Genomic DNA, 248,658 nt, shown 5'->3' on the forward strand with positions numbered 1-248,658 from the left:
GACATGGGGAGCCGGAGAAGGGTTTCTGGGGTTCAGTGGGGAGCCCAGCTCCATAGGGACATGGGGAGCTGGAGAGGGGTTGTTGGGCACCAGTCAGGGTGTCCAGCTCCATAGGGACGTGGGGACAGGTCCCCATCCTTGGCTGTAGGAAGGCTCACCCACACTGGAGGATTTTCCGGCGGTGAGCGGGAGGTGGCAGTGAGCACCTCTGGAGTCCTTTCCACCAGCGTTTCTGTGGCTCTGGCCATCTCTGCTTTGAGCAGAGGCTGGACTAGAGGTGACCCAAGACCTCTCCTGTCCTACACCCCTCTGATCCACCATGCTATGCCTGGTGCCTGGTTCTGCAGGGTCTCTGTCATGGTTGGCACTGTCTCCAGAGCAACCATTTATCCGCTGAGGACAGCATCCATCCTTCCAGCTCGGGACTGGGGATGTTGCACAGTTTGAGCCCCACTTCTGTGATTTGGGCAGAGGTGTCACTGCCACAGCCCCATGTCCCCCCTGCAGCAGCCTGGGCTGGGACAGGAACCACCTCCTTGGAGTGCACGTGCCACCAGGTCACCGGGACCTGATGGCTCCACAGGGCGAATCCAGACCCCAGAAATCCTCACAGGGCACCGAGGCCGACGCTGGCGGGTCGGTACCCGTCTGCCTCAGTTTCCCCCTTTTGCCGGAGCATGGGGCAGGGGTGCTGGATGTGGGGACGGGAAGAAGGGGCTGTTCCTCCCAGCTCCCTGTCGTCGTGTCCCCCTCCCCCCCAGAGGGGGCTGATGAGAGGCACACCGATGTCCTCTCCTCCCCGAAGGGTGAGGCTCACCCTGGGCAAAGCCCGGCGGGGAAATCCCGTGGGCCGCGTGTTGCCCTCTGGCTCGCTGGAGTTTTTTTGTAGGGTCTACGTAAACATGGCATTTTTAAACCCAGCAGTGGGGATACGGCTCTTCCGTGCTTCCCTGCAGCATCGCTGCCTTCCCTGATCCCCCACCCCTCCCTGCCCGTCTCTGCCAACTGGGGACACGTGGGGCCCATCCCTGACCTGGCTGGTGATCCTGGGGGGGGGGGGGGGGGGGACACAGGGTGCTGGGGGGGGGGGCATGACACAGACAGATCTTAGCAGGGGACCCTGCAAAACCTCAATCGCTTCTGATGGAAAAACTTGTTTCTGCTCCGTCCCGCTGCCACCCTTCACCGCCTCCGGTGCAAACCCCTTCCCGGCCACCGCTGCAGAGGAGGAGGTAAGTGATGAGCTGGAGCTGCGGGGTGGGAGCTTGGGGTGACACTGGGGGGGGGGGAGTATGTCCCAATTCTCCCAGTGCCACCATGTCCCCAGGCCTGGCGCCGGAGATGGGCAGCGCTGGCCGGTGAATGCCTTGCAAAGGGTTTGCTGAGGTTGATCAAGTGTGATGAGTTGTGGGAGTGCTCAGCGAGGTGGGGGGGGGGGGGCGGGCAGGAGACCTTTGTGGCCATATCTCGGGGTGGGACCACCTGCGCTTGTGGGTTTGGACGGCTGTGGGTCTCTGCCCCCGCTGCTGTGCCACCATCCCATGGAGCTCACCCTACACCCCTGCGAGGGGCTGGCACTGGCCGGGCACGGGGGACTGTGGTCCCCAAAAGCCCCCAGACACCCCCCCACACACCCTGACCGGGGACTGGAGCTGCCCGGAGAGGGACAGCCTGGGGCGCTTGGAGCAAGGATGGGGTGACCCTGGCAAGTGGAACTGGGGGGCTGGGAGACCCCAGAACATGGGTTTAGGGGGGCTGGGAGACCCTGACATGTGGCTTTAGCATTTGGGGGACCCCAGCACATGCATTTGGGGCTATTTGCCGCTCTGCGGGGGTCCGGCACGGGGAGCGACGTGGGCACGGGCAGCCTTTCTGGGCTCAGATCAAGGGAAAGAGGGCAAAAAGGCAGGGATCAGACCCCCGGGCTTTCGGGGTGCCCTCAGCCCACCTGACCCCCGCGCTCAGGGTGGCTGGAGCAGATCTTGGGGGGGGGGAGCACCGTGGGGTGCACGATGTGGCTCATCCTTTCCGTGTTGGGGAAAAATGGGTTTCTCTCCAGCTCGGAGGCCCTTCGGCCGCCTCCCTGCCCCGCTGCCGCCTCTGCCCCTCCTTCGGGGTGGCTTTTGGGCTGGACCCTGCGGGGCTTTGTCCCCTGGGGCCGTTTTATTCGGAGCGGCGGTGAGGTGCTCCGCTCTGGCCAGCATTCCTCGGCCCAGCCTCCGCGCTGGGAAGGCCCCGAAACTGGACCCGTTGCGACAGAGAGAGCTAAAAATAGCCGTTCTCACGGCGGATGCAGAAAAGCATCCGAACAGGCGGCCTCTGAACCTGCCAGCAGCCGAGGATGGGGTTGACCCCCCCACCAGCCCCATCCCGTGCCCGGCTGCACCCTCTACGACCCCAAATCTTCCCCCATTGCCACCCCTCTCCTTTGGACCCCCCCTGCCCCGGTGCAACCAAAGCCCCCAGGACCCGCCTCGACGCTGGGGCGATGCCGGGTGGGGGCAGGGAGGAGGCAAGGGGTTAACCTCCCCGCGCCCGCCGGATGCAGCATCCTGGGCCGGGCTCTTTCCATCTTGTTTTGGTTTGGAGGAATAAAAGCTTTGGCAGCGTCGTAGCCGCTTCCCAAAATAACTCGGCCTCCCGTGGTAATTACAGAGCTCCGGTACCCGGTAGCGGCTCGCGGTGGCTTCTCGTCCTTTGCCGTGCTGCGGGGGGACCCGATAACGCTGCTGCCAGTCGGGGCGAGGGAGACTGGGGTGCTTCGGGGACCTCGGGGACCTCTCGAGCAGCGCCAGCCTCCCTCGGCGTCACCGTCGCTCCCCTTGCGTCATTCCCCCGGCCAAGGAAAATACAGCCCCTTGCACCCCCCCCTCCCACTCCGCAGCTGATCCCTTCAGCTTTTAATGCTCTATTTAAAGCCCGGGCTGCAGCTTGCCGCCCTTCATGGGCTCCGGGCTACTGGAGTGAGGCCGTGGCAAGCCAGAAGCTGCTCCAGGCTGCGCCCAATGGCATGGCTGAGAACGCCCAGCTCATCACAGCAGTGCCCGGCCTGCCCTCCCGCCCCCCGTGGGGCTCCGCGCTGCTCCTTGGAGGGCAAGGAGGGACGGGGCTGAGCTCCTGGAGCACCCGAGCCTCTAATCCCCAGTAATCTCGGAGGAAAACCCTCGCTGTGCGGATTAGAGATGCCCCTGCCCGCTCCCTGCCCGCTCCCTGCCCGCAGCCCCCTTGACTGACAGCGGGTGAGGAAGGGCTGCCAGGCGAGCGGGTTCCCTGCTCGGCCACCCCAGATGGATGGGGTCTGGGGGGGACTGTTGGGGCTCCCCCCCTCCCCCCCCTCCCCACCAGATTGAGCCTTTGTCGGTTCTTTATGGGAATAAAGGGAACGCGGAGCCGTTTGGCTGCAGCCTGGCCCCGTGACGTGGGAGGGGACAACACCCCGGGTGGTGACGAGGTTGGGGGCAAAGCTGAGATGGTCCTTGTGGGGTCACCCACCCTCTGTGCCGGGCTGGATGCGTCTTTTTCCTGCTGGGAAATTACCACCAGCTTCATCTTCCGGATAGGGAAACTGAGGCAGGGAGGGGCTGCCCACGAGAGGGATGCTCTGGGGCTGCGTGTGGCCTTGCCACCCCCACCCTGGCACGAGGTGTGTTTGGGGGGGGGGGGAATGGACAAGGAGAGCCCCCTTGGGTGGCTGGAGCGGGAGACTGAAATTTGGGCATGGCTGAGCCAACTGCTCGCTGCGGGGGACGGCCACCACCGGCCAAGAACATCCCTCCCCCCCCCCCCCCCCCCCCTTCCTTCCCCCCAAAGCCCCATTCATGGCCAGGAACACAAGCGCCCCACGCCGCCCCGGCCGGCTGTGCCCGCGTCCTCCCCTGCCCTCGGCGGGGACGCGGGGGGGGACACAGCCACGTGCCACTGGCACCCGCTGCCTTTGAGAGCACAGGGCTGGGGCCATCCCGGGAAGGGGCTGCACCCCCTGGCACAGGATGGGGACAGGGATGGGGACACAGCCCGTGGGGTTGCCGGTTGCCCCTGCCAGCTAGTCACAGCCAAGGCAGGGCCGGGGGCGGCGGCGCCCACTGTCAGCCCCGGGAAGGGGAGGCACACTGGGATTTGGCAGAGGGAGCACTGGGAAGGACTGGGATCGGGTGCCCCGTGCCTGGTTCATTCCCTGGTACCCAGCGCGCGGTGCTCGCTGGCTGGTGTGTGATGCCGGCGCGTTTACCTGGTGCTCAGTACCTGGTGTGTGGTTTCCAGTACCCAAGACCCACTAACTGGTGCCCAGTGTGCCCAATACCCGGTGGCTGGTGTGCCCAGTGCCTCCTGCCCAGTACCTGGTACCCGCTGAGCAATGCTCGGTACTGGTGCCTGCTGCTGGGACGTCACAGCCTGGTGCTGGGTCCTTGTACCCATTGCCTGTGCCGGGACACTGTGCCCGGTACCCAGTGCCAATGCCCTGTACCCACTGCAAGTGTCCTGTTCCCGCTACCCAGTGCCCTGCACCAGGGCCCCGGTGCTGGTGTCCCATATCCCGTGCTTGCTGCCGGTGCCTCGGTGCCGATGCTGGAGCCCCGTGCCTGGTGCTGCTGCCTTGGACCACTGCCCCGTGCCCAGTGTGCAGTGCCAGTGCCTGGTGCATGGTGCCAGTGCCGGAGCGTGGCATACAGTGCCTGCTCCCAGTGCGTGGTGCTGGTGCCAGATGCTGATACTGGTGTTGGGTGCTGATGCTGGGGCCGGCTGCTGGGGCTGGCGCTGGATGCTGACGCCGGTGCCAGTGTTGTGTGTTGGTGCCAGGTGCTGATGCCAGTACTGGTACCGGTGCATGATGCCAGTGCTGGCTGCTGGTACCAGTGCCGGCTGCTGGTGCCAGTGCCAGTGTGCAGTGCACCGCACTGGTGCCAGATGCTGATGCCAGTGCTAGGTGCTGGGGCTGGTGCCGGGTGCTGATGTTGGTGCCCAGTGCTGATGCTGATGTTGGTGCTGTGCGCTGGTGCCCAGTGCTTATGCCAGTGCCTGGTGCCAGCGCTGGGTGCTGATGCCAGCGCCCGGTGTGGTGTCAGTGCTGGGTGCTGATGCTGGGACCTGGTGATGGTGCTGGGTGCTGATGCCACTGCCCAGTGCAGTGTTGGTGCTGACTGCTGATGCTGGTCCCCAGTGCCGGTGCTGGGTGCTGATGCTGGTGCCTGGTGTACAGTGCCTGGTCCCAGTGTGGAGTGCTGGTGCCAGATGCTGATGCCAGTGCCCGGTGCTGGTGCTGGGTGCTGATGCCAGTGCCTGGTGTGGTGTTGGTGCTGAGTGCTGATGCTGGTGCCTGGTGTACAGTGCCTGGTCCCAGTGTGGAGTGCTGGTGCCAGATGCTGGTGCCCGGTGCTGATGCCAGTGCCAGTGCCAGTATCAGCTGGGTGCTGATACTGGTGCATGGTGTACAGTGCCTGGTCCCCATGTGGAGTGCCAGTGCCGGATGCTGGTGCCAGATGCTGGTGCCAGTGCCCAGTGCTGTGTGCTGTGTGCTGGTGCTGTGTGCTGGTGCCAGCTGCTGATGCTGGTACCCGGTGCTGGTGCTGGGTGCTGATGCCAGTGCCCGGTTCTGCTGCTGGGTGCTGATGCCGGTGGCCGGTGCCGGTGCCTGGTGCCCGGTGCTGGGTGCTGATGCTGGTACCTGGTGCTGGTGCCTGATACCGATGCCAGTGCCCGGTTCCGCTGCTGGATGCTGATGCCCGGTGCCCGTTGCCGGTGCCGATGCCGGTGCCCAGTGCTGCGTGCTGATGCCACTGCCCGATGCCGGGTGCTGATGCCGGTACCCGGTGCCCCTTGCCGCTGTTGATGCCGGTGCCCGGCGCCGGTCCCGGTGATGCCCAACCCCCCCCAACCCCCCTCCCCGCCCCGCCCGCCGCCCGTCCCGTCCCGCCCCGCCCCGGGCCGCCCCCGCCCCCGCCGGCTGCTATTTCTGCTAATCCCGGCGGCGGGGCCCGGCCGTGCCGCTCGGCAGCCGCCGTTCCCGGACGGCGCTCGGCGCCGCAGCCATGGTAAGGCCGGTGGTGGCGTGGGGGGGGGGACACCCGCATCGGCACCGCACCGGCACCGCACCGGGGGACCGGGCCCGCTCCCGCAGCCCGGTGCCCTCCGTGAAGGTGACGGTGCGGTGGGGGCGGAGCGGGCCGGTGCCGCAGCGGGGCTGGGAAGGGGGGGACACGGGGGGACACGGGCAACGGGGCAGCGTCCCGGGAGCGGCCGTGGAGGAGATGGTGACGGACACACACACACACACACACACACACACACACACACACCGGGATCCCCTGCACGCCGCCCCTCACCGTGGCGTCGCGGCGGGGGCCACCCGGGAAGGCGACTGTGCCTCCGAGCGGCACCTGCGTGTCTCCGCCACACCGGGGTGTCCCTGCAGGGGCTGCGGGGGATGGTGGTGGGGGGTGTGCTCTCAGGTGGCTCCCAGCAGAGCATTGGTCACCCAGCGGTGCCTTTGGCAGGTCCCCCCGGCTGCGGTCCCAGTGGTGCTGCCAGGCTGGCCGGGCCCTCCTGCTGGGACCGTCGCGCACGCCTGGAGCGTGGCTGCGCTTTGGACCCGTCTCTGCAGTTACCGGCGACGTCCGGAGCCGCCAATGGCCTTCCCGGCTCGGTGGGAGCCTGTCCTGCATCACTTGTCCTGCCTCAACCCTCTTTGGTGGTGGCAGGTCCCCAGGAGCCGCTCGTCAAGGCCACGTCCCCACGGGGACGTCAAGGCATTCGCTGTGCCCAGGGTGGAGATGAGAATGGAGGGTTTGTGGCTATGGCTCGCGTGGCACCAGGGTTGTGGCAGCTGGGACAACGGCCCTTGGTGGGAACCATCGCGGCCGTCCTTCCCCGGCAGCCGCCGTGGGAACGGGACCGGCACATTCCTCTGGAGCAGGACGCAGTGAAACCAGATAGGAGGGCGGCTGGTGGAACGTGTCGCAACCGGCTCCTGCGAGCGCCTTCCCGAAACGCTCCAAACCGTGGCTCTGGGGATGGACAGATCCAGGCTTGGAAACATCTTGGGGGGAGGACGACAGTGGCAGCTGGGTACCGGAGGGGAGCTGGTCTCCTTCAGCCGAGGGTGTGGGGTGAGATGGGGCTGGAGGCAGCTGTGGGAGCATCCAGAAGGACCTATGGAGGTGGAGCCGGTGTCCCCCGACACCAGTGCCTCTGTCCCCAAAGCGGTCCATGGCTTGCTCAGAGAAGTGGGCTAAGCAATGGTCCCCCTCAACTTCTGCTCCCAGCTCTTCGTGGGCTGGATCTTCTTGCCTGTCCCCACGTGCTGAGATGCCACCTTGTTTCCAGCCCGGACAGACCCTGCTGTCACTTGCCAGCTTGCAGGGACCCACCGCCCGTGATCCCATCCCGGGATCCCCGCGCAGGCGCTCGCAGGTGCTTCAAGCTGGAGGATTCCCTGTAGGAAAGGGGCTGGAGCTGCCGCACCGAGGGATGTGTCAGAAAGGGTCTCATCCTGCGTGCTCACCCGCCTGGTGCTGTCACCCTGCCCAGACCGGGGACCTGTGCCACCACTTGCCTCTGCGTCCAGAGGGTGCCTGACACCCTGCTCCTCTTAAAGCTGTCGGTAGACTCAGTTTCCCAAGTGGGGTGCTGCCGACGGGGCGGGAGGGGAGAGCCGGGGGTAAGAAACTCTTCTTACGGGAGCATCCCGCACATCTGGAGGCAGGTCGGAGCAGGCGCAGCCCAGGGGAAGAGCCACGCTGGTCCCGGCAGAGCTGGGCTTTGGCGGGGGCCACTGTGCCTTTGTCCCGTGTGGGGCTCACGCCTTTGGGACAGGGTGTTTGTGGCGGGGGTGCTCAGCTGTCGTGCCGCAGGGGAGCGGTGCGTGCCGTGCCGTGCCGTGGGTGGCACATCTGGATGTCACCTTTGGGTGGGCTGGGGATGCCTCGGCCGGCCTGGCTGCGGGGACGGCACCTCACTGGGACATTCCCTCCCTTTCCCGGCAGAAAAGGGCTGGGAAAACGCATCCCGTGGGAATGCGGTGCCAGGCAGAAACACGCTAACGAGCGAGCCAGGGATTTTCCCAGCTCAGGCTTTGCCCACTGCCCCCGTGCCCCGCTCTGCCACAGCCCTTGGCTTGTCACCGCGCGGAGAAGGTGTGATTCAGTGTGACAGGCGGGGACGAGGCAGCGCGTGTGCCACCTCGCTGGAGCTGCCGGGCTGGTGACAGCCCCGGCGCCGAGTGCCGGCTCGCGCGCAGCCGGGCGTGTAATCCGCTTATGGGGGCACCGGCGCTGCCCCGGGCTCTCGCTGCGGTAAATCCCCGCTCCTGCCGGGAGTGCGGGGTGGGACGGTTGGAAAGCGGGGGGGTGTTGGAGGAGAACCTTGCTCCACCAGACGTGGGGGGTTTGGGGGGGCCAGGGGGTGTAGAGCCTGGCCAGGGCGGTTGGGGGGGGGGGGGGGAAGCAGCCTGCGATGGCGGGGGGGGAGACGGGCTGCAAAGCCATCGGGGAGGTGCGGGGTCAAGCAGGGATGGTGGCACTGCTCCCCTGGGACCGGGGTTGAGCCGGTGGGGACGGTGGGGTCTCCGCCACTGGTGTGGGGTGGCCTCGAAGCTGGTGTGTGGGGGGATCCAGTGCTGGGATTAAGAGCGTGGCTGGGACCCAGGGGTGCTGGGGACCGGCACAGAAGCATGCAGACCCCTCTCTGCGTCCGCAGACTCATGGTTTGTTATGCCTGTCCTGGTCCCAGCCGACGCTTCGGGGCTTTTTCGCACTTTCCTGGTGAACGTGGCCCTTCCGCGGCCGAGCGACCCCGGCTTCGCGCCTGAGCTGCTCTGATGCATCTTGACATGCATCAAGGTGAATCACCGTCCCTGGTGACCCCGACAGTGACAGCTCAGGTGCCCTCGCTGCCGCCCATGGCTCCTCCTGGGGCGGTGTTAACCCTTCGCCTCCCCAAGGATGAGCCGGGGAAGCTGAGGCAGGACCGCTGGAGCTTCTGCCAGGGATCCCTGTGGTGGGCATCATCCCTGCTTCTCCCTGCCCGGGGTTGGGTCCTTCCCAGCCAGAGCCATCAGGCCCAGCAGGAGCAGCACCGTGGAGCCGTGCGGGGAAGCTTTCATTGTCGGGAGCAAAAGTGTTGAGTTTTCAAACAGTCTTTCATGGAAAACTGGGTTTCTCCCCTCAAAGAGGTTGGGGTGCCCTGCTAGGGTGGCTGTGAGGCACTCCAGGGTGGGGAGCTGGAGAGGATCTGGAGTGTCCCGGGACGGAGGAGGTCTTTGTCCTGGGATGGAGGTGTTTGCCAGGGCTGAAGCTGTGTGCTCAGCCCAGGGGGGCTGGTGGTGGTGGTGGTCATGCAGCCCCCCAGGACCTGCCTTGTCACCTCTTTGGCCAACAGTGCTTTGCTGGTCCTTCCCATCTCAACAACCGGGCAGGAGCTGGGCTTGGCTCTCCCCTCCTGTCCCTGTCCCCCAGCACCCGTGGGGGCCGTGCCTGGCTGCCGGGTGCTGTGGGCACCCCGGCCGTGGTGCCTGCCCAGGGTGGAGTTATGCTAATGCTGCTCCCCATCGCTCAGCGCAGCCGGTGCCACTCTCAGCATCCTCTCCCGGCCACCGGTGACACCGGCTCTGCCATGGCCACCTGCCCCGAGCTGCAGCCTGGGCAAGAGGTACGGGGGCAGCGTCCCTCCCCGGCAGGGCGAGAGGAGGGGACAGATGGGGATGGGGGACCCGGAGCTCCCATGTGCTGCAGGGAGGTGCCACAGCTGATGGCCCTGGGACAGACCTGTTGGGGGACGCGCTTGCTGCGGCACCCCCGAGGATGCGGTGCAAACCCGCCCTGTGCCGCAGCATCACAGAAGCCATCGGCTTCTCTGGGGTGGGGGACATGAGGGGGACCCCCGAGGGGATGGAGCCCCGTGGGATGGAGCGGCAGCAGGGCTGGGAGCACTTGGAGGTGGTGGCATCGTCTCCCATCCCCGTGCAGCCCCCGGCTGGGCTGTGCCATGGTGGGGGTTGGTGCTGAGCCCCCCCAGGTCAAGGTCGGTGAGGAAGAGGATGCTGCGGTCGCACAGACCTGCTGAATGCTATCGACCCGCTGGGGGAGAGGGGAGTGTGGGGTCCCTGCGGTCCCTGCCATGGGGGTACCTGCTGCCCCCCTAACCTGGCATGGTGGCCCCCCCATGCTGGTGGCTGCAGGGGTACCGGGGAGCGGGGGGCAGGCGTGCGAGCGCTCAGCCCCGCCAGCGCTGTGACCTTGTTTCCAGCCCGCTAATTCGGTGCATCTCGCCTTGCCACCGGCACGGCTGCCCTCCCCGCCGATGGAGCGGGGACACGGGATGGAGGAGGACACGTGTCCCCATGGAGGGCTCTCTCCTCGAGGACCCCCACCCGGAGGGGGGGCACTGACCCCCAGGTGTGAGCCTGCAGGGTTGGGGGCTCCCCCTGAACCCCGTGTACCCCCCACTTGGGGGTCTCCTTGCTCATGGGGCTGGGGTGTCCTGGCAGTTGCCGTGGTGGGGTGTGGGGGACATGGGTGGCAGAAGGGTTTGGTCCGGCGGGAGCCGCTGCCGGACATGCCCTTGGGAACAGGACTCCTCCCGCCAGCACTTGTAAACAGGATGTGGAGCCGTCCCAGCCCCGACGTCCCCATCCCTCATCCCAGTCCCCATGTCCCCGTCCCTCGTCCCAGTCCCGCTACCCCACGGGGTCACTGCCTTGGGGGCTGTTGTGCCTGCCCCCCCCCCCGCACCCCCCAGCCCCTACCTGGGGCTGCTGCCTGCACCGTCCCTGGGACAGGCAGAGCCATGGCAAGAGGGTGTCGGGGTCCCGGTGCGTGAGAGGACACGGCCCGAGCGTGGCCATGGGGTTTGTAACCCCTTTGCCCGACAGGTTGTGTTGCCCCGAGCCCTTTGCGCGTGGGGTTGGTGACGGCTGTGGGTCCGTCCCCTGCCCTGGCTGTCCCCTGGGGCTCTAGGGATGGGAACCCCTTGTGCCATCACCCATGCTGAGACCCTGCCAGTGGGCAGGCGGGGGGGCACAGCCAGACCCCCGACCACCGTCTGCCTCCCCCCGAGTCTGTCCCCCCCCCCCTTGCCAGCTCCTCCACCACTGCGGTTCATCTCTTCTTGGTGTCTCTCCCTCCTCCCCGGTGCCCCCTCCCCGTCCTCCCAGCAGGCCATGGGGTGTGTGGGGGTCCTGGCTCCCCCCGAAGACCCCGAGGAGCGGCGGGGTGCCCAGGGGGAAGGTCCCCATCCCTGTTCCCTGGAGTGCCAGGAGCCGGCTGCCATCCCCGCACCACAAGCTGTGAGCGCCCGGGGTGCATGGGACCGTAGCTGTCCCCACTGCCATCCCCATGGCTGTCCCCAGGGCTGTCCCCAGGGTGGTGGCCGGTCCCCTGGGGTGGCCGTGTCCCCCCTCTCCTCCCATCCCTGCCACCCTTGGGGTGCATGTGTCTGGCTGTTGTGGCTTGGGGGCTGGTGATGCCGAGTCGGGTGATGCCACCTCGGGCTGGCACCGCCACCATTGGTTTCACCTCCTCCCTTGGTCCCCAGATAAAGCGTTTCCTGAAGGAGGACTCAGAGGAGGCTGAGCTGACCCAGATCCTGCGGGATTGCTCACCGGCCGACAGCCCCAGGAAGGTGGAGCCCCCGGAGAGCCGGCGGGAGCCCGGCCACCCCCTCTGCGGCGTGGGCAGGGTTCCCCCTGATGAATCCGCCGACGAGAGGGACGCCAGGATCTTCTCCCGGTCTCGGCCCTTGGATTTTCAGCAGCATATCGCCGCCCCCCCACCCCCCAGCCCCAACCGCCCGCGGAGCCCTTGGGGGCAGCTGGACCCCTACGACTCCTCTGAGGTGCGGGATGCGTCCGCGGGGAGGGGACACGGGACAAGGAGCTGCAGGAGTCACCGTGGAGGACGTTCCCACCCTCTGAGCCCTTGGGGTTTGGGCAGGCACGGCCGCGTCCTGCAGCGCTCTGACCCTGTAGGACCACTTGGGGGGGGGGCGGTGGGGGTGCATGCCAAAGGGGTGGACTGCCAGGATGGATGGTGTTTGGGGGGTGGGATGGTGGCGTTCCCCGTCCCACCTCCCCTCTGCCTGCAGGATGACAAGGAGTACGTGGGTTTCGCCACACTGCCCAACCAGGTCCATCGGAAGTCGGTGAAGAAGGGCTTTGACTTCACCCTCATGGTGGCAGGTACGGAGAAGGGGGGGCCAGCCTGGCACGGGGGATGCTGACCCCACTCTGGATTCCAAAAGTCATGGAGTGGGGGGGGTGGTGGTGTACTGGCTACTCCCCCTCACCCTTGTCCCCCTGTCCCAGGGGAATCCGGGCTGGGCAAGTCCACCCTGGTCAACAGCCTCTTCTTGACGGACATGTACAGAGACCGCAAGCTGCTGAACGCCGAAGGTGAGGGGGGGACAGTCCCAGCGGTGGGGTGTCCTGGGTGTCCCGGGGGGTGTGGAAGAGCTCCTGGGGGGGCTGCAGCCCCTCTCCCTACCCAGTGGGGCTCCTCTGAGTCTCCGAAGCCACACGCGGCGTGTTGCCAGCTGCTTGACAGCACTGGGGGCTGCTCCAAGGCAGCCGGGGACCCCCCCCTGCCCGGCACGGGGACCCCCCGCAGGGGCTTTGTCCCCGCTGGGAAAACAAGCCCCAGCTCGTTGGGAATCGGCCGGAGGCGCAGCAAATCCGAGAGGCTGTGGACGGTCGGGGTCCAGGGCACAGTGCTGGCTCAGCCGCAGCCAGTTTTTGAATGAAAATTGCCCAAACTCGCCCAAATCCTCGGGGGTTCGAGGCAGTTGTTTGATTTGTTTTGAAGCGGCCATTTGATTTGTTTCCGTTGCTCGGAGCAAAAGGCAAAACTTGTGTGGCCACCTGCACGCGAGGGCAATGGGAGCATCCTCGGGGATGCGGGTACGTGGCGGGATCCTGGGGGTAAAGGGGCACGCACAGTCCCAGAGCCGTGGGGTCACATGGGCGGGGGGCACAGAAAGCCACAAATGCTCCCGTGGTGATGCGTGGCCCCAGCAGGAGCCGGGCTGTCACAGGGTGGCGGTGGCACAGCCACCAATGGAGGGGTGCACATCCATGTTGGGATGTGGGAGGTTGTGGCACAGAGCATCCTGTCTTGGTGCTGGACCCTGGTGCTCATGGGGGCTGATCCTGCAAAGCCACCCCACCCCTCCAGGATTGAGGGTGACACCCGGGGGCTGCAGCATCTCCCCGTGTCACCCCCATTGTCCCTCACCCGGGGTGTCCCCCGCCGTCTTCCTGTCTCCTGCCGCTGCAGAGCGCATCACGCAGACGGTGGAGATCACCAAGCACGTGGTGGACATTGAGGAGAAGGGTGTCAAGTTGCGCCTGACCATCGTGGACACGCCGGGCTTCGGTGATGCTGTCAACAACACTGAGTGGTGCGTCCCATGGCATGGGGGGGGGGTGTCTCCCTGGGGCCGGGCAGTGCCACTGTGGGTACCAGCGGCTCCAAGGGTGGGATGTCCATGGCTCCTCGGGGTGGGATGCTGAGCCATGGGAGGTGTTGAGCTGGGGATCCAGGGAGAGCCTGGGGGTCCTGCAGGGGACTCCAATGGTCACCTCCCTGTCCCCGCAGCTGGAAGCCGGTGGCCGACTACATCGACCAGCAGTTCGAGCAGTATTTCCGTGACGAAAGCGGCCTCAACCGGAAAAACATCCAGGACAACCGCGTCCACTGCTGCATCTACTTCATCTCGCCCTTTGGCCACGGGTACGGGCAGCCTCCGCCTGTGCTGCCGGGATGGGGGTTCCTGGGGACAGGGCTTGGTGGGATGGTGCTCACCGGGCTCCCCCCGCAGGCTCCGGCCCCTGGATGTGGAATTCATGAGAGCATTGCATCAGCGGGTGAACATTGTGCCTGTGCTGGCCAAGGCTGACACCCTGACCCCCGTTGAGGTGGAGCGCATGAAGAACAAGGTAAGGGGAGGTTGGCCCAGCCTGGAGCCATCCCAGCAGGTCCCTGGGGATGGGGACGTCCTGCGGGCTGGGGTCCCCGCTCAGCTGGGGGTTCTCTCCATCACCTGCCCAAACTTTGCCATCAGAGCATCCTCTATGCTTGGCAGCGCTGTAGAAAACCATGTTGCCCACATGGCCACCAAGGACACATCTTCCCTAGTGGTCAGTTGGGGGGCTGGAAGGGTTTGGGGGGTGTGTGTCCATGACACCTAGTCTGGAGGAGACACGCTTTTGTGGGTCCTTGGGGGACACCGGTCCTGTGTGGCTCTTCCCACCCCCTTTCCAAGAGTTCTGCCCTCAGCGGGGCTGTCTGCCTCCAGATCCGGGAGGAGATTGACCACTACGGCATCCGCATCTACCAGTTCCCCGAGTGCGACTCGGATGAGGATGAGGAGTTCAAGCTACAGGACCAGGCACTGAAGGTGGGTCTGGCTCCTCCGGCTCCATCCTTGGGGGAGCAGAGCCCCATGGCTGAGAGGGCACATCATCTTGGGGTACCCTTAGGACTCTCTGGGGCCACGCAAGCCCTCCAGCAGCCCTAGCATGGGGGGGTTGGTACATATTGCGCTACCCAGATGTGTCACCAGGACTCCACAGGTGGAGAAACCCATGCTGTGACTGCCGCCGTCCCACCTGGGGCTCTCTGTAGCTGGGTTCTGGGATATCTTGGCAAACGGGTGCTGGATACGTCCCAGGAGATGTATGTGGAGGGATGTGGGCCATGGCGGACAGGACCGAGTCCTGCTGACCCCCACCATCCTCTTGCAGGAGAGCATCCCCTTCGCCGTCATCGGCAGCAACACAGTTGTGGAGGCCAAAGGCCGGCGCGTCCGCGGGCGCCTCTACCCCTGGGGCATCGTGGAAGGTAACGCTGAGGCATGTCCCTGGTGTCCCACCAACCCTGGGGGGGACAGGGACATCGTGTGCCCCGTCTCCATGCTGCTCATCCTATGGGGACTCAGAGGGATGTGGGGGGCTGGCGGTGGCCCCCTGACCTCGGTCTCCCCCGCAGTGGAGAACCCGTCCCACTGTGACTTCGTGAAGCTGCGGACGATGCTGGTGAGGACCCACATGCAGGACCTCAAGGACGTGACGCGGGAAACCCACTACGAGAACTACCGCACGCAGTGCATCCAGAGCATGACCCGCATGGTGGTGAAGGAGAGGAACCGCAAGTACGGGGCCGGGAGCGGGGTGCCAGGCTGGGGGGTGTGTGTGGGGGGAGTCTCCTCTCTTTGGGGTGACCCCAGCCCATTGCGAGTGGTGATCTCGGAGGATTTTGAGGGGGGGGAGGGGGTTGGGGTTGCATGCAGGTCCGTACTGGGCAGCGTGGTGGGTTGGGTAAGGAAGATTTGGCGGTGTGGTGGGGGACCCTCCCTGTGCCATTGGGTTGGGGCTGGCTGAGTGGGGGGGGTGCTCCGGCAGAGAGGGGGGACCCTGTGTCCCCCCAAGGCTGGGGGGGGGGGGGAAGTGCACTGGCAGTGGTGGGGGGACTTTGTGCCCCCCTAGGGCTGGGGCTGGCTTGGGGGGGGGGGGGGGGGGGAGGATGCTCCAGCATCGAGGGGGATCCTGCATCCCCTCTGGGCTGGGTGTGTTTTGGGGGATGCTTCGGCAATGAGGGGGACTCTGCATCCCCCTGGGGCCGGCTGGGGGGGGGAGGATGCTCCAGCATTGAGGGGGACCCTGTGTCCCCACAGGCTCCGGGGCCATAGCGGGAGCCAAGCAAACAGCCCGTGCTGGGACTCTGTTGCCGGTACCACCCGGATTCATGGCACTCACATCCCCTTTAACCCTCCCCAAAGATGCTGGGGGGAGCCCCCCACAGCAGGGTCCCTGATGGGACCCCCCCCAGCCTGGGGGCTGGAGTGGTGCAGGACTGAGCAGAGGTTCTGGGGGGCCAAAGCAGCAGTGCTGGGGGGTAGGGGGGGGGGGGGGGGGCTGGTGGTGGCTATAGGCGCCTCTAAGCTGGTCTCTCCATACGTGCCGCCGGAGAAGGCGGCATCCCTCCGCGCTGAGGCTGTGCTGTGCCGACTGCTCCACCGACTGAGCCAGGATCTGGCTGGGGCCGTGCTTGGCTGCCGCCGTCCTCCTCCCCCTGCCCATCCCCCTGACCCCTATATAAAGTACTTGCTGGTATCCAACCCTGTCTCGGTCCTTCTGTGCCCATGCAAGGGCCAGGCAGCCGCTCTCGAGGAGAGCTGGCCCCGTGGCCACCCACCCGTTGCCCACACAAGTTGCCCCTGGGGTGCCAGCACCGCTGGTGGTGCCGCCGTGTGCTGGTGGCATCCCCCCGCCTCTCCCAGGCAAGGTGGGGTTGGGAGGGGGACAGGTGCCACCGGTTGGTGGCACCCAGCTTTTCCCAAGCCCGAGGGAAGGGCTGCAGGGTGGGCACCCCCATCATACTGCCCTCCCGGCGGGATGCGATTTTTGGGGTGCAGGAGGCAGCGGTAGACAGTCTTTCCCGGGCTAGTGAAGCTGCTTGCCCCGTGGCCGGTGCCCGGCTCGAGCCTTGTCTTACTGCCAGGGATGGAAGGAGCTTGATGTGCCCCCCCCCCCCGGGTCCCCCCCTCCCCGCGGCGAGGAGCCGTGACAACCGGCAGCGACTTCCAAAGCAGCTCGAAACACGGCCAAAACCTCTTCCTAGCCATGGCACGCTGGCACAGCACCCCCCCCGGCACAAGGGGGGCCATCCTGCCCCCCGTGCAGCATCCACCGTGTCCGTCACCCCTTTACATGGGAAGGGCTGCACTGGTGGTGGCACATTGCGGTGGCACACGGCGGCACGCGTGACCCCCGCCAGCCACTGTGGTGGTGTCCCAGCCGTGTCGTCACCTGCTGGGGTAGCACGTGGCAGCCACGGGGACCCTGATGGGAGAGCTGGTCCCTCCCCATTGCCGTTGGCGTGGGAGAAGCCATTGATTCGGCCGGCTGCGGTCCTGCGTGGTGGGGTGGCCTCGGGGGGAGGGGGGGGGGGGGGCAGCTCTTTCCAGTTTGAACGGGAGCTGATGCTGAGGAGAAGGGGTACGGAGCATCCCTGGGGCTGGCTGGCAGCGGGGTGCCCGGGGAGCCCATCCTGCAGCGGGGCTGGGGCTGTGAGAGAGAAGGGAGATGCTGAGTTTAAGATGTTTGAAAGCAGCGGAGAAAATACCGGGCTCGGGGGGACGCAGCTCGGAGCACCCAGCGGGATGCTTCCCAAAATGCGGAGGGCGTGAAGAAAGCCAGGCAGGAGCTCTGTGCCCCTGGGGGGGGTCCCCAGCACCCTTTGCTGTGGTGGTACCTCTTTGGGTCCCCCCCAAACTGGTGCATGGCAGGTTGGGGGGGAGGGGGGGGAAGTTTTGGGGGGATGCTTGGAGCTGCTCATATGCCCCCTGCCTGCAAAAAGGCCCGGGGCGATGCTGACTGGTCTGTGCTGGTGGGCTCTGGGTGCCTGCAAGGTTTGGGGTCTCTGGGGCTGCAGCACCCATGGGGGACTGTCCCCTGTGGTGGGGGGTGGGGGGGCACGCCAGGGCTGTGGCAGCATCCTCACCTCCTCTCTCTGCCCGCAGCAAGCTGACACGGGAGAGCGGGACGGATTTCCCCATCCCTGTTATCCCCCCGGTACCGGATGCGGAGACGGAGAAGCTCATCCGGGAGAAGGATGAAGAGGTGAGTGGGGGGCTGAAGCCTCCCTCCCCCCCAGTCATCGCCCCATACCATGTCCCCAGCCCCAGCGCTGGCACAACCACGAGGGACCACCCTTCCTCCACCGTCCCAGAGGCTGCTGCTGCTCAGGGCAGGGTGAGGAGGTGCTGGAGGGGCATCAGAGGGTGTCATCGTGTGTCTTCCCCCCCCCCCCTCCCCCCCTCCCAGCCCACAGGGCTTGGTGGGATGCTTGACCCAAATACGTTTGCGAGGGAGCTGGTGTGGCTGGGGGGGGTGCCAGCCCCCCTTCCCCCGCCGTGATCCCTGCTCTGTTCGGTTCCAGCTGCGGCGGATGCAGGAGATGCTCCAGAAGATCCAGAAGCAGATGAAGGACTCGCACTAGCCCCCTCCTTCTCCTCTTCCTGCCCTCCCCCAGATCAGAAATGTTTACATCACGCTCCATCCCCCCCCCCCGGCCCCGCTGCGAGACTCGGTACCAACACCGCACCCGCCACCTTAAGCTGCTGTGGTATCGCCTTATCCAACCGGCCAGCGCCTGTCCCGCGGGGACAGCGAGGGGACAGGGCACCCACCCTGGGGTCCCCTGCACCCTGTCCTGGCTGGATGCCTCCCCAGCCCCCCCTCCTCCCCCAAGGCTGGGGACAGCTTTGTCCCCCGAGCTTCGGCTTTCCCTGTTTCCCCTGTAGCTCTGGGGAGAGCCACCGGCCAGCTCCCGGCATCGTGTCCCTTGTCCCTGTGTCACCTCAGGCTGCCTACTTATGGCCGTTATGCTCAGCTTGGCACTGGCTTAAGGGAAGAGGAAAGGGGGGGACTGGGTCTGAGCCCCCCCCCCCCAAGCCCCTAGCTGCCCCGCTGCGGGGGACAGAGTTGCTCCCCCCTGGACTTGGCTGGCACCGGGGGGGACAGCAGCTCCTGGGGACCACAGGGATGGAGGGACAGCTGGTGTCCTGGCCAGGGTGGCAGCCACCGCCTGGACCCTCGGCCGCCTTCATGCCAGCACTGGCGCAACGAAGGACTGAAGCTCAGCAGTGTCCAGCCCTGTGTCATCGGCAGTGTCCCTGTCCCCACCGAGTGTCACCGCTTGGGAGCACCCCATGCCCCGGGTGGTGGGGACGGCCGTGGCACGGGGGGCACTGGGGAATCACAGTTCCTGGAGAAAGTCCCTTGGACCCCAAATCAGAGGCCGGGTCCCCAGCCTGGCCACCCCTTGATGTTGGCCCTGTAAAGCAATAACAACTGTCCCCACCCCGCGGCAACGGCATCGTCCCTCGCTGGTGTTTCGGTCCCTGCTGCCACTTGCTTGTCTGTGCTGTCCCTGTGTGTCCCCAGGAGGTCCCTGTCCCTGCCGCTTTTGGGCAGAGCATCACTGTGTGTCCCCCAAGGCTGTCCCCTCCCATGTTGATTCCCAGCAAAGCACTGCTGTGTGTCCCCCACGTTCCCCCGTGATGTCCCCAGCGGTGTTGCTGCCCTCAGAGCACTGCAGCATGTCCCACTCAGGCTGTCCCCACCTGTGTTGCTTTCCCACAGAGTAATATGTCATGTCCCTATGACCACCCCCCCCCAGGATGTCCCCATCCCTGTTGCTGCCCCGCAGACCACTGTGTCGTGTCCCTGTGCCCCCCAAGATGTCCCCATCCCTGTTGCTGCCCCGCAGACCACTGTGTCGTGTCCCTATGTCCCCCCCAGGATGTCCCCATCCCTGTTGCTGCCCCGCAGACCACTGTGTCGTGTCCCTATGTCCCCCCCCAGGATGTCCCCATCCCTGTTGCTGCCCCGCAGACCACTGTGTCGTGTCCCTATGTCCCCCCCCAGGATGTCCCCATCCCCGTTGCTGCCCTGCAGACCACTGTGTTGTGTCCCTATGTCCCCCCCAGGATGTCCCCATCCCTGTTGCTGCCCCGCAGACCACTGTGTCGTGTCCCTGTCCCCCCCCAGGATGTCCCCATCCCCGTTGCTGCCCTGCAGACCACTGTGTCATGTCCCTGTCCCCCCCCAGGATGTCCCCATCCCCGTTGCTGCCCTGCAGACCACTGTGTCATGTCCCTGTCCCCCCCCAGGATGTCCCCATCCCTGTTGCTGCCCTGCAGAGCACTGTGTCGTGTCCCTGTCTCCCCCCAGGATGTCCCCATCCCTGTTGCTTCCTGGCAAAGCACCACTGTGTGTCCCCGAGGCAAGCCCTGGCCCGCACCTCCCGGCCAGCAGCCACAGGGCATCATCCCTGGGGAGATGGACCCGACCCCCCCCCCCGCCCCCCCCAGTTCCCTGCTCCCCCCTCTGCTGGGTACGGGGACAGACAAAAGGGGATGGCGAGGCTGCAGGGTGCAGGCAGAACTGGGAGCAGTGGGATCACTGGGAGCTCGCTGGCATGGGGACGCGTCCCCTCCTTTGGCAGGGCCACCCGAGCCGGGGTCCCTGGGGCGGGCGGGGGGGGGGGGCTCACCCCTGGGTGAGAGGTTTGCATCCCGGCAGCTTGGCTGATGGGGGGGCCGCGTCCGGCCGAGGCGCAGGCTGGGTGCTGCAGGGTGCTGTGGGGCGGCATCTGCCATGTGCCACCCATGTCCCCACGCGAGCCAGCCGGAGGGTCCCTTGGCCCCCGCGGGCAGGGTCCCGTCCCGTCCGCCCGCCCCCCCCCCCCCCCAGGGTGTATTAGCGCTTTCCTTTTTTTAATCTTGCTATTTTCTTACAGAGAAGTACTTACCTGCGCATGACGGTCATAGAGGCATTTATTAAAGGATAAGCAGAGTATAGGTTTATAAATTCTTATAGAGCTAATGGAAATATTTTTATCCCTCCACAACCGTTCTCAATAAATACGGCTGACCCGGCTTGTCTGCAACCCTGAGTCGCTGCTGAGCGGGCGGTGGGCTCCCCGCGTCCCCGGGCGGGCGAGGACGGGGGGGCCAACAGTAGCCGGCCCCACTGCCCGGCTCCTGTTTCCCCGGAAAAGGCTCCAAATGGATATTGGGGGATTTTTGCTGCACCCACAGGGGCACCCAGCTTGGCGTGGGGTGGGAGACCCCCGTGGGACCTGGCTCTGGGGATGAGGGGGGACGCAAGGACCAGGTCCACCCCTGCCTGCTGCTGGCTCGTGCCCCCCCCCCCCCTCGCACACTGCCTTGGGGTCCTGTGGCCCCCGGGCACTGCTGGTGGTGGGGCCGGGATGGGAACTGGGAGGGCAGAGTGGGGAACCTGAGCCAGGGGATGGAATTGCCCTCCATGGGCTGCCCCCGGGCATCCTCGCTCCCCCCCACCCCCCCCCCACCCCCGGTGGGGTGAGCCCTGTTGGGAGACGCGGCGGGTGCTCGGCACGGCTGGGCCTCCCCTGCTAGTCACTGCTCCCCAGTTACCCCAGTTTGGCTTCACCAGGAGCTGGCGGGGTGGATGAGAGCTGTGTCTCTACCTGCCTTCCAGTGAGCATAGTCCCCCTGCACCCCACTGTCCCCCCCCCTCCTCTCCCACCTCCTATCCCAACTGCACCCATGCAACCTCGTCCTCTCTCCTGCACCCCACTATCCCCTCCTGCACCCCACTATCCTCCTCCCTACACCCCATTATCCTCCCCCTGCCCCCTGCTATCCTCTCCTGCACCCCATTCTCCCCCCCTGCACCCCACTGTCCTCCCAAAAGTGCTGTTGGGCTGATCCACCCCCCTGCACCCCCCACCCCCCAACCCCACTGTGACCCAGCTAGATCCCAGTACAGCCCAGCCCCGCTGTGCGTGTGGGGGTGGCAGCGAGTAGGGGGTGCCCAGGAGTGGGGGGAGGCAGCAGTTTGGGAGGGCACCCACAGTCGTGCAGGTCTGGCCACAGCCCAGGGCAGCACGTTGGGATGACGCTGGGTCCCCCGCTGTGACACGCAGCAGCAGCCGTGATGCGCGTGGCACGGGGCTGTACCCATCCCCCTGCAGGGCTGGGCTGTGGGGTGCTGGGGGGAACACGTCCCCAGGCACCCCCAAGCCTTCAGAACCCTCCTTCTCCATCCATCCATCCATCCAGCCAGCCATCCATCCATCCATCCATCCATCCATCCATCCATCCACCCACCCCTGCCAGGATGCTCTAAGCGCCCTGAGCATCCTCACCTGGTCCCCCCCCACACCCTGGACACCCCGTTAGAGCTCAGCAGCAGCACCCGACCCCCGTGCCATGGGTGCGCTTGGCCCAGCCCCGTTCTCCGCAGCCCCCTTGCTTGCTTATGGGCTTTCCTGCCTTCCCCTTAGGTGTTGTTTTACTTCTACCTGATGGTCTCCAGACCTGTGGTGGGACCTGCTGCCGCCGCTGCCCCCGGGGTGGCCAGTGCCAGGGCCACCTTCCGCTCCTGCCGTGTCCCCTCTGTGCAGAGCATCCTGCGCTCGCTGCCGTTCACCACACGGGTAGGAAACCTGCAGGTGGTGAGGAGGGCTGGAAAACCGGCCTTCCCCCACTCTGGGGGGACCCCCAGCCCCCCCATGCCCCCCCTCCTCTGTGCACTGTAAGTTCTCCCCATCCTTTTTCCCCTGCACATCCTCCCACCAGTCCCTCTGATCCTAAATATCATCAGGTCCTGTGCTCCCCTCTGCTGGCACTGACTCCACATCATGCCCCTGCCTGCCCCCCCCCCGCCCCCCCCTCGATTCCTCCCTCATTCCTCTTTGCCCCCAAACCCCAGTCACCTCTGGTCCCCTCTGCAGGGCTTTGCTCCTGTCCCATGCTCTGGCACCTCCACCCCGAACCAAGCGCCTTCACCTGGGCTCTGGTCCCCTCCCTGTTCACTCGCACCGCTTGTGACACACCCTGCACCCTCCGATCCCCTTCCCCCTCCCCATATACGCCTGGATCCCCTCCAGGTCCCTCCATTTGTTGTCTCCAAGACCCTCCCTGGGTTTCCATGCTCCCCGTTCTAGTCTGCTCCAAGCTCCTCCGTGGCCATCCAGACCCTTCTGCCCCTTCCTCCGCTCCCCGTGCAGCAGAGCTGCCTTCGAGGGCAGCGAGAGCTTGGGCAGGCTTCGCCCCCACCGTGTCCCCCACGGATGGGACCCTGCCCCATGGTCTTACAGGGAAATCTCTGCTTTCGGCTCCTTCTCGTCGCCGGTGGCACAGTAGTGCTGGGATGAGCAGCAGCTGCCTCCTTCCCAAGGTAAGATCGAGCCGGTCAGGTCAGCACGGAGGTTCCAGAAGTTGTTCTCCTCCTTGTTTGTGTTCTTCAGAGGACCCGAATCACAGAGAGTAAAACACCTCCCATCAGTATCCCCCCAAACAGACCAGGGGCTCCTTAGCGAGACCTGTGCCATCCCCACGCCATCCTTTATCCCTGTGTGTATGGCAAAGGTCTGTCGAGTGTACGGTTGTATTATTTTTCTCTGCTAAAGCGGCCAAAACATTTCAAAGGGGTTCCCCAGATGTCCTTGGCAGAGAGCTAAGGACAGGCTCCATGTTTCTCTGCTCTCTGCATCACCCAAGAGACACCAGTTTTGGCTTTTCACTGAGCTGAGTGGGGCAGTAGACACGCTGGAGGGAAGGGGTGGCATCCAGAGGGACCTGGACAGGCTGGAGGAGTGGGTCCATGTGAACCTCATGAAGTTCAACCAGGCCAAGTGCAAAGTCCTGCACCTGAGTCGGGGCAACCCCAGTACCAGCACAGACTGGGGGAGGGAGGGAGGGAGGGTGGGAGGGATGGATGGATGGAGAGCAGCCCTGAGGAGAAGGAGTGGGAAATACTGGTGAGCAGCGTGTCCAGGAGGGTGAGGGAGGGGATGCTCCCTCTCTGCTCCGCTCTCCTCACACCCCCCTGCAGCACCGCCTCCAGCCCTGGGGGCCCCAGCACAAGGCAGACGTGGACCTGGGAAAGCCGGCCCACAGGAGGCCACCAAAATGGTCCGAGGGCTGCAACACCTCTGCCGTGGAGAAAGGTGCCTTGTGGGGTGCTGCCAGCCCCATCCACTGCCTGCTGCAACTTCTCCTCTTGCCATGGGTTGGAGCTGGGGCAGGAAACCACCCTCGTGGGGTCCTTCCCTCCTTTAGCAGTGCTGCCTCGGTCCCACCTTGCTCCCTCCTTCGTTTTACAGAGATGCTGAAACCCACCTCTAGCTGGGGATGCCAAAATAGGCTATTTATCGGGCCAACCCACCCCATCACAAACATTAACCCTCATAGCATCAACGTAGAGATGGAAAAATGTTCATGGTTCCTTGTGGGGAAGCAGCTCTTGCTCCCGAGGCTGGGATGCGTCACCCTGCCTCCTCCAGCATCCCACCCTTGCAGCTCCCGGCGCTCCGAGACGGACCCCACACTGATGGCCCTGCCTGCCTCTCTCTTCCCAGAACAGCCAACAGAGCCTCTCGTTTTGACCCCAAACCGGCTGATTTAGCCTGGTCCCCCTTCTTCCCGGAGGATAAAACCCAGTGCTGAGACTCGGGTGACAGCCGCAGCCTGTGCCTCCCCTTCGTTGTGCTTCATTCCGTGTGATTTTGATCACATCTTTTAAATTAAATTTAAAAAAACCCACTCAAAGCCAGCCTTCCCAGAGCAGAGATATTTCCGTGCGGCAAACGCTCCAATGCGAATTCTCCGATGTCCTATTTTAGGTTCCGCACCAGCGCCGGCACCGGCTGCAGACATCTGTGCTGGAGCTCCCGTCGAGACTGAGGCAGTAATTGTGGTGGAAGGAAATCAAAGTTTCTCTGGACAGAAAAGGAAATCTCTCCCCTCCTCCTCGGGGCTGTGCCACCCCGTGCCTGCCGCCTAACGAAACCCCAACCGCCACCAGCCCTTCCTTCCCTCCCCTGTAGTTATTCATTTATTCCTTATAGTATTCACTACATTTTCCCATATTGGAGAGCATTGCGCAACCCCAGCGCTTAGAGGTGTGCGCGTGGGGTGAGCCCCAGCTCGGGGAACCCCCTGCCTGGCTCTCCTGCCCCACAGTCTCCGTGGGGTGGGGGCAGTGCCCTACGATGCCCCGAGGTGCCCCGGGAAGGGAGGTCCCGTATGGCTCAAAGGGTCACTTTGGCAGGAGGACACCCGGGCGCCGCTCCTCACCCCGCCGCTGCCTTCCTGGGCCACCCATGGTTGAGTGGTTTGTTTAAATCCCGAAACCAGGGCACTGCCTCTGGTTTCTTCCCCCTCTCTGTCTCTCGTACTTCTTCGCCGCTTGTCACATCCATTTCCACCGCCGCCTCTCCTGGGCCCGGCTGAGGCAGCAGCAGTCAGTCCGATTGCTCCCAGCGTCGCCCGCCCGGGCGGCAGCACGCTGCGCGGCCGTCAGCTGCGGGCTGGCAGGGTGACGTGCCTTCTCCTCGCCTTGCAGATGTGATGAGGATTTGGGATGCCGCGTCCGAACGCATTCAGCGAACGCTCATGATGAATCAGGTAGCCTTTGTGGCCTCTGGTAGACCTGAAACCACGATGGCGTTGCGTGCTACTGCTCTTCCCCTCCTTTAAAGGCAGCTAAACCATCCCAGAATGACCTCGCAGCTGGCGAACGGGCCACAGACCAGATTCTTCGTAAACTGAGATATTGAAAAATAAAGTCCAGCTCTAGCAGAGAGAAGCCTTCATCACGTTTTGTGGCTCCCCACAGCCAGAGTGGAAAGACCAGACCAAGACCTGGAAATATTTTTTTCAGGGTTTATCCCAAATGACGGGAACCCCCGGTCTAGCTGAGGGATGTTGGCTCTGCTCTTCACCAGATACCTTTTAGAGGCTGAAGAGGAAGGAAAGGAAACATCTCAGCATACGGAGGTCTTCCCCAAAGCTTTCCAGTGTCTCTTCTTGCTCCTCTGTACGTCGGGACAGGGCACATGGGACAAAGCACCACCACCACGCTCTAAAAAGTCCTCATTCCTTTCTACCAGCCACAAAATGCTTATTATTGGCTCCTTCTCTTGTCCTCAGCCTTCAGGCTACCAGAATACCTGGAACTGGGATGTTGTCAATTGTTGACCAAGAAATGCTGGACCTTGGATTTGGTGATGTCACTGCAGAGAGGTGGGTTTCTCAGCTAACTGAGACTTTGGCAGATGTTTGTGGAGTCATCTCTGCGCTGGGGACATTCTTGGTAAGAGGAGAGATGAAAACCTTTAGGCCCCCTTGTAGCACCTTTGGGGTGTACGCTCATTGCTGCATGACCAAGAGAGGAAAAGGGAACCCCTTCAGAAGGTCCTGAGGACATCACAGGAGGAAACCACCCCCAACGTAGCTAGGTGTATAAAGCTAGAGTCTCTTTTTGTTTTATCAAAATGCTTCGAACCACTCATATTTATTCAGTGGTGTGGTGGCTGCTGTCTAACAAACATGTCCTGGAGCTGCTGCTTCCAAGCCAGTTGAGACAAAACTTACTCCTCCATACTTCTGCTGCACCAGACCTTGAAAAGGCAAACACTGGAGTTCATGCTGGCTCCTACGGCCTCATCATAGCCAAAAGTGTTTTGACAGCAGCTGTGGACAGTCTTGAAGAGAGAGGGGGATGGATGGTTTGTACAAAAGCCTGTGGACGGGCAGATTTTCTGTGATTTCTGGTCCATAGTGCCATCCCTGCAACTGCGTTGCCCTGGAGTGCCACCAAGAGCCTGGTGTTCACCAATCTCAACATCAGCCTGGTGGCTCTCTGCACCAAAAGCTGAGGTGTCTTCTGCTCAAGTCAGCAAGAAGGGTGGTCAGAGCAACCTTACGCGGTGGCGTGCAGGTATTGTGCTTCTTAATGGCAGCTGTTTGAGCATACCCTACCCAACGTAGCCTGGCCATTTCTTCAAACACTGGGTGTGTTGAGCATGGACAGTTTCAGTGACCCAGCACCATCCACCCATGTCATCCACTTGCCCCACTGGTTTGCAGAGTATTTCAGATTTCTGCTGCCGTGACCGGGCGGCTCCTCACAGCAGAGGACTCCCTGGCCCGTACCCTGACTGTGGTGGGCACATGAGAACAGGACAGGGACAGGAGATGGATGAATGTAATTATAGTGTGGTCTCTAATTGCAGAAGAGCCCACCTGTATGGCTATCGATTCTGGGAAGCTCCATCAGATGACTTCACTGGCACATTACGCTATTTCTGGAGCTTCCTTTAAAAGATCCAAGTTGTGCTGTATTTTGGCAATATGTTCCCCATACCTGTAGTCTCACAAAACCCACCATGAACATTTGGTGTGACCTGTCAGTCTGCTGGGAGGCTTGGCAGAAACAGCCATTCCTTCCCTCCAATGATGATGTCACAAGTGATGTCAGCATGAAGTACAGGGACCAAGTAGAAATGGCAGTGAAAGCTTGGTCTGATGCTGACGTCCCCCTACAGATGTGGCTGAGGTGTGACTCTCCCGGGTCTCCAGCCAGGACTACAGGTGCCTGGCAGAAGCCCTTGGAGTTGGCTGTGCTTGGGGAAACAGCACCATCAATTTGCAGCATTGTTTTATGAGTGCCTTTGTAGAGAAGACTATGTGGCCTCCATGGTTGGATGCCCGTGACCCACCAGCAGGGCTGGAGATCCATCCCCAAGCCACAAGCTTGGTGTAGCATCCTCTGCTGTCTTAGGTCATGTTGGGTTAGACCTTACCTCCAGGCACCTCCCTGCAGCCCAAAAGTAATGCCTGATGTTTGCTTTGAGTTTTGAGTTATGAGTAGGAGTCACACAACCTGTGTGCAGGGACCAGGGGCGAGCAGGAGGGCGAGGGGCAGGGGGACATGGTGTGGGGACGGGGCTGCCTCCAAACCCAGCTCAACACCTTGCTCCCTGTGCGTCCCAGGAGGCAGACGTGATCTAGGACCCCCAATTCAGCCTTTACCACAGGCTTGGGAGGAGTGAAAAAGATTTGCTCTATTAAACCTGCTGGAAAAAGGGTACAACGGGTGGTCTGGGGCATCCAAAGAACAACGGGTGGTCTGGGGCATCCAAAGCACAACGGGTGCTCTGGGGCATCCAAAGAAGAACAGGTGCTCTGGGGCATCCAAAGCTCTCGTGGAACAAACACTACTACTTCTTCCGTTTCTTCTTGCTTTCGATCAGCTGCAGCCCCTGCTTCTTGATGTCTTCCCGGGTGAGGACAAGGCCGTGGTCTTTGTCAGCAAAATCAAAGGGGTCTGGAGGAGAGAGCGGAGAAGAGCGGTCTGAGGAGAGGCCGTGGGGCCACCTCCACTGTGCCTGTGCCCCCAGGGAGATCCAGCATGTTTTGGAGGGCTGGTGGCATCACGGTGAGCCCTCGTGCCAAGCCCTCCAGGTGCTACTGACTGGCTTTTCCACCCCAGCATCCCAGGGTGACCTGCAGGACCTGGCAACGCCACTGCCATGGCCCATCTCCAACACTGCTGGGGCTTCCCATAAAGGTCTGGAGCCATGGGGTGGTGGGCACAGCACCCGCTTCATTGAAAAAAGGTGGTAAGCTGCCAAAACCTCAGTGGCTCCTCAAAGAGCATCCAATAGGAGGAGGCCACAGACAGACCCAAGCACTGGTTATTCTTTACAACCAGGTGATTTTAAAGACAAGGGTCTCCCTCCCTGCCCCACAGCACTTCACCTTGTTCCTGCTGTGGTTCAACACTCCCCACCCCACTGGCTGCCTTCGGCCTCCCACATCCCCACCTAAAACCACCACGCATGCTCAAAGCCTTGGAGGCAGCCAAGGTCAGCCCCAAGGTCTGGAGGCTCAACTCATAGGTTGGGGTCTGCTGGGACAGTGGGAGACAGGCAAAGATGGCCAGAAATCCCAGGGGGCAGGGGCTGGGGCATTTGCTGTGGGACGTGTCCCTGCTGTACTCTCCTACCTTGGATGCTACTGCCTATGTCATCCAAGGAAATCTTCAGGTTCCGTGGGTCATTGGCGGTTGTTTTCTCCAGAAAATTCCTGACCTTCACAAAAGTCTGTGAAAGACACCCTGGGTTAACTGCTGAAGGGGAGGTAGGTGTTAAAACCCAAGGGGTGTCCCACCTCAATGTCCCCCTGGGGGGGACACCCCACAGTGCTCAGTGCCACCTGGGGCTGTACTGCTCCATGGCTCTTCCCTGGGGCCACCTCTATCCTCCCATCTTGGGATGGGCCATCCAGGAGAGCCCTGTGTGGGTCCCCAAAGACCACAGCAGGGATGGAGCCCCCATGCACCTCATTGTTCTCATCGGGGCTGTGGCTGTCGGGGGGCAAGTTGGCCACCCGCTCCACCAGGTACTGCAACTTCTGCTCACAGTGCTGGAGCTTCTCCTCCATCCCCCCGGCCTTGGCAGAATCGTCCTAGAGTTAGAGAGAAAAGAACAACCTCGGTGGGGAAAATGAGCCTCTCGGGGTGATGGTGGCTGCACCAAGTGTCACCACACTGTGCTGTCTCACCACCAAGCACCAGCTGGGGCTGTCCTCACCCCAGAGCCACACGGGTACCTGGCCAGGCATGGTGATGCCATGCAGACGGGCGAAGAGGTTGTCAATGCCACTTTCAAACTCAACCAGGAGCTCCTGGTTCCTCAGCATCTGGGCTCGCATCTGCTCCAGCCGAGTCTCTTCCAACTGCAGGTTCATCCTCAGCTTCTCCTCCAGCTCCCTGGAGCCGATCACATTGACATCCATACAACTGCACAGGGGTGCAGAGATACCCCAAATCTGTTGCAAAAGCTGCTCAGGTTGCCCCCCCTCCCTCAACTGACTGCAGAGCAGAGGTGCTTCCTGCAACCCAACTCCATGCTGGTACCACTTCCCACGCCAGGCAAGGAGCAAGGGTCCTCCTGGTGCCACAGCAGGAGCTTTGGGTGCTCTGCCAGGAGCACCCTGCTCAGAAAACCTCCTGTTGTAGGAGGGGTGGGCAGCTGCAGTGGGATGGAGGAAGGGGTGCCCTGCTTGGACACCCATGCTGCACATGTCCCCCCTAAGGCTGGTGGCCCAGTTGACACAGCTGTCCGGAGACCAGCAGCACCTGGTCGTGTTGGGGGGCTTGCGAAACTTGAGCTCAGCCTGCTTCAGCTCCAGGTCCTTCAGCATCTCTGTCAGCACCTGCTTCTTCTCCTTGCACTCCTTGACATACTCCTCCAGGTCCACCGAGGACTTCTGCTGCGCCAGGAGCCTGCTGGGGATGTCCTGGCCAGAGGAGAGCACCACAAGGACTCAGCCCATGGTGCTCCTGCAGGGTACCAGGTCTGGGCCGTGGCCTCGAGGAGGTTTCTGCACCACGGACCGCTGCAAGCTCACGGCATGGAGAAAAGCAGCTCCATCCCTGCCCGCGAGAGAGGCTTTGGGGGGCTCCAGGGGCAGAGGAGAGCAGATAACCCCACAGTGAAACAAGGAGAGCAGAGAGCTCTCGGCTCCCCGTGGGTTTTACCAGAGACGGGTTTTTACGTTACCCAGAGGCGGGAGCACTGCACCGCAGCCTTGGCCTTCTCCATCTTCTCAGTCACCCAGGCGTCGCGCTCCATCTGGGACTTGGTGGCCTCCAGTTTGGTGTCTAGGGTGGGAGGGAAGAGGCAGGGAAGGATGCCCGTGGCTGCGCCCGTGTCCCACTCCCACCCCCCCCCCCCCCCTGCACCCCGCCAGGCACTCACCCTCCTGCTGGTCCAGGCCCGTGAAGTCCGTGGCGAGCTCGTACCTGGCTTGCTGCAAGGACGTTCATCGCTGATGCCCTGGGGGAGCTGGTCCTGCAGCCACCCCCCCAAAACCCATGGGGGGCTTGACACTGGTGCCTGCCGGCCGCCCACACCCCCTCCTGCGCCGGGCTCCCCCCCCCCCCCCAGCTCACCGCTCTCAGGTGCTTTTCGCTCGCTTCCTTCAGCCACAGCCTGTCGATGGGCACGTTCTGGGCAGCCAGAGAGCGGTACCTGAGCTCTCTCTCCGCACGGAACTGGGTTTCCATCTTGGCCATCTCCTCCTGGAGTATATCAGAGAAGGGGGAAGAGGCTGCCGAAGCTGGGATGGAACTTCGCGAGCCAGCTGAGCTTCTGGGATGGCCAGCGTCAGAAATGACACCCCCCCCCGCCCTCCATGTAGACAGGCTGGGAAGGAAACTGGGCAAGGAGGGCTGGAGGATGGAGAGTGCTGCCTTCGCCTGCTTCAGGCTGGCTGTCCCCAGCTCCAGGACGGCCTGGCCCAAAACCAAGATGTGGGAGGAGCTATGGGGGCATCTAGGTGCTGGTGGGTAAGCCCAGATCATCCTCTTTTGCTCTTTATTGCAGGAAGACTCACCAGCCTGGGCACGTGGCGCTGTCTGGGCACTATGGAGGGTGGAAGAGGGCTCCAAGGGCCCCCAGGACCATCTCACCTTGGTTACATCAGCAGCTTTGAGGGCACTGAAGGCCATGACCTCCATGTCTTCCAGCTCCTTGTGGTATTGGTTGGCCATCCCGCACAGGAGGTCCAGGTGCGGAGGCAGGCGGACCAGCTCCTGCGACACAGGGAGCCACAGCGCATCATCCCACCCAGCCTGGGGGTCCCCTGCGCGCTGTGACAGGGGATGGTGAGGAGCAGGAGGACCTCACCATGCCAGAAGGGTGTCCCACCAGCACAGCTCCTGGGGCACCTCACTGCCTTTGCAGGGGGAACGGGTGGGATGATGGCACAATGAGGAGCTCACCTTCCTCAGGACATCCCGCACCGCCAGGTACAGGGCGGTCACCCTCTGTCCAGCACGGACTTTTGTGACCATCTTCTCAACGTTGTTCTCCAGCTGGCGAATCACCTGGGGGGGAGACAGGATGGGGGGACCTGGGGTGACCCAGCACACCGAGCTCAGTGCCCACCCAGGGAACACGGGCATGGAGGTTAGATCAAAGCCCCCCGTGGGTGCTCTCACCCCAGGAAGGGGTCCTGGGTACCTGCACTTGTGCCTGGTGCCGCTTGTCATCCATCTTGACATCCTCCAGCTGCTTCAGCCGCCTCTGCAGCTCATCCCAGGTTTGGCTCCGCTGCCTCAGCTGGTACAGCAGCATGTTGCACGTGTTCACCCGCTCGTAGATTTTGGCCCGGAGCTTCTCCCGGGCCACCTGGATGGGCATGCGAGAGTTCGCCAAGGCTGGAGGCAGGGTTCGCTGGGCACCCGTGGGAGAAGGGGGTCCTGCCCGGAAAACTCCCCCCAAGGCAGAGCTGGGGACTCTGGGACACTGCGCCGGGGCATTGTCACTCCCTTGGCAGGACAGGGTCTGGGAGAGCTTTGCTCTGGGGCGCTGGTTGGGGTATGGCAGAGGTGGGCATCTGCTGATGGCAGCAGTGGGTCGCGCTGAGGGACTCTGCCTAAGGCAGCCCCGGGGCTGGGCGTCAATAAAATCGATCGGTGCCCCAGATGCGGATGCTGGCGGAGAGCGGTGGCACCACTCTGTCCCTGCAAGAGGCCCCCGGGGCAAAGGCAGCTCCGCTGGGCCACCGCCTCTATCTCCATGGGCTTATAACCAGGTCACAACCTTGGGACAGGCAGTGAAGGGCAGAGACAGCATCTCTCTCCCAGGGATGCAGCTGGATCCCGCAAGACCCCGGGCAGCCCCGGGGAGACACAGTAGGACAGCCAGGAGCTCTGCTGGGACAAAGAATCTGCTCAGGGAGCTAAAGAAGGACCTGCATGGATGGGTCCTGCAGTGGAAAGGGACTCATGGGACCACAGGTGAACACCCCCTGTCTTGCTGCACCAGCCCTGTGCCCTGTGTCCTTGTGCGGGCACCAGGGTCCCTCTGCCGTGCACCGTTCCCAGAGCCCCAGCCCCCTGCGAGCAGTCCGTGCCCGCCGGACCCGCCGTTACCTCCACCGTCTTCCTGGCCAAGGCGATGCCCAAGGGCTTCTGCGCTCCATAAGCCTCGGAGACGGTGAGCTTGTTGCACTGTGGGCAGGAGAGGGGCAGAGAAACCATCACCGTCAGCCTGGAGATGGTCACATCCTACTGCTGCCCTGCGCTGCCTGCTCCTGGAGAGGACCAGTGGAGGAGGTGGCTCTGCAGGGCCAGGACCAGGCAGGGGGACAGCAGGTGGGACCTGCCCGTACCTTCTGGACAATATCCAGGGCATGGATGTCTTCCTGCACCGCCTCACGCAGGCGGGGGAGCAGCTCTCTCTTCTGACTGAGCTTTTCCTCACACGACAGCGTGAAAATCTTCCTCCCTTGCTCTGGAGGACATTAAGGCGCTGTTGGTACCGTGCAGGACGATGTGGGGACCGCGATCCCCCCTCCCGCCCTGGGCCATCCCCACGAAGCCGAAGGGGCAGCACCTTGCAAGGTGATGACGGCGCGCAGCTCCTGGACGCGCTGGCTGAGGCTCGCTTTCCGGTCCGGCACGGCGCTGGTGCTCCCGCCGCGGCCCTCCAGCCCCGCTGCGTGTGTGGCAGCCATCACGGCTCCGCTGGTGGCCGGGCTGTGACCAGCGACTGAGCAGAGCTCCCTACGCTCACGGAACCGTCGCCGCGGCACCTCCAACTGCTGCACGCCACACACCTCCTGCTCGGCCATCACCGCCCACCGCTGCCCACAGCCCCTTCCTCTCTGCTGCTGCGAGCAACAGATTAATTAATAAGCAATGCCTGAGCTCCCCGAGGCCGGGCAGGCAGCGGGGATGCCCGCTGTGTTTCCCATCACCGTGGCTACGGCAGTTGCACCCCGCCCGGCCGGGGGAACCCTCCGAGCCCCACCAGAAACAGGGAGAACCTGTGTACACCTATACCCAAACACACGACCAGCGCTCTCCTGGAAGCTGCCAGCTTATTTCAAACGGCAAGGGGAGTCTATTGCTATTACCTAGATACGTACCTGCAGAAATTTCATTTAATTAGTTTGGAAACGTCATAAATTTTCAGTTAATTAGTGCAGGGAGTTACACTCCTATTGAAACGGGCAAGAACAAACCAGCTACCAACACCGACATTTATTTTGACGCTTACCATACATTCTTGCTGAACTACAAATATGACGAGAAATGCAAGCATGTACATTTATTCGTTGATAAATTAAATCAAGCTCCCTCCCCCAGAGAAAATCCTTAATGTTTGATTTGCAGAAAAAGACTTTATAAGGAAATTGCCTTCCCGGCACCAAGCTCATAAATCAGCTTAGATTGTTTCCGTAACTCAAGATCTTTAACCCGCAGCCATCCCGTTGTGCTCTAGGTGCTGAACACCGGAAACAAAGAAATTACAGGATTGTGAAATCAAGTATTACTGACACAATATCATCCGAGGCTCTTACTCAGTGTCTCATTTGCAGATTTATGAATTGCTTGTTAGCGCTAATTGCCAGTGACAAGCTTAATATCAACGTTATCAACTTCAGTGCTTCACAAAGTACACATAAGAGACGGCCGTTTGAAAGACAAGCAGTTAAGGGCTTGTACGCATGAGGAATCTTGCCAGTCTGTCCACGCATGTAGAGATCTCCACATTGAGACTGCATCCACGTGGCGAGTATACTAATTACACCGCTCAACTTTCCTAGCCAGTGTTTAAACACCAGGGAAGAATCCCCTGGGGGCAAGAGAAAGCATTTCAAACTGGATAAAGTGGTTCAGGAATCTTCGTTTCACCGGCCCTCAGCAAAACTCTGACTCTACAGCAGCAAGTCCTTCCAAAATATTACTGAAGAAATTTAACCCAACCTTGCACGAGCTCATGTCAACAGACTGCTGCAGGAATCAGCTTCCAAGAGGAAGCCTTTGACAAAGGATCTGGCGCTGCTGGCCCTCTGCACCTGACATGTCAAACCTCTCCTCCTCCAGATGACTTCAACTCTCCCTGCTTAAATTCTAGAAAATTCACAATGAGTTAACGGTACAAAGGAAAGGTCATGTCAGGGTACAAACCGGCGCTCTGTTTACTTGTCATAGAACAGGCAGAGTCATGCACTCTAAAAGCTAACCGCAAACAATGAACACGACGCATGCTCATCCGGGAGAGACCTCGGCATTGGCTAGCCCGCAGCTCCTGACTGGCTGCCTACTATCAGCATGGAAACAGGTACGCAATACTAAAGGCTTCTTAATTCCTGCTGGTTTAGCTTTTAGTCACCCAAGCATATACGCTTTGCCTGGTGGGATGCATTTTTACTATCTTCTTCTCCAGCTGTTGTCCTCTCTTCCCCTTTTCTTTGCAATAGTTCAACTTAAAAGCATTTGTTTAACACAGCTGAAACGGGGCAGAATTATCAAGAACCATATACTGTGCCTCAGGAGGCAGCTGGAAATTCTGTGCGTGTCTTAGAAAGCAGCATAAAAAAGACCAGAGGATAAAGGAAAGTTGCCAGAATTGTCCTCTATCGGACTAAGGAGAAAAGGGGCACATACAAACAGTTCCCGCTAGGGAATTACGGCCTCACAAAAGCCTGTCCACCTCAATGGCCAGAGGCCATCACCGCCCTTTCGAGATTCATTTTACCACGCGAATGAGAACAGCTCACAAGCGCAGACTTCCCCTTCGGCCCGCAAAGCATTGCCATGGCCAGAGACACCTCCTATACTATTAACAAAAATAATTCTTTTATTTCTTTCTGTATCTGTAATATATAAATAGATTATAGTTCATTTTTATTAATGTAGCTAAATATCTTTTACAAATAAGTTATTTGGAGAACGTTTTTTCTAAGTCAGCAAGTACTATTATATCCAGTGAAGGAAATCTGTAAGAATGGTCCTTTGAAGTACTCTAATTATCAAGCAGCCAATTATGGAAGTCTAAATTTTCATGCTGCCACGAGATCACCTTAGACATGATCCACACTTTGCACCGGTTTAGAAGTGAAAATGCAGCTCCCTTTTCTTCAGGTTCCTCTCCGCACATACAAAACTCACCCCTCGGTGACCTACGCAATCTTCCACTCCACACTGACAACTTAGAGCAAAAATGATGGGCACTGTATCAAACACTCTTCCACAGCAACCCTTAAAGCAACCCAAAGCTACAGTAACTTCCGTATCAAGTCTTAACTCAATCCTCATTAGTGCAACTCTGACACAAAATGTTCCTACAGGCAAACCCATTTGTAAACCAAGCAAGTGTAAAATGATAAAAAAAACAACCACACTGCATGGAAAAATCCCAAAGGATTAGTGTCAGAAAATATTTGGCAGCAAGAGACTGGAAAAAACATGAAGGCCTAACAGAAGAGAGTGGCTAACGCCAGTCATTTCGTAGGATGTTGTCAAAATAGAATCGCTCCAGGAAGGTTGTCATTATTCAAGCTTTTCATCTCCTTCCTCCACGTCTTTCAGACTGAGCACTTCCAGCGTTCCTCTGCCTTTTGTCTCGCTCCGGATCAGCTCATCAATCTCTCTGAAGCAGCCGGGGTCAATAAGGCACACCTGAAATATTTCACATTTCATCAGTCAAGCGATAATATTTCATTTTTATCAGCCCCCTTTCAAGGTGGCAGTGTTAGGTTAAGGGTTGGACTTGACAATCTCAAAGGTCTTCTCCAACCTAAATGACTCTACAATTCTAAAGTCCAATGTTAATTTTCATTAAAAAATTTAATGTTTAAGTGCTAAGAAGGACTTTGCAGAGTTGATAAGCGATTTCTATAAAGTAATCTTTCCACAGAAAGATTTGGTGGCCTGACCCACCAAATAAGTAAAAGTAACATCCCATATTTACAGAGACACTTATCGGTGTTGTAGGAGAGTCACTGCTAAGAGAAATGAGACTGTGCTGCTCCTCAGCTTGAAGCAGCAATCTCTGTGTAATAAAGGCTACTTTCATCACTAGGACTGTGTGAAATTTAAAAGTACAAATTACACCTCTGATTTAGAATCTCTGGTAAACTTGCAGCTTATCTAAAACATTTCCATGTATCAATTCATCTTCTAGTAAACCGTACAGGTGTAGTCAAATCAAGCATGAAACACAAGGACTGCTTTATCGCTTACAATTTCCAACTGTTCATGGAAGTCTTCATTCTCAATAACTTTAATCAGTGGCTTGAGCTTCTCTTTCAGTTTCTTCCCTTCCTTTGCTGGGAGAATAAATCGCAGCCTCATGTGAGCACGTTCAATTTGCATGGTCTCCTTTAACTGTCTGATCACTTCCAGTGCCTGTAAAGACGTTAAGAAGAAAGAGCATTTACACACCTGCTTAAAAAGCACCGCACAGATCAAAATCTCACATCCTTTGCACTAGCTTCAGACACATTTCTCAGTATTGATCACTGCCGCTCTGCTGCAGGGAGTTTGCTATTGCGCTATTTTGATAGATTAGCAAGAAAAGGCAGAGCTCTTGCTGTTTGTGATCACTTCAAACACTAAAAAAAATAGTCTGAAATAATGTTAAGTAGCGGTTATGCTGCAGAACAACAGAAACCCATGTGGCTCAGATGCAAAGCCTGATTTACGACCTCAATTTAAAATAAATCATAAAACTTTTATTTCTGTTCCAGGCATACCTCTGCTGCTTTAATTAAGTTTCTTTCTTCCTCCCTTCCCTGAACGGTTAGAAAACAAACTGCACGAGTTTCAGAGGCTGCTTGTATCCAGCATTCAACTGCCGGCCAGCTGAGTAATCATTCTGTGGGCTGTACCCCACAGGGTGTTGTTGATCCCTCTGTGACCACTAACAGAGAAACTACACTCGAAGAGAACACCGCTGAGCAGAAGCTGATTTTGCAAGAAAACTAACCTGCTGCTTCGTGCTCTTGTGGGGTTTGACAGAGTAGTGAATGTCCTTCATGGCTCTTTCAATAAGGATCACTGTGTACGGCCTCTTTGTTTCAGGATTCACACATTTGTCAGCCACAATAGTCGCGATGTCTCTAAACATCTGCTCCAGCTGTGTGTGTCGTTCTTTGTCCGATACCTGCAGCTCCCCTTTTGATAAAATCTGCACATTAAAAATAAAAAAATCAGTTAATAAACATCACAGATTTAACTAAAGACTGAAAACTCTAGTAACTTTGTTAAATTTAACAATTGTCTGAATGGTTTGATTAGATGTGATGTGCAGAAAAACTATATTAATGATGACAGACATTACGACAGACAACACTGGAAAGACTTCAGAGAAAAAAAAGCACCACCAAAACAATAAACTACAAGAAGAAAAGTGCAAATTTACTTGAATTCTCGTCACCCACAAGTCCACAGTTCATGTCCTACCAAGAAGGACTAAGAAGTTAGCTCTGTTCTTAACATTTAATTGCATTACCCAAAGTGAGCAACTGTCCCCTTCCTTTCTGTGCATCCTTGATAATATATCTTAGAATCATAGAATTGTCTAGGTTGGAAGGGATCTTGATGATCATCGAGTCCAACCACCAACCCAACACTGCCAAACCCACCACTAACCCACGTCCCTCAGCACCATGTCTGCCCGGCTTTTAAATACCTCCAGTGGTGGCGGTTCCACCACTGCCCTGGGCAGCCTGTTCCAATGTTTGACAACCCTTTCAGTGAAGAACTTTTTCCTAATATCCAATCTAAACCTGCCCTGGCATAACTCGAGGCCCTTTCCTCTTGTCCTACAGCTTGTTACTTGGGAGAAAAGACCAACCCCCCCTCCCCCCTATACCCCCCTTTCAGGGAGCTGTAGAGAGCGATCAGGTCTCCCCTCGGCCTCCTTTTCTCCAGCCTCAACACCCCCAGCTCCCTCAGCTGCTCCTCACAGGACTTGTGCTCCAGACCCCTCACCAGCTCCGTTGCCCTTCTCTGGACACGCTCCAGCACCTCAATGTCTTTCTTGCAGTGAGGGGCCCAAAACTGAACACAGCACTAGAGGTGGGGCCTCACCAGTGCCCAATACAGGGGGACGATCACTGCCCTCGTCCTGCTGGCCACGCTGTTCCTGACACAGGCCAGGATGCCACTGGCCTTCTTGGCCACCTGAGTACACTGCTGGCTCATGTTCAGAAGCTGTCCACCAACACCCCCAGGCCTTTCTCTGCCGGGCAGCTTTCCAGCCACTCCTCCCCAAGCCTGTGGCATCCGTGGGGTTGGTGTGACCCAAGTGCAGGGACCCGGGCACTCGGCCTTGTTGAACCTCACACCACTGCCCTTGGCCCATCGATGCAGCCTCTCCAGATCCCCCTGTAGGGCCTTCCTACCCTCAGGCAGGTTGACGCTCCCACCCAACTGAGTGTTGTCTGCAAACTCACTGAGGGTGCACTCGATCTGATCCCCTTGTCCAGGTCACTGATAAAGATATAAAATAGAACTGGCCCCAGTACCGAGCCCTGGGGACACCACTTGTGACCAGCTGCCAACTCGATTTAACTCCATTCACCACCACTCTCTGGGCACGGCCATCCAGCCAGTTTTTTACTCCAGTTAGGTGGGAAACTCTTCAGTGCTGGTTAACCTTTTTTGTGTGTCTGTAGTCATTAGTGCTTAGAAGCTGTATGTTACATAGAACACTCAGAAGTCTTTTCAGCCAGATGCATTTATAAAATTTAAGACTATGCCACAGAGTTAACAGTCATTTCTACCTGTTTCTTAACAAAACCCCAACCCTTTTGCCTACATCAGCGCTACATTCTGTGAAAACCTTCCAGTAAAAAAGCAACCTAACCACGTCTATGTGACTCTTATGTAAAACATTTGGAAAGTTTTCTCCAAGCTTTTACAATGCAAAGTGGTCGAAACATACCGTCTTACAGATTTCGGTTTGGTCATCTGTCCCAAATGCTTGAATGAGATCCTCCTTCTTCGCCACCTGGCCTTTGGAAACGTTGACAAACACCGTATGCGTCTGCAGGACCTCGTCGAGATCTTTCTCCCTAGAGATTAGGACAGGGTTAGAAAACCCATGAAATCAGCAACATAAGAGCGCGAGAGATTTTAGCAAGGAAGAACAAGTCCTGCTGCCAAGGTCTGAATCAGTGGGGCCTGTGAACTTCCGTCGTGCTTATGTCCCTCCCCAGGGAAGGGCAGGAGCACCACAGAATGCTAGGGTGCTCCCCCTGACTGGCTCCACACGGGACCCACCGTCCCCTTCCCTTTCACAGACGGGTACCATGCAACCTCCCGGGCTCCACCGCCGGGCCCCACACGGGCCTCCCCCTCCCCGGCTCCACAGCCGGGCCCCACACGGGCCTCCCCCTCCCCGGCTCCACCGCCGGGCCCCACACGGGCCTCCCCCTCCCCGGCTCCACCGCCGGGCCCCACACGGGCCTCCCCCTCCCCGCCTCCACAGCCGGGCCCCACACGGGCCTCCCCCTCCCCGCCTCCACAGCCGGGCCCCACACGGGCCTCTCCCCCACACGCTCCTCCCCCGCCCCAGCCGGCCCCCCTCGGGCCCTCCCCGGCGGCACCGTCCCGGCACTCACGCTCCGCTGCGCCATCCCATGACCTTGTTGCGGTAGCAGGCGATCTCGAAGCGCTTGCCGCCGCGCCGAGCCCGCACCACGGCCACGTTAGTGAGGCGGATCTGGTTGGTGGGGGTGAAGATGGACATGGCGGCCGCCGCTTCTTCGCCACCGGTGGGCGGGCAGGCGGGCGGGGCGCCCGGGAAGGGCGGGACCCGCAGGAGGGGCGGGCCCGCCCCACGCTGCATTTCCATTGGCCGTTGCTGCACATTCCCCGCCCCCGTTGCGCCGGCTAAAGCTGTCCGGGGGGAAACCGGAGGGGCGGCCGGAAGGGGTGGGAGGCGGCACGTGGCCTGGGGCGAGGGGCTGCCGGTGAGGGCCGGGGGCGAGCAGGGGGGCCCCAAAAACCGTGAGGGGGGTGAATGTGTGGGGTAATAACCGGGGGCGTGGGGCTAATAACGGTGAGGGGGGTGTATGGGGGGGGTGATAACCGTGAGGGGGGTGGGGGGGTAATAACCGTGAGGGAGGTGTATGGGGTGGTAAGAACTGTGAGGGAGGTGTGTGTGGGGGGTAAGAACCGTATGTGGGGCCCTAATAACCGTGAGGGGGTGTGTGTGTGGGGCTAATAACCATGAGAGGGGGTGTATGTCGGGGGAATAACTGCGGGGGGGGGGGGGGGTAATAACTGTGAGGGAGGTGTATGTTGGGCGGTAATAACCATGTGGGAGGCCTAATAACCATGAGGAAGGTGTATATGGGGGGCTAATAACTGGGGGGGGGGGTAATAACCTCGAGGGGGAGTGTGGAGGGGTAATAACTGTGAGGGAGGTGTATGTTGGGGGCTAATAACCATGTGGGTGGGCTAATAACCATAAGGGAGGTGTATGTGAGGGCTAATAACTGTGAGGGGGGGTAATAAACCATGAGGGAGGTGTTTGTGTGTGGGGGGTGCTAATAACCACAAGGGGGAGTGTGTGTGGGGGTAATAACCATAAGGGAGGTGTATGTTTGGGGGGGTAATAGCCGGGGGGGGGGGGGGGGGAGCTGATAACCTTGAGGGAGGTGTATGTGAGGGCTAATAATCGTGAGGGGGGGTAGTAACTGTGAGGGAGGTGTATGTGGGGGGCTGATAACCATGTTGAGGGGGGGTAATAAACCATGAGGGAGGTGTTTGTGTGTGGGGGGTGCTAATAACCATGAGGGGGAGTGTGGGGGGGTAATAACCGTGAGGGACATGTATGTTGGGGGGGTAATAGTGTGTGTGTGGGGCTGATAACTGTGAGGGGGGAGGGGGACAGGATGATGGATGGACAATAACTGAGGGGGAGGTCTGTGTTAGGGGCTTGCACAGAGGGGTGGTGGCGGGTGGGGGTGAGCACAGAGGAAGAATTAAATGGGGTGGGCTCAGGAGAAACTGGGGGGGCAGGGGAATGGGGGGCGGCTCCCAGCCGGGTGTCGGGCCTGGGGGGGGTGGGTGCTATGGGGTGATTGCTGGGGGCAGCTACAGGGGGCCTGTGGGATTGGGGTACCTGGGCTGCGGCGGGTTGCTGGAGATCCCCTCGAGGTGTTTGCTGCTTGCTGGGGCTGCCGACACAACGGCAAACGCTCTCAGCTCTTTTTTTGGGGGGGTTCAGTGTTGCTGGTGGAGGGGTGAGGAGGTTCCCCTGAAGTTTTTGATCTGGTACTCTAAGTAATAGCCCAGGGGAAAAGTAAGATAAAGTTTCCAGCCTCTTGGAAATACTTGGGTTCTGTGCTCATGTCTGATATCTGTAAAAACAAGATCTAGGAAGACTGCAGATAACAGTTGGAGGGTGTCATCTGTGTTTCTCCATCAATAAATGTCACAAACAAGCTTTACTTAAGCTCCTGAATGTTTTAGATGTTTCACAGGCACTGTGCAAGTGTGCTCCTGGCTACAACATTATGTACACTGAATTTTCAAGTTGGTTCAGAACAATCTCAGTTGTTCTGAATCAAACCTCGCCCACATGATAGAATTCTGAAAAAAGTGCTTTCAGTTGAATCCACGTTTCAGTCTGGCCTTGACACTCTGGGTCAAAGCTGTTGTAATCAGTGTGGTGTCTAATGCGTGCAAGAGTTCTCTTGGAGCTCTGTGGAGATGATTTCCCCCTTGAAACGGTGCCTTTTAGCTCCAGAGATCTGCGTGCAAAACTAAGGCCAGTACGATACAGTGGGTGTTTTGCAAGGACTTTTTACATTCAGACACTTGCACAGCAGTTTTCTTAGCAAGTTTACTTGCACAAGTAGTTTCTGCCTTTCCTTATAACAGAACCTGCTCTGTCTTAAGAAAAACCCAGGGTTTCTGCATGACAGTCTAAAATGAGAGATTGGATACACAGATGAAACACAGCTTACGCACCCCTCGGAAGGTGAAGGCTCCTTGATTTAATTGTAGTGTCTTGTCTTCAGCCAAAAGCTGTTTTCTGCGGAGAATGGGGATGATGTGAGTCTGTGGGTCCTGTATGATTATTTTCTTGTGTGCTTACTGTAAATTCATGCTGCAGGAACCTGCTCTTGCTGAATCTGTGATTTAATCTAGATTTAGATGTCTCAATGGATGCGTGGAACTTTTTCTACACCTGCCTGGTGTCCTTATGGCTGCACAGATTGTACATCTATTCTGTTGTTGCTTTTGGCATCAGCATTTGGATCGTCGTTCAGTTCTTCAAAACCAAAAAGAAGGTAAGTACTTTCGTCTGAAAAGACCTCAAAATCTGTGTGTGGAAGTGAGCAGTTGCTGTGTAAAGGTGCCCACTGATGCGGTGAAATATGCTATTTCGCTGTGAGCCCGCCTAGGTTGTTGCAAATCCCAAAGGTAGTTTCGTTCATCTGATGGTTATAATCCTCAGTCTGGATTGTTTTACGCTTGTGGGTAACTAAACATCCTGGTTGCTCTGATGTTAGAGCAGATCTCAGCTGAACGCTTCTCACTCTGTTACGAAGGACTTGTCAGCCTGGGTTGCTCTGTTGATTCAAGTAAATAGCTCTGCTTGTGCCTGGTGTTTTCAGGTTCATGTTTTCAGTGATGTTAATGATGAGGTTGGACTGGTTTTAGGATGGGAGGGGATTAGGCTGTTAAAGTTAAAACCTCTTCGTGCAGGTGAGTAAAGTTCTGTTGCACGAGTTGGGAGGTTCTCAGGTTCAGCTGGATCCTGTTATCTGCTGGGTGTGTGACATCAGTTTATTGTAGCGCAGCCTAGTTCAGAGAAACTGTGTTGCTCTAGGTGTGAGAAGCTTAAATGCTTTGACTGTTGCATTTGCATGGTACTGAGAGTCTGCTCCTGGGAAAACGGGGTTAACATCACTTTGAAAAGGGATTAAATGGAACAGTGCTCTCTTCCTAGGGTGAAAAATCCAATGTGAAGCCAGCTGCTTCTGAAGGAGCAGAAGACAAACTTGTAAATGGATATGCTACCCTGCAGGCAAAGGAAGTCTATGTTGCTGGGGTAAAGATTTTCTATGGGTCCCAGACTGGCACAGCAAAGGTATGTTACTCCCCCCCACTTGAAGTTGGTTTGAAATATTGTTGAGATTCAAATACGTTGCTTGTCTTAGAAACACTGCACTGTGTAAACATTTGAAAGTTCATCAGAACATACATTAGAAGTCACTGCCCAACATGAAGGATAAGTGATAACTGTATAAAAATAAATGTTATTCTACTCCCTTTGTTGAAGTGGGGCATTCAGTAGAGACTGGTTATGAAGCTTAAAATTTACTCTTAAAATATACTCTTAATTTGCTCACAGATCTTATTAGAGGAAGCTGCTGTTTTAGTTATTTTCTTTCTCAACAAGAAACTTAATTTGTGTGCAAGTAAAATCATTAGTCATTAAAATTCACGTAATTCTTTTCAGCCAGTGTACCTCACCTTTTAAAATGTGAGGAATTACTGGTCAAGTGTCCAATTCTCATGTGTTATTGTTCTTCCTGTGCTGGGAGACCTCTTGTGACTGTTGGCCATAGCAGGGCTTTTTTGACCCTTAAAATAGTTGGGTGGAAGTAACTGATAACTTTCTACGCTTCTTTTTTTCAGAAATTTGCCACAGGTCTGGCTGAAGCAGTTATTTCCCTTAATCTGCCTGTGGAAGTCATTAGCATGGGAGACTATGATCCAGATGATTGTTTAGCAGAGGAGGTAGGTACCTCGTATATATGGACAATAAATACAAGCTTCTCCTGGGATTGTGGAGGCTCTTTTCTTCTTTCTTGTATTTCTCTCTTGTTATCCTGGAAATCCCCAAAGCTGTGTGTTGAAAATTAGTTCCCTTCTGCACAAGCAAGTATAGCCCATCAACCCTCAGCTGAAAATACCAGAATTTTGAAAATTACTAGGAAGATTGTGTGGAATATCTTGATACTGAGGTGATTTTTTTTGTATGAGCTAGTTCAGGTGTGAGTTATGCACCAGGTCTGCCTGTTCTGTCCCTGGCAGTGTACACCTGGGGAAGGGTTCAAAACCAGAACAAATAGATGGTGATACTTCTGCAGCCTTCAAAGACTACAAGTTAAACTTTTTGGGAGGTGTGTTTATATTGAGTCATCAGTGATGGATCTTTCTTCCATGAATATTGATAGTTGCTTGTTGAATCTGTGGGAGACTTTATCACTGCAAGAGGCTGTTCAAGAAGCTGTTGATTGGGGTAGGGAAGGTGGGTGTCCGGTTGTGTTTTGCCACCATGTCTCTGTTAGGTAGGGGGGAAAACAGTTTAAGATGGCTTTGCAGGGAGGAGGGCTGTTCACCACTGTTGGATTTATCCCCTGCAGCATCCCAAACCAAAGATTCTTAACCCACTTAGCAAAATGCCTGACTCTTGACTTCTTGCAACTGTGTGCGTGTTCCAGCTCTCTTCTTGATGTAAAGTGTCTGGGGGAAAAAAATGCAGTGATCTCTTCTATTCTGTTCTCTTTATATTATCAGACAACCAGCAGGAACATTTGTGTGTTCTTGGTAGCTACATACACAGATGGACAGCCAACTGAGAGCGCAGCGTGGTTCTGCAAGTGGTTAGGAGAGGCTGCGAATGACTTCCGCTTTGGGAAAATGTATCTGAAAGGCCTGAGATACGCTGTGTTTGGCTTGGGAAACTCAGTTTATGTTGATCATTACAACACAGTAAGTATCCCCTGTGCACCTTTCTTTGATTTCTGCTCCTCTGAAAGGCTAAACCTTGTTAAATGCTACAAAAACTGAATGATACTGGTAGTTTCTGTGAGAATTGCAGCCATTGTGCGGACTTCATTAGAGACTGGGTTTAGCGCAGGGACAGTGCAGCTTTGAAGCAATTGTGCTGCTCCTTTAAATGGGAAAGTCCCATAAGCACTGCCTTAATTTAGGAGGTGTGAGAATATATTTGGTGAATCCTTACTGACTTAAAGTCACAGAATCCCAAACTGGTCAGGGTTGGAAGTGCCCTCTGGAGCTCCCCCAGTGCCACCCCCCACCAGAGCAGGGGCACCTCCAGCAGTGGCGCAGGACACGTCCAGGCGGGTTTGGAATGGCTCCAGAGGGGGAGACTCCCCCCCTCCTCTCTGGGCAGCTGTGCCAGTGCTCTGCCGCCCGCACAGGAGAGAAGTCCCTCCTCAGGTTGAGATGGAACTTCCCATGGTCACGTTTGTGCCCGTTCCCTCTTGTCCTGTCACTGGGCACCACTGGAAAAAGCCTGTTCCCATCCCCCGGCACCCTCCCTTTGGGGATTTATAAGCATTGATAAGATCCCCCTCAGTCTTCTTTTCTCCAGCCTGAAAAGCCCCATGTCCCTCAACCTTTCCCAGCTTTGAAAGCTTTATATCAGTGCAAGAGGATAGAGTACTCTAAATTCTTTCACTTGCTGCCTTTTAGTTTTGAGCACTTTTCTGTCTTATGTACTTTGCTGTATTGTGTGGGTTTTAGCTTTATTTCCTGATGTAAAATATGACAATATCTTAACCTGGTAATTAGTTTCATCTCAGAGAAATGGCATGACTTTTCACCAGGTGGTTATGTTCGTATGGCTGTGGCCATATGAAATGTGATGTGTGGACATTTTGACCAACAAGCATAGCACAAAGAAGCTTGTTCCCCGAGTTCCTCTCTTATCCCATTGGTGTGATAGCAGAGGTGTTTTCAGATGGGAGCCAGAGGGTGCGTGGTATGTTCAGACTGACTTGTGGCCGTGCTCTGAGTCAGCAGGTGAGAGGGAGTCCAGAATTCCCGGCTGTGCACTGCTGTGGAGCTTACTAGCTCTGTTTCCAGGCTTGGTCCTTACTTCCTTAATTACCTGCATTGTTTAACTTGGGCTTCATTTGACTTCCCTCTAACTCTTATCCTGTCCTAGGTTGGAAGAAATATTGACAGGTGGCTGTGGATGCTCAGCGCCAGCCGTATCATGACTCGTGCCGAGGGGGACTGCAATGTCGCCCAGAGCAAGCATGGCAGCATCGAGGCCGACTTTGAAGCCTGGAAAGCCAAGTTCCTCAGTCGGCTCCAGGCGCTCTGCAGAGGGGAAAAGAAGCCCTGCAGTGGGAAATGCAAGAAAGGGAAGTGCAAATCTTCAAGGAAGCAGACCAAAGAGAGCTCAGATCATGAACATGGGGCATCAGAACATGAGAATACTGAGGTAGAGCCAAAATCTGTGGGGACCTTGTTTCTGGTTTAGTGCCCCTTGGAGCACTATTTGACTTGTCTCCTTCCTCCTACAGCTCAGGGGGGTGCTGTGGGAGCTTGATGCTTCCTTGTCGTGGAGCAGAGGGGGAAGAGGGATGAGATCCTATGGCAGATAACAGGTAGAATAAGCTGTCCAAAAAGAAGGACCTAACATGTAGGCTAGAGAGCATTTATATGATGAGGGGGTCTTCCTTCTGAACAGGGGGAGGTATATGTTGTGACAGATGCTCTGGGAAGCCAGTGTGGGTTCTCATCAGAGTCTGTCTCATGGCCAAGTGAAACAGTTTTAGTTAACTGTGGGCAGTTAACCTGCTTCCACTTCAACTTGTTGAAGCTTAGATGCTTTACCTGCATCCCAAGTTTTTTTTCCAAAGGCAGTTTTTGAATAAGAAGTCCTCTCTCCTGCTCTACAGTGCAAAATCCCGAGCTGCTATGGCACTTTAACCCTCCCTGCGCGCCATTTATTGTGGATTTGAGATGATTGCTATGGCCACGTTGAATTTTGTAGGAAAATTGGGGCTCTTCTGGCTGCGTGGGTTTGAGAGTTCTCACTGCTGCAGGAACAAGAGGAATAAATCTTGCTGTTACAGCACAACAGCCTTGGTGTATCTTTGCTGTGTACAGAAGGGGAGACATCTTATCTGCTTTGTGGAGAGGTTGACTTGGAGAGCGTATCTCTCGCTCCCTGTTCGTTCAGGCAGGGGCACTTGGAGGAGTTAAAGGGGTTTAGGCTTCTAGATCGTCGTAGTGTGCAGTGGGAGTTGGGTTCCTCTCTATGGCTTCTCATGTGGTCGGATAGGCACATGAGGAAAACAGAGCAGTCTGGAGGCAGGATATCAGGACTGAGTTTCAGGTGGTCTGTGTGCTACTGAACTCTTAAAAATACACACTGATAAAAGTCCCGAGTTTAAATGCATCTCATATATATTATACAGGTTATTGGCAGATTACTTCTTGTTTTTCCGCAGTCTTTACTGATTGTGAGAGCTGATTTCACTGGTTACCATAGATGAAGGTCTTATGTTTAAGGCTCAAATACATTCCTAATTTTTTTTTTTTCTCTTATCTCTTACACAGGCAGAAGAGTTGTTTGAAACCAGTAGCGAGGAGGAGGCTGATGCTGAGGAAGCTGGGGGCACAAATGCTGTTGTTGATGTTGAAGATCTTGGCAATATCATGAGCTACATGAAGAAAGCAAAGGTACCACTGTTAGAGCGAGTATAGAGCTGTCTTTGTCACCGATCAGTTAAATTGCTTAAAAGATTACCTGCTGGATTCAAATCTGTAGGGTCTAATTGGAGGGATAGTAAAATATGAGCTGTTGGAGGACCTGTCCCAAAAAAGGACATACTTGGAGGTGTGTTGGATCCAGTTACTGGCTGACTTGTTCACCGAGCAAATGCTGCAATGGTAACCTGTTGTTTTCAGTCTGAGAGAAGTGACTTCCACAACTAACATTCAGATCTGAACGTACATCTCTGCCACTGTGATTCACCGTCCGGTGTCTAAACACAAACCCTATTACTGGATCTGCCTGTGGGTACGTCAGCTGAAATGCAGACATGTGTTGTACTGGTATGTCGTGACGGGGAGCAAAGCTGCAGGTGGAGTGGTAACACACTGCTGCAAGACCTTCTATGTCTTGCTCACTGCTGCCCTAAGATGAGGTGCTATGCCTGCAGAGCAAGTCGGTGAGCTTGATCTGACCTGTGCCGAGCCTGTCAAAGACAACCGTAATTCCTGCTTTATTTCAGGGTGTTACTGTCTCTGTTTCTGAGCGGTTCTGTTCATGTTTCTTTTTCTGTGTTAAGTCTGCAAACAGGATATATCAAACTCATTGATTTGGTTAGCACACAAAAAGGGGTGAGGGTATAACTAGCTATTAGGTGAAGCCTTGGTGTGCTCCCCATACTCTTTGCTGGCTGAGACGCTGGTGGTTGGGATGGGAAGGGTTGGCCCCAGGATGGACTGGTGATGTGCTGTGTTGCCATCTGCTGACTCTTGTTTTCCCCTTAGTGATCTTTCCATGGTGGTGTCTTTCCTCGTGAACCCTTGAGCTGCTCTCCATCCCCCTCTCAACAGACCTACCTCTGTCTGCAGTTACACCTTCCTGATCTTGCGTGCCTCTACGGTGTGGATTTCTGAGCTCTTTCCCAAAACTTAACAATTTCCTCAGCAGTCTGAGCTGAGGTGACACCGCTGGGCCACAGCAAGCCAGGCCTTGGGTCACAGGAGCCTGCGTGCTTAGGAGGGACGCTTAGGGGTTTCAAGGGGAACGTGGGGGAGCTCTGTTCCTCGCCTTAGGGAGGGGGAAGGAAGCAAAACGCTTCTGCTTGTGATGCTGACAATTAGGAGAGTGGCCCCACTGACTTGGGGGCAATGCTGTGTAAGCTTGTATTGACTGGTGCGCTGCAGCTTGCAGGGGAACGATGCATGAGCCATTTGTCTTTACTCTGGAGAGAGGAAGGATCAACCTTTCTCCCTGTGTACCTGTGCTGTGAAGTGGTCCCCTCTTCCTCCCCTCCTGCGTGTGCTCGCCACTAGAGGTCACTGACAAAAAGGGAACTGGGTTTTCCGTAGCAGTGTGCCCTGGGAGATGCTTTAGAGCAGGGAAGGGAAGGTGGTGTCATCCAGCGGTTTTGTGAAAAATCGGGCATTGAGTTTTCACTGACCTGACAAAATATGGCAACACCGTGATCAAAGTGTAGTGTAAACCAGGAAAACAACATATTTTGGCCAGTTTACTCATAAAAAAAGTGAGCACAGTAATAAAATACTTCCTGCTCGTAGCTTCTCATGCTCATTGTTCTGCTCGTGAGCACGGCTGAAGTCAGCGTGGTACGGTTTTATACATAGGTAGTGCAAATTCATTGCTGTCTACAACGTTGGCTGATGCATGATTCAAATGATTGACTGCTTTCTCCTTAATTTCCTCATTGCTCTGAGCAGTGTGAGCCTGTGTTTTGGATGTACAAGTTAATACAGAAGTGCAAGTGTCTGTGTAGATCAGGTTCTTGTGGCTCTGACCTAAGTAGCCCCTCTGATCTGAGGGATAGCTTCTGTCGGAGCACAGACGCTCGTCTGGAGTTGTAAGCTGCAGTTTGCGATCTGCTGCCCTTTCCTTGGAGGAGAGGGCAAACAGTCGTTCTGCCGTGACAGCTGAACGCTGCCCTCCTGCCTCTGCAGTTAAATCCTGAGCGTGCAAGTGTTGGTGCGGGACTGGGCGTACACTCGTACTGTGCATGGAAGGCTCTTTTGGATATCAGCTGTTGTGAGCTGATGAGACAAGAGGCTCTAAAACTCTGGATCAGCCCTTCTTTGTCATTGCTGCCACTGACTTGCACTGCTGTAACCATGTCTCAGGTTTTTAGATCAATTTTGAAACTGTAAACAGTGTAGTTCTCATTACTGGTCCTTTTATTCCTGTTCTGCATGGTTGATCTGCCTGGCTGCAGTCTACGGCTCTGGTTTCGTGCTTCTGTAACTAGAGCAGGTAATGGAGAAAGGGCCCTAAGTGGTGACTTCAACGTAAATCCTCAGTTCTCTTGAATGGGGGTGTCATTTCCAGAGGGACGGCTGGCTATGGCTGTGTGAATATTTCATGAGGGAGCCGGAACCGATGGCCGTCCCCATCATTAAGCTGAGAAAAAGAATGACTTTGTCTCGGTGGTGAATCTCCTGGGGAATGTGCGCATTGACTTGCAACAGGTTTTACGCAAACACTTGAATTGTAAAATGATCCCGTAGGGGCAGTTATTTACTATAACAAAAATAAATGCTGAAGAGTTGATATGAAAGAGCAGGATGATCTGCATTTATGACAGTAATTTATCATGATCAGGCGCTCTCGCTTCCAGGTGGGAAGACTTAGTTGTTTAAATCCAGCCTGTCTTGGTTTAAGGCACATCCTCACTTTAGTGGCTGTGAGTTTGTGCCATGAGAAGGTTTCTTTTTTTCAGATGAGGTTACGTTGTCCCTTTAGCCATTTTTTTTTTTTTCTTCTGTTGCAGAATGCTGAACTGTATAAAATTAGTTTGGCACTTTTGTTGTACACTGTAATCTGTTGTCTTGCAGTAATTCCTACCAACACAGGCAAGTGTTTTGGGTTTTTGTATCTGAACTATCCATAGCTATCAAGTTTGAAGAAAACTTGTTGTTTTCAGGGTTATATCACAGACACTTCTTCATCTGCAGAGTTACTTGGATTTGAAATGTGCCTGTTTTCAGCATGGGTTTTGTGGATGTCAGTGCTTGTGTATGAACTCCTCTGCATATGGGAGATAGACTAGCGGGTTCTGCCTTGTCCAATATAGTTAATTTGAAACGCTTTAGGGTCCAGCTTTGATCTCTCTTGCAGGTATGTATTGCCTTTTGTGAGAATCACTAGCAGATAAGACAGATGTGCAGTCACAGATAGTCATAATTCCTTGTCCTGCCTTTTATGGGATGGCAGAGGGAGGCTGTGGAGGTGACTGTGTCTAATAAATGTTTGTTCGCATCTCTGCAGGTGATCTTAATTTAATTTTGTATCCATCTCCTATTGCTCGTCTTGATGGAAATCGAGGCTGAGTTTTGTTTTACAGCTTTTTTCCCCCCATATGCTGCAGCTTCATTGCACTTTTATAAAGTATTGTCAAAGGGCTTGAGACAGGTACTGGATTCTTGCAGTCGTTTGGGTCAGGCAGATGGATTCAGGAGTTCAAGGTGAGTGCCGGAACCTCTCTTCCTGCTGGAGTTGTAGCTGTTATATACTCTCCCTTGGAAAAGAGATGGATTTTTAAAGAGTTTCTGAGGGTAAAGGTATGCAGTTCAAGGTGATGGCACCTTCTGTACACTAAGCCTGAGCACAAAAATTGGCACGAGGTTGGGTGACAATAGGAAATAATTCAAATACATAAAACGATGGCTGATACAAAGGCAAATCACACATTTTGTTTACCAAATCTTATACTATGTGGTGGTGACTACTTCATAGCTGCTAAAATCCAGCCCTCTATTATTTTCCTAAGTAATTAAATTTTTGTAACTTGCTGCAGGTGATATAGTTGCAGGTGATGCTTATGAGGGTCCTGAACTGGAATCAAACCTTTATGGCAGTACAGGTAATGCCTATGCATTCACAGAGGGAATTGCTGGGCACAAAAGTCCCAACAGTGCAGGACAGGACCATGGCCTGAAGGAGGGCTGGAGAGGTCTGAGGCTGTGGTGCCAGGCTTGGGTGATGAACAGCTTTGTGGGTTAAGGTCTGCAGTTTCTCTGCGCTTCCTGGGGAGGGACATTTTACAAGGGCATGTAGTAATAGGATGAGGGGGAATGACTTCAAACTGGAAGAAGGGAGGTTTAGATTAAATATTAGGAAGAAATTCTTCCCTGTAAGGGCAGTGAGCCCCTGGCGCAGGTTGCCCTGAGAAGCTGTGGCTGCCCCATCCCTGGAGGTGTTCAAGGCCGGGTTGGACGGGGCTTGGAGCAACCCGGGCTGGTGGGAGGTGTCCCTGCCCAGGGCAGGGGGGTGGGACTGGATGATCTTCAAGGTCCCTTCCAACCCAAACCATTCTTTGATTCCTACCCTTCCAGCTGCTTTTTCCTTTTTTTTTTTTTTTTTTAAGGCTGAGAACCTGGGCCCGTTCTCCAAATTGCTCTTATGCAGCAGCAGAAGGCAGTGGTGGTTCTTAGCGGATTTAATAACTAAGTGGACTTCACTTTTATAGTTGTGGCACACTTTCCCTGTCCTCCAAACTCACTCCCCTGAAATGTATGTATCAGATAAAATGTGAAATCCAATGGGTATGTTTGTGGCCTGCGAGACTGCTATTAATCATAGGGACACAATTTCTTAATGTAGATTATCTCCCACAGCTGGGAGATTGTGATAAACTAGAATGACAGATCAATCTCTACTTGTTCCCAGGGAATGAAATGGCTTTATTAACCTTCATATTTATAAACTGCAGGCATGAGTAATGGTAATAATCGTCTCCTAATTTTTTTTGGATGGGTTGGGAAGTAATCAAATGGGCATATTTTGTTGACACAATTTTGAGATTAATATTCTTGTTTTCTAAAACAAGAAGTTTAGTGGTGCCGATAGTCACATTTGCAATGTAAATACAGGGGAAGGGTGTGTGTGTGAGAAAGTAAGATTGAGTTTATAGGAAACAAAATGTGTCCCAGAGAGCGTGTTCAAGAAGTTTCTGTTTAATCCTTTGTCCATTTGCTGCAGGGGAGGTTTTCTGATCCCCTTTGGCAGTCTTTCCTCAAAAGTCATCCTACGTTAGCCATTTTACCACCACCGGGACTGTAAAACACAATTTGCAATGTTTCTTAAGAGCCTTTTGTGATCATCTGGCTGCTATGGAAGACCAACCTTCGCTGACACTGGGTGATGAGACTTTTAATGAACTTGGCTGGAGTTTTATTTGAAATGGGGCAGTGAGTTTTAAGATTTACAAACTTAAGGTATAAAGTTTACAGGCTAAGTGTTACTGCAGAAACTTTTAGAGTATGCAAGAATTGTTAGCTGTATTTTAGCCGAATTGAATAAGGCTGGGGTACTTCACTGTCAGATTTAGAAACAGCTAAAACCGATGTGCACATTTAGAGCTCTCCAAAAACTTTCTCTGACTTTTAATGGGTGAAAGATTCCTATAGGAGAGACGTGCTCTTATCTGCAGCAGCTCAGTCTCTGGGCTTGATTTTGACCTCTGCTACTCTGGCTCAGAATTCAGTGTGACCCTACATTTTTAAAAAAGCTTTAAGAAACATCATTTAACTGCTTGGAGGCTACGTCTAGCATTAAAATCTGGATTTGTCACAGGGACACTTCACCCTTCCCATTTCCTATGTTCAAGTCTTTCTTCTCTAAACCTTGGCTACTGAAAAGAATTGCAATTCATAAAGAAAATTACAAGAGATCTTGAGGCTTGCCTTTTCTGTGTAAGACTTGGGAGTGCCCAATGAAAAGGAGGAAAAAAAGGAAAAAAAAATTACTTTCAAGGTAACCCCTGGCTAGACATTCTGTCTTTGACATGTGGTATGGTACTGGCTTCCTTGATGACCTTTGTAAAGGGTTTGGGGATCTACGAATGAAGACTCTTATTTTTTGCCCTTTGTGGTCAGTTCCATATCCCTTGCTCTTCTTTAGTCTGTTGTAAATTAGTCAGTAAATGTAGTAGTAGTGAAGCAAAGCTGATGGGTACAAAATATTCTGGAAGTCTGAAGTTCCCTTGATTATTTGGCTTCCTTTTCCTTTTTTTTTCCCCCAATCTTTTCTTGACTGCATCTGTTGTTGGAGGTGATCAGGGTTTAGTCTGCAGCAGTCCAGCCTATCTGCTTACTATTTCTCACAAACTTTGTGCTGTGTTTCTTGGGTGTTTAATTTTTCCTGTGCATTTTTTTTTAAGGTGCTTGCCAGCCAAATAACACAGTTGCACAAAGTCCACAAATCAGTGCACAGACAGTAATTATCTGCTGATGGTAATTACTGGGAGAAGCATGGAGGAAGTGGCCCATTGACTTCGCTGCTGAATCTAAGGAGAGAGCAGTGTGAGGTTGTCCTGTGGGAGCACAGCATCTGTTGCCAAATAAATACGTTGTTTGGGTAAGGTGTTGTGAGGTACAGTAAATGTGTCCGTGTTCTGCTGGACAAGCCCTGCTGATCGGTCATTTGGCAGTGAGCCTGTCCACGTGTAGTCTCCAGTCAAACCTTCTTATTTGCTGTGACTGCCCAGTGGTCAGTATACTTTATAAGTGGCTCTCAACTGCAAAAATACACATCTTTGACTTGCTTAGTGTCCTGCCCCTCTGCGTGAAGGGCAGCATCAGTTATGGACAGTGGGAGCTGCTTTTTCTTGCCTGGCATGAGGTGAGCCACAATTTTGCTTCCTTTGCTGATACTTGGGCTGCCAGAGCAGGCAAAGGATCTCCCCTCTTCGTGTCAGAGCTGATATTCTGACATGCCTCTTTTGCTGTGAGTTGCGGAGGCTCGGCATGAGATGAGGACTGTGTTTTGCTAGGAGTTGTCAATATGCGAATGAGATGGAGCCTCTCCTAAAAGCTTTCTCAACAGAAGTGTGGTGTAAGAGAATGGAAGTAGCATTATCTCAGCTCTACAGAAGGAGCTGGGCGCTATAACGTGGCATTAAACTTTTGTATTTCACAGAGCACTTACACGTGTGCCAAACCGTGCTGTGGATTTTTCCTGCAATAGTGCAGTTAAGCTTTTGCATGAGGAAATGGTGTTCCTTTTTGCCACTGGCCAGAGCCTGTGTGCCAGTGGTGGTGTGTGGTGAGGCAGTCTGGGTCTGTGCGAGCAAGTGATGCCCATGGAGAGGGTCGTTCTGACCCAGCTCGTTTGGGCTGCGTCCCTGTGATGATCAGCACTGCCAAAACAACAGTGGGTTGGTAGTTTTAGAAAGAGGAGTGCTGTTATGTATCATCTGCTGTAAACAAGTGTGTGGAAGAGACCCGTGTGTGGTGCGCAAAGCTCTGCTGGAAAAGCAGCTTGTGTGGTTGTGTGCATGGCACTCTGCTGTGTCCCCCTGGAGAGGATGAAGCGCCAAATCATTTCTGACTCTTTTTGGCCTGTAATTTTGGAAAGTGGGACTTTGGATCTTGAGGGATGCTCTGCAGGGCTCTTGGATATCTGTCTTGGTCTGTTTTCCTAATTGACTAGTTTACATTATCTTACAGTCAATGAAGATTGCCTGGTTTCTACCATAATCAATTTCCTTTTGACTTGAATAATGGATTCTTCTGATAAGTGTTGTGGCTTCTCATCTAATAGTTCTGAAAAGCTGGTTGATGCATATCATTGAATGGGCTACAGACCAAAACTGTTAATTTGGGACCTGCGTACAGGTCTTCCAAGCACCCAGGCAGGTGGAGAAAGTGCAATTAGGGACATTCCCATGCTGCTCTCCACTTAGTGTTGACTTCTGCTGACCATGAGCTTTGTATGTAGCTTTTGGCAAAACGGTCTTCCTGGGAAGACTAACCTAAGTGGGGAGTTGTGCTTGGGGTTCTTATGGTCCAAGGAAAAGTGCCTCCCTGCTTGATGCTTTTTGTAGTGTTTCACACCAACCGTATCCTGGGCTGCGTCAGAAGTGTGGCCAGCAGATTGAGGGAGGGGATTCTGCCTCTCTACTCTGCTCTTGTGAGACCCCACCTGGAATATTGCATCCAGCTCTGGAGCTGTCGAGCACAGAAGGACATGGACCTGTTGGAGCAGCACCAGGGGAGGCCACAAAGACGCTGCGAGGGCTGAAGCCCCACTGCTGGGAGGACAGGCTGGGAGAGTTGGGGGTGTTCAGCCTGGAGAAGAGAAGGCTCTGGGGAGACCTAGTGGCCTTCCAGTATCCGAAGAGCGCCCACAAGAAAGCTGGAGAGGGACTTTTTACAAGGACATGTAGTGATAGGATGAGGGGGGATGCTTCAAAATGTGAGAGGGAAGATCTGGATGAGATATTATGAAGAAATTCTTCCCTGTGAGGGCAGTGAGCCCCTGGCACAGGTGGCCCCGAGAAGCTGTGGCTGCCCCATCCCTGGAGGTGTTCAAGGCCAGGTTGGACGGGGCTTGGAGCAACCTGGGCTGGTGGGAGGTGTCCCTGCCCAGGGCAGGGGGGTGGAAACGGATAATCCTCAAGGTCCCTTCCAACCTAAACCATTTTATGCTTCTATGATTCCTTGTATTAACATTTTATGATTCTATGCTTTCTGCGTTACAAGAATTCTGAAGACCAGTGAAAGTGAAGGCCCTTAGGAGAACTGACTGCTGCTCACTGAAGTCTGACCTGTGTCCATGCGCTAGTGTGTGCTGGATGCCTGCCTTTCTGTGGAAGGCTTTCAGAATTTCTAACAGAAAACAGTTGTCCCCAGTCCAGCCAGCTTTGATGCTTCCAAGGGCTGGCTTTTCCACAACAGGTACTGCTACTGGGAAGCACACCTCTAGCTGGTATTAGCTCAGATTTGAGTGAAGGCTTCTTCAAACATAGCAAATATGGGATGAGTTTTGATTCTGCAGTCTTTTTTTTTTTTTTTTTTTTTTTAAAATGCGTGCATGGCATTTTGACCACTTGAAAGATTGGTGTTGAAATTAAATGCTCATTTAGTACTAAACTGTAAGGAAAAGAAAGAAATGGAGTGGAAAAGTCTCTTTTACAGAACCATTAAAAAATCTGCAAAATATGGCAAGACGTTGTGAAAGGATGTGTGCTGCAAGCTCTATGTGTGAGAAGGCAGAATAGACTGAAGTGGAAAATCTTGCTGGTTTTAGGCTGGGCATTTCGGAACACTTGTTAAATCATGTTACCTGGATTTTAGTTGTGATTATTGTAGTAGAGAAGAAGAGAATGAAAAATGTGAATATATGGCCCAATTTTCAAATATAAGCTAGTCACTTTTGGGTGGAGACAGACATTTTTAGTTTTGATTCTTTTGTTTCCTTTGAAAAATCAGTTGTCTTTATGGTACAACCAGGGAAGTTGCCCAAATCAAACAAACGTCGACAGAACCGCGCAGCAGTATGTGAAGTGGAGTTGTGGTTTAACGACACCTTGTAAAAAAAATTCCCTACAGCAGAGCAGTGATGTTATAGCTCAGTGAAGCAATCTTAACCCCCCCCTCTAGCCATGCAGATATATTTTTAGAGTTCTGATCTGGGAATTTTTTTTTTATTTTATTTTTTGTCCTTGAGAATTGTGGCCGATGTCGAACCTACAAGAAAATGGACATTGGTGGGATCATTTATCCTGCTGCATTTCACAGGAGACACGTAGTGCCCTTTCAGACTGATTCAGTTGGATGGCAGCGTAAGTCTTCTGTCATTATTGTCTGTGTGAGTTTGGGCTTTAAAATGCTGTTGTATATGTCCAAAAATCTCAGCGTCAACTTTTCAAACAAAAGAAAATGAAAGATTTCCTCTGTGGGAGCTGAGCTGCAGGTCTGGTTGAATAGCATCCTTTCTTTGGGTGGCAGCTAGTACCTGCTGCCTCAGAATAACGTGAGGGACCTTCTCTTATTCTACACATAGTGAGGTAGATGTGGATGGAGACTTCTTTCCAGCTCACTGCTGAATATTCCCAAAGGTTTCTATTCCAGGAGAAAAAAATATCTTGCTTCGGATTGATACAAACAATTAAAAGAAAATAAATAAATCAGAACTTCTCAGGGGCTTTCCCCACTTTAGGGACACTTCTTGAAAACGCATGCCAGGGTTTTTTTGCCTCTTATTTCAGTTATGGCAAGGTAATGGATTGCCATGTTCCCCCATCTCTTAGCTTTCATGCTTTCAACCCTTGTCTGCTTTGTTGCTTCAGGTCTGGCTTTTGTGCTTAGCAGGGCAGCGAGGTATGGCGTGGGGACGTAGCCTGTGATTACGTAGACTCTAGTAGGTATTTTTAATGAGATTTTCTTGCCGTTGGGATGTTTGCTGGTTCACTGAATACTCAATCCAAGTTTCCAGCGTTCATCTTGGTGCTCGCTTGCAAATGCTCCAAGCCGTGTTTATTGGTGACTGACAGCAGTTGGAGCGTCCCACGTCGCTGTAAGATTGGCAGGGCACTTCATCCGTGGACTGAGCAAATTGCAGCTCTGGCTGTGTTTTGTTACGATCCTGTTCTTTTTCTGTGTGTTTTAGTCTTGTGGGAAGGTCGCTTCGTAAGGAAGTGAGCGCTGTTCCCGTGGGCAGCCTCGTGTCTAATCAACTTTTGAAAAAACCCCCATGTGGCTCTTGCCTATGGTGCCACTGAGAGCTGAGCCTGAACTAGGGGAAGAGTTGTCGGCTTTTTTAGCTGTCCTCTTGCTGCTGGAGTATTGCTTCCAGAGCTCTGCTTGGTGTGAACTTTAACTCTTCATCCATGTAACTCATGAACCTTAATACTTCATTTAACGACTCCCCTGGGAAAGTTTTACTAATGATTCTTGCTGCCAGGCAGTCTTTTCCTGCTAACCTTGCCAACGTTTTCCCTTAGCGCTGGTTCTGTTAGTCCTGGCTCCAGCCCCTGATGTATTACTGTTTTCTTAATGTTTGTGCCTTTCGTTTGTTAAGAGATCCTGGAGCCTTTTGATGGATGAGGCTGTAAATCATGACAAGGCCAGGGGTTCCCTCTTCTTTGACCACTGGGAGTTCAAGTAGGAAAGACGTTTAGTGAAAATTGGGATATTTTGTGTGTTGTTTTCTTTCCGTGAGTAAAAACTTCTTGAGGAACACATTGGCTCTTTTTTTTTTTTTTTTCCCCCAGCCGTGGCATCTCAACAGAGCCATGAGGCTAAAAATGCTAGATTAAGTTAATTTAGGGAATACTTTTTTGCATGGCGTTTAGATCTCTCTTCTGTCTTTCTCACCCCTCTAAGAGTAGTTTGAAGAGTGTTTGATGTAATAAAATGGAAAACGCAGGGAGATACCGGGCACCTTGACAGCCTGGAGAGAGCATTTCAAAGAGGAGGAGAAGTAGCAGTAGCACATCCTGTTGGTGGTATTTGGATGTGGCCGTGGCTGAGTTTGGTAGGCGTATTTATAGGAAAGCCTTTGAGACACTTGAACTGTGATTTGTCAAAGGGGCACTGATGCCTCTGCCGTGGCACAGGGCACTCTGAGGTCTTTTCTTGTATCTGCGCCCTGTGGCAGATACCTTCTGCTCTGGACCCATCAAAAATAGGCTTCTGCCTGTCCGTAAAGTGTGTGTTGCCTCTGCCTGTTGTGCTGCTGCTATGGTAATAAAGGGGAAGAGAGAGGAAAAACTTGCTTTTTGCCTTCACCTGTAGAGGAGGCAATCCTAAGTCCTTCTGGCTGTGGTTTAATTGTTTTTATTCATGTCTGCTTCAGTGGCAGCAGCAGCAGCAGAACCCCTCCAGCGAGCTGCAGCAGGAGCTGTGTTGAGCCTCGGGGTACCAAGAAATCGGGGTGTCTCCCTGGGTCTTCTCATCTGTGGGTTCTCTTCTTTGCGAACACGGACCGGAGGATGACTCTTCAGTTTCTCAGCAGTGAAGTATTTCAAGGGCATGAAAAGCTGGCTCTTGTCACTGCTTGCTTGATCTGTTATGGAAAGACAGTAATTTGCCTTAGATTTACTGCAGGGCTTTCTGCTAAATCACCCGAACTTGAGAAGTTTGCTCTGTGCAAAGTTAACTTTGTTCTCTTCACTCCAACTCTAAATAATAGATATGAAAGGTTTATTAAGCAAATAAGTAAAACTCCCAGGGCTGTGAATTCTATTTCCCACAAGAAATATCTGAAGCCAATCACATGCCAAACCGAACAAGTCGGGTATTGTGGTTCAGAGAAAAACAAATGATTATTTTGTTTATATGCTTTCACGTCAAGATGGAGGGGGGGGGGAAATATCATCTCTGTGAGGGAAGAAATGATTATTGAAAAAAATGTTTCTGCCCTGTGAGTAAGGCAATTTTATTTGTTCTTCTTCTGTTTAGGTACTTTGTTCTGATATTGTGGTAACAGGCTCAGTAGGCAGGTGGAAATGCACATCCTCTACATCCAGAAGGACTTTTTCTGTGTCTGAAGGCTGTCTTGGATGGGATGTCTCATTTCTACTGAAGTCAAATGCTGCATTTTTAATGTTACGATGTGCTCCATAATGCATCTTAAATTTTTCTGGGACAATTAACTTGGCATGAGACTGTAGAGCAGACAGCCCAGGATGTGTCCACTTGTAAATCCCACATCGCTACTCAAAGCAAAATGCAAACAAATCTGTGCTGAGATACTGCCTTTCCTTCATAACTGGGCAGCTGGGCCTAATTCTGGGTTCAGGAATGGCTTGTGGGAGGAGAAGCTCTTTGTTTAAGACTTAAAAGATGAGGATTTTATCTCCTTCCTCCCTTATGCATGGGGCTTTTCCAGTAATATTCATATTTTCCTGTTGAAGCGTCTTGCTGATAAATGAAGATAAGAGTCTCAAGAAATAAGCTTTTCAACCTCCCCAAATGAGGAGTACTTAATAGATCTAGCCTTTCAGGGGAGTTCTGGTGCGTTATAGAAACCAATGAAATTCTGCCTAAAATCTCAGAAAACTGAGTGAAAGGAAGGAGGAGCTGGGAACGCCTTTCTCCTGCAGTAAGGAGCCCGTTGTGTCATTAGAAAATACCTTCTTGTGCAACCTTACTGAAACTCAGCAAAGCTTTATTCAAAATAACCGGAAAAGGTACTAACCTCTGTCCCTAAGTGTTTGGCTTTCCTCTTCCCTTCTTAAGTGCTTATTAGGAACTCTGTTTTGTCCTTGAATCTCTGAGTCTTTGTGGGTTTAAGTGTGGTGTTTGTTTTTTTTCTCTTTTTTTTCTCTTCTGCGTCACCTTTATTTCCTGAGGTTTTGCTCAGGTGCTGCAGAAATCTGTGTGTCTCCTTTCCTTGTTTGTGAAGAACACAATTTGGCAAGTTAAGAGCACTGGTTTCCTTTGGGACGCAAACAGTTGGTGGGTAGACTCAAACTGGAAGTGTTTGTATGAACTTCTTGATGTCTTTGGCACGAAAGAGGATTGGCTGTGAAATAGCCTCAGTTTTGTGAAAACAAAATGTCCTCTGGTTTTTGTTTGTTGTTTATCCATAACTCCTCTAATACTTCAAAAAAGCCATAAAGAACTGACAGATTACAAGTTGCAAGAAATATCAGAGTAATTATTTACACTTTCATGCTTCTTTGTGCAGGCAGGAAACAATAAATACCCATAAAGTCTCAGTGGTGGCACTTATACAGCGGGGGATTCACAATGTCTTATGTGCTTATGTTTCTCCTGCTTGTAACTTTATGCTAATACGTGATATTCCTGCATTTGGTTTTAAGTAAGCTCCAAGGTCTTAACCGTGGCTTATATAGCAGCGTTTGGTGGAAGCTAAACATAGGAGGGATGCTGCAGCTGGTGTGTCTGGAGCTGACTGCGGGGCAGGGGGGAACAGCCTTTTCTTGCAGGGCCTTTGGTGATGGCTGAATTTCGGTGGTGCCCTTGGCTGCCTTTTTAGGTGACTTACGGAGACCGCGGCTTCTGCTCTGAAAACTTCTGGGCTGTCTAACTCGTTAGAGTGATGTGGCTTTTTTCCCCTGACCTGTCCCAAATAACTGGGACAACAGCTGCTTGTCACTCCAGGCGATTGCGTATCAGGCACAAAATGGTTTGTTCCCTCCAGTTTGCATTCTGCAGAGAGATGAGGTTATTGTGCAATCGTGAAACGCTCGGGTTTAAATCCTGGAGTCCCTCTCGCTCTCAGATGAGATTCAAACACCTTGTTTCTTAAAATGTCCTAGAGAATTTTATTGCTGTGTTAGTAGAACAAATCTAGTGTGGTGTGGGTTTTCTTCTTTTTAAATTTACTGGCCTGAATTACTGAAGGTTCAGATTCTGATGGGAAGAGGGATGAAATGCAGGGTTACACGAATGCCAGAATTCATGTGTGGGCACTTGTGTCAGTTCTAAGTTTAGCAGATCCATGGCTGAACTGTGCCACAGTGTTTAAAACGCAATGCTTGAATCTAAACGGTTGTAATTCACTGTCTTTAAACAGAGAGAACGTGAGCTCGAGGAAGAAGCTGTTGGAAGGAGCTTGATGCCAGAGAACACTGGGAGGAAGGAGGAGGGTGAAAAGAGAGAGATGATTACCCCGGCTCTGAGAGAGGCGCTGACAAAACAAGGTGAGGTCCTGCAAAGACCAGATGGTGGACCAGCCTTTGAAATCTTAGTGGTGGACTTCTAACAGAGAGGTGAAAGATGGTGTTCTTCCTGTTAAAGCTACTGCTCCGGACCTTCAGTCGTGACAGCCTCTACCCAGAGGCAGGACAGAGATTAGGCAGGGGTTGTTAGTGCCAGACAGTTGTGGGGGAGTAATCTAAAGCTGGGTAACACATCTCGGTGTGAGGCGTACTATAAGGTGTGGAGAGCGTATCAGAATTCACGGGGTTTAATGTATGTGCTAAGGCAGCTTGAGAGAGAAGATGGTAGTCCCACATGCCTCTAGCTCCCAGAGTGGAGGGTTCTCAAAGAATATTTAAAGATCAGCTTTGTATCTGTTTTGCATCTTAGTCCCCTGCTTTTATTTCAGTTTCATACTCTGATCTTGTTACTGAAAGTTTATTTCCAGAAAAGGAAACAGTTCAAACGAACTTTAACAATCCACTTGATTAGATCAGTAGCTCTCCTATGAACTGTAGAGAGGAGTTTTAATGAACTTAATACTTTTTTAAAACAAACAAACAAAACACCACCACAAAGGGCAAGTGTGAGAAGAGCCGGATGGACAGCCCTGCAGTTCAGAAGCCTCAGTTCTGAGTGGCAGAGCCAGGAGCAGAGTTGATGGGAGCTTCCCTACGCTGCTCAGTTGGAGAATAAAGGGAGTTTAGTCTAATTTCTTTTATCTCTTAGGATAAGCATGTGCTGAGTTTTCTTGCTTGCTAAAGCGATAGCATTCCTCCTGATGCTTCTGAGAATGCGCTTCTGGTTATTGCGGTGCAGGCACCTTGCTGCAGAGCTGGGCTCTGAAGTTCTAACCGTGTTTTGTGTGAGCCCAGCAGCTGGGGGATCCCGACGCTTTTTCTCCCCAGGACCTCTGAGCTCTTGTAGGTGACGGGTGGTGTATTCTTCCCATCAGGTGTCTGACGTGTGCGGTTGTTAAGTTTTTGCATTAACCTTAGCGCAGCTATAAAATAAAGAGCCATTCTTTAAATATGCAGTGTGGAGGAATAAAGCAAAGGCTTAGCAAGGAGTGGCAGTGGCTTTGACTCCTCTTCATGCCCATAGTGGTGGTGCTGCTGGCTGGGACCAGTGGAGGGATTGTAGGGGACTGGTTCAATACATCTTTTCAGCTTCAATTCTGAAGGCTGTAATGTGTTGGCAGTTACACTGCAGCGTGCTGCAGAGCAGCTGGAGCACTGTTACAGCCTTTTTACTTAGTAATTTATTTAGTTACTACTATCTATGTTTGATCTGGAAGTCTAATTGTCCTGTTGGCCTGCAAGGATGTTTGGAAGAGAGGTGGACTTGGCTAGCAGGGCTGGGGGAACAGGCTACTGGAGAGGTGTCCGGCCAGCGGGGAGGTGACCCTGCTTGTCTGCTGCAAGTCCCCTGTTTTGAGAGGTTAGAGGGGCCACTGACTCCACAAATGGGTGCAGTAATTCCCTCAGCATCTCAGGAGCTGCTTTGGGACACAGGAACCCTAGTTGGGCAGTGGAGACAGCCTGTGGTACTGACTTCGGAGAGGGGTGGTGGTGGATGGCTTTCGGCATGCTGCCCTGGCTGTTCTGTGGGGCAGGGCTCTGCGCTGGCTCCACGTTGAGCCGGGGTGGCTGCAGGAGTGTATCACAGTGCTTAGCTTTCCACCCCAGTCTTTGTTGGCTTGGGGGATGAATGAAACGGTGCTTTCCTAATGGTATACAAAAAGTGGTCATTTGAAAAATGCAGACCGTGCTGGAGGGAAGGTCACCTTCCTACTGTGTTGTGTTGTTTTGGTTTATTTTTTTTTTTTTTTTGACACAAAGGCAAGCTCCCCAGAGAACTCTGATTTCCTTGTGATGTTCTGGGGACAGGAATTCATTATCCAGATAAGTAGGTATGTATTTCTCCCTTCCTTCAACATTCAGGGTAGTGCCAACGTTGGATCAGCTAGCAGGATCTACTTACTTAAATCTGTAGTTTCAAAGACTTAAAACCATCGTGTCTATATCCTTACAGTTACAGCTGCCTCCGACTGGCACAATCCTCCCCCCCTTTCCTCTGCTACTCATGTAATTCTTTAATGGTCACTCAACAGTGAAGAAGAGAAGCTGCCTTTCTTTTTTCACATGTCATATAACACTTTTTTTTCCTGCAAATAACACACCAAGACAGGCTTACGTGGCTATCAAAATAAAACCACTCCCTCCTTCCCTCAGCACCATTCCCCCCAAAATAACAAGTGCAATGTAGTCAAAAGATAATCTAACTTATTTAGCATCAACTGGTTGCTTTGGCTGTAGGTTCAGTGTCTTTTCAGGATTATCCCTGAGGGCATAATTAGCCCAAGAGAAAGGGGTGGGGGTGGGGGGAACCTACTAGTGATTCAGGAAAAACCTGTTCTTTAAATTGTGGTTGCATAGCAGAAGTTTGCGTTTGAACAGCATCTCTTCAGACTGTTGTAATGCTAATTCTTTATTTTGATTCACCTTCAGACAAATTTACCTTCCTGTGGGTAAACTGAATGTTGCTTAAACACTGGTTTTATTTCAGCACTGGGGTAGAATTTCAGCAGAATATAGCCTGCTCTGTTGGGTTGTATAGGTGTAAGCCCTTGTAGTTGCCTAGTTGCAAACACCTTTATAAAAGATGCTCTGTAATAGCTGCTTTTTAAAGTCATAGCCAATCTTGTGTTGTGGGAAAACGCTGATTCCCTTTCAGTGTTCAGTCTTGCATAAAATAGAAATACAGCGCCAACTATTTAGTGCCTCCAAGTAACAAATATAGCTGGAGAGAGAGAGAGGCTGACAGCTGAAGTATTTGGCTGTGTTGTATTTGCAGCGGTACCATTTTGCTGAGTTAATGCTTTAGTATCTCTTTAGGTAAGATGTCATGAAATAAACTGAAAATAGAAGCAAACTTCTCGTATTAATGTTTCCTGTGGTGATTACTAGATACAGCCTAATGTGTTCTCATTTGGTTTCTGCAGTTGCTTGTAGGTTCTTGAAACAATCCCTGATGGGCTGGAAGGTTTTTTGGGTACCAGTGGGATTTTGTACATGGTGAAGCTTGCCTTTCCAGAGCTCTGATTTTTGAGGAAACACATTTAAATCCTTCTTTAGCTTTTAGGAGTCTCAAGCTGCTGTTCTAATAGGAAAGGTGACTTAAAAAACCCAGTGTGAATCCACGGGAGTTCCTTCTGTGCCCACTGTATCAGCTGTGCTTATTTTACAGGTACAAAATATTGACTATCTTTTTACATTTTCCTGCTGCTATAAAGTCAGTACAGCAATGGCGCAAAGACCTGTGCTCGGTTTGGGTTGTTAACCGTTGCTAGTCTTAACTGCTCTTTGGTTTGCCAAATGTTTTATTGATAGTGATGGTCAGCCTGAAAGCCAAACAAATTGTCATGCCGTGTACAAAAGCAAAGGCTGGTAGTTGGGGGAATGATGGTTTTACTGCAGCTGACTTCTAGAAATATTTGGAGGTCAAACACGATGTTGCGCACTGACAGCTGGTTTCATCATTCCTATCAAGTTACAGTTGTATTTAGCAATGCTTCAGGTCATCTTTGATGTCCTTCTCTTAAACAGGAATAAAACAGATCAAAACCAAACTATTAAAACCCTGAAGAGTTGATTGTTTACTTAAGAGATTCCAAGGACCTGGATTTGAGTAGAGGGATTCTGCCCCTCTACTACATTCTTGTGAGACCCCACCTCGGATATTGCATCTCTCTCTGGAACCCTCAACATGAGAAGAACATGGACCTGTTGGAGTGGGGCCAGAGGAAGCCATGAATATTACCTGAGGGCTGGAGCCCCTCTGCTGGGAGGACAGGTTGGGAGAGTTGGGGGGGTTCATCCTGGAGAAGGCTCCAGGGAGACCTTGTAGCGGCCTTCCAGTATCTGAAGGGGGCCTGCAAGAAGGCTGGAGAGGGATTTTTTACAAGGGCATGTAGTGGTAGGATGAGGGGGAATGGCTTCAAACTGACAGAGGGGAGATTCAGATGATATATTAGGAAGAATTTCTTGGCTGTGCGGGCGGTGAGCCCCTGGCGCAGGTTGCCTCGAGAAGCTGTGGCTGCCCCATCCCTGGAGGTGTTCAAGGCCAGGTTGGATGGGGCTTGGAGCAACCTGGGCTGGTGGGAGGTGTCCCTGCCCAGGGCAGGGGGGTGGGACTGGACGATCTTCAAGGTCCCTTCCAACATAAACCATTCTATTATTTCCTAAGCTGCTCATACTGTACATTTCCAACATGCTCTTTGTTTTGTTCTCTTCTACTGTAGCACTACTAAATACAACTGTGCTTTTTGTGGTAGGCAGTGCAATGAGAATGGATTAATAATACCCAAAGACAGACCCCACTGATACTGTATAAATTTTTCTGTTGTGTTTCTGCTACCACAGGTACAGTTTTGCTCCTGTCCAGTCTGTGTTGGTTAAGTGAACCTGCAATTTAGCACCACGGGGTCCAGGATACCTCTGTTTCACTTGTGTCTGAAAGCAAGTGGTGTTAGGAGACAGCTTGTACCAGAAATAGTATGGACAGCTTCAGTAACTGCTTGTTTTCATACGAACCATGAAGTCAAAGTATAAAGATACGCTTTGTTTTTCAGTGTGCGTGGGCAATGAAGAGGTTGACTTTAGAAAAATACCAAAGAGTGGGCTTTTCAAGTGCTTACCAATCGTGTTTGAGATGAGGTTTTTAAAATGACTTGGTGGCTTTTGCTGTCCATTCACGGACTGAGCTTTCTGGTGCCTGCAGCTCTGAGCTCTGCTGCCCATCTCAGCTTGGCTCACTGTGCTGAGGTTTTTGAGTGTCTGGACTTTGGAAATGAGATCCACTGTGCAAAAACGTTGCGCAGGGGTTGGTGTTTGCACGTGTCTTTGGGATTTGGTGTGCTTTATGTGTGTAGCTGTTAAACTCCAGGTGGCACTAGCAGCTCGCAGCTGGGTCAGGGATTAGTAACGCTGGTGCAGTCCCTGAAATGTACCACAGAATTCAAATATTGGCCATGGGAAGATTAAAAATTAGTTTGCAAAACAGCAAGTTATTCTTAGTAAGCACAATGACTGAAACCAGGCAAAGTTAAGCCTACGAAACTTTCTTGCAGTTCCTTAGAAAATGTCTGTGTCAATAAACAGTGAATACACGGTTAAGGGGGAAGAATCCAGGAAGCAGAAGATGCTGAAGTCCTACAGCGTGGAAGCTGCCAAGAACTGGTGGTGAGCTGACTGCAATACTAATTTGCTGGTGCAGATGTAGCAGCTTATCAGGAGCAGAGTCAATGGTGAAAGCTTGGTTTTGCAGGCCTAATTCCTCCCTCACATGTAGTTACTGGAGCTGGTGGAATTACCGCATGTATAATAGAGGAAAATAAGCATAAATGCATTTATATTTGAAGTACATCCATGTTTTGGGGGCCTTTTTTAGGTTTTGGAAAGGCTTTGAGCATTATTGGTCTTTGAAATGAAATCTATTAAGCTGCAAGAAAATACAAGATATATTCAGGCAAGGATAAAATTTGCTGTCTGTCCTTTATAACATGACACTCTCCACAAGCACAGGGGCAGTTCATACAAATGGAAATGTGGAGGAAAAAAATGTGCCTGGAATGACTGAAAAAGAGAGATTCTATAAAACACAAACAAAAATCTTGTTTATAGAAACTTGTAGTTCTGTCTCTTACTCTTTATGTATTTGTTCTGGGTACTTGAAGAGTTGTGTAGGCTGGCTGCCTTCTTCTCCTAGAAACTTCTGAGCCAAAGTTGACACTGATGTAGAATTCTTAAAGAAGTTAAGTTCCTGCAGATTTCTTGAGAATTTTCCTATGAATAAAGAATAGAAGCTGAGGCTCTTGTCCTCCTCACTGGATGAGTTGACCTCTGTTGGCGAGGATGAGTTGACCTCTGTTGGCGAGGATGAGTTGACCTCTGTTGGCGAGGATGAGTTGACCTCTGTTGGCGAGGATGAGTTGACCTCTGTTGGCGAGGATGAGTTGACCTCTGTTGGCGAGGATGAGTTGACCTCTGTTGGCGAGGATGAGTTGACCTCTGTTGGCGAGGATGAGTTGACCTCGTGTGCATCTGCTGTCTCCTACCCAGCCATGGTGCCAGCCACAGTAGGTAGAAGATGTGAGGGGAGCTGGAGCTATGAGGCTGAAGGCACTGGAGGGACCCAAAGGTCCTCTGTGGGAGAGTAGGTGACTGTGAAGAGTGGTGAGGATGGAGCTGTTGCTCGGGCCCTTGCAGGGGAGCGGAGGCAGTGCAGGGCATGTGTTTGGGGAGAAACTGGTTCTTCCGTGAGACGGCCTGTTGAAGAATCCCATCATGTTTTCTGTGGGGTTTTTTCTGCCTGCTTTACAGCCTGAGTGTGAATTGCACGTACTCTAGTTGGCAGTGCAGCTTGTGTCTTCCCAACCTCCCAGACAGAGGCATAGGGACCCTTTTGCTATTCAGAATGTTTGAGGGGCTCTTATATTGCAGGGGCTTTATCTTCGATGCAGTGTCTGAGAGCAGTTGGAAGATGACTTCTGGAGATGGCTGGTTAGTTCTGCTTTCTAAGATTGTTCTGGTGGATGGTGATGGATGTTGGACTGCCAAGTCCCCCAAATCCCTTTTTGGGAGCAGGGGAGCAGCTGTTTTCTTGGGATGGCAAAGCCAACGTAGAACTTAGTGAATTTATTTGCGCTGAGGGATGGACATCTTTTCTCTAGCTTGCCTTGGGTGAGAGGACGTCTCAAGACCTTGCAGCTGATTTGGCGGGGGATGGATTAACATGGGATGGGCTGCCACGTTGTTGATGCCCATGGCCTCACTTGTATAAGACACGCTTTGCTGTCAGTGCTACTAGTGGAGGTTACCAACACAACTTGTTCATGGCAAACATTTTACAACACCTCAGCAAATGGTCTGGCTTACCATGTTGCCCTTTGTCAAAGGTGCCAGCTTCAGAAGGTTGCTCTTTTGGTTTTTCTTCAGTACTAGTTGATGTAGGTGAAAATATCAGCGGTCTCTGTGGCTGTTCTTGTCAAAGGCATAGTTTGACAAGAAATAATGCATTTGAGTATTGGAGGTTTTATATTCCTACTGCCCAGGCATTTCTGTGCTGCAAAGGAAAAGGTGCTCTTGGATTAACGTGGACATCTGGGTTTAAGTGAGAAGACAGATTTTTAAGAATACTTTAGCTCTTCTATGATCCGCTGTTGAGGCTGGAATTTATTATAGCTACTGGAATTCCCACCCTTGAACTTTGCCAGTCTCATTTTCTTGATACTAGGTTGGGCTCGGTTTGCCTGCCGAAGCAGCTGCGTTTCTTTCACTAACCTTAGTAGGCTTTTACCATGTGTTAAAAATGTTCAAGATGTTCTTTGTTTTGCGTATGATGAGGAGGATCTGAAGCAGCATTTTAGCAGCTCCACTGAAAGACCAAGATTTCCATCCTCTTTGGAACTACAGCATTTTTGCATGGGAGGTACAGTCCTGTTTGAGTTCATGCAAGCAAGCCCTTCCACAAATCTCAAGCCTTTTATATTTCTGAAGAGCACTTTCTTCTTTTTCAGAAAACGAGAAGACCTAAAAGAGTGTATCTTGATGGGGCTTGGCAAGGGTTTCTTGATGATTGAGCAGTGCTAGGAATGAACCTGGAGATTTCTGCCATGGTTCTTGGGTAGTCTGAAAAATCCCACTGCCCAGACTCCACTTCTTTCTATATTTGTGTAAAATGCTGATATAATTTGAATAGGTTCCTTTCACCGATGACATTTCTTAGGTTTTCTTTCTTATTAATTTTCTAGCTTTAGTCAGAACAATCTTCTGGGCGGTGGCTTCTAGGGGTGAAGCAACTGTGTTACAGCTTTCAAAATGGTCCTTAAAATGGTGGTGATGGATTACTGCTGTGTCGCTGACCTTCAGCTCCAGCCCTTTTAAATCGCACTCTTGCAAAACAGCAGGAAATGGGAAACTTTCTTCCCCCCGTAAACATTCTCCTTGTATGATGTTCCCCTCTCTGCACTGAATTTCAGCTTTAACAGATAATCATTGCTTCAAAACAGAGGGCTTTTATTTATGGAGGTTGCTTGATAGAACCAGACTGCTTTGCTAGCTGTATGTTACTCTTCTCAGAGGAAAAACTGTCTGTGAGAGTCACTCAAGCTTGTGAAGCACAATGTGACATCAGATTGGCTTTTACCAAGCTTACGATGACTGCACTCTTAGAGAAGGATGGCAAAGTCCTTTTCTTGTACCTTTTGGGGATTTTTCAACCACTGATATATTTCATTCTTTCATAATTAAATCTTTTGCTTTTTGCTTTCAAAGATTTCTGAGGAAGCAAGCCTTCGGTGTAGTGATCTGTGGAAGGTGTCTTTGGGTTTTCTTCTACTCATTGGACCTGGGTGTGTTAGTGGACAGCTGGCTGAACGTGAGCCAGCAGTGTGCCCAGGTGGCCAAGAAGGCCAACAGCATCCTTGCCTGTCAGGAACAGTGTGGCCAGCAGGACGAGGGCAGTGATCGTCCCCCTGTACTGGGCACTGGTGAGGCCCCGCCTCAAGTACTGTGTTCAGTTTTGGGCCTCTCATGATAAGACAGACATTGAGGTGCTGGAGCGTGTCCAGAGAAGGGCAACGGAGCTGGTGAGGGGTCTGGAGCACAAGTCCTGTGAGGAGCAGCTGAGGGAGCTGGGGGTGTTGAGGCTGGAGAAAAGGAGGCCGAGGGAAGACCTCGCTCCCTACAGCTCCCTGAAAGGAGGGTATAGCGAGGTGGGGGGTTGGTCTTTTGTCCTATAGCTTGGTACTTGGGAGAAGAGGAAAGGGCCTCAAGTTATGCCAGGGCAGGTTTAGACTGGATATTAGGAAAAATTTCTTCACCGAAAGGTTATCAAACATTGGAACAGGCTGCCCAGGGCAGTGGTGGAGTTGCCACCCGTGGAGGTATTTAAAAGCTGGGCAGAAGTGGTACTGAGGGACGTGGTTTAGTGGTAGGTTTGGCAGTGTTGGGTTGAGTGCTCTTGATGATTTTCAAGGTCCCTTCCAACCTAGATGATTCTATGATTCTGATTTGCCCTGTTGGGCCAATCAGCAGTCTTTGAAGGCTGTTCAGAAGGGCTCTCTCATACAGAAGCATTTTTTTTCAGACTGCATGGAGACAGTGATACTGCTTCTGATGTGGACAGTTGTAGAAATTTGGTTTGTCTTAACTATATCTGTTCTGCTTTCAAAATTAAAATAACATGCACATAATTCATCCACGTTCAGGAGCTTGGAAAGGCTAGTTATGTGTATGGCACGGGCGAAAGCACAACCAGAATACCTTGCTGTCCCGGAACATGACATAGGTGTGTAGATTGCAGTGTCCTGTTTCAGGGACTGAGCGCTCAGTAGGCTCCCTCAATGAATTCTTTGAATTTCAGAGAATGGACTTCTGAAACTATTATTTAGAATTGAAATGCACTGTGGTTTTAAATGGTCACAGACCAGTTTCGCCTCACACAATGGGGCTGTCGCCATCTGTGGCGTTGGCCATCTCTTTGGTTAAAAGTCTGTGGTCCATCAAACTCCAGTTGGATTGTCAGGGTGAGCAATGACCAAATCTTTATCAGCGTAGTGTTATTGCTATTCACCCCAAAGTTTGTATAAAAGTCTAATTCATTTCTTATTATAGTAAAAAAAAAAAAAAAACAAAACCAAAACTATTTCAGTGAAGTTTGGCAAGCTTCTAGGTCATGCAAAATTTATCATCTAGAGCGGGATCAGCTAATACACAGACTTCAGATTAGATGTTCTTGTGCCCTTAGTCAGGAGTTGAGCTGATTACTTTGAGCCTGCTTATTATTTAAGGAATTCTTTGAATATTAGGCTGGAGAAATAATAAATGGTTTGGTTTTGTTCAGCCTTAGTATCTGAAGATACATAGGGACTGTGAGCAGAGTCCCACCAAGACAACACACTGGATTGTTTGGAACATAGTGTATCCAAATATTCACTTAGAGTTATTGCTCACAAGTAATATCTTATGAGCAAAGAAGTGAATGTGTTTGCAGTGAGTCCTGGCGTACGTAGGTGTAGATTTCTGGGCCATCGGTGAGATCTGATTCAACCACCGTTTGCCTTGGCAGGGCCGCGGTGACGTTGTGGCAGAGCTGACGGAAGGGATGAGGTAGCCCAAGCTTTCAGTCGGGTTGTTCAGCAGAAGCTGTGATGTAGAAACAGAACTGAGAAGACCCTCAGACTGGTTCTTGAACACATTTTCTCCCACGTTTGGTTTCAGACTCGGTGCTGCTTGGTTCTTGATTAACCCTTTGTGCTTTCTTTTAGCCTGAACTGGTTTGCTGCTCGTGTTAGGAGCCAGCCGTAAAGCAAGTACCTGAAGAAACAGGTTTTACGGAGGTGGAAGGACTCTGCTCACCTAGAGTAGATGTGTAAAGAGTGTTTGGCCTTGGTGACCGATATTCTATCTAACTTCTAAGTGTGAAAAAGCATGGCACAGCCTGTGTGCACTGTGCTGGCTTAGCACGGTAACGACGCTTCCTACTAGAGCTACCTACACGGCAAAGACCCGGGTTCAACAGCTTCGTACAGAGCTTTTAAGAAGTTCTGCAAGTATATGCTGTTTCTTCTTGTAACCATAGCTGTGACTCCTGGCAGCGGCAAACGAGATGAGTAAACCCCTTCTCATCGTTAAAGCTGGCTGAAGTTTGTAAGACGCTGTTTTGATGTTGAACGTGTACAATTTTCTTGGCCTTTATAGGAAGTTGTGGGCGCTCCACATGGTGGAAGTTGATTTAAGTAACTTAAGAGAAAATGCCGCAGCTTTGGGCTGCGGAGCTTGGCACCTTGTGCAGTTTAGCTGCTTCCTCTCTTCCTTCCAACAACTCGGCAGCAGATCTGGACAAGCATGTCCTATTTCCAATTTAATTTTAATCGAAAACCCATTTCGAAGCAGCCATGTTACTTCTACTTACGAGTGATCTGTGAGAGAATAATCTTGCATGGATGCTGTTGCTGGATTCTGAAAAACGGGGAAAAATATGGCTTGGGTTGTGCTGGTTGACATCAGCAAAGAGTCTGGCTTGGACAGCTGTATTAAAAGGAGGAGGAATGTATCATCCTTTTCCATGCTTGTCAAGAAATCCTCTAAGGATCCAAATTCTAGCAGTGCAGGGAGGTTTCAGTTGAGATTAGACCTTGCTGGACAAGCCTGTTTGCGAGGAAATGGGGAAGGAACAGGCAGGACAGAGCCAGGGCGGGAGGAGATGATGTGGTGCAGCCAAATGCAGTTGTGTGTTCTTGGCTGTGCCTCTGAGGAGCATCAGTCAGAAGTTGCCACAAGGTCTTGTGGGTCTCATCCAGTCCGAGATAAGTGTTCCTGATATCGCACATGGCTTTGGAGACTATCAGTTCCGTGTCAGAAATGCTCATCAGGGTTACAGTGATGCCCTTCTCCAGGAAAGGACTGGACGATGGGCTATGTGGAATACAAAGGCTTTTTTGGTTTACAGAAGTTTGTTCTTGCTATATTGGCTTAACCCTGAAAATGCACATGGGGCTCGGGGTTATTCATTTAGGGAGGAAAAGGTTGAAATATTGTCCAATCCCACTGAGCTGGAGGGGGAAAGGGAGCTCAAGACATGGGAGCAACCTGACATTGAAGTCACCAAAGTCTCATTTAATCTGGCAATTGGCCCCTTTGCCATCTAACAGGGGGTCCCCACTTCTTGCTCCTGCTGGCCACCTCCCCTGTGCTGGTCCAAGTGTTCCTACAGTTTCCTGGAGAGTCATCTCAAGGAACGATCAGGCTAAAATTGCATATGTCCTAACCCCCTGGCAGGGTTGGAGCCAGTGGGAGGAGGCAGGAACAAACATCAGGTCAAGAAGAAAGAGGAGACGGGGCAGGTCTCTGCTGGGTTTAAGTGGCAGTGTAACGAGGGCAGGGTGTTCTAGGTGCTGTCTGATTCCTTGTTAGCCATGTGTGTCTTAACAAGGTTTGATTTATTCTTTTTTTTTTTTTTTTTTTTTTTAGCTGGTGCAGCTGCTGTGGCAGCTGCTGTCGCTGTAGTTCCTGGCTGGCTCAGTGTCCCTCGAGGTGGAGGGGACTTCAGGGCGTAGTGGCACTCCGCTGGGATCTTGCTGTGCAAGAGACTCATGGTGACAAACGAGCAGGACAGGGTGGTTGTGCCACCTTTTGTTGTAGGAGGTGAAGACCAGTTCTTCTGCTGAACAGAGGGCTTTTTTTCTTGTTAAGTTCATGCTGGTTGGCAGGAAGGAGACTTGATACCTAAAATTTGATTTCCCTTGCAAATTGTTAATATAAACATCAGCCTAAAGCGGCTAGTTGAGACCTGCTGGGTTTGGAGACAACTGGGCCATTGACGTATAAACGCTACTGTGTGAATGACACAGTGAGGCTTCTCAAATCCCTCTTATTTTTATGCTGATTTTGAAGTGACTTTTAATCCTTCAGACATATTGGTCTCTAAGCACTTTTTTCAAAGAGGAAAATAACCCAACTCAAGCAGTTTGAGTAATAATAGTACTTAGTGCTTAACGAACGTTGTGGAATTAATCCTCCTGGACCAATAAATTTAAATGAAATTGTGTTGATTGTGGCTGGGGAACAGGGAAGTGATGTGAAATCTGCTTTCCTCTGTGCATGGAGGAGCAGCTCCCTCACTGTTGCTCTACCACAGCTAGTGGAGGTAGAATTGGTGAAACTGGTGAGCCTGTGAATTTAGGTTCAAGCTGAGCCCTGCGTTTAGGTTCTCTGCCTCCACTCTCACAACTGCACCACAAGTCAGATATCGTTCTCCAGGCTTGGTCAGACCTGCTGAGGAGCAGTGGGAATGTTTCTCCTTGGTCCTGGGGAAGCGTTAGTCCTGGGGTGACTGCTTAGGGCCAGGGAGATGCTTCTGGTTCCCTGTCCTGCTGTCCCTTGGGGTCACTGCAGATGTCCCACATTGCTGGGTAGACCTGCTGATCTGCCATCCTGTTACATGGAAAAGCCTTGTGGCCACCCCCTGTTGAGTTGAACAAGACTTAGGAATAGAAATAAATCTTCCACTAAGAGAAATGTGTTCAAGTTGGCCAAAGTCCCTTGGGTGGCCATGGCCTTTGTGATGTGTGTGACTCCAGTGGTGAGCCCCTGGTGCAGGTTGCCCCCGAGAAGCTGTGGCTGCCCCATCCCTGGAGGTGTTCAAGGCCGGGTTGGACGGGGCTTGGAGCAACCTGGGCTGGTGGGAGGTGTCCCTGCCCAGGGCAGGGGGGTGGCACTGGATGACCTTCAAGGTCCCTTCCAACCCAAACCATTCCCTGATTCTATGAAATGGAGAGTGCTGTGGGTGGGCACTGATGTCTTGTTGGTAGTGTCACCTTTGGGCCAACAGGGCAGAGCGGCATTGAGAGGGTGATGCAGAATAAGTTTGTGTGCCAATTGGTAAGCTTTGTGTATCAATTAGTGTAACTGATGCTTTGATTTACTTATTTATTATTGATTTATTTCTTGTTTTCAGGTTACAGGCTGATTGGAAGCCATTCTGGGGTGAAGCTCTGTCGGTGGACAAAGGTATGATCTTTTGCTCTTAAATAAAAAAAAAAGCTAGAGACTTACTTAAGTATTACAATTTCCTGATGAAATAACCTTTAAAATAGTGATATTACTTGCACAAAACCAAATTTTGTCTTCCAAGAGGTAGTTTTGCATTTCAAACTATTAAAATCCCACTGTGAGGAGTGAGAACGCGACCGTGGCAAAGAGCTGGGAACATCATTTTCTGTGTGTGTTTTTTCTTTTTTTTTCCCCCTGTTGTTCTGCTCTCTGCTAAAATATCTCCTGCCTACTGAAATGCATGGCAGGAGCAGAACACCGCAGAGAAAAGTGGGAAGGTTGCGTCACCGCTGTGAGGTCTTCTGAAACAAAGATAACGTGGTCCGTCATTCCGCTCGGATGGGCACACAAGGGCGATTAAACCTGTTGTTCTGTGACTGATAGAGCTGGTTTGTGACACTCGGTGCTCCTCCACGGGCTCCCTTTTGTCAAATAAGATTTAGATAGCAAGGTAACTGGCACTTGTTAATGCTAGGACTTATTAAAAATTACCCCTGGGAGTGTGTGTATATGTATATAGTTGTGTATGTATACATCTAAAATGGAGAAATCATCCTCCAGGCCCTACAGTTGGGTGGTTTAAGGCTAAATTTTAAACCGGTAGCTAAATCTAAACCAGGAGCTTCAAGTAGTTTGTTTGCAGACTTCAAAGTGTTCCCCATGGGGAGGCACAGAGCCCTGTAGAGCAAACTCCGGCCTCTTCAGTATGTTTATTGTTTCAGCTGTCCTTGCAGGTCCTGGAGAAGCTCAGAAGTTGAAAGCTGATCTATAATGTTATACATTTGGGGAGTACCATGCTAAAGCCTTCGGCATTCACAGGGTGATAAGCTATGGGAAGCATCACCTCCTTAAGATGCCAGCACATCTCTAAGTCTTGCGCTGCGGCAGGGATCGGTTCCTTGGTCTCGCAGCTCTCTTTTGCTGCATGATTAACTTCGTTTATTTTTTGAAAAGAGCTCTTTGAATGGCAATCGCCAAAGCGGGTGGCTGCAGCGAGGTTTTCTTATTGAGCTGCCTGGTATCAATGAACTGTCTCATCAAAAGACTTGTTCTTGTGAACAGTTTAAAGAGCCCACCACTGTATTGCCATGAATATTTGAGACGTACTGATCCCACCGATGCTTCTGCTGTTTACTCAGACAAATATTTCTCTCTTCTGTTGCTTTTAGCATCAGAGAAGACTATAAAATGTTTAAAGAAAAACTTGTCAAACTTCAGTGCTGTGACTGAGAGAGAAAACCGGAGAACCTATTTTTGTTAAAGAACCGGAATTTAATGCAGCACTGTAAAGCCATTTCACAAAATAAATAGCAGCTCTGTGTGCTTAGATAGGACCATACTATTTTTAGCTTAAGCAGGAATTGAACGTAAAGCGTTCTAATAAATTGAGCTGAAATTGGTTACAAGGCAGTGGCTTTGACTCAGATTCACGCCAATATGTGAATATCTTCAGGGGGCTTGTTTGAGATTTGTATCAGCGGAAAGCAGGAGCGGGGCTGGAAGGATTAGTATTAAGTAGACTTTCATAGCGATATCTTAGATTAAAATGATTGTGTTCTGTCATACTCTGGAAAAGAGCATAAAACCTGCGAATTTGGGGAAAAAGCTGTTGATTTGCCTGTCTTATGAAATGCAAAATATAACTTGCTCTCCCGGAATTTGTGAATCTCCCGAAATCTCTGTTGTTTGAGGGATGGGTAGAATAAACAGCATTTTCCATTTTGTTTAATCTCCTAAGGCTGTGCCTATGTTAGGGGTTACCTGTATGTACTTTCCCTGCCGCTCGGTGGAGACTTTCTCTTGGATCACCAGGACTCCTCTGGTAGAGGAAGGTAGATTAAAAGTTACTATGTCATATTTCAAGTCTTCTCTTGAGAGTAGTAAAGATTCTTTCTCATTTGTTATTATTTAACTGAGATAATGAAAGGCAATCTCTGCTCCGAGCCACTTGCACGCTGCATAGAAGATAAATCCCGGTGGGAAGGCTGCTGCGGTTCTGCTGTGAAGGGGAGCGCGGCGTCCTGCCGGAGCCGCTGGCTGGAGCGAATGAGGGTTTGTAAGGTCAGGGTATTTATTTAATTTGGTGCTAGAAGAAATACTTGACTAGACAAATGAGAAGAATTGAGTGTTCAGTAGCGCAGCCTTGAAATTGATCCTTGTTACTCTTTAGCGGGCTTTTACAGTAATATTTCTTGCAGCCTAAGTGGCTTCACCCACTTGCTTTTGTTGGCGGATTCAGTTAAAAGCTTCAGGAAAGCACATTGTTATGCTGTGGTGTTGCAAGTGAGAAGTTATTGATCATGGTAAAGTCGCTCTCAGTTGTAAAGTTGCCATCAGAAATGCCTTGTTTCTGTAAGGGCGTGGGTAAACAGGCTGTATACTGAGCTGCGTGCTAGGGATTTCTTTCTGTGTCTGTCGTTATTCAGATGCGCTCCGCAGCCGTGACCTCACTCGCGATATCTGTCACAGGTGACTTTGAATGCCGAAGTCACTAGTGACTGAAAAGCGCCAGTATGCCCAGGGAGCAGATTTCAAACCTTTGCACTCAGTTTAGTTAGAGATGCTGTGTTTTTAACGTGGTTTTTTTTTTTTTTTTTTGTATTTGTGTGCGTCTCTCTCTGCTAGTCCATGCTTCGAGGCCGAGGAGGCTGCTACAAACACACGTTTTACGGGATTGAGAGCCACCGCTGCATGGAGGCCACGCCGAGCCTGGCTTGCGCGAACAAATGTGTCTTTTGCTGGAGGTAAAATATTGATACAGTTTTACTTTGACATGGGGGCTCTGTTCCGCGCTGTCCTGTTCCTCAAACCTAAAGCAGTGGTACTTCGTGCCCTTTTCACTTGGCACTTGGAGTAAAGGTTTGGAAGGCAGCAGCGTTGCTCCCCCTCCTCCCTGTGCTCACCCCCTTCTGAGAGCTGCGGAGCCTGTGGGTCAGGGATGGTGGGAGGTGAGCGGGGTGGGCTCTTAGGGGCTGAAGAGGATCTGAGGGCTCCGTAGCGCCACCTCCCCTAGAGCTGTGTCCTGTGCAGCCAGGTCACAGGCACCAGCAAGTTCAGACTAGGTGGAAGGAGGGATTGGGGAGGCAGGAGACAGACACCTCTCCATCTACCACCCTGCAATTTCTACTGCCACCTGCGCCCAGCGTTCGGTGGAGGCTTGGTTCCCTCTGGAGATGAATGCCTGGGATGCTCCATGGCTCCTGGTGTTCTGGTGAATATGGTCTGGCTCATGTTGTGCAAAGCCACCGGGGTGCTGAGTGCTGTGAGTATCTTTGTTTTAAAATTGGACCATTTTTCTTATTTAAAGTAGCTTTACCCCTACCAATTCAATTGCATTCTCAATGAGTATAAAGCGATGACTTAGTAACTGTTGCCTTCCTAAAACAGTAGCTAATAAATGACTTTCCGTTTTAGGCGGTGAAGTGACCCCTTTTCTCAGAGGAATTACTCTGTTGTTAATTCTCTAAAGGAAATGAGTTTTGCCTGGATCTGAACTGCGAGCTGCTCTAGCACTGCTTACTCACTGAAACGCCTGGGTTTCCGAGGGAGGTTTTTGCTGGGCTGGGGGAGTGCAGGATGGGATCGGTGAGAGAGACTGAGAGGCTCAGCAGAAATAAAAGCAGTGACGCGAAAGCGTACTGAGTGGGAGGACGTGGAGGTTATTCTTTGAGCTCTTTTGTCTTCTACCTTGCTAGCTAATTCAAACCACGGGGGCTGCGCTTCCTTTGGTATTTCTGCCTACCCCAGGGGCTGGGTGCCAATAACACCCGTTCCATCCCTCCCTCCTGGGTGTCTAACATCCCAGTATTTCCATGCAAAAAAGCAACCAGATTCCCCTGAGTACCGCTTTCTGTCTTTCGTAGTCTTCAAGTTTTAATAATGCAAATAATTCATGAGAATATTTAAATGATAGCATCAGTGCAAAAAGGACTGCTGGAATTTTGAAGGCACTTTGAAGTTGTCTCCTGTGTTAGTGTTAAGTGTAAGTGTCAGGCGCTGGTCATCCCATTAAGTTTCCATTTGGGAGTCTATACCAAAATGTTAATTGGTGCTCTTGGTGGGCTTTTATCATATCCTGACTTGAAAGGACACAGCAAATAGCACGTTTAACGTGCAAATCTTGCTGCTTTTTTTTAGAGCAATCTAATGACTGGGGAGAAAAATGTACTGCTACTGCTACTGCTCATTCCTTTTTTCCGATATATTAGCTAGCAATGGCGTGTTTAATTCTGCAGTGGTGACCGTACTGGTAGGAAGAAGATTGCCATGCGTATTACCCCTCTGTCCCTACACAGAAGGTACATAAACACCAAATAGAAGGCAATAACATCGCCAGAATGAGAGATTTCATTCCTCGTGTGGCACTGCGGACCATTTAACTGCTCCCCTTCAAAATGACCCAACTCGGTATATCTCAGCAGCAGCAGCCGTCTGCGTTGGGAGTGTGGGACTGAATCAGGGAAGTCCAAGAAGTGTAAATTGAAAAGTGTGGTAATTGGGATAAATTGCCGTGTGTGATACCTTCCATGTGCCTTGAACTCGTCGTCCTGTAGCTGTCACTTTTAAGAAGAATCCTGGAAACGGTAGCCCTAATGATAACGAATGCTAGAATGCTTATTTTAGTTATGGTAACAGCCTGAATGCAAGGAAACAGCTTTTCAGGGGACTGTGCTGAAAAAAGTTCCCATCTATTTACCTTCTGGGCCTGAAATGGGTTGCAGTTGTTGGACGTTTCCATACAGACTGCAGCTGTCTCTCTTCTCAAACCTCTGCTGAGTTGGAAGACTTAAGGCTTAGTTTGAGACTCATCCCAAGGCTCACGTTATGTACACCTTAAGCTTGATGTAAAGCAGAACTCGAAGCTGTCTCTGCCTTGGTTGCTTTTTCAGACCTGTGCTTGGGCTGCTACAGCCGTTGTGTGGCTGAGCTGTGCCAGGTCAGGTTAATTTGGTGTAGGAAGAGGAGATTTCCATACCCATTCTCCTCCCTACCAGCTGCGTGTCAGCACAGTTCACAAACCCTGCAGCCAGCGCTATCTATATATAATATTTTCTTTATTTTAAACCTACCATGCCTTGCAGATACTTAGTCATCTGAGACTAAACGTAGACTCACATGCTTATCCAACCCAGCGACCGGTGCCTGTTACCTTCTTATTAGCAGTTACCATCTGCGCTGTTGGAGACGTATGAAGTGATAGTTTTGATCTGCTGTTGGCAGGATGTTTTTAATACAGGTTTTATGCCTTGTTGGTCTTGTTGTGCAGCTCTGCACACTAAGTTGCAGATAAGACAGCTGCGATTCTTCTTTTTCTTGATCTCTTCTTACAGGATTTTGACATTTGTAGAATCTGCTGGTGTTTCCAACTGCATAACCGCTGCAGCTCTCCCAGGATTGCTGAGGAAAAGGCCAAGGAGCCTGTTTGTTTTCCATTCCTCACTTTGGCAAGAAATGCTGTAGTTCAGCCACTTTCCCTGGGAATTGGATGTCATCGTAGCTGGCTGGTCGTGACTGACGCATTTTGGCCCTGAACCAGGAATCAGGGGTGGAACCAACATCCAAAGACACTCAAAGTTAGGGTTTTTCGTAGATGTAGCTTGACTCTGCACTGCAAACCAACCTTCTCCTCCTTGTCCTGGGAAGTGGTATGTCCCTGGCAGATACCGAGTCTGCCAGTGCCCCCTGGCTGGTGTGACCGCTGGCTTGTGCTTCCCTGCCTCTCCCGATCGGAGAGCTGGCTGAGAGATTGGTGATGCAGGTTTATAACAGGGCAGCTTCTTTCAAATTACAGAATGGTTTGGGTTGGAAGGGCCCTTAAAAATCATCCAACCCCTTGCCCTGGGCAGGGGACACCTCCCACCAGCCCAAGTTGCTCCAAGCCCCGTCCAACCCGGCCTTGAACACCTCCAGGGATGGGGCAGCCACAGCTTCTCAGGGCAACCTGTGCCAGGGGCTCACCACCCTCACAGGAGAGAATTTCTTCCTCATATCTCATCTAAATCTCCCCTCTTCCAGTTTGAAGCCATTCCCCTTTGTCCTATCGCTACATGCCCTTGTAAAAAGTCCCTCCCCAGCTCTCCTGTAGGCCCTCTTTAGGTACTGGAAAGCTGCTCTAAGGTCTCCCTGGAGCCTTCTCTTCTCCAGGCTGAACCCCCCCAACTCTCCCAGCCTGTCCTCCCAGCAGAGGGGCTCCAGCCCTCCCAGCATCTTTGTGCCCTCCTCTGGCCCCGCTCCAACAGGTCCATGTCCTTCTTATGTTGGGGGATCCAGAGCTGGACCCCAGTATTCCAGGTGGGGTCCCATGAGAGCAGAGTGGAGGGCAGGAAAAGCAAACGGGTCGTTCGTATGGTGTTCCCCCCGCAAGGCAGCGATCGTGCTGTGTCCGACTCCTGAGGCTGTAGCATCAAAAGCAGCAAGGGAGGGCGGGGGGAAAGGAACACCTTAATCACTGCAACATCCCGAAGTTATAATTTTCTCTGCAAAAATAGTCTCTCGCTACCCCTTACAGCAAGGCCAGCTAAGAGCAATGTTTGTAGGGTCTCTCTTAGCTTAATTGTCTAAATGGAAATGTGCAAGTGTCCAAATCTTTTAATCAATTAGAGCAAGTGTGGGGACCGAGGCTTTCTGACACTGTGTATTGCAGCACGATCACCAGGCAGACCTGATTTAATTATGTTTTCTGGCAGAGTGTCTAAAGCCCAATCAATTATTGCGGAGAGATAGAACAGCTAAATAAGATTGAAATTAATGGGGTTTATTATTTTTGCATCTGAGGAGGAGGCAAACTGGACAGGGTGAAATATCCCGTAAAGAAATTGGTTCATATTTGTTCTGTAACTATGTGATGTTTATACCTGTAGTTGAAGCTTTCAGCTTTAACTTGTAAAGTAGACAACAGCTGAAGTTGTGTTCAGACAATCTAAGTAAGCGTGTGGCCAGAAGCCAGTGGTCGGAATAAGCCCTGCAAGATGAAGCGATTAATAATCTGCTGTAGGAGAGGTACTTAGTAAGGTCTTTAAAATATTAAGAAGAAACTGAAAACATAGATTAAAACAAAGGCTTCTTCTCATTAAGTAACTTCACTCCAGAGGCTAAATTATTCAGGGAAATGTGAAATATTATGATATCGAAGGACTTGACGAATGCAGGTTTGTAAGACTTAAAATCTGAGCCTGAAAGCTCAGAGGGTCTCTCTGCACCTCCAGACTGCTGTCCTTCTGCTAAGGTAATATACTCTCTTCTTCCGGTGTTTCAATTTGGTTATTCTTTATTTACAGAATTACTATATTGTGACCCGAGGTTCATTGTTTTCTTCAGATTTGATTCTTCACTGGTTTGTTGTCCTTTGGGCCTGTCTGTCTTCCAGGAGTACCCATATAAATGGGGCGGGGGACAGGATGTCATAGAATATGGCTAGTTCATGGCCCGGTCAATGGTGGGGGGAAAAGTTTTGGTGCCTTTATGTGTTCCTCTGCCAACACTGTAATGACCTGAGGCATTTCATAAAATCACAGAACTGTTTAGGTTGGAAGGGACCTTAAAGATCATCCAGTTCCACCCCCCTGCCCTGGGCAGGGACACCTCCCACCAGCCCAGGTTGCTCCAAGCCCCGTCCAACCTGGCCTTGAACACCTCCAGAGATGGGGCAGCCACAGCTTCTCGGGGCAACCTGCGCTGGGGGCTCACCACCCTCACAGGGAAAAAATTCTTCCTAATATCTCATCTAAATCTCCCCTCTTCCAGTTTGAAGCCATTCCTCCTCATCCTATCGCTCCATGCCCTTGTAAAAAGTCCCTCTCCAGCTCTCCTTTAGCCCCTTCAGATACTGCAAAGCTGCTCTAAGGTCTCCCTGGAGCCTTCTCTTCTCCAGGCTGAACCCCCCCAACTCTCTCAGCCTGTCCTCATAGGAGGAAATGTTAATGTGGTCCACTGGGAGCAGACCCTGGTGTCCAGGTGCATGTGCGCCAGCTCGCAGGAGCGTTGGTGCTTTGCGCAGGTGCTGGCAGTGCTGTTGGCACTTGATACATGTGCAGGATGGGGTTCCATCAGTTGCTGAATACTGCACTGCTCAGGGTGGTCTTGGTGTTGATTAGACACTGTTTTGCTAAATCGGGCACAGAAGCGTTGGGGGTAAGGTCACTGTAAATGCACTTTGGCCCCAAAATTGCATCTGCTGTGTGAGGATTCCCAGCTCACTGTGCAGTGGGCAGTGTTTTCGTTCTTGTTATTCAAAAGGGTTATAGTAGGAAGAAAAAGTACCCTGCCAGCAACTGGGATTGAAATCTGTGCTTTTCATTTTATAGCAGTGTGTGTTGTCTTGTTGAAGGCTTTTATAGCTTACATTCTTAGTTTACATATTTGTAGCATTGGTAGTGAATATAATAATAATAATCAAAGCAGATTGTTGGCTCTGAAATGCTCCCATGCGTCTTGATAGTTATTGCAGGTGGTTGGTGACTTGGTACCCGGTTACAGTCACCAGTAATGTGATGGAGTGATTATGGGCCTTAAAAGAGAACTTGTACATCTTGACTTTCAGGTTAGTTTTGAAATAGTCTTTAAACAATTATGCGGAGCGTGGTTCTGCTGGGAAGGAATGAAATACGTTGATAGAAGCAGAGAGCAGACTTCTGGGAGGTGCTCAGCGTTGCCTGCCTTTCTAGGCACTGTGCTTCTCTTAAAAAACAACCAACCAACCAAACAAAACCAACCAACCAAACAAAAAAACCAAACGAGTCTGTCAGAGTTGGGATTTAGTTTTTCAGCATGGGGCATCTTCCATCCCTAAAATCTTAGAAATGTGAGTTAGAAAAGAATCATAGACTTGTTTAGGTTTCAAAAGACCTTTAAGACCATCAAGTCCTGCTGTAAACCTAACACTGCTGAGTCCACCACTGAATCACGGCCCTCAGCACCATGTCTGCCTGTCTCTTAAATACCTCCAGGGATGGTGGCACCACCACTGCCCTGGGCAGCCTGTTCCGATGTTTGATAACCCTTTTGGTGAAGAAATTCTTCCTAATATCCAATCTAAACTTTGAGGTCGTTTCCTCTTGTCCTATCACTTCTTACCTGGGAGAAGAGACTGACCCCCCCCTGTTACCCCCTCCTTTCAGGGAGCTGTAGAGTGAGAAGCTCTCCCCTCAGCCTCCTTTTCTCCAGCCTCAACACCCCCAGGTCCCTCAGCCGCTCCTCATCAGACGTGTCCTCCAGACCCCTCACAGCTCTATTGCCCTTCTCTGGACACGCTCCAGCGCCTCAATGTCCTTCTTGTAGTGAAGGGCCCAAAACTAAACACAGTACTTGAGGTGGGGCCTCACCAGTGCCAGTACCAGGAGTGGATTCTTCTAAGGTCTTCTGAAGTTCAGTCTTCTCTCAGTTCAGAGGAACTGGCAAAACCAATCTGGTCTGAAGTCATCACTACTGGTACTATCCTGAGTTGCTGCCAGGTGTTGTGATGTGACTGAGTAATCTCACAAGGAGAGGGCTGAACTTATGCAGGAGTTGTGGGTTGATTTATTTTGTTTAATCTAAAATGCATCAATTCATTTTGGGCTTTTTCACCTCTTTCTGAGAAGTCTTTTTATTTAATTTGGTTTTAAAACATGAGAAAAGTCCAAATTTTCTTTTGAAAATACTGAATATTTTGTCATTTTAAAAATGAGAGTTTTCTTTGGATGTTCAGATATTCAAACTCTTGACTTCAGCCTTACTTCCCCAATTTCTTCTTCTCTATAATCATTTAAATTTATCGACATTTAGGAATAATTCCATGCCTATTGAAAAGCTTTTTTCTATTCTTGAATATTCATAATAAACCATTATTTTTCTCATTCCTACAGCTAACAAAAGATTGCTCGGAGCAACATGAGAAATAATTGTCTGTTATTTAACAGGAAATTTCTATAGAAGAAACTTTGTGTTCCTCTTCCTCAGACAGCAATCCAGAGAGGGATTTTTATCAATTGTTGTTCTTATCAAACTTGTCTGTCTTTTTAAAGTGAGTGTCATCCAATTTGTAGAAAGTAAATCTGAGAGACCTCGAGTTTTTACTTTGACTTGAAGTCTTTCCTTTATCCCCACCACAAGGCATTTTGCAGCCAAATGCAAGTTATGACTATGCGATACCATCAACGTGGTGATCTTACTTGCATGTTGTCCTCCCCTGAGTTTGCATCTCCAGCCAGGCTGGTTCCACTCGGATGCGGTGGTCCTGAGCCATCACTCAACTCTAGGGAGCTGCTGAATAGGACCAGACCGACCCCGCAGATGCCTTTTGGGTTAGATCTAGTGTCGTACTGAACCAGCGGTAACTAAAGGATTCAAGTTTTCCACCCTGATTTATGCTCTCTTACAAAAGAGTGCTACTTACAGAGCGTTTCTTTGGGCAGATTATGAAAATATTGGGTAAGGTGGTTTCAAAAGGTCAACCTCCTCTTCTTTCCCTTTGCCTACAAGGACTAGTGGTGGTCTTGGCATGAAATGTTCTCAGCAGGTTCATGTTGGCTGTTCTGGAGCTCACAAACAATTAATCCAGTATGTCCTGAGGAACTGGAAGTTAGGAGGGGCTGTTAGAGAAATCTTTGGCTCCTGCTACAGTGGCCATTGCATTTGCACTTTTCTGGTGTGTTTTAAATCACTTTTACCCGCTCCTCGCAAACTTTCAGCTTATTGCTAGCGACTGATCCCATCAGCCGATTCATCGAATGTGCTCTAGGGTGAGTTTAACCATCCCAGTGAAAGCATTTCACTTAGATTAAGTATCTCTAACCTGTCCTCTTCCTAGTCCAGTCTGGGGTATTTCCTTTGACGCTGGGAGAAAGTAGAAGAAAAGGTGCAAACAGGTTTCTTGTCCTCACAGAGAAACATTAAACACTGTTTGCTCACATATTGGACAAGCATTTTCCTTGGTCTTCCTCCTACTCCTCACATCATTATAGGGAAAGTCTTTCTTGTTACCCCTTTTGTATGTCCTTTGCTAGTTGTATCTGATTTTTTTTTGCCTTGACCTTTCTGATTATGACCCTGCGTTCTTGTGCTCTTTCTTTTTTATTTTCAGTTGGATGATTGTGAGGTTGCAGAAGAACCTCTGACTCTGCCAGATAGGTTTCTTGTTGCTCTTCCTAGCTTGCTTTTTTTTATTGCCGTAGTTTGTACTTCTGCCTTAACAGGGTTTAAAAAAACCTGCCAGTTCTGAACTCCTTTGCCCTTAAACTTGTCTCCTCTGGGGTCTCCCCTGTTAGTTCTCAGGGTTCACTGAAGTTTGCTTTCTTGAACTTTCTTGGTCTTGTTCTGCTTTTTCCTTCCTGTCCCTCCCTGGGAGCCATGCGTTCTCTCCTTTCGTGATCTCTGCCACCAGCCTTTCCTCACCTTCGTGTTCCCCGCCAGGTATCACCATCGCTGGAGCAAATGATGCTTTATACCTGTGCTGCGTTTTCCCTCAAAGTTTCTCGAAAGACTTCATAATAATAAGCGTTGCTTGTGGAGGAGAGCAACCATTTAATAAGAGAGTATCAAGCAAAAGCTGATTTATTAAAATAATACAAAAGTGACCGGCGAGGGGAGAGGGACGCACTGCCCCGGTGAAGAAGACACCTTTGCAGAGGTCTGACTGCCAGGGACACGTCGGTAGTGCTGGCAAATACCACTGGTAGATCACGGGTCTGATGAGAACGTGAATAAGGCTGGATTGGAGGCAGCCCTGTTAGCCAGGGGCCAGCGGGAGCGAACTGGGAGCTCCCTGTCATGCTTTGTGCGTGTTGGTGGTGGGGTGCTGTGGACAGGAAAACGAGATCAAGCAATACAACTCCTGAAACCCTGCTTTCTGACCGGCTGATCTCCGTTTCCTCTACCACTCTCTCTGGTAGTCAGGCAGGGAGACAACAGAGGTTACCTGCTGTATTTGGCTTTAGGACATGATGCTCAGCATTTAACTAGAGGAGAGAAGACAGCAGGAGGCACTTTCTCAGATGGAAGTGACTGGTCCAGCGCTTACTGAAGCCAATCAAAAGACTCCCGCTGCCATCTCCAAGTGAGAAGGACCTGCAGTTCCACACCTCGACAGTGCTAAAACCACTAGTTCTAGACACAGCGACAATAAAAACAGCCCCTTGGCCCAAACTTCATCCACTTCAAGAGCAAAGATTCAAACGTTGCTCTCAAACTACCGTCTCAAAGATCCTTTAAGCTAAAGCAGCTTTGCTTTTGGAATTTCCCCCTTTTTTTTTTTTTGTCTGCCAACATGGAAAGTTTTCTGAATGCCAACTATAAAAAGCATTTATAAAACTCTTACATGTTTAACTACATAACTTGTACCCTGTATATTTAACAGGGCAAGTTGGCAGAAAATCAATAAGCTCTTCATGCACGCTGGACAGCTATTAATTTTTAGTGTCTAACAGTCCTTGAATTTTTACACATTCTAACTGTTTAATAAACATACCAGGTCATGTCTACAAAGCAGCTAATTTGGCAAAAAGCAGTTTTTCTTCTAATAGGGGAGGAAAAAAAGCAACGTCTTGTGGCTGATGAGATTGTTTCACAGTCCCCGGCACAGAGGGAATGTCACCGTCACCTCCCCGTTCCCCTGCCAGCTCTGCGACCCCCAGCATCATCGGCCTCTCCAGCTACTCAAGCAGTTCATTGTGCACAGTATATTCCTTCCCTTCCCAAAATAACACACAGAAAAAAAAAAAAAGAAAGTCTCACTCAAAACCACACAGACCAGAACCCCTTTATTTTATTAGCGATTCCAGGTGTGGAAGAGGTTGGATTTGACACTTCAGAGAGAAGCCACAGCTTCTTGTTTGAGAGCAACGTTTGAATCTTTGCTCTTGAAGTGGATGAAGTTTGGGCCAAGGGGCTGTTTTTATTGTCGCTGTGTCTAGAACTAGTGGTTTTAGCACTGTCGAGGTGTGGAACTGCAGGTCCTTCTCACTTGGAGATGGCAGCGGGAGTCTTTTGATTGGCTTCAGTAAGCGCTGGACCAGTCACTTCCATCTGAGAAAGTGCCTCCTGCTGTCTTCTCTCCTCTAGTTAAATGCTGAGCATCATGTCCTAAAGCCAAATACAGCAGGTAACCTCTGTTGTCTCCCTGCCTGACTACCAGAGAGAGTGGTAGAGGAAACGGAGATCAGCCGGTCAGAAAGCAGGGTTTCAGGAGTTGTATTGCTTGATCTCGTTTTCTTGTCCAGAGCTGTGTTAATCCAATAGTGCTATTTGGAAAGACACCGCAAAATATGCCACTCTTCCATTAGTAAATTATTCTAGAGCTGCTGTAGAATTGGTAGGGGAAAACTAGAGGATCTTTCAGAGCGTATTTTGGGAATAAAGCAGAAGATGGAGAGAGAACAAGGAGGTGAAAGCACAGAATTGTTTTATTTTTTCTTAATATAATACTTAAAGGCTGAATTATCCCTGTTTGATGCCAGTCAAAGTGCAGCAAGGTCAGTGGGAAATTCCTCTCGCCAGGGAGAGTTCTGTGCCCTCGTACAGGCTCTCTCCGGGTTGTGTTTGTCCCGGTGCGAGCATGGGGGCTGCCACACCAGTGGCTTGCAAAATTTCATGTGCTGGTCAGCATACCTTTTTTTTTTTTTTTTTTTTTTTTTTCTAGATGACTTTCAATGGATTTGTAACACCCTCTCATGCTGATGAGATGGGGAAGAGGGAGAAACTCCATCTCTTTCAGCTGCTTGGGTGGATTTCCATGGGTAGGCTTTTCCTGTTTTTTGAAGAAAAAAAAAAAATATATGGGTAGAGTGGTCCTTTTGGGATGGGCGATGTTGGCTTCCTAACCCAGGGCGATACAAGCTGTCCCTCAGATGGAAGATCAGTGTTGGTTTCTTTTTTTTTTTGTCCTGCAATCTGATTGTCTTAGAGAAATTAACATTTTATTTTTAGTTTTTGCACTTGGGTTTCAGTAACATGGTAGCTAACAGATCTCAGAAGTGATGAGAAGCCCTTATTGAGTAAATCTGGGAGATTAACCAGATCCACCAGCAGTGCATCTCCAGGGTACTGCAGGCTTCCTAGTCTCTTCCTAGTTTGAAGTAGTCTGCCTTCATCTGTCTTGTTACTAGAGTATAACACACAGATTGGACTAGAAACGAGTCCTGTCCTTCTCAGGGTGGCAGTTGGTACCTTCGCAAAGGAACAAAACATGGCTTAGGACCTTCCTTTTCTAGTGCTTTGCACAGCGGTGCTCAGAAGAGGAGGTAGAACCAGTTTTCCTTTCTTTACAGAGGTCTTTCCAGCTGCAAACCATCACTTTAGCTTAGAAACCTTTTACCTGTGATTCAAAATAGATATGTTGAGTTTAATATAAACTGCAGGGTCCATTCTTCCTTCTGGGGAGACCAGAGCCTGTAAGGAGAGGGGTGTGAGAATGGTGGGCAAAGATGACATCTGAAGGGCGTGTCAGAAGCAGGATATTGCTGCAAATTTCTTGTTGCTTTTAATGTTATTAAACAATGCCAAAGTCATCAGGGTGACATACCTCTTCCTACATATATGTTAGAAATGACAGTGAATAACTCTCTCTTTCCTTCAGACATCATACAAATCCAGTGGGCACAGAGTGGCGGTGGAAGATGGACCGACCTGAAATGATCTTGCAGGAGGCTATTGAGAACCATCGGAACATGATCAAGCAGTTCAAAGGTAACTTCTCCCACTTCTTTCATGTTAATGATGCTTTTGGAAGATAACCAGCAGTAGCGTCTTCAAAGTGTAGATGAGAACGTTCTGGTCATCTGTGAAATACAGGGAGGAGGTTTATAATATCAGAAAGATGGGTAAGTGGGAAGAAACTTTTGTGGCACACTTGTTTTCTGAGATATTCTGCCTTGTTTTTGACATTAGAACATGAGTCAGCCTTTGAGTACTTACTGCTGCCTTGAGGGAGCAGAGCGGAGCTGCCTCTTGTGCATCTCAGTAGCTGTCGCATCCTTTTCCTCGGTGTGCAGAGGCTTCTGGAGTGGTTAAAGCTGGCCCGGATGGTGAGCAGTCTTGATTCTTACGTAAAAGTGAGGGCAGGTAGAAGGAATCACTCTCTAAGCTGATAGGAAATATACTGCCCAGCCTTAATTCCCTGGGAGCTTTTGTGTTGGCTCTGAAACTTCTAGGTTGCATTTTTCTCAATAACGAGTGAGCAGCAGCATTCAGGGTAGTATTTTCAGGAATTATTCCATACATCTCTTTGTGACTGAAGCTGCAGTTCCACAACACCTCTGAAACGGACTGCATTTTGCTTCCCATAGGAACTCCTTGGGAGTTTATTTATTCATTACGTATCTATATCTATAGATGGTTGGGGGGGGGGGGATGTTCTTTTTTCCCAAATGTGATAAACTGGGTTACTTGCCAAGGGCAGCTCTGTGTGCTGGGAGGGCTGGCCAGCTTGGCAGGGCAGGTCTAGGGCTCTGCCCTTCCGAACTGACAGTGGAGGCTGCGCGAGCAGCCAGAGTGGAATGAAGCATCCATAAAATGTGCAAGATGAGCCTTAGTCTTGGCTGTCATTTTGGGAACCTGTTTATGTTGGCTGTGCGCAGAGAGAACCCAATGGATTAAAAATGTGACAGGCAAAAAAACCCCTTCTGTCAGCAGAGCAGAGTTGCTCTGTCTCATTCACTGGAGCTATACAATAGGCGGAAAAATAACTCAAGTTTTAGGGCCTCATGAGCTTCATCTTCATCAAGTGGCTGGTTTGAATCATCTTGTGTTCTCAGACCAGCAGCACCAGGGAAGCCCGTTCCCTGGGAGCTCCAGTGCTGAACTGGGTGGGGACCAGCCAGGTCTGGTTATCCTGGCTGCACTCTACGCACGCGCTCTGGCGGACTGGATCACAGTCTAGAGCTTGTCCAGGGGAAAGCAGTGAAGGTGCTGTAGCGGGACAGAGAAAAACGGTGTTAATTTGGTAGGGGAAGCTTTCCCTGGGGAAGAGGTAGGGAGATGATAGGAGCCGGTGGAGGAGGTAGCTGGTGTCAGTAGTGCCTCTCCCTTCAGACTAACCAAAGCACGGCTGTCGGTGCTCGAGGCAGGGCAGTCTGTAGAGAAGTGCGGGTCTCATTCCCTACCCTCGCTGTTTCTTCTGTGCTGTGGCCGTGTGGGCAGCGTGCTGAGTGAAGGCAGGACGCCTGCAGCAGTGCTGGCTGGGCCGGAGCTGCTGCAGGGTTCCTTGGCTGCCCGTTGACTCAGCTGGTGGGATGCAGTGCCAGTGCAGCAGGAGTTTGGGTACCAGTGGTTTGCATGAATGAAGAGCATGTAGGATGTCAAATTTTGCCTGGAAGGCTATAACAGCCATAGAAGACCGTTGCGGCTAGAAACAAGAGTGTCATGTTTAATCCTTGAGGTACCGAGCACTTCTGAAGCTCTGCTCTCTTATTGAGCCTGTGCTGGATAGCCGGGCTCTTAGATGAGTTGAAATGCGGCTGGGTGTGCTGAAAGGATTGGGATCGATAGCTCAGGGTCAGTTTGGTGGTTGATAACAAGCAGGGTACTTTGGGGCTTCATCCAGGAGCCTATGTTGTACAACATCTCCATCGACAGGTGGTGGGGATGATGATACTGAATACAGCCTCAGCAACTCTGCAGGCGATACTAATTTTGGGAGGGTGGCAGGCACACTCAATGGCACAGCTTTACTCCAGCGGGACCTTGAGAAACATCATTATTGGGTCAATAGAAGCATGTGGAGTTCAGCAAGAAGCTGACGGTTCTGTGTGAGTGTTATGACCTCATGTCAGTCCGTGCTGGGAGACCTACCTGCCATGGTGGAACAAGGGACAACAGACTCGAGTTCCTGTTTGGGAGGTTCAAGTTAGACATTAAAATAAGCTTGTTCAGCCAAAGTGGTGCCCAGAGAAGTGGAGGACCCTCCAACCTTGGAGGCTTTCAAGTCTTTTAAGTAAAGCCATTATCACCCTGGTCCAGTGTTGGCAATTGTCCTCTCTGAGCAGGAGGCTGGATGAGACCTGCAGGAGCCCCTCCTAACCAGTAGCTCTGTGACTCCTGTTGTGACCGTTAAAATTCAAAGTCTTAAACAATAACGACCCCCCCTTCCTTTTTATGAGGCAGGACTTGACTCAAAATAGGAATTTATATTTGCTTAGGAAGAAGCTGTGTGTTTGAAGTGATGACCAGATCTGTGCGCGGTTGCTGATGGAGCGTCGGGGTATGTTTAATCCTTAAGGTACTCAGTAAGTTCGCAGACGACACTAAACTAGGGGGGCGTGTTGATCTGCTTGAGGGTAGATTGGCTCTGCAGAGGGATCTGGACAGGCTGGACAGATGGGCTGAGGCCAATGGTATGAGGTTCAACAAGGCCAAGTGTCGGGTCCTGCACTTGGGTCACAACAACCCCATGCAGCGCTACAGACTGGGGGCGGAGTGGCTCGAAAGCTGCCTGGCAGAAAAGGCCCTGGGGGTGTTGGTGGACAACCGGCTGAGCATGAGCCAGCAGTGTGCCCAGGCAGCCAAGAAGGCCAACGCCATCCTGGCCTGCATCAGGAATAGTGTGGTGAGCCGGACTAGGGAAGTAATCATCCCCCTGTACTCGGCACTGGTGAGGCCTCACCTCGAGTACTGTGCTCAGTTTTGGGCCCCTCACTACAAGAAGGACATTGAGGTGTTGGAGCGTGTCCAGAGAAGGGCTACAAAGCTGGTGAAGGTTCTGGAGGACAAACCTTATGAGGAACGACTGAGGGATCTGGGGTTGTTTAGCCTGGAGAAGAGGAGGCTGAGAGGAGACCTTATCACCCTCTACAACCACCTGAAAGGAGGTTTTAGAGAGATGGGAGCTGACCTCTTCTCCCTGGTGACAAGTGATAGGACAAGAGGAAACGGGTTCAAGTTATGTCAGGGCAGGTTTAGATTGGATATTAGGAAGCATTTTTTCACTGAAAGGGTTATTAAACATTGGAATAGGCTGCCCAGAGAGGTGGTGGATTCACCATCCCTGGAGGTGTTTAAGAAAAGGGTAGATGAGGTGCTTAGGGACATGGTTTAGGAGTGGTGGTGTTTTTATCAGGGTAGGTTAATGGTTGGACTTGATGATCTTAAAGGTCCCTTCCAACCTCACTGATTCTATGATTCGATGATTCTATGTTTGTGAAGGCAGGCATCACCCTCCCGTGGCGCAGTACTGTTGCGGTGTGCTGGAAGGGTTGCCCCTGGGTGGCAGAAACGGGTGGTGTTTGCACTAAGGAAAGGTGAAAAGCAGAAGTTACTTTGCAGATGCTGGAAGGTGCTGCCTTCCGAAAGCTGAGCGTGGGAATCTGTTTAAACCCAGCTTCAAACTAAGGAATAATCCTCTTCTTCCCTTGCTACCCCCACTGCCTTCCCAGAAAGGGCTGGGGAGAGGAAAAGATTACAAATGGACTTGACAGCATCTGAAAATATTCCCAAAGTGTCAAGAGGCCTGTAAGGACATCCCAAATTTTTTTTTTTTTTTTGGAGCTTATTAAACAAATTCTTAAATATTCCCTGAAACTTGCACATGCATCCTTAGCGCGGTTACCCTTTACTTGGAATTGTGAAAGGAGAAAGACCCCCCCCCCCCCCCCCCCCAAAAAGGTGGCTCTGCACTGGAACTATGCTGCAAAGTGGAAAAAGAAAAGATGTGTTACTTTTTCAGAGTGATAGATGGCAACATGCTTCCTGTCTTGGGAGCCTAAAAGCAAAAGGTTTATTAAGGAGAAGAAAAATCGGTAAGAAAAGCCCCGTAGCTTGCTGTTACATTTTGTGAATCTTACATTGTCACTTCCCTGAGGTGCGTGTGAAAATATTGTTAGAGTGGAATCAGTGAAAGCAAAATTGAGTCGAAACACCGTGTGGAAAGCTGAAGCCAGGGAGAGTTAAAAGATGCTCAGTGTCTTGCAGGATGAAAGTCCCCTGCGTGCCGTGTCAGAGCTGTACTCTGTCCAGGTTGGAAGTGCCTTGGGCAGAAAACATGACTGTCTGCTTCCAGCAAACTGAACGGCGCTCCGCAAATAGTAGGTTGATTTTATTATAATTGATTTTAAAAGGAGGGGAAAAAAAAAACCCCAACACAAAAACCACTGAAACCCCACAAAGCACCCCATGGCTTGAGCAGCGGAAGGGAAGGGATTGCTTTGTTGAAGAGGGAGGAGAGGTTGGATGGAGCTGGGTTCAGCAGCGTTGGCTGGGCAGCCCCGCGGCCTCTGGAGGGGTTTCCAGCAGGGTCCTGCGCACATCTGCTGGGAGGTGTGAATGCTGACGTTTGGGGCCACTGGAGAAGAAAAGCATGGGGGAAATCTCTTTGCTAGAGACCCCTCCAGGCTCTCGAGCGTCTGGTAATGCTGCTCAGGTAATAGCTAAAGCTGTTTGAATAAATTGGTGCTCTTTCAAAGTAGAATCATAGACTCGTAGAATGGTCTGGGTTTGAAGGGACCTTGAAGATCATCTCGTTTCACCCCCCTGTCCTGGGCAGGGACACCTCCCCCCAGCCCAGGTTGCTCCAAGCCCCGTCCAACCCAGCCTTGAACACCCCCAGGGATGGGGCAGCCACGGCTTCTCGGGGCAACCTGCGCCGGGGGCTCACCGCCCTCACAGGAGAGAATTTCTTACTCATATCTCGTCTAAATCTCCCCTCTTCCAGTTTGAAGCTATTCCCCCTCATCCCATTGCTCCATACCCTTGTAAAAAGTCCCTCCCCAGCTCTCCTGTAGGCCCTCTTTAGGTACTGGAAAGCTGCTGTAAGGTCTCCCCAGAGCCTTCTCTTCAGGCTGAACCCCCCCAACTCTCCCAGCCTGACCTCCCAGCAGAGGGGCTCCAGCCCTCCCAGCATCTCTGGGGCATCCTCTGGCCCTGCTCCAACAGGTCCATATCTTTCCTATGCTGGGGGCTCCAGAGCTGGACACAGGTGGGGTCTCCCCAGAGCAGAGCAGAGGGGCGGAATCCCCTCCCTCGCCCTGCTGGCCACACTTCTGATGCAGCCCAGGATGCGGTCGGCCTTCTGGGCTGTGACCGCAAGTAGCACATCTTTGCATTCAGGTACCCGCATACAGACATCTATGTGCGCCACATCTGTGTGCTAGTCTGATGCTTCATTAATTCCACACATTGTAGTAAAAATGAGATCTTCCTTGAAAGAACAGAATTCTTGGGTACCCTCTGTCCCATCGGATATCCTAGAGGATAGCCCTCTATCCTATAAGAGTCCCTGCGCGTGCTTTTAGAGACGATGTGTCATCATCTTCTATTGTTGCCATAGGTTGTAGTGATTTTGAAGACCATAAATGTTAGTTAACGTCACATAATTCTCTTTTAGAGTAACTGATGGAGAGACATCTTACTGATATGGAGCTAAGGTGGGAAGGTGTGAAGTAGTTTATTTGATGGATACTTTTTCTGGGTAGTGACTGGTAAATCTCTGTGCCCTTGTGAAGGGCACATGCAGAATGGAGACATAATTCAAAAACAGGAGAGTGGGAGTCTCTGATAATACAACTTGGGGGAAAAAATGAACAAACACAAATGCATGACCTGAACTAGGAAATCTGAAGACCGCCTATGTGTCGCGCTGTAAGAGCGGATAAAGCGGGTTCCTGGTCTGCCCAGACACTGGGTGCTCATGGTTACTGGCCTACAGCCCCTTGCGGAGGGGTACCAAAGTCCACAACCGGCCTCTCTGGGGTGATGTGCCAGGTGATGCTTCTCTTCCCCAAATTAAAGCGCACCAGGAGGAGAGCAGCTGGAATCAGCCTTTTTCCGAAGGGGATGTGCTGATGAGAGGAGGTTTGGCTGCGTGCTCCACTGAGCTCGGAGCCCCTCAGGCGCTGAGAGCTGTACTCCACCGCCTCTTGCAAAGGCTTCTCAAGTTCCTACGGCCAAAAGCTCCTGCACCGCTGCTGGACCTGCTGCACGCCACGCAAAATCTGCCTGGGCTCTGGCTGCTGAAGTTTGTTGACGGAGGACCGACGGAGGCTCATCTGCAGGAGCAGAGGCTGAGTGCTGTAGCCATAGGGCAGCCGGGAGTGCAGGAGAGTGCCTGCGCTCCCTGGAATACCCACTAATCCTGTTTAGTTTATCCCTGTCTAGTTTATGATTTATATGGTCAGAAGATCGCGTACAAAACCTCTACCCTCCTCTGGAGCATGTTTACTATATGCCAGATTTGATGTAAACTGTTTTGAGACAGTTACACTCAAACTTTATGCGACGTCGGAATTTTTTTCTGTCTGCTTATAAAGCTGGCACGGTAATTAGCATCGTCCAATTGGACGATGCTGAGAGAAATTAATTCATTCCAAATTTTGGAACGAATTAATTCCAAAAATGACTTACAGTAGCTTTAGGAATACAAAAGTTAGCCCTTTAATCTCAGTGTGTGGTTGAGATTCCGCTTTCTTTTCCAATAAAGTTCTCATTTAGTACTGTCAAGTTGCTGCGGAATAACCATTAGTTCTGTCACTTATTCGGGCCTGAGCCCGGCTGGTTTAAAATGTGCTAAGCTTCGCTCTGATCGCAAACCAGCTTTTCTCCGTGAGGCTGAAGGAATAGCCACAAACACCTCTCTCTTTCTTTTTTTTTTTTTTTTTTTTATCTTGGCTCTGCAGCATAACATGTCATTTTCTGTACTGCTGGAGCTCCTGCGCTAGGCAACGAGAGGTGAGCTGAGGACCGGATTTGAAACTCAAGTCTTTGTGTTGTGTGGGGTTTTTTTTTTTGTATTTTTTTTTTTAAAGCAGACCAGCCCCCAATCTAAATCCTCAGATATTATTTGAGTACATCAAGGCGCGTCAAGGAAATGGGAAGTGACACATTTGGAACAAAAGCTTGTTTGTAGTCAGGTGATTTCATACGGGGTCCTGAGCACCGGGTCAGGTACGGATGGGGCTGGAGGAGGACTCGCCTCTCCCCTGCCCTCCCGTGGGTATAATAGATGTGGCTCAGGTGGGTTAAACCTGCAGCCAGTGCTTTCACATGGACGCTACAGTCGAGCTCCTTGTGTTCTCCTCTTCGTTCTGAAACGTCTCTGGCTGTGCGGGACTGTGTCATGTGTTGGGTTTTCTTCTTGAATGTATCTTCTGCGGAGCTGCGTTTCATGGGGTTGCCCCCATGGGGTCAGACCCGGTTGTTGGCGCTGTGCTGGGCGCTGTGTGCCCAGTCCCTTGGGGGAGCTGGTCTCCATGGGGCTGAGGGACCACGGGGGGGGTCAGCAGCGGAGACACATAACCAGGTTGTCTTTTTTTAAGATGTCTTCTTGAAGCGGCATTAAACCGCCTCTTGTGCCGCTCTCTCAGTGTTCAGGCAGCATCATTGAGGTCTCGGCAATGGAAAGCCCGACTCCAGTGTTACTGGGAGATCGCTTGTGGTCGCGAACAGGGCGCACGAAGCCCCACGCTCTACACACCTGGGCGTATGCTGTTCCATGGATTCCTGCCGAGTGGACTTAGCGGGCACTGGCTGTGGCTTGGTGTCCCCTCTGGGTCACGATGGCTCCAGCCGGTTTTGCTCAGTCTTCCTTGTGCTAGGCTGTATTTTAGATCCAGACGCGTGGTTTGGGAGGGGGTCGAGTTGATTTGAGTCTGTTTTCTTTCTTTTTGCAGGTGTGTCGGGAGTGAAAGCAGATCGGTTCGAGGAAGCCATGACAGCAAAGCACTGCGCACTGTCGCTGGTGGGAGAGCCCATCATGTACCCGGAGATCAACCGGTTTGTGAAGCTCCTGCACCAGCACGGCATCTCTAGTTTCCTGGTTACAAATGCACAGTTCCCAGATGAGATTAGGTAAGAGTTGGACCAAATATCTCTCCACTAAAACATTTTGAGTGCTTACCTGTGGTTTAATTCCGCTTTATTGCTCATCAGAGTCAGCTCGGCCTGAGCACTGCAATGGAACAGCCCACTCGGCGTCTATTTGATATTAACCTCAATCTCCCCGTGCTCTTTCTCATCTCTTTCTCTCCCCCAGTTTGATTTTCTTTTCGATGTCTCTTCAACAAAGTGTGATTACATCTGAAAGTGAAGGGAATGTGATATAGTACCTCCCGGAGGTGCGAGGGAAGGAGGATGGCGAGTGAGTTGCGTTTTGTGCTTGGGGACGCGGATAACTGGTGTGCGTGTTTCTGACAGCTAGAGCAGGAGACCCAACTCATAAATTGCCTTTTTGGTTTGTGTGCTTCTCTTGCAGTCTGATCTTTGTTCTAAACCTGTAAGACCAGCCGTAACGGCTCAAACCAAAGATGCGCACAGCCCGGCATCTCCGGCAGGATCCAGTGTGCAGGAGAGGAAAATCCCAGAATGACAGACTGGTGAGGGCTGGAAGGGCCCTCTGGAGCTCCCCCAGTGCCACCCCCTGCCAGAGCAGGGGCACCTCCAGCAGTGGCACAGGACGCGTCCAGGCGGGTTTGGAATGGCTCCAGAGGGGGAGACTCCCCCCCTCCTCTCTGGGCAGCTGTGCCAGTGCTCTGCCGCCCGCACAGGGGAGAAGTCCCTCCTCAGGTGGAGATGGAACTTCCTATGGTCACGTTTGTGCCCGTTCCTTCTTGTCCTGTCACTGGGCACCACTGGAAAAAGACTGTTCCCACCCCCCCCCCGGCACCCTCCCTTGAAGGATTTATAAGCGTAGATAAGATCCCCCTCAGTCTTCTCTTCTCCAGACTGAACAGCCCCACGTCCCTCAGCCTTTCCTCATCAGAGAGATGCTCCAGTCCCCTCATCATCTCTGTAGCCCTTTGCTGGACCCTCTCCAGCAGTTCCCTGTCCTTCTTGACCCGGGGAGCCCTGAACTGGACACAGCGCTCCAGATGTGGCCTCCCCAGGGCAGAGCAGAGGGGGAGGATGATCTCCCTCCACCTGCTGGCCACACTCTGCTTGATGCCCCCCAGGATGCCATTGGCCTTCTTGGCCACCAGGGCACATTGCTGGCTCGTGGGCATCCATCTGCAAAAGTGGGATCAGCAGTGTTTAACCTCCCTCTCAAAGGGACTTAAGCAAAACGATCAAAACATTTTAATGAACTCTTTCAGAGTCTTTACGCATGCAAAGAATCCCCGTTTCTGATGTTCTTGAGCATCCGGGTTACTTTTAACGAAATCTGAAGCAACGTCGCGAGGAGATGCAGCGCGAGCTGCGAGGTGGTTGGGAACTCGCCGCAATGCCGCCAGCTAATAACGCTGACACAGTCCAACCCTGGAGTTAGCGGGGCTGTACGCGGGGTGGGTTTGGTACGTTGCTTCAGCTCAGCGCCGTGTTAGCACTTGCTGGTAGAGCTTCCTTCGCGCTTCCCTCTCGTGGTCTGGATGTGGCAGTGAGGGGGGAGGGCATGCAGTTTTTGAGTGAGTAATTATACGCTACAAAGGCATTCCAAATGATTGAATAATTGTGTAATCAAGTTACTTTAAGTCATGTATTATGTGCCTGATAGACAGAAATTGCTCTTTCCTAAAAATGTTGGTTTTAAAAAGGGAGCACGGACTGTGTTTTGAAGCTTGCGTTTTTCTTAGGATCGGCTGGGTGTTTGGAAAGAGAACCAAGAAAAGAAAGTGATAAGATGCTGGTCTTGCTGTCTGAAAAACTGCAGCTGATCTTTGGCTCATCAAAACGAATGATTTGCTTAATATGGGAACCGAAGTATGCACCCAGCTCGCTTTGCTGTCATCAGCAGAGAGGAGCTGTAGGCTAAGAGTTAGTCCCAAACTTGGCGGCGGGACCTCTGGCATCCAGCGCGCGAATGGGGAGCGTGGTCTGCGTTTGAGAGGGGGGTGCAGAGCTGCGTCTCCAGCACGGCGCTGCCTCATGACACAAAACTGGGAGGGGTGGCTGACATGCCGGAGGGCTGTGCCACCATTCAGCGTGACCTGGACAGGCTGGAGAGTTGAGTGGAGAGGAACCTAATGAAATTCAACAAGAACAAGTGTAGGGTGCTGCACCTGGGGAGGAATAACCTCCTGCACCAGTACAGGCTGGGGGCCGACCTGCTGGAGAGCAGCTCTGTGGAAAGGGACCTGGGAGTCCTGGTGGCCAACAGGATGCCCATGAGCCAGCAATGTGCCCTGGTGGCCAAGAAGGCCAATGGCATCCTGGGGGGCATCAAGAAGAGGGTCATCCTCCCCCTCTGCTCTGCCCTGGGGAGGCCGCATCTGGAGCACTGTGTCCAGTTCTGGGCTCCCCAAGTCAAGAAGGACAGGGAACTGCTGGAGAGGGTCCAGCAAAGGGCTACAGAGATGATGAGGGGACTGGAGCATCCCTCTTACAAGGAAAGGCTGAGGGACGTGGGGCTTTTTAGTCTGGAGAAGAGAAGACTGAGGGGGGATCTTATCAACGCTTATAAATCCTTCAAGGGAGGGTGCCGGGGGATGGGAACAGTCTTTGTTCAGTGGTGCCCAGTGACAGGACAAGAAGGAATGGGCACAAACTTGACCATAGGAAGTTCCATCTCCACCTGAGGAGGGACTTCTCTCCTGTGCGGGCGGCAGAGCACTGGCACAGCTGCCCAGAGAGGAGGGGGAGGGTGTCTCCCCCTCTGGAGCCATTCCAAACCCGCCTGGACGTGCCACTGCTGGAGGTGCCCCTGCTCTGGCGGGGGGTGGCACTGGGGGAGCTCCAGAGGGCCCTTCCAGCCCTCACCAGACCGGGATTCTGTGCCTTCCTCTCTCCTCCTTTTGTACTTGGCCTGCGGCTTCATCTGCCTCCAGGCACACGTGTATTTTCATAAAGCAAAGGAGGTTTTGCAGCACATGAGCTCGTGCTGAGCAGTTACCCCGCTCTCATCCTCTTCCTCCTCTTGTTTCTGCTTAGTGGCTGTGAACAACACCCTTGTGTGTGTCTGTGCGTTTATGAGCATCAGTAATAATAGTGAGCAGCTGCTTATTATTGCTCATAAGAAAATGCTCATTTGCATTATATTGGTGTTTCTGTTCTTTGTATCGTTGGCTTGGGCCGTGCCGTCTCTGGCTTGCGAAACCACCTCGTGGCTGGTGGCCTGAAGTTCAGTTTCTTGTTCTTGAGTTGTGCTGTGCTACTCGGTCCTGATTTCTGCCCGAGTTCAGATGTGGTGAATGCCGTGAATTTGATCTCCTGGATACCATCTCAGCTGTCTAAGCTGGCTTGGAAATTACAACCGAAAGTTAAGGAGGAACGTTGGAAAATCCATCCCAGTACCATGCAACGAAATTTCCTGTTAATTATGAAACGTAGCTGTGTTCTGGGAAGGTCAGTTTGTGCTCTGCTGCTCCCTGGTGCTGCCTGGCCCTGTGACTGCCCTTTCTCCTCACTGCCCTCTGGCAGAGCACACGCGAGGCCATCCTGGCTCCGCTCCTGGCCATGGCAGAACCCTGTGGACCGCTCTGTTTTGGAGCAATGTGGGGCAGAAATCCCTGCCTGGGAGCTCTTCCAGTTCCTTAATTTTCTCCAGTATAAAAGTGAGTCTGGCTCTTGCCTGTCCTTAGGATTGAGATCCTCAGAGAAGAGATGATTTTTCTCGGCTCATGTTTTGAAAAACACTCCATTTCCAGTGGATCTTCACTCGCTCCATCTTTTAATTAGGCAAACGCGGCATTAAGTAGAGAAGAGTATTTGGCTGCGTCCTGTGAAACTGAATGCTTCAATCCACTTACACCTAGAACATTTGGTCATTTTTGGAGTTTGTGGCTTTGGGCTGCCGGTCCAGACAAGCTTGTTTACAAAACAGGGGAGTTTTTGTTTTTTTTTTTTTTAAACCTAAAATGTTAAATTTGTTCTGGGCTATTTCATTCTTCTGTCTAAATACAGAGAGAATATGTTTGAATCCGTTGTTTGAGTGTCTGCGTTAAGTGGATTTTTCTGGACACTAAAAGCTCTGCTCCGTCTCTTTCTGGACAGTTGTTGTCACTTTGTCACCTCTGGGGAGGGCAGGGGGTTTGGTGTATTTTTAGGTGGCGCTGTTTGGCAGCTGAACAATAGTTTCTAATTTCTTCTCATCCTTCTACAAAGAACCAAATGGAGCTGGGACTGTAGTCTGCTCGTTAACAGGCTTCACCAAAAAAAAAACAAAAAAAAACAAAAAAAAAACAACAAAAAAAAAACATTTGCGAAAAACGTTGTCCTAAACCCGTTAAGAACCGGAGAGTTCCGCGGTGCGATTGGGATGCTGTTGTTTCCCCTTGGAGACAACGAGGTGGAAGATGCATTTAGGGGCAGATGTGCGTTACGCTCGCTGGCTTTAGCAGTTTTGTCTCTGACGAGGGAGCTTGTTTTTAGGTTGTTCCTCTTAATGCCCTTCGTTATCCCTTTGCTAATGGACTGCAGCCTTCCTGCTTCTCCTCTTTACCCCTGGGCTTTGTGGAAGGGGTCAGACTCCACCCAGGCTCTTCACACGGCGCAGGAGGTTTAATCTTTTTTTTAGAAGTTACCAGTATTGGGCTCGCAGATGCTGTGCTCACCAGCATTATGTGAGCAGAAAGACTATATTGTAGGATTTATGTGAAATAAGAGCCTTGGAAGCGGAAGGAGAACACACTGGGGGATTGGGCTTGGTTTTATTTTCTAAACAGCTTTGAGTTCCCTTCAAAAAATGATTTGACTGATGCTACCAGTTGCGGGTCAGGTAAGTTCAACATGTCCGGTGGTAGAAACTGGCTGAATTACGGCTGTATTTTTATTGAATGAGATTATTTTTTATTTTTTTTTTTTATAAGCCAGGGCAAATAGAACTTGAGGAAGGGGCTGGGCTTTATGATTTTTAACCAGGGGAGCTGCGGTGAGCAGCAGAGCCGTTCAGTGCCTCGCGTGAGCCCCTGGCAGCGTGCTTTGGGAAGCCTTTCTGAATGTGTTACAGCTACGCTGGAGTGAAATATGTTCCGGTTCAATGAGGAACAGATAATTAAAATGTCAGCCAAGGCCCCTCTATGGGACGCTCTTAGCTTTGGGGTGTATTTGTTGAAAGTAGGTTGTAACATCTCGCTATTAAGACGATGGGCACTTGGCAGAGATGAACCACTGGGCTTCGATAGCTCTGCCTGTAAATACTGTATAGTTCCTGCTGCTACTGGACCAGCAGAACAGCTTGTTCGGAAATACTGTATTTCGTGTGTGCTTTGGTAGGAGAACACAAATCTGGCTAAGCAGTAAGTTCTGAAAACAACAATTCCCTTCTTTTTATTTCCAAGGAACCTTGAGCCGGTAACGCAGCTGTACGTCAGCGTAGATGCGAGCACCAAAGAGAGCCTGAAGAGAATTGATCGACCCCTCTTCAAGGATTTCTGGCAGAGGTTTCTCGACAGTTTAAAGGCCTTGTCTGAAAAGGTACCCAGTTAAGAATGTATTCTTAAATGTGTTGTTTGTTTTTTTTTTTTTTTTTTTCTTCCTTCTGCATTTTATCTACTCAGGACTTGAGAGGCTTCAGAGGGGCCGCGGTTCTGGATGTGTTGGGAGCATGTTGACATAGTTTGTACTTTAAGGTGCAGAAGGTCCAGCAAGTTTGGGTTTTCCCCCTATGGGGAGAAACTTAATGACAAAAGGAGGGCAGAATGTGTGTCAAACGGGGCGGTAAACTCTGCTGTGAATACAAGATGCTGTGAGAGATGATGAGATTATAAAATAATACAAGATTTCCTAATGAAGCGTTCACACCAAGAGCAGGCTGCTGAAGGAAAACTGGAAATTTGGGGAAGCCTAGGAAGGGTCCTAAATCCCCGTGTGGTGCTTAGCACTGGTGCGCAAAGGTTCCCTTGAAATTGCAGTACATAAAGGCAGTTAAGATGTGTGTGCTAGAGTTTACTAGCTCTGCTCACCCTCCTGCTACATAGAAATCTGCTTATTTCTGGAAGATTTTCCCAAAACAATAGATCCGAGCATAATAGCAAGGGGGACCCTTACGCTGTCGTCTGTGGTAGTTTGTGTCCGTCTGAGACAGCTGAACGGTGACCTGAAGGCCCGTGGGATGGTGTCTGCTGCTGTCAGCTCAGAGCTTAGTCTACCGTGTAACAGTTTTTGTAGTAATTAATGAAGCACTTGTGACCCCAGCATCACGTGATTTAATAAGAATAGTGCTTTGTGAGCATGTCTTCTCTCTCTTATTTGCCGCTACTGCGCTCTGATGGAAGCAAGTACTTCTGTTTACCGTTTTGGCAGGAGTTGACGTGTTACCTGCTGAGACGAACAGACAAGAGAGACTGTTTTGTTTGAATAATGAGGTTTTCTGCCTTCTGAGATGACACCGTTGGACCATTTTCTGCCACATGTACTTACATTAGTAGGCCTGGGGGGCTCCGTGTAATTGAGTGACACTTTTCTTCTGCAAAGGCGTGCGAGTGGCTCCATCAAGCTGCTTGCGTGCAAGTGTGCCGGCGGAGCTTGTTAAGCAAAATCTCAGGGCAAACCGAGCTTACTGAAATCGGGTATAAACTTACTACCTTCTCCGTGTGAGTAGAGGAGGCTGTGGGAAGAAGGGGAGTTAAAATATTGAAGGGGGGAAAATATTGATAAAGCCTTCTGGGAACTTGCTTTTTTTGCCCGTAGTTTCTTTCCTTCTGCCTCTCTTGACCTCGGATAGATATGGTTCGTTCGTTGCTGTGGGTTGTCAGAAATTTCCTTGCGAAGAATTGAAGGTGAAAGTATTGGCAAGTCTGTCCATAGGGCTAAAAATACTCTGGTCAAGGTGAAGAGGAGAGGGGAAAAAGCAGCTCAACTAGCAGGTGCGTTTTCTCCTCCAGGCAACTGCACTTTGAAGGGTCCTTGAAACACTGCTAACACAAGAGCCAATTCATAGTTGCTCCGGTTGGTAACACACTGCTCTGCCAACCCCTACTCAGCTGCTTATTGCATCGTCACACGCGGGGGGCAGCGAGAAGTCTTGGGGAAGCTGCTGTTCGGTTTTTCTCTTAATGTTATACGTGGTTCTGGTACCCCCAAATTGTCTTGAACTGCTCCTGGGCAGAAGCGCCTTTCTGTTTTCCTTCTGAGCGCGTTGCTGGGTGTTCAGCTGTGATGTTAAGCACCGCTCTGTGGGACTGCGATGAATGAGAGGTGGTGAAAGCTAACGCATCTGCTGATGCTCGAGACGTGCAGCTCCCGTTTCAGAATAGGTGAGGAAGTGCTGATGCATTGTGTTGGGAAAGCGATGCTAATATATCTGGAAACAAAATACGAGTCCCATATTTTCACGCTGCCTGACAAACCATCCAGGCTTATTTAATTCTCCCGAGACGGAGACAAGCTGGCACTGCAGCTGATATGAGTCACTGCTAATAAGAATCGTGGATAGGTTTGATCTGTGCACATTGGGGAAAAAAAAATATGGGCCAAGGGAGTTTTTAAAACCACAAGTCGTACCTTGCTGCGCTTGCCACGGTGGTGTTTGGCAAGCGCTGTTCCTGCGCGGTTCCCTGCTTGTGTGCCGGGCGGCTGTCTGTGCGCCGTGCCGCAGGGACCGGGGTTAGGGACGGGTCCCGCTGCGAAATGTCGATGATCCAAAATAGACGAGTGGGAGAAAGGAAGAGGAGAGGACGCGGTCCTAGGTGAGAAAGGAGTGGGGATGTCCTCCTTGGCTGTTCTTTCTCCTGCCACCTACAAGCAGGCTGCGGTCTTGCGAAAAACCAAAGCAGAAGGGCCTGGGCAGAGGCGCGTGTCACGTCTGTCGCCTCAGTGAGGTGGGTTTCCTGATGATGGATTGCATGAGTTTAACTGAAGTTCTGCACAAAGTTCTCGAGCCCTTAATAAAGGAGTGAATTTAATAACGAATTGTTCCCAGAATGATTTGACAACCTCGCACGGCACGTCGGTGATTAGTTGCTACGGCGTTTTCAAAGGAAGTTCAGGAATAAAAGAGAAAAATCTTTGGTGATACTTCTTTCTGCAGCAAACAGCAAGAAACCCCATCTTTGTCTGCTACTATTTGCAGCAACTTTTATCAGTTCTAGAGTGATTCTCATTGAGATGATCTTCATGTTAAATTTTCTATGCTAAGAAATGGGTTTTTTTTGAGAGGAGTTTATGTTAAACAGCAGGTGGACTCCCAGAAGGCTCCATTTGTTTCTTGTCATGTGTCTTCTGCCCTCTGAATTAAATTGAGAGGAGAAAGACATTAACATGTGCAATTTAGAATGTGCCCTTTCCAAACGTCACGTTTGAGAAGTCTTGGAGTCTCGTCCTCTGACAGCCTTGAGTTCACAAGAATGATTGAGAGGTGACTTGACTTGATAGACGAGCGCCTGGAGGAAGCACTACGGATGTGAATCCTTATTCTCATCCGAAGGATGAGAAATCCCCGTTCCAGTGGTTGAAAGGCATTCCTTCCAGCCATCGCCGCTTCGTAATGCTATATCCAAATGAGAAATGAGGTACAAATTAATAATGAGGGTCCAGAAGCTTAGGGGGGGAACAGAGGTAGATTTTTCCATCCCTTGAAGTTCTGTGATCAAGCTGATGCTTTTTTCAAAAATACCGTTAACCAAACGTGTGCTGTCTGAGCAAGAAGATAAGGAACCGATGTTCTGTGAGCTCTCATCCACCCGCAGGCAGACGCGTGATCCGTTTGTGTTTTGACTTTGTGCTCGGTGCCCCTCAGCGTTACGAGACCAGATTCTGTAGGCTGAGAAACTTGGAAAACTGTTGTTCTTGTTGTTGTCGTCCATAAATCACCAAGTGTTTTCTCAAGCCGTAGGGATGTTGACTGAGACGAATGGGAGTCCCCTGCTGAGTTGCTGATAAATGAAGTGGGGCCGCGGTGACCCAGCGTGGCACAAGTGCCTACAGATTTCTACCCAGGTGCTCTGACAACAGCTGGAGAAAAGGTGGCGATGGACATACCGGCAGAACATGCCCCGTTTGTGGTTCAACATCGCGTTGCAACATCCCCGAGTGTGCTATTTTCCACCTGTTGAGAGAGCAAGGCGACTCTTGAAGCGAGTGGCTGCTGGTCCGTGGATGTTCACAGGCTTGATGAGCGCTGGGGAAAAAGGTCCCTGGTGTCGCCCATGTGCTCTGAGGAGCACTTATCCAACCTTGACGTGGTGTCACCTCTTCTGTCTGTGTTTTCTTGACTTAATCGTGATAAATCCTGTCCCATCTGCCTGATACGCTGTACCTTCTAGTACTTGCTGTGCTGCCAGACACCAAGTAGGCACTGCTGAACTGCCTTAACTTTCAGGGGACAGGTGCCAATGTTCTCGGAAACAGATTGGAGCCACACACAAAGCAAACAGGGGAAAAATAAACCCTTTAGGTTAATAGATGTTACGGCACTGCAGGAACTGATGATGAAGCAAAACCTTATCCTTCCTGTCCTTCCAGGAGGGTCACAAAAAAAACCCAAAAGAAACGGCGTATTGGCATTTTCTGGAGTTCACTTAGACTTGTGTCTTTAGACCTCATACGCAGCTCCTGCTTTGGATCTCCGGTAAAGCCTTGCCCTCAATCTTTTTTGGCTTCAAGTGAATTAAGATTTCATAGAGAAACAGGGTCATGGCTCTACAGGCGAGGTGTAGCAAATGGCTTTTTTTTTTTTTTTCCCCCCCCTTTTTTAATAAAGGACCAAAAAGGGATATTTTTAGCTCTACTTGTCCTAGGATATCATGTATTTGACAGTGCATGGATTTGGTGCCTGTGGCCGTGTGCTCCTTGCTGGAGGGTGCTAGAGATGCTTTGTCCAGAGAAAAGCATGAAATATAAAACCGTTTCCTATTACCATCTTCCAGGTCTGCATTTGCACACTGCTTACAGGTAGTTCTTTCTACATTTCTGGATGAAGAAGATGCCAGATTGCATAATTAAACATTTTCAGGCTCGCATCTGGTGCTGTTTACTTTAGTCTTTTTTTTTTTTTTTTTTTTTTAATCCAGTGTGATCCTTTCTTCAAAGTTACCCTTGGCTTCTAGGTGATTACAAACATAACGCAAACACATTGAGTTACACCTTAAGCATCTCTTATTGCTTGTTATATTATGTGACAGTAACAATTGCTTTTATGAAAAGAGCACATTTGATTTGCATGGAGATTATTTATGTGGTTTACTGGGGGAGGGGAACTGGTTTGTAGAGCCTAGTCTGACGTTTCTGAGCTAAGTGACTTTTTAAGGAGAATTTAAATGTAAAATTTGCAACAGATGTAAGAATCAGTAATCAATTTTGCCACTATAAATTTAGAAGAATTTGACTCTTCTGTGCAGTAAATGCTCTCTGCCAGCTGTGTGCTTGTTTTAATAGTTTTGCTAATGAGGCTTCTGGTGTAAGGCTTTTGAAATGCGATATGATGAGTGTTACAAAGGTACGATGTTTAATATTAAGTTATTGTCGCTGAAATACATCATTTCCTTTCAGTTTAGCTTACAGCAAGCAGTGATCCAAATGAGGCTTCAGCGAGATTCTTGGCTGCAGAGGGAGTGAAATCTTATTTCTTCTGTCTGTTCCAGTACCTCTTGGTTTGCTCGCAGGCAAGAAAAGGGGGAAAATGTTCATATACAGACTTTGCAATCAAAATATGTTATTCCAAGCTGCTGGCTGTTGCTGTGTGTCTTATGAAGACAAGGCAGTGAGGCTGGGGGGAAGTGAGGTGTCTCTGGCCACCCGGTGATCCTCAGAGGTGGGGGTGCAATCCATGTTGTCTTAGTCCTTGTCCAATGCTTCATCTGTTATCCCACATCAATCCCCTTCTCCTCATTATTGCCTGGTGCTTTGGGGTAGCCAGGCCCAAGGGCTGTTCATAGAGCATAGAATGGTTTAGGTTGGAAGGGACCTTGAAGGTCATCCAGTGCCACCCCCCTGCCCTGGGCAGGGACACCTCTCCCCAGCCCAGGTTGCTCCAAGCCCTGTCCAACCCAGCCTTGACCACCTCCAGGGATGGGGCAGCCACAGCTTCTCGGGGGCAACCTGCGCCAGGGGCTCACCACCCTCACCACCTTCGTTGGCTCGTTCTTGGCAGGGGAGCAGTTACGGCTGCGGAGAGGCTGCCCAGCTGCCACCTTTGTTGTTTGGTAGAAGGCACTTCTCCCCCTTCCCATGTCTTTTGGAAACAGGCTCCGACCTATGAAGTGTAAGTGGAGAAACAGAGCGCTCTCCTCCTCCTCCTCTTCCACATTCACTCTTCTCTTTCACTCCTTAACTAGCACACGTAACTCAGCTCGCCTAGCTTTTCTCCTGCTTAACATTTAAGAAGCATTTGCTATTCTTATCCTTTATTAAACATGATCTTTCTTTTGCCTTGAGCTCTTCCTTCGAGACTTGCATGAGTGATGCCAGACTTGGCTTTGAGAGAACTTGGTTCAAACCAGTCTCTATTCCCCCTTCCAGCCCTTCTGTTATTTATTAACCCGATCGCTCGCAAAGGGCTGCTCTGTTTCCTGGGGCTTGGCTTTGGGAGCCAGAACTCCCGGCTCCCCCAACAGGCTCCACGGCCTTGGGGACATCTTCTCACTTTTTCGTTCTGTAGTTGTGAAATAGAGCAGTAGTCTTCGTGTAAAAGCACCCTGAGAAGACAGAGCATGTGTGTGGGTTTATGCGAACTCTTAAAAAGGAAGGAGCAAGCCTAAAATTCTGCTTGTGGCAACTAGGCGAAGGAAACTCGTATCTGCACTTTATTTTAAAACATGTTTTTATTTAAGCCTATGAAGTTGAAGTAACTGGGCCAAATGCCGTGGATCGGGATTGCGCAGAGCGTTGCGTAACATTCTGTTCTGCTAAAGGCATTAGCTGTTGGGTTTCTCCAGTCGCCGACCGATTAGCAATGGCTCTAGCAGGATGATTCGGATTAGAAGCATTTATCGGGTGCATTGACTCTATCCATTTGACATCTCGGGAAAGATGAGTTGACAAAGCATCTGCAAGAGTGTGTCGGACGGTGAGTGTATGATTGAGGTGAAAACACTGCGAACAAGTAAATGGCTTTTATGGGAATGTGGTAATGGGTGTGCTGGTGCTCTCCCAAAGCAGAAGGAATGTTCTCATGGACTCCTGCAGGGCAAATGAAATCAGGAAGACTAACTGCTTTGGAGGGGGTGAGCAATCCTCTCATAGGGGGTCAGCTCCGATGGGCGGACTGGGCAGGCGTGTTGGGGTGACAGAGGCCGGGCTGCTGGGGCCAGCCTTGCCGGAGGAGCTGCACTGACACGCGGACTTGATGTCCCAGGGCTGTTCAGTGCCGCGTGTCGTCCGGCGAGGTGGGCTCCGGGAAGGCTCTCCTCTGCCCCAGGGTGAGACCAGCACACTTGGCTCAAACTGCTGCTGAAGGTGATTTGACCTCATTTAGTTGGTTTGGGGCTGAAGCAGGTGAGGAGGGTTTGGTCTCCTCCTCTGGTTCTTCCCTTTAGGGCAAGATCCTGCAGCAGGTAGGTGGGAACAGTCGTGTCTTTGGTGCTTTGCTTGTCAGTAATCTTCTTCCTCAGCTCCCATTTCAGATTTTTTGGGGTACCTGAGTGGCTGCGAGAGCAGAATCTGACCCGAAACTTCCTTTGACTTTCAGCAATAAACCAGCTAACGCGAAGAAGTGCTGTTTGTCCTTGTTGCGCATTGATGTTTGTGCCTTGGCCCCGTTCCTTTGTATGGCTCTCCATCCTTAAAAACCCACAAGGAGCTGGTGGTGTGGGTTGGGTATCTGTAACTTTGGCCACTTGCTGGTGGGGGTAAGTGATGGCTGTGATCAGTAGGGTGATCTGTGACCTCTCAAACCACGTGCCCCATCCGTCATTTCCATAGCTGCTGAAGTGACCCATCTGGAACTGTGTTGACTTGCAAGTTGTGTGCTTGAGAGCCAAGACCTGCATTTTCTCCTTGGATGACAATGCTGTTAGATTTTCCAACGTAAGAAATGCAGGAACTACGACACGTGGATTCAGAGTCTCCTCTGAAGCTGCTAAATTGCTGGAGCATCTTTCATATAAATTTATGGAGCTTATTGTCTTGTACATACTTGAATACAGAAAGCCGGTAATTAGTAACAGTGACAAAAGGTCAAAGCAAACTGGCAAATCAAAGGTGATTTATTTTTCATTTTTTACACAATTAAGGCCTTCCTGATGGGCGAGCTCGGCTTCTGTCAGACTTGTTCAGCCATTTCGAAATGCAATAGTCGGGTGCAATTACTGTGCTGACTAATTTGGGGCTCTCCCTTTCTCATTATCCCAGAAGAGCACTTGGCTGCTCGTAAATCTGTTTGGTGGAGGAACTGATATTAGATGCACTGTAAACGATCTCCTCTAACTGCTTAGTTCTAAGAACAGAGGAGCACAGAGAGTATGGGTGGTGGTGAGCCTCGGAACTGGAGAGTTGACGATCCATAATGCTAATGCAGCTGTTTACGGACCTGAAAAAATATGTGTCCACTTCACTGCATTTATCTCATTCTGCCTTTGGGATGAAATTTGCTTAACAGTCTTGAGGAGCCTTATCTCCCTGTGGGGCTCTTCTGAAAAGTCCAACTTTGTGTGAAAGTAAGAGGATCGGAAGGTTTTTTGCAGAGACTAGGTCTCCAAAAGAATGTTTTTTCATTTGAGATGTCAGAGTTGTGGGTAACATCAAGCAGGTACTCCCCCACGGCAGGGCCCTCAAGTGGGAGCTGAAGTCGCATTGTGCATCCAGAGACAATTAAGACTTTGTTGTGATTTTTTTTTTTTTTTTTTTTTTTTTTTTTAAGAAGCACCATAATTTTTAAATCCATCTGTCAGGCTCATGGATACCTTTGAAATGTGCAAGACTTTATTACTCTGTTACAGGTTGAACTTGGACTCCTTTACAGAAGGTAAAGACTGTGTAGAGTAGCATCTTCTTCATCCAGTGTTTCCTGGACAGCCTTCCTGCCCAAGCCTCTGGCTGTGCCGGCAGTTGACTGAATAGAAAATTGCCATCGTTCAGACTACCAGAGAGGTGGATCCCCACCTTCCGCAACCGTAAGGTAATCTAACGGTTGAAGGTGTGCCTCGGTGGCACTAGGTGAGGAGATGGTGCTCATCAGTAGCAGTGCATGGCGCCTCGTGCCTGAGGTTCGTGCTTAGACAGGTTTGCGTAGTTGGCTGCTCCCCAGCTGCTCTGCAGGAACGAAATTGGGCATTTTAGACCCTGACACCGGCCCTGGGTTTTGCCATGACTTTGGATTACTTCCGCAATTTGCGTTAAGAGGTTAATTCTCTCTCTTTCATCACGCAGCCTCTGTTGCATTGAGCTAATCATAGAATGGTTTGGGTTGGAAGGGACCTTGAAGATCATTGAGTTCCAACCCCCCTGCCCTGGGCAGGGACACCGCCCCCCAGCCCAGGTTGCTCCAAGCCCCGTCCAACCCGGCCTTGAACACCTCCAGGGATGGGGCAGCCACGGCTTCTCGGGGCAACCTGTGCCAGGGGCTCACCACCCTCAGGATGAAAAATTCCTTCCTAATATCTCATCTAAATCTCCCCTCTTCCAGTTTGAAGCCATTCCCCCTTGTCCCATCACTCCATGCCCTTGTAAAAAGTCCCTCCCCAGCTCTCCTGGAGCCACTTCAGATACTGCAAAGCTGCTCTAAGGTCTCCCTGGAGCCTTCTCTTCGCCAGGCTGAACACCCTCAACTGTCTCAGCCTCTCCTCATAGGAGAGGTGCTCCCCTGCTCTAAACACTCCGTTTTCATGCATTGCTTCTGTTGCAGTGGTCTGTGGGGAGCTGACTTATGAATCTGATGGAGCAATGAGAGAGGTGGGGACAGTGGGATGCTACATGGTGGCAAGTGAGAGCTCTAATGTTTGGTGTGACGCTTCAAGAGCGTCCCATGCGGTAGCTTTCAGAGATGCTCAGTTACTTCATGCTTATGTCTCTGCTCTTGAGGACGTCACGCACAGGAGTGGGACTGAGCAGAGATGAACCTTGCCTGTGACTGTCCCCTTTGGAGCTGGCATACATGGGGATGTCCCTCCAGTTGGTATAAGCAGCCTTGCACAGGGGATGCAGTCTCTGATGGTCACCCAGTGGTGCTGGGACATGTGCAGGAGCTTTTAGTGGCTTTCAGCGTGTCGAGACAGGGGAGATGGTTGCTGGGCGCATCTTTATGCGGTGCAAGGGGACCGGAGTGCTGCAGAGAAAGGTAGTGGCAGTTCCTTTGCCAGCAGAAGTGATTCCCTCCTCGTGGGCGGCCAGTCTGCGGTCTCTCCAGCCGTGCTGCTGAGCCTGCCGTGAGACTGGGGCGGCCAGGAGGGGACACGGAGCAGATGGAAACCATGGAGCAAGGGCTGAGGAGTTCACGTATCGCTGCCCCCTCTGAAGCGGTGAGGCTCTACAGATTTTCCTTGAGTTTATCTGCAGGGAGTAATCCTGTAAACCAGTGGGAACTGAAAGGAGTCCAGCTCCGCGAGGCTAAAGCTCGGAGGGTAACCGCTCAAAGCAAAGCGGCAGGTACAAAGCCTGCGGGAGCTGCTGAAGGGCTCCCGGTGCTGCATCCCAATGCTTGGGCAGCGCTGGTGAGCAGTGTTGGGAGGGGGTTAACAGTGGCCGCTGGCAAACAGCCATTTCGCTGCAGCAGGATTGATCTCCAGCCCCCCGAGCGTGTTACACGGGGCTGTTCAGGGGCTGCTTTTACAACCCTGTCTGTGCGGAGCATCACTCCCGTGCGGAGCATCACTCCCGTGCGTGCTCGGATGGGCAATGTCCCTTTTCCACACGTCACCTCCTGGCACGTCTTGCTCTGCTCCAGCACCGTGCAGGAGCGCTCTCAGTCCCTGGCTCAAGCTGGAGTTTGGCTATTTAATGGAATAGGCAGTTAAAATGTTTAAAGCTTATTTACCTTTCCAGGATGTTTGTTACTTTAGAGCCTAACTCCTGAGTTAGGGCTTTACAAGAGCAGCGGGCTTGCGAGGATTGCTTGATCAATAAGAAAGAAATTTATTTCGGACTCCTTGTTTATGTTGTTCTCTGTTAAATGAAGTGGGCAGCATTTTCAGCAAGTCGTGGTGGGGCTTTCAGTTCTATTTTTAGATGATTTGGACAAAACCCAGAAGAAAAATACTCTAAATCCTTTGCTTCGCAGACTGCGAGAGTGATTTTTAACGAGGCAATTATGTTTTTATGGCGGATTAATCTCTGCTTTTATCATTTGACTCTTGAAGTTGTGTTGCTGGTTTGTTGGTTCCCGAGATAACGAGTGTCAGTTTATTCTCTTAAGTACAATAGACCCTTCCCAGGCTCCGGCCGAGCCTGTGCCGTGCCGTTAGTCACGCGTCCGTTGTATCTGCATCGCTGGCTGCGAGTTGTACCCATGAAAGCGCTGACGTTTTGTCAAACTATGGGTTCTTTTTGCCTTACAGACGTGATGCCTCTTCATTTTTCATCATCCTGCAATTGCTCACTTAAACCATCGTTATTATAGGATTATTTAAAATGCAGTTTATTCTTCCATCCTGTTTTCCCCATTCCTGAGCAGAAAGCACTGATTTTTGAGGAGTATTCTTTTAGAGCCCTGCAAAATTGCAGTGGGATGTTGTTTTCTTGGCTAAGATTTTCAGCTACCGAGGTCTGTAAGGAAGCATCCAAGTCTTTGGCTGTATGTATAAATAACTGCTGGGGTGGCTTAAAAAGACCGCACACCTGGCAGCTGACGTGGGGGAAACTGGGTTCCTCCGCTGGATCCAAAGTGACTTTGGTGAACGTTCCGTTCATTCTTTAGCCAGAAGCCTTTGGCTAAAGTTGGGCTCTGGTTTTAAACTGCTCTTATCCCTCACTTTCTTTTGTTTTTTTCTTTTCTTCTCTTTTTTTACACATACAAATGCCATTCAAGTTTTTTCTTTAAGCTCCTCAATCTGTGTGTTAAGATATTCTGCACGTTATTGTTCAAGGCAAACATTCCTCCTCGGCGCCCTCTTTGGGGCTCCCCTCCTTGTCTGGAGTTTGTTCTTCTCATTGTCCTTCTCTTGACTTCCTGACAATTGTGTGCTATTAAGTAACATGTTTAAATTGGTGCCTCTTCGGGACCACCGCACCGGGTGCTGCAGGCTGCCCTCGTCTTTGGCCAAGCAGCCAAGCCTGAGACATCGGGTCACAGAGCATTTTGGGGGATGTGAGATGAAAGGAGGCTGTAGGAAGTCTGAGACATGTTTGTTTCAGCTCTTCCCCATCACAAGACGGTCGACACGCTGGAGGGGAAGGATGCCATCCAGAGGGACCTGGACAGGCTGCAGAGATGGGCCCATGCCAACCTCATGCAGTTCAACAAGGCCAAGAGCAAGGTCCTGCATGGGGGTTGAGGCAATCCCAAGCACAGGCTGGGCAGAGAATGGCTGGAGAGCAGCCCTGAGGAGAAGGACTTGGGGGTGTTGGTGGATGAGAAGCTCACCATGAGCCGGCAATGTGCGCTCACGGCCCAGAAAGCCAGGGGCATCCCAGGCTGCATCCCCAGCAGCGTGGCCAGCAGGGCAAGGGGGAGATTGTGCCTCTCTGCTGTGCCCTGGGAGACCCCACCTGGAATACTGGTGTCCAGCTCTGGAGCCCCCAGCATAAGAAGGACATGGACCTCTTGGAGTGGGTCCAGAGGAGGCCACAAAGATGCTGGGGGGGCTGGAGCCCCTCTGCTGGGAGGACAGGCTGCGAGAGTTGGGGGGGTTCAGCCTGGAGAAGAGAAGGCTCCCGGGAGACCTTAGAGCAATTTTGCGGTATCTGAAGGGTCTCCAGGAGAGCTGGGGAAGGACTTTTTACAAGGGCATGTAGTGATGGGATGAGGGGGAATGGCTTCAAACTGGAAGAGGGGAGATTTAGATGAGATATGAGTAAGAAATTCTCTCCTGTGAGGGCAGTGAGCCCCTGGCGCAGGGTGCCCCGAGAAGCTGTGGCTGCCCCATCCCTGGATGTGTTCAAGGCCAGGTTGGACGGGGCTTGGAGCAACCTGGGCTGGTGGGAGGTGTCCCAGCCCAGGGCAGGGGGGGGTAGAACGAGAGCGTCTTTTAATGTCCCTTCCAACCCAAACCATTCTATGAATGCCTCTTCTTTCCTACACATGACCAGACACAAGCGTCTACCCTATCATAGAATCATCACAGAATGGTTTAGGTTGGAAAGGACCTTAAAGATCATCTAGTTCTAATCCCCCTGACATGAGCAGGGCCACCTCCCACTAGAGGTCCATCCTCTAGTGCTGGCCCAGATGAAGGTGGAGGCTCCTGCTCAGCTTAAATAAAAATAATTTTAATGGTCAGATCAAAGCCAGTCAGTGATTCTCCTGGATTTTGCCTCTTTTTGACGAAGGAGCTGTTTTGCAGATGGGATGGAGCCAAGGTGGCCGAGCAGGTCGGCTCCTGTGCTCGTCCTCACTTTGTGTTGAAGAGCAGCAGCTGGCGCTGGACAAAGAGCTTGTCACTCGGCGGCAGCGTGGCAGGTCCCTGCTGCTGCCGCAGCTGCTGCTCCCACCCACCGGACTGCCCCCGCGCTTAATTGGAAGACGCCCATGCAGAAAAGGTCCTGATCTCGCCTATATTTGGGAGCCTTCACAGGAGCATCCCCTGTCAAGCGTCTGCTTTAGGTCCTTTCAAAGTCAGCGGGACCGGGGCACAAACTCGGAGCGTGGCTGAAGGCTTTTATCCCGGTGAAGGGGTTCTTTTAGTTTCCCGAGTTCGCTTTCCGCTCAGATTTCGGTTGCGACGACTCTTTGGCGCAGCGGGAGCGCTACCCAGGCTCCTGCTGATGCTTTTTCTGGCTGTTGGGTGTTAAACATACTCTGTTTCCCCAGGAAATGAAACATCGTCGGGCTGTGTGGTCTGTTTAACAGCGAGCTTGAAGTGTGTGTGTGTGTGTGTGTGTGTGTGTGTGTGTGTGTGTGTGTGTGTGTGTGTGTGTGTGGTTTTTTTCCTGATGATGTGATATGATCTGTTTTAATGCTATTCTTCTATTTTAAGTTACATTGCCTTGGAGTCCCCCTTCCCCCCTTGGTATAAATTGTACATGGTAATTCCTTGAAACTGCCCTAGAAATATTGAAAAGAATCACAGGAATACAGTTGGTGCTGATTTACACCAGTCAGTGTGTTAAAAACGAGTCCATGAAAAATGGATAAGGAGCAGTCAGGGTTCTGGATTTACTTAAAACGTTTTTAGGGCTCAGAACAAAGTCGTTGCCATACTTTGTTTTATTTCTAGAGATTTTTATCTAAATAAACTGATGAATTTCTGCTGAAGTGCGAAGCAATAAAGTAGATTACAAGCAAAGGTGGCGAGTACGGGAAGAATGATTATGGAGGGGGATGTGACTTAGGCTGCTGCGTTTAGGAAGGTGAAATAATGAAATCTGATTTATTTCCTCTTTGGTTTCCAGTCTGGATCGCTTATTCTTGCGCTTCGTACAGCAGCAGGGCTGCTCGCAGGCTGAGGGGCTTCTCTGGTTTAAAGTTTTGGTTTGGGAAGTAGAGCTGATGTGCCTGTCTCGTTCCAGCACTGTATTTTTATTTCAAGGCAGAATTTCAAAGCTGGTCAATACAAACCCATTTCGTATGATACAAAAACATTTATGTTTTATGTTGATTGATTTTTTTTTTTTGGTTTTATTTTTCTTCAAAAAAAAAAAACCCAAAACAACAAAACAAACCGGTGCAAACCAAAAGTCCAGCTTTCATTTTTATGTAATTATTATTCATGAGAACTTTTTTCATCTTATTTTCAAGGCTATAGAAAAATTAGATATTTTCTACGGCTTTCACTTTCTACTCATATATAATACTCTAATAGAGAGACAGCTTCGCAATTCTTTCAGTTTTAATATACTTGTGTAAGAAACAGTCTGCTTTGCTCTTTGGCCTTTTTCTCTAAGGGGACTGACTTGGGGTCCGGGTGTCAAGACGAGATGTAGGACCGGTCCCTCATCAGTAGGACGTGGGCACTTTGTAATTGGTTTTGTTACCTGATTTTGCTTGCAAAGAGCAGGAATGGCTCTTACAGAGTCACAGACTGGTCAAGGCTGGAAGGGCCCTCTGGAGCTCCACCAGTCCCACCCCCCGCCAGAGCAGGGGCACCTCCAGCAGTGGCACAGGACACGTCCAGGCGGGTTTGGAGTGGCTCCAGAGGGGGAGACTCCCCCCCTCTCTGGGCAGCTGTGCCAGTGCTCTGCCGCCCCCACAGGAGAGAAGTCCCTCCTCAGGTGGAGATGGAACTTCCCATGGTCACGTTTGTGCCCGTTCCCTCTTGTCCTGTCACTGGGCACCACTGGAAAAAGCCTGTTCCCATCCCCTCGGCACCTCAAAAGTATTTGTAACCGTTGATAAGATCCCCCCTCAGTCTTCTCTCCAGACTGAACAGCCCCACGTCCCTCAGCCTTTCCTCATCAGAGAGATGCTCCAGTCCCCTCATCATCTCTGTAGCCCTTTGCTGGACCCTCTCCAGCAGTTCCCTGTCCTTCTTGACCCGGGGAGAACTTGAACTGGACACAATGGTCCAGATGTGGCCTCCCCAGGGCAGAGCAGAGGGGGAGGATGACCTCCCTCCACCTGCTGGCCACACTTTGCTTGATGCCCCCCCAGGATGCCATTGGCCTTCTTGGCCACCAGGGCACACTGCCGGCTGGTGGGCATCCTGTTGGCCACCAGGACTCCCGGGTGCCTTTCCACAGAGCTGCTCTCCAGCAGGTTGGCCCCCAACCTGTACTGATGTGTGGGTTTGTGTGAACAGAGATAGTACTGGGTTTGTGGGGGCATTTTGAAAAGTTGTTTTGTTTGGTTTTGTTTGTTGGTTGGTGTTTTGTTTTTGTTTTTTTTTTTAATTAAAAACCCAACCTACATCCTAATTTCTTTGGCGTTAGGACTTGAATATGGAGCTGGAGCCGGTGCAGGGTCTTTGCTTGGTGCTTTAAAAAGAGAGCGGTGGTGATGAGGATGGGGTTTTTTTTCTCCCCTGTCCTGGGGATGACATAGGGACAAGTGTTGTGCTGTAAGATCCTGAGGGCTTCGGTGCTGATCTGCAGGTAGGTGCTGGGGTTGAGCGCTCTCACTTTTCTAGCAGTAAAATCCAAGTTCTGAGCTTTGCTCCGTTTTTTCAGCGGGGTGCCAATGTCTTAATTATCGTATGGTAATGCACACCTTTTTTAGCAGTGAAGACAAAGCCTCAACTCACTTCGAACTGGTGTATTAATAGCAAATGCTTGAACAATGTATGTTTTTAGTAGGTACCTACGCAGCACAACCTATTCAGGTTTTTTGCTTTCATGACTTTATTAGCCTGAAGAAAGGAAGCTGAAAACTTCAGTTCTCTCTGCTGAGTTAATCTTTGAAGGGGAAAAAAAAAAAAAAACCAAACCACCCAACTCTCCTCTGCTGTGCAAATTTGCCCAGGAGAACGCTCTCAGGTGTTTGCAATGTGACTTTTAGGAGGATGTCATCTCTCCAGTGCCTGTGTTCAGGGCTGGTTGTGTAGTGATGGATGAGCCTGAATGAAGTGATGAGCCCTTTATTTAAGGGGAGGGTCCCGGTTGCCAAAAGAATAGATTAATCTGCCGTCCTTTCAAGGGCACTGAGTCTTCCCCCTGATGATGTTCTCCTGGAGCGTGATGGGGGCCACAGCTCATCTGCAGAGCTTCTGGAAGCCTGGAGAGGCTCAGCAGTGCCGGAGTCAGGAGAGGCAGAAGTGATCCTCCAGTTCTTTTGGAGGGAGACTGTGTCTCCAGGCTGAACTGGAAGGGTTCGGTAAGCTGTGAAATTCAGGGTGTGTTGGCATTTGAGATTTCCTTTTGCTGTGTTTTGGATCTTTTATCCTTCATGGGGTTTTGCGCATAAAGCCGCCTGTAATTGAATATGGTGAATAGATACTTGGCTGCAGGGTGGGTTGTGTGGTGGTTTTTTTTTTTTCTTTTTTTTTTTCCTTCCCTGATCACATCCCTGTGACAAGTAATTTCCAAGTGTGAAAATTGCTTTGATATCTTTATTCAGGACTGGCTCACTTAGTAAGGCGTTGCATAACCCGACCAAGGGAAGCGAACGGAGGCTTTGGAGAAGGACGGCTTCTCCCTTCGCAGGGGCTGTCGCTGGGAAAGGGCAACTCGCCTATGGCCGCCGTGTGAGAGCCAGGAGCCCACCAAGAGCCCGCCAAGAGCACCAGCGCTGTGGGAATGCGCATGCGTTTCAATTTTTTTTTTTTTTTTTCTTTTTTTTGGCTGGTTTGTATCATGATCAGAGCGGGTCCTCGCCAGGTAGGAAGCTCTGAAAGCGTGGTGTGAAGTCAGTTTGCTGCAAGTCGAGCCTTTCGTTGAAGGGAATAAGAAATACTACTGAAACTAAGCAGCTGGCTTTTGAAGTGGCTGCCTGCTCATCATCTAATACCTGCAAAGGATCTGTGAAGAGCAATTTGTTAGTCTGCAGCATAATTTCTTCCCCCCCCCCAGAGTGCTTTTTCCATTTAAGCAAAGCAGTGTTTCTACTGACCGGTTTCGGTTTGTTACTTGAGTTTCATTAGCTGCAAAATATGGATTTCTATTGAGCTGTCTGTGAAGGAAATGTCATTTTTCTAGTGTCGTGGTTTAGGCCAAATCCACTACTGGGGACCTGAGGGACCCCAGATGGGACCGACAGATGCTCCCCTCTACCCCTCTTCAAAGAGAGAGGCAGAGGAGGAAAAAGAGACTTAGGAGTTTAGAAGGAACTAAACTACTTTAATGAAATATTAATAATAAAAAGAAATAATGGAGAATATACAAAACCGTATCAAGCTCCCGAGATGACAATCACGTCACTGGCTGGTGACGGATGGGAACTGGGTTCCGGATCTGGATTCCGGATCGGGATCACAGGCAGACGAAGAGAGTCCTCCTCGGACGTCGGCCATTGAAGGAAGAGCGCTGACCCTTTGATCCCTCAGCTTTTATACTGAGCATGAGGCAGATGGGACGGAATACCCTGTTGGTCAGTTTTGGGTCACCTGTCCTGTCCGTTCCTCCCTCCAGGTGGGACCCCACTATGCTTTTCCGCTTCCAACCCTCCAACGGGGCAAATAACAAAGTTGTTTGGCCGTGGGGGTTACAGCAGTGAGTATAAGCAGAGCCTCTCTGCATCCCACGCCCGGGCATCAGCTGTAACCATTGGTCTGATCACCCTGAGAGAGTGGACACTGTCTGCACAATATGCAGTTAATGTCAGTAGTTAGAAGAGGCCCAACTAAGAAGCGAAGTTACTGAACAAAATTGGTTCTGTTTTACCTCAAACCAGGACATCTAGCAATAAAATTATTTTGTCTATATCTAAGGAAGCTCTATGAGTGTTCAGAATATCTGGCCTCGAGCTAGTGAGTAGAAACCTGGCTTTTGTTGTGTTTATCTCCAAACAGCAGGACACTGTTATTCTGCTCTATCGAAAGAGCAAGTTCAAGTGACATGATCCAAGGTAAGCAGCTTGTGGGACCTCGGCACATGGTTTGGATGAGGAGGTTCATCTACTCTTTGCCCTTTGCAGTCCTATAAGGACCAGTCCTGCTCCCGCTGGAGAAGGGAGGTGCTCATACCCATCCATCAATCCAGCAACCTGCTCTTTGCAGCACGATTGATGCATTCACCCCTCCCTCTTCCTCCCGAGATTAGACCTGAGATGTTTTATGAAGAATAATTATATTTGATCTACGAAAAGATGAATGTTGAGGAGGAGGGAATTAAAAAGAAATGATAAAAAAAAAAAAGCACACACCCCAATCCTTCTTGGTTATTGAAGCAAGAAGGGAGCACTTTGTCAAACTGACATGCGAATCCTTTATTAACATCTTCTGGGCCAGCGGATGCCGGGAGAGCCGTGTCACCTCGTGGGCTCTGTCTCCAGCTGAGCTGTGTTCAATGGTTTGGCTTTGAGATTTGGCCATCGGCAAAATATGCGCATGCGGAAAATGCTCATTTGCAACTGTTACAGGAATAGGAAAATTTTTGGATGGTTTCAAAGGAAAATGCAACCGCCCTGGAAACGGGCAGAAAAGTCAGCGCTGCTGGTGCTGCCCGAGGACTGGGCTTCGTGCCGGGCTCGGCATAGCCGGGGCGGCTGGGGAGGTGACCCCGCTGCTCTCCGAGCTGGCTGCGGAGCCACGGCAGCGCCTGCCCTTGTGCTTCGAGCTGAGCTACCGGAGGGGCGCAAGCACGCAGCAGCGTGGGGACCCCTCCGTGGGTTCCCCCGAGTCTCAGCCACCCTGCGGAGGATGGGGGAAAGGAACCGCATCCCCGTCTGCTGGCACTGATCACGACTTCGAGCTCTGGCCACGGGGCAGTGCTGTTGCTGGGACCAGGGCATGAGTCACTCAAATATCCTTCTCTCATCCCATTCAATTATTTTTATTTTATTTTACCTTGTGCCCTCTTCTGGCATTCAATAGATGCAATGCTTTTTGGGGTCACTTGGGAAGATTTTTTTTTTTTTTTTTTTTTTTTTTTTTTAGCAAGAGCTGCCTAAAGTGAAAATGCTGCTTTTCCCCAGGTTGCTTCTTCATTCCTTTCGTCCTCAAGTCTACTTTGTCCTCAAGTGTTTGGGGAACAGAAGGCTGAGCTGGCCCTTGTTGACTTGCATTTTTGGATCTCCGTTATTAAAAGGGTGACAGTTGCTATATAGTCTTCAAGATGCAATGAGAGAGAAAGCGCAATATCTCTGTTTCTTGACCGTGCTGCCAACACTGCTGTGGTTTGGGTCCTCCAAAGAGTAAGATTTGAAAGACTTGGGGGAACAGCTCATAGTGTGCTAAAGTGGTTCTCGGCGGCGGCGTTTTGCCCCTCTTAAGGCGGCGTTTTGCCCCTCTTAAGGCGGCGTTTTGCCCCTCTTAAGGCGGCGTTTTGCCCCTCTTAAGGCGGCGTTTTGCCCCTCTTAAGGCGGCGTTTTGCCCCTCTTAAGGCGGCGTTTTGCCCCTCTTAAGGCGGCGTTTTGCCCCTCTTAAGGCGGCGTTTTGCCCCTCTTAAGGCGGCGTTTTGCCCCTCTTAAGGCGGCGTTTTGCCCCTCTTAAGGCGGCGTTTTGCCCCTCTTAAGGCGGCGTTTTGCCCCTCTTAAGGCGGCGTTTCTTGGACAGTATTCTGAATTAAGGGGCCTTTAATGGACCAACTACCACATACAGTCCCAAAGAAACTGCATGTGCTACGTTATAGAGAAGTCTGCTGTGATAACCCCGGCAAAGGTTTGGGAAGGTGATGGGAAGGTTTGGGAAGGTCTCTTTAGTCTGGAAAAAAGACGGTTGAGGGGGGACCTGATCAACGCTTATAAATACTTAAAGGGTGGGTGCCAGGAGGATGGGGACAGGCTCTTTTCGGAGGTGCCCAGTGACAGGACAAGAGGGAACGGGCACAAACTTGAGTATAGGAAGTTCCACCTAAACATGAGGAGGAACTTCTTTACCTTGAGGGTGGCAGAGCACTGGCACAGGCTGCCCGGGGAGGTGGGGGAGTCTCCATCTCTGGAGACATTCCAAACCTGCCTGGACGCGTTCCTGTGCATCCTGCTCTAAGGTGGCCCTGCTCTGGCAGGGGTTTGGATTAGATGATCTCCAGAGGTCCCTTCCAACCCTATGATTCTATGATTGGTATAAAATGACTCCGTTTCTGCCCATGTGTTCAGTGCCCTGTGTGGCCAAAAGCACCTCGTTAACTGCTTTTTATACCTGAGCTTATGGCTTGAGAGTTGGAGAAGGTGATCAGAACTGGGCAGGATCACAGAAACACGTGTTCCCTTTGCTCCCGAGCGCTGTGCACTGGCCTGAAGTAACATCTCCCGCCAGGAAGGACTGGCAGTACCTGATGCTAATTGGCCTTAAGCAGCAGCACAGACCCTTCCTGGTGCTATTTTGGCAGCTCTTAAGGATGGGCTTTGTGCTTCTGGCATGTGTTGGGACCTGTGCTCATTGCCGTTATGATGATGTGCTCTGGAGTAGCATCTCCTCCTGAGTCAACTGATTTACCGAAGGCAAGAGGGGAAAAAGCCTTGTTGAACCCTGAGCTTTGGGCCGGAGGGGATTTCCTGGCAGAGAAGGATGGTCCTGTAGGGATGCTGCTTTCTGGGGCATGGAGCATGTGTTGGGTGCCTGGAGGAACCCAACAATGATGTTACTTGACCTCCTGGGAGGCTGCTGAGATATTCGGCAGGGCCAGACTCCTCTGTCCTTCACCCTCCCGGCTGCACGCTGAATGTTCCCTGACCCGCAGCCGTGCAGGAGCGGTCTGCGCCTTGCAGAGACGGAGAGATGACCTCTCTTCCACCGCTCAGCTGCAGATCGGAGCAGAAACATCGAGATGTCCAGTGCGATGTTCTGCTGAGACCGGTTGGGCCTGGAGCACAGCCAAGGAGGCTTCGTTTGGCTTTTGAGTGCTCAGAGCTGGAAAAATAACCCTTGAAGAGTCAGTTATGCTGTTTCTGAGATCAGCTCTTCGCCGAGTGGGCTCTTCAGCCACAAGCTTTGTCGGGCAAAGCTCGAAGGTTGCTGCTGAATGCTCTCCTTTTGCCCAGGCTGGAGGAGCGTACTCGGCACTCTGAGCAGCGGGTTGCGTTGGAGTGAGGACACATCCCATCTGGACACTTTCCGTGGAGGTCTACAGGTGTCGTGTCACATAACCACTCTGACCCTCTGCTTTTCATAGTATTACTTTAAAAGTCATCCTGACTTCCCCAGCCTTGAAGAGATTTACTTCATCTGCTCTTCTCTGTGCTCCCGGTTCTTCATTAAGGTCGGAATTGCCGGTTGTTTAATCTCTGTCGACTGTAACCCGATGGGCGGTGGGGCTCCCGCTCCGGCTGTAATTCTGCTGCTTGGCTGCGGTGTGCGCTGTCTGGTGCCCTCCCAAATTATTGCTCTGTGCCGATGTTTGCCCACACTAAGGGAATCTTTCTCTAAAAGCTGCTGCTTGTAATCCTTCCCCGGGGAGCTGGTCTGCACGCTGCCCTCCGTTCTCCTCCTGAAAGGCACTTGAGAAGAACCTGCAGCTCCTTAGAGGGGCAGGATGGGGGCTGTCCAGGTGGGAACGCGCCTCTGGATGCTGTCTAGTCCAACCCTTCCGCTCAAAGCAGGATCAGCTTGGTGGGTCGGGTGTGAATATCTCCATGCTTGGAGAGACTCCTCAATGTCTCCAGGAACCCCTTTTGGTGTTCAATCACCCTCCTCATAGAAGTTTCGCTTAAAAATGCAGTTTTCAGCCCGTTCCTGTCGGCTCTCATCCTTTCCCTGGGCATTGGTGGGAAGAGTCAGGCTCCATTTGCGTTATTCCCCCCAGCAGGTATTTATTTACAAGGCCGTATCCTCTTGTTTGCTTTCCTATCTCATCCTTTCCTTTGCCACCCGATGGGCACGCATGGTCCTGCCGGACCCCGGAGCTTCCCCTTCCCTGGGAGGCTCATCCTCTGCATCAAGAGCTTTTTTTTTTTTTTTTTGGGCACAAAATAGCTGCGGTTCCGTGCCCTCGACTTTCCCCCATTTGAAAGGCTCGTTATCGCGTTAACTTTTCCTGCTCTGCTAATGTTATTCTGACGGCTGTCTGAAGTGAAATAATGGTTGCTTTTCCTGGAAACGCGGGGCGTAAAGCGTTGCGCTCGGGTTTTATATCCTGATGGTTTAGATCATTAAATTCTCGGGGCTTAAGCTCTTATTTCTTGTTTTTTCAGTGCTTATAAGAGGATCTCCTGGGGCCCTATTGTACAACCAAATACAAATAATGCATTAATAAAACAGGATTGTGTATTTGTACTGCTGGCAGTCTGTAAGGATTACTTGTACATACCATTTAGCGGTGTTAGGCCCTTAGTCATTTTGATCTGTCCCTTCTACCGCTTTTTTTAAAGTGGCTTTTCTCTCCGCTCAGACAGCGCTTGAGAGATGTCGCCCTCTGGAAAGAGGTTTCTTCAGTCGCAATATTGATTTCTGTTTTTTCTACCCTTCTTTTTTTTTTCTTCTGTATCCCTTTGGCAGTGTTTTAGTTTCTTTACCTGTTTTCTTTCACCACCAGTCGGGATTAGTTAATGCCGTTTTTGCGATAGTTCAGTTATCGAAGTGATGGATAATACAGTTTTTGCGATAGTTCAGTTATCGAAGTGATGGATAATACAGTTTTTGCGATAGTTCAGTTATCGAAGTGATGGATAATACAGTTTTTGCGATAGTTCAGTTATCGAAGTGATGGACAATACCCAGGGACCGCAGTTATTGCTTGTCAGTTAGTGCTGCCCTATGGGGGGGAAAGCCCTTTTCATCTACTTGTAGCAGTTTTAGTTTTATGAAGTATTTGAACTTTAAAATTAGACTTCTGAAATGAGCTAGGACGTATACTGGAGAGTATTAAAAATGAGATTTAAACAGGGGAAAACCCCTCCCTTCATGCAGACCTCCATTGCTGTAAGAAGAAATGCTCGCTGAAGCGTCGTACTTAATGGACGCTGGAAAATATTGTGATAAAACAAAACTGATAAGTTTTCGTCCTCTGCGCAAAATTGTTCTTGCAGTATTGCATTTATTCAGCTCTGCCGGCACTCCTTGTGCGTTCAGCCTGTCAGAGCTCCAAACCATTTTTTTTTGGTGGCATTTTACGTTTAGTCCCTCTGCAGAATGAGTGCAAAATAAATATTTTCTTTTTTTTTTGCTTTGCAGAAGTGGTGTTTGCATACCTCAGCCCAGTTCCAAAGTGGGAGAGAGAACAAACTGTTAAGAGTTATAAGAACAAAGCATGGGCAGTGATTAGGAATTAGCCCCTAAACTCCATCTTTTTGGATTATAGAGGGAAGAAGCGAGATGGTCCCTGGGGCAGAGGGTGTCCCCACTCACCCTCGTTTGCACAATGACCAGTGACCGGACTTCAGACACCAGAGGAAAGGGGAGGGACACCCGACAGGCCGCTCAGTGGTCATCACTGCACATGGATGTCCTCTGCCAACATTGGAAATATTTGTATTTTTGCCAAACTCTTGCTGGTCCCGTTGGGCTTTGGTCACGTCTGCCCGAGCGTGTGTCCCCCTGCTCCGAGCCAGCAGCAGCTGTGATGGCTACATGCCTTCACGCCAGCTTGCCCATCACAACCTCCCTCTGGATTGGTGGCAGCTACTGGGAAGCAGGGCAGCTCTTCCAGTTGCTGGCAGTATTTTGTGGCCGTCCCTGAACCTGTCCCATCTGCTCTGGCACTTGCAGGGACAGATTGGGGAACAACCAGACATGTATGGAATACGTGGACAAGTGCTGGAGGCCATTCCTCTGCTCCCAGGTGGAAGCAGGGCTCTGTAGGGTCAGCCCCATGTTTCTGAACCCCAAGGAAGTCCCGTTTTCTGTGCCGGCAGAGGATTGAGCCACATGTGTAGGAGCAAGTAAGAAACCTTCCCCCATGCTGCCTCCTGGGGAGAGAAGTCCCAGCGATGGCCGTAAGCGTAGGGCGGAGGATTGGCCAGTAAGAACCAAGTATGTATTGGTTTCCTCTTTAATAACCGTGTATGTGGATCTTTGCAGTCTGATTTCATCCATTTTTAATAGAACAGACTTGTTTTTTTTTTTAAAAAAATTTATTTCTTCAACTATATTTTGGCAAGAAACATGGGCTGCGGGTGGTTCCCTCTAGCATGGTCTCCTGTGGGGTGTAGGTGATGGGCACGTTCCTCTGCCAGCAGGGGTGGAGGGGTGAACCAGTGTGGCCCCCCAAAAACACAGAGTGGTCCTCTGAAATCACAGCGTGGCACTCCCCGAGTCATGTCCCTCTTAACAGTTGACTTCCATTCTTGCTCCTAATATGCTTTTCGGTTTTTATTGCGGCGAGGGGTCTTTCCCAGCCTTTAGAAAACGCTTTCCACCCTTTTGAAGATCTCAAGCGAATTGAAATTTGGGAGAACACTTGGCAGTTTTTAAGCTTGCTCCAAGCAATGTGGCAGTACCATAAATGGCACTTGTCACGCGTGTGTCCCCCAGGGTAGTTGGTGCCCTCCTGAGCTGCCAGCGCTTTAGTTACCTGAAGATCTTGCCCTTGCTGCTCAGCAGAGGTGACGTGCAAAGCTCTAGTGATCCACTTCACGCTTGGGCTAGGTAGAAATATTTTTCATTAGTCTGTATGAGCTCTCTGTACATCTGCGTCCAGTTCTGGAGCCCCCAACATAGGAAAGACATGGAGCTGTTGGAGCGGGACCAGAGGAGGACACAAAGATGCTGCAAGGGCTGGAGCCCCTCTGCTGGGAGGACAGGCTGGGAGAGTTGGGGGGGTTCAGCCTGGAGAAGAGAAGGCTCTGGGGAGACCTCAGAGTCCCTTCCAGTCCTTAAAGGGGCTCCAGGAGAGGTGGAGAGGGACTTCTCACAAGGGCATGGAGTGATAGGATGAGGGGGAATGGCTTCAAACTGGAAGAGGGGAGATTTAGATGAGATATTAGGAAGAAATTCTCCCCTGTGAGGGTGGTGAGCCTCTGGCGCAGGGTGCCCTGAGAAGCTGTGGCTGCCCCATCCCTGGAGGTGTTCAAGGCCAGGTTGGATGGGGCTTGGAGCAACCTGGGCTGGTGGGAGGTGTCCCTGCCCAGGGCAGGGGGGTGGCACTGGTTGATCTTCAAGGTCCCTTCCAACCGAAACCATTCTATGATCTACTGGTATTATTCATTTCCCTTAATTCCAGCACTTGAGACCAGTTTCTGCCTGATCCATCTCCTATCTGTATGTCACATTCAAACTCCCTAAACAGCGCGTCTCTGCTGTCTGAAGATCAAGTGGATTTTCGAAGACTTTCATCCCACCACCCATGAATGGATTTCCTGTGTTTTACTTCTCCATGTTATTACAGTTGAGAAGTTTTATTTTTTTCCTCTTTTATATTCTCCGCTGCTGCGGACTCTTCAGCCAGCAGTGGGGCTGCCACTCACACTGGCTTTAACTGGATGTGCGGTCCCACTCACTGGTGTGCGCATTGCCAAGATGTGTTTTCGAAGCATAGCAGCGATGTCCAGAAATCTGCTCTTAATTTTAGCACAAAACCGTCCTGCCAAAAATAAGAGACGCCCCTAAAAGCTTCACTTCATGGTGAACTCCCCACTCCGATGATTGCGCTGGGGGACCCGACCTCCCAGTCTCTGAGGACTGGGTCTGGATCAGCAGCCTTTGGTAGAGGCCAGTATTAAAAATATGATATTTAGTTATTTAGTTATTTACTGTTTCCTTGAAGCTGCCTGCAGTTGTTTACCACTGCGAGCTGACCTTTGGGGAGACATTTCTTGATTAATTGGGTATCTAATCATTTCAGACGATTGATAGGCGCGCGTGTAGCAGAGTTTTTCCTCTCGTTAGATGTTTTCCCTCTGGTTTCTTCTTTCCCTGTTATATGGTAAATGATGGGTTTATTTTTTTGTATTAGTTCCTCCATTGTTTTTCTCTTTAATAATTAACCGCTGATTTCATATTTGCCTGTTGTCTCTTGGCCTGAACCTTTCTTTTGCCACTACATTCAAATCATAGAAGCTGCAGTCTCTTCTTATGCTCTTATAAGCTCTGTGTAAAGCAGAGGGCAGTTATTTTAATTCTTATAATATTTGGCCTTTGATACTCATTCTGTCAATAAGTCTTTGAAGGTACTCTCCACAGACTTTTCTTAAAAGAAGCTCCACCTCTAACTCACTTTCTCAAAACACTGACAACTTGTAGGTATCGAATCCTTGCTCGTGTTTATCTCCTGGAGAATTTTGGGGGTTTACCTGCTGCTTTAGGTTCCCAAGATGACAGGCAACAGGCAGTTGAGTGTGTTGGGACACTTCTGCCTGCATTGGGTTTAGTTCATAGAAGCGTAGAATGGTTTAGGTTGGAAGGGACCTTGAAGATCATCCAGTGCCACCCCCCTGCCCTGGGCAGGGACACCTCCCACCAGCCCAGGTTGCTCCAAGCCCCGTCCAACCTGGCCTTGAACACCTCCAGGGATGGGGCAGCCACAGCTTCTCGGGGCAACCTGCGCCAGGGGCTCACCACCCTCACAGGAGAGAATTTCTTCCTAATATCTCATCTAAACCTCCCTTCTTCCAGTTTGAAGCCATTCCCCCTCGTCCCATCACTCCATGCCCTTGTGAAAAGTCCCTCCTCAGCTTTCCTGTAGCCCCTTCAGGCACTGGAAGGGGCTCTGAGGTCTCCCTGGAGCCTTCTCTTCTCCAGGCTGAACCCCCCCAACTCTCCCAGTCTGTCCTCCCAGCTGAGGGGCTCCAGCCCTCCCAGCATCTTCGTGGCCTCCTCTGGTCTCGCTCCAACAGGTCCATGTCCTTCTTATGTTGGGGGCCTCAGAGCTGGACATATGTATGTATGTACCCTAAAGACCTGCCCCTTGTTCTCTTGGGATGTTAACTGGAGGAAGAAGATCCTCCTGGTTTTTCTTTGTTTTTCCTCTAGTTATTTGTTGGTAAATAACCTGGAATGTTTCCATAGTAAACTGGTATAGAAAATATTTTTTTTTTTTTTTCCCCCTCTGTGTGAAAACATAAATGTGTGGTTTTAGGTAAGCGATGTTTTGATTCTTATACAGAAGTATAAGAACTAAGCCATGGTTAGATAGGGGATTGGTCCTGGGAAGTATCGGTTTTATCCGGGGAAGGGTAATAGCATGAACTTTTTTATAGCCTTGGATTAGGACTTGGGGTGCTGGGATCTCTCCCAGCCGGTGGATGCTGTCAGAGGTATCCCAGTGGGAAACGGTCTGAGGTTTAGTGATGGAAAGTTCAGTCCAGTAGCGGATCTCATTATAAGCTCATCCTTCTGGGTTGAAAAATGTAATAAACTGAACAGTGTGCGTGTGTTCAGGTAATCTGCTATGGGCGCAGTACGGGCAAGTGGTAAGGGAGAATCTCTTAACCCAACCCGAGCCTAATCCTGGATGTTGTGGAGCAGGAGAACTTGGTTCCAGCCCTGGCTGCTCTGCAGAGTCCCTACCTTGGCGTACAGCCTGGTCGCAGCCATGGAGTGTTGGGTTGCCATGGACTGGTTACAGTGCTCTTTTGCTCTGGCTAAACTGGTGCTTTTATCACTTTTTACAGCCCACAGTGCGCCAAAGAAGGAAAAGGACTTAATTTAAAAAACAGTTTTGCTGGAAGATTGCTCTATGAATAAATTCCAGAGAAAATAAAACGTTAGTGGAAGATGAAGGGAAGGAGAGAGGAAAGATGGAAGTGAGCAGATGTTAGCAGTGAGACAGGACTTGTTCCATGGCCGAGTGCTTGCATTGATAGTAGAAGTCCTTTTGTCACCAGTAACTTCTAAAGAAAGAAGTCCTCAGAGTCCTGTCTGCCGCTATGCACAGAAATTAGTTGGGTCTGGGTGTCCTACTCTGCCCTGGTGGGGCCACATCTGGAGTACTGTGTCCAGTTCGGGGTCTCCCCAGTTCAAGAAGGACAGGGAACTGCTGGAGAGGGTCCAGCAAAGGGCTACAGAGATGATGAGAGGACTGGAGCATCTCTCTGATGAGGAAAGGCTGAGGGACGTGGGGCTGTTCAGTCTGGAGAGGAGAAGACAGAGGGGGGATCTTATCAACGCTTATCAATCCCCAAAGGGAGGGTGCCGAGGGGATGGGAATGGTCTTTTTCCAGTGGTGCCCAGTGACAGGACAAGAGGGAACGGGCACAAACGTGACCACAGGAAGTTCCATCTCACCCTGAGGAGGGACTTCTCTCCTGTGTGGGCGGCAGAGCACTGGCACAGCTGCCCAGAGGGGGGGGGAGTCTCCCCCTCTGGAGCCATTCCAAACCTGCCTGGACGTGTCCTGTGCCACTGCTGGAGGTGCCCCTGCTCTGGTGGGGGGTGGCACTGGGGGAGCTCCAGAGGGCCCTTCCAGCCCTCACCAGTCTGGGATTCTGGGATTTGGTGATTCAGTGACTCTGTCCTGGAGAGGCAGTGGTGTGGTGAGGAGCTGTGGTGCTCAGATGTGGGATGGAGAGGACAGGTCCCGGCAGAAATCCGGCTGCTCGGCCGCAGAGGGTCACGAGGGGTGGCTGCCGCTCGCGTAGTCACTAGCCCTGTGGCGACCGCACTCATTCCTACTGGTTTGCACCGTGCTTTTTATAAGGCTAGACCGTAAGCGGGGGTATTTTCAGTGTTTCCCGGTTGTGATTTTAATTGTCACTTTGTGCTTCCAATAAAACGTTCTGCGTAACTGATGGCAGGAGAGCTTTCGCTGTGCGCTGCTGTAGCTGATGTGCTGGAAGGGCTCGCAGGCAGGGGCAGGCGACGCTCCCTCTGTTCTTGTTCCTCCCGTCCAAAAGTCACCGATGCCAGATGACCCAGCTGGAGGAAATAAAATATCTGAGTAGCAACTAAGGGTGAGATTTTATGCCTGGGAAAGCAAATCAAAAAGAGAGAAACTTCCCCGTTATTTCCCCATTAAGTTAAAGCTCCTGTAAAAGCAGAGTGCCTGCGATGGATAGAGGGAAGATAAGTCTGTACGGCAAAAGGTGGCTCAGCTCACGGATGCTGTAAGGAGCTTTCTCGAAACAAGAAGTGCGGTGGCTCCTGATTTGGGTCTGGCTTGTTTTAACCCCTGGGTTCGTGGAAGAAATTAACGATTTATCTTTCCTCCCCCCCCCCCCTGTTTGAAGCTGCGTGTAAGGCTGGAGCGTCCTCCCTGTGTCAGAATGTTTCGCTAAAGTAAATTTTCCTTTCTTTCAGCAACAGCGCACTGTTTATAGGCTGACACTGGTGAAAGCTTGGAATGTGGATGAACTCAAAGCCTATGCTGACCTGATATCCCTCGGTAAACCAGACTTCATCGAGGTCAAGGTGAGCTGCATGGAGCTATTTTATCTTGTTTGTTTCTATCAGTATGTTACTTTTTTTCCTTCCCTTTTCCTGCCCCCTCCCGGTCTTAAACTTCTACAAGTAAATGCAATTCTTCCACAGATTTCGGTGATGCATAAGGAACTTATCTCTTGCTTTTAGAGTTAGGCAGCCAGGTTTCTAATATTTTATGTATGCGTTTGGAGTAGTCTTCAGTGTTATGCCAGACAAGCTTTGTACCAGCCGGCATCAATTTCTGCCCAACGGAATCATGAGAAACACAAAAAAAGACCAGAGGGTTATGAAAGCAGAGGCTGATCAATAGATATTCCTTCTTTTACGGCAACCGGCGTTTTAAACAAAATATTTGAAGACAAGCTGATAGTTTGTGGCGTTATCCTTCCCATCCTGGCCTTGAATTCTGCCATGGGAAAAGGTGGTGATGTCTGCTTTAGTGAGGTGGTATTTATCAGGCTGGGCAAAACGGGGGCAAAAATATTACTCTCTGGGACTGGAGAGCTACTGAGAGGAGCACGTGAGATACAGCGGGGCAGGAGGTGCTTTGTCTTGGGATTAATCCATTTTAGTATGTAGAGAATGTAAAAAAAAAAAAAAAAAAAAAAAAAAAAAAAAAAGGCACATTACAAAGCGTTCTGTAAAGAATCACTATCAGTGTTGTCATCCAACAGCTCTCCTGCAGACGGGCACGTTTACCGCAGGTCTGTATTTTTGCAGCTCTATTACTTCTGGACTTTCTTTCCTTTCTCTTTTCTTCCTTTTTCCTTTATTTTTAACCTTTATTTACTGCTGCTTTGAAGAAAAAACCTGGAGTTTGCTGCAATTTCCTTATGAAACAAAAACCCAAAGGTTTTGATATTATCAGTATTGAGAGGTCTCTTTCTCTCTGAACGCGCTGCTGAAGTTGATGGCTTAATACAAAATAAGATTTTAAGTCTGGTTTGGGGGAAAAGCCTCAGTTTTACAATGTGTATCAGACTCTTTTATATTCCTCGGGTAAAACCTAGCAGGAGCAGTGCTCCTATGGGATTTTTCCCACTTTGCATCTCCTGACTCTTACTGCAGCCGGGTAGTACAAGATCCTTTCATCCAGCGTGCGAGGAGGGCAGAGACGAGCGTGCACGCCGGCGTGGAGTACGAGGCTGTCAGCGGATGCGCTGCTTAGACTGCTCTGTCATGTGGAGCGACTTTAATTAGTAAAATGAATCAGGTGTAAGTTAATCAACGCTTCTGAGCGCTCTCCAGGGGCGAACATCTGTCTCCTCCAAGGCGGAGGGCTGCCGCTCCCTTTGCCCAGGGAAGGATTCAGCCTCGCTCAGCTCTCCCAGTGGCTTTTCCCTGGCAAAATCATACCTTGGACTGTCATCTTTGCACTCCGAGTCCTTCAAAGCGCTGGTCAGGTCTCAGCCAGCGAGGAGGTTCTCCGAGGAAGGGATATGTAATGAGCGCTTCGCCGTGTTTGCACAAGTAATGAGGCGGAGAGGTTACGCCCGACGTTCCCATTGCGGGTGACTTTCCCCAAAACCGCGGAGCACGGTACCATAGCTGGGGCTGCGGAGGGGGCTCAAAGGGGTTGGCAGGACAAGGGAGGCAGAGGGGTGCACCCGGCACCTGGTGGCCATGTGCTGTTGGGTGGGTTTGGGTCTCTTTGGGGACTGATAGGAGTGTAAGTCTGCAGTTTTTGTTGGTTTTCTTTTTTTTAAAAAAGAAGGTGTATGCGGCTTAATGTTCCTTGATTAAATTTGCGAGTGGCATGCTTTGATTTAAATGTCACTTTTTTTTTTTTTTCAGAAATATTCCAACTGGTAAGTGAAGTTTTGCAAGTGTTGGAGAGAGAAGTGTCTGCCAGGGTGCCGATCCTTCTCAGATCGTGGTGTCTTCAAGCTAAGGGATGGAACAGCTCATGCCTGAGTTTCTTCTGTGAATGGTTTAGCGTTGTGCCTATGCTGTGGCCACAAAAGCAGTCTGTAGTTGGCATGTGGAAGGTCTCTTGTCCTTCCAATCCCGAGAGCGGTACTCGGGGACCCAGGGAAACTCAGGTTTAAGCTTTTTTTAAAGGATGCAGCATCTCTTTCTCCCTTGCCTCTGCTTGTTGCTGTACTTCGGCCGGGAGCGATGGGGAAAGTCTTCCTTTCCTTGGTTACAGCTCTCGTTAAAAAACACAGTACAGCGTTTCACAACTCCATTGCCGTCTGTATACTCAAAATCCAAAAAACGTCTTCTACAGTTTGTTCTTCGTTTCCAGTCTAGTGGAGGGAGGATGATTTTCCAAAGCTCTCCAAACCGTGCGGCAGGTCTGACAGCAGCTCAGCCCCGTACGACAGCAGCGAGCGGCTGAGTACAAGAAAACGCGCTAATTCCTTTTCAGCTTCAGCAGCAGAAACGGATTGTCAGGGTGTTGCTCCACCTCGTTCACCCCCAGGCTCTGAAACACTCTCCTTTTTTTTTTTTTTTTTTCCTTTAATTGAGCTTTGAAATAGAGCTGTGCTGTCCTGTGATCTTAATTTTGAAGACAGGAAAGCGGGGTGTTCATACACTTGAAGTGTGAAGCACGCGTTGCTGGCAGCGCCTGTTCGCGGCAGGAGCTGGACTGATGCTATCGCTGTCTGAAACAAAGGGTGCAACTCTGTGCTGGCACAACTTTTGGGGTTTAAATGGCATTTCCATCCCTCTTACATGTCATAGCATTTTGTGATGGCTTCTCTGGAGCAGTGGATTTGATTGACACTAGGTTGTGTATAAAAAGACCCTAAGTTGGACAAAAGGTCTTGTTCACAGATTATGTGGGACGGCTCCATGTCCAAGTGGAGACCAGTGGCAAGTGGTGTTCCTCAGGGGTCGGTACTGGTACCCGTGCTGTTCAGCATCTTTGTCAGAGATGCGGACAGTGGGATGGAGGGCACCCTTGGCAAGTTCACCGATGACACCAAGCTGTGTGGGGAGGTAGACACGCTGGAGGGGAGGGATGCCATCCAGAGGGACCTGGACAGGCTGCAGAGGTGGGCCCAAGCCAACCTTATGCAGTTCAACAAGGCCAAGTGCAAGGTCTTAATCTGGGTCCAGGCAATCCCAAGCACAAATAGAGGCTCGGTGGGGAATGGCTGGAGAGCAGCCCTGAGGAGAAGGCCCTGGGGGCACTGATTGATGAGAAGCTCAACATGAGCCGGCAGTGTGCCATCGCAGCCCAGAAGGCCAACCGGATCCAGGGCTGCATCAGAAGAAGTGTGGCCAGCAGGGCGAGGGGGGGGATTCTGCCCCTCTGCTCCGCTCTGGGGAGACCCCACCTGGAGTGCTGCCTCCAGCTCTGGAGTCCCCAACATAAGAAGGACATGGGCTTGTTGGAGTTGGGCCAGAGGAGGGCACAAAGATGCTGCGAGGGCTGGAGCCCCACTGCTGTGAGGAGAGGCTGGGAGAGTTGGGGGGGTTCAGCCTGGAGAAGAGAAGGCTCTGGGGAGACCTTAGAGCCCCTTCCAGTCCCTAAAGGGGCTCCCGGAGAGCTGGGGAGGTAATTTTACAAGGGCATGGAGTGATAGGACGAGGGGTAATGGCTTAAAACTGGAAGAGGGGAGATTTAGATGAAATCTTAGGAAGAAATTCTTGGCTGTGAGGTTGGTGAGCCCCTGGCGCAGGTTGCCCCGAGAAGCTGTGGCTGCCCCATCCCTGGAGGTGTTCAAGGCCAGGTTGGATGGGGCTTGGAGCAACCTGGGCTGGTGGGAGATGTCCCTGCCCAGGGCAGGGGGGTGGGACTGGATGATCTTCAAGGTCCCTTCCAACCCAAACCATTCTATGATTCTATGTTTCTATGTGAGAGCAAAGTTGTTTGTTGGGTTTTTTTTTTTTTGTTTGTAACACAGTTGCCTTTCTTCCTTGCCTCTTCGGAGCAAATGTAATGTTCCAAAAGGTGGGCACTTGGTCCTCTGCAGAGGGCAAGTAGCTCACACTAAATATGGTATTAGCCCGGTCAGTGCCCTTATCTGTTTCACGTAGTTTCATCTGCCAGTTCCTGCTGAACAGCAGTGGTTTTACGTGCGGGAGATTTGGCTCGGTAGGGAGGCAACATGGCTTTCTCCTCTTGCTGCGCTGTCTCTGCGATGCTGGAATGTGAAGCGATTACATGGTTCCTCACTATTTCTCACTGATTTTTTTCCCTCTTCTTGGCCAGAAGCGGTGTGTTCTGGAGTGCCTGGTGAGCACCGAGTTGGGTTGGTGTGGGGCAGCGAGAGAGTCCATCCAGGCACCAACAGGAGAGGCTGACGGAGGGGATGTCGTCTTAATGTCGGCTTCCTTACTTGGTGTGGCTTCTCTGAAGCGTGGGTTGATTCCTGGTGGGGTGGTGTGTCTCCTGCACTGCTGGAGATGTTCGTGTTGCACTCAAAGCCTTAACCCTGGTCTAATGAGTAGGTTACCCTCCTTTACCCTCTACAGCCAGCTCGTTTTCAGCTGGTCAACTTTACTCCTTGCTGGCAAAGCTCTTGTCCAACGCCCTACCCATGAGATCAGCCTTCTCCTACAGATGGGTCGCTGGTGCAGGTGGCCGCCGCAGTGGTTTCGGAGGCGTCTGAGCTGTTGAGCAAAGAGGAGTGGGCAGTGCTTCGAGGTGCTTCGTTGCTGCTGCCTGCGTGCCCGCAGGGTGAAGCGAAGAGCTGGGGTCGGTGGCACTGCGATGTCTGACTGCGCTGGACTAAAAGGTGAACAGATCTCAGCGAAGAAAAACGGCAGAAGAGGGGCCAGATCGCACCCCCCGAAGCCTGGGAGTTTGCGGTTGTGGCGGCAATCGGAGGGAGAATCCCACGGCATTCAGAGTGATGCTCGATACAATAGTATGTAAAGTCGGGAGTTAAATTCGGACCCAAAGGAAGGCTGGCGGGGTTGAGGTGGGTTCAGATCTAGCGCTTGTTATCACTGTCGCTGGTCCCTTTCAGGCACTGATCTCCACTTGGACAAAAACTCCCGCCAGTGTGTAACTGGCCGTTAGTCCAGCCCACGCAGTTGTGGTGTTCACACAGCGTTTGTGACCTGGGAATTTTCCCCAAAAGACTTGATATTTTTGATTAAAAGTAATTTCTTACGTTCCTTTGAGAACGAAGCATATTGAAGAATCTGTTTGGCCATGTGGATAGGGTTTAGCTTTTTTCTTGTTTTCCTCAAAACCCCAGTGCGACAGGTTAAAAAGGCAAAGACCAGGTCCTGCTCAAAGCAAACAAACAAACAAAAAATATTACAAGGTCCTGCAAAGCATCTGCCGGAAAACGAGGCTCATCTCAGTGGGATTTCCTGGTTAAATACTTGAGATAAATGACGTTCATTTTAAAATGAATGTAGCTAATCCCCTGTTGCTCCAGAGAGGCTCACGGGGTGGAGTGGATAGAGATTTAGCTCCTTGCAGGGCTTAATACTTGTTCTCATTTACATGAGTATCTTAGAGCGGTGTAACTCTGTGGGACCCTATTCTCTTATTTAAGCCAATAGAAATTAGCCGTGATTACCCCTGTGTAAAACCCAAGTAAAGGAAGAATCAGTCATGTGGTTATTAAGTACGCATCAGTTTTATTTATTGCCTTAGTCTGTTTTAATGCCAAAATGTCACTGTCACAGTTGTACGAAGTTGATTATGTTTAAGATCTCGAACGTGCCACTCATCTTTCTGCAATGACACCCTCTTTTTCTTTTAAAAGCCGGCCGCTTGTGTTGGCGCCCAGTATTTCGCCATTTATATTCCTTCTTAAACCAAAGGGGCGAAAGGATTTTGAAGCAAAACACGAGTCCGTCCTAAAGAACTCCTTCAGACCTATGGCAGTGCAGCGTACTGCAGGGTCATGGTGGTGCCAGGCCAGGGGAGCGCGCAGAAACCCAGAACAGCCCTTCAGGCGCTGCGGAGAGATGATGGAGCAGTTGGGCACAGTTGCAACTTTGATAGTGGATGTGTCCACACGTCCTCTCCGCGTTGGCGATAGAATCACAGAATGGTTTAGGTTGAAAGGGACCTTAAACCTCATCCAGTGCCACCCCCCTGCCCTGGGGGTGCCCTGCAGGGACACCTCCCCCCAGCCCTGGTTGCTCCAAGCCCCGTCCAACCTGGCCTTGAACACCTCCAGGGATGGAGCAGCCACAGCTTTTCGGGGCAACCTGCGCCAGGGGCTCACCACCCTCAGAGGGGAAAATTTCTTCCTAATATCTCACCTAAATCTCCCCTCTTCGAGTTTGAAGCCATTCCCTCTTGTCCTATCACTACATGCCCTTGTAAAAAGTCCCTCCTCGGCTCTCCTGGAGCCACTTTAGGGACTGGAAGGGGCTCTGAGGTCTCCCCTGAGCCTTCTCTTCTCCAGGCTGAACCCCCCCAGCTCTCCCAGCAGAGGGGCTCCAGCCCTCGCAGCATCTTCGTGGCCTCCTCTGGCCCCGCTCCAACAGGTCCATGTCCTTCTTATGTTGAGGGCCCCAGAGCTGGACACCAGTATTCCAGGTGGGGTCTCCCCAGAGCAGAGCACAGCAGAGGGGCAGAATCCCCCCCTCGCCCTGCTGGCCACGCTGCGGGGGATGCAGCCCGGGATGCCGGGGGCTTTCTGGGCTGTGGGCGCACATTGCCGGCTCATGGTGAGCTTCTCATCCACCAACGCCCCCAAGTCCTTCTCCTCAGGGCTGTTCTCCAGCCATTCTCCACCCAGCCTGGATTCGCAGCGTTAAGGTTGCGTGTATGCAAGCGGGCACGGCAAGTGCTCAGCCTCGCAAACCTGCCTTTGCGTTTCGGGGCAGCTCCTGCAATGGTGAGGGAGATCTGGTTGCTCTGGTCGCAGCCGCAAGCAGAACCCCATCCCTGGGGAAGTGGTCTGTGTTTGCTAAAGTGAAGCTTCATCTTGCAGCTCTTGACAGCAGCGTGGCTTCCTGCCTGGGCAGAACCTGGCACCTTCTCTCCATCCGTTTTAATTTAAGGAGGAGAAAAGAAAAAGGAGGAAAAAAAAAAAAAAAAGCCTGCCTGTGTCATCTGTTGTTCGAGGGCTCTTCGTTCCGTGGTGTTGGCTGAGGGCAGGACCTGGGCAGAGCAGAGATGAGTCGTGGCACTGCACAGAATTTCCTTAAGCCTTCCCGAAATCAGTATTTCAACCACTTGAAAGCACTTGTCCCTGATGATTGTTCTGCGGCTCCGGCACAGCACCCTCGCGCTGAGCTCAGGGTGGTGGATGGGCAAAAGGATGATGTTCGGGGACCGCAGCTCCCGCTCTCGACCTCTGAAGCTTTGCTATGAAATTAAAATGAGCAAGTAAATGTCTGGAAGGAAGGACTAGAGGGAAGTGTCTGTCCCAGTCTGCTCAGTCTTGTCATATTAAACAGTAAAGATTATTTAAGTGCTTAAAATAATGAGGAAAATGAGCTCTGCTTTAATGAGTTTTTAATTGCGTGCAGCAAGAGGCGATTGCCCCCACCTGTCAAAAAGCTATTCAGAGTCTTGCTGCCGTTCCAATCTGCATTTAGATGAAGGTGAAGTTAAAAAATCTCCTGTCCTGGTGCCTGCTATAGAATAAACCCAAACAGTGTATAATTTCCGTGCCTGGAAAAAAAAAAAATAAAAATTGAGCACTTAATGTCCTTCAAACTGGGAGCCATGGGTGCAAGGACAAGACACAGGGCATGGATGTTCCTCGGTGGCCCAGTAGGCACTGGTGGGGCTGCACCACTGGAGACAGTCAGTTTTTGGTCCAAACCTGTGGTTTGGTACAAATACATTTCTGAAATTGAGGAGGAATTGTTGCAGTCCAGTGCTGGCCTTGGGCACAGATGTAAGCCTGATGAATCATGGAATCATAGAATGGTTTGGGTTGGAAGGGACCTTGAAGACCATCAAGTTCCACCTCCTGCCCTGGGCAGGGGCACCTCCTCCCAGCCCAGGTTGCTCCAAGCCCCGTCCAACCTGGCCTTGAACACCTCCAGGGATGGGGCAGCCACAGCTTCTCGGGGCAACCTGCGCCAGGGGCTCAGCACCCTCACAGCCAAGAAATTCTTCCTCATATCTCATCTAAATCTCCCATATTCCAATTTGAAGCCATTCCCTCTTGTCCTATCACTCCATGCCTTTGTAAAAAGTCCTTCCCCAGCTTTCTTGTAGGCCCCCTTGAGGTAATGGAAGGCTGCTCTAAGGTCTCCCTGGAGCCTTCTCTTCTCCAGGCTGAACCCCCCCAACTCTCCCAGCCTGTCCTCCCAGCAGAGGGGCTCCAGCCCTCCCAGCATCTTTGTGCCCAGCAGGTCCATGTCCTTCTTATGTTCAGGGCTCCAGAGCTGGAGGCAGTACTCCCGGTGGGGTCACCCCAGAGCAGAGGGACAGAATCCCCCCCCTCGCCCTGCTGGCCACACTTCTTCTCATGCAGCCCGGGATACGGTCGGCCTTCTGGGCTGCGATGGCACACTGCTGGCTCATGTTGAGCTTCTCATCAATCAGCACCAAAAGGGGCCTTCTCCTCAGGGCTGCTCTTCAGCCATTCCCTGCCCAGCCTGGAGTTGTGCTTGGGATTGCCCGACCCAGCTGTAGGACCTTGCACTTGGCCTTGTTGAACTGCATGATGTTGGCATGGGCCCACCTCTGCAGCCTCTGGATGGCATCTCTCCCCTCCAGCGTGTCTACCTCCCTAGACAGCTTGGTGTCATCGGCGAACTTGCTGAGGGTGCCCTCCATCCCACCGTCATTGTCAACGACAAAGATGTTGAACAGCATGAAAATTCACGATAAAATGGTTTGTTCTATTTTTTTGTGTTTCAGTAAAGGTTAGTATCCCAAATAAGAGGGAAGCACAGGGCATGGAGATTGCGTTAGGCTTGTGAGGCTTTTAGGTATGACCAAGGGAAGCTGTGGTCTGGTGCTGCTGTGCTCAGTGAACAATCCGTGAATGACAACTCTCCGTGGCTCTGAGCGCTCGCTGGCAGGAGAAGGGCCGTCCCCATGGGCTGTGTTCTGCAGCGGGGGAAACTGAGGCAGGGCGGGAGTGGCTCATAGCAAAGCGGGTCCCTGGCTGAAAATCCACCTCCTGCCTTCCAGTCTTAAGTCTTTCTACTCTTCCCACCTCCCTCTCTGCAGTCGCTCTTTACCGGGGCGTAAGGAGCCGAGGGGGTGAGTGATTTAGCAGTGGCCGTTTCTCTCTCGGTATATGTACGGCTCATTTGGAAGCGCTGCAGCGGGAGGCTGTGTTTGGCGTTTCGGAGTGTAGCCTTTGCGGGAGGAGTTCCTGTGACTTCAGGGGAGTCGCTGAAGATTTATGGGCGGCTGTAGGCGCCGATCTGCATGTGGCCATACGTGTGGTGCATCTGGAGAGCTGGTGTTAAATATTGGGGTTACGCTGCGTAACTAACCGCTTCCGTTCCTGCTTTTCAGATTTAACTGACACAAATAAACCCCCTGTCCTCTGTTAAATCAACTCGAAAGCCATTATTAAAAACAACCGGCGAGCCCGAATCCACTCCGGCGAGGAGCAGACGTGCGCGAGAAGCTTGTGTATATAATTTGGACGATGCTGATGCTCGCATCAGAAGCGTTTTTGTTGCAGGGAGTGCGATCTGTCAACGTGTCATTTGAGGCTTTTTCTATCTGTCGTGGGTCAGGGCTGCCCCAGTTCTTGAACGGCGGCTCTGTCACTCAGCCGCTTGGCCAACGCTTTGTTCTTCCGCTAATTCACATGAGCCACAATTAAACAAATTTGTAATTTGTGGGCTAGGAGTTAAGAGAATTCTCTTGTTCGGTAATTAAGTTGGGAAGCCCGGAGCGTCAGAGGCGGGAAACAAAAGCGCTGTCATATTTAGCTCCCCAGTAATCTTCCCTTCCTTGCCCCGTGGATGAAAATGACTGGGGGCTGTCGAAGCTCTCCGGCAAGGAGCCAGATCGCCGTGGAAGAAACGGGCTCCCTGTGCTTCGCGCGGCAGCGATAATCGTCTCGGCACGAGGCATTGCTTCCATACAGCTGTGGGCACTTGGCTGCCTTACGGCAACGCGGAGATCCGGAACGCGCTCGGCGCGGCGGCTCTTCGTCCGTACTGGCAAAACCGGAGAATAGCCGGAGATGCTTTTTGAAGGGCTTCTGCTTTTCAAGGTATTTGGCCAAAGCTGTGCGGTGTGATTAGGGTGCTCAAAGCACCCTTATGAAAGACTAATTAAGAGGCGGCATCGTTGATGCTGGTGCTGCCGGGAAGTTGGTGTAAGAGCTTAGGCTGTACAATAGAATGGTTTCCTTTCTTTTTTTTTGATACTTGATGTCTTAATGACTGTCTTTGCGTATTACTGGAAAATATAACATGACCGCCCTAATCAACTGCTCACGTTTTTTAAGAGGTATCAGCACCGTTAATTAACTCAAGTTTTAAGAAGTTGGGGAAGTTGAAAGCCGCTGTGCTTTCATTCGGTGTGTCGCTAAGCTGATTTTCATTGATTTGTGCTTGTGAATTAATCAGCCATCCGAGCACTTAGTTATTCCATTTGCCTCTGCGCTTTCTTTGCTTGTAAATGATATCTTTGAAGTTTATTAAAAGAATGAGTCATGTTGTAGCTTCCGAAGAATTTCCCCCCTCTGTAGTCATACATTTTTCATGCTGCTCAAATCATAATCTGTATAATGAACGTGGGGAAAATATTGCTATATGGAGCTGCGTCTATACGGCTGAACTTGGGAGATACATATCCCATTACTGGCGCGGCTGGCTGCTCTGACATAAGAACCTTTAAAATCTTTGTCAGATTTTCAGAGCCGGACTAAAAAAATTAATGTACTTCCCTGTTTAGCACTCCCCCGACTTGTTTGCGGTTGGGCACAGTCAACCCGTTTCCACGCTGGCTCTGAGTTATGGTGCACGGCTCTACTGCCCTTTGCTGGGGCAGATTAATAGAGGAGGTCCCTCATATAAATTTACCCGTGAGAAAGTGTTTCCAAAACTTGTAGAGTTTCTAATTAGCATGAGTTTTTCCTTTGTAGCCCTGTATAATGTTCACCTCGCTCTAATTTCCAGCATCTGCAAAGGATCTGTCTCTGTTTATTGCTGGACATAGAATCACAGAATGGTTTAGGTTGGAAAGGACCTTGAAGACCATCGAGTTCCAACCCCCCTGCCATAGGCAGGGACACCTCCCACCAGCCCAGGTTCCCCAAGGCCACCTCCAGCCTGGCTTTGAACACCTCCAGGGATGGGGCCTCAACAACCTCTCTGGGCAACCTGTTCCAGTGCCTCACCACCCTCACAGGGAAAAACTTCTTCCTAAGGTTCAATCTGAACCTGCCCTCTTCCAGTTTAAAGCCATTCCCCCTCGTCCTATCGCTACATGCCCCAGTAAAAAGTCCCTCCCCAGCTCTCCTGTAGGCCCCCTTTAGGGACTGGAAGGCCACAATAAGATCTCCCCGGAGCCTTCTCTTCTCCAGGCTGAACAGCCTCAACTCTTTCAGCCTCTCCTCATAGGAGAGGTGCTCCAGCCCTCGGATCATCCTCGTGGCTCTCCTCTGGATGCGCTCCAGCAGGTCTATGTCCTTCTTATGTTGAGGACTCCAGAGCTGGATGCAGTACTCCAGGTGGGGTCTCATGAGAGTGGAGTAGAGGGGCAGAATGACCTCTTTGGCCTGCTGGCCACACTTCTTCTGATGCAGCCCAGGATTCAGTTGACATGACGCATTCAACTTTAATGTAGCTGAATGAGGTCTTGGGGGTGCGATGTTAGCCGGGACCAGGTGCCGTAATCATAGCACAGATGTAAATGCCGTTTAAAAGAAGTAGAATTGTTCTTCACGGAGGAAGAAACATGAAAACGCAAAACATAATCATTCATAAAATTGTGCGCGCTCTGTTTTAAAGACCAGTGCTTGATGGGATTTTGTGCCTGGAATAACATAGCTCAGCCGAAGAGCAAAGGTGATGAGACCGCCAAGAGAGGTACGGAGCAGTTGGGCTTTTGTCTACAAGAAAAACCGAGTTTCTTGCGTGACTTTGCCCTTTTGGGTGCCAGTGGGTTTGTGACCTGTGTTGGGATACCATAGGTTAAACCACCTGGATGAGCCGTTCATGAGCTTTATCTAGAAAGAAAGAAATAAGCAAAAATAAATCTCACTAAGTCGCAATCTGCTGAGCTAATTTATGAGAATTTCCCTAACGTAATTAAAGATGGAGCAAGGCCATAATGAAATCAAGGTCATGGCTAAGACGAACCTCCCGACTTGCTGGTTTAAAGTGATCAAATCTCCGAATTAAGAGCGGCTGAGCTCAAAATGCTGAGGCTGAAGTTGGACGGAGTGGGGTGGAGGAGAACGGGAGGGGTTGCGTTCACTGCCCAGTGATCGTCGCGGTGCGCGGAGGGGGCTGCTGCAGGGGGTGGGACTTGCAGTGACCTGGAGAACCTCAGCTTCTGTTGCGAGTAAATGGCCCAAACCAGCAGCGCTTGTGTCTTGGCTTTGTGCAGGGCACAGCAGGAGCACGTGTCCCACTCCGTCGTTCTCTCCGTCGGGCCGTTTGCTGTGTTGGGTAGTTGAGAAGGGAGCTGGAGCGAGAACCCAGTCTTCCAGAAAATGATCGGAAAAGCTGTTTTCCCCGAAGACTCGTGCTCCTCACACCACTGAGCTCCAGAGCTTTGCAACGTGTGGTGGGAAACGTCTCTCCGTGCTCTGCCCAAAGGGATGCTCGTAGTGCTCAGCCTGCGCGTGCTGGGTACTTCCCACCCCATGGAGTAGCTATTTTTATTTTTGGGGGGGAGCAAACAGACCATGCCGGCATTGCGTGACCTTTACTTCTGGCAAGTCAGGGGAGATCAGGAGCGATGGGGACTTTGGGGGGCGCGTGAGCGATGGTGCCGGCCTTTTGGCTGGCAGACCGTGTCGGGTGGGAGATCCGCAATCAGAGCTAATCGATCTTATAAAAAAAAAAAAAAAAAAAAATCCCTCTGTGTTTCCTGCGGACGTTCGCTCTGGGGCGATTACTTCAGCTCTCAGTGTTTCACAAAGCAGCGCAGACTCTTCCCGGAGCGGCAGCATTAGAGAAATTCCTCAGTTGTTCTGGTGGCCTTTGACCAACACGACACAAGCTGCTTTTTAATGTCATCGAGTCAATTCCCGCTCATCAGTAAACATTAAGAGTTTCTACAGCACCAGCTTAAGGCTGGATTTTCACCCTCCCTCTGCGTGTGCGGGAGATATAGTCGGAGATGGACTATTTTCCAAACGGTTCTCGGTATTTACGGAATTAATTTAAGCAAAAGACAGTAAGAGTGAGATGAGCCGGAGGGAGTTTTTACAAATGCCTTTATATTTTGGGGTGTTTGTTCATGTACTCAGCCCTGAAAAATAATCTGTGTGTTTACTGGCTGCGTTTGCACTGGGTTTACTCTGCCGGTGGTATTTTTGTGACTGATTTGTGGCCCTCAAGATCCAGGGGGACTGTTGAGCAGTTTGGACAAGTGACCCTGATGTCTATTATTTTTTTTTTTCTTTTTTTTTTTTTTAAACAAAGGTCTGGATCGCCGAGCGCCTGGCAGTCGCTGTAGCTGTAGGTTGAGGTCTGGAGGGACAAGCCGGGGAGGAGCATGTTCGATGTCATCCCTTAAAATGCTCCCGCCGCCCCTGGCAGGCACTGGGGAACAGCTTGCCGACCTCCGCGCGAGCAGTGCTGCCCACCCCAAGCCAGGGAACTGCAGGAGAATCTTGGAAACTGGTGACTCGTGTTTCTTTAGCGAGATGGAGGAGGTTGAGCAGAGTTCTCCACCTGGGTTCCAGAAGCATTTGGCCACGGGAGGCTTCGTGTTCATCTTTTACCCCATGCATCAGTACAGGCTGACCTCCTTGAGAGCAGCTCTGTGGAAAGGGACCTGGGAGTCCTGGTGGCCAACAGGATGCCCACGAGCCAGCAATATGCCCTGGTGGCCAAGAAGGCCAATGGCATCCTGGGGGGTATCAAGCAGAGTGTGGCCAGCAGATGGAGGGAGGTCATCCTCCCCCTCTGCTCTGCCCTGGGGAGGCCACATCTGGAGCACTGCATCCAGTTTGGGGCTCCCCGGGTCAAGAAGGACAGGGAACTGCTGGAGAGGGTCCAGCAAAGGGCTACAAAGATGATGAGGGGACTGGAGCATCTTTCCTATGAGGAAAGGCTGAGGGACGTGGGGCTGTTCAGTCTGGAGAAGAGAAGACTGAGGGGGGATCTTATCAACGCTTATCAATCCCCAAAGGGAGGGTGCCGGGGGGATGGGAACAGTCTTTTTCCTGTGGTGCCCAGTGACAGGACAAGAGGGAACGGGCACAAACGTGACCATGGGAAGTTCCATCTCAACCTGAGGAGGGACTTCTCTCCTGTGTGGGCGGCAGAGCACTGGCACAGCTGCCCAGAGAGGGGGGGAGTCTCCCCCTCTGGAGCCATTCCAAACCCGCCTGGAGGTGTCCTGTGCCACAGCTGGAGGTGCCCCTGCTCTGGTGCGGGGTGGCACTGGTGGAGCTCCAGAGGGCCCTTCCAGCCTTGACCAGTCTGGGATTCTGGGATTCTCACACCAGCGTGGAGGCTCTTGGTGGAGCGGAGAATGGCTGGAGGTGGCTGCGCGACGCGGGCAGGGACACAGCTCTCGTGGGCTGCGCCGCGGTCGCCTCTAACTGTGAGCTCGTTGCTGAGCCACCGGGGTACTTCTGCCACCTGCAGAGGGAATGACAAACAAAGAGTAGCACCTTCTTCCAGCTTCGGAAGTTTCTTACGGTTTTCTAAGCCTTGTCCTAACTGGAAGCCGGAGGAGCGGTGCTGCTGGGGAGAGGAGCAGAGCAGGGGCCAAGCGGGCTGCATTGGGAAGATGAGATTTCGGCAGCGCCACGATGCTGTCCGGGGCAGCTTATCCTTCCTCCCCCACAGCTTCCTCCCGTGGCCCTGGGCAAACCTTTGTCTCCCATTTTTTCCAAGGCTGGAAAAAGAGGGGAAGAGCACGTTCCTCCCCTCCCTGAGGTGTGCGCTCCCTGGCTTCGTTCGGGTTCGTTAGGCGCTTGGCTGCTGCACAAAAATAGCTTAGATGAGCAGCGGGGCAGAAGAAAAGCCCTCTTTTCTCTGGGGGAACTCTGCTTTTGCCCCCGGTGAGGATGCTTTCATCCCCGTGGAGTTGCTTCTGGTTTAGCAAAGGCCTCGGAGACGGGAACGGGTGATGTGGCACTGGACTGTGCAAATTCACCGTTTCTCCACCTTTAAAGTCCAATTCCATCCCTCTGGTTTGAACCTAAAATCAGCACTTGTCTTCAGAAGACCTCAAGGTTCACAGACATCCTCTGCTTTGTTCCAGTTTTGCGCTATTTAATTTTTTTTTTTAGTGATTTTGCTCTTTAGGCTCTCAGGAACCGTATACTTTGCGCATGCGCGGAAGAGAAGGATGATTTGCACACTTGCAGATATATTCCCCCTCCCCCCCCCTTTTCTTCAAAACGAAAGGTATTTAAAAGAAACCTGCTGTTTCTTTAGGCTCAAGCTGCCCCTACCTTGCCAGCCCCCTACATCTACACCTTTCTCCTAAAGAGCCCCATCTCTGCCAGTGCTTGCTCTGGACTTTGCCCAGTGGGACTGTGCCCGGCCCATCAGCGCATGGATGGCGTCACGCTTTGCAAATGCCCATTGCTTACACCAACATGGGGAGGATCCTATTTTTTTTCCCGTATAAAATGCCCAGGAGTCAGGAAGAACCTTGAGATCTCAAGATCCCAACAATCACGTGAAGAGGACTCAGTGTTTTACTCAAAACCTTCAATATTATTGATAATTCGTAGCGCCCCATGTTACGGTTACCTGGGTCTCACTGCATGGGCAGCATGGAGAAGACTGAAAATGGGTTTTGGAGTGCAGGGACTGTCTTTTCATATTCGTTGCCAAAATGGTCTTGATCTGGGGCAGTTACAGCAATCGTCTACAGCTGAAATAGATGGGTTTAATTCTCTCGTAATTAAATTGAACAGCTGGAGGCAGGGAGAGCCAACACTGTACGGCTGGGGGAACTTCCGCAGGCGCAGTTAGGGAGGAGGACACGTAATGGAGTGAGATCTCTATGGATAATGGACACAGGGGCAGAAATCACAGCCTCAGCATGGAAGGACAGTTATCTCAAGAAGTGTCACACTGACTCATTGCGTTGGTTGTTCGCAAGACTTTCTTCCAGGCGTATGGTGCTTCAGAACGAAGTGACCTTCTCAAAGGTCCCTCGGTAGCTCAGGAGCACGAGCACCATCCATTTTTGCAGCATAAAGACTAACCTGTGTTTTACTGCTGGGGGAGCCTGGGCACGCAGTGGTTTGGTGATGTGTTGCTGAGGGAGAGACCAAGTTTTGACGCCATCTCCATATTTGATGCCTTTCCATAAGATACCGTGGGAAGGGGAGGCAAAGCAGATGGTTTTCAGGGTTTGCTGTGGCTGACATGCCGGCTCTGCCCGGAGCTGGCAGAGGGTTAAGCTGACGGTGACTGTTTCCATGTTTCTCCCCAGGGCGTGACATACTGCGGTGAAAGCTCGGCCAGCAACCTCACCATGGCCAACGTCCCCTGGCACGAAGAGGTGGTGCGCTTCGTCCAGGAGCTGGCCGACCTCATCCCCGACTACGGAATCGCGTGTGAGCACGAACACTCCAACTGTCTCCTGATTGCTCACAAGAAGGTGAGACTGTGCCAGGGCGTGAGACCGGCCACCATAGCTTCTCCTTGGGAATGTTGCACGATTGCCTTGTTCCAACACGTTTTCTTTCTAGAGTTAGCTGGATGCTTTTTTTGGGGGGGGGGGGGGGGGGGGGGGAAGGCATAGGACGTATTGCGGAGAGCTGTGGACTAGTTACTGAAGTCGCTGCAGGTTGCAGCTGGCGGTGATAACTCACAGCGCTCCTGCGGCAGTCCAGGTGAGGAACCTTTACTGACTCCAGGAGGAGCTCGGGGCAATATCTCCTGTGCTTCGTCACACTCGCTGCTTTGCATTTTGAGAAAGGCAAGAACAAATCAAGTGTGGCCAGCAGGTGGAGGGAGGTCATCCTCCCCCTCTGCTCTGCCCTGGGGAGGCCACATCTGGACCACTGTGTCCAGTTTGGGGCTCCCCGGGTCAAGAAGGACAGGGAACTGCTGGAGAGGGTCCAGCAAAGGGCTACAGAGATGATGAGGGGACTGGAGCATCTTTCCTATGAGGAAAGGCTGAGGGACGTGGGGCTGTTCAGTCTGGAGAGGAGAAGACTGAGGGGGGATCTTACCAACGCTTATAAATCCTTCAAGGCAGGGTGCCGGGGGATGGGAACAGTCTTTTTCCAGTGGTGCCCAGTGACAGGACAAGAGGGAACGGGCACAAACTCGACCATGGGAAGTTCCATCTCAACCTGAGGAGGGACTTCTCTCCTGTGCGGGTGGCAGAGCACTGGCACAGCTGCCCAGAGAGGGGGAGAGTCTCCCCCTCTGGAGCCATTCCAAACCCGCCTGGACGTGTCCTGTGCCACTGCTGGAGGTGCCCCTGCTCTGGCAGGGAGTGGGACTGGTGGAGCTCCAGAGGGCCCTTCCAGCCCTCACCAGTCTGGAATTCTGTGAAATCTTGTTGAGGTGGGTCAGCTGGTTTTGTCTTGGTTTCTGTTTTTTTTTGTGATGGTTTTAGCAGTTTATACAGCTCAGTTACACCAGCACATTTAGGGTTTTGGTATTCGTCTTCTGGATCTTTGTGATACCTTCCAAAACTGCAGGCTTCCTTCCTTTCAACCAGAATTGAAATAAAGTATTTTTCTTCCTTTGGCGAAATAATTTTGGCAAAAGATGTTGCTAGGTGGATGTTAACAGAGGATGCTTTCCTTTTGAACCGGAGCTGCTTTGCTGCAAAACTGTTTTGCAGGACCAAGGAAGCAGCTACAACAATTATAGGCGTCCTCCATCCTAACGATGGAGAAGAGGTAGTGGTGCTGCCTTCTGACACCAGCGCGGCATCCCTTACGCCACTGGAGCGCTTCGCAGGGCAAGCCTGTCTCAGCAGCCGCTGTGTGCGTAAAACGGTTTGTTCGAAACTTGGGTTCCTTCATAAATACCATCAACACAATTCGAAATAGGAGTGAAGTGCCAAAAAAAAAAAAAAAAATTAATTTTAAAGGAAGCGGGATGTGAAAAATATCGAGTACAATTGGGCTTTATGAACTCTAGAAAAATTTAATGGAAAGATAATAAAAATGTATAAAGCGCTAGCCAGGCAACTGGTGGAGCAGCTACTTATTATGCGAATTGTGATGATTTTCCTCTTTGCATACTCTGAAGTCAGCAGCGCTCTCGGCCCCTCGCTGAAACGGGAGCTGGTTTTGGGGGGGAGCGGCTCAGGGCTTCCTGTGCCGCGTGATCCGCAGCACGCAGAGGGAATAACTGGTCAAACTCCCCACTTGCGAAATCAGAAACGTTTTTAAATCCATGTTTGAAAATGATTAGGGTCTCATTGTTGAAACCTTCCGCGCAGTTACCAAACTGTTGCCTGATTTTTGCGGTTTGTAGTTTTATGGGAACAGCTGTAGGAGCGGAGGAGAACGGGGTGCCCGCCGCTATTTTTAAACTCATTTTAACTCACCTTAAAGTTGCTTTATTTACAGTCTCCCTCTTGGTTGTTGCCACTGGCAACTGCGCCTGAGCAAATCCTTGAATGTCAAAATATTCTTTGCCGTTCTAAGTTGAAGGACCCGGGGAAAGAAAAGAAACAGATTACCACCTAACTTATTGATGCATAATTTTAGGAACGCCGTTAATAACAAGAATAGATTGCTACCGGCCCGGGAGGAATTCAACGGCTGCTTTGCTTTCCAAAGCCATTAGAAGAGGGCGTCTTTTGGAAACAATCTATACTCGGTACTAAAATAACTAATAAAAAATAAATTTATTTCTATTACATTTAATTCTGAATTTCAGGCTCCAGTGGAGAATAAAATTTGTCAGTGTATGTTATTTGCAGAAAAAACTCTGCTCTGGGAACAATCAAACTGTAGCGAGTAATTGCGAAATCAAAGGGATCTTTAAAAAGTTAAGGAGTTGCAGGAAGACGGTAATAAAAATCATTAGGAAAAGTGTTTTATTTCACTGTGTTCTGCTACGTCTGAGTTTTAAGGTGTTCGAAAAGTGTTTAAAATTAATAATTTTAAGGACCAGTGTTGAAATGCCAGCCTGTACGAAAGGGTCTGGGGATGTCAAAGAGATAACGCATCTCGCTTGTAGCCTCTGCTCCTTTGATTTATGGAGAATCCTTGATTGGCAGCTGCTTACTTGGTGAATAATAGTTGAGGACGTAGGCTCTGATGTCTCCTAAGGACGGGGATTTAGGTAGAAAAAGGGATTTTAGGTAGAGGAAACTGCAGTTTATAGGTCTGGTGTTATTTTCTTTTCTCATGAAATCAAGAGGCGATACAGAGATGTGCATTTTGGGATACTTCAGTGTCTTAAAAATCTCCCATTAGGCTTCCAAGTCTCTTCCCACCCCCACCCATCTCTCTCTTTTTTTTTTTTTTTTATTTTTCTCCTTTATTCCTGCTGCCCAGAAGTGGGTTCGCGGTGTCTGAGTGTCTTTCTGCAGTCACAGGTGAGGTGCTTGTCAAAGCCTTTGGGACTGGGTGGGTCTGGGGAGGTGAGATGCCCTTAACCTCGCAGAGCTTTGGGTCCGGCACTCCTGCACTCCTCATGGACAGCTTAAAAAGTCTCATCAACTTAAGCCTCACAGCAAAATGTTTGTTTTCCAGTTACCCTTCACAGAGCCCTAAAAAATAACACAGAGATCGCCTTTGCTTTGCTTACCGTGACCTGAAAAAACACTGGTTTGGGGTTTTTTTTACTGGTATTTCCAATTTTTCTTGGGCCGACTGGGTATCAGGTCCTTCAGCCTGAAGGATAAGGGAGGAGGGGCAGGGTTGAGTGCAGCCCTCCCGTGGGTGGAGAAGCTCCTCTTCCCTATCTCCTCCACATCCTCCTCCCACCTTTCCAATCCCCGCTGCGTGCTGGTTTCCACCTCTCCTGAAGAGGTGCCCACGGCGTTTTGACTCCGTCCTCTTTGGTTCTTTTCTTTAGCAATAGTAAGAAATTCTCGAGTAATAATATTTGCTTTGTAGCAAATCCTATAAACAGCGTTGTACAAAAAAAAAATCTAATTTATTATGGTGCTTTTGAACTAATTCGCTGAGATATCGGGACAGCAGCAACGTTATAATTTAACAGTTAATTCAAGTAACCTTTTCCAGAGAGACGCCTTAGGCGGCTGCTTTTCCTGGGTCGTAAGGATAAATTTATCCTCGAGACGACCCTAACGAGTGCCTAAGAAGGGGGAATGTGCTGCAGCTACCTTGCAGGAGGTTTTTTTGAATGAGAGTTAGCATCTTGCTAATTTCTAGAATAAAACCCTCTGCCCTCTTTTGTTGAATTTGCCTTACGCCTGTGTTTACCGCCCACTTGGTTGTGTCGAAACTCCCGCCTGCCAATTATCTCCTACTACGTTCATTTAAATATCTGCCTCGCTTTTGCGAGTGGGTTGTTTTCCACCCGCCTTCTCCCTCTTGCTTTACAGCCGTGAGTTTCCCGTGAGTGCAACTTGTCTCGTGCGCTGCTGCTCGGTCTGGTCCTTAGGTGTGCTGTGAGCATCCCTGCCTCCTCCCCGTGGTGCTGGTGTTGGGCTCCGTGTCCGTCAGCCATGTGTAGCACAGGGAATGGTCCTGAAATCCTCTCCCTTTCTCCTCTCTTCGGGGTTCTCCGTTAACTGGGTGAAATGAATGGCTGATGAGCTCAGAAAAGGGGCTGTCATCATCACCTCCGTCTTTAATAGCAGAACTAGTTGTTTGCTGGGTATGCAGCCCCTTGAGCTGGAAGACGGGGACCAGAATGAGACCTCCATAATCCAAGAGGAAATGGTCAGTGACCTGCTGCACCACCTGGACGTACACAAGTCTATGGGGCCGGATGGGTTACACTCAAGAGGGATGAAGGAGTTGGTGGATGTGTTCACCAGATCACTGTTCATAATTTATCAGCAGTCCTGGCTAACCGGAGAGGTCCCAACGGGTTGGAGATTAGCAGATGTGAAGGCCAGAAAGGCCAGAAATAGGATCTGGGGAACTACAGAACTGTCAGGCTGACCTCGGTGCTGGGGAAGCTTATGGAGCAGATCATCCTGAGTGCTGTTACATACTGTTTACAGGGCACCCAGGCAATCAGGCCCAGTCAACACGGGTTCATGAAGGGCAGGTCCTGCTTAACGAACCTGATCCCCTTCGATAACAAGGTGACCCACTTGGTGGATGAGGGAAAGGCTGTGGATGTTATTTATCTGGACTTCAGTAAAACATTCTCATGAAAAAACTGGCTCCCCAAGGCTTGGACGGGCGTACAGTCTGCTGGATCAAACACTGGCTGGATGGACGGCCCTGAGAGTGGTGGTGAATGGAGTTAAATCCAGTTGGTGGCTGATCACAAGTGGTGTTCCACGGGGCTCAGTGGTGGGGCCACTCCTGTTTAATATCTTTATTAATGATCTTGATCAGGGGATTGAGAGCACCGAGTTAGGTGGGAGCGTTGATCTGCTTGAGGGTAGGAGAGCTCTTCAGAGGGACCTGGACAGGCTGGATTGATGGGCCGAGGGCAGTGGTGTGAGGTTCAACAAGGCCGAGTGCCGGGTCCTGCACTTGGGTCACACCAACCCCGTGGACGCCACAGGCTTGGGGAGGAGTGGCTGGAGAAGGGCCTGGGGGTGTTGGTGGACGGTGGCTGAATATGAGCCAGCAGTGTGCTCAGGTGGCCAAGAAGGCCATCGGCATCCTGGCCTTTATCAGGAACAGTGTGGCCAGCAGGGCTAGAGAAGTGATTGTCCCACTGTACTCAGCACTGGTGAGGCCACACCTTGAGTGCTCTGTTCAGTTTTGGGTGCTGCAATGGCCCAGGGAAGTGGTTGAATCGCCATCCTTGGATGTATTTAAAAGCTGTCTAGATATGGTGTTCAGGGACATGGTTTAGAAATGGGCATGGTAGAGTTTGATAACGGTTGGACTCGATGATCTTAAAGGTCTTTTCCAGCCATAACGATCCTATGATCCTTTTTTGCCTTAATAAATGGATACACCTGAATTCCACAAGCAGATCCGAGTCCGTACTCTGGATGCAGATATTCCCTCGTGGTGTGGGTACCATCCTGTGCCCCAGACCGCCCTTGTCTCACCAGTTGCGTTACAACTGGTGGATGTGGGCTGGGTTAGTGTTCCGTTCTCCAGCGGTGCAGCAGGGTGAGCCTGGCATCCACAAAATGACCCAAAGCGACTGGTTTTTAGGAAGGTCCCTGTAACCATTTCGTTTCCCATAGCCCGGATGCAGTGCTGTGGGTACTCAGGGTACCGCCAAGGTGGGTGTCATGGGTAGTCTGAACTGAAACGAGTTGAGGGGGAGATAGTAGCCCTGGTCAAAAGCTCTCGTTGCTCTCCATCAACCAAGAAATCTCCCCAGCAAAGAGGGAATCTTTTCCTTCCCACTGTGTTTTCCAGCATTGCCCATGTCTGTACCATGGGGGCTCGGATGGGATGCAAAGGCTTCCCGTGCGTCCTGGCTGGGCTTGCAGAAGGATTGGATAGTAGGAAACATTTTTTCACTGAAAGGGTTATGAAACATTGGAAGAGGCTGCCCAGGGAGGGGGTGGATTCGCCATCCCTGGAGGTGGTTAAAAAAAGGATAGATATGGTACTTGGGGACATGGTTTAGAAGTGGTTTTGTCAGGGTAAGGTAATGGTTGGACTTGATGATCTTAAAGGTCCCTTCCAACCTCAGCGATTCTATGATTCTGTGATTCTAAGGCTCGAGAGGTTGGGTGAAAGGCGTTGAAGTTGTTCCATGCTGAGCATTTCATCTATATTTAGGGAGGAAAAGGAAGCACTTAGCTACCAGCTGCAGATTGACTAACAAGGGTTATATTAGAGAAAAAGAGTCCATCGCATTTTATTTCCTTCCTGCCTTGCAAAGCACTTGGAGAGCGTAAGCTGTCCTTGTGACCCGGCAGCCCAGATCCAGAATTTGGACCATGTTCTCTGCTCGCTCACCCGTCAGAGTTACCCTGTACCTGTGCCACCGTTACAGGGCAAGGAGAAAAGCAAACTTGGGTTGCTGCTTCGTGTCAAAAGGTCACCAGATACGTGCAACAAGGTTCAACCAGGCCAAGCGCAGGGTCCTGCACGTGGTTGGGGGCAATCCCAAGGACAAATTCAGGCTGGGTGGAGAATGGCTGGAGAGCAGCCCTGAGGAGAAGGACCTGGGGTTGTTGGTGGATGAGAAGCTCACCGTGAGCCGGCAATGTGCAATCGCAGCCCAGAAAGCCACCAGCATCCCAGGCTGCGTCCCCAGCAGCGTGGCCAGCAGGGCGAGGGGGAGCCTGTGCCCCTCTGCTCTGCTCTGGGGAGACCCCACCTGGAATACTGGTGTCCAGCTCTGGGGCCCTCAACATAAGAAGGACACGGACCTCTTGGAGTGGGTCCAGAGGAGGCCACAAAGATGCTGCGAGGGCTGGAGCCCCTCTGCCAGGAGGACAGGCTGGGAGAGTTGGGGGGGTTCAGCCTGGAGAAGAGAAGGCTCCAGGGAGACCTTAGAGCCCCTTCCAGTCCCTAAAGTGGCTCCAGGAGAGCTGGGGAGGGACTTTTTACAAAGGCATGGAGTCATAGGACAAGAGGAAATGGCTTCAAACTGGAAGAGGGGAGATTTAGATGAGATATGAGGAAGAATTTCTTGACTGTGAGGGCAGTGAGCCCCTGGCGCAGGTTGCCCCGAGAATCTGTGGCTGCCCCATCCCTGGAGGTGTTCAAGGCCAGGTTGGACGGGGCTTGGAGCAACCTGGGCTGGGGGGAGGTGTAGAAGGTAGAAGGAGATGATTTTCAAGGTCCCTTCCAACCTAAACCATTCTACGCTTCTTTGAACATCCCGGTGTCTGCAGCAGACGCAGGGGATGGGGTTACTCCCAGCTGAGGACACGGTGTCTTAGTAGCCAAAGAACAGCCTTAGCTGAGGCGTGAGTATGAAATGTTACATTTCCCAAAGGCTGTTTTCTTTTTTTCCATTGTCTCCTTCCAAATAGGAAGGTGGCTCTGCTGCGCTTGATCTGTTAGTTATTAAAAGAAGATCACAGTGGTGCTAGAGTAATCCATTCTTCATCCATCGGAATTAAATCTGTCTGGATGTCGCCCTTGTTTAATTGGCAGATGAGATGTTCCGCTCTGCGGCTGGTAAGGATTAACAAAAAAAAAAAAAAAAAAAAAAAAATAGAAATCATCAGCAATAATGAGTCTTTTCTTTAGAATAACTCAGGCAAGATTAGATGTGATAAGTAGAAGCTAACGAGTTGCGGAGGAGCGGTGCCGTGGGCACGGGGGCCGTACGGCGCGGGGAGGGATGGTGCCCCCGGCAGCGCAGGGGTGGGGGTCAGCGGTGGTTTGGTTTGGGGTGACCTTTTTATTGCACTCCAGGAAAACACAACAGCAGATGCCATTTCCAGGCATATTCTAGTTGCCACCTTTGGCGGGCGTTTCATCTACTTTAATGCTTCTGATTGCTAACGAGCACTTATTTAAGTCCCTGAATGTCTAAGTGCCAGGTTACTTCTTGTTTCCGTCTGAAATAGATGGAAACCTTTGGTACTGTTAACTGGTCAGAGATACTGCCTGCGGAGCTGCTGCAGGCGTTAAAGCTCGGTTGTTCCCGGGGCTCGGTGTCCCTCGGCAGATTTTCTTTTAGCCCCACGGACATGGGATGTGGTGAGGCTCTCGCCTCTCCGTGCCCGCTGTCCTGTTTCACTGGTTTTTACCTTGTATTGCACGCATTTGTAACTTAATAACCAGCTTAATTTTAATTTTCCCTCCCCTAAAGCCCGAGGTTACGACTGGTAATTAAAAAGAAAAGTTTTTTAGCTTTTTAACAAGCACCGTGATCCTGTTGAGATAAATGAATCTACAGTATTTCTGCTGCTTTTCCTGAGTGGCTCCAGTTCAGTCACTTCCATTGTCAAACAAAAGCAGCCATAAATAATTGTGTGCCTTAATTAGATGAGAAACTGTGTGTAATAATTCAATGAATTATTTGTTTGACTTGGAAAGCTCCATACTGGCAGGTGGCGAAAATAGTCAGAGCAGTTGCGCGGTGTAAGTGCTTTGCGCTCCCATTATATATGATATGTTTTAATAATCTGCGCGAAAGCGTAAAAGCTCTTTTGTTTATTGCCACGATGGACTGTCTTCAAATTTAAATTAAGGAGCTCGAGGTTGGAGCTATCAAGATCATTTTTCCAGCTGCCTTTTTGTCGTCGTGCCCGGACGGTGGAGACCCAGTGGTAGAAAACCAGTAGCTGGAAGTGCTGCATCGCACATCTGGAGCGGTACCTAATTCCCAAGTAACGCACGTGCCACGGCATTCCCCTCTGCTCAGCCAACTCCTCTTTCAACGAACGCTCTTAAACGTTTCTACGCCAAGTGACCTCGGGAAGCGAAATGGGAAGGTGTGACGTTATTTTTCGGAAGGGGGATGGTAAAGGTAACGACTCACGGGTCAGCCGCGGCGAGTGCGGGATGAACGTACCCCTCCCGGCTTCTCGCACCGCCTCGGCTGCTGTGGGATTTGAATTCCCCCCTGCCTGCATGAGCCCGGCTGTGCCGACTCCAAACTTCACGAGACTTCTGTCTGGTCTACTGTAGAAAATCCAGATGTGTGCGTTACCCCACCCCGTGCGTGGATGGGGTTCACAGAGCGATTCTCTGCAGGCTTTGTGCTGCTTCTTCAGGACCGCCACGCTGCAGCAGACCTGGGGTCTGCGGGTGTCCCCTGGGGTCTGCAGGTGTCCCCTGGGCTCTGCGATGACAATGACAATGTGAGAGGGAATAAAAGGGATGGTGGGTGTTTGACTCCTGCCCAGACACGTGTGATGGATTTATTTTTGTGTTCGGAGACGTTTATCACTGCAGATGGATGAAACTTGCAGTGTTTTGATGCTGCTGAATTGTTCCAGCTGCTGCCAGCGGTGCTAAGGAGAAGAGGTTCTGCTATGGATTTTTTTTTTTTTTTTCCTCAAAATACTCTTAATATCACGGAATCACGGAGTTTTCAGAGCTGGAAGGGACCTCTAGAGATCATTTAGCCCAACTCCCCTGCCAAAGCAGGAGTGCCCAGAGCACATCACTCAGGACGGCATCCAGGTGGGTCTTGAAAACCTCCAGCGAAGGGGACTCCCCCCCCTCCCTGGGCAGCCTGTGCCACTGCTCTGTCACCCTCACCGTAAAGAAGTTTCTCCGTGTATTTGAATGGAACTTCCTGTGTTCCATCTTGTGCCCATTACCCCTCGTCCTGTCACTGGGAACCACTGCAAAGAATCTGTGCCTGTGTGGGACGAGTGGTCTTCAGTCTCCCCACGGGCCGTGAGCTCACTCCACCTGAGACACGCGGTCTGCACGGCCGGCAGGAGGCTGCACGGGCACTCGAAAGCAAGTTTTTGAGTTTCAGGACCGTAGGTATGTGTAAGCATGGAATTAAAAATAGATACATGTGCTTAAGACTTGTGTGCAAAGCCACACTCCATCTCCCCCGAATAATGCTGTTCCTTAGTAGCCGAAGAATGTATTTAAGCTCAGCAAAGAAAGTATTTCAAGGGAAGCCACTGAAAAATGTACTGAGGGTATCCTGACTGCTTCTCCAAAGATAATTCAAAGATAAGTTTTCTTTCACAGGAAGGAATGTAAATGGAGTGTGGTAGTGGTTTGGGGTTGTTTTTAATCTCTCTGTGTGTTTAAATGCTCAGGCGGTGCAGGGACGGTAATGTTTGCAGGCTCTGAATGCGTTACTTCCCTTAAAAAAAAAAAAAAAAAAAAAAAAAAAAAGAGAGAGAGAAAAAAAAAAAGCCCCAAAAGAAGTCTTTGTACACGAAGTGATTTTGTTATTTTTATTTTATATATTTTTTGGAAAGCAAACCCCTGCCTGCAACACTGAATGCGTCTTGCGGCCCTGGTCACCAAAGGCACAGGTGACTGGGTTCGGTTGGGGGGTTGGTTGGGGGGTTGGTTTGGGGGGTTGGTTGGGGGGTTGGTTTGGGGGGTTGGTTTGGGGGTGGCAGCCGGGAAGGAGCTGTGCGGACGGGGCTGGATTGAGCCGCTGCGCGGGGAGATGAGATGGGGAGCGGGACACCCCGGCAGCGCGGAGCCCCTGCCTCGGCCGTCGGCTTGTGTTGCTTGGCCGGGATTTTAACCGGCAGGGAGAAGGCTTCATCATTTTGGAGTTGGCAAAGAGCATTAAACCCGAAGAGTTGGGTTTGACCTGTTTTTCGGCACGGGACGTAAAAACGTGGGCAGGGGAGCGCGGGGCCTGCTAGCCGTGTAAAGGCCGAGCCGCTGACATTTGCTATCGCAAAACGTCCCTTTAACGTCTCACCCTGTGCACCAACCAAAATAAGCGTCGACTGAAATGTTTGGCATAAGCAGGTTTTAAACCGCTGGGAATCGCAACGGGAAAAGCCGCCGGAGGAGCCGTGGGCTCTCCCTGCCCTCCGGGACGATGCTGCACCGGTGGCTGTGCCGCTGACGCACACACTGCCTGCCCTGCTTACCACACAGGGATATTTATTTTTTGGAGGGGTGTGGTCTCTACAATTACCCATAAAACTGCTGTATTTAACCGCTGGATCCTGTGCGTCTGCCGGGGGAAGAATCCGTTTGTTGGACTGCTAAATCTTCGTGACTTCAAGTAATAAAAGAGGCACCCAAAGCGTTGCTTTCTCCTCCCGCTCTTCCCTCAGCTCCGTGGGGAACGGAGCCCATGGCAGAGATGTTTCTCCGTGGGTCCTCTCCCCATCGGGGACGGACTCTGTCCTTCCAACTCAGGGTTTGCCGCGCTGTTCTGCTTTATTCTCTTATGCTGCCCGTACTATTTAGTCCTTTCCTGAAAATACATTGATTTTGGTTTATTTTTTGGTAGAGAAAGACCAGAGTGAACGGATGAAGAGGAGCCTCCTCGTTTCAGTGTGGGTTGTTTTTTTTTTTTTTCACTCTGAAGAAAATATAACATTACCCTTGTTAGGACAAGCTAATTGATTTTTGGCTGGCTTCCATTTTTCAGCATTAGCGTTTCGTGTGTCACCATCTCTGCCTCTCTTCTGTATTTCATCCCTTCGTACAAACCCTGTGTTTATTTCTCGGCAATTATGCATGTCTGGAGGAATGTAGTAAATTGTACTACTGTATTGGCTTCGCTATATGCATAGGTTTTTTACCCCCCAAAAATTGCTTATGCAAATAAGTTGATAAGAAAAGAAATCTGTAGTGTTGCGGTTCTTCTCCTTCATGAATGTTGATGGGTTCCTGTAGCAAGAAGCTGCTCTCTCGGCAGTCGGAGCAGCTGTAAACTTATTGCAAAAGATAATTTAAAGAAATTTCCTGGTCGTATCCACTCTTGTGAGTTATAAGAGAAAAGGGAGGGTTCAGCCATGCCCTGTTGATGCTCCCATCATTTTGGTCCTGGCTCCTGATTGTCTTTGCTGTGTATATATTAGTTTTGCTGTAGACTCTTTGCGGCACTGGCCATGGCCATGGCCAACGCAACCTCAGGGAGGCAGCTCCATCCTTTCACGCCGGTGCCCCATGGCTCCCCTGGACCACGGCCAGCCCAGCCGTGCTGCTCCTGGCAAAGGTCTGCAACCCCTTCCCAGACGTCCTCGGTGATGGGGTGGCCCAGTGTCACCCCTAGACCTGCTGGAAGATCATTATGAGATCCCCCTTCGTCATTTCCTTTGCCTCTCATTTTCCCAGCGGTAACGTCTGCTCACCGCAACACTCCTTGCCCTGCCTGTAGGATCGGCAAAAATCAGGGAAGTTTGGCGTTGCTGTGCACCCGTACGGCGTCCGTAGGGAGCGATCGGTGGTGGGACCATGGGGACCAGAGCTCGGGAACCTTGGGCGCATGAGCTCTGAGGGGAAGGCGTGCACTGGCCGCGGGGTCATCTCGCTGCTCGGGCAAAGCCCTCGGGAAGGGCGAGTTCGCCTTTCCAGACAACACAACTCCTTCAGAGCCGGCTGAAGCAGCTTTATTACTTTTTTTTTTTTTTTTATGATGCTAGCTTAAAAAAATAAAAAAAAAAAAAAGAAAAGGAAGGGTTTCAACTGTTTGTCTTTTGTCGAAGTATTTATCACCTTAAAAGACTTTACCAGGTAGTGAAAAATTCAATAAAATACCTGAGCGCATTAGTCTGAAATACCACTGATGTTTAGCATTGGCTCCCCTGCTATATGTGGATGTTGGGAAACTATTTTGAGTCTTAAATCTTTTGTTATCTGTGGAATAATCACAAAAGTGTTAAAATCCAATCTGTAAATCTTGTGGGCAGTTGAGGCTGCTCTCCCCCCACCCCGTGTTTGTCTGGGTTTTATTCCTCAGCAGAAGTAATTGCCTGCCATGACACACTTAAAGGATTGCTCCCATTTCTGCGTGTTTTATAGCCGAGCTCTTGCGGCACTAAAAATATTTAATATTATTTAATCTGCTGCTGTAATGAATCCCAGACAGCCTTCCTTTGGTGGTTCTGCTGGGAATGGTAGCATCACCTTAGTCTGCGGCAGACGGCTCCCAGCCTTAATAGCTCCGATGTGTCAGGAGCTGCACGCTCAGATGGAGTCAAAATTAAATAGCTTTAAAATCTCGCTTTGATCCAGCCAAAGTTCAGGACATGGAGCACTGGAAGCGGTTGGTGCAAACCTGCAGGGTTGGCTCGGTTGCTTCCAGCTGCCACCTCTGGTACCATGGGGAAGGTCCATCACCTGTGAGATCTGCTGGGCTTCATGCAGCTGGTGGAGGTCCAGCCCTCAGCTTGATGGGATTAAACCGGAGCTCCAGCAAGGGAGTGGGTTCGTCCCCAGGAAAACCCGGGTAGGGCTGTACGCTAAGGGGAGCGAGCGATGAGGGGAGGAGAGGACAGAGGTCCTTCCCGCCACTCGCCAACCCACCACTCACCATCCCACCTCGCTCAGGAGCACAAGCCGGCACCCAGTGGGCTGGCTGCGTCCTCCCTCCCTCCCCTACGCGCTTCCTCCAGTGGCCTCTGAAAGCTTTGCTGCCTGACTCTGGGCGATGGGGACTTTTGGGAACTGGTGTTGGGAGATCTTCGGTTTTATTCCTTTCTGCTGCTAGCCTCACCCAAGGTCGTTAACTCCATTGAAGAACAGCTGTTGTGGTGACATACAGCCATGATATAGGGGGGGAAAAAATAGTTGGCTTCTAAAAAGAGAGAAACCATCTAATTGTGTCCCAGAAAGTCATGTCAGATACTCTCATCCCTGTATCAGAGATGGCTTCTGCCCTCAGCTGGGCAGTGATGGTGTTATACGGATGATGAAGCTTCTGTGGATGACGACAGCACCAGTGCTGCCAGCCCGTTCAGAGGACACTGGTTTTTTACCCACCCATTACCAATTAAACCGGTTGTGAGGGCAGCTGCCGTACCATTGACTGGCTTGGCAGAGCAATGGTCTGAGCAGGGCTTATTCGAGAAATAGTTCTCAATATCTCCTGCAGGGAATAGTACTCCGTTTCCATGCCGTTTCTGGCTTTAAGGTTCTGGAGAGGCAGATTTCTGTGTTGGTGTTTGGGTTGGGGGTGGTGACTGTGGTCCGTACCCTCGTTTCACCTGGGCTGGGTGGCACCAGCATCTCCTGTGGCTTTGGTGCTCTTGCTGAGCCACTCTTGACTCCGGGGTTACCGGCTCATTGGAAGCTCCCCCTTTCCTCCTGTGATTAGAGCATCCTATTGGTTTTCAAGGAAATGGGCTTTACCAAATTTCATATTCAGTTGGGTTCAAGTCTCGGCAGCTTTTTTGTTCTTTATGTGCTGGGTTTCTCTAGTTGGCCTCAAGTCTATCTAGGGACCCTTTTGACACGTTAGGAGTGCTCCATACCCATCTTGGCAACAAGCTTGACAGCTCGTTGTGCGCTCAATGACTCTCCAATAAAGGCTTTGCTGAATCCTGTGGGTTTTGGGGGGGGGGTTGTTGCCCTTAATGTGTGTGAAAATTTGCTGATGAGCGTTAGTAAATCAAATTTGGAGGGGCAGGGAGTCTTACGCGGGGTATGAACGTGCCACCTGGCTCCTCCACGCACATTGGGAGGGAGGTTCAGGTCTCCTGAGCCTGGATCCTCTTTGGGACCGGCTGCTTCGCAGGCACTCTGTTGCCTCCTCTGCTATCGCTTTACTTCTGGCCGCGCACACTGGAGAGGACGTGGCACCTTGGGGAAACGTGGCCTCCACGTTAGCATACGAAGGACGAGCGTTGGGCGAGTTTATTTATGGAGAGACTCGTTCCCCGCTGTTATGACTCGGCAGTCTCACGTCTCCGCTCCGCGCAGAGGATGACTCCTGCAAGAGTTGGCTGTAATTACGCAGGCAGCAATAGATTAGCATTAGCAATGTGTGATTGCAAAATTTCGCGGGTGTCAGCAGTTTTTCCGACCAAAAAAGCTTTTAGCTCTTGGGCAGAAAGTCAAGTGCCATTTTAAATGCATAGCCATCAGGTTTCTGAAAAAACCGACCAGGGAGTCAGTCTGTTTTCCCTCTTTTTTTTTTTTTTTTTCCTTTTTTTTTTTTCTTTTTTTTTTTTTTTTTTTTGGATGAAGTGCATAATAAGCTCTCAGCTCAGATAAATCCTAATTGAGGATTCAGTCAAGGCTGTTGCTAAATTAGCAGAGCAGGTCTGCTAGACAAATGCAGCTTCAGCTTGTCAAAATGAGCAATTCTTAAAATTCTCACACGGAAAGAGGATTCGTGTCATTAAACCTCTTTATCTTCCTCCGTTCCCAAACACAACCCTCTTGCCCATTTCAAGAATCCCCCAAATGCATCCCAATCACCGCAGCGCATGGTTCTCATGTTGCTCCCGTACCACTTTGCCAGGCTGTGGCTGCCCTGGAGACAGTGTCACACGCCCAGAATAGTGGCTTTGCTTGACCTTGGAAAGGTCCCTTCATCGAGGTGTACCTGGGCATCACTCTCAAATTTATAGGTTTCCTCGAGGGCCCTTCCAGTGCCCCACACCAAGGTCTTTCAGGTATAAGTGACACCTGGGAAGTGCAGACACACTGAGGAAGGATTTGGGATGCAGCATGGAAGCATTTCTCCTGGCAAAGTGGGGCTGAAGTGGTGGTAGAATCTGGTACTTTGAAGGGTCCAGCAAATGACCCAACCGTCATAGAATCATAGAATGGTTTAGGTTGGAAGGGACCTTGAAGATCATCCAGTTCCATTCCGCTGCTCTGAGCAGGGGCACCTCCCACCAGCCCAGGTTGCTCCAAGCAACCTCCAGGTTGCGTTCAACCTGGCCTTGAACACCTCCAGGGATGGAGCAGCCACAGCTTCTCGGGGCAACCTGCGCCAGGGGCTCACCGCCCTCACAGCCAAGAATTTCTTCCTCATATCTCATCCAAATCTCCCCTCTTCCAGTTTGAAGCCATTCCCCCTCATCCTATCACTCCATGCTCTTGTAAAAAGTCCTTCCCCGGCTCTCCTGGAGCCCCTTTAAGGACTGGAAGGGGCTCTGAGGTCTCCCCGCAGCCTTCTCTTCTCCAGGCTGAACCCCCCAACTCTCCCAGCCTCTCCTCCCAGCAGAGGGGCTCTAGTCCTCGGATCAGCTTCATGGCCTACTCTGGCCCCGCTCCAATCGGTCTATGTCTTTCCTATGTTGGGGACTCCAGAGGTGGAGGCAGCACTCCAGGTGGGGTCTGCCCAGAGCAGAGCAGAGGGGCAGAATCCCCTCCCTGGTCCTGCTGGCCACACTTCTTCTGATGCAGCCCTGGATGCGGTCGGCCTTCTGGGCTGCGATGGCACACTGCCAGCTCATGTTGAGCTTCTCGACAATCAGCGCCCCCAGGGCCTTCTCAGGGCTGCTCTCCAGCCATTCCCCGCCCAGCCTGGAGTTGTGCTCAAACCCTCATGGAGATGATCTGTTGGTAGACAGCACTAAATGCCTAAAGCTGTAAGAAAAATGGCCATCCTGGGTCTGTGTGTGTTGCCAAACCTCAGGGATGAAATGTGGCTTAGAAACAATGAGTTCTGGATATTTGTCCACCTGATTATTTTTTTTTTTCCTGTTGAAGCCGCTATCTTGCATTAGTTTCTGGGTGGCTTTACCCTGGACCTTACCGGGGCTAGAAAATTAAAAAAGGATACAGCTGGGTAACCAATTTAATGTGCCCCCAGCTTGTCTTAGCGTGAATGTGGTACGTGGTGCTCCTCGCTGCTCCCTGGCTCGGTAACGTGGTTTTTCCTTCCTTCCAGTTCAAGGTCCGCGGGGAGTGGTGCACCTGGATCAACTACGACCGCTTCCAGGAGCTGGTGCGAGAACACGAGAGGAGTGGCGGCTCCAAGACTTTCACAGCGGCCGATTACACGGCCAAAACTCCTCGCTGGGCGCTGTTTGGCTCCGGAGAAAGGGGATTCGATCCCTCGGACGTGAGATACCAGCGGAAGAACAAAGCGAGGGACATCTCTGGGTGCTGAGGTCAGGCTTGTGGCTCTCCCAACTCTGGGCTGGCCGCTGAGCTTTGGTCTCCGTTTCTAGGCTAACATCGATTTTTTTTTTTTTTCTTTAATCTATTCACCTAGATTTTTCTGACGTTTGATATTGAGAAGGAGGGTAAAGCCTTTATTTAACCTTTCCCTCCTGGTTTTAGGGCTTCTTGGATGAAAATATTTATAAATGCTCTTTATCTGAAGATAACGCACAAACGGTGCGCGCCGGCAATTTGTCGTAACTGGCAGCGTGACGGGGGAGGCGGTGGAGAGTGTTTGGAGTTGGACGGGGAGGGGGGAGCGTTCGTTTGAGCTCGGGGCTCTGCTGCAAAGAGAGCCCAGCACGATCTGGCACCCCGCTCGGCAGCGAAACGTTCTGCATCCGTAAGGACAAGCGCCACGGGACTTCAATGCCGCGGACTGGTTGGATCTGTGCAGGTGGGACCGCGGAAAGATCTGGATCTAAAAGCCTGAGCCCTGCTGGAAATATCATTGTAGAGACAGTAACAAAGGTTTATGTGTTTTAAACGCTGGTGCCAATTCCAATAAAGACCCCAACCCCAAGAAGCTGAAATTTTGGAATGGTGTAACAGCACCGCTCTTAACATCCTCTGCAGCTTCTGATAACTCTCCAAATATTTTCCACCTTCAGGGGTCTGGGAGCGAATATTTTCCAAGTAGTTTTATCCCGCTCCCCCAACAACACGTATAATTCTTCAAAGCCCTGTGCGTGTCCAGTGTCCTGCTGGTGGTGAGGACGTGCTGTGGGGAGCCAACAGCGTTGTCCAGCGGTGGGACGGCTTCCTTCGCTCCACGTGGACAAACCAACGGTGTCGCTGCTGCTTTGGTAAACTGCTGGAAATGAAAACCGAATCTGGTGGAGGTCTCTTGTCCAGAAACCAACTCTTTTAGTCTGGAGAGGTGACGGCTGGCACGAGGTCCGGTGACACGTCCCCGGGTGTTGTTCTCGGAGCCCCTGGGCCGTTCCTGGAGCTCCGCTCGGAGTTCCTGCAGCCTGGCTGGAAAATTGCATTTAAACGAGAGGGAGGCGGGTTGTTTTCCGGTGGGAAAATCCCCACTTTTGCGTGCCGACAGCCTTTCCCTATCTCTTTACGCAACACCTGCGTCGGTGGCAGCCCCCGGCGAGCTGTGGAGCTTCGGGGTGCAATCACCCCAGCCCAGACCCTCAGCGTCCGCCTCTGCCTTCAGGTGCCCAATCCCAAACTCGGCTACAACGCTGCGGCTCCCCGGCCAGCCTCCCGCGCCCCTGCCCGCCGCCTCCACCCTTCGCCACGTGCCCAGGGCTGCGGCGTGGGAGGGCAACGGGGCTCCTCCATGACCTCAATCTGCTGCAGGGGGGCTTGACCTGCTCCAGCTGAAGCCACGGAGCCTGAGGGAACCAGTGGGAACCAGTGGGAACCAGCTGCAGGAAGGGGTTTAATTTAGACCCAGGGGTGGAGGCTGCCGGTGAGATGAAAAACTCAGTCGTGCCGGAGTGTTTGTGTTCTCCAGGAGCACAGGTCAGAGGTGTTCACAACGCTCCCACCTTAACGGCGAGGTCCATCAGCGCCCGCAGCACTGGGGGTAGGACTGTTCCTGAGATTGTGATTTTTATTTTTTTTTTAAAAGAACCTCATTTCTTAAACTGTAAAAAGGGTTTCTAAAGAAGAAAGACAATAAAGTCATTTTCCCTAGAGCGCCTTTGTGCGTCGTTGCTGTATGAGGCTTTGTGAGAGGGGACACGAAAGGGATTTTAAGGAGATCAAAAGCACAAACATTGCAAAATATCTTCTTTTTATCTCAGTGGAAGGGAGGGCATCTGTGTGTCCATGGATGATGGAGAGGGCTCTTAGCTGATGGGAGGCTGCTGTGACAGGTCGGTCACCTGGCTCCTCTCCCCGGAGCGCTGAATGAAGGTTGGAGGTGGTGAGAAGAAGTCATCGTGCTTCCTCAGGCCAATGCCGAGCAGGACACAGGTGGCACCAACAAGCCCTGGGGTGGGACAGGACATTTTCAAGCCATCTCTCCGTCTTCCTACCGCAGAAACCCGACACGATAACGTTGCTGCTGTGTGTACGTTGCATCACCAATGTCCAACTGTGGGACTCTCGACCTCGAGGTGTCCATGCTGTGTGATTGCACCTGGCTGGAGGCTGAGCTCGGTGTGCCAGGCGTCCCAGCCAGGCTGGTGAGACCCTGTGCCCAGGCCACCATGTGTCACAGCCTGTCCTGAAAGCTGCCGTTGGGGTGTGCCAGGCCATGGTCATGGTGAGAGCTGATCTTCTGGGCTGCTGGTGCTACTTCCTACCTAAGACATGTCCATGTGTTTCATCCTTCACAGCCCTGTTCGTGGGAGCTGGTGAGTACCAAGCTGAGCTGGGAGGGCACTTGCTTGTTGCCTTCTTCCACCAGAAAACCATTCTTGTTGTGTTCTTGGTGACACACTTTGCTGTTCAGTGAATGGTGGAGGAAAGACACGGATTCACTGAGGCACTGAAAACTCTGGGTGAGGATCTTTGTGTATTGGGGTCAGTGGTGGGCACCTGTCTTCAAGCAAGGTCTCCAAAATGACTTTTTCTTCCTTTCCTGACCATATTTTAAAAAAAAGAAAACAACAACAAACTCCTAAATCCTCATGGGAGGTTAGTCTTAGGGATTTGATTTCCTTGAGAAACAGGCTAGAGAGAGGACGCTCTCCTTTCCTCTCAGGGAGAAGGATTTGTCCTGTTCCCACCACAGCTTCACCAGAGGCGATCCCATCCTCTGCTCAATCACTCCTCTCTTCTCTTGGTCACGTTTGACACCGTTTAACTCCTGTCTGGGCTTTGGGGTGGAGGTTAGCGGTGCTAGAAAGCCCACGTGCTCCGTGCTGAAAGATTTGAAGCTGTTAACAGGAAAAAAAAAATGTTTACTAGTGAGACCGGTACTCTGACTCCCGCTTCCCATGGGAAGGATGCTGTGTGGAGAAGGTGACTTCTCAGAAATTCCCAGTGTTGGACCACACTGGAATTAAAAACTGTTGTGCTCTAGGCTTATTTTGCAGAACTAATGTAGTTTGAGTAAAAATACCAGGGGTGAGATGCAGCTACCTGAACGCAGATGTTTAATAGGCGCAGAGACCTCTACAGCCACCAGCTCTGCTCTGCAAGACTCGGAAGACCTTGGAAGTCACATCCACCAGCCCAGGTACTCATCCCAGGGCATCTCCCAAGCCACCAGGTGTGTGTTTAGGTAGTGGTCTTCCCTGTTTTCTCATCAGCTGTGGGATTACAGTCATCGTCGTTCTTCTGTGTGACCTCTTGTAACGGTAGAGCATGGGGGGACCTTCCCCAAGGGAAGGGAAGTTCTGCACGCCGTAAGAAATCAAGGTCTGCAAGTGTTTCACTGTCTCTTCATCACCAACCTCCTGTGGGTCGGGTTAACTGAGGTCAGTGGCAGCTTAGGCAAGACGTGAGCTTTTTGTGGGCCTCTCGTTAACCCTGGAGCGTCAGTTCACGTTGGGCGCAGCTGGAGTTTTGAGCCAGCGGGTTTGGTGTCCGCCGTAACCCACCACATTCCCCTCGATGGCCGCCAGCTCTTCTGCACCTATTCCTCCTTCCTGGGCCAGACGCCTCCCTCCTGCACCCACCTCCCCCGGCGGATGAAGCAGCCGTAAATCACCAGTGTTCACCCCAATCCGTTGCTCCTCTGTGGTGAGTCCTGGTAGCAGGCGGTGCTGCTCCGGGAGAGGTGGCCCAAGCGCCGGAGGAGCCCGGGGCTGCTGCCCTCAATGGCTGCTGTGGTGGTTAGGAATTCATGTAAAATGTTCCGTAAAACCCTGACAGTGCCTTCCCTTGGAAATCCTTGGGGAGCCCTAAAGAAAACTGTCTGTGTGCTCTCTCTGCGCTGTGGCATCAGCGCTGTTTCTTCTCCCAGCGCCCCTCGGGACACACAAATCGCTGCTGTCCCCATTACACAGTGCTTCTCCACGGGCCATTTGGCTCAGTTGAAATAACTTCTTGACGCTGTAGGAGGCTTCACCCTGATCCTCCCCGTGTCCCCACGTTCCCTCCATCCTTCTCCATCATCCTCTGTGTCCCCGTGTCCCCTCCATCCTTCTTCCTTGTCTTCCCCATGCTTCCTCCGTCCTTCTCCCTCATCCTGTATCCTCATGCTCCCTCTATCCTTCTCCCTCATCCTCCTGTATCCTCCGTCCTCCTGTATTCTCACGCTCCCTCCGTCCTTCTCCCTCATCTTCCTGTATCCTCACGCTCCCTCCGTCCTTCTCCCTCATCCTCCTGTATCCTCACGCTCCCTCATCCTCCTGTATCCTCCATCCTCCTGTATCCTCACACTCCCTCCATCCTTCTCTCTCATCCTCCTGTATCCTCCATCCTCCTGTATCCTCACGCTCCCTCCATCCTTCTCTCTCATCCTCCTGTATCCTCCATCCTCCTGTATCCTCACGCTCCCTCCATCCTTCTCCCTCATCCTCCGGTATCCTCACACACGCTCCGTCCTTCTCCCCAGTGCTCCCCACTGTGCACCAGGACAAGTCTGTCCTGAGCGAGTGCTGGTGGCTGGTTCGCAGCCCTGGAGATGGAGCCACCATCGCTGGGGCTCAGAGGAGAGGACAGTGGAGAGGGAGGAGGTGAGTGATGTGCACTGAGGCCAACGCTGCAGCATCTGCCCAGGGGCTGACAGCAGAGATGTCTCCGAAAAATCATCATTTCCCCTGCTCAGTGGCTAGAGGGAAAGCACAGCCCCCGAATACCGGGCAGGATGGTAACCAGAGCTGTGTCCTGCCCGCTTGTCCCTCCTGGGGTCCATCTGACATCTGGACGCTCTGAGAGCAATTCAGGCAGGATTCGCTCCCGCAATTACACTTGAATTGCCTTGTGCTTAAAGCAAATCTTTCAACACACGTACCCGCCAGCAATCCTCTTACACAAGTAGCATTCAATCGTACAACTTATAACGAATCACCATCCGTAGCTGTTTCGGGGACACGCTAAATTGAAGACGTGGCCAGCGTGGGTGGCTGCTGCAGCTCCAGCCGTCCGCGGGCGGTCGTGGGGATTGCGCCGTGGATGTGCTGGGGCCGGGGAGCTTCGCCCCTGCTGGGAAGGGGGTTTGGGAGTGGCTTTTTTTTTTTCCTGCTCTCCAACAGCAGCGTTTCACGCCTCACCTGAACTTGCTGCTTTTCGATTTCAAATGGATTGCCGCTCCCCGGGATGCTCCTGCGGGCTGGAGGTTGTGGGGTTTTTTCACCGGGAAGCTTTAATGGGATGGGATGGACTCTGCGGAAAAAAGTGATCTTTTGTTAAATGAGATGTTCTCCGTCCTGCCAGAGATTGGTAAAAGATCCCAGTCTGGGAAAAACCTCTCCGAAGTTACCATTTCAGGATCAGCCCCTGCTCTTGCCATGGTGATGCTCTGTCAGTCCAGGTATGTTTGACTTAATAACTGGGTAATGCCAACCCATTTTCCATATATTTCCATCTGGACCAGAGCCACCCTCCATTAGAACATGCCCACGGTGCTGCTGGGGTGCAGGGAGGGCTCTCCATCCTCCTCACTGCCCCCAGGGCTGCCCAGACCCCCGCAAAGGACTGCCCTCCCTCCACTTTGGGGCGTTTCATCCAAAGCTAGGGCACAATCATAGAATCATAGAATGGTTTGGGTTGGAAGGGACCTTAAACCTCATCCAGTGCCACCCCCCTGCCCTGGGCAGGGACACCTCCCACCAGCCCAGGTTGCTCCAAGCCCCGTCCAACCTGGCCTTGAACACCTCCAGGGATGGGGCAGCCACAGCTTCTCGGGGCAACCTGCGCCAGGGGCTCACCACCCTCACAGCCAAGAATTTCTTCCTAAGATCTCATCTAAATCTCCCCTCTTCCAGTTTGAAGCCATTCCCCCTCATCCTATCACTACATGCCCTTGTGAAAAGTTCCTCTCCAGCATTCTTGTAGACCCCATCAGATACTGGAAGGAGCTCTAAGGTCTCTCTGGAGCCTTCTCTTCTCCAGGCTGAACCCCCCACAGCTCTCCCAGCCTGTCCTCCCAGCAGAGGAGCTCCAGCCCTCGCAGCATCTTTGTGCCCTCCTCTGGCCCCACTCCAAGAGGTCCATGTCCTTCTTATGTTGAGGGCTTCAGAGCTGGACACCAGTGTTCCAGGTGTGGTCTCCCCAGAGCAGAGTAGAAGGGCAGAATCCCCCCCTCGCCCTGCTGGCCACGCTGCTGGGGATGCAGCCCGGGATGCCGGGGGCTTTCTGGGCTGTGGGCGCACATTGCCGGCTCATGGTGAGCTTCTCATCCACCAACATCCCCAAGTCCATCTCCTCAGGGCTTCTCTCCAGCCATTCTCTACCACTTCCCAGGCGCCGTTTCCAGCAAAGCGGGACCTGTTGCCTCAATAACCAACCTGGAGGCTCAGGAGGTTCCATCCTAAAGGCAAAATGGGCAAAAATGATTTTAACCACTTTAAAGCCAGGGAGTGTTTGGGGAGCGCTGCGCCCCGGCCCCTTCACCTGGTCCAGCTCATCCTGGCACGGCACAGGCTGGCATCCCTCCTCACCGCGCTGCGGGCTCTGTCCGGCCGCGCTCCCGTTGTGCCCTGACTCACGGGGTGACTCATTCGGGATGGGGGTTGCGTTTCATTTTGGAACGAGGATAAATGTATATGTTTCCAAAAACCTCCAGCAGGAAAACGTCCCCCAAACAGAGAATTGTCATCCATCAGCTTTGTCTTCATCTGGCTCCGCTCCTAAATCATTTATGATGTTAGAGCCGCTATCGTGCCTCGAGGGGAAAGGAAGAAGATATCTGAATTAATTGAAGGAAGGGCATCGTTTTCATTTCGTCAACTGCAAACTGAGCCAGGAGTTGGCAAAGGCTGTGAGCCCCGCGGGAGGGGACCCGACCCAGCAGCGAGAACATGTGCTGCTCTGGCAGCTCGCTGCGATGAAGGGGAGGCAATTAATCCTGGGGAAATATTTCAAAGGAAGCCCTTGCTTTTCTGGAGCTGAACTTTCCCGGAGGTTGGAGCTCACCTGTTCCTTCCCTTCCTCCTCCTTGGCTCCGTCTCCGTCTCCTCCCCTCCCCAGCCAAGCGAGACTGACCAAGCGACCTCTCGCTGCAGCAGGGATGGAGGTGGCAGGAGCTCCAGGGTCTCCTTTCCAGCAGTGATGGGACATTTTGGAGGAGGCGGGGAACCCGTGCCAAACATCACCCGGCTCCTTCAGCCCATCTGAATCTTTGCTCCCAAAATCCGGGGAGCAGCGACACGATCGAAACCAATGAGAGTATGCAGCGGGGGTGATTTTATGGCTGCCACCATCCCTTGTGTCCACATCCCCCTTGCAGCGGCGGTGCACAAGCCCACGTGGCCGCATCCTCCAGCTTCCCGGAGCAGGACCACCGTGCTTGGGTTGTCTCCCTGGTGCTTAGACAAATCCCAGCCTCTCCCTTCATCCCAAAGCATCCCTCTGATATTACTTGGAAAGGTTGAGGAAGAAAAGGTCTTTCTGCCGTTGGCTCAGCCCTGCTGACCCCGTGTCACGAGCAATCCTCAAAAAGGCGCAGCTGAGACCATCTCCCATCCCAGGAGACGCTGGGAAAGGCCCGCAGAAAGATGGCAGAGGTGGGATAACCCCCTCCAAGAGCCAATGGCTGGTTTAAATTCGTTATCAGCATCTTCCGCAAGGGGGGAAGCCGCAGGTGGAGAGAGGGCAGGGGGTGCCTGGGGGGGGGGACCCGGGCAGGGGGCAGGGAAGGGCTCCCAGAATCCTGCAGCCGCTGATGCCGAGGGCGGCTGGAGCCCAGCGGGGCCCTGGAGACGCAAAGAGGCGGATGTTGGGAACAGTTATATTTAGTCTGGTGATTTAAAGCATTTCCCCCAGAAGCTGCTGTTTGTGTCGGACTGGAAATAATTTACTGTCACAGCAGGCTTTCTATTAGTTCTACTATTTGTTCTTCTCTTTTTTCACAGCAAAAGGCTGCTCTGTGTTCTCGGCGCTGTCCCTGATGGGGTATGGCTGTGCCTGACCCGGCCTTTTCCTTTTATACCTCTAAAAAAAGTGATGTGTTGGGTTGGAAATGCCGCTTGATATCGCCTGCTTGGAGGATGCTCACCTGGCTGCAGCACCCAGCCCCGGGGATGACCCATCCTCGGGAACACCCCATCCCAGGGACACCCCATCCCAGGGACACCCCATCCCAGGGACATCCTATCCCAGGGACACCTCATCCTGGAGACATCCCATCCCGGGGAAACTCCATCCCGGGGACACCCTATCCCAGGGACACCCCATCCTGGGGACACCCCATCCCAGGGACATCCTATCCCAGGGACACCTCATCCTGGAGACATCCCATCACGGGGAAACTCCATCCCGGGGACATCCTATCCCAGGGACACCCCATCCCAGGGACACCCCATCCCAGGGATGCCCCATCCCAGGGACGCCCCATCCCAGGGACACCCTATCCCAGGGACACCCTATCCCGGGGACACCTCATCCTGGAGACATCCCATCCCGGGGACACCTCATCCTGGAGACACCCCATCTCTGGGACACCCCATCCCAGGGACACCCCATCCCTGGGACACCCCATCCCAGGGCCGGAGCATCCTCTCTCTGTGTCCCAGCCTTTCTGTCTTTAGGCTGCCACGACCACGGCTCCATACATGTATTAAGAGTGTCCAAAAATGGTTATTCCCATCATCAGTTCTCCCAGGGCGGCTGTGGGCTCTTGGGAAGGATGCTACGGAGGTAGTGAAGCCGTAGCCCTGCATAGGGGTGGCTTTCCTGCACAGGGCTCCCCACTTCCACCTGGTAAGGTAGAGGGGGGAAGCAACACAGAAGATGCCCAAAATTGCTGGATCTGTCTTACAAGAGGGGTTTTTAATGGCAGGAACAGGCTATAGCAGCTAATCCCTCATCCCGGCTGTGCCGGCACCGTCCAGGTCAGAGAGGAGCTGGGAGCAATCGCGCTGGCTGGGGGTCCAGGCTTTCCAGTGAATGGCAAAAAGCTCAGTTCTGGTTTTCCATGAAATTTAGATTAAATCTCTTGGGAGATTTAATTAGGTTTGGGTTTTTTTTTTTTTAATTTATTTTATTTTCTCCTACGCTTTTTTCTGCCTTCGTGTATTTTAGACTTTCTTTTAAGGAACAAAGTAACTGAAAAAATAAACTGTTCTTTTGAATGAAGACGGAAACTTTTCAAGGGCTTCACAACCTAAAATCAAACGTTTGAACTGGAAGATGAGCCGGGAAGGGTCTTTGCTTGTGGACGGTTTCTGCTTCAGTGATCTTTTATTTTCACATTCTTCCCCATCTCATTTCAGGGTGGGCTCAAGCCCATCCGACAGCTGCCGGGACGGGTGGGTGCTCTGTACTGGAATGGGTGGGTGCTGTGTACTGGAACGGGTGGGTGTTGTGTACTGGGATGGGTGGGTGCTCTGTGCCAGGTCTGGTGGGTGCTGTGTGCCGGGATGCCCCGACCACGGGAAGCCAAAACCTGAGGATGGCCCCACCTCCCTCTTTGCTCAGCAACTGGGGGGCACCTTTCAAATTAAATTTTTGAAACCAGAAAAAAAAACTTTTCAGGATAGATCCAAACCAGTGTGAAGGCTTGTGAGAAATCATTCCAGCCAGGAAAAAAAAAAAACAAACCAAAACCAGCAACCAACCAAAATAACAACTTGAAAAAAATCCAGAACAGCAGCAATTGCTTGGAAAAGAAATTGTAGTTAAATGCTGATGGGAGAAATCCCCCAAAATATGGTGCTGGTTTTTTGCTCCGATGGAGCCTGGCTTGCCTAAACGTGAGCCAATTCAACTCCCTAAACCAGCTGAGGACTAGTCCCTTGTTTGCAGGGTGGGTTGGAAGCCCTCGGCCATCCCGTCCGGATGGCCATGGGGGACAAAGGACGTATCCGTTCACCTCCTACGTACACCTGCACCCGTGCCGGGGACGGCTCCATCACCTCCATCCTGCCACCGCACCGCCGTACGCCTTTCCTATCACTGGGATTTTTTAGGGATGCTGATAATAACATAATCCTCACCTCTGGGGCAGCCATCTGGGAGCTTAAACCGCCGCTGCCTCCGCTAAATTTCATCCTCTTTGCCAGGGGCTCAGATTAGATCAGCTGTTTAAATCATCTTAGCGCTAAATACGTGTTATTTGGAAAACAGAGAAAAAGCATCAAAGACATGAATAATTAGCTGTTAAATGCCGCAGCCGCCGGCGGTGGCTTGCCCCAGGAAATGGGAAACCGCTTGTCAAATTATCCGCAGCCCCCCTCGAGCTGATGAGCCGCCATTGGCAGCCGGTAATTTCTCCTCCGGTTGGGACCGGGGCAGGACGGCAGGTGAAACCCTGCCGGCAGGTTGGTTTCCCCCGGAATCACGAAGACGGGACGTGGCTGTGAAGTTTTGCGGCGAAACGGGGTGGTTGCAGCCTTTTTTTTTTTTTTTTTTAATTTTAAGGTCAAGTCCTGTGGTCCTTGAGGGAAGAGCGGTAGATGTGGTCTACCTTGATTTCAGCAAGGCGTTCAACACGGTCTCCCACGGCATCCTCATAGGGAAGCTTAGGAAGAGCGGGTTAGATGAATGGACAGTAAGGTGGATAGAAAACTGGTTGCAAGACAGAGCTCAGAGGGTTGTGGTTAGGGGCGCAGAGTCTAGTTGGAGGTCAGTGATGAGTGGTGTTCCCTGGGGGTCAGTACTGGGTCCAGTCCTGTTCAATATATTCATCAACGACTTGGATGAGGGGATAGAGTCCACCCTCAGCAAGTTTGCTGAGGACACAAAGCTGGGAGGGATGGCTGACACACCAGAAGGCTGTGCTGCCGTACAGAGAGACCTGGACAGGCCGGAGAGTTGGGCGGAGAGGAATCTTATGAAATTCAACAAGAACAAGTGTGGGGTGCTGCGCCTGGGGAGGAATAACCCCACGCACCCGTACAGGTTGGGGGCTGACCTGCTGGAGAGCAGCTCTGTAGAAAGAGACCTGGGAGTCCTGGTGGCCAACAGGATGTCCATGAGCCAGCAATATGCCCTGGTGGCCAAGAAGGCCAATGGCATCCTGGGGGGCATCAAGCAGAGTGTGGCCAGCAGGTGGAGGGAGGTCATCCTCCCCCTCTACTCTGCCCTGGGGAGGCCACATCTGGAGCGCTGTGTCCAGTTCGGGGCTCCCCGGGTCAAGAAGGACAGGGAACTGCTGGAGAGGGTCCAGCAAAGGGCTACAGAGATGATGAGGGGACTGGAGCATCTTTCTTATGAAGAAAGACTGAGGGAATGGGCTCTCTTTAGTCTGGAAAAAAGACGGTTGAGGGGGGACCTGATCAACGCTTATAAATACTTAAAGGGTGGGTGCCAGGAGGATGGGGACAGGCTCTTTTCAGTTGTGCCCAGTGACAGGACAAGAGGGAACGGGCACAAACTTGAGTATAGGAAGTTTCACCTAAACATGAGGAGGAACTTCTTTACCTTGAGGGTGGCAGAGCACTGGAACAGGCTGCCCGGGGGGGTGGGGGAGTCTCCATCTCTGGAGACATTCCAAACCCGCCTGGACACGTTCCTGTGCAACCTGCTCTAAGGTGGCCCTGCTCTGGCGGGGGGGTTGGACTGGATGATCTCCAGAGGTCCCTTCCAACCCTATGATTCTATGATTCTCCAAAGCCTCCTGGTGCAGCTGCCCAGCGAGAAGAGGATGGTAAAATATTGCTCTTTCCCCCATCTCCCCACCCAGCCATTGCCGTATCCCCCCCGCACCCCCCTTTTCCTCTGGTGAGCAGCTTTAGGGTTTTCAGAAATAAATTCATTTGGGGTATTTTCAATAAAAAGCAAGATCTGTAGGAATCCAGCCCAGAAACCCAGAACCAGACCCACCAGCACTTTATTTCATTGAGAGGCACGGGCGAGGATGCCCTCAGTAATTCCGTGTTTATTCCAAATCATGCTCATGAACAGCGTGATTCAGCTCAAAAAAAAAAAAAAAAACAACCAAAAAACCACCCACAAAGTGATTTAAAAGCGATATTTTGCAAATCGATGGCTCGCTTTGAAGCCAGCCGCATCGGAAGAGGCATTTCATCCTGATCTGGGGGGGGGCCGGCTCCATCGGTGGATGATGCCTCCCGTTGTGCCGGGCCACTCGCTGCAGATCGGGCTAAGGGCGGCATCCGCACGGGGCGTCAAGGCTGCCGCAAAGGCGCGGGAAATAACCGTCCTTGACCTTTTTTCAAAATAAACTCTACAGGTTATGTGTCGTTTAATGAGATCCTGCAAGTCCTTTTTTTTTTTTTTTTTTTTTTAATGTGAAAACAGGGTGATTAACAACAATAATAAAATAATAAAGCAATAATAACAAAGAGAATTAGTTGTGGCTTATTTGCCACTTCGGGACAAGCCTCTGGCTTTGGATTCTGCTTTCCACTTCCCCTCAGGGATGGGCACTGATGGCTCATCAAGGTGCACTTTGAGTTTCAGCTCCCATCCTCCCTCCAGTCCCTCCGGACTGGGGACAGTTCTTCCCAGACATCCGTCACCGGCTCCGATCTCTGTATGGTTGCAAGCCAGAGAAGTGAAGACACACTTTTTTGAGCTTGGAGGTTTAACTTGGACTTTTCTCCTTTTTTTTTTTTTTTTTTTCAGTTTTGCGTCTTGCCCGGGTGCAGGCTGGGCATGGAAAGCCTTAACCCATCTTAGTGCTTTCTGATGAACATCCAGTCCCTCTGCCTGCGAACCGCTGCGGGCCAACGTCTGGTTTTCCTCCTGGCCATGGTCAAACCTTATCAGGGGCCGGTGGGGCATCCGTCGGCGTGGGCTGTGCTTGCAGCATCGGGGTGATACGGGTTAGAACTGAGTTGTCCTCTCCAGCATGTGGTGCCGGTGGGGTTTGTTGCATTGAGGCTGCGTAGTCCTTGCGAAGGAGCCGATAAATAAAACCTCACCTCGGTACCTGCGCGTAGGATTGATGCTGTGTGGCATATTTCAACGCGGGGTTCTCAGAGGGATTTCTAACTTGCTTTGGTCTCCTCCACCGGACCATCCCATGAACGATACGATATATTGTCCACATACGATGGAAAGCTGCTCTGCAGATTAATGCAGAAGGAAAAGCAGCGGTGAGCTCGGCGGGCAGGAGCCGAGGCTGCGAAACGCCGGATCGTGGCATTAGCACGCTAATAATAAAATATTGTTCTTTGGCGGCGGGCTTACAGCATTACAGGAAAAGCTGCTCTGAGCTCTGCTCAGCTTACGCGGGTAGCGCCGAAATACCCGCACTGCCGCCCTCCCAACGTCTGCTCGGAACAAAGCTTTTTGGTTTCTTTAAACAAATAAGCTACAAAAGCCGCTAAACACTGCGGAGAAACAGCAGTGAGAAAGCAAGGCCACAGAAATTGAAGTTATTATCCGGCTTTTTTGAATCGAGCCTCATTCAGAGGGATGGGGGATGGAGCCAACACTGTCCATTCCTGGTGAGGTCGCCGAGCCCGGGCGCACTCATGACATCTCAAGGTGTTGGCATGCAGCTACATACCTGGCCCCATGCAGTGGCCAAGTGGAGCCTTTGGGGACATGGGAGCACAAAAGCCCGTGTCCTGCACGAGCCATCTCCGATGCCAAGCTGTCCTTGTACCCTGGGGAGCACACAGTTTCTAGAAGGTCTGCAAACGCCCACGCGGAAAAGGAGCGAATGTCTGTGGCTGTGGGGGGTGGGTTGACCTTGGTTGGCTGCTAGGTGCCCACCCAGCTGCTCGCTGACCAGCAAGACGGGGAGAAAATAAGCTGAAAAAGCTCGTGGGTTGGCAGAATCCCATCAAAGCTGCTCAAAAATGAAGCACCAAATCATGCCCGCTGGTTTGAGGAAGCGATGATGAATGTCTCCTGGCCACAACGAATACTGCTGGAGCAGGGAGCACCCGAGGAGCAGCGTAGCCTCGGCGTGCGGTTCCGTAATGCGTGGTGGGAAGACACGGAGCTAAAATCAGTGTTGTCGCTTCCTTTGCTGCAGGCACCATGCATCACTCGGAGGAGTGTACCAAGGGAACCAACACCTTTCCTTCAACACATTTGTGGCTAACTTTTAAAGTGTCAGGGACGAAGCTCATTGCTCAAATTCCCTATAACTAAACCAACTTGTTCATCTCATGAAGGTGACTCCTCCATGGTTAAGTCCTCAGCGTTTTGGGGTTTGCCTTGTGAAGAAGGGCCATGCTTGGGGCAAAGTCCTCTTTGGGGATGAGGGATCACCTTGTCCTTGGGTTTCCTCTGGTCCTGGAGCTCTCTGCAAAGGATGTTATGGCTGGAGAGTGGATGGGGACACCATGTTTTTCCCCTTTACTCCCTTTGGGTCTGCCCTTGCCTTTGGGAAGAGGATGGGACAGGTCCCGCCGGCCCCAGCGGGGTGGTTAATGTGAGCTTAAAGACAAGGAGTGGACACGACGTGGTGGTTTTTCAACAGCCCCGTAAGAAAGCGGCACGTTTCGCCTACCGAAATGAGGGATAGCGCCTGGCTGGGGTCTCGGCTGGGATGGAGCACCCCTCCCTGCCCTGGCTTTGCTGGGTCCCCTCATCCTCCCTGCAGGGATTGCTGGCTTTGGTTGCACCGCTGCAGGCTGGACCTCTGGAGGCGAGCAGGGCTTTGCTGCGTGCTGCGCTGGGGCTTAAAAACAGGTTGTGCCCACATTTTCCCTTCTTTACGTGTTTTTCTTTCTTTATATTTTCCTAAAGATTTCGGGAAGACTCACAGCAAGGGTGGTGTGCATGGCTGGAAGCATCGTGTTTGGTGCTCCCACGTTCCTGGCTGGGTACAGGAGACCCACACTTAGCCCAAACTTCAGGGATACGCACTCCTATGGCAGCCGGTAATATCAAATCTATGGGAAGGAGATGTGTTTAACTGTGGTTTCAAGTTGTTTGCTGCTTCCCCAGCAGCCCACCACAGCTCCTCGAGGGTGCTTCTGGAGAGCAGCAGAGAGCATCCATCTCCACATGCACCCTCAGGCACCCCAGGAAAGGTGGACATGGCCAACAGCAAAACCCTGGTAGTTATTTTCAGAAAACCTTCGCTTTCTGCAATTTGTGCTTTCCCAGGTCAGTGTGACAGGGTGTTTCCCACAGCCCTGAGGGCCATACCGCCGTGTAGAAGCAGCAACGTGGCTGGCAAAGGGCTCTGGAGGAGGAAAACCAGCAGCAGGTGACTTTTCCACAGGTGGATCTGGTTTGCTGTAAGGACAGCAGGAGGGAGGGACTCCGGCAGGGCACTTGGGAAGGTTATAAAAGCCACTGGGGCTGCCCAAATGGAAGGAATGGAAGGAGGTCGGTTTTAACCTTCAGAGGTGAGTCCTTGAGCGTGGGGGGGATGTCTTTGCTCGTGGATGGTGCTCGAGATGAGTCTTGCAGCTTGGTGGGACCAGGGATGGGGATGTCGTGCCGCATCAAACTGTGCTGGTGGGGTTTGTGGTGACTATGGCTTTGAGGTACCTTGGCTGTGTTTCCTTGGGGACCCGCGAGGTGTTTCCTTGGGGACCCGTGAGGTGAGGGCTGCCAGCAGCTCTGCCCTGCCCTGCCAGACCAGGCTCCGCCACAGGCAGGTGAGGAGGGTGCACCCCACACCGGGCAGTGGGGTTAGTGGTGGCCAATGGTTCCTGGCAGGCGGCTGGTGGGAAACCTGCTGGGAAAAGGCCACGAAATAGAGCAGCCGTTGCTCCAGCGCTTTACAGCATTAGCAAAATTAATCTTATCATTTCAAAACCAAAGGAAAAAAAGGGACTGCTGGGATCCTTTTGAGATCTGGTGGAGACTCTCAGAGGCTGAACAATCATCTCCACCAGGAGCCTAACACAGAGCAGTTCCCTGGGGGCTGTGGTGCTGCCCAGAACCCCATGGGCCATGAGGAACAGTGTGTTACTGGTCCAGCATCTCCTTTTGCCTCAATCCTTCATTTCCCTCCATTAAAGCCTGGCACGATGGGAGATGCCTTGCGGGGGGCTGGATGACCTCGGCACTCTGGGGCGGGTTGGAAAAGAGCTGCCAGAAGCCCACTCTGACTTCCCAGAAAATGGAAGTCTATATATTACTGTATTTCAAAATGCGCGCGTGTATATATATTATCGTATTTAAGCTCTCGTTTATCCCTCCTACCTCTGGCATGGCTTCATCTCGTCCTGCTGATCCTCCCTCTGCCCCGTCTGGCTGCTCGCACTCCGCAGCTCGTGCTCCTCTCCTGCGTTGTAGAAGAGCGATGGCGAGGTCGGGCTCTGGGTGTTTCTTTCGTGATGGGGAGCGATCGCCCCAGAGGATGCTGAGAGCCCCCAGCAATGCTTCCACCTCCCCTACGGCAGTGTGGGGGGGGTCCTCGCTGCATTCTTCCCCCCGTAGCTTGGGCAGGAGCTCTCGGGACGGGGCTCCCCGCCGGCGCTCGCCCGTCCGACCCCACACACCACCAGCCTGCGCGGGTTCAAGGATCCCTCTTCTCTCTGTTAGAGATCTGGGATGTCCACAGAGTGGATGGGGAGTGCTGCAGAGGTGATGATGCTCTGGTGATCACCACCCTGGAGGCGACCACCACCCAAAGGTGCCAGGCACTGGGCGCTGCTCATACCCCATCCTGGCCCCCTGCTGCCAAGCACGGCTGTCCCCGATGCTTCTTTGCTGGCCATCGATGACCCTGGTTTGCAGGAGGAGGGAAGGGGCTCTGCAGGGATCAGCAGGGGGAGGGCTGCTGGCATGGAGGCAGCGCCGAGGAAGTCTTCGGGGATCTCCTTGCTGCTGGCTTCATCCACAGAACGCTTGCAGAGGGGTCCTGACGTTCATCTGTCCCTGTCGCAGGTGATGCACACGCGTGATGCTGCAGTGCGGGCTCGCAACCCAAACACCTCTGTGTGCTCCTTTCTCGGGTGCGACGTGCAGTCGCCCAACATATTCCTTATCATTAAATACGCAACAGTAGCACAAGAAAATATTGCTATTTGTGTTGCCATTTGTGGTCGCGGAGTAGGATAAAAAGCAGCTACCAGTGGTGTAAGTGTTTTTCTCACTGTCTTAACAGCTTCGTAGACTGAGATCCTAAATTCGAACCGATGGATGGAGGATCAGCTCTGTAGGAACGCTGGCAGCAGGCAACAGCTCCACATATGAAACAGATTTCAGACTCGCATAAGCTGCTGCCTCTGTATATATATGCTGAAATCACGTTAAATATAAGTAGTGCTGAGTAAACTCAAAGAGTCATAGAAGAATCAGGAGAGTCTGAGACAGAAGAAGAGATTTAATATTGTTTAGGTATCCAATAATATTTTATATTAATAATATTTAATATTTTCTAGACAGTTTTGCTCCACTGTTGCTTTGATAACATAACATGGAGGTGGTTGGTGTTTTTTAATGTGTCATATTTTCCATCTAAAGTCTTCAAAGTGCTTTGTTGCCATCAGTGAAGCATGCTTCCCCCCATGGCTGTGCTGGGTGGGCTTCGTGGTCCTCATTCTCGGTGTTTCTTTGTTCCTCGGGGGCCCTGGTGATCAAAGCCTCCTTGCTGCATCGCTCTTTGCACGCATACGCAGAGTAGTCGCAGCTGCTCCATCCCCCAGCAGCCCTGGTGTTAGCAAACGTGGGACCTGGGAGTGTTGCAGACTCCTGGGTGGAGGTGAAGCTCTGGCTCTATGCATCTGTGCTACCTCCATCCTTGGAGGATTTTATGGCCCACTTGGGTAAAGCCCTGAGCAACCTGGTGTGACCCCATAGCTGACTGCGTTTGAGGAGAAGGTTGGGCTGGAGACCTCTGGAGGTACCTGCCAACCCAAAATATCTGGTGATCTTTTCCATCTAAGAGCTGACCTTTGCCATGGGTCATCCAAAATGACAGCTTCTTTGGTACTGAGCCCCTCCAGGTCCCACCACAGCCAGCCAGGTTTTGGGGGTGGTTTAGCTCCTTGCCTCATTGGACAGTGACGGAAGTCATCATGAATTCTTCTTGCATCTTCCTGCAGTCAAGGCACAATATGTTCTGCTTCTTGCACCACAAAGCCACCAGAACAAGACCCACTTTTTTTTTTTTTTTTTTTTCTCCAGCCTTTTGGTTGGCTCTTCCTGTGGGTTTTTTTGGCTTTTTGGAGGGGTTTCTGTTTTTTCTTAAAGATCTTTAAATTGTTATCAAAAATCAAACTTTCCCCAAGGATTGCTATATTTAATCAGCAAATATCATCCAATTATATGGGGATAAAGTAATTATGTCTCCCTCAGCAGACCTACTTCTCTTTCTTTCCCCAAGGGGAGGAGAGGTCTTCCCTCAGGATTATGTGATTAAGTAGAGGTTTAAAAGAGAAATCTTGCTTTGTTACTTAAAGAGCTTAATCTGAAATCCTCTCATAAGTGAACTGCACTTTGGAAACGCTGAGTAAGAGAACTGTGAGCTGATCACCCACCAGGGGTCCTGTGTATCCCATGCCTGGATGCAGAAGTGAGCTCCAGGTGGGATCAGCCTTTGGGCAGAGTCTTGGAGCGATCCCAGTGTCCTTCATTGTGGCTGGTTGCCCCTGCATTACTCCTGAGACGTGGATGGGTCCCTACTCCTTTGGTGGGATGTCCAGCCTTGGTTGGAGCCCAATGGCGTCTCCTCGAGATGTGCCCAAGCATTTCTGATCCACTAAGACCATGGGAATTGCATTTGGATATGGCCAAATTTGCCTCCAGAGGCATCTCGCCTCTGTCTCTCCCCACCTTGGGCTTGGTCCATCACTCCCAGAAGTTCTCCAGTGGGGGTTTGGCAATAGGCTGCCTTACGTCCAGCTCTGACTTCACTGATGGCTTTCCCTGGTTCAGCCCTGCTTCTGCCCCACAACGCCCGTGGCCGTGGTGCTGGGAGAGGGGGTTCCTGCTGACTCTGCTTTGGCAGGTCAACAGTGGCTCTAAAGATCTTACCCTAAAGAAAGGTTGAAAGCCGTGTCACCCTTATGTATACCTGTCTATATGTCTTTATCAGCTCCTCAAGAGCTATGGCCGTGCTTGGATAAGGTCTCTGAGCTACTGGTAAGCAGAGGAGCTGCTGGAAGGAGGGACCTGCTGCATTAATTCGTTCAGTACAGGCAAAAGGCATCTCAAAAGCTGTTACATCTCCTCAGCAATAGTTTGCCATGCTCTGCCTCTAAAATTTTACGTGCGTTTACGGCCCGATAGAGAAGTGGTGGCCATGTGCTAGTCCCACGTGCTTGGCAGGCGTGAGCACTTGGGAGAATAACACCTGGTGTGGTCACTGGGGCCAGTACCTGATGAAAGAAGACAGAGGTGGCTCTGTCTTGTTCTTCCTTAGTGACGAGAGGCCAAATCCCTGGCTGTGAGCTCTCCTGACAGCCCTCAGCGTAGGTGGTAATTTCTCTGAAGCTTTTACACTTTTAACTAGTGTCAGAAACAAGAGATGGGACATTTACAGGCTTCTGTAGCTTATAAAAAGCTGAGAGGCTTCACAAAAGGACTGGAAAGGCCCTCCCAAGCTTTTATTTCCATGCTTGCTTTTGTCTTTCGGTTTATGTTACCCAAGGCTGTCATTTTTGTTCAGAAGAAAGCCAATTTGGGGAATTTGAGGGAGCTTTCTGGTGTGTTGAGCTGGCAGCCCTAATGTGGCAAGCGTGGCAGATGCCACCAAAGGAGGACTTGGGTTTTCTGGCAAATCTGCACTGTGGTTTTGAATGGGCACACAGGGAAAGGGTGAGAGGAGAGGAGGGACCGAGCTATCCCAGAGCTGTGCCCACGTGTTGGCTGGACCCCTGCGGAGAACTGGCAACCAACGCGGAAACGCAACAGGAATCTCCAGGATGGGAATATGAGCACCTGCGGTGATGGAGGCTGCTGTGGTGGGCACGCCAAGGACAGCGTGGTGGGCTGCGGGTGTTGGAACCACAGTTGAATACCCAGCTGGCAGGTTCAGGGATGGCTTCTGTGGTGGCTCTTCCCAAAGATGCTGCTCGGAGAAAGACCCGCTATGGGGTTTAGATGCGAGCATCACCCTGCAGCTTGGTGGGGGCATGCGGTGTCCTCACCAGCGCTGCTGCGAAGTGACCACAGCATCCTCCCTTCGCATCAGAGCACAGCCAAAGCCTGGTGACGTGCGCCTGGCAGCTCCCCTGCTAATTTCGCCGTGGGTTTTGTTGTGCGTAACACCATTATGTTGCCCCGTCTCCTTCCGCTGCCCGTGCGTTAATGCCAGTGGACACTGCTAAGCTCATCCCTCTGGATATCCCGGGGACAGGCTCTGGTCATTAACACCACACAGATGTTTTCCGAGGTTTGATGAATGGTGCGTTGAGGCTGCTCTCCTCTCTGCTCCTCTGTAGATGTAGTGTTCCCAGCAAGACTGCGGGCAGCTGTAGAGATGGGAAAGTGCAAATCAGGGCAAAGCAGGAGGAGAAAAAGGAATTCAAGGAGATATGCATCTCCCAGAAGCCTGCGTTAAAAGAAGACAGTAAGCTGGGATGAATGATGCATAAGATATAAAGCCTGGGGACAGCAGGGAGGGGAAAGAAAAAGTTGCGTAAATGGGGAAAATATATGAGAGAGAGAGAGAAGGGGAAGAGCCATAAAAGCAGGGATGTCATTTATCAGGACATGTTTCATGTTTGCAAGAAAAAAAAAAAAAATATCCACAAGACTGAACTAAAAACCGTGCGGCAAAAATTCAAGTGAGCCTCAGGGAACATCTTGGCGGGTGGGTGGTGTGAGGGTTCGGTAAGCTGGGTCGAACGGTGGTATTTGCAGTTGTTTTGCATATACCAGAGTGAGCAACAGCTCTGACGAGCCCTGCTTGGGGCTCCCCGGCACCCCGCACCTGCCAGGTCCCCCCAGTCCGGCCAGCAATGTACGGACCCCATTTAAATGGTATTGGGGCTGTGAGGGTGGGAAGGGAGAGGGGAAAACCGAGAGCCCTCAGGCTCTTGAAAATTGCTAAATGGAAAACGCTTAATCTCATCCCCGGTTGATGATCTAAATATATACGAGTGTATCGTGCGGAAGGAGGGGTGCGGGGAAGGGCTCCCAAAGTCACCTCTCCATAAAGGCTGCGCACGAGGAGGATGCCGACGGATGCCTCTGGGCACGGATGCGGGAGGCGCAGAGGAGGTTTGCAAAGGCAGAGCAGTGAGCCGGTGCCTCGGGGAGCGAGAGGTGCGTGTCCCAAAATGAGATAGAAGAGGGGAGCAGAGGCTGGGGGTGACCGTGTGCTGGTCCCCCGCAAGAACGACCTGCGCAGCCGGTGTGGTTTACGGCTGGTTTTGCTCTGGAGGGGGTGTCTGGTCTCAAAAAAAGGCTGAGCTGGAGGGAAGGTGGGATAAGAGCTTGGGCTGTGGCCGTGTTAATGGGGCCTTGGTGGCAGGGAAGCAGCTGACGGCCGAGGCAGTGGCCATCCTTCCATAGGACACAGAGCTGGTCTCCTTGGAGGGGTGTCTGGAGATGCGGCTGTAAATCTGATGTGCACTGCAAGTAGGAATAGCTCCAGCGTGTTCCATCGCATCCCTTACCACGGTGCAGTACTCTGTCATCATAAACCTCTGTGTTACCGTGGCTCCAGGTTATCAGACGTTTCCCACACTTTACGTACTGATACTTTTACCCCTCTCCAAAGGGTCACAGCTGCTCCTGCAGTATTGGCTGCAGTCGTGCCGGCGCTGGGGGGTGCGTGTTCTCCCCGTCTGACTCCTCCTGCCTGCGAGATGCCGGGGAGCGCGTGGCTGGATCATTCTGCCCCGGTTTGCACAGGGAGTCATGTCCCCGCTGTGCTACAGCTGAAGGAACGGATGCAAAAAAGCATCGCTATGAAATTTTAAAAACCTCGGACTGGATTAATTCAGCTGACCTTAGCACTCTCCAGTAGTCTAATGGCCATTGATTTATTCTGCTGATGTTAAACCTTTAACACTAAAACCAGGCTTTGGGAGAAAGGTCTTTGCTTCCGATGACAATGCGCGAGCTGGGCAGCGATGCGATAGTCTGCGATAATTCTCTGCTTTCTTCCCCCTTCCTGACCACCCTGCTCAGCTTTTCCGAACCCCTCTGATGCTGAAGCCCCTTTGCCAGTGGGTGGTACACAACGGACCCACTGATCGGCGAGGTGTGCCGTGGGGCACAGGCTGTTGGATCCAGGGGTCTTGCTCCCCCCCAGGACCTTTGCGCCCAGGTCCGGGTTTTGGTGCTGCGCTGACCGCAGGCTGTGTTGGCTGACCACTCCCGTCTCTGTTTGTGCATCCCAGTTTGTGCATCCCAGCGCGGTGCCAGGAAAGCATCTCTGGCCCGGGTTGTCTCGTCTCTGCGTGGCTCTGCTCCACAACCTGTCTTCTCTTGGCTGTAAATATTAATGATACGAGTTAAGTGGAGTTAAAAAGACTGCATTAATTATTGAGTGGTTCCTCAGCAGCCTTTTTCTCTAGGAAAGCACAGTGGCACAGCCTGTCTTTACCTTTATTTTGCAAATGTTGGCTGAGTTCGTTTGTCCTGGTTTCAGCTGGGATAGAGTTAATTTTCTTCCTAGCGGTTGCTGTGTTTTCAGATTTAGTATGAAAGGAATGTCAATAATGCATATTGGCGTGGTTGTTGCTAAGTGATGTTTACACTAGTGAAGGACTTTTGTCAGCTTCCCGTAGAAGCTAAGAAGGAGCACAGACAGAGCAGTGGAATGGCCAATGGAATACTCCACACCATAAACATCATGCTCAGTGTATAAATGGGGGTTGGTTGGGGCGAGGGGGGGCAATCCGTAATCTCTGCTTGGGTCGGGCTGGGCAAGCAATTCACTGGGCGGTGAGAGTGACTTATGTCTTGTATATTCTTTTACCATTATTTATGGCTATTTTCATTTTCCATTACTGTTCTATTAAAAACAAACAAACAAACAAAAAAAAAAAAACACCAAAAAAACCCACAAGGTTGGGTTTGTTTTTTTTTTCCTTTTCCCTCCTTTTCTTGCCTTTCTTCTCGCCGTTTTTGGGGTGGGGTGGGGGGGTGTGAAGGAGAGGCTGTGTGGTCCTAGTTTAACCCTGGTTTTAACCCAGGGTTTAACCCTGGCTGAGTTTAAACCACGACAGCACTGAGCAGTCCAGGAGCACCGGGTGGACACGGTTTGCTCGTGTAGTCTTTGCAAAACGGGTGAGTTCTGGTGCTTTTGCTGGGGGTGAGTTTGAGGTACCAGCTCCACCGTTCCAGAGCAGCGGGTACAGCATGTTCTGCAGAAATTAAGGATGATACAATTAAGTTCACCTCCAAAACCCAAGTCCCAGGGGCAGGCAGGCTGCACTCGTGGCTTGGCCAGAGCTTCCCCTTCAGTACGAGCTCTGCTCCTTGATTAAAAATGCAAAGCCCCCAGTGACAACGCTCATCACTCCTCTGACGCAGATTTCGCAGCAAAGCCCAAAGTGGCCGAGAGTTTTGGGAGCTGTGTGTTAGCCGGAGAAGTAGCACTGCAGTTAAAGTCACAGGAAAATACCGCCAACAAAAAAATTACAGCTACAGAAAGAGAACTGCGAGAAACAGGAGCGGTTTGTTTATGATTGTAACGCTGGAGGAATTGTAATGCCTTAGTCCCTGCGCTTCATTCTTCCCACTGCAATTTGGCAAATGCCAGCAGCTTTGGAAAGTTCACATCTTCCTCTGTCTTTGCTTGAAACAAACCCATTTTCTGACTCCTCTCCCTTTGTCCTCTGCTTCGCTTCTTTGTGAAAAACCCATTAAACCCAGAAAGGTCAGATTTTTCAAAAGCGCACGGCGCACGTACTGCACATTGAACGTCTGGCTGTGAGCATCCCGTCAGAGGCTGGTGGATGTTGTTTGAAATGCTGAGGCTTATTTCGGTGCCCTGGCTGGGAGACGAGTTCTCAGGGGTCCTGCCCGTACGTGCCCGCTGCCATCTTCACCATACCAAGTGGCAAAATGTCTGTAGCCCTTCACGGCACAGCCCTGTGTCCCGAGAAACCCAGCTCTTCCAGAAATGATCTCTCCTCTGGGAAACTAATGCAGCTGAGCCCATAATCCGCAAAAGTCTGTGTTTTGACATGCAGACAACAGCAGCGACTGAGCCAATGACCGAAGATCTACCTAGAGGTCCCAAAGGCCATAAACTAACTTTGGGCAGTCATAGAATTGTCTAGGTTGGAAGGGACCTTGAAGATCATCGAGTCCAACCATCAACCTAACACTGCTTATCCTCACAGGTAGGTGAGAGCTGGAAAGCTATTGTGAGAAATACAGTTTAAAACAGGACCAAACTCTTCCAGTCCCACATAGAAGGGTGTAAAGAAGCTGGGAAGAACAAAACCCAACCGTAAATATCCTCCCATCTCCTTGCAGGTGCTCTTTGCATGGTAGTTCGTTATCCTCCGCCAACGCCAGTGACGGCAGGGGAGGTAGAGGGGATGACAGCTAAAGTCATTAATCCCCTCAGAAAATGGAGTCCAACATCTGCATCCATTTCTGATTTCTCGTGGCAGTTATAAAGCCCACGAGCATAACCCTGACACACCGACCGCTGTGATTGCTGCTGCTTGGAAACAGGAAGAGAAGAACAAATCCCACAGGAGAACAAGAAATTGCTCTGCATGATCCTTAAAATACCACGAGGTGCTCTTGTCCCATCATTTGAAGTGCCACACCGTTACTAGTAAAGAGATTAGTGGGAATGGCAGTAATTCTTCAGACGGACCTTCACTTTGACGAGAAAATTGTGCCTTTTTCCACCTGGGACTCCCACAGCTCTTGGCCAATACTTCATTTACTCTCCTTTTTATCACCTCGCTCTATACTCGTTGTACCCATAACCACTGCAAACTTTGTGCTGCAGGTGTGACAAGTCACAGCCCTTTAGTCTTTCATCTCTGCTGCGAGCCTTTCTCCTTTTCCAACCCAGTGGGACCTTGTGTTGAGCGTGCTGCAGCCCGGGGTCTGCTGAGGCCACGTGCTTCAGGTGGAATGAGAAGCTGGGGCAAGGTAAGGTGCTATGGTGACCTTTCCTCTGTGCACGTGTGGGTGCCACCACTGCCTTGGGTTGGCACTGCAAAGCCTGCAGCTGGTGTGCAGCATCTGCTCAGGCCACAGGGATGTGCTTTAATGACCCAGGCTGAGCTGCTGCTTCAGGAGGCTTAGGGGGAGAGCTTCCCTCAAGCCCCAACTGTGCCAGTTCATCAGTAAAATCTGGATGCAAGGTGGGGAAGACCACCGTGGTCCTTGGACCGAGCAGGAGCTCAGCAGGCTTGGAGACCATCAAAGTGCAGAAAATGGAGTTGAGATGCACGTAGATGTTCTCAACGCAGCTTTTGAAATAAGGACTCCCCAGGCAGCTCCTCTTGCTGTCACCGGGACCTCGGTGGAAACCCTGAATTTGGGGGAGGTTGGAGGGGCAGGTATACATTGCTCCCGGCTGAGCGAGTCAGCCTGCGGCTGGTTTCTTCTAGCCCAGGCTCTTGTCTCCAGCAGAGACCTGGAGACAATGCCTCCTCGCCTGCGATCCTCCACTCTCAGCATTCCCCCCTCAGCCCTCCCCAAAATCAGCTGTGCGGGCGGAATTGCTGTCTGCTACGTGCCATAAGCTCACAGAAACACTTGAGTGTTATGGAGGCTCTCCTCAATGGACGCTCCTTGGTTTTCCTCTTACAGAAGCCTTTCGGTTCTACGGGACTGAAAGTCCTTGTTGGATTGCGGTATTTACTTGTGCTTTATGTGTTTTCACTTATTACTTCAATTATTTTGCCTTCCTCTGCAATTTACTTTCATATTTTATTCTATAATGCTCTTGCTGTGCCTAAGGATCTTTTCAGCTCCAATAATAATTGTGGGAGTAATAATATAAAACATCCTGGTGCTACCTGCATGCATCCGGTTACTTTCTTTGCATTTCTAATAACAGAGCTAGATGGGATCAAATGGGGTGTTTTGACATTTTTCTTTTACCTCTCAATGGAGAATTGCCAGATGTACCTGCTGTTCCGAAACACGGGGCAACCCAAGCAATTCAGCGTGTCACCAATGGCTACTGGCTACTATCAGCCTGGTTACAAGTCATCGAGGTCCTCACAGGGTTTCTTTTTTACAGTGGTAATGTTAAAACCAAAAGCTTTGGTGTAAGGGATGAATGTTCAAAGATCCCAAATTGTAACATTCATTCACTTAAGGCAGTGTTATTGATGTCGTGTCAGCATTATTGAGCTTTTGATTATGATAGCCATAATGGAAGTATTTATTTGCATTAAGGAAAAGCCTAGAGGCGGTGTGATTGCCTGAACCGTCTCTGGCCATGGCGGTTTACAATTTTAATATAGAAGAATAGCAAAGACTTGAAGAAAACCAGTTTGCAGGCGGCAAACTGAGACTGAAGGGTCTTTAGACCTGCCCAGCTTCACACCAGAAGTTGTGGCTGAGCTGCGAACATCATTGCTAGAATAAGAGTTTAGGGCTGCAGCCACGTCATCCCTGCCTCTGCCAGGAATTATGTACTTGAGCTGTTATATTCTCACCTGAAGGCAAAAAAACCCTGAGTTTTGTAGAGGAGAGGGGAGGAAGGCTGGTGGGTTTTCTGATGAGCTCAGTGCCCGCAGGACGGAGCTTTACCCAGCGCGTCCCGGGAAGTCTCGGCTCTGTAACCACAGGTTTGGGGTTGCTCAGATGAAGGTCATAATTTCTCATGTGTGTGTGAAGAGCCCGGTATATCAAGACCCCAGGTACACCACGGATTTCCCAGCAGAACAACACCCGCAAAAGTGTGAGGATAAGACCTTCAAGTGGCGAGATGGTTTGGTTGGTGTCTGGTTGAGGAAAAGTCAGGAGAAGGCATGCTTCTCATTTGTCCCTACATCTGGCTCCTCAGTATCCCAAAGGTGGAACGGAGGAGGCAATGGGGCATTGCGGCTGCAAAGAAAGTTGGTTTGAGACCACCTGAATAAGGATGGGATAAACCATCCTGCAGTTCCTTCCTCCAGCTTCGAACATCTCAGCCACACAAGGATTTACGAAGCAGCGCGTTTGTGGTGCAAGTGCTTTAGTCCTCTAGAACTTTTATGTTCATTTTGTACTTTTGGTATGAGAAAAAGAAAGCTTTGGCAGGGAGCAGGATAAGGCGGAGAAGCGCACTGAGCCAGCTCCAAGCGAGAGCCAGCCAAAATCCTGAAGACCCTGAGCTGTCACATCTGACTTTTCTTCTCTGCTTCTTTTTGCCCTCTATGCCTCTCCTTATGTTGCACTGCTGCTGTCTCTGGGTAATGGAGACTCCTGAAGGAAATGCGGGATTCGGGGGCTTAATGAGCTTCCAAACACAGTGCCCGAGGGCGGTTTCGCCTCCCGGCGGCAGTCCGGCTGCACGCACCCAGAGCAACACTGGAGCCTCTCCAGTAGATTTTTTGGAAAGGGTCTTAACCCACCGGGGTGTCACATTCAAGAGGGAATGTTTGGAAACACGGCTGTTAGAGCCAGGAGCATCCCATTAGGGTCTTGGTGTGGAGTTCCCAGGGATGCTGGCGGCGGGCTGAGCTGGCTGCAGGTGGCTTTGGAAGAGACGAGCGATGTGGGACTGTCAGTGATGGACGTCGCTGGATGGAACACCCCATGGGTGCCCGGTGCATTTGCTAGTTGGTGGTCCAGTGGATCGTTTGGAGGAAAAAAATCTCTGGACGAATGGAAATGTGAATTTTAGTGAAATGTAGAGCCTGAGCTTCCAGAGCTGCCTGTGTGCTGGGCTGGATGACTAAGAAGAGATCAAATGGATCAGAATAAGCTGACAGCAGGAATACTAATGAAAAAAAAAAAAAAAAAAGGGGGCACTGGAGGGGTTTATCTGTCCCTCCTTGCTGGGAATTAGGCAGCATTATCAGACAGCCTCTCCTACAAGGCTGATTTACCGACGGAGAAATGACAGACGGGTCTCCGAAGGAGGGACCCGTCCTGGATCACACCCTGGGCACCCATTTTGTGAATCATGGAAACGAAGTGGCTGTCTCCAGCCATCCCTCCCTTTTGTGCTCGCTCATCCTCTGCTGTGCTCTCTCCATTCTGCCGGCTGGTCGGCTCCGGTCTTGCTCCGTCCCATAGCGTGCATCCCTGTCCCTGATAACCATGGTACCCGCACGTCCTCTGGGCAGGACCTGGGTCCTCCCTGCCATCGCTTTATTCTCTTTTTTTTTTTGTGTGTTATATGAGCCCATGTCTGCAGCCTCCTACCTTCAGGTCCTTTTTGGATCGCCGTTTGTTGTTCCTGGACTCTATTTGCAAGCCGTAAGCGCAGCCACCGTCCAGACTGCGCTGGGCTTTTGTTAGTGGCTCGCAGCCACTTGGAGTGGTTTTTAAAATGACGCTTGAGCCAAACTCTCAGTGATGTTCATTTTGTAGAAAGGGGATTTGGGCAAAGTTTTCAGGCTGTCCCAGATCCCGTTTCTGAAATGGTTGAGGCTCCCGGGGACAGAGGTGGAATCGATCCTGCATGAGTCCGGCCAGAGGCTTTTAAGGATGCTGGTCACACTCAGGGACTTTTTCATAGTGAAAAACATGCAGCCCCTGAGCTCAGGACTGTATTTTAGGTGTTTAAATATCCTTTAAGTCAGCCCCGCCCCCCGTAGCTCAGACCTCATTGGCAACCCATGGAAATTAAAGTCCTGCGTAAAATGGAATTTAGGCTTCCTAAACCACTTCTGAAAATGTCACTTCATGTCTCTACTTGCACCTTTATTTCTGTTTACCTGGACCCTCCATGGCAATTTTTCTTTCCTAACTCTCCTGGCATCTTCAGATTCTGGTCCCTTTTCATTTTAGGTGCTAATTATTTTCCTCACGGCATTAAGTGCTTCAGCGGGCTGAGCAGCCTGGTTGCTCGCTCTTCTTTTATACCTCCATCCCATCAAATAGTCGCGCTCCCTTTGGCTCATTACACTTTATATCCTGGATTCTAACTGACGGTGTGCTGCCAAGCCCGAGCATCCCTGGAGCTGCTTGCTGCTAACTCCAGAAAACAGAGAAGATTTCTAGAGTCGGGCAAGAAATGCTGTGGGGTTTTTTTGTTTTTTTGTTTTTTTTTTGTTTGTTTGTTTGTTTTTCCTGCTCCCCTGAGGCTTTTTCCAGGTTTTTCCGCCAGATGTGGGCGTCGAGGAGGTTTGGGGGTGCTGGGGGCAGAGCCCGCCGAGTGATGGGGCGCAGGTCCCCGCCGACCTCCGCTCCTGGAAGGATGCCGTCGGCTGAACGACAGCCCCAGCTGACGAGCCCTTGCCGTCTCCGTTACGGCTCAATCACTTCAATCTGGATTTTGACACCGCGTGTCTCTCCAGTCCTAACATAACGGGAAAGGAAATTATACGTATTTAAAAAAAATCACATCGCTTTGACAGAAGTCAAGAGCGATTTTACTGATGCCAGGTTCGTTACCCTGTCTCGTATCGCTGAACGAGCAGGTGGGACTGTTAATTTTGCCTTGACTTTGTCCCTTTAAATAATAGAAATGTGTGATGTCATGTCTAATGCTCTATCAGCGCCTGTAATGCCATCAGTCATATGAGAAATATTATGACATGGGTATTCTTTTAATGCTGAATAGCTCCTATCATTTTGGAAAAGATCCCATCTTAAATGGATTGAGCTCCCGTAAAAAACCCCAACCCTTTGGATTAGCCTTTTTTTTTTTTTTTTTTCCGAGTTTAAGTGAAGTGAGGGTTGAGTTGGCTTTGAAACGATGTTTGAAGTGGGAGACTATTGCAAACCCGAAACCTCCCTCACTTGAGCGTGCACCAGAGGGCACTGCACGATGGGCTGGGAAACGCGGACGAACCCAACCGCCGCTCAGCCAGGATTTGGGTTTTTTTTGCATGTACGCAGCATTTGTGCTCTCACCTGGAGATGTGCCTCTCCTTTTGGGGAGAGGTGGCACAGGGCTTCATCCCCCTGGGCTGATGCTACCATCACAGCAGGTTTAGCTCAGCCACTGGCCCTGCTGTGACCGCAGGCTCTATCCCACCTCGACAGCCCCCAACCCGTGACAGCTCCTGCCCCGACCCAACTCGTCGTGGGGATGACGACATGGTGGCAGTGGCTCCTCGCTGGCAGGAGGCATCTCGCCACCCTGCATCCCACCCCGGCTCCCTCGCGGCGTGCTGAGGTCAGGCAGGGTCTCATGCTGTCCTGGGCTGGGTTAACCAAATCCCTCAGGGCTTGTGAGGTCCCTCCCCTGTGCCTTTATGTCCCATCTCCCCTCCACTGGGCCAGCTGCCTGCTCTGGCAAAAGCCTTTCAGGAGGGGCATTTCTGCTCCAAACCCGAGCTGTGGTGCCGTGTCGCAGGAGACCTGACAGGAAGGCTGTTGTGAAGGGACAGTCCACGGGAGACGTCCCCCCTGTAGGCACCTCTGGGTGCTCAGCTTTATCTGCACAACAAGTGTGAAAGGGGAACAGAGGGCGGATGGGTGAAGAAACATCCCGAAATCAGCTGGAAAAACGGGCAGCACTGCTGGGCAGAGGTGAAGAAGGGTGTCTCTATTATGAGGAAGGGCTGAGGGACCTGGGGCTGTTCAGCCTGGAGAGAAGACAACCGAGAGAGGATCTCGTCAATGCTGATCAATATCTATAGGGCGGGTGGCAAGAGGATGGGGCCAGACTCTTTCCAGTGGTGCCCGGCGACAGGACAAAGGGCAACGGGCACAAACTGGAACACGGGAAGTTCCACCTGAACATGAGGAAAAACTTTCCTTTGAGGGTGGCGGAGCACTGGCACAGGCTGCCCAGAGAGGTGGGGGAATCTCCTTCTCCGGAGATATTCCAAACCCGCCTGGATGCGTTCTTGTGCGACCTGCTCTAGGTGACTAGGTGATCTTCAAAGGTCCCTTCCAACCCCTGCCAGTCTGTGATTCTGTGTCCTCAGCAGCCCTCCCCGAGCACCGTCCCACCAGCTGGGGCTCACTGCTGGCATTTGCACGTCGTTTGATGTCACTCTCTGTGCCCGCTGCCCTCGGTCTGGTTTCATGAGATGCCTGCACATCACTCGGGCTGCTCATCACTGCAACAACCCTGGGTTTGGGATTGGTTTCCCCTTCATTTTGTGCCAACGTTTTATCTTCTTTTAACTGCTGAGCTCATGTATGATATGGCACCACTTCAATCCTTTCCCCTTAAACTGGAGAAACTGGTGCCCTCCACCTTTACTGGTTGTGCACCACTGTGAACCGCAGGTGGAGACGGGGGTAGAGCAAAGGTGTTTCTGTGGTGGGTGTTTGTGGTAGCAAACAAATCATACGAAGAGCGGTTGAAGGAGCTGGGACTGTTTAGTTTGAGGAGGAGGAGGCTGAGAGGAGACCTCATCGCTCTCTACAACTATTTGAAAGGACACTGGAGAGAGGTTGGTGCTGGTCTCTTCTCACAGGTAATTAGTGACAGAACAAGAGGGAATGGCTTCAAGCTCCAACAGGGCAGATTTAGACTGAACATTAGGAAAGAATTTTTCACAGAAAGAGTGGTCGGGCATTGGAATAGACTGCCCAGGGAGGTGGTTGAGTCACCATCCCTGGATGTGTTTAAGAGACGTTTAGATGTGGTGTTGGGGGATATGGTGTAGGGGAGAACTTTGTAGAGTAGGGTAGATGGTTGGACTCGATGATCCCAAGGGTCTCTTCCAACCTAGGCAATTCTATGATTCTAATGCTGAGGACGTGGCTGGGAGGACTTGCCTGGCTGGTGCCAGCAAGAGGACAAGGCTGGAGAGTCAGACCAGCCTTTCCTGACCTTTAATTATGCCATGGAAGTTGTGCAGGTAACGCAGAGTCCCGCAGTGCTGCCAGCACGCAGTAGCGGTCACCGTGTTACGGTGATAGCGGGAACGGATTAATACAGAGTGTGACTATAAAAATAATAATGCGATCACGACCGCGAGTGAGTACATATGGGAAACTGGAACAGGACTACTGCCCAGAAATTTCCGTTGTCGGTTCAACCTGGGAAACGTGTTTCCCGTAGATCAAGGGGTCACTGTGCAAGTCAGCGTTTCTGCGGCGCGGGGTTGCGCTGGTGCGATGGCCCGGTGGCAGGTAACCTGGCAGATGTGCGTGCTGCCTCTTTTTTTTCCTTCGAACTCAAGGATTCCTGCGGTCCGAACCAACCCCGTAGGACCAGGTTTGCATTTTTAGCGTGCCACAGTCCCGCGCTGGGCAAACTAGCTCCTTCTGGAGCTGCCAGGAGCTATGAAGGGGTAATGGAGTTGGCAACCCGCTCCTACTCCTGCACCTGCTTTATATTATTTGTGGGCAAAATCCTGAGGCCTTTAGTCACTCACCGAACGACCACGGGAGGAAAAATGCTTCTGGGGGAGGAGGTGTTTGTGAGAGTTGTCTTGCAGACGTCTCCTCGGATAATCCTTCGGGGAGGGGAGCGTAGCGGGATGCCCCCTCCCTGCTCGTGGAAAAGGCCGGGGGATTATTCCTAAGCGCCCTCCTGGCTGGGGGATTGCCTGCCTGGAAAGATGTGCTCACGCACTGGAGATGCTCGTGCGTGCGCCTGTAAATCCATCTGGAAAAAAGCCCCCAGGCCCTCCCCTGGCTCCTGCGCAATGACCCCTGCGGATGTGGCTCAGGCGAGCCCGGCTCGAGAGTTTTGGCTCAGCCTGTGCCGTAGGAGCAGGCTGGAAAGGAACAGCTACGGCTGAACCTGTATCCAGGAATGAGCCCATGGTGGGGGTCTCCCACCTCCTGCCTTGTCACCACCATGCTGTCCCCTGTGTCCTCTCACCCCCATCGCCTCCAGCGTCCCTTTTCTCCTGAGCATCCTTTCAGATCTTTCTTCAGGGTCCCACTCCCAGCTAAGCACAGTCCCTCTGGCAGTCTGGGACCAGGCTGGAGGGGCTTCATGGTGAAGGTGCCTTCTCCAAGCTCCTCTGCCCAGCCAACCCGTCTGGCTCCAAAGCAAGGGCTGTCCCTGCTTGGATGGTCTCTTCTGACCAGTTTCTCTATCAGAACCATGAGTCAACCTGTATTCAAAGGTGTTTTATTTTGCAGAACAGGCCCTCTTACACCGTCCATCCCTGAAGACATCCAGGGTGGCTTCAGCATGGTCAAAGGTCAGTGGACGTGCAAAGGGTGGCACTGGGGCACTGTGTCACCTGCCTGTTCTCCCCAGGTCATTTAAGTTTATTCCCATCCTATCACCCCATCTGCTCGTATTCAGGACCCACCAGCACCCTTCGATTACTTCTTCACCCCAAAAAGGAGGGCCGGAAGGGTCCATGGCCTGCTCTCCTCCAGCACGGGGGCTGGCCAGCAAGGGGCAACCAGCAGAGAGGTTTCCCAGGAGCCAGATGAGGAGGTAAAGGGCTGCACGAAAGGTTAATCTTTGCTCTCCAGGACCGGATTGAATCGATGTAATCCCACATACGCTAATGGGAAGCTCTGTATGACGATATTAGTTGTTGTCATGTCTTAGTCCTTCAATTATTTGATTCATTCACTTTTAGTATAAATACAGGATTAACCTGAAATGAGGGTTTAGGAGGGAGAATCTCTTACTCTAATTTTAATCTGAAATGCGTACAAGCGAATCACTCTGGTGATTGTGAGGAGAGGTGATTTAGGAAAGGATACAGGCATGGGGCGGCAGCAGGCTGGGGATGGATGGAGCCTGGGGCAACCGTGGCAGTCACTGATGTCTGCTTTGGATAAACCCAACACCTTTCTCTTTTCTCTCCTCTCCCCTCCGACACCCCTTAATAAGCTCTTCTTCCCAACCTTGTGGGTTTAGCTGTTTGGTTGGTTGGTTTTCCCCAAGCAGACACTCAGGACATCTCCTCTCCTCCAGGGATTGCATTAACGTATGAATCGCGGCAGATAAAAATGGATGCCACATCTGCCTGCACACCAGGGAGTGTGATGAGGGAGCATCATCCCATCCCTGTCGCTGCCCCGCACTTTCTCAGCCTCTGTACCTCCCAGCAGGTTCTGGAGCAGGATGGACCTGCCTGGAGCAGCCCCAGGCAGAGCGGTGGGGAAGGAGCAGCCCCAGTGCCCAGAGGTTACGGCATGTCACAGCCCATCGAACAGCCTCTGGGCTTTCCTTGGCGTGTAGGTCAGGCAGGGCCCTGGTGTTTTGCCTTTGCATTTGAGGGTTTCTTTGCATGCGGTAGAGGTAATATCAGTTGTAACCGGTACTTTTGGCAAGCCGTCTTCTCTCCGGGGTTCAGATCCGCAGGGCTCAAAGAACCGAAAAGCATCCTGAAATGCCAGCCCGGGCTGCGCTGGCAGCGAGCACCGGGCACTGCTCTTGCAGGGGACAAGGCAGGAGGGTGACAAAACTCCTTCTCAACTTGGTTCACCCACCATGCTGTGGGGTGAGGGTAAGTGATGCTGGAGGTGACTTCACATCCCCTCCACGGTGCGCTGCAGACCACCTTGAGCTGCAGGGTTTGTCCACCCCTCCTGCGCATGAGTGCTGGACGCGGACGGGCAGCTCAGCACCGTGCGCCCAACGTGATGGCCATCCTGGTGGGACAGCATCTCCCACCCATCACGCAACGGCGAGGGTAACTCGCCGCACTTGTTTCCATCCTGGGATCCCAAAACGAGGCCAGATTTTGCATAGGTTGAGGTTGCTGCGCTAAGAGGATGACGCAGAGCCATCGCCATGGAGACGGAAAGCCAAGGTAAGGAGCCACGCTGCTCCTGGCAGCATCCCGGGAGCGGGGACCTCACCCCGAGTCCTGCAGCATCTGCTAGGGGAGAGCGGGGAAAGACGCTTTTCCCCCAGCTGCAAACACGCAGTTTGGCATCACCGGCAGGATCGTTCGCTGGGGCTTTTATTTTAAGCAAATGCCTCGGCTCTTTACGGGATGTAAATATTCACGCACAGGTCGAAACCTTCCCTCCTCCTCCTCCTCCTCCTCCTCCTCCTGCGCGCGCTCATTTGGCAGCTGCACATGAACGAGCACACACAGGTTGCGTGTAGTGTGCGGCCGGATGCAGGTTACACAATTTGGTAGCATTAAGTCGTGCTTAGCATTTGAGGTAATAATAGCTACACTTCAAAGAATTGCTTAATGACTCTTTTGCTGAGCCCTCCGAGTTGCTCACACAAGAGCAGCGCAGGAGCTCATAAAAACCCAATTAGCGGCTGCGAGCGCGCTGTGGCTCTTGAAACGCCGAACGGGTTTTTTGGCGGGTTAGGCAGCAGCCTGCGGGCACAGCATCCTCTGCCGTAGCGCCCGGCCCACAAAAATCTACCCCAAATCCCAGCAGAGAGCAAGCGTGGAGGAGCTGGAAAGGGATTGGAAGACCCCTTGGTTGTCAGGACACATTTTTCTTCTCTTAGGAAGAGGGGAGCCAAACTTCCTCATCCCCTCAGGGAACACTGTCACAAAGCCCGGGTAGGATGCTGACACCGGGTCCCCGTGCTGGTGGGACACCCCCGTTCCTGGGCAGGTGCCGCTGCCACGTGGAAACATCTGAGAACCCGTTTACTGCTCCTCTCCTCTCCTCTCCCAGAGTGTTACCAACCCCTTTTCTTGGCTCTTGGTGGGCTGGAAAGTGTGTGGCTGCCATGAAAATACGGAAACTGCGATTTCCAATGTCCTTTTCACACATGACTTAGCTTAGATGGAGATGGCAACAACCAGGCTCGCGAGGGCTGAGCTTGATGTCCATAATGCTGAAGGTTCACATTGTCCATGCCAGGGCTGGATCCATCCGGCACCCCCAGGGCCACCCAGCAGGACTGGTGACCCCAGGACAGGGTTCCTGGAGCTGGGCATGAACTGGTCAAGAGCTGGGTTTGGCCATGCTGGATGCAGAGCTGGCAAAACAGCACATGGTAAAACCACATGAACAGGGAGGTGGCTGTTGGGGTCTCGTAACAAAACCAGCATCTTTGCTTGCTCCATCGTACATGTGGGCGGAGGATGCAGTGTGTCCTCCTGAAAGAGCGAAGGAGAAGAAAATGACCGCAGCGGTATGAAGCGTGCGTTGGAAATAAGTCGTTGTGGGCTCTTTGCAAAGGCTCTCTTTGGCTTTCCCCTCCTGTAGGCAAAGCCTGGCTTTGAGTGATGGAGCGATGGTGATCACATTATAGCCACAGCGCAGGTTGGCAGGTGGGAATTGCCGTGATGGATGAGCCCTGCAAATCCATCCAGTCCTGCAGGTCTTGAGCAGAGAGGTCATGCTCAGGAGCAGAACAGATTGCATGGACCAAGCCTTGGTGGGTTTTATTTTAATTGTTTTCCTGATTCAAGGCAACTTGAAATTTTCCAACTGTGTCTCAGTCAAAAGTCAGTCGAAAGGGAAAAAAGCAGTCAAATTACTCTGTGAACAGCAGAATCAACAAGACCTGTTTTCCTATGGAATTATGACTTTAAACCCTTTATCCAGTACTCCCAGCTCCTTCCCTTATCCCCCACCAGTTTGGCAGGGCAGGTGGCACCATGTACGGCTGCTGGTTTGGCGCTGTGTGTTTGCTGATGGGCTGGACGGTAGACGTGTTGTCTTGGGCAGTAAGTACGTGGCAGAGTTGAATTTGCCTCTGCCTCTTATCGACATTATTTTTGTGTTTCTCTTTTATCCAGCTGGTTGTCACGAAACCTGCTGGAATCTTTGAGGTCTCTGCTCCAGTATGAAATCGAGTTTGAGTTGGCCAATATAGGCAAAATTTGAGTGAAGAAGGATGGACAGTTAAATAAGTGGCTCTGTGACTTTGGGTTTTCCTTAGACTAAAGGTAGGAGCAGCCATAAAATGAGAAGCAGTTATTAAAACTGTCAGCAAACGGTTTCCTAATTTTTCTTTTACACTTTGAAAACTTAAACCAGCCCATCAATAAGGTGTCTTCTGTTTCCACTGTTAGCTAGAAGCTGATTTATGTCCTGGAGCAGGATGATTTCGGTCTCCTTCACATTTTTCTTTCAAACTGCCGGTGGAAATAGGGATCCCCCTCATTTGCCTGCGAGCAGCCCTTCCCTGGGTTCTGCTAAGCCCTGGCCGTCAGCGTGTCTTGCGCTAAATATCACCCACTAACTGTGGAAACAAACAAAAAAAATCCTTTTTTTTTTTTTTTTTTTGTTTCCAATTTTGAGCAGCCATTAGCCGGAGCGCGGATACTGTTATTTTATGGGCCTTCACCTTATCCCCTTGCACTAGACCCGGTAAAGCTTAGTGTTCCCCTGATTTCTGCCTTGCGTGCCCAGGTGAAGCTTTTTGCCAGGTTTGCACCTCTCAACGGGCTCTCTCCTTGGAGGACAACATGGCATCTCTCAGGGTCAGGCTGAAGCTGGGCATGACCCTGCCGACTATAGTTAAATTGCTTCCAGGGATGCAGAAGCCATTGAGGCAGATGGACGCCCGCACGTGCACGTGACGCGGATCTAGTTTTATTTGCAAATCTGGGTAAAGAGAAAAAAAACTTGTGATTAAATTAGTCAAGTACCCCACGGAGGGTTCTCCATGGCCTGAGCTTGGACGGCGATGCCCCAAAAGGGATTTGGAAAGTCAGCAAAAGGAGAGATTGGGGGCAGGTATGCAAAAGTGGATTAAGCATCAGCTCCTCCATGTTAAACTATTTTGTTTTTGTTTGTTTCCAAATTCCTTTTGAAGTTCTAAATAATCCCCTGATATTTGGTGAAAGCAAACAAGGTTTTCAAAGCTTCGCGTTTGAATTCAGGAGAGCAAAACTCTGCCTATAGGTTTCCGGCATGTTTTATTCTCTTTGCTTTTTATCTTTATTAAAGGACTGTAATTTGTGTGATTAATTGCGAATGCATATGGCTATTTTCTTGGCCTAACACAGTATGGCACTTTGAGAATCTGTCGTCTGCCCAGAGCAGATACACCGAATCCTCCTTCCACGTCAGCAGAAAGAGGGTTATCATATAGACTCCTCCTTGGATTATGAATTAATTAAATTAGATTTAGGGTCTCCAGCCAGTATGTCTGTCCTGTGGCAATATGTTACATCAGTGAAACTCTCTAGTCTGTGTGGTGGGAAACTCTGAAGGAGAGAAACAGTAATGGGGTCTTCCAGCCTTGAAATCTGTGCAAGGGAGAAGATGGTTTGCCCTCCAGAAAAAGTGATGCAGAGAGACAAGATGCATCCGGATGCGTCAAAACCATGCGGTAATGACAAAAGTTAACACTATTTGGATTGAGAGCGGAATAGGCAGCTCGGCCATCCCTGGCTTTCCAGGCAGCCTCACCGTTTGGGTGGGAGAAGGAATTTAGCAGCAACATGATGCAGTTTTTGGACAAGATCCTGCACGGCTCTGCGCCCGGCTGATGGGTTCGCTGCCGCCCCGCTGCTTGGATTGCGTGCGATGGCTCTGCCTCTGCGCCTCTCCCACCCCAGACCCAAGGATTTGGGGCAGGATGGTGCGGGTAAGGGAGACGCTTCATGCAAGGGCAAGCAGTGTCCTTGCTTGTTGCAGAGTCTGGGTGCGCTGGGCAAGGCGAATGGACCCCGGTCTGATCCAGTCTAGCAGCTCCTCTCACCCGAAAGCTATCCTCTAACGTCCTCATAGGTAATAAAATTCAAAGTGACGCCGCTTCCATTCAGCCAGCGGCAACCCACCAGCAGTAAAACCAGCGGCCGCGATGCCGACCGAGCGGTGCTGCAGCCTCGCGAGCTCAGCTGGCTCCGGCGCCGCCGGCGCCTCGGTCATGCAAATACCTGCAAACGCTGATTTCTGCTTGAGATTAAATCTCTCCCTAGCTGCAAGCTTTCCAGGAGACTCGTTGCCCTGCAGAGACAGGACCAGACGAGGTCAAGTGCAAGATTTAGGTTGTTGGAGAAAAGACGACCTGACAAAACCTTCAATGAACCCAACTTCATGCTTAGCGGCGTCCAACGAACCCAGCACTGAAATTGTGGCAAATTAGGGGTTTTAAGCTCATTGCAGAAGGACACCTCCTGTGTCATGGCTCAGCCCAATGTAATGAAAAGGGAAGAGATGAAAAAATCAGTGTCAAACACCAAAAAATCCCGGAACGCAGAGTGGCATCACACTGAGGTTTATTTGCCCCTCGCTGCAGACTTCCGAGGTGATCAAAACGGATAGAACAAATGCAAGGTTTGTTTCAGGAACACGGGTGTGTGGCTGAAAATACAAACAAGCATCTTCCAAAAGCTGAACAGCTTAGCGCTGCCGCTCGAGCCTGGCCAAGCCAGCCAGCGCGCAAGCCCGTGCCCGACAGCCAAGGCGTCTGATCTGGAAATCAGATATAGCACACACCATCCCGATGAAAAATATCACACGTGGTCTATACTTCAGGCTACTTTCCAGTATCTCAAGGAAGGGATCTTTTAATTGAAAGCCTTAATGTTTCTCGTTATATTTAAAATTAGAGCGGAACGGCAATAAAATTGGTCATGGGATTGAGACAAGTTTTAAGGGAGAGAAGGAAATTTATTCTTCATTTTTTACATCGGAGCATCCTTTAGAAGCCCGTGCACATTTGAATACGTCAATGCAAGGATTAATAATTAAAGGAACAACAACCCCATGTCTCCGAGATACACACAAGACAGCAACAGCTCAGGCCGGAGGCTGGAGTCTCTGGGGACGCACTGTTTTTGCTGGCATTTCACCTCTGCCTGGTATACCTCATTGTTTAGAAAAGCGCTTTCCCACCAGCCTCTGCCAAGGAACGTCTCGCCTAGCAATTTGCAGCTGATGGTTAACCTCAGCGTTAGCCTGGGAAATTGTATCTATGTTTGTTATCAGATTGATTTGGAAGGAAGACGTGGAGGTGTTCACATAGATAATAAGCGATTTGGATAATTGTGTTTTGGGGTCAAACCCTCCGGCCACCAGCAGAAGGAGGCCAGCAGAGACCCCTGCAGAGCGATGGTGATGCTCCAGCAAACCCGATAGCCCCAGGTCAATGCGACTCACAGCTGCGGTTGCCCGAGACTCGCAAAAAACCAGGCTCCGAAGCTGCTTCCTCTCCTCTCCCCAGAGCCAGATGGATGTCAACAGGCTATGGCGACAAGACGGAGCCGTTTCGCTCCCCGGCGTGGCCCCCAGCCAAGCAGACGCCTCAGCGCGCCGCTCTGCAGAGCCGTCCGACAGCCCCGCGGCCAGGAGCATCTCACCGGGCACCGAAGGCAGTTCAGAACGTCAGCTTGGAGAAGGGAGTCTCCAACTTGAATGCGGTTTCCCTCACCAGGCCCAAATGGCACTTCCCCTCCCTCCCCATCCTTCCTTCCTCCATGTTGGTAGTCTTCTCATTCATTAAAAACCTGCTAATTATCTCAGCAGCTTGGAACTGGGTTGCAGCATGGAATTAAAACCAGCTTTTCCTTTTGGCATGCACCACCTCGTGTAATTAATAAGACAAGAGAAAGCCAGAACATGCGGGTCAGCCCCGAGTGCAAGGAAGGGATTGATCGGACACAGCCAGCACCGGAGCTCACGGCTGGGATGCTCTGAAGCCGGCCTCAGCGAGGGTGGGCTGCATTTTGGGGCCAAACAAGGGAAAAGGAGGACAAGATAAGGCTTTCTGTTCTGGTTGTTCCCCTTGTTTTTTTCTCGTTTTAACTCAAAGTCTGGACCAGATAGTGCTCCGTGGAAGCTCTGCGCTCGGACCAGAGAGTGCTCCGTGAAAGCTCTGCACTCAATCTTCAGCACTTCTTTGCTGGGGAAGGAATGGGAAAGCAGTCCGGCAAGGCTTGACGGCATGCTTTGGCCATCCCTGCCATGCTGAGCAGACGGGAACGCTCTGAGAGCCTGGACTGTCGCAAATGGGTGTTTTGATGGATATCTGGAAAAGGGCTGGAGGAACCTGAAACCCAAAGAGGGATCAGCGCCGCTTGCACGCCCGCCAGCGCCAGGTCGTCTCCCCGCTGCCTTGGCATGAGCAAGCGGCCACCAAATCCAAATGGAAACGCTGCCCTGCTCGCTGGCTGCAGGCAGGAGGAGGCCGAGGACCCCATCTTGCAGAGCCGAGCTGGGGTGACGCAACCCTTCCCCGCAGCCTCCCTCCACCCAGGGCTTGGGCTGGCGACGGGAGGGCGATGCCTTTGGGCACCGTCGCAGAGCGGTGGCAGCACCAGGACAGAGGGGATGTGACCTTCTTCCCGACTCGTCGGCGCATTGGTAGAGCACAAACTTTCCTCCCTCCGTCGGCAGGAGCGCTCGGGCTCTCCTCGGCCACCCCGCTGCCAAGAGCATCCCCGCTCGCCACCCGCCGTGTCTGCACTCCGGAGCATTGATTTACAATTTGTTGCTGCTGCCACCGAGTAACCGCTCTTGCTGCTTACTACGGACTTGCTCGGTTGCCAGGATGCCCCCGACGGGCAGCGAGACGCTGCTGGAGCTGGCAGGCCAGGGCGGGAGAGCATCGCTCCTGGGGGAGCAGCAACACCAAATTGGGGTTCTAGCCCTTTAAATCCAATCCGGTACTGCAAAAAAAAAAGGGCGAGCGAGCAGGAGAGAGCCTTCAGACTCTTTTAATTAAAGCTTGTGTACCATATTCTGTCTTCCCAAGTCACGGCAGTCACTCTCGCTTCTTCAGGACATCTCGGGGCTCGCCGGCACCGCGGCATGGATGGGGGGAGCCGCTCACCTGGGACCGGCGGCAGTAGGTACGCGCGGAGGGACGGGGCTGCTTGCATGGCTTCTCCCCCTCTCCTCGCTGTCAGCTGGAACCATGCCCCTTTTCTTTTCTTTTCTTTCTTTTTTTTTTTTTTTTTTTCCCCTCCCATGTCTTTTCCTTTGCCGGAGAGAAAGTCTAACGCGTTGCTTCTGGCTGGCAGGGACGGTGGCAGGAGGCATCCTCCCGCAGCGCACATGGGGGCGAGGGGCTCCCCGTCCTGCTGCCACCCCGCTCTCTCCCCCCTCCCCCTCCCCTTTCAATAACGAAGTGCATGAGCCAGACTTGTGGGTTTTGTTGTGGTTTGTTTTGGTTTTGGTTTTTCCCCCCCCCCCTTGCTCCTTAAATCAAAGAGCTGCCCTTCAGCAGAAGATAAGTTGGGATGCCTGTTCCATAAATCACCGGAGAAGTTGGTCCCTGTCGCGCTCTTGCCGCTCATCGCCCCCGCCGGCTCCGCTCGCGGCCCCTCTCCCCTCTGCCTCCCCTTGTAAGTGCACCAGGTGAAGAGAGTTTTGCCATATCCTTTCATGCGCATTGCACTCTCAATGCAGAGCATTTCTTAAGAGCCTCACGGACCGAATCTCGGGGTTATTAGGAAAGACGGTGTCGCGCGTTCACACTGGAGTCTCATCTCTTCAGCAGTATAACCCATAGCTGGGCTTATAAATTGCCCTTCAGCGGGAACATTGTGCGCAGAGAACATTTAACTGCTAACTATCCCATTCACCCGTCGATTTTTTTCTCTCCCCCTCTGCTCCTAACTGAGCGAGCTCTTCGTTTGTATTTCTACGCAACACGGCTATTTCTTTAAATTACGTATTGCCGTTCCCCCGTCGCCGGCTGGGGCTGCTGCGTGGTGAGGGTGCCCTGACCTTACCGAGAGCCTGTTTTCCTCTTTGCAGCCGGGTCCCAGGTGAGAGTGGGTCCCGAGGAGCCTCTCTCCTGCACGGATCCCCGGAGGGGACAGAGGCTCTGCCAGGAAAACATTTATCCTGGTGCCTATCTGAGGTTAATAACACTTTTGACAAATAGCAGACCTCGTCGAGGCTTGAAATAGGGTTGATAAAAGCAGCCACTAATCTCCTTGAGGAGTGCTAGGTGGTGGCCGCTGCTCTCAGTCAATCAGGAGAAGAGCCGTTTATGTACGGCATGTTGAGACGTTAGCACAGCAAAAAAAAAAGAAAACCAAAACCCACCCCATCTTTCTCTTAATCCACCGGCAAAACCTCTGCCTTGGCATCATTTCTCAGTGGGTTCGTGGAGGGAATAGTGTGAACTCAGCGTGGCCCGAAGCAGACGGGGCTGCGGGGCTGCCCGACGGGGTTGGGGAGATGGGCTTTTTTCTCACCGGCCGTATTTGCCGTGAGGGAGAGAGCGATGGGACGGGGACCTTGCGAGGGGAGTGGAGCCGAGGATGGGTGTACGAGCAGCTGAGCAAGAGCACCTGGAGGTACCAGGAGGTTTGTGGGCAGCAAGATGTTTCGACTCGAGCAGTCACAGGAATTCAACTTAGAGAGGAGGAGGCACAGTGCCTGCAAGAAAAAGCAAAGATTCCAGGGCAGGGTGGACGCCGCAGCGCAGGCTGCGCGGTTAACTCACAGGGGCGCGGGACCGCGGAGGAAAAGGAACGTTGCATACCCTGGGGTTTTGCTTTTATCGGTTTTCCCGGTCGGGGTTGCTTTCATCCATGGCTGCCGTCTCTTTGGTGGCGATTTAACCATTTGTGACTTTTGGTGACATTAGGAAGGAGCGTGGCCCTCGTGACCGAGACGCGGGATAATAGCTCCCTTGTTTCCAGCTCCCAGCGGGAGAGCGAATGACCTGGCAAGGAAACCTGAAAGGTCCTGAAAATAAAAAAAAAACAAACCTGTTCCTGTGGTCCGAGTGGGGCTGCAGACAAACTCTTCTCGGGTGAAGCCCCTGAAACCTGTTTGCTCCACCCTGCGGAGCTGGAAAACCCAGAGTAAGGTTTGAAAACCACCGACAAAATGCAAGTGGGGTAAGGAAAGATGACCAAAATATACATCTCGGTTCAGCAAAGTGACTCGAGCCTTGCAAGCATAAGGAGGGCTGGGGAGTAATTATTTATAGTGCCATCAGCAGAAATAATAGAATGAAATGAAGGGCTGAAAAGTTTTGCTGACTATCAGGGAACGCGTCCTGGCACGGATTGATATTTCCCGGGCCCAGCCCTTTGCATCTCCAGCGCTACCGAGCGTGCAGCCTGGACTGGAGACCCAGCAAAGCCTCGCCGGGGCTGAGCCCACCGAACGCGGACGGGCAGCGTCGAGGAGCTGAACCCATCCGGAGGATGGAACTCAAATGCCAGCTGCTGCCTCCCCCCTGAGCCACCTCTCATGCCCACGCTGAGATTTATCTCCTGGTGGATACCCGAACTTGGAGGGGAGCGGCGCCCTGCGGCAGGGGAGGGCTGGGTGGCCAGGTTTGGCTTTTCCGTTTTAATTCTATGAACACTGAGATTAAAAAAAAAAAAAAAAAAGGGGGGGGGGGGAAGCAATTTTCGAGATCAGCAGTTAGTGTAATTCAGTGCTTTGTCCTCCGTAATTAAGCTCTGCGTTCGGCGTTTCAATAACGCTCTTGAACCACGATGACAAAAGGAATTAGAGGGATTGGCAGGCAGACGCAGGCAGAGAATCGCTCACCTGGCATTACGCAAATTAAAGGTGACCTGCATAAGGTTTTCTTTTCTAAATTGAGAAAAGTGAGTTTGGACTCCTCTTGGTGACTTTGTGGTGATGAAAAGGCCTCTTTTTTTCTTTCTTTCTTTTTTTTTTTTTTCTTCACTTATGATCGATGAGTAGCACCAAGCTCGTCTCTCCCCATCTGGGCAGATGCGCTGGAGGGCTGACACCGCCGCTGAGGTTGTCGCGGGTGGAAAGGGTGAATTTGAACCCCGATGGAGCAGCCAGCCCTCAGCAAGTCTGGCACACGGTCACCAACATCCCGCAGAAATTATCCCTGCAACAAGTTTTCTGTAATCCCAGAACCATTTCCTTCCCACACGGGCTACTTGATAACGAGAGAGAGAGACCAGTCCCCAAGCGGGCACAAAGATCCGGGCTTCAGAAAAGTTCCCAAAGGCGATTTGCTCCGTCTTGTCCTGCTTGTCAGTCTCCAACCGTCCGCGATTTTCCTCGTACGAACAAGACCTGAATTTCTGAAGAACAAGCAGAAATATAATTCTTTTTTTTTTTTATTGTAGGTAATAACCTTTCCCACTTCCTTTACTCCGTAGACTGGAAAGAGCACAAACACAAAAGGCATAGCTCTCATTTTTGCTTTTTCTTCACCAGCCACCTTTAAACAAAAGAAAAATAGCAGGGTATCTGGAGCAGGAAGGGACCAAAATGGATCTGACTGAGATAAAACCTAAATTTACTCTTTCTAGCTGTTAGAGTCTAATATATTCTATTCAGAGCAAGGGATGTATGTCAACCCCATTCTACATCTCTGGCAGGGTATTACAGTTTGAATTAGAATGATAAATTAAAAACAGTCATAAAATTCTACAGAGGTCTTAAATCGTAAAAATGTATCATATGAATGAAATTGCGCGGTTATTAAGGGAAATGTGGAAGATCTAAACATTAGCGTGGCGCGTCAGCCTAGAAGGACGTGAGCAGTCACGTCCAGGGCGCTCGGTACGATGCAGATGTGGACCACACTGATGGTCTGATCATCTTTGCTGATCATCATCTGGCCGGTTTAGCCGGGTTCAGGTAGCCCTTCAGAGCAGGCTAATCCACCATCTGCTGTGGCATTTTCTTCTTTGATTTTTTATCTCCCCCCCCCCCCCTTCCTTCAGGGTACGTTTTTCCCCTTTGAACATGAGCTACTTTCAGTGTATTATTTAAAACCTACATTTTAATGGAAGGAGGTAAGAGGCTGCACAGCCAATGTAAACCTTGTTTTCCATGACCACCCAGAGACTGCCAAAAAATCAATTGTCTGCTAGAGGCTGATCTTTAAATAAAGTGAAGCCAAATTGTATCAGAAGCCCCGGGGATCCTTGAAAGCAGGTTTTCAAGAAAGTCAGGTACGGATGTTGCCGAGTTTGATATAGGTTTCACCCTTTCAATCCTTTTGTGCTGCGACCTGGTCTGCTCAGGGACTGAATTACTCTGCGTTACTTCTGGCTCCAGCCAAAGCGTTGACTCCCGTTTGAGAACTGCCCAAGCGCTTTGGGAGCCTGAGGCGCTGTTTCAAAGTGGATTAATAAGCCCTTAGGAGCTGCGGATGCTTTCCTGGAAGCTGGTGGGATGCCCCCGGGTGATTTTGCAAAGGTTTCTCTTGGCGGCTCTACTGCAAGAGTGAAGACGGGAACGCTGTGGCATACGCGGACCTGTAAATGAAACGGGAATCTATTAAAAATGTATTTTTCTTTTTACTCCCTCATAAATACGCTGTGGCAAAACAGCCTGTAAAGCTGGGAAAGGAAGAATTTGAGAAGAGTAAAGGTCTCCCAGGGTTTAAGAACCGGAAAGCTGCCCTGCTACAGGACAGGCATTCTTGTGGAGGAGACACCGAGCCTGGCTGCCCCGTGGGTGTTCGCTCTTCATAACGATGTGCGACACTGCTGACACCACAGGAGCATCCCGCATCTGCAGCCATGCCCGGGAGGAGAAAGCAGGAGCGTGTTGGCACAGGGGGATATCAGTTGCCGGCTGGTGGCTCCTGGGAAGGGCAGAAGTTCTCCTGGAACCAACAGGCTGGTGATGGAGATGATGTTGTTACAACACGTGAGTGTTGCACTTATCAACATGCACTTATCAACGTGTGAGTTGCGACGGTGCCAAGAAGCCTCTGTTAGGGTGGCGTCGCCCCTTGGCATTACACATGCAGTCCATGTAAAACTGTTATTTTTATAAGTTCCTTTCAGTGAGGTCGCACGCAAACACCCGTATTCTGGAACAGAATCTGCAGATCCGAGATCTGTTGTAATGCTAATAACACCAGTAGGATTGATCCTAACCAATACTGGCCTCGGAGAAAAATCCAGAGAAAAACCTGACGGGGCAGGACCCCGCGCAGCTGGTGGGACACAGGCTCCATCCTCGGCACAGCACCCTGGGCCGTGGTGGGACAGCCGGGGTAGACCCACTGCTCCCAGTCGATGGAGCCCAGCCCCATGGCCATTTGCTTTATGAGTTTCTGGGTGACTGGACAGAATGGGAAAGAAGATTCAGGCAGTTTAGGTACTCCTCACCCATGACAAGCAAGCCTCATGGAAAGCAGGTTGATTCTTTTCTCCATCAGACTGGACCATGGGCTGAAAGTGTGGTTTTGTCCCGTGACCTGCTGATTGAAGAAACAGAATTGTACAGTGCTGTCATCAGGAAGTTTGATAAATATTTTATTCCCTCCTGAAATGTCATTTATGAGAGATAGGACCTTTCTCCGGGGTACAAAAAGAAGATGGATCTGTGGAAAATACCGTCGCTGCTCTTTACAACCTAGCTGAACTGTGCGACTTCAACGAGAGGTTTTATGATGAAGTGATACGGGCTTATATCACTTGTGGCATAAAAGACAAGAGGGGCTCCACCTCGGGTCTCATTTAATGCTTGAGAAAACAATTACAGCTCTAGACAGGCTGAGAGCAGCCAGAGGCATCAAGAAACCTTGAACAGTCCTGCTGATCCCTTTGGTAACACTGACTGTACTTTTGCCCCACGTCAGCAATTAAAAACCCAGCAGACGTTGTTCTGGGTCAGAGATGGACCTCCCAAACCACCCGAGGGTGGTCCAGGGTCAGCTGCAAATTGTCCAAGCCACTGGTGTGGACAAGCCTTGACAATCATATGAGGAGTGTCCAGATGAGAACGTCCCAGGCAGGATGGCATGAGAGCGGCCGCTATGTGTCCATGCATGTCCATGGACAAGATGGCACAGGTGTTCCTGGGACCCTGGGAGCAGACGTGGAGCTGCCGACCTTGGTCTCCATGTGCTTCAGTCTGCTGTCACGTTGGCATAGGACCCACGCTCAACTTCTTGAGTGCTGGTACACCTCTGGCTTGGCCACTTGGATCTCCAAAACACTTGGATCTCCAAACACTTGGATCTCCACTCCAAACACTTGGATTTCCAAAAGCCACATTTGATTTCTTTTGATCGATGGTTTGGCTTTTTAGGAGAGGGAAGCAGATAGTGTGCTTCATGGGCACTGCTGTCAGAAGGTACAGGAATGGAAGGAGAGGGGAATGCTGGGAGGTTGCTCTGAGCTTTTCCAGAAATACTTAGTTTTGAATTGAAATCAAACCCCAAATTTCAGAGAACAGATCTTTCCAGCGGGCCTTTTGTAAGGGAACAAAACGTTGTCCATGGCCCTATCTTTGTCATATGGACTGTCCCCAGTAGGTATACCATTCACGTGGTCTCACGTGCTGCTAGAGAAAAAACTTGAAGAAAATAGGGTTTGTTTATAAAAATAACAGCAGGGCGTGTGAGAGGAAGCTGTGAAGGAAGTATAAGCTGGAGGCATGTGCTGGTATTCCCCCTGATCCTGAGATATGTCCCCCAGCAAGGGTGGAAACCAGAGTGCTGTGGTGTAAACCACACGTTTTTACAGGACAGCGGGCTCTTGGTCTAACAGTAGGACACCAGGACTTCTTCTGGGACCTGGAGAAACCAGTCTGCCACGATGGCTTCCCTCTTCCCCTGCCTGCCACTTCCTCCAGCTGCTACCACCACAGGAAGCCACAGTGTGCAGAAGCTGTGGCTGCGGCAGGTCGGGAGCAACCAGGACTTGGTGAGGACAGCTGGTGGGACAAGGGCGTTCTCCAGGTCCTCAAGACCCTCAACTATTTCTGGGGCCTGCCAGGGGTGCCCGGTCGGATCGGGAATATGAATCAATAAGGACAATACTATCAAAGTATGGGACAAGGCAGAATAGCCATCCTTGCTGTGCAGTATCTTGAAGACAAGCCCATGAAAGTCCCCGAAAAAAGAAAATATTTATTATATTTTGTGTGCCTAAGTCAGATTCACCATAGGGGATTTTAAAGAACAGATTAGCTGAGTTTAATAGTGTGAATTATGAAAAGAACCTGCTCTGTGCAAAGCATAGGGTCACATTTGATGATTCACTAGGCTTTTTCTTGACCATTAGTTGAACACTTTATGTCAAAAATGTGATCCACATAAAATTGCTGCAGTCTGATGGAGAACGTCTTCCAGCTCACGGTGTCCAGCAGCTACAGGAAGAAACATTTTCTTCTCCCTCAGCAGAAAAAAAAGCCACACAGACTCAGGACGATGGCATGGGAGCTCCGTGCCTTGCCACAGCCTCTATAAATAGTGAGGACAAATTCCCCTCTCACCTAATATCCTGGAGGAGGGCAAGTGCAGCGTATCTCTTCTCTGACAACTTCCCAACTTCTCTCAGTCGCTCATGGAAACTTCCTGAGCTGAAGGCTGTGTCTGTCTCTGTTTCAATGCATTCTTTTATTCCTCCTTGAACCTATTTGCTTTTGAGCACTGTGATGTCTTCCAGGGAAAATTCTACAACGTGATTGTGCACTATTTGCAAAAATACTACCTCCAGCTTCTTTCTTTTTTTAAAAAAATCTTCTCTTGGTAATTTCATTGGTTACCTCTTAGGTCTGGTGCTGTGAGAAAGAGCAAGCATTTGTTCTCTATTCTCTTTCTGTGGGATGTCGAGGGAATGATAAAACTCTAATTTAATATGTCTCCTACATCCCTTTCAACCGCCTCTTCGCCAGACTGAAGAGCACTAATGTGGTAGTCTATTTTCATGCAGAAGCCACGCTCTGTCCAAGCTCACTTCCTTCCTCTCACCCTTCCTCGTTCTGTTACCTCCTTTCTCGAATGCACTGAGCAGAAATGTATTCATCATGAAGGTGCACAATGGGTTCGGACAGCGGCACAGTTTCAATCTCGGTCTCTGTTTCTTTGCCAGAAATCTCTCACGTTACGTTTAGCCATGGCTCTGCTGAACTTGGGGTGGATGTTTTCAAAGCCCCGTCCGTGTTCCTCCCAGTAACTCATTCCTGAACGGTAATGGCCAGCCCAGAGCTCACCGTTTGGCAGACAAACCGCAGGCTATTTTTCTCACGCGCATTATTTTGCAGTGATTGGCACCGAAATTCAGCTCTTACTTTATTCTCCAGACATTGGGGTTTGTGAGATTTTTTTTTTTTTTTTTTTTTGCAACTGTTGCAACCGATTCTGGTTTCGATTAGCCTGATTAATTTTGTATCATTAATAAATGCTGTCGTCTCACTCCTCACACACCCCCAGTCCCCGGATAATCTCTTAATAAATGAGTGGATCTATTTTACAGATCCCTCTGGGATTTCAATAGGAAGTGGCTTTCATTATGAAAACAGATTGTTTATCTTTGTTTCCTGCCTTCTTTTCCCATCTCCTTCATAATGAAAAACAACGCAAACAATTCACTTAACCTTTCTGCTGTGACCTGTCTCTCCTGAGTATGCTTTTTATTCGGTGATCATCTATCAGCCACATCGCCTCCCTGGCAAACTTCCTTCCCCCGGTGTTTCTGAAGAGGTTTTATTGTTACCTCTTATGTCTCTAGCAAGTTGCTGTTCAAACCCCTTTTTGGCCAGCTATATTGTTCTTCTCCGTGAAATTTGTCATGTCCAGGGGTCTATTTCCTCCTTGAGCATGACTTGTGCTTTTTGAGAAATGCCTTTTAACTCTTCTCTGCTCTGCGATGGAGCTGCACAAACTCTTTTCCTTTTAACTCTGGTTGGTTTGGCAGTGTGTGATTATTCCGGGCTTGCAATAGTTTTAAAGCAGTTGTTTTACTCTTTTAACTTCTCCTTTTCTGTTTCGTTTCAAGCAGCTTCTTAATTTTTAACATACTTTATATGGTGTGTGTGTATATATATATATAGTATAGTGTGTGTATATATAGTGTGTACACATATTTAAGGTCATATGAGCAATGCTTAAATCTTGAATAGGTTGTGGGCACCTCAGAGCCAAACCGAGAGTTGTTTTTCTGCTTCTAGAGTCAATAATTTTAGCTCCAATAATTTTGTCATTATGTCCAAACAATCTTGTAGAGGTCATGCCTCAAACGAGATACGCTAGATGGAGCCTACCCAGCACAAGTCCTGGCATCACAGAGCCCCACCAGTCAGCCTCTTTCCAACAGAACCTGAGTGGCAGCTGGGTGGAAGCCCCCCGTCCAGACGGGTATCCTCATGCTTTGACTTCCAGCGGTGGCAAAAATATTGAAGGCAACCGCTCTGACCGGCGCTCTACGCTCCTGCCTGCTTTGGATGGTGCTGATAAAGCAGCAACAAGCGTAGCTGGTTTCCACTTCGCAAAATGCAGCTGATGATTGCCCGTAGAGCCTCTGCAGCCACTGGCCAGCAGAAGACGGGGCCATTCGGTGGGGGGGGACCTGGACTCCAGCCCTTTGCACCACCCCCGTGTAGCATTTTGACACAAGGCAAGCCCTATTATTTTCATAGGATCACAGAATGGTTTGGGTTGGAGGGGACCTTAAAGACCATCAAGTTCCACCCCCTGCCCTGGGCAGGGACACCTCCCCCCAGCCCAGGTTGCTCCAAGCCCCGTCCAACCCGGCCTTGAACACCTCCAGGGATGGGGCAGCCACAGCTTCTCGGGGCAACCTGTGCCAGGGGCTCAGAGGGAAGAATTTCTTCCTGATATTTAATCTAAATCTAAATTTTCCTACTTGTCTAAGCCACATCTCCAGAAAGCAGTAAAACCAGAAATAGAATCCACCATATTGAATGAAGTCATAGTATTAACATCAGCGCTTCTATGGACAATTTAATAACCCTTTCATTTCGAAGACACCGCTGCATCACTGTGGCAATGGCCATATTAGAGGCGGCAGGACTACTCAAGCGAGCCTAAATTAAGTAATAATTGAAATGTTTGAAGGAAAATGAGTATGGTTGTCGGGGTCAGCCTTAAATATGTTTTGCTAACATCTTGCAGAAAAATTTTGACGAAAAATTGTAGCGCTGTGCGAGTGGTGACTGGGTTTTATTTCAAAGTGAGTAGAACAGGAGAGAGAGGGGGAGAACACACAAGAGCACCTTTAATAAGATGTATAATCAAATGAAAACTTTCGCACAGTGATATTGTGTGAGGCAAGACTTCAGAGCTTAAAAACAGAACATGTTTTGTTTACCGAAAAACCAAGAATGTTTGAAAGCACATTTGACTATAATATACATCCTATGCTTTATGGAGTATTTATTTAACATATGTAGGTTGGGGAAATGAAGCGCCTTTTGATAAGTAACGTCTCAAAGTGCTGCTGAAAAACAACATAACGTAGAAAAAGTTGGTTTACAGAACTCAAGAGCTGCTAGCAAAGTCCTGATTTAGAAAAAAAAAAAAAAAAAGTAACTTCAAGTGAAATAACTTACATCAATGGCACATGAGCAAAGGCTGGGGTTAAGCAAGCGCATTGGTATTTTTGTAAATCCTCACATTTGCTTTCTTGAGCCAGGGCAAAGCTGTATGCGTGGATCTAGCAGACCAGGACAGTTCTCCCTGCTTTCCAGCTCATTTCAAGAGGAACACCAATTGCTTCACACTGTAAGGTGCACCAGCTTACTCTCACCATGGCATAGAACAACTTTCAGAGGAGCACTATTTAAGATGCGGGGACAAGTGACCAGGTTTTTGGCATTCAACTTCTGAATCCTGGTCCCACCGTGTTTCTGAATAGCCTTAACACTATCAGAGCCCTGAGGGCACTAATTGCCCTGAGCAGCCTCACCTATGTCAGTGAGGGCACCGCCTGCATGAGGGCCACCTGGCTCCTGGCCCCGTTTTTCCCACCATGGAGGAGATCCATCTCTGCCACTCCCTGAAAAACCTGTTCTTGACCAGACGTTTCATCTCTGAATCTCTCCTGCTGAGTAGGTGCCAGCATAAGTAGCGGTGGTGGTGTGGGTTGGGGTTGAGTTTGGCTTTGTAGCCTGCATAACCGGGAGCTGATGCTATGGAGGTCCGGAGTAGGATGGGAAAATGTGTTTGGAGAAGCCTTCTTAGCCGGATGGATGAGTGTGTCTGTGTGCTCAAATAACTACTGAGCGCCATCCAATTAAGCCTGGGCATTTCTCACATGCCAGGGTCTTGATTTGTGCAGTCCTTGGTTGATAGAGACTGTGGCTCCGATTTCGAAATAACTATTTGCCGTTCGACAGCTATTTCACTGGCCTTCCAGCCGAGCCAGCCTTATAAATACCTACTGAAGCTTAGCTTCAGTGCCAGATTTTGACCTAAACTCTGTCTCTCTTCGGTTCTCTCACTGCTGCCTGCGCTCCTGGTTGAGTATTTGAAGAACGGGAGCCGCTTTCTCTGCGCGAGGTGATTCCACCTTCGCAGCAGAAGCATCTCTGGCGAATTAACTGCGGCACACAGCAATTATGTTAAGGAAGTTGGGTGAAAGGGAGCAGTAATAATTTGCAAGTCCTGCCAACAAAATCCCTTTCATTTTTGTTGTTGTGTTTTTTTCCCTCTCCGTACCTTGGCAAGACTCTTTCCTGTTTTTCTTTCACTGCATGGCAAATGCACAATAAGAACAGGAGGTCATTTACTCCAAATCCTCGATTTATAATTTTTCTGACGTTGCCAGTTGCTTTTTCTAAAGACTGTGAACAATGTGCATAGTCCTTGTTGGGTAACAGTCATAATTAGAAGCTTTCTAAATTTCCAAGAGATTTGAGTACTCAGTGCACTCCTTCCCTAATATCCTGTGGCTCTGTATTTATGCTAAAAACTGAGTTGCATTCAGTTGACCCCGGATCTGGTGCCCTGCAGGTTTGGAGAATAATATATGAAGGCAAAAAATGGAACAGTTGGAATGGAAGATCCCATGCAAGAATCCCACCGTGTCTGGATTTATAGAAAAATAATATTTTTGTCAAAGTCCTTCCAGAAGATCTTACAGGATCAGCCCAGGTATGGAGAAGGGAATAAGAAATGATTGTTGCAGATCCATGTGGTCTGATAATCGTAGCCCGGTGGACAAGAAAAATATGAAGTGCTGCCTATGAAAGTAAAAATGGGTGAACTTTCAGCTGGGTGGGGATGAAAGAGGCACCTACAGGGAGGAAAAAAGAAAATTCCAGTCATATTATGATGAAGCTCACAGCTCTTTTCCTCTGCCAAAATCGTACCTTCTGGTTTTGGTCTGAAAGCCCAGTTTTGGATCAACTGAAGCATTTTTTTAATTTGGTGAATTCAGAATTAGAAGAATGGTTTACTTAAGTTTTTGTTGGGTTTTTTTTTCGGTTTTTTTTTTTTTTTTTTTTTGCAGATCGTTTTAATTTGCATGGGAAGTTCTCCAGGGGGTGGAGTGGAGAGCTGAGTACCCCACATCTCTGGGCTGGGAGCAAACAAGCCAGCAAGGTCTTCTGGAAAGGCCTGAATTGGCCACAAACCCAACCCAGCTTCAGGCTGCAGCGTGGGTCCTGTCTACGGCCCCCTTCCCCCAGGTCTCCTGGGGCATAGTAGATGTCTTGTGGTTCTTGACCACATAAAGATTGTGACTTGCAGTCTCTAGGGCCAGGGAAGCACGCCAGTCTGATCCAGCAGTGAGTCAGAAGGTGGGATGTGTTGGCTGAAGGCATCTCTCTACTCAGTTTGAAAGAAGGTCTTGGGCCAGGGACTTTTGCCTCCTAGTGGAGTTGCCTCCAAGCTTATATCATGTCCTTGGGTGGATTTCCCTTAAGTTCTCCTGCTGCTGCTTCGCGCTGTATAAATAATTGGGTATTCACTGGACATGAAGAAATATCAACCTACTGTCTGGGTTTCTTCCTGGTAGGACAAGATGCATGAGCTCTGCTCTCTGTCCTAGTGAGTTTTTAAGTATTTCTTATAACCGGAGCTAGACCGGCTCCTGATTTCTGATAGCCTGGTGTTTAGGCCATGCACTTTGCTGTTCCGCAGCTGGCCAGCTGTGCTCTTGGGCATGGGCCACCTGCCTCTCACTTGAGTGCCTGAGACCAGTGGAGCTCAAAGCTGAACAGAGACCATCACAACCACATCCTCCCTGCAGCAACCAGTGGTGTCTGGTGAACTTAGCCTTTCTTGTCAAACGTTCTTGGCCTTATTAAGTGCCGGAAAATGAAGCATTTTGCATTAGTCACCATCTTTTGTCAGGCTTGCTTTTTCTTCATTGGCTTAAAGCCACCCATGAATTTGGGATTGGATCAAGCTGAACTTCAGGTTCTGCTTGAGAAGATCAAGAGAATGAGAAGATCATTTGCATGACCTTATATTGTCATTGACGCTTAGATGGGCTGGAGGTGGCAAAGGCTGGGGGGCTCTGCTTTTACCGTTTCCTGATACGACATACGAGCTGCAGGCTGGGCATTTCAGGAACAGCCGTGTACACATGCGTTTGCCTCAGCCGTAGCCTCACCATCACCAAGGCTACCGTCCACCCTGAGTCCCACCTGAAAATATCATCAGAGAGCATTTAAGGGAGTTATTACCGAGTGGAGAGGTATGCCCATGGTGGTGTACTTCCATCCCCACCAGGAACAAAGCAGCCCAAGTTAGAAACAACCTTCTCGCTACTCCAGGTGCCGAGTGCCTTTCTTCAGCCTGTTCCCCAACTTAGAGGGCAACATACGCATTAAGAAAAGGATCCTTACATCGAAGCGCCTGTAAGCCGCGTTAGTCATCTTGGATGTTACTGAGCACCTTATGAATGAAAGTGCGTTGTGTATGAAGGGGACGATGATGCACCATCTCCCTCCCCTCCTGTCTGCACTCTTCCAGCCCGCTCTCATATCTGTGATCCTCTCCCCTCTCCTCTGCCTCCACTGGAAAGAAAAATGAGATGTGAGAGGAAAAAAGTGTTGAGGAAAATCTGGAAATCCAGATGTCTCGGCATCAGAGAGGCAGTCCAAGCTGTGTCCTTTATGGCTTGTAATGAGGAGCGTTGGAGTGACTGAAAGCCCTGACCCCCAGCCAGTCATTGTACCCGCTCTCAACTACTTCTCTGAGAGGTGAAGTCTGGAGCAGCTGCTGATTTTCATTTTAAGTCTTGGGGTTTGAGCTATTAATAAGCCTGGAAAATAACCACATGTTCTCTGAATTATGTAACAGATGTTAAATTCCCCAAGATGAAGAGGTGTCAGCCTGTTGGAAGAAGTGATGTGAGGACCTTTCTTTTTCCTTTGAGCTGGGCTTCTCCTCTTATTAGCAAAATTGCTTATCTGCCAGTGGAGTTGAAAAGAAAATTAGTCTCACCCCACCAGTTTTGACCCAACCCCACTGGTTTCCCCCCTCCTCTTTGCTTTGCGCCCATGTTTATGCATTTCTTGCCGTTCTCCGGCATCAGATTTTTGAAGACAAGTGTCATCCAAAATGAAGTCCCATTGAAAGAATGTGTTGTGATGAAGAGCTGTTGAATGAGTCACTGCGCTCGTGCTGGCAAAGCGGGCCGCGGCGCGGGCCAGATCCTTACGCTTGGCACGAGAGAGCGAGAAGCGAAAGAGGAAAGTAAACTTAGGGCCAGGAGCACTGCAGTGCTGGGCCAGCCGAGGGGGCTGGGATGCAAACGCTTTCCCACTTAACCATCGCAGTGCGGCAGCTTCCGCCAAGGCGGAGATGTGTTCACGGCCACGTTGGGGTAGTGGGAGATGGGCTGAAGGTGAATTCGGAGGAGGTGCCCTAGTCTCGGGGGATTAAAAAAGGATTTCCTTCCGTTTTCTTTTTGACAACCTTTTTTTTTTGGTTTGGTTTTTTTTTTTTTTTCCAAGGTTGTCTTCTTCTTGACACTTCTCTGTCCCAGAGTGAGCAGTCGTGGCTCCGTGTGGGGACAGGTCCTCAGCAGCTCAGGACGGTTCTCTCTTCCTACGATCCCTGTCTTACGCCTCTTGGTGTTTTGCATAAAGACGGAGGGAAGCTGTCGTCAGCTGTGTGTAACACGGCTGAGCAGTCCCTTGGGAGAGACATTCATAAACGCGGATTGAAGACACCGGGCCCCGAGGGTACCGCATTTTCTGTGGGAGTAGATGCACGGCGAGACTAATAAATCGGCCCCCGCGCTGATAGAGGTGCCTGCGCTCTTCAGCGCGACCCTGTTGGCTGCTCTCTGCGAGGGGTGGCTTTGCTCAGACATTTATTGCTGACATCGGCTTTAGCATCTCCCGCCGCGCACCCGCTGGCGCGACAACTGCAAGCACTTGTTCCAACATGACGTGCCCCTTCCTCCCGGGGATGCTTCTGGGGAAACACAGCTCAAATCAGGACAGGCTGGCGGGGGGAAGGTCCTGCTGGAGGTGTGGGCTGGGTTCTACCACCGCCGTTAGCGCGACTGCAGAGAGCGGCCCTCCCGGATTCCCTCCCTCTTTTTTTTTTTTTCACGTCTTGCGCCAAGGGGTGGGAGAAATTGTGGAATGTGAGTTCCTGCTATGTGTGAAATTCAGCAGGGCCGTGAATGAAAGGGGGATCTCCCGAGTACCGGGGTCTAATCTGGACAGCAGACTACCGGGCACGAGTCCGTGTGTGTGTTGTCCCGTCCCCCCCCGCCAAGAATCCTGCCAGAATTGATTGTCAGCCACTTTGAGGAGGTAAAAAAGAAGATGTGGAAACCAGGGAAGCAGGTTTTTGAGTAGTTTCACCATTTCCCCACAGTTCCCCTTAGCTTGTCCTTCAGGAGCAGTTGACAGCCTTGCACTCTGTGTTATTCACTGCTCACTACTGATTAATGGGCTTCTAATGTCGTTACTTATTTCATTATCCAATCAATCTGGAAGATCAGCCGTTATCTAGGAAAAAAAAAAAAAAAAAAAAAAAGACAATTTCTTTCTGGCATTAAGTGGTTGGCTAGCAGGGTAAAGTGCAAGGTTCACATTTGAGAATAAGAGCAAGACATTATTAGCAAGCAAATTTGCAGTGAAAGCCATCTGTAAATTTGCATCATCCAGACAAAGAGTAGAGTCCGACTATCAGAGGAGGTGTTGCGAAACGCAGAGGTAAGTGAGGGAGTCCAAAAAAAAAAAAGTAAAGACCGGATCAAGAGCCCAAGAGTTGGTAATAACAGTGGTACTAGTAATAATAATAATAGTAGTAGTAGTACACCTTGGAGGTCTGGTCCTGGGTCAGGCCTCAAGTGGGTGAGGTGCTGTGCAATTGCAGACAAAATGGCAAATAAGTTATTGCATCAGAGCTCTTAAGAAACCAGGTAGAAGGAGAGCGAGGCCAGACGGCTTGCGACAGACGGGCAGGGGAGAAGAGCGAGGTCACGGCAGCTGGCACGAGGAGGGTACGTCTCCGGGCACCAACAGGTTCACGGCTGTTATGGAGGTGGTTTCAGGGAGGGTAATAAGGTGCATATGTGGATCATTTGGGGGGGACCGGGCCAGCGCAGGGGAAGGAATAAAGTGCTCTTTCAAAGTGTAATGAGAACCTGATAGTGGCTGACACTGCTGGATGGTTGAAGGCATGCGTTGATGTCCCAACGGGAATTGGAGATGGTAGGTCAACCAGCTCGTACCTACAAGCCATGAAGGGTCCTGGCAGCGGAGGCGCCGGCTTGTCTGGGATGCAGAAGAGAAGGGGGAACTGTGGAGAGGCATGTCCAAGGTGGTGGGGAAGGAGCTTTGCAGATGTCTTTTTGAATGGCAGTGCTACAGCAGGTGGCGTGTGGTGATGGACAGGAGCTTCATGACACGACGTTGAACGTGTTGCTCAGACTTAGAAGCCTTGTGTGTCCCAACTAGGGAAGAGATGCTCTCTGAAATGGATACCCTGCCCGGGGTCTCCGAGTACCCATCGCAGGTTGGTGCCCTGCAGAGGTACCTGTGAGACTCTTGGCAAGTGCGTGGAAGAGCCAGGGCTGCCCCGGCTCCTCCTCTTGCACCCACATCCCTGTCATACGGGAGCACCGGCTGCACCCAGCTCGCTCCTGGGACCGGCAGCAGTGTCTCCATGGGAGGGAGGTGGACACTGCGTGCAGGGACCCTGTGCCGATGCGCTCCAGGCTGGCGGCTGGTGGGAGCGGACACGGGGCACGGCTCGCTACATCGCGTGTTCGTGCTCAGAGGCGCCGCGCCGGCATCTGCCCGGCGCTTCCGAGGAGACGCCGGCAGACGCTGCAGGTCTGCTCTCTCGCGACTACCGGGCTGCAGCTGAGCCAGCCCTGGGTGTTTCGTTTGATCCGTGCCAACTCTGCCTCGCAAAACATATGAGCAAATCGCCGTCGCCCCCCCCGGAAAGGAGCAGGGCTGCGTCCCAGAGCACAACTATTCCCATGGCATTTAACATTCTCTGCAAAACCAGCTTTTATTTAGAACTGAACATCTGTTCCAGATGTGGTTATTCGCTGCCTGCGTTGCTGCGCTCCTGCCATTGTTGTCCCGCTACACAGTGAAAGGCTGGCATGAATTATTGAAAGATCGAGTTTAAATAAATGATAAACTGGTACTGCGCGTGCAGTTAAGTTTCTGTCCATTCCTTACAGAGTCACGCCGCCGGCTTTGATGTCCCCATGATGAGCTCGCACGTCGCCCAAAACCTGCCGTCTCATCTGCCTGATGGGGCTGATCGAAGAGCGTGGAGAGGGGCAGCCCAAGCATGAAGGTGGCCGAGGGGACGAGTCTCCTGGGGAGAAGGAGGAACCGCAGCAGAGGAGCGGGCAACCAGAGTTTCCCTCCTGGCAAGTGTCTTTCTCATCTCAAAGCGTTCCTCGCGAGGGGCGAGCTGGTGTGTGGGGGGGTGTCGCTTGCTGAGGGGAATCGGTGCACCGGGAGGATGGGGTGGGAGGGATGCGGACAGGTCTCCAGGGTGGGAAGCGGGGACAGTGCTGGGGACCGGCAGCGGGTGCGTGCATTGGGAATCTGATGGATCCTTAGTTAAAATCCCACGGTAAAGACCTCATCCCAGGGAAACACCTTGTGGGGCGCTCTGGGTTTGAGCCCACCATGGGTTTAAACCTGCCAAACATCCCTTTTTTTTGTTGGCTCTCAGCTGGGAAGTCCAAATGGATTTTTGGAAGCCTGGTAGTCTTAGAAATGGATTATTATTTTTTTTTTTAATCTTTTTTTTTTTTTTTTCTTCACCATTTTGAAAAATGGCTTGACTCACAGTTGCATGAGGCTGTGGGGATTCACAGCGGACCATCTGTTTCAGCTGTTAGCAGTCATTAATTTTTTTTCATATTTTTTGCTACTTTTGAGATACTTTGGAAAAAAAAAATATGTTCTTGATGGCATTGGAGGACTTCAAAGTCGCATTTTTATTTTTTTTTTCTCAGATAAACAATATACAGTGGATGCAGTTGTTATAAAAGAATTAAATTTTTATTGGGTTTTCTAAATGGGGAATTCATCTCCTGTGGACAAGCAGGAGGACGCGGTGCATTGTTTATCTCCTTTCCACCATGCATTTGACTGATACCTGCCTTGCGACTGTGCTGCGACACATCTACTAAGGAGGTTTTTTCTGGGTTAAGCCTAATGCAGAAAGGCTTTCGTTAAAAAAAAAAAAAAAAAAAAAAAATACAGTGAGATTTTCTTTTAAGCCAATACACTTCTGGAGCTAAGTACTTACTGATTAAATCAGCCTTATTGTCTCCGGTTATTCTACCCAGAAACTGGAAAATTACTCAACTCCTTGACAGGTGTTCACAGCTGATGGCTCAGATTTGCGGATCGAGCGCCGGGGCACATGGCATGATAAAGAATAGAACGAACTAATCCTATTGACACCGTCCACCCTCCAGCCTGCGCACATTTATCCTCATGCCTTGCTCTCGCCGTGCGACAGCCCGTTCCCCGAACCGGCTCCTCTCAGAGCCGCTGCTCCCGGGCCACTGACCAATGAGTTTGTCTCATCAGCTGTCCTGGTTTGAGGACAGCGTTGGAGCAAAGTGCCTCAGGGCTGGTTTTTGCAGAGACCTCAGCTCGGCTTGACGGGCAGGTGTCCACCATGGGTTTGCTCCCTGTCTGCTTCATTAGTTTGGTTCAGCTGGTCCTTGTGTCGGCACACCATGGGTGAGGTCGGCACATCATGGGTGAGGTCGGCACATCATGGGTGAGGTCGGCACACCATGCGCCAGGTCGGCACACCATGCGCCAGGTCGGCACACCAGCCTCGCTGGTGGTTCCCCTGTTGCTCGTGTAGGGGTTTAGATGCAGGAGAAACCATCCTTGAGTTTACGGGGTGCTGGGAAATGGCGGAGGCTGGTAGCAGGAGGGAGGGTGCAACATCTTGCATGGAAACATGTGGTGGGGAGATGGTGGCAGCTCCTCCAGAGGATGCCGAGTCCTGGCTTTGTGCAGACACAAAGCTGTGGCCTGGTGACGGGCAGAGCAGAGAGCTCTGCACCAGGCTGATAGTTGTGCCGGTTTGGATCATGCATCCTTGAAAGGAAGAGCTGTGGACAGGACGTAAAACTCGAGCCACGAACCTCCAAACCTACTCTGGAGTCTTACGATGGTGGGAGACTGCAGAACAGACACTGACTGTCTCAGACCCGTCCATGACACCTGGGTGAGGTGACAGCCAGAGAGCCGTGGAGTACTTCCAACCGTCCATTAGGACTGCGGCTCTCAGCAAAATTACAAATGTATCCTGGAAAACGCTCCTTGGAGTTGGCCAAAGAGCCGTTCCTGTTTCTGGGCGCGGGGGCTGGTCCTGAGCTTGGCAGCCGGAGCGGGAGCGTGCTGCGGCCGAACCCAGAGCGTTCCACTGCGGAGCGAGCTGGCACCGGGGGACACCGTGGGGACGGTGGCTCCTGCTGCCTGCTTCAGGCTGGCACACGCTGGTGAAACCCAAATATCTCTGTAGGGTCCATAGGACCGCGCTGCCCACCGCCGGCTTGCCAGTGGAAGGTGGAGGAATGCACATCTGGAGGCTGGGAGGCGTTCGGTGCCTGTGTGGTTTTCATTTAGAGGCCTTTCCGTCGTTGATTGACTTAATTAAAACTTTTTTTAAAAAAAAAAAAAAAAAAAAAGAGAGAAGCAGACAGGATCGGGCTTTTTTTTTTTTTTTTTAAATGAAATGCCTTGCTTTGAGGGCTACAGAGCCAATTTTCAGTTTGAAATTTCCTTTAATTTTATTAAGTTTTTAAAGTTAATTTTATTTTTAAAGTATAAAAATATAACGTTGAGCTGCGAACTGAAAGGAGGTGTTAGACTTTGTAAACCAAACCCAATCCCCAAACCTATTACCTACCTCAAAAAGCATTGTCCGTTCTGCAAAGTCATTTTTCTGGGAGGGGGAAAAAAAATAAAATTAATTTATTTTCCAAACAAAAGCATTGCTTTTTAAAAATTAACCGAATTCACCAAGGTACCTAAAATACCCTCATGTGTTTTGCCCCAGCGTGGAGAAATGTGGGTTGGTGCTCGGATGTGGGATGCTCATCCTACCTGCTGACTGCCCGCTCCGCGGCACAGAGGCTTTCTGGGCCACGGCTCAGGATTTGTGGGTTTGATGAAGAGGGAGGAAGATGATTAGCGATCCCGGGGCTCCCCTTTGTTCTTCATGCCCCAACATGTATCCGCTTTTCCTCCCAGCCATCCTCCTCCTCCCTCTGTCGGGTCAGACCTCGGTGCATCCCCGACATCCCGCTCGCGGCACAGGGCACAGCCCTTCTCGGCATGCCTGAAAATCACTGCCCAGATCCCAAGTGAGATGTAAAAGTGGAGAAAAGGAAAAAAAAAAAGGAAAAAGGGAAGAACCCCATCAGGAAATTTGCCTATTAACACCCCAGACGCAAAAGTCTCAATGGAGCTTTTCCCCTCCGAAGCAGCTAAAATGTCTCTCACTGATGGGAAGTCTAAAAATAAGCGCGTTCTCCGCAAACAGCTTAAAGATGTTGAAAATGAAAAGCAACAAAGGATGTAGAACGTATGAGTCACTAAATTACAGGGCTATCTTTCTAAGAGCAAAACAAAACAGCAACAACCACAAAAAAAATATAAAATAAAAACCAACCCTACAACCCGAACCCTCCCCTCCGAAATTCATTGTGAGCGTTCTGGCTTTGGTTTGGGGCTGTTTCTGCCCCACGGTGCCTGCGCAGACGGTCATCTTATTTTGGGGGGGCTGACGGTGGGCTGAAACCTTCTCCATTTTCCTTACGTAGTGCGCCAGAGCTGCTCTGTATAAATAATAAGAGTAAAACCAGTCTGCTCAACGGCGTGAGCAGGAGGTGCTTTTCTCTCGTACGTGGGCATTTCTGTTGGCTTTTCTGGAGAGAACCCCCCCCCCCCCCCATCCTCGCAGGAGCTCGCTGGGTGTCAGGCTCGCTCGTCGGAAGGAGCGTAAGGGTACATTTGTCTCGACAGCACGTTCTCCCGGCCCCGGCTGAGCCACAAGTGTTTGGATTCTCGCTTGGGAGCGAGCAGATTTTTGCGGGTGTGATCTGCGTTTGTCTATAGCTTTAGTTTGTTGAGATAATGTAATTAAAAGGAGTTCTCTGTTTGGGGGTTGGGGTATTTTTTTGTGGGTTTTTTTTTTTTTTTTTTTTTTTTTTTGTCCTCCCCTTTCCCTGAAGGTCTCATTTCGTGCTGAGCTCCGCTGGGGCGGACCCTGTTGCAAAACTGAAATTTTTTTAGCCTTTGCGGACGAGCCGGAATCGAAATCTCGGCGTTCGAGGCAGCGGGGAAGGGGATGGCCGGGTGCCAAACCTGTGCCTACATCTGACGCCCGCAGCCAGCCCCGCTCCCTCTGCCGGGCTGCAGTGACCCCTCGCCATCCCCGCGGACTCTAGCGATACCCTCCCCCGGGGGTCCGAAGGAGCTGGAGGTCGCCCTTTTCCACCCCTCATCGTCAGCGCCTTCATCCATCCTCTTCCTCGCTGCGGCGAAGGGCGGCAGGACGAGAGCCCCTTTGCGGTAGCCGGCTGGCGTGTTCCCGGCCCAAATAGCCCATCCGGCAATAAATCAGTTGCCCGAGTTGGCAGGTACGATATAGGCCGCCCACAACGATCGTAAATCCTGGAGCGGAGCTCGCTCGGCAGTGATTTAATTTAGATATTTCGTTCCGAAATGCGCTAATTAAACTTCAGAGCAAAGCATCCAGTGCAAAAGCGTAGAGGGATAAAAGGTAAAAATAAAAGTTTCTCCTGGAATAATTAACCATCATTAAAACATGAAAATCCAGGCTAGGGAGCAATTGTACGCCTTCCACAAAGCGTGTCATCAGAAATAATGGGATGAAATTAAGCAATACAAAAAAACGTAGGCTGAAAGTTGAGAAACTTATCCTGCTCGTGAGACCCATCAGACCGTGAAATGTGGCTGAACCTCTCCCCCCCCCACCCCCCCCCACCCCAACCCAGGGAGCGGCCGAACGCGTATTATTTCTCAGGATGTTTAAAACCCGCCCGGACAGAAACCCTTTCCCCAATACCGCGGGGAATGATTACAGACCTTCGTGCTTCAACGCGCCTTACGCATCTTTCTGAGTTTTAATTTTGGTGGGTCGTGCCTAAGCCAGCCAAGCTATTTAATTTCAACAGAGGACTTTCTTATCTGAGGGACCTCTACGTTTGACCCTACGGGCCTTACATCCGGATATCATGAGGGACGTTTTTAAGACGCCAGCCTCTTCTAAAATCATCCGCTGGCTTGCCCTGCCTCCCCTCGGACACCGCATTTACTGCTGCCGTATTTAGCGCCTGCCCGCCCCGCGTTTCGGCCGCCGCTTTCCTTGGGCTCAAAAAAAAAAAAAAAAAAACCCCCAAAAAAAAACCCAAACAACAAAAAAAAAGCCACCTGGAGCAAAACGGAGCATCTCCCCACGAGCTGGGTGGTACCCAAAGGTGATCAGCCCGACTGGTGTCCACCAGCCTGACAGTGAGTTACATCCAGCCGTAATCCACTCGTTGTCGTTAGAGTGACAGCTCAGCCCTGACGGTGACAACTATCACCGGTCCCCAACAGGCAGCCGGGCAGGTCTCCGACAGCAGCCTTTCCCCGCCTCGCATCATTTTTCAGCGCGTCGCTTTGTCACGTTAGTATTATGTTGTCTCCCGCCGTATCGTTTTCGGGAGCGGAATGGGAAGGTCCCGCAGCTGATTTCCGAGGTGATCCCGCTCTTCCCGCAGACGCTGCCCTCCCATCGCCACGGGGAGCTGCCGTCCCCGGGTGGGGCATCTTCTTCAACACGGGGTGGGAGGGGGGTTGACACCACCACCTCTGTATTTTAACAAAGAAAAAAGAAAAAAAAAAAACAAACCAAACCAAAAAAAAAAAACCCGGGCCGCTGGCTGGTCTTATTTCGCGGACACAAGTTTGGAGGGATTCTGGATATATTTAGGGATTAATGAGAACTTGGTCCTGTAACAATTTTTAATAATAAATATATAAGCCTAATGGCTTTTCCAGCTACTGTTTTCAGCCGCGAAGGTTGGAACCTTTTTGGTTAATGCCTTCCAGAGCTGGAGGAAAGGAAATTAGCTAAAGGCGGAGAATGACGTTCTGCAAATGAGAGGCTTTGCCCCCACTTCACTCACGTAAGCAGCCCGGCGGAAGCTGAGGGAGTCGCGGGTGAAAGTTTTCCTTTTGGATCAAGCGAAAAAAAGAAATTAAAGCTAAAAGGACGTGAAGAGATCGATCAGAGTCTCACCCGTCATTCAGCTTCCCCTTGATGGTGCTGAGGGCCGCGCTGCTGGAGCAGGAATCATCTCGCTGGACATAGGAACGCCGATAACTTCATAAAAACGGTCAAACTGCCCGTCCGGCCCCGATGGTTTATAAAGGACGTGGACCATGGCTAAATTCCTGCATCCCCATCCGGGCCCCGGTGAGCTGGCAGCGAGCAGGCACGGGGCGAGGGGCCGAAGGAGGCAGCAAGCTCGTGCCCGGGCAGGACAGCTGAGCTGCTGAAGCAGAAAGAGTTTGCCGTCAACGGAGATGGGATTTCTGGTTTGCGTAGGGAGCCGGAGAAAGCAAAAATCCCATGGCCCCGTGGTCCCCGAGGCGGTGATGGCATGACCCACGAGGCCGGAAGGAAGGCGAGGGGAAGGATTTTACATCAGAAGAGCACAACACGAGAAGATGTGAATTGAACGCCTTTGAGGCATAAAGTCAATGCTTATTCTGAAGGCTCTGTTCAATGCTGACGCGCTTGCGGGAGTGTTGCCGCAGATGCTGGGTGGCCCTCCAGGCTGTTTCCCGGGTCCGACCGAGGCAGTTTTAGTTGACGTGTGTTGAGTCTTGGCTTCCCATTGCAGACTCTTCTGCAGTCAACTGATTTCGCCATCAGAACACCTCTCCATCTATTTAGCCTAAATTGCCTTGAGCTGAATTTCACCCCGCTGGAAGTAGCCCCGTCCAGCTTTTCCCCAGGTACGGCTTTTTGGGTGGCTTCGCCCATACTGGGCAGTGATCCAAAGAGCCGCGTGCCCCTGAGGCGTTCAGAAAGGGAAGGGGAAAGACAATCAAGCTCCAGTGAGCTCCAGTGAGCTCCGGCGACCCACTGAACGTGACCGCAGTCAGGAAAGGTGTCTCCCCGGGAGTTTTAGCTCAAGCTGAGAAGCCTTCGGTGATGCTCAGCAAGCTGGGAGAGGTGCGCACCTTCAAGCACTTGTTCTACCACTCCGGAGAAGTCAGGACCCCCTGGACCCGCTGGCATCCGTGATTTGTCGCTGTCTGCTCTGCCCTCCTCAGCATCGAAGAGAGGGTCAGGGGGTGGCCGGGATACTGGGACACTGGGACACTGGCTTCAGGGACACACGCACCTTTGTCAGCACAGGAGCCACGTGCAGACGTGGTTTCTTCTCCTCCATTGCTGTTTTTCCCAAAAAAACCCAAACGGCAGCCTCCTTCCCCCCCTTCCCCCCCCCCCCCCCCCCCCATGCTAAAAGGAGACCTGCAGAGCTTTGGGGGAGTCAACTTTCTAAGGGGCTCAGCTCCGCATGAGTGATTCCTTCGGGGTCGTGGACTATTTGGGGTTGTGCTCTCGCCCAATCCGCCTCCGGCAGGGAGGAGAGCCGGGCGGGGGACGCTGGAGGAGGAGGGAGCAGGCGGAGGGGCAGCATCCCCCCCTCCCCCCCCTTCCCTTCCGCCCCCCCCTCCGGGCTCAGCATCCCTCGGGGGCTGGGGGAGGGGGGGGGGGGGTGGCTGGTACCCGTGTGCCGGCGAGGAAGGGGTTAGGAGGGGGCGGGGGGGTCTGCCGCAAGGTGGGCCGGTGCGGAGGGTGTTCCCCGGGCGGGGGGGGGGGTGGGGTGGGGGGATGCGCCGGGGGGGGCCGGGGCTGCGCGGGGCCATGGGGCGCTGAGCCGCAGCGCGCTGCCGCGCCGCTCTCGGCGGTCTTCTTCAGCATTACCTCCTTTCATTGCCTTGCGTTTTTTATTTTTTTTTTTTAGTATTATTATTTTTTTTATTTTAGTGAGGTTCAGGGTTTGGGGATTTTTTGGTTTGGGATTTTTTTTTTTAATTTTTTTTTTTTTTTTTTTTTTTAATCCCCCCCGGCTCCTCCATCCTCACCGCCCAGCTCTCCCGCTGCCTCCTCCCTCCCATCCTCCTTTGAATAACTCGGCCAGGAGCGATCTGGAGGAGGGAGGGAGGGAGGGGGGGAGGGGGGGGGTGGGGGGGGGTGGGGGGGGAAAAGAGGAGCCGAGCAAACCTGTGGCGGAGGAGCCGGCTGGTGGAGAGGTGAGTCGAAGATGGGGGGAGACCCCCGGAGAAGGATGGGGAGCACCGCTTACCCCCCACCCGGGGAGGGGAAGGGAGGGGGGGAGGGGGGGGGACAGCCGGTGCTCAACGGGGAACCGACCTGTTGGCCGGAGCGGGGCCTCACCCGGCCCCTACCGGTCCCCAGTGGGGTGCAGTGGGGTCCGGGGATGGCGTGGGGGGGGGAGGAGGGGGGAGGAGATGCAGGCGTGGATGCTCATCCCCTCCGGCCGACCCCACGCTGACTCGCGGGAGCAGTTGGTACCCCGTGTCTGTGTCGTCCCCCCCCCCCCCCTCCTCCCGTCCCCCCGCCCCCCCCCCCCCCGCGTGTGTGTGGTTCGTTCACGGGTGGGGTTTTTCTTTGGCCGTGTGCGGTTGTGGGCGCGCACACGCGTGTTGGGGTAGAGGGGCCACGCAAGTTGCCAAGGAGCGGCGTAAACATCACTTTTTTTTTGCTGCCCAGGGAGCCCTTTTTTGCTTAATTTTTGGGCCCTCTCCTCGTTGGTGCCGCGGATGATGTAATAAGCGCTCGGTATCTATGCGGTGTCCTGCTCTTGTGGAGTTAGATAAGAATGAAGATCCCAGAGCAGAGGGAGCATCCACCATCTGTTTGAATAGACGGGTCTTAATGAATCTCTCCAAATCAACAAATGTACGCGACGGCGGAGAATTTGGCCCCGAACACCTACTGTGTGCCGCTGGCGGCAACCAAGAGACTCCCAAAGAGAGTCCTGCCTGTCGCCCAGGTGCCTGCCTAATAGCTTTAATGTATTCAGCCCAGCCTCGTTTTATTTCAGAGCTAATTTCCATCACCAGCTTTAACACATGATTTGCAGTGATTGCCTCCCGATTTCCCCACTTGGAGCAGCCGAAGGAACGCAGTCTCTGAGCCGCCGTGCTTTGCCGGTGTCCTGAGCGGGAGCCGCTTCTCCCGTTACTCACCGGCACCTCAGACCTTTTTTCCACCCACCCACCGAGTTTTTATTGTTTTCCACGTAGCACCTGCATCCCCCCTTAGTACCCGCCGCGCCGCGTCGCGCTCGTTCGCCGGGCGCCTCCGCAAGCTGGTCTGGGCGGCTCTCCCCCCGGGGTGGGGGTGTTTTCGGAGCGCGTCGGAAAGTCGTCGGGATACGGACGGCCGCCGTCGGGAAACGATAGAGGGACAAGATCGGGCGTGGGAGCGGCTCGCCGAGGTCTGGCCGGGCTGCGGTCACCCGTAACTCCACCGGAGGAGGGGTGCGTGATCCCGTCTCGCTCGATGCGCTTGCTGGACCGCCAGAGGATCTCCTCATTGCCTGGGAAATCGAATTTCCCCGTTGTTCAGCTGTAAAACAGCTGCCCGAGGCCGTGATTGGCAAAGGACTGGATCACCCAGGTTGCTTACATCACGTAGGCAGCTGCCACCGAAATGACACACTTGATTGAAGGCCAAAAGAACCATATACGTAACTGCCTGTGATTAAGCTCCATATGATGCCTCAGAGCAAGTAAAAGCCCCTCCTTCAGCTCATCTTGTTTGTAACGAGACAACAAGCAGGGATCTCATTTGGGTCATGTTGTGGCTTTTGGGGGATTTTTTGGATTTTTTGATTTGGGTTTTTGGTTTGGGTTTTTCTTTTTTTTTTTTTCTTTTTTTTTTTTTTTTTTTTCCATTTCTGCTTCTGGCTGTAAACTTCCATGACCTGCACCAACCCGCCGTCGCACCCTCGCGCGATGCCCCATGAGAGCCCGGTGCTGTAGGTGTGCTGGTAGCCGGGAATACAAATTTTACCAGGTAAGAGCTTCCCAATGCCATTTTTTTAATTTTTTTTTTTTTTTTTTTTTTTTTTTGCACAAGGAATATTCCAGCTGGCGTCTTTTGGGGAGGGAGGAGAGGGTCTTTGTATGCGTCCCTTCTACTGGCATGCATGTCGGGCGGTGCGACTTTATTTCTGGGAAGGGTTTGATAGGGGAAGCTTTGTCTTTTCAGTTTTTGGAGTCTTTGTGGATGCTGAACTGTTTCCTCGGAGTATGCGCTGTACCTGTAGATAAATCCTCTCCGCACTGCACCTGTAGATAAATACCCTTCCCCTGGCTCCGGCAAGACAGTTTGCCTATCTCCAGGCTGAATCCCGATCAGCAGGGGAGGGATGGGGAGGGGGGGGAGGGTCCCGGGCCAAATCCTGCACCGGGTGAAACTTCCAGGTAGCGTAAGGACCGCGGGGGGGTCTCCATGGGGAGGGCTCTGTCCTGCAGGAGCTGGCTTCTGGTCCTGTGCTCTTTGGCAGCCTGTAGACCTCGCCTGGTTCTCACAGCACACCTTCCCTCAACTTTTCGGTGGGGCAGGATGAGGCCGGGGCCCGATCCTGCAAACTGAGGGGCTTTCATCAGTGAACAATGACACTTCACCGGCATCTCCCCGCTGCCGAAGCCCAGGGCGAAACTTGTCTTGCAAAAAGAAAAAAAAAAAAACAAAAAACAACCCAAACCAAACCACACACGGACATTTAAAGAGAAATCCTTTGCTCCAATGCTAATTTGAACAAATCCTCCTTCCTTTCGCGTCTCGGCTGCGTGGGGAGACGGGGTCGTACCTCCTCTCGCCGTACTCGCGCTCTCCCCGACTTCATTACCGTGCAGGTTTTGTCCGATCGTAACGTGCTTGAGGGTTACGCTGGTGCAGCTTATTCCTACCGTATCGTGATATAGGGGGATATATAAGTATAGGGGGATATATAAACAACGTTTTTGTGGCCAATTGTTCGACAGACTAAACCCCAGCCCGGTCTGGGGAGGTTTAAATGGCTGGTCCCACGCGGCTCGCCCAGCCGCCAAAAAACCCTCCTCTGTAAGTTACGATGCAATGCAAGTCCTCTCATTTTATTTTGCTTTAAATGACCTCATTTCGAAGCGCAATCATCGCTTGACCAGGGGTGAGATGATAGTACCGTGCATGTTTTATCCTCCAGAGTTATCGTGAACTGAACAAAATACCCACTGAGAAACTGCTGGTATTAGAAATACCAGTAAACATCATTTTAGTCGATTTGTGCACATATAACTTTATTGATTCAGCATGAAATGTGGCAGGCAATCTATTAGGAGATGTAAAATGAAACAGGCAGAGCCTTTTCAGAATACGGGGGGAATGTAGAATGGGATTGAGAGCGTTCATTTTAGCCAGGTGGATTGCTAAGGTAAACTGCAATGATTTTTTATGAGTCCTGTAAACACTACCGAGTCAGTTTTATTCAGTTTCATACAGTCCACAGCCAAAGATACATTAATTGGCTCAGCTGTTAACTGGGGGAAACGATGCATACGGAGAAGCTTTGCGAGACCGGGTAGTCTTTAATTGTATTTTTAACCTGTGAATGTGGTTAGTGTTGAAAGTGTAAGCAAGAAACTGAAGTAAATACGAGGTATTATGCAATAGTGGTTGGGCTAGCGTGAAAAGAGAGCGATAGAAACAAACTGCTTCATAGGTCTGCTTTTAATTAAATGCAGCCTACTTCGATAAAAGCACTAAAACCTGAAAACCTTTCTCAGAATAAAGAGATTAAGCGGTTGGTAATTAAAGCCACGGTGCGGCTTTGGTCTGTTGGACCTGAAGCCCACGGGTAGGACATGGAAAACGTATAGAAATTCGGTGGGTGGTTCTAAAACTGCCCCCTCGTTCCTTGAACTCCGTATCTGCTTGCGGAGGCTTACTGGGCATAATTGTGTATACGTTTTTACAGCACGATAAAAGAAAACCTTGAACATCTGCGCTGCATGCTGTCATTAGGTCTGTTCCTAGCTGAAGCTTCCAAGCAGCATATACCTCCCCTTCTCCCTATGTTATCGAGCCGTTTCACCCGGATGGAGGTTTCGGATCCGCGCCGTTCCTTGCCGGTAGCCATACCCCGCCGTCTCGGCACCCCAGCGGCTCCGCTGGGCGCCTCGTGGGGCTCAGGCGTCTCCACGCGGGGTGCCGAGGCACAGCGGGCTGCCGCGTTGGTCTCTCAACCCCCAGCGGCGAACCCGCGCCCAGCGGCGCTGGGGGACGGCCCGGTGGAGGTGCTGGTTTGAGCCATCCCTTTTCCTTACCCCATTGTATTCCCATCGTCGTCGCGCGCGTTTGTCGTAGTTGTTCCTCGTGGTGTCGGCAGAATGGGTTTGGATATTTATAAACGCGGCGCGGGTCAAAATCTGGCCGCTTTGCCTTTCGGATAGGGCGTAAGCGGGTCCTGGGTGTGCCTGTGGTCACGTAGTGTCCTGGAGGGGGCTTGCGTGGGATGGCACAGGCGGCAGCGCGCTGGGCACGTGCGCGCAGAGAGCGAGAGAGCGTCCGCGTGCAAAGAGTTTTCCTTGGGCTCTTTGTATCCTTGCTGCCGGCACGTTAAACAATAACGTGAGCGAGCCCGAGAAGCTGGGAGCTTCTTCCGTCGAGGGAATGGATGCCGCCGATATCCTGCACAAATTCCAGTTTGGCTTAATTCCTCCCTAACCTAAATTCTCTTTGCGTTTGGACTCGCTGCCTGCCGGGGGGCCCGATGCCGCAAAGAGGTCAGTAGGGCAGAGCCTCGCTGACGTTAATGAAGCGCGGCGCGCTCGTGCCTGCGCCGGGATTGATCCCCTTTAATGAGGTTTTCTCCATTCCCCTCTATTTGCAGGACCATAGCTGTTTGCGTAGAGACGACGATCGTTGTGAAGGGTTACCCAATCCTGCAAAGCCGTAGGCAAACAGCTGAGCAAATAGCCCCTTGGCTTGGCTGGGCGCCGCTGATGCTCGCAACCTGTCCCGGGGAAAGGTAGCCGGAGTTTCGCCGTCGCCTCCCGCGATGGCTGTGGCCACCCTGCCCCACGGGCATGGCTTTGAAGCCCTAGCCGTGTTTGGGATGCGAATTGGCAAGCTTCTCAAAGGGTTTGAGGACCTATGCAGAGGCTACCGAGGATGTCGCGGCGATGTGTTCTTTGAGACATATTTATGTGTTCAGCCTTGACCTTAGATACGCTGCTCTGACCCCTTTTAAAAACTGCGGTTTGACAAAAATGCCCTCTCTACACTAATTTTTTCTGCGTGTTGGTGACCTCCGCCAGGGCAGTGATTTCCCCACGGAGAGCTGTCAGCACATCAACTATTATGCAAATGAGATTCCAAATAATTGATCGTCCCTGCCAGGTATTAAGGTTGGGAACGGCCAGCCCAAGAGTAAATCCCAGAAAAAAAGAAAACAAAACAAACCAACAAGAAAATGAAGTCTCCATAACTGTTTTCAATTATTCAGTCTCACTGGTTCTCCTTATGTTTCAAGAAGAAACATGCAAATCTCTCCGGGTCTAGCTTGTTTACAGAGCGCTCGTGGGTTTAAAATACAGCCAGCATCACATTTCTGTTGTACATTTCCTTCAAATAAATACTGAAATAAAAATAAGGATGCTGTAATTTGTGCCACCCCAAGAGCTAAATACTGCGCTCCAGAAGGAAACGATCATTTTGGTTTCTTGGAACAGTTTTACTATAATCTTCCAAAGACCGGTAGCTCGCAAAGGAAGAAGCGCAGACTTTCTCAACGCAGCTCAGCTCTCTCTGATAGGATCTGGCTTATTCTGAATGAAGGTCTCGGACGATGAGGCGCTCCAGCGCGTCCTTGGACCCTGTTGAGGTCAGGGGGTGCTTCGGTGCTTTGCAGCATCACAGCTCCAGGGCTCACCCACCGCTGGGAGGAGGTCCGTTCCTGCCCACTGCTGTGCACGTGTAGAGGTCATTGGGGGTTTGGGATCTACCTATATACTCTTCACATGAGCAGCTAAATAGTATCGTGGTTGGCGTTAAGCAGCTGCTCTTGGTGGACAATGCACCGTTGGGTGGCTGCCCTGGCCACCTTCGTCAGTGGTGCCACAAGTCCTGCGCGCCCAAAGGCAGTTGGTACTTCCAGTTTACTGCATGAACTGGTGCCATGAGCGTAACAGTCCCCTTCTCACCGTAGCCTGTTCCTGGCTTAATTGTAGTTAATAATAACCAGCTTGGCGGTTCTGGAAACTTCTTGCTGGGGTAGGGCTTCGTTTGGGTCAGTTGACCCTCTCCCAGCAAGCAAACTGGGATCATCTTTTTAAATCTGGATCCTCTCTTAAAGCTGGGCCGTGGGACGGGTATGAAGACGCTTTCCCAGGGGAACTTATAGCCCTGAGTGGTTGCAGTGGGGAAATGCCTGGAGCGTACCTTGCTTTGAATCTTACGCTACGATCCACCTCCATTTATACGAAAATTATTCCAGTGTTATGGTTACCCTCGCCTCTTTAATTACTTTCTGGCTCATTTATATATGTTGATGGCTCTAGTCCTCATAGCTCCTAGGGAACTTTCTGTAGCAGCCATCAGCTATTGCTTTTAAAAAATAACCCTCGCCAGATGTCCAAAAGCCTCCTTTAAAGAAGAGGCCTGGCATAAGTCATATTTATTGGGAGTAATTAATTGTCCTGTTAAAAAACCTAAATGTTTTGGCATTTCATTAATAATATATAATCAACCAACAGGCTATTTGTAGCGTGTTACTTTGTTAAATCTGCTGTAAAAATTGTCATTTATTTATATATTTCATGTTTATAATTACTCATCTGTGACGCACTCGGTCTGTTATGAATAATCCATTGTATATTGTTTTCTTAAATAGGATGCTTGCTCAGTGTGCTGGGGGTGCCAGGAATCGCTGCTAATAATGTCTTCGTGTCTGATTTATGCCTGTGAAGTGAAGGCAACTGGACATGAGTAAACGAACAGAAGCACGCTGGGAAAGCTGTCCTCAAGACGCTCTCCATAAGCAAACACTCAGCAGTCGCGAGTGGGGGAGAAAATGGTTAAACAGAGCAGGGAAAGGTGTTAGAAACGCATTACGGGGGGCTAAAGATGCACGAGTGACGTTTCCTCGCTGTTTTGACGTCCTCTTCATCTCAGCTCAAAGCTCTGCGATGTGTTTTTTCTGACTGCCAACGAGGACCTCGTTCCCCTATGCCATCAGTTAGTTCTGTATTGTCTTCTTGTGTTCTTCCACTTGGGGGGAGGAAATGAGCCAAATAATCCAGAAAAAGAGAAATTTGATATTTTTGTATTTGGAGAGCACGGACGGTTGAGAGGGTTGGTGTGAGCAGATGTGGATGATGGTACGAAGCCTGTCTTGCACCACTGACCTGTGATGTGTGCTCAGCTATACGCGCTCCGTGTTGACTTTGTCCGTACCCCCATCTCCCAAGTGCTGGAGAAGCCGATTGTCTGGGGGGGGGGAAACAGGGTGGTCATTGCTCCCCTCGGCAGTGTTAACTGGACAGTTTTGGCAGGGAAAAAAGACATGAAGGTGAGGCAGAAGGCGCCTGGGGCAGTGCGTAGGGAGCTGGCGCGTTCTCATCTCATGGAATCATAGAATTGTCTAGGTTGGAAGGGACCTTGAAGATCATCGAGTCCAACCACCAACCCAACACTGCCAAACCCACCACTGACCCACGTCCCTCAGCACCATGTCTGCCCGGCTTTTAAATACCTCCAGGGGTGGCGGTTCCACCACTGCCCTGGGCAGCCTGTTCCGATGCTTGATAACCCTTTCTGTGAAGAAATTTTTCCTAATATCCGATCTAAACCTGCCCTGGTGTAACTTGAGGCCATTTCCTCTTGTCCTATCGCTTGTGACTTGGGAGAAGAGACCGACCCCCCCTCCCTACACCCTCCTTTCAGGGGGCTGTAGAGAGCTCATCACTGATGCTGCTCAGCCTCTCGGGGTGTCTTCACAGACTCCTGGTTTTTAAGGCCCAGGAGGAGTGTCAGAGCACCTAATCTGGAAAACAATATATCAAAAGCCATTAGATTTCAGCCCGTTAACTCCGATACTGAGCTCAGTAGCTTGCGCTTGGCTAAAGCGAGTGTTCCAGCTGGTCTTGTCTGGGAGACAGCAATGTGTCACTCCTTCTGGTAGTTTGTTCCAATGGTTAATCACCTTTGCCGTTAAAAACTCTTGCTTAATTTCCAATTTGTGGCGTTTATAGCCTTCACCTTCCCGCCACGGAAGCCCTTCGCCTTGAGATTTTAGAGCTTTTTAGGAGCCCCGCATTGTTTTCCTCTCATAAACTCTCACCACGGCCTCAAACAGCCTTTTCTGGGAAGCCCCTGGACGAGGTGCACCATGGCTCCTGTCGCTTTGTAGAGGAGCTGAACCCATAGGAGGGAAGGGGAGCCTGGTGCACGCACGCCGCAGCCTCCCCAGGGGTAAAAACTGTTTCCAAACTGATTTTTTCATCTTTCCAGGTGAATTATCTGGGTGGGGGGGGAGTGGGGGGCAAGAGGGAGGAAGGTTTGGAGATTTTTATGTGTGTTGTTGGCTTTTCTTTGACATTTTGGTATTACCTCATAAGCTTTCCAAAATGACTGTGTTTTATATGAAGACGGAAATTTTTGACTAACCCCGGCTAAGCCCAATGCCTGCAAGCCAGAGGCTGGGGCAGCAGTGGCAGAAAGTGGGAGAGGGCAGCAAAGAAAACCCTTGGGATCGTTGGCTGCGAGAGGTGAGGGTGAGATTGGGGGCTGAGAGGAGCTTGGGTGAATGGATGAAATGCTGGTGGGTCAGTTAGGCTGGCTCTTGAATTTTGCAGGTTTAAGCCTGTTTGGGAACGGAGAGGGTCCGTATCCCCTTAGCATGTGCTGTGCTTGTCCCGGACATGCGGAGCTATCATAGAATCATAGGGTTGGAAGGGACCTCTGGAGATCATCCAGTCCAACTCCCCCCGCCAGAGCAGGGCCACCTTAGAGCAGGTTGCACAGGAACGCGTCCAGGCGGGTTTGGAATGTCTCCAGAGATGGAGACTCCCCCACCCCCCCAGGCAGCCTGTGCCAGTGCTCTGCCACCCTCAAGGTAAAGAAGTTCCTCCTCATGTTTAGGTGGAACTTCCTATACTCAAGTTTGTGCCCGTTCCCTCTTGTCCTGTCACTGGGCACCACCGAAAAGAGCCTGTCCCCATCCTCCTGGCACCCACCCTTTAAGTATTTATAAGCGTTGATCAGGTCCCCCCTCAACCGTCTTTTTTCCAGACTAGAGAGACCCAATTCCCTCAGTCTTTCTTCATAAGAGAGGTGTTCCAGTCCCCTCATCATCTTGGTAGCCCTATGCTGCACCCTCTCCAGCAGTTCCCTGTCCTTCTTGACCCGGGGAGCCCTGAACTGGACACAGTACTCCAGATGTGGCCTCCCCAGGGCAGAGCAGAGGGGGAGGATGACCTCCCTCCACCTGCTGGCCACACTCTTCTCGATGCACCCCAGGATGCCACTGGCCTTCTTGGCCACAAGGGCACATTGCTGCCTCATGGTCATCCTATCCTGTTGGCCACCAGGACTCCCAGGTCTCTTTCTACAGAGCTGCTCTCCAGCAGGTCAGCCCCCAACCTGTACGGGTGCGTGGGGTTATTCCTCCCCAGGTGCAGCACCCTACACTTGTTCTTGTTGAATTTCATAAGATTCCTCTCCGCCCAACTCTCCGGCCTGTCCAGGTCTCTCTGTATGGCAGCACAGCCTTCTGGTGTGTCAGCCACCCCTCCCAGCTTTGTGTCCTCAGCAAACTTGCTGAGGGTGGACTCTATCCCCTCATCCAAGTCGTTGATGAATATATTGAACAGGACTGGACCCAGTACTGACCCCTGGGGAACACCACTCGTCACTGACCTCCAACTAGACTCTGCGCCCCTAACCACAACCCTCTGAGCTCTGTCTTGCAACCAGTTTTCTATCCACCTTACTGTCCATTCATCTAACCCGCTCTTCCTAAGCTTCCCTATGAGGATGCCGTGGGAGACCGTGTTGAACGCCTTGCTGAAGTCAAGGTAGACCACATCTACCGCTCTTCCCTCATCTATCCATCCAGTCACACCATCATAGAAGGCTATCGGGTCACTGCAGTCCCCTCCTCCCGGCAGTTTAAGCTGAGGATCAGTCTAGGCCAGAGTTAAAAAACAACAAGCAACAACTATGGTTTAAAACTGTCCCACTGGGTTCTCACGTGTTCGGCTTTCAGCAAGAAATGTGTATATTTTATACTTGACCTGGGCATCCGCAGCTCTTCCTTTCTGCCGCGCAGGATTCAAAGGCAGCCATGAAGCTTCAGTTGTTTAGCGACGTGTCTTTTAAAAAGTGACCTTCCTCTTCTTTTTAATTTCAAATTTTCTGGCGAAGGCGGGGAAAAAAAAAACAGCACAAAACCGTCTGAAGCTCCTATTGCTTTGTAGTCCTTAAACCTGGAAGTTTGTTGCTCATGAAGTGCCTCTGTGGCACTACATCCATTAGGCTTCTTGTCACTCAGACCTTGTTTGCTGCATTTCAGAGGACTTTCTTCCCAGTTACATCCTCAAATGCTGAAAATGTTCTACAGTTTGCCAAGTCCTTTTACCCATTGATCAGCCCAGGAGAGAGCTGGGGAAGGACTTTTCACTCGGGCATGTAGTGATAGGACGAGGGGGAATGGCTTCAAACTGGAAGAGGGCGGGTTCAGATTGAACATTAGGAAGAGGTTTTTCACTGTGAGGGTGGTGCGGCACTGGGACAGGTTGCCCAGAGAGGTTGTTGAGGCCCCATCCCTGGAGGTGTTCAAAGCCAGGCTGGATGTGGCCTTGGGCAACCTGGGCTGGTGGGAGGTGTCCCTGCCCATGGCAGGGGGGTTGGAACTCGATGATCTTCAAGGTCCTTTCCAACCTAAACCATTCTATGATACTTTATTGCTGGTACCCCAACCCAGTATCTATCAGCAAGGAGAACTCCATTTTCTTGGTTGTTGCCTGAATTAGAGGAATATTTTCTTAGGTTTATGCCAATAAATAATCACATAGAGCACGAATGCCGTGTACAGTGTGACAAGGACATGTGGGTATGGACGGTCAGGGGTAAAAGTGGTCCCGGGGGGCAGTTTTAGTCTGTACCTGTGTCGCCACCAGCAAACACATAGTGAGTCTCACATGTCTCTCTGTGCGCTGTGGATTATGATCTCATGTTTGCAGTCCATACATCCTCGTAAAAGGTATGAAATTAATCCAGATGGATTAATTTGCTGAAGATATCATGTGTGTAAATGCTGGGTCCAGCTTCTGCTAAGCAGCCCTGCTCCCAGAAAATGGGAGCACTGCTGTTTTCCAGAAGTAAGAGAAAAACCGTTCCAGGGGAAGCTTTGGGGCTCACTTGGACTCACGGCCCAGTGACTTTGCATTACAGTCTGAGGAAATTTGGCTTCCAAAAATGGTCCGGTGTGTTTACTGCTCTCTGCAGGCTGCAGCGGCGGGCTGGGAGCAGGGAGGCTCTTGTCTTTCTCTTCCTGCAATAGATCTGTTTATATAGAGCCCAAATGTGCCTTTCCATGTGTTTTGGGGGGATTTGGCTTTATTGGTATCAATAGCCAGAAAATACAAACTTCCTCAAAGACTTTCCTCCCTGGGAGGATCTATTTTAGGGCTCCCTATACACCAGACCTTATTTTTCTCAATCTCAAGGCGCCCTTCCAAGACCCACTGATATTGATTTTGTAGCTACAGAAAAAGCCATCTGCCTGAGCACGCTTTCATTCCTCTGTCTCTTTACGCACCTGAGTTGAGGCTGATTAAACAAGACTTCTGCATTTCATTGCAGCCGCTTAAACCCTCACACCTCATTACAGAGCGCTCGATGCGCTCCCCTTCCCCTTCTCTGCATCCTCAGCGCTCCTCCCGGTGCCAAAAGGAGACTCTTTGGGCCCTTCAGCCTTTCCTTTGCTCGCTCGGGCTCATATTGCGTTTGAGGTGCCAAGTTTGTGCACAAAATAAATTGAAAAAAGTAATCTTTAAAGCTATTGTTAGCAGCAGCCAACGCAGGTGATAAGGGACAAAGTGACTTAGGTGCTCTTCCTAGCGGAAGAATTTGGCCGAAGCCACGTGTCAGCAACAAAATCACAGAATCACAGAATTTTCAGAGTTGGAAGGGACCTCTAGAGATCACCCAGCCCCACTCCCCTGCCAAAGCAGGATTGCCCGGAGCACATTATTCAGGACTGCATCCAGGCAGGTCTTGAACATCTCCGGAGAAGGGGACTCCACCCCCTCCCTGGGCAGCCTGTGCCGGTGCTCTGTCACCCTCACCGTAAAGAACTGTTTCTGCGTTTCCGTGTATTTGAACGGAACTTCCTGTGTTCCAACTTGTGCCCATTACCCCTCGTCCTGTCACTGGGAACCACTGAAAAGAGCCTGGCTCCATCCTCCTTCAACCCACCCTTTAGATACTTGTACGCCATAATAAGGTCTCCCCTCAGCCTTCTCTTCTCCAGGCTGAGGAGTCCCAGCGCTCTCAGCCTTTCCTCATAAGGGAGATGCTCCAATCCCTTAATCATCTTAGTTGCCCTTCGCTGGACTTGCTCCAGCAGTTCCCTGTCCCTCTTGAACTGGGGAGCCCAAAACTGGACACAGTATTCCAGTTGTGGCCTCACCAGTGCAGAGTAGAGGGGGAGAATGACCTCCCTCGACCTACTGGCCACACTCTTCCCTATGCAGCCCAGGATGCCATTGGCCTTTTTGGCGACAAGGGCACAAATGCTTGACTTGTTTTCCCTTGACTGTTATCGGCTACAAACACAGAGGTGGGGGTCTCCGTCCCCGAGAGCACGGGCTAACCGCGACCCTCAGCTGTGACTGCCCCCTTGGGAGAGCGGGAAGGGACATGGGCACGGGCAGAAATGAAAGGAAAATGTACCAGAATAGCAACAAAGACTCTTTGGAAAGTTGCTTGCGTCCCCTGACTGATGCTTCGTGCCCAGAGCGCGGAGGATCAAATAGCCCAGGAATTTCCCAGGTTTATTTGCTCTTCCCTTTGGATCCAGCTCGATGTTACACAGCCTATCTGAAAACATAATGGCAATCGTTCAGCTCTGGGGAAAATGAGATAATGTTTTCGGAAGCCACTGCTCTTATTTGCCTTAAGTGTTGTAACGGTGCTCAGCCCAGGGAGAAGCATCTTTAACACCGTTACTTCATTTGATTAATTTTTTAAAGGGTTTTAGAGCAAGCTGGGGGACTTTACAGCTACTGTTCCAGTTTCCTTACCATCTGGTTGCTTCATGGATTTTCTATGTATTCCTGTATTTTTTTTAGGCTGGTTTCCTAAGAAAACGAAGCCGTACTGCACGGGTGTGCTTGTCCACCCGTGTATGTGTGTTTTCCCGTACTACCAGCTTGAACCCTCTGCTCGACCTCAGCCAGATCTGTGGGAGAGATGGTGATCGTAATTTTACCATCCCCAAATGTTTCTCCACCGGCGTCCTTTCTGCCTGGTCTGTTTGACATCCGTGGGGCAGCGGCCACAGGGCCGGTGGGCATCCAGGAGTGGGACCTATTAGCCCAGGTCCCGTACAACCGTCTGGGCAGCCGCCAGGGTCCGCCAAATTTCAGCTGAATACACGATAACTGGGGAGGCATAACGCCCAGGCGGTGCGAATGGTCTCGTGTGTTATGTGCCTGAGGCCCTAAAACCGGGATCAGCTCTTGGGCATCATTTTGTGCTGCACGTAGGAGAGAGGTTAGCGAGAAATCTTTTCCAAATTGGTAACTACCAAGGGAGATCCAGGATCAATACAAATTGATCCTGATTCCGTCTTGTTGCCTGATACGTAAGTTAAACCTTCCAGTTTAATAGTCGTGTGGATTTTCAGTTGGGTCTGAAAACCTTTTTAAAAAACATATCGCAAGAGCTGGTGAAGAATGCAAACGGGAGCGAGCGTAGACGTGTGAGCATCCTGTAACTGCCTTTTTTTTTTTTCCCTCCCCCCCCGATGGCAAATTGCTTACGAACATCTTATAAATTTCACAAATGTGGTTGTGCTGAAAGGAAAGAGAGAGGCTGGCAGCGCTGCTGCCGGGCGTTACGGGGGATGTAACCTGCTGGTGAGCTTGGCGCAGAGACTGAAACCTTGGCAAGGTACCATGGTAACATTTCCATACACATGTTTATGGGTTCTTTGAGGGCTTTTTGGTTAAATGTCAATGTTTTCATGATATTTTGCAAGGCGATTTCATTGCTCCAAAATCCCACTATGCCTTTGCAAACTGCTTTCGGCTTGCAAGTTGCTCAGGGGAAAATGTGTCTGTCTCGAGCGCTGGGAGGTGGAGAGCAAAGCTCGCTGCCTGCTGGGAGGCGTGTGGTACGGCTCTGTAAAATGGGACGAGCGCCGGGGCGTCTTCCCCGCTCCCCGTCCAGAGGAGGTGAGCGCACACTGCTGCAAATTTAACACGGTGAAGAGACAGAAAGCTGTCGGCACCCTGAGCTCCGGCTCCAGCATCTGCTGCTGACCGAACCGCCCAGGAAGGGCTTCACCGCGGTGTGGGGTGGATCCCATCAGCACCGGGTCTCTTATGGTTTGGGTTTACCCAGGGTCGCGCCTGGCACTGGAAGGAGCAGCCGTAGGCAAGATTAAGGTTAGCGTGTTTCTAACATGGACATTTTGGCTAAATTCAAAACGAGCCTGGACCCATCCAGCTGTGCTAGGACAGACCTCCCCTTCCCAGACGGGCATCGGGCACCTCCGTATTTCCACCAAGCTTTTGAGGTCTTTCAACATCAGGTGCTTCACCAAACGCGGTGCATTGTTTGACAAGCTCTCCCACCACCCACCCCTTGCAGCGCCCCTTTTTGCTGTTTTCTCCCTCCCCCCCTCCCCCTGCAGGCTGGGTTTGGACGGCGGGGCTCCCCGTGCGGCTGCGCATCCCTCTTTGGACAGCTGGCGCTGGAGCTGCTGCCGGTCCAGTTTTGAGCATCTCGTGTCAAAACTGGAGGCAGGCTG

General features: G+C 51.3%; 4 protein-coding genes across 4 annotated transcripts; 2 read left to right on the plus strand and 2 right to left on the minus strand.

Moving 5' to 3' along the window:
- Positions 1-9,606: 9,606 nt before the first annotated feature.
- On the plus strand, positions 9,607-17,987 carry SEPTIN4 (septin 4; the record flags this gene model as incomplete). The annotated part of the gene is made up of 12 exons (XM_082493139.1): positions 9,607-9,642; positions 11,527-11,826; positions 12,076-12,169; positions 12,296-12,382; positions 13,263-13,386; positions 13,584-13,718; positions 13,807-13,924; positions 14,284-14,385; positions 14,732-14,828; positions 14,976-15,138; positions 17,509-17,608; positions 17,928-17,987. 12 exons carry the CDS (start codon positions 9,607-9,609, stop codon positions 17,985-17,987), a joined length of 1,416 nt encoding a protein of 471 aa, XP_082349265.1.
- Positions 17,988-27,548: 9,561 nt separating this feature from the next.
- On the minus strand, positions 27,549-32,973 carry LOC309679555 (coiled-coil domain-containing protein 183-like; the record flags this gene model as incomplete). The annotated part of the gene is made up of 14 exons (XM_082492903.1): positions 27,549-27,655; positions 28,337-28,433; positions 28,531-28,797; positions 28,942-29,131; positions 29,471-29,631; positions 29,895-29,995; positions 30,093-30,144; positions 30,287-30,415; positions 30,806-30,928; positions 31,118-31,222; positions 31,359-31,526; positions 32,273-32,350; positions 32,512-32,633; positions 32,736-32,973. 14 exons carry the CDS (start codon positions 32,971-32,973, stop codon positions 27,549-27,551), a joined length of 1,938 nt encoding a protein of 645 aa, XP_082349029.1.
- A 1,992-nt stretch (positions 32,974-34,965) lies between these two features.
- On the minus strand, positions 34,966-39,928 carry SBDS (SBDS ribosome maturation factor). The gene is made up of 5 exons (XM_082493001.1): positions 39,760-39,928; positions 39,081-39,210; positions 37,119-37,319; positions 36,374-36,538; positions 34,966-35,809 (listed from the first exon to the last, which is right to left on the minus strand). Exons 1-5 carry the CDS (start codon positions 39,885-39,887, stop codon positions 35,681-35,683), a joined length of 753 nt encoding a protein of 250 aa, XP_082349127.1. The 5' UTR covers positions 39,888-39,928; the 3' UTR covers positions 34,966-35,680.
- A 2,384-nt stretch (positions 39,929-42,312) lies between these two features.
- Positions 42,313-166,847, plus strand: LOC309679753 (S-adenosyl-L-methionine-dependent tRNA 4-demethylwyosine synthase TYW1-like; the record flags this gene model as incomplete). The annotated part of the gene is made up of 15 exons (XM_082493140.1): positions 42,313-42,441; positions 43,104-43,244; positions 43,796-43,897; positions 44,681-44,875; positions 46,077-46,358; positions 47,483-47,605; positions 61,914-62,040; positions 75,560-75,612; positions 78,280-78,398; positions 90,203-90,312; positions 98,223-98,400; positions 103,761-103,896; positions 133,089-133,199; positions 149,653-149,820; positions 166,458-166,847. 15 exons carry the CDS (start codon positions 42,313-42,315, stop codon positions 166,677-166,679), a joined length of 2,196 nt encoding a protein of 731 aa, XP_082349266.1. The 3' UTR covers positions 166,680-166,847.
- Between the last annotated feature and the right edge of the window lie 81,811 nt (positions 166,848-248,658).

The sequence above is a fragment of the Vanellus vanellus genome (genome assembly GCF_965231255.1).
Source record: "Vanellus vanellus genome assembly, chromosome: 19".
In the NCBI taxonomy this organism is placed as follows: domain Eukaryota; kingdom Metazoa; phylum Chordata; class Aves; order Charadriiformes; family Charadriidae; genus Vanellus; species Vanellus vanellus.

Excerpts from the sequence above, each read along its gene's own strand:
- SBDS (XM_082493001.1), bottom strand. The coding sequence starts at position 39,887 with ATGTCCATCTTCACCCCCACCAACCAGATCCGCCTCACTAACGTGGCC. Across the intron at positions 37,320-39,080 it reads AAACCGAAATCTGTAAGACG|ATTTTATCAAAAGGGGAGCT; the intron begins GTATGTTTCGAC and ends TTTAATGTGCAG. Across the intron at positions 35,810-36,373 it reads TCCATGAACAGTTGGAAATT|GTGTGCCTTATTGACCCCGG; the intron begins GTAAGCGATAAA and ends GAAATATTTCAG.